This window comes from Equus przewalskii, chromosome 2, assembly GCF_037783145.1.
Source record: "Equus przewalskii isolate Varuska chromosome 2, EquPr2, whole genome shotgun sequence".
NCBI lineage: Eukaryota > Metazoa > Chordata > Mammalia > Perissodactyla > Equidae > Equus > Equus przewalskii.
In genome coordinates, this window is record NC_091832.1 from 51,045,462 (window position 1) to 51,316,362 (window position 270,901).

At 47.3% G+C, this 270,901-nt stretch overlaps 5 protein-coding genes across 49 annotated transcripts; 4 read left to right on the forward strand and 1 right to left on the reverse strand.

The window, feature by feature from the left end:
- Window positions 1-85,008: 85,008 nt before the first annotated feature.
- Window positions 85,009-96,766, reverse strand: DOK2 (docking protein 2). Of its 6 annotated transcripts, none has more exons than XM_070606751.1 (7): window positions 96,542-96,766; window positions 95,056-95,130; window positions 90,330-90,398; window positions 88,093-88,374; window positions 87,763-87,850; window positions 86,657-86,841; window positions 85,009-86,161 (listed from the first exon to the last, which is right to left on the reverse strand). In XM_070606751.1, exons 4-7 carry the CDS (start codon window positions 88,120-88,122, stop codon window positions 85,541-85,543), a joined length of 924 nt encoding a protein of 307 aa, XP_070462852.1. In that variant the 5' UTR covers window positions 88,123-88,374; window positions 90,330-90,398; window positions 95,056-95,130; window positions 96,542-96,766; the 3' UTR covers window positions 85,009-85,540. The 6 variants fall into 6 exon arrangements, with proteins under 6 accessions (XP_070462852.1, XP_070462839.1, XP_070462847.1 ...); XM_070606738.1 differs by having other exon boundaries at window positions 89,378-90,398; window positions 96,542-96,601; XM_070606746.1 differs by lacking the exon at window positions 96,542-96,766 and adding an exon at window positions 95,496-95,824.
- Window positions 95,890-201,300, forward strand: XPO7 (exportin 7). 8 transcript variants are annotated; one of them, XM_070606724.1, is made up of 28 exons: window positions 95,890-96,126; window positions 162,983-163,129; window positions 165,631-165,724; window positions 166,272-166,438; window positions 167,907-167,999; window positions 170,388-170,492; window positions 172,329-172,494; window positions 173,087-173,160; window positions 175,032-175,151; window positions 176,674-176,820; window positions 177,586-177,758; window positions 179,973-180,166; window positions 180,625-180,730; window positions 182,990-183,125; window positions 183,637-183,710; window positions 184,849-184,929; window positions 185,838-185,901; window positions 186,271-186,379; window positions 187,328-187,434; window positions 189,723-189,811; window positions 190,549-190,656; window positions 192,868-192,950; window positions 193,185-193,399; window positions 193,619-193,757; window positions 195,775-195,935; window positions 196,382-196,480; window positions 197,057-197,184; window positions 200,778-201,300. In XM_070606724.1, exons 1-28 carry the CDS (start codon window positions 96,109-96,111, stop codon window positions 201,040-201,042), a joined length of 3,462 nt encoding a protein of 1,153 aa, XP_070462825.1. In that variant the 5' UTR covers window positions 95,890-96,108; the 3' UTR covers window positions 201,043-201,300. The 8 variants fall into 8 exon arrangements, with proteins under 8 accessions (XP_070462825.1, XP_070462808.1, XP_070462824.1 ...); XM_070606707.1 differs by having other exon boundaries at window positions 95,894-96,126; window positions 167,907-167,972; XM_070606723.1 differs by lacking the exon at window positions 200,778-201,300 and adding an exon at window positions 198,200-199,798 and having other exon boundaries at window positions 95,894-96,126; window positions 167,907-167,972.
- Window positions 201,301-209,270: 7,970 nt separating this feature from the next.
- NPM2 (nucleophosmin/nucleoplasmin 2) lies at window positions 209,271-231,012 on the forward strand. Of its 12 annotated transcripts, none has more exons than XM_070611243.1 (9): window positions 209,271-209,307; window positions 209,819-209,911; window positions 210,029-210,114; window positions 210,246-210,371; window positions 228,345-228,438; window positions 229,349-229,524; window positions 229,691-229,725; window positions 230,606-230,639; window positions 230,749-231,012. In XM_070611243.1, exons 2-9 carry the CDS (start codon window positions 209,854-209,856, stop codon window positions 230,791-230,793), a joined length of 654 nt encoding a protein of 217 aa, XP_070467344.1. In that variant the 5' UTR covers window positions 209,271-209,307; window positions 209,819-209,853; the 3' UTR covers window positions 230,794-231,012. The 12 variants fall into 12 exon arrangements, with proteins under 12 accessions (XP_070467344.1, XP_070467342.1, XP_070467343.1 ...); XM_070611241.1 differs by having other exon boundaries at window positions 209,286-209,398; XM_070611242.1 differs by having other exon boundaries at window positions 209,287-209,389.
- Window positions 231,013-236,378: 5,366 nt separating this feature from the next.
- On the forward strand, window positions 236,379-242,131 carry FGF17 (fibroblast growth factor 17). 2 transcript variants are annotated; one of them, XM_070611238.1, is made up of 5 exons: window positions 236,379-236,563; window positions 236,754-236,790; window positions 239,737-239,914; window positions 240,149-240,255; window positions 241,365-242,131. In XM_070611238.1, exons 1-5 carry the CDS (start codon window positions 236,529-236,531, stop codon window positions 241,656-241,658), a joined length of 651 nt encoding a protein of 216 aa, XP_070467339.1. In that variant the 5' UTR covers window positions 236,379-236,528; the 3' UTR covers window positions 241,659-242,131. The 2 variants fall into 2 exon arrangements, with proteins under 2 accessions (XP_070467339.1, XP_008543027.2); XM_008544805.2 differs by lacking the exons at window positions 236,379-236,563; window positions 236,754-236,790 and having other exon boundaries at window positions 239,468-239,914.
- Window positions 242,132-242,245: 114 nt separating this feature from the next.
- On the forward strand, window positions 242,246-268,810 carry DMTN (dematin actin binding protein). 21 transcript variants are annotated; one of them, XR_011537644.1, is made up of 16 exons: window positions 246,649-246,795; window positions 247,726-247,952; window positions 258,108-258,310; window positions 258,588-258,662; window positions 259,022-259,177; window positions 260,081-260,125; window positions 260,499-260,598; window positions 260,987-261,043; window positions 261,296-261,445; window positions 262,234-262,361; window positions 262,996-263,101; window positions 266,414-266,478; window positions 266,648-266,703; window positions 267,038-267,103; window positions 267,355-267,435; window positions 267,594-268,810. XR_011537644.1 is itself a non-coding variant. In XM_070611237.1 (16 exons), exons 2-16 carry the CDS (start codon window positions 258,293-258,295, stop codon window positions 267,705-267,707), a joined length of 1,218 nt encoding a protein of 405 aa, XP_070467338.1. In that variant the 5' UTR covers window positions 249,136-250,073; window positions 258,108-258,292; the 3' UTR covers window positions 267,708-268,810. The 21 variants fall into 21 exon arrangements, 1 of the variants encoding a protein (XP_070467338.1); XM_070611237.1 differs by lacking the exons at window positions 246,649-246,795; window positions 247,726-247,952 and adding exons at window positions 249,136-250,073; window positions 266,855-266,862 and having other exon boundaries at window positions 266,648-266,696; XR_011537645.1 differs by lacking the exons at window positions 246,649-246,795; window positions 247,726-247,952 and adding an exon at window positions 242,273-242,410.
- Window positions 268,811-270,901: the final 2,091 nt, after the last annotated feature.

Consider the following 270,901-nt stretch of genomic DNA (forward strand, 5'->3'; position numbering starts at 1 on the left):
CACCCCGTGTGCTGGGGTGGGGTGCACGCAGTGCCTCGTAAACTTTCCGCCCTATCCCAAACCGAATCCAGGCTGGATCTAAGGTGTATCTAGTAGCGTCTTTTAAGATGCCTTTTTAAATGAAGACTCTGGAAAAGAGTAAATGCTGGAAATCATCGACCTGGGCGCGAAGGGAGGGGTCACTCATAAAACCAGCAGCTTTGGCCAGTGGGAAAGCTAGAGGGTGCAACTTCCATCTTGCGGGTTTAGGCGGGAACGCGGCTTCTCCAGCCTCGGGAGCGCGGAGCCCCCGGGCTCCTCCAAATGCCTCCTTCATTTGGCCCATCGTGGGACGTTGGCCGTCGCTCTGTCCTCTCCCTGTTCCCGTCTCCCACTGAGCGCTGCCCGCTAGTGCCCTAGCAGGTTAGCAGAGGACCCAGGCCAAGAGGGCTTGGGGACTGGAGCTGAGGAAAGCCCCCTCCGGGTGCCCTCCTTGTCATTTCTCAGGACCTGTCCAGTTCTAGGAAATGACTTCACATCTCACAAAGTCTCCTGGCTTCTTTCCAAAACCTGGGGGATTTAAGGACCCAGCTTCAGAAAAGTGTAGGTTGAAGGATGAAAACAGGATAGGAGCTATACTGCCAGATAGTCTTGCACCGGAAGCCAGAGGCTGGGAGGCTGATGTCAGTAAACTTTCTCCCACCCCTCCTTCCCAGCCTTCTGGTCGCCCAGATACCCTCCACCACCCCACGCTGTGGTATCCCACCCAGGTCTTCCCTCTTCCGAGGGCCCTACTCCAGGCTCCAAGATTAGTGCTTAGCACATCCTTCTCCATCCCCCCCCCAAAAAAATGTTTAAAGTTGCTTTTAACCCTAACTAGGCATAAGGAGGAAAACTATGGAACATATATAGGAGCTTTGCCCTGCCCCCTTTCCAGTGAAGGGGCTGAGAAAGCAGCAGTGGCTACCCAGGGGTGGCTCCCACTGACTTCCCAAGGTGGGGGGCTGGGGGGGGGGGTGCAGGAATCTGGTAGCAGGAAGTGAGTGGCAGAGGCCCTTCAGGGACTTGCAATCACCCAGGCTTCACAAGGACAGTGGACAACACCAGCCACCACCAACATTCAGCTTGCTGTGGCTCTGGGGCACTCTGACCTTGGACATTCTCTTCCTTCCTGTCTATACAAGCCCCTCCCACTATGCCCCACTCTCTGCAGACCCCAGCCCTCAACCTGAGCTGCCCTTAGAGATGGCAGAGTCCTAATGCCACACTGTCATTTCCTGAGCATCGCCGGGATCCTCAGAGGAAACACAGAGGAACACATACCAGCCACAGGCAACTTAATCTCCCTGAACCTCAGTTATCTCATCCATAAAATGGAGATTTAAAAAAACTAACCTTGTAAAGATGAGGTGAGATACTGTCCACAGAGCAGCTAGTCAAATGCCTGGTTCAGAGAAAGTTGTTCTTAAAAGGTCACCCCTTTCCTCTGGGATCCAGAAGAAGAACTAGGAACCTACGGCACGGCCTAAAACCTAAATGGGGAAAGAGAAGCAGAGCCAAAAGTCTACGGAGGTTCAAAGGAGGCAGAGACTGCTTTGTAGAGAGTCAAGGAGAGGAGATCCTGCAAGAGGGAGTTGTGGGAGAAAGGAGAATCTCTGGGCAGATTCGAGCGAACACCCGTGGCTTCTCTGATACACTTCCACCCACCCGCAGGTACTGTGTCCTTCAGCGGCCTTCGCGGGCCCTCCCAGCTGTTCCTGAGCTCCCCAGCAGATAAGCCTCCTGCCTATGGCCCGCAGACTCAGGAGCTACCGTCTGCAGGGGAAGAGAGCACTGAGACTCTTCATTTCTTCCCTCTCCTCCTCTCTTTAGGCCTACTCCTCTTGTGGAGTGAGTTGCCTGGAGGGCAAAAGCAGTAGAGAAGAGAGAGAGGGAAGGACTAGTGGAGGGCAAGAGGGCTGCAGCCCCACCCCAGTACACACGCAGGTATTAGCCGCAGAGCTCAACTGATGTGTGCTGCTCCCAGCAAGATCTCATCCCTTCCTTCCCTTTGGCGGAGCCAGGAAGGCTGAGTTCCCTTGCCCCAGAGATATAAACCAACCAGGAATAAATAGAAGGTGCCGCCTCGGACATGTCAGGAACCATGGAGCTGCCAAGCAGGGGTGCCCTCAGCCACGGGAGAGCAGCTGACCCAGGCCTCCCACAGTCCGTCAACCAGCACAGACTTATGGGACCCCCTCTCTGGCCCCAGCACGTGCCGAGGGCTCTGGGGAATATGGTCTTGAGCAGGACTGCCCCTGCCATGGAAGCATTTCCAGATGGAGTTAGGGCATGTACCATGAAAAGTTAGTGAGCACCCCGCAGGCACACTGGGGTCAAGTGAGAGACAGGAAGAGTGGGTGCCACTGGATTCGGGAGGATTTGCTGGGGGAGGTGGGATTCGAGCAGGACCTGGAAGGATTGGTAGAACTTGGCTGAACTCAGAGGAGGGCGCTCTGGGAAGGGGCAGCACAGGCAAAAACACAGCAGTAAGGAGGGTTGAGGAATAGTCTGAGAGTCGGGAGGAACCAAGCGCACGGGTGGGGAGGGGCCTGGTGGGAGAAGATCTGGAGGGTCCAGTTGGGATGCACAGTGGAGCACCAAGCATTGAAGGCTTCAGACTTGCTCCCCTAGGAGCCACTGAAGGTTTTTGAACAGGCGAGTGACATGACAAAAATGGTGTTGCCGGAAGATTGATCTGACGACTCTATGAGGGATGGAGAAAGAGATCAGTTAGGGGGCGATCATAATGTCTTGACCTGAGGTAATGAGGGGGTCCAAAACAGGAGGAGGTGGTGGCATGGACAGGAGGAGGAGGTGTGGGCACGGGCAGGAGAATGAGTGGTGGGCACAGGCATGAGGAGGTGATGGTAGGCACGGACAGGAACAGTGGTGGTGGGCACAGGCAAGAAGAGGAAGTGGTGGGCACAGACAGGAGGATTGGTGGTGGGCACGGACAGGAGGAGGAGGTGTTGGGCACGGGCATGAGGAGGTGATGGTGGGCACAGACAGGAAGAGGTGATGGTGGGCACGGACAGGAGGATTGGTAGTGGGCACAGGCAGGAGGAGGAGGTGGTGGGCATGGACAGGGGGTGGTGGTGGGCACAGGCAGGGGCCGGTGGGCATGGGCAGGGGGAGGAGGCGGTGGTTGTCAGGGGCATCATAAAGATGAATCAGCAAGATGTTGGTGATGGATTCAACAGAGCGGACAGGGAAGAGGGAAAGTGCCTTCCACTCCAACAGTGGCCAGGCCAGGATAAAGTGACCAGCCCTGACTCCTCAAGTCTTGTCATTGGAAAAAATAAAGCAGCCAACTTATGGCAAGATGCATGTTGATATTCTTTTAGCCCTTACAGTGACTGTGGGTGGGCGTTATTTACAGCCCCGTTTACAAATGAGAAAAGTGAGGCAGGAGAAGTGATTTAAGTTCCTAAGGTCATATTTTAAGTGGCAGAACGAGGATTTGAACTCTGGCAGTTGCGATCCAGGGTCCCGCCCTGGTAACCTCTGTGCCCTAAATAAATAAGCAAAGTGGTGGCTCTCCAGGCTATAAATTTTCATGTCCCGATTCAGAACATCTTCAATGCGCTCTTTCTCCCTGCCCTGTCCAGCAACAGTGTGAGGAAACCATGAGAACTGGAATTTCTTCTCCTTCCTGTGGGTTTGTTTGACCGACTCCTCAGAGTGCAAGTCTACATCCTAGGAAGGATCCCACCCAGAGGGCGCGGCTGATGGTGCCTGGCTCGCGGTGGGCTTTCCCAGCCCTGCTCCAGCCTGTCTCCCTCCTAATGGCAGGCTGACCCCATCACCAACACTCGAGGTATGGAGACCAGCACGGGTTTACCTTAAACCATCTGATTCCCAAAGGGTGAACAGGGCTGCTGGGACGGCGGGGGCGTGGGCCGGCGGGGAGCGGGGAGGGAAGGGCCGCCTGCTGCACTCAGACATTGATTTCTCTAGTTGATTTCCGTCAGGGCGTTCTCCATGCTTCATCCTCCTCTTTAGAGGTAGGCACCACTGGCAGGAGGTGGGAATCTGGCTTTACTTAGCCTCTCCCGAGGGCCTCCAAGGCCTCTCTGCAGCCCCACCCATTCCAGGGAGCCCCCAGCCCCAGGGAGCCCATTAGAGCGGAGGCAGCTGGTGCTGCAGCGGGGCTGCGGGAAGACAAATGGGCAGCTACCCAGGCAGGGAGCCGTCAGAACCACCTTATGTGGATACAGCACCTTACAGTTTCACAACTTATTCTGCCATGATCTGGAAGCCCTTTCAACATCCCTGGGAGGAGGGCCAGGCAGAATCAGCTTCCCTCCAAATGAACAAACTCAGGCTTGAAGATGGCCCGTGACGTGGCCAAGGTCACAACATGGCCGGCAATGGGCAGAGCCAGGACTCAAAAGTAGGTCCTCCACACCCTGGTCTAGTCAGCTTTCCCTTCTAACACAGAAACCAAGCTCCATGCGCTGCTCTGCCCCTCACCGGAGATCACGCAGGAGGGAGGAGGCACCCGACACCCAGGACAGGCCTAGGAGGGGCTGTTTCTCTAAACTCCTCTTTCACCAGAAGTCACAGGTGTCCTGAGAAAACCCTGAACCCCACTCCTCCCCTGCCCCCTTCATGGCTCCCTAAGGGCAGCAAGAGCTGAGCTGGTAAAGGGCCCTTCTGGTGAGCTGCTGTCAGCTTAAAATAGCCCAGTGCATTGTCAAGCACCCCCACCACTGGCCTGACCATGCTGCACTCCACTGGGTTGGCCCCGTCCCTGCCACGCCTTGGCACTGTGCTTGGCGACCCCGGCTGCCTGGAACAACCCCACAGCCTCTCTCCTGAGCATGCACCCTGCCCACCCCCACCCAAGGCTCGCAGGCACGATCTGCCAGGTTACCCAAGGTCAGAGGCAGTGTCCAGGGAGAGGGGCAGTGATGGCTCTTGCCGAGCTGTGGGGAGCCAGCTCCTGCTGTCTGGAGCCCCCCAGGAGAGCTCTCAGGCCCAGCGGCTCCCTGCAGGGACCATGTCTTTATTTAGCCAAGCCTGGCAAGGCGGGTGGAGCACCAGAGCTAGGTCTGAGATGGACTGTCACTTGAAGGGCCCAGCTTGGTCTCCAGGGGCTGACAGGCAGCTCACAGCGGGCTCTGTACAGAAGATGGGGACCAGAGTGCCCCTCTCTAAGCAGACATGCCTTCCCAGGGCCCAACCTGGAGTTTGGCAGAACGAGCACCTTAACCTGCATGCCCACCTCCCTCAGCCTGACCTCTCGTTCTGAGGACTTTTCCCATCACCTAGAATGTTCTCTCCTTCCCCCCACTGTCCCCATGCTGTAGTGCCTTCCTGCTAGCCTATGTCTCTTGCCCCGGTAGGAAAGTAGGAGCCCGTGCTGCTCCCAGGAGGAGGGACGATGTCTAACCCACAGAATGAACTACTGATAGTAGAATTTCATCCCCAGCCCTCAGGCTCTTAGGGTTGGAAGGAAGCTTTCGTGACAGCAATAATAAACAGCCAACAAGTGCGTAGCACTCCACAGCTTACAAAGATTTTTTTCTCTAAATTCGGCTCCCTTAGGCCTCCCACACAGCCTCTGAGGTGGGCATTTTTCAGAGGACAAAACTTAAAGTCGAGGCATCAAGTGACTTGTCCGCAATCCCATAAGCAGTGAGTTGCTGACCTAGGACTTGAACCCAGTCCTATCTGATTCCAAATTCCCTGTTTGCGAGACGGCCTTCGCTTAAACAGTTCAGTAAAATAAAATATCTTCCAACGGTAAAAACTAAGACAATCTCACAGAAACGGTTTCCCTGAAGGAGGCGTGTTCCTCCCAGGCCCTGCATTCCGTGGTCTCAGACAGCATGGACAATTGAGTTCTTCCTTATGCCAAGATGGACTTTGCCTCCCCATGACCCGCGTCCACAAGGACAGACAGTGCAGGGAGTCTCCCAGGAGCCACAGACTGCACGCGCCCGTGTCGTCGCCCATCGGCATCCAGGCGCGGGCCTGTCCCAGCTGCTGCTTGCCTTCAGCGGAGCAGGCACACGCTGCTGCCACCCAGCCACAGCGTCAGGCATGGGTGCCCCTGCTGCCACCCAGCCCCAGCACCACGGGAAAGAAGTCACCACACCCACAGAGCAGGCTCCAGGCTGGGCCATGTCCAGGGCTCCAAGACCTGCCACCCCCAGAACCCCAAATTGGGTGAGTCCTTGCTCCTCGAGGGGGCTGGGGCTGGCTGCACTAGGGGTCCGGGCTGCTGATGGGGGCTTCGATGGGACCTTCAGGATCCCGCAGTCTTCCCAGCCCTGAAGCGGTCCCATTTCTTCATATTCTTGCGACCTGGCTCCTGGGGCAACACCCCAACAGGCAAGTGTGGCATTTGGGAATGAGGCCCCCACCAGGGTTCGAGTGCCAGCTGTGACCTGGACTTGCTGGCAGCAGGAAGAGAGTTCAGTGCTCTTTAGGGTAGCACAGTGCGTAGTCAGCCCTCGGTAAGGATGTCTTAGTTGAAAGACAAGAAGAAAGGAAGGACAGACTTGGGTGCTGTTAGAATCTCTGTGCTCTCCTTGTCTCCGTGCTCCATCCTAATCCCCAATTCGTCTTCCACCCAGTTCACCCCATAGAATGAGCCAGCAAGGTGTACTTGGGTTCTAGCCCCCAGCTCTGCCCCCAGCTCCACGTGTGACCTTGGATCTTCTGGGATGACAGTTCCCATCCTGCCAGCCTCACAGAGGAGAAGGGACATCAAATGTAGATGCTGAAGGTGACGGTGCTGGGAAATGTGTGAGACCCTGCAGCACAAGGAGCCATCATGGCATCCGGGGGAGCACCCCATGGTGAGTGCTGGGGCCATCCTTCCCTGCCTGCTTCAGGACTGAGCAGCCCACGCCCAGCGCACTGCCTGGGACAGCCCTCTGGCTCCGCTGACTGGGGCTCCCGGTAAAGAGGAACATTCTCCTCCCACAGGCGGGAGCGCCAAGGCCTCGAGCGCAGCACTGAGCGCTCTGTAGAAAACGCACGTGTTGTCATCTGTCCTCCTCACTCAACTCAAAGCTCTGAGGGGACAGGACCTGCATCTTCATCCCCACAGCGTCAGAGGCTGGCACTTGATAATCGCTCAGTGAGTGCTTCGGAATGACGAATGAACACATGCTGCCTCTCCCCTGAGGTAACCTCAGCACAGGGGCCCGGCCGGGGACTGCTGTCCTGTGACTGGACACACAAGGGTCTAACTGACCCATAAACACTTCTCTTCCCTCCCATTCTGTTCTCCTTAGGAAAATTGATAAATCTGACCAGAGGAGTTTTTTGCCATTTAAGATCTTTTACTTCAAACTAGATTGGCTCATGCTCTTCCCTTTAAAGTTTAATTCTATAACGACCTCCTACATTAACGGAGTGGGACTCGTTAGAATTCCGCATCGACACCATGAACTGCCTGGCTCACACTTGTCAGCGTGTAGTCCCCCACCCCCTGCACTCCGGCCCAGTGACCCCAATAAGTTTTGAGTCTGAAGAAATGAAGCAGCTGCACCCTCGGTCCTCGCCCAGCCCGACCTCCCTGAAGAGAACGGGCGAGAGTGCCAACAGCACGGGGATCTCCCAAGAAGAAGTTTCCAAAGAGAGGAAAGAGTGGAGCAGGTCTCCTGCCCTCCCACAGGTGGTCAGTGCCTCCATACCTCTGGCCCCCTGGGTCCCCACTGCAAGCTGCACCCTGGGGTGGGGGACCTCCAGTTTCCAACCTTACCTTCCACCAAACTGATCAGCTCTCCAGTTTCCTCTCAGCCACCTGCCACTTTGGAAGGCAGTCTGATAAACCTATCCTAAGCCAAGTGATAATCTATGTATTTTAAGAGTTGCCAGTGCATTGCATTTTCCAGAACTAACAAAACTGATAAGTCTTTTTGTTGCAATCAATCCCTGAATTCTTCAATATCCTCTGGTTACTCCTTCTCTGACACATATGTGTTTTAAAGAAAAGTGAACAGAGAGACAAGGTCTTAATGCGAGGTAATAACTCTCCAACAGTAGAAATCAGGAGACAGGAGTCAAACGAAATCTGAGGTTTGTCCGCTGCATTCACGTGCCACTCCCCTCCCCAACCATGGCAGATACTGTTAATTAAGCACAGCTACGATTTCTCCAGGCAGCCACAACAGTCACTTGGAGTGGGCACACAAGTTCATCTAATCCATTTGCAAATGCTCGCTGAATTCTGGGTGTCCTCCAGGTCTGAGATCTGGGGGTCTGGGAGGTGACTCGGAAGCTGCCCCCTCCATCCTTCAGATCACACTGTGGGCTGACCCTGAGTATCCAGCCATGCCAGGAGCGTCCAATGGGGGTGTCTAAAAGGCTTTTCAAGAGAGTGAGCTTCCCACTCCCCAAAGTAGAACAGGAAAGCGGTCTGTTAGAGGAGACCTATTGTGCCAAGAAAAGCAGTCAGCTCCTATTGAGATCTGATGACTAAAACAAATGTCTGCTACAGAAGGGCATCCACCTCCTGCCAGCCCTCAGGGAGGTGCGTTTCTTCCCAGGGTGCCGCTCACAGCCCCTGCTGGACCACCACACCCAGACGCTCCATCCGTCTGCTCCTCAGATTGGACCCAGGCCGCTAGAGAAGGAGAAAGGGCCTCCGCTCAGTGCCCCCACCACAGGAGCCAGGAGTAAGGGAGGCTGGAGGGTGCGGCTGATGTTGTGTTTGCTAATGAGCATTCTGGGAACACTTAAGTGGGCTGCACGGGTGCAACAATGAGCCCCCTACACACAATACCACCTGCTTGGCAGCCGACCCAGCCAGGCATTTCCACAGGGGCAGGAGACAGACACTGTGTGGGCCCTAGGGGATGCGTACAGCTGGAGGGAGGGCGGGAAGGGGGCACAGGGGCAGGAGACAGACACCCTGTGGGCCCTAGGGGATGCATAGGGAGGGGGAAGGGGGCCTGCGCGTGTTCCCCACCCTACACCCCATCACAGTCCCAAGCTCTCAGAACTCTAGTCAGAGCTCCCTTTCCTGCCTCACTCCACCTGCCTCCTCCTTCCCGTTTGTTCAGGGGACACTGGATTGAGCACAATCCTGCTGCCAAAAGGGTGGCAGACAAGGAGTCCCCCCCCCCCCCCACCAAGGGAGCCCCTGTCCCAGTCCTCTCCTCAACACACTGCCTTAGTCCAGCCGGGCCATTCTCCAGTTTCGAGGCCAGTTAGGGACTCCTTACTGGCCTTTGGAAATAGGAAATGCAAAAGTAACAGACATGCCTTACAAAGCAGCCTGGCACATGCCATCTCATTGGACCCTCAAAACTGCCTGTGGAAACAGGCCACGTTGTCAAGTTGGCTTTCCAGTCAGAGGCGGGGCTGGCCTGTGGCTCTGCCACTCACCAGCTGTATGACCTTGGGCAAGTTCTTTAACCTCGGTGTGCCTCAAAATGGGGGCAGCGGGCCTGCCCTGCACCCCTTACACAATTGGTGGTTCACGCAGCCATCATTAAAACACCTGCTGCAATAAACACTGGTACCCAAAATCGACAGCCCTGCCTCTGCCTTGAATAAGACAGCATCAAGGAGCTTCCCCTGGGTGGGGGAGGCAGATGTGTGAACAAGGTTTGGAAGCTACAGAGGTAGAATTAGGGTAGTGGGGAAAGGGTCTACTTGAAAACGGACTAGTGGGGGCCAGCCCGGTGGCGCAGCAGCTAAGTTCACGCACTCTGCTTGGTGGCCGGGATTCACTGGTTCAGATCCCAGGTGCAGACCTATACACCGCTTGTCAAGCCATGCTGTGGCGGGCATCCCACATATAAAAAGTAGAAGAAGATGGGCACAGATGTTAGCTCAGGGCCAGTCTCCCTCAGCAAAAAGAGGAGGATTGGTGGCAGATGTTAGCTCAGGGCTAATCTTCCTCAAAAAAAAAAAAAAGAAAGTAAACAGACATGTGTAGGAATGGGAGGTTTAGAGAAGCAGGTGATATTGTGTGTGGCTGGCTCATTGTTGCACCTGTGCAGCCCATCTAAGTGCTCCCAGAATGCTCATAGAGAATTTTAAAGAAAGAGCATTTACTGAGCTCTTACCAGGGGCATTCCCAAGTATGTGATTGTTCCGAGGATCAGAAAAGATAATAGATGTGATCCTGCTCTATAGTAAACTATGGAAAGCCATCCAGTGTAAGGGATTCGTTTTACTATTAATGTAAAATGTCAGACCTCAGTCAACCAAAATGGTGTATTAATCAAGCTGGGTTATGCTACAGCAAAAAACAGCTGCAGAGTCTCCAAGGGTTATACTGCAAAGGTTTATTTCTTCTTCATGCAACATGCTCAGTATAGGTTTGCTGGGGGCTCTGCTCCACACAGTCATTCAGGGATCCAGGCTAACTGATGCACCGTCATTTTCCACCTCCTGGAACACAAGGCCTCTGTAGTCATTGAGGCAGGAGGAGTGAGAGCTGGAGTGTAGAGAGCTGGCCAAAGTGATATGTGCCACTTTCACCCACAGTCATTGGCCAGAACCAATTACAAGGGCCTGTCTAACAGCATTGGGACTGGTAGGTGTGGGGAAAAAAGATGGGATGTCTGGTGGGCATCAATGTCTTTATCCCAGGGGCCATAGGACTCTCTCCGTCCTGCAAAACTTGAGTGTTTTACGAATCAGAGTCCTTTAGGGAACTCTGCATCTGGTCCCCTGAGGGCCAAGCAATCTTGGAGGCACCAGGCTGGACCTGCATTCTTCCTAACTCTAAGGTGACTGGCCATGGCAGAGCACTAAGGAGCAACCACAAGATTCAAGTTATTTCTGTGACGCAAATAAGCTCAGAGTTAAAACAATAATCATCATAGCTAATGTTTACTGAGCATTACTATGTGCTAAGTCCATATCACCTATATTGATCCATTTAAACCTTGAAATAACCCAGGGAGGTAAACGGTGGCATTAGCCCCAATTGATACATGAAGACAATAAAGAAGTCCAAGGTGCTTCATACGCTTCAGTGAGGAAAATAACAGAGCAGGAAATTGAATGCAGAACTACCCTGTCTCCAAAACCCATTCACTTTACCACCACACTATACTATCTCCCACAGCCGAACTGATGACACACACACTAACACTCACACACACACGGTTTGCAGTCCCAATACCTGGATTCTCAGCCTGGTTCTGTCACTGGCCATGTGGCCTTGGGCAAGTCACTTCACCTCTCTGAACCTCAATTTCCTGTCTATCTCATGGGATGGTTGAGAGAATCAAAAGATTATCCTTGAATTGTCTTATAGAAAAGAGTTTTTGTCAACTATAAACTTCTCTGCTGTTACATGACAAAAAATAACTGTGGATTAGGTATCCCCGAGGGGTGAGGCAAGGGTCTGAAGGGAGGTCACACCACTGAATGGGGGCCAAGGCAGGACAGCTGCCATACCTCCTGAGGAGCCTTGCTGCCACACCTGGAACAGCCCCGTCACCTATAGCTGGACGTGGACGGAGGCCTTGCTCACCTCTTTGTCGGGTCCCACGCTCCCTTTGCAACTCTGCCACAGCTTTGGACGTGAGTGTTTTCCCCCAGGGGTTTTGGCGGTATTTCTTCTAAGTGGGATGGCAACGTCAATAAGTTCCATTGCGTCCTGAGTCTGACTGAAGAGCACAGTGGCTGGCTGGCTGGCTGGGCTTCTGGTCTGATGAACAAGGTGCCCTCTCGCACACACCCCTCCACACGACGCTCTCCCCCATCTGCCCTCTCCAGCCCTCTTCCCCTCCTCTGGCCCCCAACTCCATTCTACTCCAGGACCCCCGCTCCAGCCTGCCTGACCCACACCCCCATCCCCAGAGCACCCACCTCAGGTCTCGGCCTTGCCCACACCAGAGCTTCCACTCAAGACGTGTCTTCCACCTAGGGTAGCCTGCCACTGTCTCTGCCTGTCGAAACCCTCCCCAGACACACACAGCAATGGCAACAGCAGTCATCTCTGGCTGATGAGATTACAGATTCTCTTCTTGGCAATTTTCTCTATTTGGAGATTTGGGAGAATGAGCACATATTATTTTTATAATCAGAAAAATGCAAGGAAGTCATGCTTCAAATCGCTGCCCTCCTGCCAGTCCCCCACCCCAGCTTGCAGTCTTTCTCCTCAGAAATGCTGTAGCTCTCAGCCCGATCACAAATTGCTTTGTGCTCCAGTTAGTTTGCTGCGTGTGAATATCTGATATCCACCACCAATAAGCGCCTGAGAGCCGGGACACACTGCACACATCTCCCTCCCAAGCACAGCCCTCTCCGAGTGCTCGGGCTCCAGGCATACACTAAGTTGCGAGTGAGACTTAGCAAGTACGGAGGCCATGGGGATGGCCCTGCTAGACCTTATATTGGCTTGGGGAGCTGGAATCATAGGAAGTTAGAATGAAGGGGCCTTGGAGGTCATATAACCCAATGCCCTGCATTTATACAGACTGTTTCTGACACTTAATTTACCCACTAATAGGGTTTTATTATTCCCACCACATAAGCAGCCAAACTAAGTCCTAGAGAGGTAAGGCGATTTGGCCCAAGAGTCCAGAACCCATGTCTCCTGTTGCCAAGCCCGTGCCTTAACCACTAAACCACAGCTGCCTCTCCAAGACCTTATTAATAGCCATTTCTCCCCCCAGGCGGTGGCTGGACATGCCTTGCCAGGTTAATAATTTGTTCATTAGGCACCTAATGAATTACTTGTTAATTGCTAACTTGGTGAAGAGCCAGCAGTCCTCATGTGCCTGGAGAAATGGCAGCAAATGAGCACAGAAGGGCTGGCCGAGCCCCAGCCACTCGAGAGCAGGACTTTCAGCCTGAGAGGCAGGTGGCAGTGGCTTCTAGGGAAGAAGCCTGTCTTGGCCAGTCACCCAGAGCACAGAGACGTCCCCAGGGAGTACTGCCTTCCAGGAAAGCCAGCACCAACGGTGCAGGGGCACCACTTGCTGCGCCTATAAGTTCCCTGCAAACGTCCAGGACAGCCCAAGTCTTCATTCCCCCAATATTTCAAACCCCTCTCCAGCAAAACCTCCCCTAATGACTCCCTTTGCTTTTTATTTTCACTGAGCTTCCACCACTTCAAGTCAGCACTACTCAATTTAAACTTCACATATATACATATTATGATATGCTATCATATTTTCTCTGAGTGCTGGTCTTGTCTCCCCATCTTCAAGGCAGCCACACTATCCCTGTTGGACTTTAAGTTCCTGAGAGCAGAAATCACATCTTTCTTGTTCATCCTTGTATCTCCTCTACCGCATAGGGCCCAACTCAATACGTATTTATTGAAGAGTGAATAACTCATACTTTTCATATAACTGTACTCATTTGCTAAGGCTGCCATAACAAAATACACAGGCTGGGGGGGCTTAAACAACAGGAATTTATTTGCTCGCAGTTCTGGAGGCTGGAAGTCCAAGATGAAGGTGTTGGCAGGGTTGGCTTCTCCTGAGGCCTCTCTCCTTGGCTTGCAGACGGCTGCCTTCTCCGCGTGTCCTCCTCACACGGCACTTCCTCTGTGCACGAGCAGCCCCGGTGTCTCTTTTGTGTCCAAATTTCCTCTCCGTATAAGGACACCCTTGTAAGAGTGCACTAGGGCCCATCTTGACGACCTCATTTTAACTTAATTACCTCTTTAATCATCTTATCTTCAAATAGAGTCACATTCAAATAAGTCACTAAGTGGGGACTTCAGTGCAGGAATTTTGTGGGACATGATCTAGCCCATAACTTCTCACCCCACAATACCCACCTCGGTGCTGGGCTCATATTAAATACTCCATACGTGCCCCCAAGTTGATGGGCTTTCTGTTTTCTCTGGAGGAGGAGCTCACCTTTGGCCTGGGTTCCCAGTCCTGCACAGATCCCTGAAAAATTCCATGGTGGGGAAAGTAAGGCAAACCTTCTTGGTCACGTCAGCTCCTAAGTCCTAATAGCTCTGTTGTTTCTGAAATCACTTGAGAGCAGCACTGGATAGAGACGACGATTCTTTGCATTTGCGTAGCAGTTTCTTGTCAGAGGACGTTCTCGCTTTCTCCTTCCGGCGTTGCTGTGAGGGACGATGAGGAGGGTTATGATGTACATCTTATGGACAGAGAATTGAAATAAGAAGGAATCAGTCAACTTTCCCAAGGCGACCTAAACCCAGTGTGTGGCTTTGGCTCCTGGCCCCTTCCCTGTGAGCCCCTAGAGGACGACTCGGTCACTGTCTTTGTGTCTGAGCCCCGGGCCCAGCGGCCCAGCGCAGCTCGGAGCGGTGCTCAAGGGAGGCTGGGCACTGGCGATGATGCAACTGCCGGTAGAGCCTCTGCCCGGAGCAGCAAGGTGCAGAAGAGTCGGGACTGACTACAGCCCCCAACAAGCACCCTGGGGCAAAAAGCAGTCCCAGGGCCAAGTACATGGGGGCTTCAGTGTCTGAGGTTCCCACACCAGCCTGCTCTTCAGTTAAGGCACTGAAGGCCAAGGTTAAATTGAAAATGAGTCCAGGAAATAATCGGTCTATTATCACTTTCACACTGCTCGCAGTGACGATAAGGCAAATGTGCTTATGGTACAATTGCAAAATGATTCCATGTATTATTTATTTTTATCCCTTTATATCACAGGTATTTTTAGAAGCTTCCTCAAATCTGCTGTGGAATGAAGCAAGGAATGGATTTTAAAACTATGCTGTCTTATTTCATCCTCAGAACAATGTTTTAAAGTGGCTAAGGAGGATGTTATACCCATTTGGCGGATGAGTAAAGCAAGGTAGAGAGGGCCAAGTATTTGCCCACCATCTTACAAGGACCCAGTTAATGATCTGGGCCCTGACTCATACTCCACGCCCTTTCCTCGGGTCACTGGATTGGCGTGTGAGGAACCCTGAGGAACTGAACCAGGAGAGGTCCCTTCTGAGGGCAGGAGCAAGAGAAGAAGTCTGCACAGCAGCTGCCGGATTCTGTCTGCAGATGTATCTCCTTCCGGAGACACAGAGTTTTTGAACAATTTGTATCTGAATGACTTCAGTTGAGGTGCAGACTCCCCAGGCCCCTCAGGCCCCCACCCCTGCCGCACACTCCGGGCTACGTTGCCATCAGGACGCTAACGGCTTGTGAGTTTGCAACCCCTGCCTGGTCAACAGCAGTCTTGCAGTGGGCTTCCTGGGGCAGCCTAACTGGTGTCAGGGATGGGTATGAGCTTTTTAGTATGAGACACAGCTCTGGAAGGGGAGTAGGGGAACAGCGAATGCAAACTGCGCACCCCTCACCCAGCAACACACTTCTGCCAGGATCAGACAGACCCTGCCCTGGGTGATGGCGTCTGGTACCTTAAGCCCCCAGATGCTGCTTCTCCTACTGTCCCAGGGATAAGTGGAGCACATTTTTTATCCTCCCTGAGCATCCTCCATCACTTGGTGTGAAGTAGGCACAGAATTAACAAGCCATGGTCTCTCACCAGCTCAGCTCAACAAGGAGAACTTGTGAGCCCCGCAGCTGCTGGGAGCACCCCTCTGCACTCTCTGCCTCATGCCTCCCTGGAACAGAAGCCAGAGCTGGTGTCCCTCTGAGGTGGCCTCACAGCTGGTCCTCACCTCAACCGGTGCTGCAGGAGGTCCCGACTGAGGTCTCTAACCCCTTCTAAGTTCCCCAGCCAGGAGACCTTAACTCTCCAGTTTTTCCAGCTCTTAGAGTACTTGGAATAGATTTTCCCAGGCTGGGCAGAGTGACAGTTGAATGCCCCTCCCAGGATTAAATCCCAAAGCATATCTCCCTGGCAACCACGAACCAAATGCAACAGCCGGGCCCCAAGGATGTGGAGTCTCCCCGGGCCCCCAGCCACCTGGGGCGCTCGGCGGGCTTGAGGAGCAGCCCATGTGTCCCTCTTGCTCAAACTTCATATTCCCAAAGGCCCTGGTCCCTTGCTGCGAGCTCTTCCACTGCCGGGGACCCTGGGGACCTCCTGCGTAGGAAGCTTCGCCCCCCTACAGGCTGTCCTAACAGCTAGTTTTCTCCACAAGTGAGTGGAGACCTGGCCCTCCACCCCCATCCCTAGGGTGCTCATTGCAGAGGCTGGCTGAGGTATGTTTTGTTTTGTCTTCTTAAAAAGTAATTAGAGATTCACAGGAAGTTGTAAAAAAAATAGTACACATCGGTCTCCCAGACCTTTCATGCAGTTTCCCCAAGTGGTTACAATTTAAGTAACTATACTACAACATCAGAACCAGGAAACTGACAAGGTACAACGTGTCTGTGTGGTTCTGTGCCTTTTCTGGCAGGTGTAGATTCATGTAACCGCCCCTTCAGTCGAGACAGAGCACTTTCGTCGCCACGAAGGTCGTGGCCTTTTCCTCCTCCCCTCAAACACTCCCCTGCCCTTTTCCCCAGCCCCAACCTGTCACTAATCTGTTTTCCATCCCTGTTAGTGTGTCATTTCCAGTCTTTGCCCCCACTGAGCTAGTGGCCATTGAAAACCATCTCAGAGACTGGGCAGACCCCAGCAGAGAAGAGGACTGACCGGAGCAGGCAGGCTCGGGACAGAAGTAGCCCAAGGCACAAGGAGTCCAGCCTCATTTGGATTCAGATAACCCCATACCTGGAGCCTTGGGCCACAAACCAGTCCTCACCAGCCCATGTTGGGCTTGCCTGATCACTCCGGTCCCATTCTGCATCCCTGCCTCCAGCTGCCCAGGACGGAGCCCCTCCCCTGGTGACCCACGCCCCCGGGGAGCTCTGCAGAGCAGCTGCTCTCTGCTGCTGCCATCAGGCCACCTGCCACTCAAAGTGTCCCGTCCCAAGGATTTTAATTTGAAATTCTCCCAAGTCATGTTTCCCTATACTGTGCCTACATAATTCATTTTTATTACCTAAATATAGGGCTTAATACTCGTCCCTGTTAAATTTCATCTTGTTTGTTTCAGGCATCATTTCAGCTTATCAGGATGTTTTCAAACCCTTAGCTATCTCTCTGGACCTCAATTATCCCTTCTGTCATCTAAAATTTAATAATCCTGTTCTCTGTGTCTCAACCCACGTCATAGATGAAATCGTTGGATCAAAGGGGGTTCAGGATCGAGTTCTATGGCACAATACTAGGAGCCCCCCTTCTAGACTGAGGTTTGAGATTTAAACAATCCCCTTTCAGGACAGTTGTTCGGCAGCTGTCAGTCCACCCAAACTGACTATCAGCTGGGCTTCATGTTTTCCAGGTACTCACAAGGCTGCCGTGAGCGATCTTACACTGCCTGCTCAAGGACTGACCCACCCATAGCGAGGCTCATCGGCTCCAAGCATAAAATGGACTCACATTTCCTTTCATACCCAAGTAACAGTGGCTTTGGGTCCCCACCCACTTAACCAAGGATCTGATTCCCAAATATTCCCAAGAACACACAGGGCTGTATATACTTGTCTACGATTCAGCCCTCCTTAGGCTACCTGGCCGTTACCTGCAAAGAAAGCAGAAACTCAGAGGCCAGCTCTACTCCCTGGCCTGCTTTGCGATGGCTCTCTGAGGTGAAAGGGAGGGCATCAGATCCACCCAGGACCCAAGTGTTGCACCTGTAATTGGATGTATGAAGCTTTTCCCCAGGCCCACCAGAGTTCTAAGCTGGCCCAGGGCCACTCTGGGTGCCCGAGCTGCCCCCACATCCTGAACCAATGGTCCTAGAGGCGTGGCCCCGGCCGACTGCCCTTCTCCACTGGCGAGCTTGCCCCTGTGGAGCCCCGCTGTGTCTTCCTGCCTGCTCGCCACAGCCGTAGCCATCCAACACAGCCACGTGGCACGGGGTCCCTTCCCCGGCCTACTCCTGGGTATGTTCAGGGTAAAAATAGAGACATAAGAGAGGGATGCCCCACAAGGCCACCCCACGTACCTAAATCTGTGTACACATGGACAGTATCAGGAGAAGAGTACCTCCTCAGCCACCCCCTGCCGAGCAGAAGTGCCTGCCACGCTGCCCCTCTAACAGCTGTCAAAGAAGGGGAGAAGGTGTGCTGATCTGCTTTGTTCTAGGTGAACTTGTGCTGGCTGCTAGCAATCATCTTGCTTATCTAAGAACCCATGAATCCTCAGTTTCAGCCTTCTGTTTTGGAATTTTCCCAAGAATCAACATTGAAATTAGTGAATGATCATTTCCAGAATCAGCAGAGGTTCCCAGCTACCAGGGCCTGATGAATGAGTAAGATCCTAAATGAAAGCCAGGCTTCTCCAAGCCCTGCCAGCTGTTCCTGCCCTGCTCACCCCCCAGCGTGATCCGCACACCCACGCCCATGCACACGTGAGGCAGCTCCCGGACTACACTCAGAGGACCCTGCCCCATCTAACAGGACACGTCATCCAGCACAAGGACGCCCACAGTCAACATCCCTGATTCTTCTGCATCTTTTCTTCTTTTTGCCTTATTCAGAATCACTGTCTTTTATCTCCACTACCTCCACCCCTCCCAGGGAGGTAATAGATGTCTTCATAGCTCTGTCATTGTGACTGTGGCTGAGTAGCCATATGATCACCAGGAGAGGGGAGCCAGACGCACAGGAAGGTGCCGGGTGGGCTCTGACCCACACTGCAAACGCACTTCCATCTGTCGGCCACGGCCCTCCCTGCCTTGGGAGTCGGTGGAGCGTTGACTGCCACTTCGCTGTTGTCCTTGTCTGTGGCCGCTGCAAAGACAGTTTTCCACGGAGGAATTCTAAGGCTTAGACTCAAGTCTTCTCAGAACTATAGTAATTAAAGTTGAGAGCAGCATGCCAGAGTCCCTCCTAAACCTGTCATTTCTGAGCTGATGACAGGGCTCCGACTTCAAGTTCACTCTGTCCTCCTCTCAGATGCCCTTCCTCTTTCCTTTGTGCCCCTTCTCTTCTCTCCAAGCCAGGCCTCAGACAGCCAAGGGCTCAACCTTCCCCAGTCACAAAGGGGAGGCCAACTGGAAAAACAGGCACCTTCAAATGCAGCTCTTGGGAGCCAGCTGAGTCTAACTGAGCTGGTTCCTCCAGGCTTTGTTGGGGCCAGAGGCTGGGCCTGAGACAATGTCGGACCTGGAAGAGGCCTCAGATACCTCAAATCCCACAAATGAGGAAACCAAGGCTCCAAAGAGAAGTATCAGCTGAACAGTCACAGAGCCAGAAGGAGGACTCAATCCCCCTGACGCCTGGTTTATTCCACTACCCAGAGCCATTTACAGAAGCCAGGCACAGTGCTGGGGGCACATAAGTTATTGCTAATTTTCACAGCAACCTTTTGAGGTATCATTATCCCCACGTTTGGGTTGAGAAAAAGGAGTGATTTGCCCAAGGGCAGACAGATAGAAAGCGGTAGATGAGGAACTCAAGCTCGTTACACCATTCTTTCTCATGAATATCCATCAAGGGCAGGCAGAAGCAAGTCTAAGTGGATTTGTGAACACACGAGAGGGTCCCAACAGAAGTCCTGAAAGCCACCTACTGGCCTGTCCCAGCTGTGCATCTCCACCGACGACACTGAACCCACCTCATCCTTCACAGCTCAGACAGCGAGGACCACGTGTGGCCAAATGTCAACAAACGTGGTGCCAAGAAGGAAAGACGCACCTGAGTATAACAGATGGAGAAAGGGTTCATGGAGAAGATGCACCTGGAAGCTGACCTACAAAAAGGAGGATTTAGAGAGGCAGATGAAAGCAGGGAATTCCCTGGAATTCGTGAAATTTCAAAGAGGACCTAGTAAGACCCATAAGCCTCCTCCCTTGGGTGTTGGTGGCTATGCATACCGGAGAGAGAAGGGACGCAGACTCCCAATCTAGCTAACAGATGTCTGCCCATCCCTCCCCATTCTCCATCCCCCTACCCGTGGATTAACAGGAGGATTGATCAGACCTCAGAGAAAGTTACAGGATTATTTTGCTCCTGAAGCACTGGCTCCGTATACCACACTCCTACCCAAGTTCTTGCGAAGTTAAGAAGATTTGCAGAGAGCAATCAGGGGACAGAGTGTGGGGTGGGAGCAGAAGGTGGCTGTTTGTGTGGAAGACACAGTCCCACACCACTTGGGAATGCGGCAGAGGGGTTGACAAGTCCCATAGCCTTGTCTTTGTGGATTTAGGCGTGGCATGACTGCTTTCTTAGCTTTCTCCGTGAGCTGAAAGAACTGCCGTATCATCGTCACTTGAGTTATACCAACTTTCTCATCGTTTTTCTTTGCAAAATGAGGATGATAATAGTGTGCACCACACAGGTTGATTGTGAGAATTAAATGAGATGCCAAGTACCTGGTATAGTTGCTGGCGCATAATCAGCACACAATAAATGTTAGATTTTTATTATTGTTTTTATTTCTATCTTGATGAAAAATGTCTTATTTTTATGCTGTCATAAAGCTAAGAGAATCACAAGTTAGGTGCCACAAATTTTATTGCCGAAATCATGTACTTTGGACAGTTCTATTACATTTGTGTTATTTAAACAAAAATTTTCCTTCTCGGGCAAGTTGGGAGAAAAGTGCTCCCTCTGCCACCCCAAGGCGGTGCTTCTGCTCGTAAAACACTATCTCATTTCAAGGCGGTTTCTAACTGCTCCTCATCATGTGCTCTCAGTATAATTCTGAGGTCAGTGGGGTAGACATTGTTACACTTCCTTTATTAGATCCTGAAACTCGTGGTAGAGGAAGTTTGTTGTCTGGACCTAAAGCCAGGTCCCTGAGGCCTCTCTCAGCCGTCAGTCCAGCAACACTCAGCGCAGATGGCTCAGGAGCCTGGCTGTCTGTCCACCCCAGCATGCACAGGGTTCCTATTTGTGACCTGCCCCTGACCTTCGCTGAGTCCTGCATCCCTCCCAGGCTGAAGCCAGACAGGATCCTCACCTGGGAATGAGATGTTCAGAATCTTGAGGAGTTTAGAATTGTATGCAAAGATCATAAGACTGCTCTTTCAAAAGGAGCATAATGCAGAAATGTTTTCCATTCCATAGAGTCTTCTGGAACCCAATCTGCCATTCCCAGCTCCACCTCCCACCCTTGTTCACAACTAACCCCTTTGCTTGTGTATCCTGCCTCCAGAAAGATGGTCAGGCTTACGCTGGTACTATTGCTGGGGGAGGGGGAGGGGCAGTCACGGTGGTGCATGTTCTGATTGGTCAAAGCTCATGTTCTTCTAGGTGTCAGAGCTGTTCCAGGCCTTAGCTATTTTGAATGTCACCTCTGCCTGTTTCCATATTTCCCATGATCCAGATATGCCCACTCCCCTACAGGTAGGCTGACCACCATTCCCCAAACAGCTAGGCTTAGCCTCCAAGGCCTTGCTTGGTCTTCCCTCCTAGAATGACTGTCCCTACTGGTCCAGCTCCTGCCCATCCTCCCGGACCCTGGTCAAGGGGCTTTTCAACAGGAAACCCTCCTAGACCATCCCTAGCCCACAGTGTTTACCAACATTTTCTAGCTCCCTAAAGTGTCTCTTGTATAGACTGATTTTTTTTTCAAGCTGCAGGTTGTGTATCATTAGAGGGTCATGGAAATCAATCCAGTGGGTCACAATGAGTATTCTTTAACAAAATTGAATAGAATACAAAATATCAAAATATATTGCCAGTGATAAATATTGATCCCAGCATACCTATATACATATATATGTGTTGCATGCTGATGCATGCAAAATGCATTTCTCACTGTGAGTTGCAATCAAAACTTTTTGAAAAACATTGGCTATTAGTGCCTTCCATCCTCAACAATACCGCGAAACTATTATCTGCCCAACTTCTCCACCAAAGATGCCAGGAGTGAGGTCATGGAGAAGAGAGGAGGGGGGCCAAGATGGAGCTACTACTGTCTGGGAGAGAAACACTGTCAGCACCCCTCACCACCTGGCAGGAGTGACGAGACGAGAAGTTCACGAGGCAGGGTCTCAGCGTCCACGCTTCCCTCTCTCCCAGCGCCTAGAACCGAATAGCAGGAGTTCAAAAGTAGGTGTTGGTGAATGGATGGCACAGGTTAGGTTAGATGACTCTGTGATAACAAGGGAGAAAATCTCCAGGGCTTGCCATGGTTTATTTCCCGTGATACAGGGTCCACTCTGGGTTAGCTCTTCTCCATGCAGGAGCTCAGAAATCTAGGCTGCTTGCATCACGTCACACTGCATGCTCAATCAATGCATGGATTCCAGGTACCCATGCAGAAGGGAGAGTTAGAGGGCTGCACATGGTGACACTTGTCACTTACCCTCCCAGCGCTTGGCCAAGTCTTCTCACATAGCCCCCACCTAACTGCAAGTAGGATGGGAAATATAAAGAAGCACATGGCCATTTGGTGAGCAGTAGTGTCTCTCTCACAACACTGCACGGCCGTGTCGTTGCTTAACTATGCCTGACTCTGTGTGTCCACCCCACCTCCCAGCTACCCATCTCTTCACCCCACAGAACTCCGGGGATCGGCTCTAAAGTAAGCACTGTGCCGATCTCCGGGAACACAGAGATGATTAAGACACTGTCCTAATTTGGATCCCCTGGAAGCAGACCCCGAGCCAAGGACCAGAGCGCACGTCTTAGGAGGCGCAGGGCGGGGGATGGACAATCCAGTAGACGCCTTTCTTTAAGCCAGCTACCTCAGTGGGTGTGTGGAGCTCCATCCCATGGAGAGGCTCCAGGAAACAGTACAAAGCACACTTCAAAATTAACCCCAGTCAAGGGTTAAGTTGAGGCGGCTGAGGCATTTATCCACCCATTCCCATAGGCCAGTCATGAACTCCTCACAACCCTCGCTGGAGCCTTGCTTTTCCAGCCTCCTTTGTCCCCAGCAGCGGCCATGTAACCTGTTCTGGCCCGTGAGAGTGAGAGGAGACCTGCCGGGGAGGGCGTTAAGGTGGCATTTGCTTTCCTGAGCAAAAGAACAGGCGGGTTTGCTGCTGCCCTGTCCTTCCCTCTTGCCCTGAATGCTGGTGTGATGCCTAACACGGCTGCAGCCACCTTGCCACCATCAGGTGTTGAGCAGGAGGACAAAATGCCAACAGGCTCAGGGTGGCAGAGTGGGAAGGGAGAAGGAACCCGGAATTCTGACAGCATCACTGAACAGGCAGACAGGTCTGGCAGCTGCCTGTCTTTTTGTCATGTGAGAAATATGAGGTCCTACAGATTTAAGCCCCTCTTACTCCAGTGTCCTCTACTTGCAGCCCAACACAATCCTAAGCAACCCAAGTGGGAGATTTCAGGCAGAGCGACCTTTGTGCAGTAAGTCGTGCTGGGGCCGGTGAGAGGCTCTCTGTGACTGGAGAGAAAGAGGCTGCAGGGGAAGGTCGGGGACAGAATATAAAAGGCCCACGTTGCCATGCAAAGGAGTTCAAAGGAGAGGTTTCCAGAGCTTCAAACAAGGAAGTAAGATGATCATATTTGTGATTTAGAAAAATAACTGCAAGAATCCTGTAAAGGGAGAAGTGTCACCCCTAAAGCCGCAGCAACGACCTGCAGACAGCGGCCCGCGCGGTCTGGCACGATCCACAGCCTCAGCACAGTTGCCGTGTGATGCGTGCTGAACTGATTGAAATGAAGTTACCCTAATTATTTTCAGGTGACACACACTGCTTCAATCAACTGCTAAAGTGATTCGCAAAAGTCGTGGGTGTGTCTCTGGCTCCGCCACTAAGTCAGCTGATGACCTCGCCATGTCACTTCCCTCTCTGGGCCTCGGCATCCTCATCTGCAAAGGAAAAGGTAGAACTTCGTCTCCCTTTCTGCAGCAGTCCTGTGACTGACTGCACACGGCAACCAGGAGAGGTGTCCTGGCTCCCTCCTCTTTACGCCCACAAAACAGGAAGGGGAAGTTGGTGGGACGCCTGAGCCGAGAAAATGGCTCAGTAGCTGATGCCCCACAAGCCTGATTTAGGAAAGAAAAACTGCAGATCAAATATACATATTTCTGTAGGTCTCAAATTACCCACGTCCCAATATGGTTCTTTCTCTCCACATAAAATACATGTAAGGTTTTGTTGTTGTTTACTCTTCCAACTATTGTTTCAGAACCAAGGATGAGGGGAGAAGGGAAATCAGATGTTTTCTCGCAAAGCCTTCAAATAAAGAGTGATCAATTAGCTCCCCAAATTAGGCACACACTGGGGAGATCCACAAAGATGAGGCGCTGGACTTTGCGTTCATACACCCATCAGTACTCCAGCCCTAAATTATATTTGACATTTAATTAAAACCCCAAGGCAGTGAAGTCAAGAGCTGAACTGCTCAATTTCTAGAAAAGGAGCTGCTCTTTAGGATGGATTCATTTATCTCCTGTCACCAAAGGCACCAACACGACCCCATGCACCCACCCCAGCTCCACTCACCAGCACGGGGAGAAACACAGCAAGGGAGAAACACAGCAAGGCCGTGACTGGAGAAGGGAGCCTCCCGCCCTGCCCTCCCCTCCCCCTCACACTCACTCAGGTGCTGTCACTGCCAGAACAGAGCTGGTCCTCCCCAGGTTCCATGCCATCTAGAGCCACCATCCCTCCTGGCCACCCACCGCCAGCCCCAATTCCCTGCTCATTTCCTTTCCTAGAGACAGCACTTTTGCTGTCCAAGGACATGAAAGTGTTCAGCACTGAGCATTTTTCGTTCTTGCCTTCCTTCCATCCTCTCTACCTTCCCTCCTTCCCTCTTTCCTTCTTTCCTGGCTGCCCGCAGAGCTCACGGAGCAGCCTCCACATTCTAGGGCTGTGCTGAATGTAATGGGGACACAGAGACCTATAAGACTCAACTCCTGCCCTTGGGATCTTTTGGTGGAAGCCAGAGAACTCATGAAATGCTGAATATCTGCACCAGATGTAGCGAGACAACGTGCAGTTGCACCACCGAGGGCTCCAGACAACAGGAGCTTTGAGTCAGAGGGAGGAAAGCCTCGGGGGGCAGGGGGAGCTTCATGCAGGAGCCAGGACTCGTGCTGGGCCTCAAATACTGATGCGATCTAGGTGGATGGGAGGAAGGGGAGAGGCCTTCCAAGCCAAGAGAACAGCATTTGCAAAGGTCTAGAAACAGGATGAGAACAGGAAATAGTAAGACCACCTGTCCGCCCGGAGTGGAGGGCCGCTAGGCTGATAGGGAAGACCCCGTGAGAGGAGCCTGTTGGTCTGAGGCAGCAGCGCTGGTGGTGGAGTCTGGACTTCCTCCTGGTCCTGGAACCCTGCAGCCCTGCAGGGATTCTGGGGGTGTGGGCGGCTGGGACACTCTGCAGAGACGGAGACTGCACTGCTTTCTGACTCTGCTGTGGACTGGCCGTGTAGCCTTGGGAAGGCTGCCTCCTCTCTGAGCCAGATTCTCTTCCCTCTATGAAGTGGGGAGTGTCACCGTTGTCCCTGCTTCCCCCCAGCCTACCTTTCAGGACCAGATCAGTGCCAAATGGTACCACGTGCCAGGTCCAGGGATGCAGGAGGTGTCCCTGGACTCTTCTTCCACAACTGAGACATCAGAACAAGTGGCGCTTCCCCAACGTGGATCACAAACCCGGCACAGAATCAGACTCAGACGTGTTAGCAATGATGCAAATGCGCATAAATCTCGCTCTGCTGAAAACAGAGCGTTCCAAAGCTTCTCGACTGGCCTTGTTCACAATTTCTTCTCCAGAAGGTTTAGAAGGTAACAAAGGCAGCAGCCCTCTCAGGCTTCATTCTGATCCACCGAGAAGTTACTGAGTACCGGGAATGAAGAACCACAGACAGATGGACAGATGGGACAGGAGCTGTGGGAGTGCGCACGTCGTCTTAGAGCTCAGAGTAGCCCAGAAGGAGAACAGCGGTCCAGAAAGACACATGTCAGAGACTTTAGGGAGCCTAATTTCCAGACCTCTGGGGAAAAGGTGGCCACAGTCCTGTGACCAGAGACTCTAAAGGGAAAGACAACTCAGTAAAGTGGGTAGCAATTCCTGGAGACAAGATGCTCACTATGTGATTGCTAAATGTTCCAGCAGGGGAAGAGAAGAGAGAGGTCTCAAGAACACAATAACCATCTCGGCTGCACTAACAGCTCTCTGGCTTCAGCAAGAAAGCAGAATTAGTAAGCTCCTACCTTCTTCTGTGTCACAGAGAATGATCTTTGCCCTGAAAATCCAGTTTTAGTCACGTCCCTCTCCAGCTCTAAAATGTTCCATAGCTCCCTCTTTCACTGTGAACTGCCGGCCAGCATGGACCTGCCCTACCCTCCCACCTCGGCTCCACTTGCAGCCCGCCGCATCCCATGCCCTGGCCAGGGGTCAGCAGGCTACAGCCACAGGCCAACCGCAGCTCACCACCTGTTCTTGTACAGCCCACAAGCTAATAGTAGTTTTTACATTTTTAAATGGTGACGAAAAAAATCGAAAGATTCAAATTTCAGTGTTCATAAATACAGTTCATTGGCACACACCCCACTCGTTCGTTTGCGCAGTGCCTGTGCTTGTTTACTAGTGCTGCCATAACAGAGTACCACAGACTGGGGCGCCGGCACAGCAGACGCGTGCTCTCTCACAGTTCCGGAGGCTGGAAGTCTGATCTCGAGGCTGGTTTCTCCTGAGGCCTCTCTCCTTGGTTTGTAGATGGCCGTCTTTTCCCTGTGTCCTCGCATGGTCTTCCGTCTGTGAGTATCTGTGTCCTGATCTCTTCTTATAAGGATAAAAGTCCTATTTGATTAGGGCCACCCTGGTGACCTCAGTGTACCTTAATCACTTCTTTAAAGGCTCTGTCTCCAAACACAGCCACATTTGGAGGCGCTGGGGATTAGAGCATCAACATACAGTTTTGAGGACACAGTTCAGCCCATAACATTGCCTATGGCTGCAGTTGCAACAGTGACCACATGGTCCACAAGCACTATGATAGACAGACTTTTAATATCTGTAGACTATTTACTTTGCGGTCCTTTACAGAAAAGTTTGCCACCCCCTGCCCTAGACGATCTGTACTTGCTACAGACCCCCTGACGCCATACCTCACTGTCTTGTTGCTGGGCCTGAGCTCACAGGGGAACCTGGACGCCCTCTCATTTCCACCAACGAAGCCCTTCCTATCCTTCTAGACACCAGCGCTGGCGATGGCTTTGCGTGTAACCACTCCCAGGGGCATTTGCGTTTAAGCCAAAGAGATGAGTCTCTCATGAGACTTCAGGCAGTGGGACACACTGAGCAGAAGCATGACAGCCCCTCTCATATCCCACACGTTCCACTTGAGGGGAGTGTGGGGGTCTGGAGGTGTCGGCGCCAGAGAGTCAGAGTGGAGGAACTGGAAATATGGCTGGGACTTAGCTGTGGGTGTCATTTTCACCCCTCTGGGAATGGGTGGGTCTGAGGAATGAGCTTTAGAGACACAAGTAGGAAAAAAGTATGATGGAAGATTCTAGGCCAGAGAGCTCTAAGAGGTAGATGTCAGAGCAGAGAAGAGAGGTGGGAGAGGAGCAACCGGAAGAGGAGGAAACCCAGGTGACAGGGCCTAGGAAGGGAGCTTTCAGACAACACAGAGTTATCTTGGTGTCTCCTGGAGACAAGAGTCCCTGCAGCACAGTGTCCCGGTGCCCAGGTGAGACGGAGGTTCAGAGAAAGAGCACTGAGAGCTGAGTCAAGACCTGGGGTTCTCGCGCCACCGGGCTGCACTGAGGGGCAGATCAACTGGGCACGAGTCTGTAAAGGACACGAAAACATCAATGGGACACAGAAGTAAACTGGGGCCTGACAACTCAGGTCTCCACACTCTGCTTCTTCAGGAACTGGATCCCCACTGCCACTGAAATGGACAGGAACACACAACACTCCTCTCGGGCACCAACTCCAGCCCCACTGAAACAGTGTGGGACAGATAATTCACAAAGCCGGTCTGGAGGGCACCAAAACACAACCTGCCCGGTGTGCACATCACTGGTCCGGGCCTGGCTCCAGCTGGGCCAAGTACCAGCTGTGTGACTTTGGACAGATGCGTCCTCCTCAGCCTCAGCATCCTCATCTGAAACAGAAGGGTTGGGCCAGTCCTTCCAGGCCCTTTCAGCAGTAATGTTCTGGGAGGGGCGGCTAAGGGATTGAGCATATGTGGGCCTTGTAGGGGCCTGCAGATGTGGGGGAGGGCTGGAGGGAGCAAGAGAGAGCGCTGGTTGGACGCAGCCCAGAAACCCTTGCTGTGGCTTGTTGCTCTGAGAGCTTGATAAGGGTGTGCTGCAAGGGGGGAGGACAGTGATCTAGCAAATGGGGTCCACCGGCAGACAGAGGATGTGCTTAGGATACTGAGCTCACTTCGTGTGTGTGTGTGTGTGTGTGTGCACGTGCGCGTGCACGTACACACACACACACACACGGCTTAACTGTGCCTTCCCAGCTGAGGAGGAGGGAAGGGGCTTGGCAATGAGACAGAGCTACAGAGAGGGAAATGACAGAGGGAGAGAGAGTCCCTGTTCTGCTTTGGTCCTGTGCAAAGCTATATAACTTTCCCCAATTTATGGAGAGAAACTGAGGCAGCCCTCGGTAACTGCATTCTCTTAAGGAACAAACTGGAAGTGAGACGGAAGCCTCAGGGCTGACAGCTTTCTGGTTCCCACTTTGACTGACCAGCAGGGCAAAGACTGTGGTAAATGAAGATGGCTCAGATGGAGGGTGTGCTGGAAAGCGTCTCACCCTTTGTAGAGGAGAAAGCTGCAACCAGGGCTGCCATCAGCGGGGAGAAAAGAGAGGAACATTCCGGGCATTGAGGCCTGTGGTCGAATAAATGGCCCCACAGCCGCCTCGTTGCCTCGTCCTCGGTGTACATTTCCATATACCCAGCACCGGGAGGAGGAGCCAGCCGCCCAGGGCAATTCGAGCCGGGACCTCTGGGCTGCTGGCTGCTGCCGCTTGTTCTAAGGTTCTGTTCCCTTAATTCCCGGACTCATTCCAGGCCTCGCTGTCCGGCATTGACCTCCCCAGAGATTTCTCAATCCATCACAAACTTCTCTTGAAACAAAGCTCAGGCCCATCTTGTTGAATTCTGCTCTTTAAGCCACATGGGACGGCTCCACGGAACGCAGGCCAGGAGCCACTGGGGAGACCAGTCCTGGTACTTGGAGACATGAGCCCCAGTCCCCAGCTGGGGCCCGTGAGGTGGGAGTGGGGTGGAAAATCAAACACCTCACTCTCACAGAACACCTTGCCCGTGTTTACCACTCTACGGGACCCGAGCATTTCCCATGGGAGGGGAAACCCTGCTTCCCCAGCCCGGGTTCTACATCAGGAGGTGGCCTCGAGGCGTGACTCCTGGGAGGGAACACGCTGGGGTGGCTGCTGTTGTGCACCCTCATCCTGAAACAGCCTTCATTTCCTTCAGCGTCACGCCATGGAGCCGTCACGCACGGAGGGGCGAGCCCCGAGCAGACCTCCCTGTGTCTCCAGCAGGCCTCAAGGATGAGGTGCTCCATGCACTCACAGCTCACCGTGGAAGCGGGGCTTGCTTTCCGCTGCACCTGAAACTGCCTCCCTCAGGCTCCCTGGGGCCCTCGCTCTGCATGAAAGCACCAAGGGCAAGGGGCAAGAGACTGAGTTCTCTGGCCAGTCCTGCTGCCATGAGCCACTGTGGCGGAGACTGCTAGACCTCAGGGGTCTCCAGGGGGAGTGGGGGGCCCCAAACTGCCCGTGGGGAAGCAGCTCCCCACTAGCTTTCACTGCTGTCACTGTCCTTGTGCTGGACAGGGAATTCCTGGCTGTATTAGTCTCCTGTGGGTGCCGTAACAGATTACCTCCAACTGGGAGGAAAAACAGCTTTATTCTCGCACAGTCTGGAGGCTAGAAGTCCAGAATCAAGGCGTCAGCAGGACCACGCCCCCTCCGAAGGGTCTAGGAGAAAGTTTCCCTTGCTTCTCCCGGCTCCTGGTGGCTCCTGGCCTTTCTTGGTTTGTGGTAGCGTCACTCTGGTCTCTGCCTCCATATTCACATGGCCTTCCCTGTGTCCCTGTGTCTCAAATCTCCCTGTCCTTTCTCTTATAAGGACACCAATTACTGGATTTAGGGCCCATCCTAAAGCCGGGATGATCTTATCTCAAGACCCCTAATTGAATCTACAGAGACCCCATTTCCAAATAAGTTCACATTCCTGATACAGGGGGTCAGGACTAGACATATCTTTGAAGGGAACACAGTTCACCCCACTACACTGGTCTACTGGTCATTCCCTCGAGGATGACCCCCTCAACCAGATGTTGAGGTCCAGACTGTCCTGTGTGTTATCAAGCCCCCAGCTTCCTTACCGGCCCGTTTCCCATGTTCCCCACAGCATGCCCCCACGGCTGTCCTCTCTCTCCCCTTCTCGGTGTCCTCATTCGTGGTACTACACTCTGCTCAAGCTTCCCTCAACCCAAGGTGTCCTGCCTGCTTCCTTCTGGCCACTGGGTCCTGCCTCAGAGCCTCCCCCAGCACCCCAGCCCCTGAGGGACAGAGGGAAAGGAAGGACTCGGCCCCAAGGCCCTGAGTGCTGGCTCTGTCACTTACCAACTACTTGAGGCCAGACAAGCCTCTCAATGTCTCTAGGCCTCAGTTTCCCAACCTGAACAGGGAGACAACCCCTTCGTCACACATTGGTGAGGAGCAAATGGCACAGAGCACATGAAAGAGTCCGTCGCCCAGTGAACCCCCAATAAACGTTTGTTTTCCAGGTTCTCGATCCTCCTTCTCTGAATCCAGGTCTATTTGTGGTCTGCACTGCCCTTACCTGTTTCGTTCTGCTGGCCTCATCTCCCCTGGCTAAGCTTCTCGAGGAAAGAGACAGGGTTTGGGGCTTCTCTGGGCTCTCTCACAGCGCCTGGTATGGCCCTTCGTCAGTGAAGACCTGCAGTAAACACCAGAGCAGTGCCCAGGGGTCTGCATTTCAGACTGGAGAGGGAGCCTGGGCCTGGACCCAGCCCCTGGGTCCCTCTGTCACCTCCCTTGTCTACTTACCCCCTAACCTCATACCTCTGAGAAGAGGCAGGGCCAGCCTGGCTCCTGCAGGCAGTGGCCAAGGCGGCGTGCGGTAATGGAATGAGAGGCCCTGAGGTCCAATTCCACTGGGATTACAGCGAGAGGGGCAAACTCCAGAGGCCAGTTGTTGGGTGTGATCAGGGTGGGCAGTGAATAATGGCAGGCTGAGACCCCAAGGCCAGACGGCCGGCCATCCTCGTTCCAGGGGCCCTGTGTCAGCCAGGCCGAAGGAGCTCTCTCTCCATTAGGTCCTGGCAGGGAAGGGCGAGCAGGCTGCTCTGGATCATCTGGGTGGAGCGGCTGAGTGGATGTGACATAATTGAATGAGGCCTCCGCGTCCTCCACCCAGAGCGGGGGAATTAGCAGGCCCGACCCTCGCCCAGGAGACTGCGTTCCGCCCTCATCTGCCCGCATTGCTCCACTCCACAGCCACCAACCTGGGCTGGGGGCGCCTGCCAGGAAGTGGCTCCCGCCAGGGCTGCTGAAGGGAAAGAGGAGGGAGAGCGCCATGGGCAGGGGTAGGAGGGTTCAGCCAGAGAAGTCCCAGGGCAGGGGGCAGTGGGGAGGAGGTGATAGTGCCGGCAGGGCTGGGGAGCCTCTGAGTGTTTGCCAGACTGCCATACAGATGGCAAGGAGATAGCCAGAGAGAGGGGGGAGGATGGGGATGGGGGAGGGGTGAAGACAGGCAGAGAGCGGGAGATGAGAGGAAGATAGGCTGGGAGATAACATGACAGCGGCCAGAGATAAAGAGATGAGCAGAGCGATGAGGGGAAGGAGACGGGCAGATAAAGAGCAGCTTAGTAAGAAAGATAGAATGATGGGCAGCCAGAAGAGTAAGCAGACAGGAAGACAGGAGCTTTGTGCAACGTGGGTCTGGAGCCTTCTGCAGTAACAGCCAGAGTCTTCGTTCCTTTGTGCCCTCACAATGTAATGGGCACTGTTCTAAATGCTCTCATTATCTCATTTATCCCCCAACACACTGTCTTACAGATGGAGAAGCTGAGGCCGAAGAGAATAAGGCACCTGCCCGAGGACGCCCAGCTACAAGCAAAGAAGCCAGACGTGAGCCCAGGCCTGGCCCCCGCTGCACGAATGGCGGCCCCTCCTGGTTCAGCTCCAGGGGAATCTGTTCCAGGCCGGTGGCTCTCCAGGCTGGCTGGATGCAGAGGACTTCCTGGTGGCTGCGGGCAGAGAGTGTGGTCCGGGGATTGTCTTTATCACCTTTCCTGGTCTCTGCCTCCTTCTCCGGAGATCTGACGCTTCCCCTCGCCATCTACATAGGCCTCTCCAACTCTCAGCTGGATCACGTCATTTTAAAGCATAGCCTTGGCCAAGATTGGTTAATTTTAATAGCGGACTCAGGTGTAATAGGAGAGACATTTGGGCCACAGGCAGGGTTCCCTGTACCCTTAGTTACCCATCACGGGCAGGCTCCTCCCATACGTACTCAAGCCTCTTCTGGCTATGTGACCTGCTCTGTCCAGGTGGGGAGAAAAGACACCTGGATGCTTATCACCTATTGCCTTTGTGTCCCCTCGTCCTCCATGGACAATTCTCAGCCACCGGCACCAGTGTGGAAAGTTCTGCCAGCCAGACCAACCCACTTCTCCCCAGAAGCAGGGGCTTTGCTTCTGGTGGGGACCCCCAGACAACGGCTCCCACTCACCAAAGGGGCTCCCCCGTCCCCCCTGGCTGCCTTCCGTCAGGGTTCAGGGGGCTTCAGACGGGGACAACCCCCAGCTGCCTAGCTGCTGGGCACTCTCTGACCTGGGCGGATGGCTATGAGGGTCCGATGAGGCCCCCCGCCCCGCCCAGCACTCTCCCAGCCCTCTGTGGGGAAGGGAGAGGGCGCCCATTTCGGCTCACAGGCAGCTCCACGAGGAGCCCTGAAGGGCCAGGAGGTGGTTCACGTTCCCCGGGCAGCCGTTTCCTAACAGCCACGCGGGGATCTCAGTGCCCAGGAGGGAGGTGCTCGTCCCTCCACCCGCTCCACTCTGGCGCAGCAGGGCAGAGAGCAAATTAACTGTCCACTCTGCGCACAGGAAATGGCCTGGCCAAGAAGGCCGGGGAGAGGCTCAGAGAGCAGGAGGGTGAGGGGGAAGAGACAGGCAGGAAAGGGGCTGGAGAAGAGCCACCGACGAAGGAACTCGAAGCCGAGGAGTGACTTCATCCAAGCCTCTACTCTCACCAGCAAGGACCCCGTCAGGTGGAGGGACTCACCCGAGTTCTCTCAGCTGTCCCGACACTGGATGGGGTCCTCCCGCGGCAGTCTCATCATCAGATCCTGACTGGCGGCCCCAAAAGGAAGCTCATGGCTTCGTCACCAAGAGGCTGGAAGTCTAGCTCTGCCCTGGAGCCAAGAGCCACGTCTCCTCTCCTGCTCAAAACCCTCCGTGGCCTCCGGAACCACAGCCCCTCTGAGCCTGGCAGTCAGTGCTCTCCCCACCTGGCTCCAACCTACTCTCCTTTTTGCCTCCCACCACTGCTCCCCACAAATCCCCGACCGAGCCTGCTCTGTGCTGCGTGGTGACGCTCCGCACTCTCTCGTCTTGGCTCACACTGGAATCCCCTTCCTTTCAGTGCCTCTCTCAGATATCAGCTCCCAGGCCTCAGGAAGCTCTCTCTGTCCTGTACTGTCATGCCACAATTTTTGTACCTCTCATGGAGAGAGGAGAATAACATTTATTGATATTGGTCTCTACTTTCAATATGCCTGTTATTATGATCTCCACTTTACGAATGAAGAAACAGATTCAGAGAGGTTAAGCAACTCACCTAAGGTCACACAGCTAATTATTAAGTGAGAGTTGGAGGCGGAAAGCAAATCTAAGGCTAACTCCAAACCCCTGCCATGCTTTACATTATAGTTGCTGTATATCGCCCATTCGCGGCCTCTTGGGCAGTAAATTCCTTGATGCAGGGGCTGTGCCTTCTTGTCTCTGTATATCCAGCACCAAGCAAAGCCCTGGATTCATGATGGGCACTCCAAATACCATTTTCAGGATGGATGGATGAGTAGGTGGGTGGATGAGCAAGTGGGTGGATGAAGGGGTGGGTGGGTGGGTGGGTGGATGACAGAAGGGTATGGCATCTCCATACTCATACGAGAGGGTGAAGGAGGTTGGGAAAGGCCATGCAGCTCTGGGGAGTGGGGTTTGAGCATCACTCCAGGAACCACAGATGCCAGCACCATCTCAGCAGAGTCTTAGGAAAGAGGTGATGGTGGGGGCTGCCTTGGAATCTAAAGGGTGGAGAGTGGCTACATGACCAGAGCAGGAAAGGGCTGCTTCAGTCAGTGGCAAGGATTCTTAGACTTGAAACATCAGCGTTGAACTGGGACATCCACAGAGATAACGAGGTCCAGCCTCGCATAGCCCCTACCCTCTCATTTTGCAGATGAATAAACTGAGACTCAGGAAGAGAAAATGCATGCCATATCACACAGCTAGGTGATTCTGGACACTCAGTTTCTACAGAAACAAAGTGATTTTGGGTGAATAGATGATATTCAACGCTGTGTCCTGAGGCACAGGAGCCTCTGCTGGGAGACCCTTTGTGAGGGACCATGGGAAAGTGCACTGCAAGGGAAGCCCCCGGACAGCAAGGACTACTGGCCACCAAGCCCCAGGGCATGGAAGGGCTGCACCCTCTCCCTGCGGCACCCTTGCCCAGCCCGAGAGGGGCTTGGCAGCGCAGCCCACTTAGTCGACCCATGCAGCCCCCCATCTTGGCCTGCTTGGGAAGGACTCTGATCTGCCCCACTTGCCTCGGTCTTCAGAGGCTCCCTCAACCCCAGGCGGCCCTAGGTCCCAGCTCGTGTTGCAGTTGTACTCCGCCCTTGCCTCCAGGGGGCGCAGGCAGTCTGTCCAAACACGCTGGTGCTTTATTTGGGCCCCATGATGGGATTCCAAATTGCGAGTCACCCTCCCACACTTTTGCAAGGCAGGTAAGGAAGGTGAGTTTGCCCAGGCTAACCAGGAAACAGAGGCGCGCTCAGAACTCCTAGAGCCCTCAGTCCCAACCCTGCCTTCCGTCTGGTTCTCAGCAGCCCCCAGAGGCACGCTGAGCTGAAGCCAGTCCTCCTGGAGAGACAGCACTTGTCCTCGCTCCCCCTGTTCTAGCTGCGCATCCTCCTAGTCATTTATTTTTGTCCCCGAGCGCTCAAGGGCCCCTTGAAAAAGCTTCAAGTGGAATTCCTCCAAAAGCCCTGGGAGAAGGTGGGGCGGCTAGGAAGGGCCCCCACACCGGGAAGGAGCCGTGGAAGACGCAGGGAGGGAAGCAGAGGGGCTCAGAGTGGGCAGCAGGGCGGCGCGATCAGAGCCTGTAACGTCCAAGGGGCCTGTCGGGAGCGTAGGAGAGGAACGACGAGGAGGCCCCGTCCCCACGGCACAGGAGCCACGGTCTGCAGAGGCGCAGGGCTGGTTTAAGCTCCTTGAAAATGCTTTCCTTGATTCCGTCCTGTCCCTCGGTGAGGCGAAAAGGCAGGACGGTCCGCTCTCCACCCGCCCTCGACCTGAACCCAGTGGGATCCAGAGGCTGAGCACTGTCACCCAGATCAATTCCACTGGCATAGTTCCCTCTCTTCCTGCCCACACCTCCTTCTAACCCTCCCCCTCTCCCATTCCACTCTTAAAAACATCAGCGGAGACAAAAGTGGTAGCCCACTGAACACAAAAGGCTCTGGCTGTCCTGGGCGGGTGGAGGGAACAGAGACCCACTCGCCTGGCCGACCCAGAACTTACCCGAGGGGCACCTGAAAACTCGGGGCCTGGTGGGCTGGGTCCCAGGGGCAACTGAGAAACGATTTCTTATTCTGCTTCTGTTACTACCGAGCTGTGTGACTTCCAGCAAACCCAGCCCCTCTCAGGCCTCAGTTTCGTTCCCCGTGTAACGAGTGAACGGGGCCGGGGGCGGTGGGGCGGTGGGGGTGGGGGGGGGGGTTGTTGCTGAAGAGACAGGGAGGAGTCAGCTAGGGGCTAGGGCCCTCACCCCCTGCACCTGAGCAGCCCTGCTTTTGTCTCTCTCATTTGTAAGGCTTCAGGTAAGATTTCATAGGAAAAAAGGTTTGTTGGTTGTGAAAAAAGACAAGAAAAGGCTTAAATCCATCGGCCTAAAGATGACGTCCGCGATTCCTTCCTCCTCTGCCTCACTCTGTGATTCAGTCCATGCACATATAGTTTTCCTGCCACCCTAACCTGCACGGTCCTGATGTCACACCCCCTTTCCTGTGTCCCCACGAGTTTTCATAGTACCCAGGCCTCATGCCCTGATTTGGATTCAGGAGGTGGGCCCTGCGCCTCTGGCTGGGCGTGTGAGACGTGGGCCCCTCCCCAAAGTCCAGGAAACAGCTGCCCCTGAAAAGACAAGCGCCCCACCAGGACGGCCGGGCAAGTACAGAGGGAGCATTTCAGCCCAGAAGGGCCGCGGGGGAGCCGAGAGGCTGAGGTGGCCCTAGGCTAGGCTGCACAGGGCAGGCTTCCTGGAAGAAGTGGAAGAACCAGGTACATACAGATTCCAAGGTGGGATTAGACTGGGGATGTGGCGAACCAGCAAACGGCCAAGCTGGCTTCAGGGGTGAGCAGGGAAGTAAGACGTCAAGGCCCTGGGTCTGAATGCCTGGGCTTAACTCCGATTCCGTCACCTAATTGCCATATCACTTGGGCAAGCCATCTACATTTTTAACCTCAGTTTCCCCATCTCTTTAAACAGGACCCAGGATTCTATCCAGCTCCCTATGATTCTCCCCTGCTTCCGCCTCAGGATCTTTTCTAGAAGGGGCGTTGGTCAAGTTTTCACGGGAGAAGAGATGGACAAGAGAGGAATTCAAGACTCAGACAGGTCAGATGGAAACCCGCAAACGGGGGACCAAATATGGAAGCCAGTTTCTGCCTCTGCCTCACTGCAGAGCTCAGGAGGGGGCAAGAGGAGGGTGGGAGAGAGGAAAGGCAGAGTGAAGAAGGACCACATCCCACCCTTTGCCTGCCAGGTTCATTAGCAAGCCTGGAGGAATTCCCACTGCCCAGACAGGGGAGCTCCCAATGAATATTCATAGTCACCAGGGGCCTCCTTTGCCTGTTAAAATTCCCCAAATGCCACAACAAACAGCAGCCTCTGTCCTCTCTGGCTTCCCCTCTCCTCTCCTGACCTGCCCAGCTAATCACCATCACTCTCCTGCCTCCCGCCACCTCCCTCACCTCATCTCCCCTGGCCTTCGCTGCCCTGAGCCACCCCGTCCACAAGGTTCCCAGTCCCTGTCAGGACCCTCTGCCACCACCGCCCAGCTGAGCCAACAAGAAAGTCTGAGCCAGGACGGTGGGCTGCCAGACCCGGCAGGAGGGCAGACAGAGAGGCCCCGGGATCAGGTTGGCAACGCTGTAAAAGGAAGAAAGGTGGGTGGGGTCATGCTTGGGCCCTGAGGAGTCCCCTCACGCCCCCAGGAGAAGAGCAGGGGACAGAGTGGGAGCAAGGTGGTTTTGCCATCTCATAAAGGTACCCGGGTGGAGGAAGGAAAGCGTTGGCCCATCACCCTCAGCATCAGGCCTCCCTCAAATGCCCTTCCATTTCGGACAGTCCCGAGATCCGTCAGGTGAGGACTGGTTAAACAAGCGGTGCCTCCTGAACACTGCGGAATATTACATGGCCGTTAAAAACAATGCCGTGTAGATTTTTTTAAAGCTACAACACATTGCTAGGTGATATAAGGAGGTTGGAGAAGTATGCTTAGCAGGGTCCTGTTTTGTAGCATAAATTTTAAAATTAATAAAAGAATGAAGTTATTAAACCAGCAAAAATCTGTAAGGACACCCTCTAGCTATCTCACAGGGCACAAGGATAGATAAGAAGGGACTTTTTACTTTTCGTGTTAAATATTTCCTTCTTGTTTGAAGTTTCAGTGTTTTACAATGATTGATTTTATCATCAGGACAAAATAATTAAATGAGCAGGGGACAAAAACTTCCCATGAAAGGAAGATGGAGGCGTAGCTGCTGCAGGCTGCCTCCCGCGATGCCGGGGGAGCTGGCCGGGGCTGCAGAGCAGAGGCTGTGCTTGCGGTGGCCCAGCCCTCCCCACCACAAGCCGTCCTGCAGGCCTGGCTCCAAGCTGGCCTTGGCCTGAAATCGGGCTCTGTTTACTTCACCGTGTGTTTGCCCAATGCTCACTTTCTGGAGAAGCAGATTAACTAACTTTTGTAAATTCTTACCAATTTACCAGGCACTAGGGCCTTCTCATTCGGTCGTTCAGAAATGTTCCCGAGCCTCTCCCATGAGGCAGGCGCCGGGCGCTGGGGATACGGAGACCGAATAAGCCACAGTCCCTGCTCCGGTGGGGAGACCAGATGCCACTGGCTGCATCACCCTCAGGCTATGTCGCAGGTGTGCCCAGGGCAGGTGGGAGGCAGAGGCCCCAGCCGGAGCTGGTGGCTCGCGGAGCTTAAGAGAAGCATAGGAATCACCCAGACTAAGGCAGGCACCTCGGGAACAGGAACAGAAGAGCTCTCGCCGCCGCTCTCTGGCCGTGCGCCGGGCTCCTCCTGGTTTAATCTCCCCACAGCCATCAGAGGCGCAGCCATCGCTACCGCTACCCCACGGAGCAGGAGGAGCTGACGAGCGTGGGGAAGGGGACAGGGTGGGGAAGAGACATGTTGGGTCAACAGCAGCCGCCCTGCTGCTTCCCCCGAGGCCTCCACAGTGCCCTGGTCTCCCTCCCACACCTGCTCGCACCTCTGGGTTTGACTAGGTCTTTCAGAACCATCCTGCCTGCCCAGACTAACCAGAGTGCAAGGGCCTCCCGGGCTCCCTGGGTCAGCAGACAGGCCTCTGCGCTGGCACTCTGCAGCCACCTGGCAAGGACTACAGCAGACGCCCCCATGCCAGGCAGATGGGTCTCCTTGGGAGTCCTCTGAGCAAACAAGGCTCCTGTGCATCTCCGGCCCTTTGATCATGCCGTCCCCTGCCTGGAACGCCCTCCCTACACATCCCTAAGTATAAGATGCAAATGCTACTCCCATCGGAAGACTTCTTCATTTGTCCCAACTGGACTAACCTCTCCTCGGGGCTCCTCAGTTACACAGCACAACCCAAGCGCTTAATTGTTCTTCAGTGACATCCCTGTGTCGTGTGTGTGTGTGTATGTGTGTGTACATCTTTATTTTTATCTGTGTAAGAGTATGGTGTGTCTGTGTGTGTGCGTGCATGCCTGTGTGTAAACGACTAAATTGTAAATCCCTGAGAGCAGTAAGGTGGCCCTGTTCCTGCTACGTGTTCAGTATTCCTTGTCCACACAGTCACAGAACAGGAGCTCTCTACACCTGCCGCATGGGCAACGCCCACTCCCACCCAAGCCCCAGGGAGCCCCTGCCATGCCCGCAGCTCCATGAGGGAGCTACACTCTGCGTCCTCCAGGCTGGATGTTTAGGGAGTGGGATGCTCCTTGGACCTTGTATCTCTGGCCGGCACCATGGCCTCCTTGTCCATCACTCCCTCTCCCACCCACAGTCACCTCCCAAAGCCACCAAGCCAAGGAACTGAGGACTCAGGAGCAGAAGTCCCCATTTGTGTCTCAGAAACCAAGCCAGGCTCTGGATGGGAGGAAGTAATCGTGGGTCCAGGAACCTGGGGCACTTGCTCCCTGGCCCTATGCCTCTGGGGGGCCCTCCCCACCCCAGAAGATGCTGGTGTCCCTGCCTCGGACCTCCCAACCACAGAGCAGGGAGCAAGGACTGGCTAGGGAGCCTGTCCTTCAGAAAAAGGACTCAGAGAGGTGGCCAGGGTGCTTTGGGGCCTCAGCTACGAAAGCGGGTCATCATGGGGAACAAGTGGTTAAAAAAAGAAGGAATCTGTTTCTGGAAGCTGGTCTCAGTGCTGACTGATCGCTGAGTGCACCTGAGGGAGCTGCAGAGATCTCCCTGTTTCCTCCCTGGCCTCTGGGGAGCCACCAGTCCTCCATTCTCCGGGCCCTGGCAGCCAAACAGAGCTCTGGGGAGAGACCAGGGAGCGGGGCCTCTCTCCCAGCCCAGCCACCACCACCACCACCGCCAGCTCCGGGGGCTCCTCTCTCCAACAGTGGCCAGGAGTGGCGCCGGGGTCGGCATGGCTGCATGGCTGCCTCTCTCTGCCGTCTGGGTTGTTTCTAAACTGCTCCACTTCCCGTTAAGTAGGACACACCAGGGAGTGAGGGCCCTGAGCTCCAAAACGGGCAGGGCAGAATGCACAGAAATCCCCCAGGCCAAGGAAGGGCCTCTCAGGGCCAGCTGAAAGGGGGGCTCCCCTAAGACCACCCCACTAACGAGTGGTGAGGGTGGACTAACCACCTACTCGCGGTGTCTCTGTCCGTGGAGCGTGGGAAGAGGGCTGGAGGGGAGCCAGAGCTCCAGGGCCAGCCCAGGTTCGCCCTGCAGAGCAGCCTCAGATCAGTCGCTTCACCACACCAGGCCTCAGTCTTGTCATCTCCAAAATGGGAATAATGACGTGTGCGTCATGGGTTGTGGTGAAAATGGAATGGCGTACTCCACATAAGGCACACTCACACCCAGGACTCGATGGCATTCTGTGCAAACATGCGGCGTGGTGGCTGTTCTTATCTATGGTCCCTTGTCTCAACAAAGCCCTGAGGTTGGCCACATGTTGACAACTGCTGAACCTGGGTGGGGGGTGGGTCGTTATTCTATTCTCTCTCCTTGCATACCTGTGAGAAAGCAGGTCACTGCTGGGTGCCTCCTACGGGCCCATCGCTTTAGAACATGTGACACAGCTGCATACTACTTTTATTGTTATTATTACTGTTATTATTGTTCCCTTTTTACCAAGATCAAGTGACTGGTTCCAGATTCCAATTCTGGCCAAACTCCACACCTGCCCCATGCGCAGCCCACCGCCCTCAGGCCTGCTTTTCTTCAGCTGTCAGCCATCGACAGGGAAAGGCGTCCTCATCTTTCTCCCGTGTTTTGGGCACAGGCTCAGACAGTCGGGTTCCCCACGCTCGTTGGTGCGCAGCACGTTGCTCAGACTGTGTCCAGAGTTCCTCTCCCTTTCACCACCGTCCCTCTCCAGCCATCTCCTCCACAGAAGCACCTGCTCCCATATGTTTGCTACGTGTCCTTAAAGACGCATATATTCCTGCAAAGTATGGAGCATTGTTGTGAGTATGTGTTTTGACTTTTCATAAATGGTATTGAGTTATGAATGTTATTCTGCAGTCTACTTTTTTCAGTCTTCACTGTTTTTCTGAGCTCTGTCCTTGATGCTGTAGGTGTCTGGTTAGATGATCCCAGCACAGCATAGCATCCCACGGGATGCACACCACAGTTTCCAACCCCCGCGGCTGGACACCAAGGGTCCTCCACCACCTCTGCCACCAACGCCACACTCTATACATGTCCCTTTATCGACTGTGGGAGACCTGCTCCGGAATCCATCCCTTGGGAAAGGATCACTGGCTCATAAAGCGTACACATCCTCAACTATCTAAGTTACTAATTACCTGAGTTGGGATTTGTAAGTTGCCTAGAACAGTGTCTAAAACACAGTAAGCAGTGTGTGAGGTGTGTCCAATGAAACTAATTAAAGAAAATAAGTAACACTAAATTTGCCAGATTGCTTTCCAAAATAAGCGTACCAGCTTACACTCCGCTCGATTAGGAAGAGGTCTTGTCCTCGCAAGCCCTTGCCACTCCTTGTGGTCCCCTCATTCTGAGCATGGCCATTCTGAAGAGCGCAGTCATATCTCAATTGCTTAAATTTACGTTTCTTGGATTCATAGGGTTTGAACCTCTCTTCAGATACTTGTCAGTCTCGTGGTCTTTCTTTATGAGGGGGAAGTGGTGTTGGAAATAGGCTCCCACTCTTCAAGGTGAGCCAGAGAGCAGGGAATCTTGGGACCACCTCTGGTGAAGGTTGATCTCATGTCTGGGAGAAAGTAAGAGGAAGACGCTTCAGAAAAGAAGGAGGGGAAAAACTGGCGGACGAAGAAGTTGAGAAGGAGAAAGTCATTTTCCGTATTGTGAATTGTTCCGGTCAATCCACAGAGGCCCCTCCTGTGCTGCCCAGCGCCCCGTCCCCAGCACGGTGGTCCCCACGCGCTGGCGGCATCACAGCCCTCTGGGGAGTGCTTCAAACCAGTTTCATGGACCCCAGCCTGTTTCTGATTCAGTGGGTGTAGGTGGGGCCGAGAATCCACATTTCTGGCAAGTTCCGAAGTGGTGTTGATGCTGCTGGTCGGATGCCACTCTGAGAACCTCTGCAGTAGAGGGACTCACCGCCCCAGCCAGGGTGTTGTTGTCACCTTGGGCAGAGCTCCACCTGCAAAAACATCAATCAAGCCTTTCAAAGAACATTAAAATCCAACTGGCCACCAAATTACCCATCCCTCCTACGTGAATGAATGCCAGCCCACAACTCCAGGGCCTGGACTAGAGAGAAGTGAGTGAGGCCCCTATGCAGGACAGCTAAGGAGGCTCTCCCTCTGGGGGCCAAAAACTGCAGGGCACCCTAGGGGCCTCGCTTGCCTGGCCCCAGCTCCGGCCCATCACTGCTCATCTCTTCCTCTTCCTGACCACGGACAACAATAATACATTGCATTCTATCACTTTATTCACTTTCAACCTGTTCTCATTCAGCACATTATCTCATTTGCTTCCCAAGGCAACCCTAAAGGGCTGTCCACCACCTTGTGGCAGACAGGACACTGAGACCCAGGTGGTCCCTGCAGCCAGCCAGGGAAGACGCTCCTTCCTTTGCCCCTCAGCCAGGCAGACCCCTTTTCGCCACCACTGCTGCCCCATGCTCCAGGCCTAAAGGAAGTGCCACCAGGCTCTCTGCCTGCACAACCATCACAACCCCACTCTGCCAAGCTTCAAAGGGGCCCCAGCCCCTCGCGTTCCTCTCCTCCTCACCATCTACTGTGCTGGTCACCTCCACCATCTCATGCACATCCTCCCCAAGGTCCTTGAAGGAGGCTGTTGGAGCTCATATGCCCATTTCGTAATGGAGGTCATTGCAGTTTAGGGAAGTCAAGCCCCTTGCCCACGACCACCAAGCCATCAGTAACTGCACACATTCTAGACTCAGCCAGCCTGAGCCTCGGGCATTATTCAAACTACACCACTCCTTCCCTCTCGTGCACTGGCCTCAGACATCCTTCCCTCCTCTTCCTTAACTGTAGACAAGTCATAGCCCAGCCTGCCTCCTCCAGGAAGGCTTCCAAGCCCCCAATCCCTTCCCAGGCACCTCGACAGGACGCTGTCTTAGTCAGCATTCTCCAGAGAAACAGAGGAATTGGCTTATGCAAGGCTGGCAAGTCCAAAATCTGCAGGGTAGGCTGACAGGGTGGAGACCAGGGAAGAGCTGATGTTGCAGCTCACATCTGAGGCCATCCGCTGGCAGAAACCTCTCTCCCTCGGGGGACCTCATGTCTTATCTCTTCAGGCCTTCAACTGCTTGGATGAGGCCCACCACACTCTAAAGAGCAATCTGCTTTACACAAAGTCCACTGATTTAACCATTAATCTCATGTAAAAACTTCCTTCACAGCAACATCTAGACTGGTGTTTGACCAGTATCTGTGTAGCGTGGACTCACCAGGTTGACACATAGAATTAACCATCCTAGACCCAGAAATTTCCCCTCTCCACCTACCTCTGATGCTGCCAGGCCTCCTGGTCTGAGTTGCCACCAGGCTGCATGTTCCTGTGGCAGTCGTGCGTCTGTCTTGTTCATTGCTGTATCCACAGATGAACGTGACATGAGACCCTGCCCCTGGTGGGTGCTCTGTGACCATCCACTTAGTGAGTGAACAGGACTAGGTGTCCCCGCCTGACACCACCCACTGCCTTTCAGTGATCAGCATGCGTGGCCTGCTTCCCTGTCCACCATTCATCGCTCCCTCTCCTCGACTTTCCACTTAGCAAAGCCCATTCTGATTTGGCTACTCAGGCAAGCCATCGAGCAGAGGGAGTCCAGCCCGACATGGTGGCCCCAGGCAGATCCTTGACTACCTTCCAGGAGGGGTCTTCCCCTCCCTCCAGGCCACTGATGGTCAACTCCATCTGTGTCTGGCCCCTACTACAATTGCCCAGGCTTTCGGGGGCAGGGCTGAAGGAGTGGCTGCAGGACTGGCTTCCTGGGGAGACACGGGTGCTAGGAGGAGCAGGGCTGTGCTGGGAGCACCCAGGGCCCAGGGTCCGCCCCTGGGGTGCAGGGATGGGGGATAAAACACAAAACCTGTCACTTCCCTCCTACCCAGCCCCCACACTTACCTGGGAGATGTCACATAAAAGCCAAATCAAGCTCAAGTTTTAAAGCAAAAGAGAGGCTCCACCAGGATGGCCTGGGATGAGGGCAGGGAAATGTGTGTAACACACACCGTGTGTGTGTGTGTGTGCACATACAAATACACTCTGGACCTTTTATGTTCACATGGGCAGGTAGACCCACCCCCTCTTCCCATCCTAGCCCCCTCCCACTACACACACACCCACTGACCGCACTTCAGGCTCCCCGTTTTCCTGGCTGGGCCCTGGAGACTCCTCCACAGAGAGAAAGTCTGGCACCTGGGAAGCAGCCTGCTGCCAGCACTGCAGAGGCAGGTTGAGGCTAACAGCCCCTCTGCGCCCAGGAGGGCTGAGGAAGTGCACTCAGGGCCAAAGAGGAGATAGAGCTGAACCCAGCAGAACCAGCCTAAGGGGAAATCACCAAGGACACACCTGGATAATGACATGCAAATTGCCAGGGCTGGGGGCAGAGGAGATGCTTATATGCAAATAAGCACAGCAGGCCTCAGTACAGATTAAGCTCAGTTGTGTGTGTGTATGTGTATATATATATATTTGGTGAGGAAGATTGTCACTGAACTAACATCTGTGCCAATCTTCCTCTATTTTGTATGTGGGAAGCCACCACAGTGTGGCTTGATGTGCGGCGTATAGGTCCGCACCTGGGATCTGAACCCATAAACCCCAGGCCACCAAAGCAGAGCACACAAACCTAACCACTATGCCACTGGGCCGGCCCCTTTTTTGGCAGAATTAGTCCCAAAGCTGAGGGGACAGGGAGCAGCCCTCTCCATTCTGCAGAAGGGAAAACTGCGACCCAGCCATGGAGAGTGTCCAGGTAGGGAGCAGAGAAGCAACACAGTGCCAAAGCTCAGAGGGAATGCAGAGCCCTCTCTGCTGCTCCCTGGGAATCTGCCTGCAGCCCAAGCCCCATATAGAGTTGTGTGTGCAAATGACTCAGCTCCCATCTAAGGGGCCAGGCCTGCCTCAGGCAGTAGGAGGATGGGGCCTGGAGGATAAAAGGACCGGGAAGAGGGACACGGAAGAAATTGGAGGAGAGAATAAGGCGGTCATGGATATGGAAGAGGAGGAGGAGGAGGACAGGCACAGGAAGAAAAAGGGCCTAGAGCAGCGTCTGCCTCGTGTCCCCAGAGGGGAGCAGAGCAGAAGAAGAGAGAGGCAGCCGTCCACCGCTCACTTGCAGGCAAAGGCTCCAGGAATTTTGTATAGGAAGACCTGGGTTCTAATTCCCCTTCTGCAATCAATGTGTGACCGTGGGCCAGCCACTTAACCTCTTGAACCTCAGTCTCACTATCCGTGAAGCAGGAACCAGAGATCCTAGCCCTGCCTCTGTCACAGAGTGAGGGAGGATAAATGAGATAATGGATGTAAAAGGGCTTTATAAAGTACCGTGCGAATGGGGCCTATCATCATCATTCCCGGGCAGGCAATCGACCAGGGAGCTGGGGTCAGAAGGTAAGTGTCTTCCCCACCTCTGAAAGCAATTAGGTGTGCTGGGATTCATTCTAATGTTTCCTACCTCTTGAGTTCCCGTACCCAGTGATTTGTGGTGGGGTCAACCCCAAGTGGCCTCAGAAGCAGGAGACTTGGCTTCTGGTCCAGGCTCTAGCACCAGTCACCTGGGTGGCCTTGGGCAAGTCACTTACCCTCTCTGGGCCTTAGCTTCCCCATGTGCAGAGTAAAGACTTTGACCCTGATGGTCTGAGGCCCAGCACAGAAGCCTACTTTTTTTGTAAAGCAGAGAACCCTACTGAACCCTTGGCTGGTGGGTGACCCATGAGAACTCAATTTGCGTTTGGTTTTAGTTTTTGCTTCTTTAGCAAGAAATCCTTCTCTGCATCACATGGAGGAATGGAAAGCATTTCACTTTCCCTCAAAGAGGGGAGGATGGGCCTTTCTCTTTCTAAGAACTGGGCCTTTCTGGAGAGTGGGTCAACAGGGCTTTCTCAGTGACTTGAGGGCAGGGTCCTTTCTGTCTGGCTCTCAAATCCTATCACGGGAGAACTGGAGGATGCAGCCTAAAGAAAGGTGGGCAGGACAGTGGGGAGGGCATAGGGGTAGGATCTGGGAGAAGGGGCTCTGGTGAAGGGTTTGGACCGTAGGTCCCATCCCCGAAAGTGCTCTAGAGTGGGTCTGTGGCCCCAAAATGCCCAGTCTGTTTGACCCCGAGGACTGAGGGAGGGACAGCATGCAAGCTCCCTGGCCCAGTGTGGGAACAGAGAACCTGGCCACCCTGCAACTCCCTAGGGGGCCCCTGGGTAGGCAGCCCACCAGGACGGGGAGCCTGTCAGGCCCTCAACCACACACTTCGCCCGCTAAGCTTCTGGTTGTTGCGCAAGGGCACGTAGGGTATTCGTAAGCTCTGGGGACCACTGAAAGCCCAGGAGGCAGGAGAGGGAAGGTCCTCCAACCCGAAGTTAGGACCAGACTAAGACATACTAGAGCTCCTTGAGCTGGAAACCGGGGGGACGCACACCTCATTATGCACGCTCATTTGTATCCCTTTATTTTGTTCTGAGAATGGTTTGAGATGAATTTGCCTGGTTACTACAACTCAAGTTCAACATTATCTGGACACCAAAGCGGGCGCTTATGAAGGAAAAGGCCAGATGATGGCAGAACAAGTCCATCCTGGCACAGTGGCCTTCACCCAGGAAGCTGAGAAGGCCCTCTGCCTAAAATGATGGCACGAGGCACAAAGAAGGTTTTTGTGACTGTCTGCCAACTCCCTGGAATTTATAAGTTGCCATATTCATTCCCTAGAGCTGCCGTAACGAATTATCACAAATTGGATGGCTTAAAAGAATGAAAATTTATTCTGGAGACCAAAAGTCTGAAATCACGGTATCAGCAAGATCATGATTCCTCTGAAGGCTCCAAGGAGGAATCCTTCCTTGCCTCCTCCTGACTTCTGGTGGTTTCCACCAGTCCGTGGCATTCCCTGGTTTGTAGACTCATCGCTCCAATTTCTGCATGCGTCTTCACGTGGTCATCTTCCCTGTGTGTGTCTCCATGACCAAATTTCCCTCTTTGTGTAAGGACACCAGTCGTTGGAGTTAGGACCAACTCTATACCAGTAGGACCTCATCTTAACTTGATTACATCTGCAAAGATCCCATATCCAACTAAGGTCACATCACAGGTTCCAGGTAGGCATGAACTTGGGGGGGACCCTGCTCAACCCAGTATAGCTGGTAAGCTTTCATTTTCTCTTTATGCATGCAAAATAGAGTACCACTCCCACAAGGATAGACCTCTACTAAGTTCTGTCTGACCGTCCGACAAATATATTTACTCTAGGCTAAGGGACAAAGGTGAATGAGACATGCCTCCTACACATCCAGGCTGGGAGCACAAGTCCACGTTTGTGAGCAGGCGCATAGTCTAGGTGGGGACAGCTGCTGAAGCGGGTGGGAGTAGTGAGTAAATAACAGACAAAGCTGAGTTGAAAACAAGATGCCACAAATCAGAACAAGAGGGGACACCTCTGCACACAAGTGACTTGGGTTCAAGCTGGTCTCTGGACTAAAGCATAGACGCTCCACCATCACTGTAAGAAGCATTTGCACTTGGCACTATTGATGTTTTGGACAGGATAATTCTTTGTTGTAGGATGCAGTCCTGTCTACTGTAGGATGTTTAGCAAGCATCCCTGGCCTCTACCCACTAGATGCCAATGGCAAGTCCCCAACTGTGATACCAAAAATGTCTCCAGACATTGCTAGATCTCCCCTGGGAGGCAAAATCCCACCCAGTTAAAAACCACTGCCTTAAAGACTCCGAGATGACAGTGTCAGAACAGAAGCAGGCTGCACTCCTGACCACCAGAGAGTCCCAGACGCTCGCTGGGACAGCTTTCCTCTCCCATCACCTTCCCAGCCCCACCTTATCTAAGACCAGGATGTTCAATGAACTTTCGAGGCTTGATTAAGATTACGCTTCTCCTGGGTACCATCACTCACTGCATAGGAGTTTGGACCTCAGGATGGGATCATGACAAGACATGTTAGAATCCCATCAGTGCGTCAGCAAGGAGAGGAAGACAATTTAGAATCTAAGGGAAGGGACTCAGGGGTAGAGTTGACCCACCGACTCCTGGGCCCAATTTGAGTCCACTCAAGCTCCTCTTGCCGTCCTTGAGCCCAGTGGCTACGCTCTCCCAGCAGGAGTCCATGTTGAGTTTAGAGAGGTCTGTCTTAGTTTCACCAGAACCCTAGCCAATGCTTGGAGGTGCAGAAAACAGTGTTGGCTTCTATAAGAGCTGGCAAAAGTCAGCCAGAGAGACAGAGCTCCAGCCAACATGACTAGGATTCAGATAGGCTCCATCCGATTGAGGAGCCAAACTGCCACAGCCAGACTGCTGTACCAGCTATGCTCAATGAAGCCAGGAGGAAGGCCAGAGCTCATGGGCGCCTGGGGACACCAGGGACTCACCTAGGACACACATGCTGGCAGTGGAAGAGCCACTGAAGTCCTCGGTTGCAACAGACTCAGCAGCTGGCTCCTGTTGGAAGGAAGGGGCCTGGCACCTGGCTTAGACCACACACTTCATCTCAGAGCCATGCCATCTCTCCACGCTGCAGGCTGCGGGATTTCCTGGTTGATAATTGCCCATCCCCCTTGAATGCAGAACTCACAGTAAAGTCCTCCATTGTCACCTCTTAACTAAATCAAGCTTGACATTCCTGGGGTCCAAGGAGAGCCTCCAGCCATGGAGACCACAGGACGCAGCACGACATGAGCAGCAGAAGGAGCTGGGCTCTGGGTGCTGACGAGCTGCAATCCGTCCCAGCTCAGCTGTGCACAGGCTGCTTGGCCTACAGCACAGAACTTACCCTCTCTGAGCCTCAAGGTTCTCTTCCATAAAATGGAGGGAACAGGCAGTACCTGCATCAAAGGACTTTAGGATCAAAGGAGATGACATACAGAAAGCTTTGGCACAGTGCTCAACCCACAAAACGTCCTCAACAAATGTGCTTTATTCTTATGACAGCCACGTCTCGCAGACACTCCAGGAGTAGCCTTGCTATAAAAACCTGTCCCGAGGACAGCGTACAGCCAGTGGCTGCTGGCTTAGCAGCAGGACCCCGGGAAAGCCCACTCCAGATGTCTGCATCTTTCCTTGTAGCTGGGGGCCTCAGAGAGCAGAGTCCTCCAGGGGAAGCCCAACTCTAAGAACGTCCACTCTTCAGGCCCCCCAGGGAAGCGCATGGCTCTCGGGCACAGTTCACACAGCGTGGCGTTTACTCTCACTGGTCAAGGAGCCGCGAGTTGTGCACGTGAGAAGCTTGTGCAGCATTTCCAGTCCTGTTCATCAGTGGGGTGGCTCCCAGGGGCCACCAGCTGGGCTCAGGGCCCCTGGAGAACCAGGGAGCACACCCTCCCCAGCTCTCCCACCTTGTGCCCTTTGGTACGGCTATTGAGGCCCGGTGAGCTCCTTCCGGACTGCAAGGCTGAGGCTGCCCCTGCTGCCGACGGCAGCCTCAGAGATCTGCAGCGTGACCCCCGGGAGAATCCAAGCAGGCAGGGCCAAAGCTCCTCGGAAAGGAGCTGGAGGCCTAGGTTTGCATTAGAACAGCGCACCCAGAGGCCAGTGCTAACAGATTTCCTCAGTCTCAGAGAGGTGGGCCTTTGTGAGGAAAATCAGGGCCAAGACTACCTTGCCGTGGGCACCCACTGTTTCCTCCTCTGCTTTTCACAGCCCTCATTGCTCTTCATTGTTGACTATCTGCCTTCCCACTCAACTGTTTCTCCATGAGAGCAGGGACCATGGCTGATTGTTCTTTGCTGTATCCCCAGCACCTCCCCCGTGTCTGATGAATGAATAAATAAATATGTTTAGAATACAAAATGTTAAAGTGTCTTTGAAAAGACAAAGCATGGGATATCATTACAGCAAGGTGATCTGGAAACATTCCATGAACTCAATGAGCATTGCTGCTGCTAACGCCTAACGACGTGATAAGACTGTGGAGGCCACAGTGCCATTTAACACAGTAGGATCAAAGCATTGAATACAGCAGGACGTGGATCCACTAGCCCAGCAGAGATTCACCTCCCACTTCTTGCTGGACCTTGCCCAAGCCCATCAAGAGGGAATCTGTAGAAATACTGCTGGGGACCCGCAAATAATCGGCACTCATTGAGGAACATCCAGAGTTAAGCATCTTAAAATGTAGGATGTGCGCGCCCTACCACCTCCCCATGCATCACGAATGCCAGGCAGAGAACCATACTTTCATATTGCCCTGATCTCGAAATCTACAGAAGACAAACTCATAGAGGTTTTCAAGAAACCACACACCTTCTGCATACATCAAGTTTCCTTGGAGACAAGAAGAGAAATGTGAAGTTGGACCTTATTGCCACCTTCTTAGACCCCACAATATTGCTGCCGCAGTTAGCCACACCCTCGCCTCTCCCACCTCAAGGCAGGAGCTGCACAATTGTAATGTGTTTGTTCTCAAAACAAGAGAAGAGCGTCCAGCCTTTGTGAGGCAAATTCATTTCTATGATTCTTTTCTTCCTTGAAAAGCAACAATCTAAAAACCAATTTAACTCCTACCAGGAAAATGTCCCATGGTGTTGGACTCACCATCCTGAGGACACTTCCAGGAATGTCAAGCAATTATGGACCTCTAATTCCGCACTGGGATATTATAATCAACCCAATGCACCATTTCTGACCAGCAACACTTCACCTAACCCCTCTGGGCTGCGCTCAGCCACAAGATGCCAGAGAGAACTGATAAGCCAGTTGAATTGCTTACGACTTGAGAGCAACATCATCTGGACACAAATTGATAAAGAAGCCCTAGAGATTATCACAAAAGTCAAGAAGCCTTAAAACTAATTCTATGCCCTTGCAATTAGACACCCACTTTGCACACCTTTTCCAAGGATGAGCCCTCCCTCGTAATTATGGCACAATGCATGCCTTCCTGAAATTAGAGGCTCCACTCAGCACGGCCGGCTCCAGGCTCACCTTCCAGCCTGAAGATGCACATTCTCTCGCTAATGTGCTGAGCCATCTACTATGCCAGTTTCCAGAAAACTGCCCCTGAAAGCAGCCTAGAGAGGGGAGAGAGGACTGCAAAAATGGAGGTGCAGCTGAGACTTGGTCCCGGCCAGTAAGCGCAACATGCTGCAGAGAGAAATGATGAAAAAGAGCCCACTCCCCTAAAGGAGGAAAGACCCTCCTCCAAGCCGCCGGCACAACAGGCTGGGGGCAGTTAGCGCAGGGGCAGGTCTGCAGGATGGAAACAGAGAAGTGCGACACCTGTACCTACTTTTAAGACCCCTACAAGCTCATGGGGGAGGCAATGCGCACCAAGGTTACAACTTAAATATCCAAATATGTGTGTGTGTGTGTGTGTGTGTGTGTGTAAACATACATATTTAGCAAAAGCTTAAAATTATGAGTGGGATGATAAACTCCAAATTCAGAAGAGCGGTTACCTCTGGGGAAAAAAGTGCGATAATGGGACTGGGGAGGGGTCTTCAGGGAGCTTTTGTTGGATCTGTAATATTCTATTTAAAAAAAAGATCTGAAGCAAATATGGCAATGGTTAAAATTTGGCAAAACTGAGTGGTGGGCAAATGGATATTTCTTATATTATTAGCCTCCGTTTTTGCATTCTTAAAATATTTCATTACACAATGCAATAAGAGAGTTGGTGCACAACGGTTGGGTAGCACAGGTGTGCTAGGGAGCAAAGGTTATAAACTAAGAGGCCACAAGCTGGGACAAGCTTGGGTATGCCCAAGTCCCTCCACTGGTAGGCACCAACCCTGTAAGCCTGGTGGGGTCAGGATGACACTCAAGCCTCAGGCTGAATGGGGGCCATTCTGGCAGATGAGAGGGTGGCTCCCCTCAGTCCTCTTCCTTTCCTCTGTCTCTGGCTGGCCCTTGTTGATCATTGTCCCCATTGGTCTTCAGCACCTCACAGTATCTCCTTTGACAAATTTCCTCTCCCCTTAGTTGTGTCAGAGAAGAACACAGTTTTTACCTACCAGATTGATGAAGATTAAAATGTGTGATGCACCCCAATACAACAGGTATGAATTTGTTCCACAACACTCTGGTGCAAGAAATGTCACATTACTTATTTGTCTAAATCCAACTAAACTTAGCTACTGGCCCCCACTCTCCAGGATTGGCAAAAATTTCAATCTTAGCCATGATTTAGAGGGCCCCTCTCCCTCTCAAAGATCGCTCTAAAGCTCTGGGAGGGTTATACATTCCAGAAAAGGGGGAAGAGGCACTGAACCTCAGTCCATCATGGCACCAGAAATGCCCATGGTCCCAGCCGCCATGGTCCTTCCAAAGACACTGGCTCCACTTGCTCCATGCCAGCCTGAGAAAGGGCTCCCAAGATTACATCACTTCACCGTGTGTCCTGATGTCGAGAAGCCACCCCATCAGAGGGCCAGCCATCTCCCAGGACCCCGTGTGAGTCCAGTGCAGGTCCCTGGGACCCACAGTGACCTGCTACCCCAGCCCCACTGCAGGAAGCCAAGTCCAGGGTTGAGTCACTCCTCCCCTCACCTTGTTAGTCTCCAGAACTGCATGAGACCGGGGCCGTAAGCCCCTTTGGATACCTACGCAGATGTATTGTTGAGTTTTGGGGAAAACAGCTATTAAATTGTGTTCCCCCAAAATATGTATGTTGAAACCCTCACCCCCAGTGGGACTGTGTTTGGAGAGATGGCTTTTAAAGAGCTAATTAAGGTTAAATAAGGTCATATGAGTGGGGCCCTAATCCAATGGACCGGTGTCCTTATTAGAAGAGGAAGAGGTATCAGGGATGCGCAGATGTAGAAAAGACCACTTGAGGACCCAGCAAGAAGGTGGCCACCTGCACACCAAGGAGAGAGGCTCTGGAGAAACCAACTCTGCTGGCACCTGGATCTTGGACTTTCAGCCTCCAGAACTGTGAAGAAGTAAATGTCTGTTGTTTAAGCCCCAGTCTGTGTATTTTGTTGAGGCAGCCCAAGCAGACTGATACAACGGCTCTGTGTGTGTGTGTGTGTGTGTGTGTGTGTGTGTGTGTGTGTGAACTAAGAGCTCCAGCCCTGGAGCCCAGGCAGGGACACCTGCAGCCTGTGCCATGGCCTCCGGTTGTCCTCCGCTTGGCTTTGGGATTGGGTCGACCCTTTTCGTCTGAGTAAACCCCCAGGGACAGGAGGAGGGGAGGCCCAGGGGAGAGATACTGGGTTTACTAACACAGGAGGGAGGTTGACAAGACCACATTTCTACCCCAAGCTGGACAATGTTACCAATGATTATCTCTGGGCAGCGGGATTATAAAGGGATTGTACTTTCTTTGATTTATCTGTTTCCCCAGTTTTCTAAAATGGACACATACTACTTTTGCAATAATAAAAAGAATAAGTTATTAACCTTCAAAATCTCTGCCATTCTTCTGGGCCCAAATCTGAAGCCCCTTTGCCTGGTGCCGAGTACACGGACCTTTCTCCTTGGAAGGCCCTGGGCAGCTGGACAGCTCCCATGCTTCCTCTGTCTGGCCTGTGGTCACTTCTGAGCTATGACTTTGCTAGACTACCAGCCATTCACCTTTCTGTGGTGCTCAGCATCCTGCCCACCTGTGTGGTCACTGCAGAGCTCAGCATGGCCCTGTCCCATGCTAATATTAAGTGCTTTTTCAATCACGGTTCTTTTGATTTTTACAACAAAACTGAACAATACCTATTATAATCCTTATTTACAGATTAGGAAAGCAAAGCTCAAAGATTGACTGGAGACCACGCCCACCTGACTCCAGGTCCTCATGGCACAATCAAAGAGCCCCGGGCCAGACCCCAGCGGGAGAGGCCCTGAGTCATTGTCTTTCAGCCGGCCTTCTGCTTTCACCTCATCTGGCTCTGAGCTGCTCTGGCTGCCGTTTTAGGCAAAGAAGAGTTTATTAGAGTGAGGACAGGGCCTGCGCACACGTGGCTAGAGAAGTGAGTGCCCCTTCCTCTCTCTGCCATGCCAGGCCCTATACACTGGCCTGTTTTCAAGGGAGATGAATAAGTTCAATTCTGGCATGCGGAATCAGCGATCTCCCTCAAATAACAGACTAAAACCCTGTTCTCCAACAGTTTCTCAGCAATAAAGGAGGTGTTTTGATCACCTTCTGCCTGACTTGTGGTTCAGAACTCAGGCAGGGAAGAGAAGGTGTCATAGAAAGATGGCTTCTGACAAATAAAAATGGCAAGTAATAGGATATATTGGAATATATGAGGAAGCCATTTGGTGTAAACCTAATTGGGCCTGGCCTTGTCTTTCCAAAAGGGCCTGACGGAGGCCGTTGAACATGCATTGTATATCTGCTTTAGACTTTCCCTATGGCAAGAACAAAGGCCCTTGAGATAAAGGTGCAACTTCCCTCCCCCCACAACGTTCGCATCTCCTTAAAGATTAAGCATCTTTCCTTAGGCTAGAAGCTGATTGCTGCGCTCACCTGTGGCCGCTCAGCTGGAGACAATAGACTTGCCTCCTGCTATGCCCACCAAGACAGCAGACCCACTACCTGCTGTGTCCATCAAGTGCTGTGCCAACAGGGCAATCTTGTGACTATTGTGGGAGGGACATTTCAATCATATGTGAAACACCCTCCTTGAGGGTATATAACCACCCTGTGCACCCCCACTTCTTTGGAGTGCTCTGTTCCTTTGTGGAAAGACTCTCCCGGGTTATAATCCTAAAATTTAAGCTCAGAATAAACTCACCCAAATTTTCATTTATAGATTGGTTATGGATTATTCTCGTCGACACTTCAAACACCACAGGAGTCCAGCTGGCCGCAGGTCCATCCTCCTGTTCAACATGCCAGGCTGACTCTGGGGCAAGTTTTCTCAGCTGTGGCATTATTGACAGTGTGGATGGAATCATTCCTTCTTGCAGGGGCTGTCTGTGCACTGTAGGAAGTTTAGCAGCATCCCTGGCCTGCCACTCCAGGCCAGTAGTATTCCCTCAGTCGTGACAACCAGAAACGTCTGCAGACATTGCCCAAAGCATCCTGGGAGGCGAGCCGCCTCCAGTTGCTCTCAAGTCCTGTGCCGCAGGCTTCTCGCCCAGCGCAGTGTGGGGACGCGAGCAGTGGTCTTAGACTGGGCTCTTCAGAACTAGACACCAGAGGAGTGCAAACCACAGAGGAGGATGAGGGGCTGTGACCCAAGTCAGGACTAACTTCTGCACAGTCACAGACACACACATTCCCAGCAGAGATGGTTAAAAGGAGGTAAGGACTCGTTCATTCAGTCAATCAACAAATAAGGGTCTCTTTCTGGATTATACACTGGGTGCTATGCTAGACGTTGGGGACACAAAGATTGAGAAGATAAGCAGAGTCCTGGCCCTCACATAGCTTACTCTCCAGCAGGAAAACAGATATTACACAAGCAATTGCAATAGAGTGTGTCAAGGGTTATGAGGGAGAAATACAGGGGGATCTGCCTGAATTTACAAAAGATGAACTCGGGGACTGAAAAAGGATACTTTGTATCATCTTGAACTACAGTACCGGCCTCTCCAACAAGTTGCTCTCTCCCCACCGCAGCTCCCTCCTCCCCAGGCTCAGGAGCCCCTCGGATCTGGAAGCATGGTTGGGTTAGCAGTCACCTAGGACCAGAAAGGCCCCGGAGTGCTGAGGGCGTGTCAGGAGCCAGTGGACTTTGCTCGCAGGTGTAACTTCTGATTCCATTTTGAGACAGCTGAGGCTGCAGAGTAATCGAATTAGGCAAATATTATGGGGAAGAAAATGGGCCTGTAAGTAGCTGAAAGTGATGGAAATGACCTGAAGGTGGCCATGCAAATGGTCTGTATAATATCCTGTAATAACCTGTCCAGGCAGCCAAGGAGGCAGGCTTCCAATAATGAGGTGTCTGATTAGAATAATGTTTGGTGGGAGAACGTGTGAGTGTCCGCATAAATCAGGCTGGAGAGCCTCCCCAATTAGCCGGGAAGGAGACAGGCAAGGTGGGCGCCAACCCTGCCCCAGGAAGCTGCTGGGCAAGCTGCGGAGGTGGGGGAGGGAAACTAATCATCCTCGTAACAATCCCTGACATTTTAAAGCACTCTACAGTTTATATACTCTTTTCCTGTGCAATATTTCATCTGGTCCCAGCACAGCTGTTCCAAAGATTAAATAAGACACTGGTCTTTTGTGAGATAATTAATGGTCAGTCTGGATCATGGTTTTCACCCTAGAACCTGGCATGGTGCTGGCACAAAGTAGTTGTTCCATAAACAGATGCTATTAGGGACCATGTAGCAGAGAGACGACAGTGTTCCCACCCTCTGCTCTCTCCCTATTGGCACCGGGCACTCCAGCAGGCTCGCACACATCCTCAGAGAGCTTCCTTGCCCTTCCTCTGCTCCCCAGACAGTGCGGGCAGTTTAGCATTATTCTCAGCAGATAGCCGCTTAAGAAATGTTAGTTTCGTCTTTATCGTCCAATCTCTGCTCCAGCTGACAAGAACCTAGGTAGATTGCTTTGCCAGGTCCCACGAGATACCTCATTCCATTCGGTAACTGGATATTGAGTGTCTACAACGTCCCATTCATTCATTTATGTATTCAAAATAATTCTTTTTTTTTAAGATTTAATTTTTCCTTTTTCTCCCCAAAGCCCCCTGGTACATAGTTGTGTATTTTTTTAGTTGTGGGTCCTTCTAGTTGTGGCATGTGGGACACCGCCTCAATGTGGCCTGATGAGCGGTGCCATGTCCGCGCCCAGGATCCAAACCAGCGAAACCCTGGGCCACTGAAGCAGAACGTGCGAACTTAACCACTCAGCCACAGGGCCAGCCCCTCAAAATAAGTCTTGAATACCTAGTATGAGCCAGGGTCAGGCACACAGGGGAAGAAGAGAAAACCAACAGCCCTAGGGGGGCCAGACCTGGCAGAGGACACCCAGCCTGTGGCCACGCCTCCTCCCTGGGGCACCAGAATTAACAAGCCACAGGGAGGGACCATGGGGGGGCGGTCCACACAGCCTCAGGGGAGAAGAGCATCTGGGACCCTCACACCTGTGAGCAGCTGTCCAGCTTACAGGGTTTTTCCACACTCACTCCCCTGGAGTCCTCATAACTCCCCTCTGAGAAACATCTCCATTCTCTCTGTTTCACAGAGGAAGAAACTGAGGCCCAAAGGAGTTAAGTATCTTGCCTAAGATGACGTAACTGATAAGCAAAAACTTAGTTTCAACACAGGGTTTCAGACTCCAAATCTAGTCTTGTACATGTGAATAAATGTGCCTGGGAGTCGGACCTCCGGGCACACCCACGGCCTCTTTGCAGGTCGCATGTGACGCTTACACAGCACTCACACAGACCCGCACCAGAGACAGCTCCATGTCCGTGCACACACCCAAACAACACCTTGGAATGGCACCTGACCTCTGGACTTTTCTCTTTTGATGCCAAAGAGTAGTAATTTGGGGGGAGCATTAAATGGTCAAAACAGGGATTGAGGGACTGTCCCTTGTGCCCTGAAATGCTAGGCTGGATATGAGACTTCTGGAGACATTTGGACCAAGATAGGAAAAACTTGACCCACAGGGACATTGTTGTGATCACCCGAAGCCCAGACAAATGTGGAGATTCCTTAGAGGCAGTCCATTATGTTTGAATACACTATCTGCGTGAATGAATGAGTGAATGAATGAACGACTATTCCCTCACGTCTTAGCTCAGGCCACTGTGACAGAACACCACGTGCTGAGTGGCTTGAACAATAGACACTATTTTCTCACAGTGCTGGAGGCTGGAAGTCTGAGACGAAGGTGTCAGCAGGTTGGTTTCTGGTGAGGCCTCTCTCGCTGGCTCACAGACAGCCACCCGCTCCCTGTGTCCACCTGGCCTTTCCTCTGTGCTCACGCAAGGACAGAGAACCCTCTAGCACCTCTTCCTCTTCTTATAAGGACACCAGTTCCATCAGATCAGGGCCCCACACTTATGACCTCGTTCAACCTTAATCACCTCCTGAAAGGCCCCGTCTCCAATTACAGTCACATTGGGGGTTAGGGTTTCAATATAAATTTGCGAGACACAGTCAGTCCATAAGACCTCCATGCTATGAGCTGGAGGCAAGCTCTGGGACATGGGAACATAGAAACCCACAAAAAGCTGCATGTCGTTTACCCCAGGAACAGCCCCTGCAGGGTCTCAGATGCAGCACGTCTTGGACACAGCTGCCTTCTGCACCAGAGGCTTGCAGCATGTGCTCCCAGAGGAGAGAGGCTGTCAGAATCGAAGAAGGCTGAGACACAGACCCTTCCCTGGCACCCAGGAGCCTTCTCGCTTGGCCCTTCCCCAGCACCTGTAGACAGGGCTGGGGTTACACCTGGTCCAGCGGCAGTGGGAAGTAGCCCTCGGAACCCTTAGGTGACCTGCTACAACTGCATGACCTTCTGAGAAGCAGACCCTAGAAGGGGAGGAACGAATATGCACAACGGAGGAATCATCCAAACTGAGGCAGCGCCATCAAGTCCACCACGCAGAGCTGGCAGAGAACCCAGAGACAGGCCCACCCAGGTCCCTCATTTTGCAAATAGGAAAACTGAGGACAGGGGTTTGCCCAAGCTATAACTAGTCCCCGCGCTATACACCGCTGGCTTTTGTGAACTCACAATCCAAACGTCTTCCAGCCAGCCTCCAGAGTGGAGTTTCTCCGAGTGCAGGCTAAGGGCATTCAGGTCAGAAGCTCCTATGGGCTGCTTGTTTTAAAGGAAGATTCCTAAGCCCCAAGCCCTGAGAGTCTGTTTTGTTGTGTTTGGCTGGACCCCAGCATGTTAACAAGCTCCTGGGGTGGAACTGGTGCACTCCAAACCCTGAGAACGGTGCCCCAGAGGAGTCTGGTCTGCTGTAGCAACTCGGAAACTACCACGTGACATGGGGACAGGGAGCACCAATGGTGCCCTGGGTAGAGGAGGAAGTCCTCCACCTGTGACCAGCACTGGGCTTACGGACAGTCTCACGGGGAACAGTGAGGGCAAAGGGGACCCCACTCATTCATCAAGGTCAGCCGAGTCCACCCTGGTGATCAAGAGAGTGCCAGCACCACAGCCACGTTGCCCTTATATCAGAAATAGAGGCACACCCTTTTCTTCGGGGACTACAGGATTTGGCTCAGAGAATAGTAATAACCAGCCAAGTGTGGAAATCCTGATTCTTAACTTGGAAACCTCATGTGTGTAGAAATATACTGAACATTTGCATACTCCCTCTGCCAGCCATCTAGAAGTCCCCTTAAAGGGCAACCAAGCTGTGCCGGGACTGTGAGGCCACCTGGTGGCCACAGGAGGAACTGTCTGACCTGACCCTCTTTCCCCGGCCCTGGTCCGGGCTTTCAGTGCTGATGGACCCCAGCCTCCCTTTTCTCTTTCTATCTTTTGTTACTTCTTTCAGTTGACTCAGATCACCTCTTTTATGCAATCCCACTCACATTCTTTTTAATTGGCTTCCCTTTATTAGATTACATCACTTGAGGTTTTCAAACTCAAGTGCCTACAGGGGCCAAACAGAAAGTATTTTCATTACATGGAGAGGACCTGGTCTGGTGAGCGCAAGTCTACTGTCACCCTGTGTAAGTCTGGTGCCACGGGGCCAGGTTGCTAGGGCTTCCCACAGCCAGAAATCTGGATACTTTTTAGTGACACTTTAATATCCCGGCAGATAACTTTTTAAAGCTTTGAAATGCTATGTGGAAATTGTATTGTATAGCTGAAATTTGCTAAGAGTAGATCTTAAGTTTCTCATGACAAAAAAAAGGTAGCTATGCCAGCTGATGAATATGTTAATTAGCTTGATTATGGGGCTTATTTTACAATGTATACCAAATCAAACCAGCTTCACACATCTTAATATATACAATTTTTATTTGTCAATTATACTCAGTAAAGATGGAAAAATACAATAGAATTTTTAAAAATATAAAAATAATTGCTGTGTGAGCCAGCATGGCAAAGCCCCAACAAAACATGCCTGAGGGTCACCAGTTTGTGAGGCTGGGCTCCTTCTTGCCTCTTGTCTCCTATTTTCCTTTCTTCTCTCTCCCTCTCCACTTTCCATTTAAACCCAAACGGTTACAATGGCTGTTAGGAGAGAAGAACTTAGGTCAGTGCTAGCCAAGGAAAAGATAAAGTGCTATAGAAGGAATGCTTGCATTTTTAACCAAAATCAGACATTTAAAGAGCTTGTGCCATCAGCCTCAGTCTAAACCCCTTGAGAGAGCCCAGAAGAACCACTGGCAACTCCCCGACACGTCTCCTCGGATCTCCTCTTCTCAATTCACCTGCTTCCCTCCAGCAGCAGAATTCTGGATGAATAAAAAATGAGTTCTTATTCAATGGAATTGTTTTTCTGTTTTGTTTAATTGCTAGTATTGTGACAGTATTGTTTTCTACGATTTCCAACGCGAATGCACAGTGCTTCTGCTTCACTGTGGATTCAGCTGGGTTTTATGAGCTGGCCCTGGAAGCTAGCCACCACTTAAAAACTACTCCTGTGGGAAAATACACGCCAAATTCCAAAGACCCAAACTTTACAGATCAGCTCCAGGAAGTACAGCCTGCTAATATGCTGAGGACCGCCTGGAAAAATGCTGTCTTTCGTGGGGTGCATTTTACTTTTCACACCACTCTTACCAGAATCACAGACTGTGAGGGTGAGAAGATCCCTAGAAATCACTTAGTCCACCTGCTCCTCTCACAGACGAGGAAAATGTTTACATGTGAGAGACTAGCAATCACAAGATGGAGTCACGTGCCCTAATTCGCACAGCTAGACAGTGACCTGGGTCCCCAGACACCCACCGCAGAGACTGCAGCCTTTCCAGGTGATGGGGAGTACTGTGGCCTCAAGGCAGCCGAGGAAGAAAAGAAGCGGCGCCATAGCGGCCAACATTTATTGAGTGCTCGGGACGTGCCCGGCACCACAGCAGGCACTTAGTGCATCTCACCTTCCAAAAGCCCTATCGGGTGATCCAAATGGTCTCCACTGGACAGATGGGGCTACAGAGATTAAGCCGTCAGCCCAAATTCACACAATGAATGTCGGAATTAACTGTCACAGTTCATAAATGACAGGGAATCCAAGCAGCCACACTCTTAATCAAGGTGCTGCTTCAAGTTGCCCAATTTACTCCCATGCCCCACCATACCCCCAAAGGAAGACCTTTGCCACCCAGCCTGGTGGAGGTGGCATTTCATAAACCCCAGATTTGCATCCTTCTTTCCCACTGTAAGAGAAGTGGTCTCTGTGGTATGGGATTTCTCTGTTGAGAAATACCAGTAGGACCTTTCATTTCAGGTAACATGACAGTTTAGACGTCCACAAAATTCTCCCAGGGAAAAACACCATAAGTATGATGAATAAAAATAAATTAATTTCATAAAGGCCTAGCTGAGTTGGGGGAAAGAAAAAGAAAAATCCTCAAAGGCCAAAAATCATTAGAAAGCCCAATCTGAAGAGGCAAGTGCCCCCTGAAGCTGGGGTGGGGCGAGGTGTGATCAGATGGTCCTTGTTCACCTGGAACTCGGGTTTTAATGGATCAACATGAAGGGAAGGAGCTCAGGAGACAAAGTCTGGACTCAAGAAGAGTAGGAGGCAGTTGAAAGACCTGATCCAAAGCCAGGACACCTCTACACCCTGAAGAAGCCTCCCCACACCTGGACATGGTGGACACCCGCCTGCCTCCACTCTAGGCAGCCTCCCCAAAAATTCCTCAGCAAAAAATAGCTCTTATGTGGATTTGGGGCTAAAACTTGTCCCAGTTGTACGACACCACAACAAAAAATTGTTTTAAAGTGATTTTTCTTGAAAAAAGCAAACACACAGACACTTCTGGAGGCATATAATTCAAACTTAGACATCAAAGAATTCTTACAGATAAAGCTCTAAAGAAATGATCTCAGGTATCTGTACTCCCATGTCCATTGCTGCGTTACTCACAATGGCCAAGTTAAGGAAACAACCTAAGTCTCCATCAACAGATGAATGAATAAAGAAAATGTGATTGATATATATGTATATTTAGGAATATTATTCAGCCTTAAAAAATAAGGAAATCCCGCCATTTGCAACAACATGAAACTGACAGGCATTATGCTAAGTGAAATAAGTCAGACAGAGAAAGACAAATACTGTATGATATCACTGATATGTGGAATAAAAAAAAGTCAAACTCATAGCAACAGAGTAGAATGGTGGTTGGCAGGGGCTGGGGCGCGGGGGAAATGGGGAGAGGTTGGTAAAAGCATACAAACTTCCACTTAGAGATGACTAAGTTCTGAGGTTCTAATGCACAGCATGGTGACTATGCTTAATAATACTGCATTGAATACTCGAAATACTCGAAGAGAGTGGAGCTTAAGCATTCTCACCAAAAAAAAAAGGTAACTCTGTGAAGTTATGGATGTGTTAATTAACTTGATTATGAGAATCATTTCACAGTGTGCACATACATCAGATCATCACGTTGTACACTTTAAACATATTGCAATTTTATTTCTAAATTACACCTCAGTAAAACTGAGGGAAAAAAGAAATGATCTCACAAGCACAAATTACAGGTCATGGCAGGAAATGAGAAGCACCTGAAGGGAAGAGCCTACCGGGAGAGTGAAGTGGGGTCCCCAGGGTGCTGAAGCCAATGTAGGCAATGAGAGTACAAGTGACAGCCAACAGGCACGGGACACACACTAAGGCTCTACATGGACCCCTGAAACTGCTAACTGCATATTCAACCCATCGACCAAGAACTGACATAGAAATAAGCTTAAAATAGCAGAATTGGAAAGGGCATTATTGACCACGTACTCTTATGTTTTTCAAACTGCAAGTCTTACAATTTTTGTCCAGTTAGATAGATAGATAGATGATAGAGATAGAGATAAATGTGCACACAAACATGTAAACACAAATGTATATGTGTGTATGTGTATTAGTCAGGGTTCTCCAGAGGAACGGAACAGTGGGAGATATACATACACATATACATATATTAGAGAGAGAGAGAGAGAGTTATGCGTTATGAGGAATTGGCATATGCAATCATGGAGGCTGAGAAGTCCCAGGATCTGCCGGCCTCAAGCTGAGATTCAGCACAGCTGGTGGTGTAATTCAATCTGAGTTCAAAGACCTGAGAACCAGGGGAGCCGATGGTGTGAATCCCAGTCCGAGGGCAGAAGACCAGATGAGATGTCCCAGCTCAAGCGGTGAGGAGGAAAAAGGGGCGAATTCCTCCCTCCTCTGCCTTCTGTTCCATTCAGGCCCTCAAGGGATTAAATGGCACCCACGCACACTGGGAGGGCAATTTACTATACTGAGTCTGCTGATTCAAATGCTGATCTCATCCAGAAACACCCTCAAAGACACACCTAAAATAATGTTTAATCTGGGCACCCTATGACCAGTCAAGTTGACATATGAAATTAACCTTATCACATACATATATACACATGTCTATATACACACAATATGAATACACAAACTGCGTCTCAGTGTAAAATGTATTTCTCACAGTAGATCAAGGATGAAAAACAAGAAGTCTGGGAAACGCTGACAGAGCCCCAAGCCGCCATTTTCTTTCGTGGAGAACTGAGGCCCAAAGAGGGAGCAAGCAAAGTTGCTGGCCTGGCTAGAGCTGAGTCTGAGCAGGGCCAGGCCTCTGTCTGCTCCCCGTGGCAGCAAAGTGGCGCTGGGAGCCTTCCCCATGCAAGCCCTGCCCCGGGCATCTCCCTCACGTGCCCCTCGGGGAGGGGAGCACGGAGCCAATGTGGCTCTGCAGGAGACCAGACGTTAGGCAGTTGCTCCAGCGCCTCTGACTCCCACGATGCCCCCTCCCCTGCTGCTTTTGCAGGCACACCTGCAGCTCTTCTGCCAGCTCTGCTCTCCCACCAGCAAGACCTGGTCTCAGGAAAGCAGCTAGCAGCTTTCTTCCCACAAAGCTGTAAATTACTCTCATGCCATCCCCTTCCTGATGATTTGTTCTTGTACTGAAAGATTGAAAGTTTAAGCCAGAGACAAGAATTTCTCATCTGAGCGTTTTCCCCTGGCGTCAGCAAACCAGCAGAGAAACCTTGAGGGTGACAGTGGGGGAGGGGAAACACATTTGGCCTCTTTGGTACCTGGCGACTCACTCTGTCTAGTGCTGGGTAACCAGGTCGCACCAGTACACTGGTGATCCCAAGGGGTGATGGAGAGGTTGGCATTGTTCTTCTGCCTGTCATCTCCACTAGCTGCTCCTTTCTCTGGTGTGGAGCCCTCTGTCCTACTTCCAGGACTGATAAAGAGATTAACAGATGATAAAGTCATGAATCTGCTTTTTTAACAGACTTGACAAAATTTGTCATTCTAGATAAAGTCTGTCCCTTCAAAGCCATCACCTTGGGAGATGAATCACTTATTTCCATGATACTTCCATTCTTTTCAGGCTCTCTGGTTTAGGAATATTAATAATTACTAATTATGAAACGCCTGCTATGGATCAAAAACTACACCAGGTACTTTACACACTATACCTTATTAAATCTTGTAAAAGAAGTATTGTCCCCTTTGAAACAAGACAAAGCTAGTTTTATTCTATCTGTATCAGGCCTCACCAGTGGCCACAAAAATCTCTAATCCCTAATGTTAGTCATCACACTTGGCTCTAAATGTCTTTAGGCTGTTTCCAGAAATCAAATCTACCCATGAAAGGCAAAGAGTGACCCCCACAGAGAACAGAGAGTGTGTCTCATGCTCAGTTGGATTTCCCCAAAAGGAGTTCCAGGAATATTTTGTGCTATGGCAACATCTTTGCAATAAGTTAATGGCCCAGGATGATTACTTCAGTGTTTGAACTTTTGTGTGTGTGTGTGTGTGTGTGTGTGTGTGTGTGTTTACTTAGCCAAGGTACTTTAGAGGTACAGGATACACTCTTAGAAAGATCTGCCTAAATGTCTGACCTAGTACTTTGAGAAAGGAGGGAGCAAGATGAAGGTGTCACTGAAGTTTCCTTTCCTGACAGATGAGGGAGCGCAGCCACCATGTCACCTGGTGTCCTCCTATCTAGTCCTGCACCTTCCTTCTCATCCCCCTGTCTGCATTTCTGGTGACTGCACACAGCTGGTGACAGAGGGGATGGCTTGTGGCTTGGCTCTCGGCTGTAGGCTTCAACCCACCTGGAAGGCTCTCTCCCCCTCTCCTTACTTAGGTAAGACCTACCCTGGGGAGGGGTCCCCCTCTCAGTTCCTCTTCTCCATGCTGTGGATGACTGAAGTCTCTCAGCCTTATGTGAGGGTTTTGCAGGTTCACTGTCAAGCTCCCTTTCTCACCAGAACTGTGCCCCAGTCCTTCAAATATAGAAATTCTGGAGTTCCACTGGTCAAGTGGGCCCTCTGTGCCACTCAACAATAGCCACATTTCCTGAGTCCACTTTCTCTCCTCTTCTCTCTTAAATTTCCAACACCTCCTTCCTAACCCTCACCTGCAGCCTGTGATTCTCATCTCACTGGGAAAAGAGAGGCAGTCAGAAGAGAGTGCCATGTGCTCCCGCCGCTGGATCTGCCATCCTGCCTTTCTCTCCCATGACAGGGACCTACCAGCAACATTTCATTACCAGGGTGGATCACCCCCTCCTCCTCAAAATACTTTCTTCCCATGGCTCCCAGGACGACCACCCTCTCTCCTGTTCTTCTCTCATGTCACCCTCTCTGCTGTCTTCACTGATCTGTCCTCATAGCCTTACTGATGGCAGGGCCCCAGGGATCAATCCTTTGACTTCTCATCTTTTTTTACAAACGCTTGCTTTCAAAATGAGCTCATTCTGTCTCATGGTTTAAAATACCACCTGAACTCTACTAACTAAATCATGCATTTCTATCTCCAGCCCAGACTCTCCCCTAAGTTCCAGGCTCCTATATGCACTGCCCACCCACCATCTTCACTTGAATGTCACGTCTTAACCTTAACCTACCCCACTGGGAACCCTTGATCTTCCCTCCAGATCTGCACCCGCTGCAGCCTGCCCCATCCCAGTAAATGGCAACTCCATCCCTGCAGCTGCTCAAGCCGAAACCTTGGAGTCCACGTTGACCCTTCTCTCTCACAGCTCATCCAATCGGTAAATCTCACTGGATCCACTCTCAAAGACTAACCAGAATCTGGTCATTTCTCACCACCCACCACCTTCCCTGCTGTCGCCCTGGTCTAAACCACCATCACCTCATCTGGATTACTGCAAGAGTCTCTCGCTGCTTCCGCTCTTGCCTCTCAGAGTCTACGCTCAGTACAGCAGTAGGGTAAGGTGTTTATAATTGTCAGATTACTGACTTCTCTGCTCAAAATCCTACATTGACACTTAGGATAAAATACAACATCCTTACCCACATGGAATTACCAGGACCCCCAAGACCTGGCACCCCACCAGCTCTCTACCTTCCCTTCCTGCCTCTTTCTTCCCGCTCACTTCTGCTCCAGCCCCAGAGGTCTCTTCTGTTGCACTCCCACCTTCATGTTTGTTGCTGCCTCTGCCAGGAAAGTTTTTCTTGTCCTCTTAGCCTGCTTGACTTTTCTCCTTAGCACTATCAACACCAGGCCTATCAGCTGTCTGTCTCCCCCTCCCCCCACCTCAGTAGAGCTTCTGGAGAGCAGGGACTTTCTCCACTCCAGCCATGGCAGTGCTCACTCATGTCCTCCTACCCTTTCTCCACTCCACTCATGGCAGTGCTCACTCATGTCCTCCTACCCTTTCTCCACTCCAGTCATGGCAGTGCTCACTGAAGTCCTCCTCCCCTTTCTTCATTCCAGCCATGGCGGTGCTCACTGAAGTCCTCCTACTCATGCTCTAAGAAAATCCTCCTGGAGCTGCCACTGCCTCTGTGTCCCAGAAGTCACAGCATCTCCTACTCCTCCCCACCCCCACCACCTCGCCCACCGTTTGGCCTTTTCCACCTGTCCTTCTTCCTGGCACTGCCCCTGGTGGGCCCATGAGACAAGATACTCCATAGCAATATCCGGGAACCCACAGTCCTTTGTACCTGAGAGGTAAACGTTGGCTGCCTGCAAAGAGGCCTCTATGATGCTGATTTTGTGATCTGAGGGAGGCTGAGTGTCCTGGTGAATCAACCCACCCCAGCCCTGGGGTCACCTACCAGCCCCAGAGCTGAGTTACCAAAGGCCCATTCAGGCCTCAAGAACACCACCTGTTCCTGATAGCTAAGGGGATCGCCACACTCCTCGGCCCAGATGGAGAGGCAGTGGGGACCTCACAGCCTTCCCAGCCCTTAAGTCCTGCTGCTGGCACTTGGACAGGCTTTCGACAGCATTGACAACACGATGAAAAAATTCTCCCTTTTTGATTCTCTTTCAAAGACCCTGGTGTGGGGTGAATTGTGCCCCCTAAAAAAGATATATTGAAGTCCTAACCCTCAGTACCTCAGAATGTGGCCTTATTTGGAAATAGAGTTGTTGCAGATATAATTAGTTAAGATGAGGTCGCATTGGAGTAGGGTGGGCCCCTGACCCAACATAACTATTGTCTTGACGAGAAGATGGCTACATGAGATAGAGACACTGGGAGAAGACAGTGTAACGATGAAGGCAGAGATTGCAGCGATGCAGCCACAAACCAAGGAATGAAAAGGACTGCCAGCAACCACCAGAAGCTAGAAGAGGCAAGGAGGAATTCTCCCCTACAGTTTTCAGAGGGAGCAGGGCCCTGCTGGCATCTTGCTTTCAGACTTCTAGTCTCCAGAAGTGTAAGACAACAAATGTCTCTTCTTTAAGCCACCCGGTTGGTAGCAGCCCCGGGAAACTAAACAGATCCGATGACTGAAGAAAGTCTCATTGAAGGGCTGGCAAGTTTTTAATGCCTTTCCAACACTTGCTATTTTTCCGTTTTACAAAGAAAACAAGTCCTCAGGCTAAGAGCTTTTGGCAGGAAAGACACCTCACTAATTAATAACCTTGTTTTGATCTCATTATTTTTATTTTTATGATTACCATCCATTTCTGGCAAGTGATAACTGGTTTTCCTTGCACAATAGTGAAAGTTTCATTTTTAAGTAAACAGATTAAGTTAAAAATGAGTTGAAATCAATCGATGTGATACACCACATTAATAAAATGAGGGATAAAAAATCACATGATCATCTCAATAGATACAGAGAAAGCATTTGACAAGATCCATCATCTATTTATGATTAAAAAAAAAAAAAAAACCTCTCAATGAAATGGGTATAGAAGGAAAGTACCTCAACATAACAAAGGCCATATATGACAAACCCACAGCCAGCATCATACTCAACGATGAAAAGCTGAAAGCCATCCCTCTGAGAACAGGAACAAGATAAGGATGCCCACTCTCGCCACTCTTATTCAACATAGTACTGGAAGTTTTAGCCAGAGCAATTAGGCAAGAAAAAGAAACAAAAGGCATCCAAATTGGAAAGGAAGAAGTAAAATTAACATTATTTGTGGATGACATGATCCTATATCTAGAAAACTCTAAAGAATCCCCCAAAGAACTATTAGAAATAATTAACAAATACAGTAAAGTAGCAGGGTACAAAATCAACTTACAGAAATCTGTTGCATTTTTATATACTAATTATGAACTAGGGGAAAGAGAAATCCAGAATATAATCCCATTTACAATTGCAACAAAAAGAATAGAATATCTAGGAATAAATTTAACCAAGGAGGTGAAACACCTACACACTGAAAACTATATTATTGAAAGAAATTGAAGAAGATATAAAGAAATGGAAAGATAGTCCATGCTCATGGGTTGGAAGAATAAACACAGTTGAAATGTCCATATTACCCAAAGCAATCTACAGATTCAATATAATCCCAATCAGAATCCCAATGACATTCTTCATGGAAATTGAACAAAGAATCCTCAAATTAATATGGAACAACAAAAGATCCCAAATAGCCAAAACAATCCTGAAAGAAAACAATAAAGTTGGAGGTATCACACTCCCTGAATTCAAAATACACTACAAAGTTACAATAATCAAAACAGCATGGTACTGGCAGAAAAACAAAACACACAGATCAATGGAGAGAGAGACCAGAAATAAAACCACACATCCATGGACAGCAAATCTTCGACAAAGGAGCCAAGAACATACGATGGAGAAAGCAAAGTCTCTTCAGTAAATGGTGTCGGGAAAACTAGACAGCCACATGCAAAAGAATGAAAGTAGACCATTATCTTACACCATACACAAAAATTAACTCAAAATGGATTAAAGACTTGAATGTAAGACCTGAAACCATAAAACTCCTAGAAGAAAACATAGGCAGTACACTCTTTGACATCAGTCTTAGCAGTATCTTTTTGAATACCATGTTTACTCAGGCAAGGGAAACAAAAGAAAAAATAAATAAATGGGACTACATCAGACTAAAAAGCTTCTGCAAGACAAAGGAAACCATGAATGAAACAAAAAGACAACCCACCAAGTGGGAGAAAATATTTGCAAATCATATATCCAACAAGGGGTTAATTTCCAAAATATATAAAGAACTCATACAACTCAACAACAAAAAAAACCCCAAAAAACCCGATAAAAAAATGGGCAGAGGATCTGAACAGACATTTTTGCAAGGAAGATATACAGATAACCAACAAGCACATGAAAAGACATTCAACATCACTAATTATTAGGTAAATTCAAATCAAAACTACAATGAGTTATCACCTCACACCCAATAGAATGGCTATAATTAACAAGACAAGAAAAGACAAGTCTTGGAGAGGATGTGGAGAAAAGGGAACACACATACATTGCTGGCGGGAATGCAAACTGGTGCAGCCATTATGGAAAACAGTATGGAGATTTCTCAAAAAATTAAAAATTGAAATACCATATGAACCAGTTATTCTCCTACTGGGTATTTATTCAAAGAATATGAAATCACTAATACAAAAAGACATATGCACCCGTATGTTCATCACAGCATTATTCACAACAGCCAAGACTTGGAAGCAACCCAAGTGCCCAGGAAAGGATGAATGGATAAAGACGATGTGGTATATATACAACGGAACACTACTCAGCCGCAGAAAAAGACAAAATCGTGCTATTTGCGACAACATGGATGGAACTTGAGGGTATTATGTTAAGCGAAATAAGACAGACAGAGAAAGACAAACACCGTATGATTTCACTCGTATGTGGAGGATAAACATTTGGAGAAGGAGAACAGATTAATGGTTACAAGAGAGGAAGGGGTGCGGGGTGGGTGAAAGGGGAAAGGGGCACGTATGTATGGTGACAGATAAAAACTCGACTTGGCGGTGAACTGAATACAGAAACTGAAATATAATAATGTACACCTGAAATTTACACAATGTTATAAGACAGTATGACTTCAATAAAATAAGAAAAAAATAAATAAAATTTTAAAAATTAAAATTAAAACTAAAAAAGTTAACAAAGAAAATATTGTATCATATTAATAAAAGTGGCATAAAAATATGGCAAAAATAGCACAGGGGTTGATGGTGACTGAAGTTTGGCGTATGTCATCTCAGGGAACACCGAGACCAGCTAGCCACTATATAGCTGCCTTTGATGGCCTGAGTCATAATGCAAATAGATAAAATGACAATGACAATACACAGAAAAAATACAACGTAGGCAGAATTGCCTTCACATCGGTCTTGCCTTTCTACACATTTTCTCCATCACACTCCGTCCCCACCCCTCTTGTTGGCCTTCCCTCGTTTGAGGACAGGGTCTGCATACTGCCAGGTTCCCTCTTGCCACTGAAGAAAACTGATCTGATAGACTAGGTCCCAGTGAGCTAGGAGTCAGAGGGTCTGTGTGATAGCCACACCACTGTCACTGACGTGATGAGTGACCTTGGGCAAATCCCTTAGTCTTCCCAGACTTCAGGTTCCCTCTATGAGAGAAGATAAAACTACCTTCATGATCTCTTGTAGCTCTGAATTCTATGCTTCTGGGCTGTTAGTGGTGGAATACATTCCCCTCTTAGGGACTCATGTTTCACTTTCAAAGAGCCCCCAGGAAAGAGATGGATAAGTTCACAGGAGTGATCCCCCACTAGAGGAAGTCCAGGTCCAGTGGCACATGGAGGAGAGAGGTTTTCAGGGGGGTGGGTGGGACACCTTTCACATCGCACAGTAGACAACCTGGATCTACAAGAGGCTGGCCTGGCCCTCCAGGTGACAGGTCTACCTTCATCCCAGACCCCCACCACCTCTACGGGCCTGCCCTGCCCCCTTGGGTCGCTGCCTTCCATTCTATCAGGAATCAAGAAGCCAAATCTCCAACAGGGCTGAATATTGCATTTTTAATTTTTAAAAAGTAAAATATGGGTGTTTATTTACATGCATGTTCATACACACACAAACACACACAAACACACACACACACACACACACAGAGCTGGGTGCAGGAAAGGGCCAGGGAGAAAAATCAGCTTTGACAACCTAATAAATGTCAATTTCTGCGGGGGGCTGAGTTTGAAGATGAATCCTTACAACTTTAATTGGAGACATGATGCTCTCACTCTGCTGGGCAGCCCCGCCTCTCCCCAAGATCCCTCCACAGACAGCACGGCCCCGGCCCAGATCTAATTGACAACTCTGCGGGGATTTGTTTCTGGGATGTCAGAGACGCAAGGCGGGTGCTCTAATGCCCCCCAGTCCCACTCCAATGCCCCTCCAAGAGGACATGGGGCTGAGCAGCCACATGGACAGTGCCCACTCCGTGCGGCCCTCCGTGAGATCCAGCAGGAACAAAGGGCCCTCCCGACTCGTGAAGTTTATCACCCTCAAAAGAAAATCAGGGGGCTCCTTTCCAACCCAGTGATAGTGTTCTAATCCAGGCACGGGGGAGAAGGGACAAAGAGAGCGAGAGGGTCAACACTAAGGAGGAGGCGGAAGCCCAGGCCTCCCCAGAGAGGCGGTGTCCCACAGTGGTCGGGAGGACCGCCCCAGAGCCAGACCGCCTGGACTCACAGCCCCGCCCCACCGGCGCTGCACCTTGGATCAAGTGCCCCGCCTTTCTGTGCCTCAGCTGCGTCTTCTGTAAAATGAAGACAATCATGTACCCAACTGGAAGCACGGTGAGAGGACTAAAGGGGCCAAGGCAGGCAATGCATGCACACTCACGCCCAACTCACTGGAGGAGCTCGACAAGGAAGCGCCCTCTCCAACCCAGCATGCCTCTCTCTGCCATAGCTTTGAAGCCAGAACTCCGGAGCACACCTTGGAGCCTTGGTGCCGTCACCCAAATGACCTGCACATCATGTATGAGACAGCCCAGCTACGAGGGACAACCACCAATTCGGTCAATCTGAGCAGGAACGGCGGTGCTCACTGCCACGCCCGGGCCCGCTGTGTGGTGCTGACCAACCGCTTTCCAATAAAACAAGGAGGAACGCTTCTCCTTCGGGACCCCCACTCCAATTGTTCCTGCCCTCTCCGGAACCCCCAAGCGTTCTCCTTGTGCCCTCCCGTTGACCTTAGTCCTAGTCACACAGTTTAGCTCATTTTTCTGTTAGTAACAGCCCAGGTAACTAGCACCTGCACAGTGCTTAACAGTTTACAAAGCCATTTTTAATTTACATTTTTGAATTGTTCATATATTCACACGGTTCAAAAACTTAAAAATATATATTAAAAGACAAACAGTGAAGCTTTTCCCTGTTATTCCCATTTCCTATCCTTCCAGATCCCAGCCTCAACCCCCACAGTTGACCATTGCTCCTCAGAGATCCTCTGGAGTTTCATTATGTAGGCACCGGCAACTATTCCTATTTGTTCCTTTTTAAAACACAAAATGTAGCATTCTCTACATACTGCTCTATACCTTGCTTGTCTTCACTTGGCAATATGTCTTATACATAAGGACAAAGCTTTCTTTCTCTTTCCTTTTTGCAGCTGCATAGTACTCCATCACATGGGTGAACCAGTCTCTTAAAAAGACCCCTCCTAATGGACATTTACATTGTTTCAAAGCTTTTCCCATCACGAAGAACACTGCAACAAATAACCATAAACACAGACTCTTGGCTCTTACGCAAATATATTTGTAGGATAAATTCCCAGAAGTGGAATAGTGGGGTTAGAAGGTATGTGTATTTATAATGTTGATAGGTCCACCACACCACCCTCCCGGGAGGCCATCCCACTCATCTCCTCACTAGGGGGATGAGAGAGCCTGTCTCTCGGCTTCACCATTAGAACATGTTAGCAAACTTCTGGACTCTCGCCAATTTGATAGGTCAAAACATTATTTATCAGTGTAGTTTTAATTTACATTTCTCTTATTTTGAGTGAGATTGAACATCGTTGTATACGTCTAAGACCCACTTGTATTTCCTTCCCTGAGATGTGCTCTGCCACCCATTTATCTCCTTCGGTCTTCACAACACCCCTGTGAGATACGGAAGCAAGTATTAATAAGATCTGCATTTTAAAATGATAAAGCTATGACTCCAAGCATTTAAGGTACTGGCTCAAAGCCATAGGCTGAAGTGTGGCAAACCAGACTCCATCTTGCATTTTTCTCTCGTCTGCCTCGAGTCTCCCCACTGGACCTGGAGCAGCTGAGATGCAGTGGAAAAAGAGCCAGGGGACCCGGAATCCCACCTGGCTTCTGCCATGGCTCGAGAGTAATGGGCTGTGTGCCTTTGGGCCAGAACCGCCAGTGGTGAGCAGACTTTCCATATCTGTAAAACCAAGATTTGAACGAAATCACCAAGGTACCTTCCAGGAAGTGATTATAGAGGGAAGCACTCCATGAATCTTTTATTATTATTTCTTTTTGAGCAGAGGAAATAAAACAGTTTTCAAACCTCCCAAGATAAGAACTTTCAAATCACAGCCATTTACGTGAACCTCGTCTAATCAGAGGCCGGGGCGGGAAAAGCGCTGGCGCGCCTGGAGGAGGGCCGCCGCCCAGCTGAGGGGGAGATCTTCAGCAGTTTCACAAGCCGATCGACGTCGAACTGAGAGCCTGAAAGCGGCCATGGTGGGAATATTTACGCCATGGAAATCAGCAAATGCTGCAAATGACAGCATCCGCATCCCCACGCCCAGGGCCCGGTGTTCGACGTCCACCACCACGTCTCTGCTGAGGATCTGCAAACATCGCAAGCGTCCAGCAGACTGGGGAGTTGAGAAGCCTCCCAGGGAGTCTGGAGGGTTCTGGGACTGAGAGGAGCTCACCAGCGCCAGCGCAGTGCTCACATGGGGGCAGACTCAGCCAGTCAGGAGTCAGTCAACCCCCGCCTTCCACCTCACCTCCAGGGGTCAGAGCGAGGAGCCTAGAGTGCACTGTGGGGTTCAAATCCCTGCTCCCATGAACTAGCCGTGTGACCTTGAATAGGTTGCTTAACCGCTCTGCCTCACGTTCCTCATCTGAAAAATGGGGAAGTAATAACCATGCACCTGCCTCAAGGGGGTTTCATGAAGATGGATGAGTTAATCCACAGGAAGCTGTTGGCACAGCACCTGGCACAGTGAATGAGCGGCTCACGCTGGCTGTTGCCGTTGCTCTTTTAGGTGTCTGTGGGCAAGCCGGCTGGAAGAGAGGGCTGGGAGGGAGCCTCCCTGTCTCCAGCTGCCGGACCCACACAGCTCTCCTGTCCCCTCTAGGCCGTGTCCTCTGTACAGGACGGGCTGGGCCCAGACAACCTCCCCTTCTACAGGGCCTGCGTCCCTCCATCCTGTTGGGTCTGCCGGTGATGAACGCAGCTCTCAGAGGAATGCCCGCTGGACCCCCTGTGCCTGCTTCAGGTTCCCTGCCTCACAGGGGGTCCTTTAGGTTCTGAGCCAGCCCTCTCTCTACAGTGACCAAAGCCACGAGTCTCTCAGCCTGGAGCGCCCTTTCCTCCTCCCCTAGTTTAGCGTGCAGTTGCTGCAGCAGCTCCCCTGGGAAGACTTCCCTTATGCCAGGCAGAGCCAGGCCTCCTTCCTAGGGCCGGGTGCCCACACTCCAGTGCCATGTCTGCAGACCCTGAGCACTCAACACACCACGCCCAGCTCCCCACGAGACTCCTTGAGGCAGAATGTGTCCTTTTCTTCTCTACCTCTTACCAGGTCAGAGGGGACCCTCAACGCTGGAACCAGGGAGAAGTGGGTGGAGGAAAGGGGACGGGAAGGAGGGAAGGGGGCCAGGCACCTCTGACACAGGCCTTGCCCAGCTACATGGTGCCCGCTCCCTGTGCGCCCTCCCCTCCCCACACGCCCTCCCCGCCACACACACCCTTCCCTCCCCACATACACCCTCCCCTCCCTGTGAGCCCTCCCCTCCCCACACACACCCTCTCATCCCCGCACAATGTCATCCCAAATCCTGACTTCCTGCTGCAGAGCAACCCCTGTCACTCCACAGGGCTTCACTGCTTCCCCCAAATCTCAGTGTGAGGCAAGAGAGAAATCGTCGGATTAGGGCTGGGCAATGCGCCATGTGAGGTGAGCCAGCACCATACTCCTCAGTGACCTCAGCAGCCGGGCCTAGAGCTTGCCAGCCCACCCCCTCCTCCTGCCAGCCCAGGGAATATTTCCAGCTAGTGGCCTGACAGAGGGCGGGCTCCCCACTGTCCCCTCGGTCCCCTCCGCTGGGACCCAAGAGCTCTGTGGCTCTTGGGATTCGAGTGGGGGAGGAGGCAGGCAGGGACTGAGGCAGGTCCCAGGGCACTTGCACACCCAGAGTGAGTGCCCCTTCTAGTCCCACTGCTTGCAGAGGCCAAGAGGCTAGTCATTCCCTCATAGCCACACCCCTGGCCCCCCACAGGGCTGTGGGTCCTCCAGCCTCCGTCCTACCCTCCCCTTGCCTGATTCTTCCCCAAAGCACAGACTGCTGTCTGACACCCCATACATTTTATCCATTTTTTTTTTTGTTCATTGTCCCCTCCTCCCCCAAAATGTAAAGGCCACAAGGGCAAAGATTTCCCTCTCTGCTGGTCATTCTGCATCCCCAGTGCCAAAACCCCTGTTTGGCACTCCATCAACATTTGTTGCATGAATGGAAAATGCGTCTCCCACCATCCACCGGCACACACGCGCTGACACTCCAGATCAGCTCGTGATGTCACCCGTGTCCCACTAAAATGCAATCAGTAGGTACAAAGCAGTAACGACCTTAAGGACCACTTTACAGAGGTGTCTGCATTTTAGAAGGAGGCTCTACAAATAATAAAATCTCTCATGAGCAGGAGTGAGGCTAGAATGGGGGAATTATATGGGGAGATATTTTGCGGCCCCCTTGCCCTGCTCTGAGTGTCTCAAAACAAATGAGTACATGCAGGAGAGTCAGGCCCCCAAATCCCACAGCCAGCACCGAGCCCCCTGAAGCCCCCGCATGAGGCCTCCTGTTTGTCCCTGTCCAGGCTGCCAGGCGTGGAGTCAGAGTTCAGGGGATTACTGCTCCCCAGAGCCGGGGTTCCCACCAGGGCCAGGGGCCCTGCTGGCAGCTCCCGGAGGCTCCCGGGCATTTCAGTTAGGTGTAGCTAGGCCGGGAACCTCAGGTGCCCAGACAATGCTGACACCCTGTGCTTCAGACCCCACAGCAAAGGCCAGAACATTTGTGAATGAAGCAGGAGACCCCACAGAGTGCAGGGTCAGTGATCCAGCTGATGAAGCCCTCCTCACCACACATCTCGTGTGCGAAGCCTGGCTCGGGCTCCAGGGAGAAGAACGTCCTGTGCCACAGGTCACTGTCTCCTCCCCCTCAGCGCCCCCATCGGCTTTGATCTGGCCAGGGCTTGGGCTGCTTCAGGAGAGCCAGTCCAGAGCCCAGCCTTGGAGGACTCCTGAAAACAGAAGTAGTCCCTCAGACTGTCCCTCCACTTAGGAGGATCCCCCCGGGTGGGTGGTGTCCGACCTTGCCCATCAGGGGACCCCAGCCTGCTGAGCCAATTTGACCACCCCTCTTGGGGGTGCTCTGAACAGGGGCCCATCTTGGGTCCAGACTCCTGGAGGAGGAGCTGATGGAGCAACCTTCTGAGCCGGAGGAGGCCCTGAAGGCCCCAGCCAGCGGTGACCTAAGGTGCCCACAGATACCAGCAGTGACAAGCTGGGGACACTCAGAATGCAGCTGCATCCAGACACTGCGGTAGATGATAGACATGCACCCCCTCGGTCCTCTGCTCAGCGGTATGGGAGGCGCACCTGGAACTGCAGGGGTGCTCGCTCGGGTCGAGACCACACCCTCTCTCAGCTCTCGGACACTAGAACTCCAGCCAGAACTGCTGTCTTCTCTGGGGGCAAGGCAGCACGGCACAGGCCTTTGGGGAGCCCGGCCCTCGCCACCGGGCCCCTTAGTGCAGCGCCTCCATCCAGATGGTCTCCATTAATCTGCTGGAGATTTTGCCAACTGGTCAGTCCTTCACTCTAGTTCTTCTTGTGGCTCCAATCCCCTCCTCCTCAGGCCATTCATCATCTGTCCACTTGCCTGGAACAGCAAGAAAAGGCAGCCTCTTAAAGGAGCCAAGCCCAACCAACTGTCAGGTGCTCTGTCAGTTGCCCACAGGTGCTAAAGCATCCCTCTGCCCCAGGACCTTTACACAGGGTTTGGCTGTTTGTGCTGCCTCTGGCAAGCTCCAGAGAGAGCCCACCAAGCCAAGAACAGATAGATCTAAGAGTTTCCTATCCCCCAGCCCCTCCCTGGGGCCATCCTGTGTCCTCTTCCCATTGCTCTCAGTCCAAGGCCTCCTGCATGCTCAGATGACCTTCATTATGAATGGTGCCCCTAGTACGGTTCATTGCTCAACCTGCACAGCCACGCACAGAGATTTTGCAATGCCATCTCCTTCATTTAGGCTAAATTCTATCCTAGAAAGTTCCTCTGTCCTTCACAGTATGGGACCCACCTTACCAGTTCTCCAGACAAGTCTGAGTCCCACCAGTGGTCCCCACTCTATATTTAAATTAAGACTTTCAACCCCTATTTTCCACTCTCCCTCTTGGCAGTCATTCCTGCTACCTTGCTGTCCTGCAATTTTCCCAAAACAAAAGTCTGTAGAGTTACTGGGGACTTTGAAGTTCTAACTCAGCTCTCCCATTTTGCAGATGGCAAAATAAGGCCCAGAGAGGGGAAGTGACTTGCCCGAAGTCCCACGGCCAGTTAGTGGCAGAGCAGGGCTTGGAGCTCCTAGTTCAGGGCTCTGTCTGGTTTCCATATTGTCCCTCCTCACGGACATGTGGAGGTTGAGGGCACAGAGCTGCTGAACAGGCAAAGGGGCCCCCAGCCCAAAGCGCTCCGCACTGCACTGGTCTCTGCCTTCACCATCAAAGGAGTCAAAAGGCCTTTTTAAGGAGGCGGCTCTGTTTTGTCTCCTGGGAAGCAGGAACCTGTGCTGAGTCAGCTGAGCTAGATGGCAGGACCCGGAGAGCACAGCTTGGCTGTTAGGACCTGACGAAGCTTGAAGGTCCAAATGTCCTGCAGAGAGCTAGCCCAGCCTCTGCCTTAGGTTCAGGCTGGGCTGGCTGGTCAGTTCGGTCCAGCCGGCCCCGTGGCTCCGAGGGCCATTCTTCCTTCCCATGTGTGCCCCTCTAGCCTTCCAGGCCTCTGTCCACAAAATTCTGCTGAGGGCTCTACAGCCAGGGGCCAGCCCAGCCCACCCTGGCTGGCCATGCTCCCCAACCCCACAACCCCTCCTCCAGCTCCACCTCCCACCCCCAGAGCCGGCCAGGCACCTGCTCCTTCTCAGCCGACAGTCCTTCAGACATGCAGGATCCTTCTTGCTGGTTCCCAGGCGTAACCCCAGCTTGGACCCACCAACCCCCAGGCCACGTGGCAGCTCTGGCACCTGGCTTTGGTAACCACTCTGCTTCTCGCACACACCAACCTCTTGAGGCTTTTCCTTGCTGTGTGACCAGGTGGGGAGTTCTTGTCCCAGCTGCTCTCTCCCAGGCTCCCCTGGGTGACTCCCCCGGGTGACTCCCCCGTCCTGCTGGAGCCTCTAGGTCCTCACCCAGCCACCATCTCAGTTCATTCCTTCTTGTGTCCACGCCTTCCCGTACAACCAGACTTATCCCATGCGCCTCTCCACCAGCCCTCGCCTGCCCTTGCCTCACACACACGCAGAGACCAAGTCACCCCTGTCTGCAGGTGGAAGCAGGAAGATGGGAGCCAGAGGGTGGCCACTGCCCCCTGCTTTGGAGTCGCCTGCTGAGGCAGGCTGTGCTGCGGATTAGGGTCAAGGATAACATGGGCAGGAGACTTGGGGGTAGTTCCCGGAGGGAAATGGAAAGGGAACAGGACACGCAGCACTCCTTCCTGTTTGGTTCAGTGAGGTGCCCAGCAGCAAAGGAGGAGCCTTGGTCTTAGCTGCCCGTAGCTAGCCTCGGCCTCTGGCTCACACCCCTGGGAATTTGCTCGGGGACTTGCAGCGGCAACATGGGGGAAGGGAAGAAAGCCTTGCTCAGAGATGGGGGGGTATGAAGAAGGAGTCGTCTTGGGCTGCCCCGCACCATCTGTCCCTCTCCTGCCACCTAAGAGGCTGAGGTGATGTCGCTGTGGGTGTTGCATGCCTCTGCATCAGTGATTTGTTCCTTTGCATTAAGCACAACTATAAACAAATTCTAATAAAATGTAAATACATCTGAGAGGGATTAAAAAATTGACTTGGCCTGAGTTTCCTTCAGTGGGAAATAAGGACTCAGGTGAGAGGGCTGCTGAGGTCCCTTCCGGCTCAGACATTCTGCCCTTGAAGTGTTGGGAGAGGGCTTGCTCAGCCCCAGCCCGGGGCCCTGGCTGTGCAGGAGTGGGCTGCGCAGTGGAGAGAGCATGGGAAGACACGCAGCCGTCAACAGGGGAAGCCTGCCAATGCACCGTTCTCCTCAGAGGTCGGCCAGCTCAGAAGTGTGCCTGGGCCAGGGCCCTGCCTGGGTTCCTGCACCCGGAGGCCTGGCTGCCAGGTTTTTGAGGTGCATCAGAGGGGTAGTACCAAGCAACCCCGACTCCAGACTCAGGTGGGGCCCTTCTCACCTCAGCCTCTCCCTCCTGCCCCCACGAGGACCTCCCACCTGCTCCTGTCCCACTCATCTTCTCCCAAGGACTGCTAGTCACTCTGGTGATGCCCTGCCCCAGGGCATTTGCATTGTGAAAGTGGCCTGCTAGGAGAGGAATGGAGACCCCACAAGCTAATGATGTGATTCCTGGAGTCAGTGGGGGAAATGTTTCTGGAGGGGGAGTCCTCCCAGCGCTCCACAAATCATCCCACACTGGGCAGCACCGGTGTCCCCCCCCAGGTAAAGTGGGCTTCATTTATTCTTTCCATCAAGAGATAGTTACCTGTGCCCACCTTGTGCCAGGCACTGCGTCAGGTGCCGGGGGAACACCACTGAATTTGGTAGAGAATGAACCCGCCCTAAGGACACCTGCAGTCCAGTAGGGAGGTGGCAAACCTCCCCTAGAGTGTTCTCTGCACTCCTATCGGTTCATCTCCTGGCCACCCTCCTCCTCCCAGAGTCCCTCTGCTGGCTGCAGTGGCCCTAGGGGTGTCTGTTGATCACACAAGTTGGCAGGCCATGCCAGCTGGAGCAGCAGGTGCTCCTACCCAGCAGGGAGCCTGACCCCATGCCCCGGAGCACCAGCTGCCAGGCCACGAGTGGATGTGGCAGCTCAGATGAAAGGAGGAAATCTCCCCTGTGGCTTCTGTGCTCCGGCCTTGCTTCCAGCCAAAGGCCTTCTTGTCATTGAAGCAGCTTCTCTTCCAAACGCTCTCATTTCTGGGCGTAATAGGCATGCAAGCGCTGCTCTGCCCAGGGCAGAGCCCCCCAGCCAGGAGCCTCCCACCCAGTGGCTGAAAGGCCATTGATATTGCTCCTTCATCTCTCCTTGAATGCTCCTCCATTTTTCTTTCTTCTTACCAAAATCCTACCTCTCCTTCCCAACCAGGTCCTCCCACTGCCACAGAGCCTATGTTCACCCCCAAAGATACGGGACTCCACTTCTGTATGCCTCCACCCCCTACTTATAAAATGGGTGCCTCGCCCTGCAGCCTTGTGGAGCCGTCAGGAGGTAAAATGAGAGGGTGGATGACGCCAGAGCTCTGTGTGTGCCTGGCATCGTTCTAGGAGCTGTGCGTTTATTCACTCACTTAGTCTTCACCACAAGCCTCTGAGAAACATATTATTATTATCTTCATTTTACAGACGTGGAAACAGATGCACAGAGCAGCTGCCCAAAGACACAGCTGGCAAGTAACAGAACCAGAATTTGAACCCAGGTAGTCAGTTTACAGTCTGTGTGCCCACTGAACTGCCCCCAAGCAGTTTGTGCAAACTCCAGGACATTCTTATTCTCCTAGCCACTGCTGCCCCTCAGGCACGCCTTCACTCCAGCCCCGCCCAGCCCTCTCTGACCAGACGCCTGAAAGCCCTGGCTGAACCTGCCCTGGGGTGCAGGTCACAGGATCACTTAAGCCAGCTCTGGGACTCCAGCTCCCCAGCGAAGCCCTCAGAACACAGTGCTCTCCCATCCACTCCCCTCCCAAACACACCAACTACCTCTGGCTCCGGGATTCAGGAGCCGGTGTCAAGAGGGCTCCCGATGTGGGAGGGAGGCAAGGAGGAGAGAGGCAGGCCTAGCCAGAGCCTGGAGATGGATGGGCCCTGCTCCATGCTGGCCAGCATCAGATCAGCCTGGGAGCTGAGGATTGGAGCAGGGCAGTGATGGACAGCTGCCTGCCAGGGGGAAGCCAGCCCGATGGCTGATCGGATCAGATACCCCTCCCAGACCCCCATTCCTCTACCTCCCCCTCCCAGCTCACTGACCTCCCCCCTTGCTTCCCAGCCCCTCCCTTCCTGAGGCCTCCAGCTGCCCAGTTGATTTTATAAATGGCCCTTGCAGGAGGTAGGCACCTTGGCTAATTGAATCAGCGCCCGTGAGGCAAGAGGCGGAAGGCTGGTTAGCATCACAGCTGAAAGGTGGTGGCAGCAACAGCTTGAGTGCAGCCATCAGGGAGGAATCTGAGTGAGCAGAGAGGCCAGGCAATCTGGGCCTTATTATATTCTGGCGCTCTACAGAGGGAACTCACCAGGGGGCCCTGGCCACCCCGCCATAAGCCTGGGAGCAGCTTATAAGGGTGGACCACAGGCCAACACACACACATACACACATACACACACTCATATGCTCTGGAAAAGGAGAATACAAAGGGAGGCAAGAGAGAGGAGAGAAGCAGCAGGAAGAATGAAATAGTGTGCTGCGTGTGCACCACTCAGTCATATGAACTATGCGCACATCTCCATGCTGGCCACCATCATAACGTCGCTCTCACCCGCCTTGATGTCACCTCTCCATAATAATTAGCAAATAACAGCAGTTCTAAGTGTCCTGGTCACAGCAGAGCATGTTGTGGTGTCAACAGCTGCCAAGTAGCAGACCCTGGAGCCGAAAGACCCCTTTTTGGTGGAACTGTCACTTGAGCTTACAACTGCCCTGTCCCCTTTGAGACCAGTCTGTTTCCTTACCTATGAATTTGCCTCTTGACAGGCAGGGTGGTATAGAAACACTTCAAAGGGAGCTTTGCCTCTGTTTCTGTTTGAGGAGCTTGATCTCAAGACTCACATCTTCGTGAATCCATTCAGTAAACATCTACATGCATGTGAGCTCCACGAGGTGGGGACAGGTCTGTGTCATTCCTCCTGGCCCCCAGCTCTGGTGGGGCTGGTATACCATGTGAACCAAGGAACGATGCACATGTTGCAGGTGATGGTGTGGTTGAGGCTGGCTGCGCTGGCACTGGCTGACAGTTCTGTGCAGGATGACCCACGCGCCTGGTCATGTCTTCTTGAGGGACTCTGATAGCATGGTCAGCATCCTCGACAACTGTCTCAAGGACTTTCATTACCCCTCCCCACTTCCCCAAATGTTCCACTTCCCCTCCCCACTAGCCCTCACCCCACCTTTCCCTAAGGCCCCAATCTACCACTTCCACTTTCCAGCAAACTTAACATCAGAACCAAGAACTTAGAAGTCCCTGGATCTCCAGCGGGAGGAGAGAAGGGAGGAGAGGAGCAATTTTCAGCTTAGGGTCCACAGATCTCCCAGCGGGCTTCTGGGGATCCGAAGGGACAAGCTCTGAAATGCACGTTCCTCAAATTATCCTCCATTCTTTTGGATTGTAAGCATTTCAGTTGCCTTCTTCAGGGCCAAGCCCCCAAGCCCGGCAGTGGCGAAGCCCCCAGTGGCCTTTTCCACAGCCTAACACTGCCCCCTGCTGGGCTGGGCTGGGACGTCCACCTCAGGCGCTGCTGACAGAAATCAGAAATGTGGCATCTTGGCCTAAGAGTCCCCCAGCTGCCACCCCTCGCCTGGAGAGGGGAAGGATTGAAACCTCAGAGGCCTTAGGCCTTCCTGCCTCCAGTGTATTTTGGGGCTGGGACTGATGGTGGCAGCAAGGGCAGCCCTATGGCCCAGACAAAAGAGGCAGTGTTCCTAGAAGCCCTCCCACCCCCTCTAGCCTGCTCCCTCGTCGCCTCAAACTCCGTTAATAAGGGTAAAGGCACTGTACAAGATAGAAGCTCCATCACAGCACAGATTGCGCATCGATAGGCCTTACCTCGTCCCCTCCCTCGCGAGCTCCAGAGGGCCTTTCCGGCGGCTTTTAGGACTCCTCTGGCTGGCCAGAGCAAAGCCATCTTCATCTCGACACGTCAGGAACTCAGCTCACCCTCTTCCCCAAAGCTGAGTCTCTCTAGAAACCCTGTTTCTCTCTGTTCCACATCCAGTACAACTCCAAGATCTGCAGGCCCTATCTCTACAAGGTCTCTTCTGAACACCCCCTTCCAACTGGGCCCCTGACCCGCCCTTTCCCCGTCCCTTTCCACAGTGCTGTTGGGGTTGTTGCCCTAATGCTCAGCTCTTAGGGACTCTCCTCTCAAAAGCCTTGCTGCTCCTTCTCTTCTAATTAGGTACAAATTCCTCCACACCATGGTTGGAATCTGCCTTCCCAACAAGGCTCCCCACGTTCCTTCCACTTTGAACGCAGAGCTCTTGCCTGAGCACGACACCCTCCCCCACACCTCCACTCACACACTGTCTTCCTCCCAGACGTTCTCTTCACACCCCCTTAGTCTTCAGGAATTCCTCCCCACCCTTGAAGGTCCACCTTAAAAGCCACCTTCAGTATGAAGCCTTTCTCTGGCCCCCAGTGAACAATTATCTCCTCTGAACTCCAGCATCCTGATTCACCTCTGGTGGCACTTCTGTCCCCTTCTCGTGGTAGACATCGGTGCCCTCGTCTCAGCCCCTTCTGGCTGGGGCATCTGGAGCCTTGAGAACAGCACTCTGTAGTATCAGCCGAACTGGCTGATAGCAGAGATGTGTTGATGTACCTTCCCATGAAAGCAGGTTTTGATGAGAGGAGAGAGCACAGGGCACAGAGCCTGGCCTGGGGGAAACAGACACAAGGGCCTATGGAGGGTTACAGAGCCGGAAGCATTATCAGAGCCCACATAGTGGAACTCCCTCGTACAGAGAGGGCAAGTCTCAGGGAAGGCAAGGGACTGAGTGGGATTGGTCCCATTTCTAGGGCACTGGAGGTTCAGTTACTGCCAACTCTTTCCTCTCTTCCAGTCCAGCATTTCACACACACACACACACACACACACACACGGCTGCCCTACTATTTTTCTGGAGTTGACCCTACACTAACAAAGGGTTAGAGACACTTGAACATCTTTCCTGGGGTGTCCTGACTTCCACAGACCTCCAACTCTGTGGACAGATGCTTGGGACCCAGCCTAGGCCCAGATAGGACCTTGCTGCTGGGAGAGGAGGTGTCAGCGTTGTCAGTGGTCTGAGGCGGTGTCAGCTGGAGTGTTCACCCTCAGCAGGGCTGTAGCTGTCCATCCCCACCCCCACAGCACTCACACCACACAAGAATATTTCAGAAATGTTTAATGCCACAGAGAAGTCCCAAACCTGCAGAAAGCTGCAGCCCGTCTCCTGGGTGCCAGGAGCCAGGGCTGTCCCCTTCAGGGGACGTCATGGGGCAGGAGGCCTGCAGGAGCCAGGGAACCAGGGTGCTCTGCTGACTTCCTTTTGTCCTGGGCTCTCAACGCCCAAGGTTCCCTTTTGGCCGAGGAAAGAAAGAAGAGGAAGTGGAAAAGGAGCAGGAGGAGGGTGGGTCTCCTGGGGCACTCTTCCTGCTTTGGGATGGTGACTCATGCAGCAGGCTTGGGAGGGGCAGTTCCTCGACCCCACATGAGGGCAAACCAAGCCTAGGGTTCCAGAAGGGGCAAAGGGAGGTTCGTGGCATGCAGCGGCAGGAGGGGTCACCAGCAGAAACCAGATGGGAGACCTGCCTTCCCGCTCCCACTCCTCTCACCAGCCTTTAACTCCCTCCCCGTGTGTACTGGACCACCTCTGCAGTGGCATTTGATGAGGTCCACATCTCTTCAGTGCCCCCCCACCATCACTTTGGGCCTTTCTTAAGTATGACATTGTCATACTCGGTTCCCTGTGGCCAGCCAGAGGAAGAAAAGTCCTGCCCCGCTGGGTAGACATGCTTGAGGCCACTGGGGTCCCCATCAGCTTGGGCCTGCCTCCTCCAGGCCTTACCCCGGGGCTCCCTCGGGCTGTCATACAGGGACAGGGCAGCCACTCCCTCAGGCTCATCATATATGTGGTCGGGTTGCGGGGGTGGGTGCTCCTCAATGCTGTCGTACAGAGGGTCGACGGGGGGCTGGGGAGGAACCGCCAGGATGCCCCTCAAGCTCTTCCCCAGGTTACGGGCCACTGCATCGAAGGGCACTGCGTATTCCCCCTCCGGGCCCCGCTGCTGGGGCGCTGGCAGTGGGACGGTGGGCGATGGTGGTGGCAGTGAGTCATGGGGCCGGGAGTAGGGGCTCTCCGGTCGGGGCAGCACCATAGGGACTGTGGTTGGCTGCGTTTGGAGCCCAGGAGGGGCAGCATTCTTCTGGGCAGAGATGGCCTCTTCCAGGGCCAAGAAGATCTCATTGCCTTGCCGGGTTTCGAACTCAAAGTTGCCCTCTCCTGAGCTGCAGCGCCGGCCTGCCTCAAAGGAAAAGGTAACCTGTGTGGAGGAGGAAAGGGAGATGTTGGCCAGGCCAGAGGGCGGGGTGGCTTCTCCCGGAGCCAGCTCCCAACCACAAACCTATCAACTCCAGCTTCCCTCCACTGGGAACCCATTTCCCCTCCCTCCCTCCATGTTTCTTCCTTACAAGCAAAGTTCTCTCTCATCTCCCTTCTCTCCCTTCATTCTCACTCCCATCCATTCAAGTTCGGAGCTTGGCACATAGTCCGTCCTCAACAACGTCAGCTGCTCTTTACCCCTCTATCTTCTCTCTACCTCTTCTCATCTCCTCCTTCCTCACCTCCACTTCCGTTTCTCTCCCCTTCTCACATGCTCTCACTCTCCTTCCCCTGGGCCTCTCTCCATCCCCTTGGCTGGCTGCTTTCCCTCCTCCTCCCATTCTCTCTTCCTTTGGGGTCCCCCTTGCCCTGACAATCTCTTTTCTCTCATAACTCTTCCTTTCTCTCAACCTGCCCCACTGCGGCCCCTGCTCACTTTGTCACGCCCGAAGCGCCGCAGGAATCTGTAGGGCCAGTCATACAGCTGGGTGCCGGGCTCAGGGCCGCCCCACAGCTCCAGGGCACTCTCCCCAGCACGGAGAGTATAGGATCCCCGAAGCCGGCACCTCTCGCTTGCTTCTGTGGGTCTCATGGTCACAGCAAACTCCTTGCGGGGGGCCACTGGGGTGGAGAGGGGAGAGGAGGAGAAGGTAGTCAATGGGAAACGGCTGGCCTGCGTCAACTACCCTGCTCTAAATGAGTGTGCAGAAGTCTCTAGAATTCTGCATGCCATGCTTGTGCCCATGACCCTGCAGCCTTCATCTTGAAGGCTGAGCTTCTCTGTGTTGGGTTATACTCCCAAAAATGCCAAGTACCTCCACCCCCTACCCTAGTAGGCATCATGCCCTAGCCACATGCACCCCAACCCCATGCCCACATCCTTCCTGCCCCTGTTGCCAGAGCCACAGCCTTTTCTTCTCCATCTCATCTCTCACCCCAACCAGACGCCTCCCAATCCCTGTCACAGCTGCAGGTGCGCTGACCCTGCCTCCCAGCTCACAGCCTCCCCTCCCACTCTGATGCTGTCTGTTGCCCTCCACACCAGAGGTGGAGCTTAGATGTCCCTCTGTGTCCACCTGCTACACACACACACACACACACACATGCACACCCACGCACGCACCCAGAGGGCTAGACAGATTGCAAGAGGGGGATGCCTTGTCAGCAAAAAGCTCCTTTGCCACAGGACACCTTAAATCGACAGAAAGAAAACCACTCTTTTTTCAGACAATTACTCAGGTCCCAACAAGGGAGAGTTCAGGAGCAGCACCTTCGCCCGGACCCCACAGCCTCACCCTCTCCCACCAGCAGGGCCAGGGCAAGAGGGAGTGAGCCAAGGGTGAAGGACTGACACTCAAGGCAGGCCAGGCTCCCCTACCTTGGGCCGTGCCCGGAAGTGATGCAGAGCGGCTGATAAGGCGGCTGGCCAAGGCTGGGGGCAACCGCAAGGCAGGAAGACTCGGCCAGCAGCTGGCTGGCCCACACCTCGTCCCCACCACGCCCTGGGGAGAGCACACCGGCAGAACAGGCAGCCCCCCTCACCTGTGGTCGCGCTGCTGTACAATTCGTTCTCCTCCATGCAGGGCTGGCTGCCCTTCCCCTCTGGCCCCGACAGCTCCTTCCTCTGGCCCTGAGGAAGAGGCCCCGCTCTCAGCACTGTCACCAATCCCAAGCCCCACCTCTGGCCCAGGGTTTCTTTCAGGGCACACTCAGCCTGCGTCCCCTGTCTGCATTCTGGATTGGGATCCCCCCACCAGCGAACCACGCCCAGCATCCAGACCTTGGCTCTTATAACACCTGCCCACAGGAAGTATCTAGTGCCCCCACTCCCCCACCCCCCCCTCGCCCTTTCTGCACCCGAGGATGACTCACAGGGAAGGCCAGGAGGCAGATGGCCTGCATCCATTCGCCACGCTCTGCAGCAGGGGCTGCCAGCAGGTACAGGCGCTCCTTGGTCTCCAGGAAGAAGGCGCTGGTGTCCCGGGGGCTGCTGGCCTCCCCACCAGCCTCGGCCACCCGCAGGCAGTCACTGAGGCGGATCACCCTCCGGGCGGCCTCTCCCCGGCGTAGCTTCTCCGAGCCTTCCTGGAGCTCCAGCCGGGCCAAAGCGCAGCCCGACCCTCCATACAGCACAGCCCCGAACCGGCGCCACTTCTGAGCCCAGGTGTACGGCAGACAGGGTGCCGAGAGGCAGCCGCCCAGAGATCGGGACACGGGGAGCAAAGGGGAGAGCAGGGACCATGAGAGAGGGACTGCGGCAGCAACCCGGGGGTGGAGAAAGAGGTAAAGATCACAGGAGACCCAAGGAGGCAGACAGAATAATTAGAAATAACTGAGGTCAGCTGCAGGCAACCCAGCCCGAGGCCGCGCTGACAGCACAGAGCTTGCCAACGGCAGAAGAGGAGGCCTGACCAGGCCCCACAGAAGCCAGCCTGACTCACGAGACAGAAGAGGAGAGGCCAAGAGCCTGAGCCCCTGCAGCCCAGCGGAGGGCTGAGGAGGGCAGCGGGGGGCCCAGCTGGAGACCCTCACTCTTGTTCTGTGTGTGGGCCCACAGAAGGCCCTGTCTCCAGGAGCTTCGGTCGACCTTCCTGAACCTTCCGCCTCACCCCTTGACAGGTTGGGCCATGAGAGAAAGGGAGAGAGGAGCGCTGGTCCGGGCCAGCTGAGGGAAGGGGGACTTCCTCATTCAGAGGCTGAGGAGGAAGAGGAGTTTGGACACGCTGGGGCCCTGGCTCCAGGAGACTCCAGCTCAAGTTTAACACCAGGCTGACGCACCCCACCAGGGCAGGAGAGGAGAAGGAACCTCCACCACAACCCCAAATTGTCCCCTCCACTGCTCCTTCCATTCCCTTCCAGGGCATCCCATGAGAAGAAGTTACCGCAGAGCAAGAGAGGCAAGAGACAGGCCCCCTCCCAGGGGAAGAGCTGTCAGCACAGGGCACAGTGTGGGGCCTGCCCGGCAGGCCCAGGCCCATGGCTGCTACGCAAAGAGCCCTCCCAAGCCAGAGCTCTGGGTCTAACCTGATGGATGACCCAACGCCCGCCATCCCATAAGAGTTTTGAAACATGCGGGGGACACTCCTCTCCTCCTCCTCAGGAATTTCCCGCAGCCCCAGCCCCTTGGCCCAGCCCTGCGCAGCCCCGCTCTTCCTACCTTTCCGAAGGTCTGTTGCTGCTGGAGGAACAGGCAGCCCTGCTTCACGGCCGCCTCTCCCATCCTCTCACCATCGCGGCCCACACCGCAGCTCTCTCCTGCCCCTCCTGCCCTCCTTCTCTCCTCTCTGCCGTGTGTTCCCCCTTCTCTCAAGTTCATTTCCTCTCTGCCCAGAGTTTTCTGCACTATTCTAGTCTGCTTGATGACGACAGGCCGATAGGCCCTGTGGTTTCTTGCTCTGTGTGTGTGTGTGTGTGTGTGTGTGTGTGTTTGATGAGTGAGTTTCACACTCAAGCTTCCTGCATTTTCAGTGAGTAAGAGATAATTTACAAAAAGGCAAATTCCAGCTCCTCAGTGAGAAACAATTCAGGTCAGAAGCTGGCTAAGGAGTCACCTACAAAGAATGGCTGAGCCACAGGAACAAAGAGACCCAGTAACCAAATTCAACAGTAAAACCAATAGCAAAAGGCCCCCATGCTCACACTGGATGCTTAGCATGACACAGCTGGAAGAGAACTTAAAAATCAACCAGCTCAGCTCCCTAATTTAAAAATGAAGAGACTGAGGCTCAGAAAGGTCTGAGGAACATATTCAAAGCCACCAAACTCGAACCTAGGTCTCTCAGCTCAGTAAGAGTTGAGCCACACACACTGGCCCAGCACACAGGACACAGCAGACAGAGCTCACCACTTTCACACACACTGCTGCAACTGTTCCGCTGGCAGGAGCACGCCCTGCCCCTGACGACAACAGACACTTACATCACCTCCTTGAGATTCTAGAAACACGAACATCCTCACACTAAACATGCTATGCTCCTAGAACACATTTAAACCTTTGGGGTTCTCCTCCTTTGCAGCCCTGTGAGCATTATAAAGACACTTGAGTCTCATCTGGAGATTATCTTTTCAATAGCAATCTCTTATATTTGAAAAAAAAGTTTCATAGTTACCAAAACAAAAGTGCTTCATAGTGATCAGAGTTTCCAGGCACACATTGTCACCAGCCACACCATCTATCTCTGGAAGAAAGAAGGGCAGGTATGAATGCACCTGGCTGCCACTCCCCTGAGGCTGAAGGGCTGGTAGGGGCAAAGGGGGAAGTACCAGGGCTCCTTATCTTCAATTCAACAGTCTTTGTGTTGTTGGCACCTAAGTGGAATCCAGACTCCATGCGAGAAGACCCATTGATTTGGGGAAATCTAGGCTCCTCAGAGAATAGGGAACTTAAAGCCAGAAGGTTTAGAGAAGAACTGAGAGAATCTGATGGAGGCATGGTGCAGAATGTTGGGGGAACCAGAGAATCAGACCAGCACTCTCGGGGTAACCCCACAATGGGTGCTTATGTAACCGGGCAGTTTCCTCCACCACCGGGCTTTGGGTGTCTTGGGAAGGAGAGCAGAGCAGTGCATCAATCAGCCTTTCTGCTGTACATGCCCTGTGCTTTACCCACACAACTTTAAAAGATGAATGTTACGAGCCCTGGGAGGAGAAGGCTGAGTCACGGCCCTCAGCCCTGCTGCCTGGATCGGAACAAGATGATCCAGAGACAAAGGGAAAACCAAGGATGCTGGTGTGGGAAAAACTCCTTGGGAAATGGTTAGGAGTATGGACATGGGATGCAGCCTATCCCATCTCTCTAGTTCCTAAGGAGAGGCAATGTTGGAAGCTGTGTGGTCTTTGGCCAACATTAGCATCTCCTTACAGAATGAAAAGAGAAGGGGCTGCCAGAGCAATGCCTTTCAAACTTTAATGTACAGATCTTGTTCAAAGTTCAGATTTTGATACAGTGCGTTTGGAGCGGGACCTGAAATGCTGATACTGCTGATGGGTGGGCCAGACCTCACTTTGAAATAAAGGAAGTTCCCCCCACACTCTGATGCCTTTCCCCTAAGGGAAACTAGGCACATTCCACTTGGAACCACAGGGGGGCACCCGAGCTTACCAGATTACTTGAAAGCTGTTTAAACCTGGAGGCCTGGGCCCCAGTATTCCAAACACCCCCATACCATCCTTTGCCTGTGGTAGCAGGAGAAGTTCTCCTCCTGCGGCTGTTGTCTGCAGAAGATACGGCAGCAGGAGTGTACTGTGGGCGACACCCTTCAAGGCACCTCCCACTTTCCCTGGCAGGACTTGTGGGGTCCCTGCAGTGGAGGTACTAACCCCAGTACCTTCTGCCTGGCCACAGGTGAACCCTGTGAGCTGGGACCCAGAAGACAAAGTTCCAAGACACAGCAGAGGGGTAGAGATTCACAGGCCCTTGGGTTACCCAGCACCAATGATGGGAAGAGAAAACATAAAGGAGAGTCTCAGTGGTTTATGCTGAGGCACAAGTCGGGTGTGGGGTGCCCTTTGCCTTCTCTTTGCTTTTATTGGAAGGGAAGGGACACCCCACACCCCGCTTGTGCCTCAATAGAAGCCACCAAGATCCTTTCCATTAAAATGGTTTCTCTCAGCAGAAGTTAGGAACCATACAGACCAGAGACCACAGATCCCAGAACTTTACAACTTTTTGTTACCACTCTCACCAGGGATTAGCAACTACATCCTTAACATAAAAGGGCTTGTGAGATTGCTCGGGGGGCAAAAAAAAAGAGACTGTGTCTGATTCCTTGGGCAAGCGTGGAGATTAGGTAACCCCCAAACGATGGACAGTTGGGGGCAGCTACCCAAAGGGCAGCTCTGGGCACACCACAGGAAAGAAGATATAGAATGGGCTAGGAGCCGGCATGGGCCTGAGAAGGATCAAGGACTGAACAAAGAAATCAGCAAGCGGGGTCAGAAAAGATCCCATCCCGGCCGGCCCCTGTACAGTGGTTGCTGACTGTAGGAGAGGGACGACACCACCAGTCTCTTGAGTTTCATTCCTAGTCCTCATCCATTCTCCATTAAGTGTATCACTTCTCCCGGTACCAAGTAAAAAGAGAACCCAGTTCTGGAAACTCTCAGAGAGAAAGGGCTTATAATATAACATCATAATTATGCTCCTTAACATTGACATAACACTTCAAATGCTTTATGCTCTCATATGAGCCCCACGTGCACCCTAGAATGAGACTGAGATATAAAGAAGTTAATTAACTCAAAAATTATTTGTTGAGCATCTACTCTGTGCGGAGGCAGTAGGGACATGGCATAAACAAGACAGACAGAATCCCTGTTTTATTCTGGTTACTTTTAGTTGGAGACTCTGACAATGAAAAGAGTAAATATGTAAGTAAATAGTTTTGGACAGTGATCAATGCTATAAGTATGACAGTGGTAAGAAAAGCCTGTCTGAGGAGATAACGCCAGAACTAAGAAGTCAATGACGGGGCCAGCCCAGCAGCGCAGCGGTTAAGTTCACGCGTTCTGCTTCGGCAGCCCAGGGTTCGTCGGTTCGGATCCCAGGTGCAGACAGGGCACCACTTGTCAAGCCATGCTGTGGCAGGCGTCCCACACATAAAGTAGAGGAAATGGACACAGATGTTAGCTCAGGGCCAGTCTTAGCGAAAAGAGGAGGATAGGCAGCAGATGTTAGCCCAGGGCTAATCTTCCCCAGAAAAAAAAAAAAATTAGAAGAAGAAGTCAATGACAGCAGGGAAACAGCCACTTAAAGCTCTGAGGGAAAAATATTCCAGGCACAAGTTACTTCAAGTGCAAAGGCCCTGAGGCAGGATGACCTTGGATGTGAGGAAGTGCAAGAAGGCCAGAATGACCAGAGCATTGTGAGCAAGAGGGAAGCATGGTAGAGATGAGGTCAGATCACATGGCCTCTTGGGCCACAGCAAGATTTGGAGTGTATTCTAAATGCAGTGGGAGGGGCCAGCACTGTGGCCCAGTGGTTAAGTTCTCACGCACTGGTTTGGCGGCCCAGGGTTTCGCTGGTTCAGATTCCGGGCTCGGGCATGGCACCACTGGTCAGGCCACACTGAGGCAGCGTCCCACATGCCACAACTAGAAGGACCCACAAATAAAAATATACAACTACGTACTGGGGAGATTTGGGGAGAAAAAGCAGGAAAAAGAAAAAAAAGATTGGCAATAGTTGTTAGCTCAGGTGCCAATCTTTAAAAAAATAAACAGATAAATAAATAAATAAATGCAATGGGAGGCCACTTAAAGGTTTTTAAGCGGGGGCATACGTGATCTGATTTATGATTTTAAAAGAATGTTCTGCACTTGTATGGAGAAGAGATTATTGAAGGGCAATACAGGAAGCAAGGAAACTAGTTAGGAAGCTATTTCCAGAGCCCAGGAGAAATGTGATGGTGGTGACCAGAGACTGTCACACATTGAGGTACATGGGGTAACTATTGAAGTTCAAAGCTGATTCAGCTTGAACTAACAAGCCTGACTTGAGGTCTATGAAACACACATGGTCCATCTGCTTAACCATTAAAGTAAAGAATGCACTCTCTTCAGATAGGAATGCAGACTTCCCCTCCTATGCCAGTATCTGTAATGCCCTATTGGTAACATCCGGATTAGTCCCTTTCCTGACATCAAGGTTGACCTGCTAATTTGCAACTGAATATCTCTTTGAAATTTTTTTTTTTAGGAAGATTAGCCCTGAGCTAACATCTGCGGCCAATCCTCCTCTTTTTGCTGAGGAAGACTGGCCCTGAGCTAACATCCGTGCCCATCTTCCTCTACTTCATATGTGGGACGCCTGCCACAGCCATTGGGCCGGCCCCCTCTTTGAAATTTTGATGGAACTGTATCCTGGGTGTGTTCAACGTATGTTCTTTGTTCTAAAAAGATATAAGACTGTACTGAAACTCAAGCTTCTCCGGAATGCCTTCTAAGCCCTCCCCGGGTTATAATCCTCACTCTGGGTCATAATAAACTCACTCCAATTTTGATTTATAGGTGAATTACAGATTATTTGCGTCAACAGTGGTTTGGTCCAGGGTGTTAGCAGCGGCGATGAAACGAGGTGGCCAGATTTGGGTGTGTATTAGATTTGGATTAAATGGAACTTGCAGGTGGACTGGATGTGGGGGACTGTTGAGACATGAGGAGTCAAGATAACTCCTAGGTTTTTAGTTTGAGCAACTGGGTAAATGGTGGTACCATTTACTGAGAAGGGGAAGATACAAGGAGACACAAGTGTGGGGAGGAGGATTTTTGGGCTGTGGATCTCGGCCTGGCTCACAGGAAGCTGTTACCTCTACCCAATCAGGCAAGTAGGGAATGGGAAGACTGCCACTGCAATTGTAACTCCGAGATTCTCCCACTGCAGCTGCTATGCCACTCAGGATGTCCCTGACCCACCGTCTCTGCTCCATACACTCAGGGAGCTAATGATTGGACACTGAAGGGTTGTTAGAAACAACAAACATGACAAAACCAAGAAAACCACAACATCTCCAGGTCTGGGCTTGCAGAAACAACAGTCAAAAGCTTCTGCCTCGAAAATCTGCTTTGAGTGAACCTAACCAGCAGAGCTGACTTTGATTACAAAACCTCAGCTGCAAGGAAGTCTGGGTAATGTAGTTTTTAGGTGTCCTACCTCTGCAAACCAGGAAGACACGCTAGGAGGGGGAAGGAGGTTGAAACGAATGTTGAGCACCAGTCCACTCCATTCATAACAGAAAGTGTGTAATTCACTACCATTTCATTTCCATCGCACATGGTAACCCCCAGTCAATGCAAACTTCAAACAACCAATACTCTCAGAATCAGCGAAAATCTAACCTGGGGGCCTTGATTAGAAGCCAGAGTGGAATCCAATGGAAAACAGGAACCGGCATTATCTAACAACGGCAATTCCTGGTGGGAAAGAGGGAATTGGCCTTAGCAGGGAAGGACTGACCTCATCTGACCCAGAGGGATGGCTTTCCCACTCCGACTGAGCCCAGGGGTCCTAAAACCCCTTTACCTCTCCCCACCACGGCCACCTCTCCCAGCATCTGACCCCTCTCAGGAGGCAGCCTAGAGTACTGGTTAAGGTAGCAACCTATTTGGCAAGATTGGAACTGTGCCTTCTACATGTTTCCATCACCACCACTATTTGGCGGCTATTTCCATGAATGTTTATGGAGAAGAAAAGGTTAGACATGAAAACAAGGAGTCACTATTTGGGACAAGAGCAATGGTCCTTGTCCACTGAAGCGGAAAGCTGGAAAGACACTAACATCAATCCGGGGGCCGGCGGCAGCGTTTTGGAAAGTAAAGAATGCCAGCATCCTGAGGGGGGCCATCGGTAGCGGGTGCGTCGGAAGGTCCCTCGAGCGTGTGGCGCTGCAGCAGTCGTGCGGCCGCGGGTGGGCAGCGAGGGTGGCCAGAGCCAGTGGGAAGTACACTCGGGAGACAGGACTCCACCAGGTGCGGGTTCTGGGCGGGGACAGGTCCCGGTCCCCCTCCAGGAAGCCTCTCCACGCCAACGAGCAACGGCAGCGCCAGCGCCCGCCCTCCTGCCCGCCCGAGCGCGCGGCCCCTTTAAAACCCATGTAAACAAAGCTTTGTTCGCCGGCCCCCCTCGGCGCTCCGGGCGCGCTCCGCCCCCGCCCCCGCGCCGCCGGCCGCTGACGTTGCCCGCGCCCTTACGCCGTCCCAGCGGCGCTGCGCATTCTCCAACCGCGGCGCCGGGCGCGGGGCCTGCGCAGCCGAGCGGCCATACGCCGCGGGCGCAGCGCGACGAGCCCCCAGCGCGCAGGCGCAGCGGCGACGGCGGCGGCGGCGGCGGCGGCCCCGGCCGAGGTGCGCGCCGGGGGGGAGGGGGCCGGCGAGGAGCATGAATGGAGCAAAATGGCGGATCATGTGCAGGTGAGGGCGCCGCGGGGAGGGGGCGGCCGCGGGGAGCGGGGCGTGGGGGCGCGCGCGGCCCCGAGGGCTCGAGCCGGCTCGGGGCTCGCCAGGCCCGCGCCGCCGCCGCTCGGGGCTCCGGGGCCGCCGCCCGTCCGGGCTCCGGGCCTCTCCCGCCTCGGGCCGGGGGCCTCCTCCATCCCTCCCACCCGGCCGCTCGCCCCTCGCTCGGGCCGGAGGGGCGGCAGCTGGCGGCCCGGTGCGCACGCCTCCGTCGCCCCTCGGCCCCTGCCTTCCCGCCGCAGGGAGGCCTCCGCAAGTCCTCAGCCCCCCGCCGGGGAAGGAGGGGACCCTGTGCGACCGCGTCCCGGGGGGACTTCGCCTCTGCCCCCCGGCCCTAAACACGTAACAAAAAGAGGACCCCACGCCGACACACCTGGCGCGCACGAGTCTCCCGCCGCCTCCGTCTGCACGCCCCCGACACAGGAGACCCCTCGGGCCGCCTCCCCCGACGGATGCGCCCGTCCCTCCCACACTCCTGATCCGCAGCCTGCAGGGCCGAGCTCCCGGGCCTCCAAAATGGGTGCTCGGGCCTGGCCCGTCCTCCCTCCGGCCCCCTGTCCGCCCCGAAGGAGTTAGGCGCCCACACCTCCTCGGGAACGCGGGTGGAGGGGGGTGTGTCTGAAATGAGAGACGCACCGTTGGGAGCAGACGTCGCTCTGGAGGGTCTCGATCAGCTCAAGAGCTGCCCCGGCCTGCTTTGGGCCCAGGCCACTCTTCTTCAAAGCCATAGCACAGGCCCTGGGAAGCGACAGCCCCTGCCAAACCTAACAGGAGCTGGAGGAGTGCAGTCGTTGCTTGCAAACTCGATCAAGTCTTTAATCTCTATGCCTTCTATCAGATATTTTTATGACAGTTATTGATACAAATCTATTGTCAAAACCTTCGAATTTTCTAGGTAATCGCACAGTTTTGTGTTGTGGGTAGTAAAAAGTAGAGAGCATAAGAAGTGTCGCCTTATTTTGTATACTATATAGTATCATTCCTTGAGTAAAAAGAATGATCTTCATCCTCATATGTTGTCTACAAGAAGCTGGAGTGGTATGACTTCTACCAGTTTTTTTCCGGAGAGAAGGGACTAAAGAAATTTTCAGGCCAGGGATCAGTACAGTAGGTTTGGAGTGTGAGGAACAAGTTATCGGGACAGACTTGTATCAAAAATTGTGACTACAGGTGGGAGACCACAAGGTTTGTGTTTTAAAACCAGTATCATGGTCTCGGTCAGAAGTAGCAGTAAAACTTGATACAAGGTGATAATAACAATAGTGTAGCACCTTGAGTTTTAAAGCAGCCATTTCTAAGAAATGTGAAGGATTTTATGTGATTTAAAAAAAAATTCTTCCATCTTAAAAGAGTAGGTAGGCAAGAATTACTTCTGTCATTTTTTAAAGGAACAAACCAAAGCGCAGAACTGATAGGAGATTTACTTAAGTTAAGGGTAAGTGGACCAGAGGCTTTTGACTTTGGGTCCAGTGCTCTTATCTACTGGGGAAAAAAATAGTGTCCGTGAGCATTTCAGAACATGGTTTGAATAGACAGCCTTTCTGAATGATGCTTTGGAAAGCAAAGGAAGTCACTGTGCTTTTATGAACGTACATCTGTTCTATCTCCTGTAAAGAAGTATCCTTAACGTGACCTCTCCCACATTTTGAACCAAAAATGTGGTCATTCCTCACCAGATGAAAGTTAGGATGCTTCAAATAATCTTCATAGGATTTTTGGCTCGAAGGGGGGTTTACCTTGATTTTAGTAAGGTGATATTTTTCTCCCACCCACCCAAAATAAAAAATCTACTGAAGTTAGAATTTATTAACTTCTCAAAACAAAGAGGAGTATGCCAGTCAATATTTTGTTTTAGTTTTAAGAGTTGTAGTATGTTACTCTCTAAATTAGTGGTCTTTATATCAACAGGATAAGTTTGTGAGAGAATTTTTTTCTCTTTGGATAGAATGAAGCATATTGCTTTTCTTTGTTGGACCGCTAAATTACTTTGAGGATGGATACTCACAGACTTTAACTTGGTACTTTATATTGTAGCAGAAAACCTTTCCAAGAACAAGGTAGTCTCCCCTCCCCTATGGAATGAGTAAATAAATGAAAGGATGAAAGACAAACCCGAATTGCGTTGAGGAGTACTTTTCTCATAACACTATTGGAGCATGAAGTTGAAAAAGGAGTCTATTACAGATTCAAGACAGTGATTGAGTTTCGTGTGTAGTAGTAAATAGTTGAGTCATATGTATCTAGTACTTTTCTGAACCACTAGGGTGAGCAGTTTTTTTTTTTTTTTTTTTTTTGCTTGACACTAAGCAAGTGTCATGATTCTCAGGCTGAAGTCCTGAGCCTGTTTTCTGATATGTGTTTTATGGAAGATTTAAGTGTCACAAACGTTAGTAATAGAAAAATTGTAATACTTGATTTGTCTTTTAGCTCTGTTGATGTCATAGTCAAGCCTCTTTAGAAGAGTGGCTGTAAGCAGCTCCTTATTGTGATGGATTTCTTATTCTTGGATTTAGATGACCTTATCTCATGCCTGCCCTGGAAGCAGTGGTTATAGAGCATTAACTGTAAGGAAAAAAAAATCATACTCATTTCTATTTATCTTTAGTTGCTCTTCCTTCCTGTTTTATTTTAATATCTAGTTAGCTGGAGATAATGAGGATTCAGTACCTTCTCTTGCTGATAAGTCATTGCACACAGATGAAGACTATTCTTAGTGTACAGTGGCAATGAAAAAGATTAAGAAGAATCAGATGTTAGGTTTTTTTAAAGATTTTCGTTTTTCCTTTTTCTCCCCAAAGCCCCCTGGTACATAGGCATGTGGGTTTTTTTGTTTTTGTTTTTGAAGATGATTAACCCTGAGCTAACATCTGCCGCCAGTCCTCTTTTTGCTGAGGAAGACTGGCCCTGAGCTAGCATTCCATGCCCATCTTCCTCTACTTGATACGTGGGACGCCTACCACAGCATGGCTTGCCAAGCAGTGCCATGTCCGCACCCGGGATCTGAACCACTGAACCTCGTGCTGCCAAAGCGGAACGTGCACACTTAACCGCTGCACCACCAGGCAGGCCCCTAGTTGTGTATTTTTAGTGGTAGGTCTTTCTAGTTGTGGCATGTGGGACGCCGCCTCAGCATGGCTTGATGAGCAGTGCCATGTCTGCGCCCAGGATTTGAATCGGTGAAACCCTGGGCCGCCGAAGCAGAGCTCGAGAACTTAACCACTCGGCCACAGGACCGGCCCCAGATATTAGCTTTAATAGTGCTAGCTGGTGTTCAGGATCTTGAGGGGAAAAGGAAAGAATATATAATAAAGTATTATTTACTAGGCTCTACATTATTACTATGTAATAAAATAGTATTTTCAAATAATCATCTTTTGTTTTAAATTTAAGGTGCAGTAATTAAATATTGACCACCAGTCTAACTCTGGGGAGTCATGAAGAATCATTACTACTGGCAGGTTAAAATTTAACAGAGTACAAAAGTTTAGCCTGATTATAGCAAAATTAATAGTTGTCTTTTCAGCTTTTAAAAATATGCAAGGAAATGATAGGAGCTCTTAGTAGTCCATTTTGAGAAGAGAGTTCTGTACAACTGTTAAGAACCTTAAAAAACCCAGTAACTTTCGTAACTTTTTTTTAGTTAAATTAGTACTGTAATGCTTAATGTGTGTAAAGCCCTTTGCTGTGCCGGGCACTGCAGAGGATCCCGTGTTGAGAAAGACCCTGCTGACATCTACGTTCTGATGCTCTCTCTGGGCAGGCTTCAGAAGCACAGACAGATCAGAGAACTAATACATTGATCTCAAAACATACTACATTTGTGTTGGATGATACTGGAATAGCTACATCCCCCCATCTACCTGTTTTGTGGATTTATACAAATGTATCTGTATTTTAAAAGAACATGGGCGAGTGGTTAAGTTCGTGCACTCTGCTTCGGCGGCCCGGGGTTTCGCTGGTTCGGATCCTGGGCGCAGACGTGGCACCACTCATCAAGCCACACTGGGGTGGTGTCCCACATGGCACAACTGGAGGCACTCACAACTAGAGTGTATGACTGTGTGCTGGGGGGCTTTGGGGAGAAGAACAAACGAAAAAAAGATGTGGCGACAGTTGTTAGCTCAGGTGCCAATCTAAAAAAAATAAAAGAAAATGTTTGTATTTACTTGATAACTCTGGCATTAGTATATTTCCTCTTGTGAGAAAAGCCTTCAGAAAAATTAAGGGATGTGTATATGCGTGTGGTATTCAAACACTTATGCAATAAAGCACCAAAATATCATACTGTAATGGAATCTCTAGTTTCGATGGAGGTAGGAGAAAGAGGCATGAGACGATCCCTCTTGTGTTTGTTAGAGAGAATTTACTTCCCGTTGATCCAGCAACTGATGTACATAGTCACCAGCTGTATCTTTCTTTTTTCCTGGTTCAGTTTTGAAAGTAGTATTGTACTACAGCCTTTCGAAAAGGGAAAGTTGCCAGTTTAAACCAATAAGCTGATGTCTCTGCAGGTACAACTACTGAGGCTTCTTTGCTCACTTCAATACATGTAAGGAAGGGAGTGTTTAGAAATTGCGTCTTTTTTTAAAACACCAGACATATTATCTCACAGCTTTTCTCCGGTCGAGAACCTGGGAGTGGCTTAACCTGACGGTCCCAGTGCAGGGTCTTTCGTTTGCAGTCTTAGCTTAACTGAGGATGGAGAATCTGTTCCTCACACTGACTCAACGTGGTCATTGGCAAGCCTCGGTCAGTTACTTGCAGGACTGAGGGCCTCAGTGCCTCAGTGGCATTGTCCAGGGGTTTCAGCTCTTCACCACATGGGCCTCTCCTAATACATGATTGTTTTTAAGGGCTTGTTTTTTACATTACACAATGATGTTTGCTTTGTGTAAGTGACCCATCTTTGTTACTGTTTTTTTTTTTTAAGTCTCTTATTGAAGTATATCTTCAGACAGATACAAAAATCAAAAGTGTTCAGTTTGATGAATTTTCGCAAAGTGAACGCTGTTTTGTAACCAGCATCCAAATCCACAATATTATCAGTGCCTCAAAAGTCCCTCTAATGCCCCCCCTCAGCAACTACCCATACATCCTTTCTCCTAAGGGCAACTACTATCTTGTTATTTGAATTTGTGTGTGTGTGTGAGAGGAAGATTGGCCCTGAGCTAACATCTATTGCCAATCTTCCCCTTTCTGCTTGAGAAAGATGGCCCCTCAGCTAACATCTGTGTTCATCTTCCTCTGTTTTATGTGGGATGCTGCCACAGCATGGCTTGACGAGCGGTGCTAGGTCTGCACGCAGGATCCAAACCTGCGAATCCTGGGCTGCCCAGGCTGCCGAAGCAGTGTGTGCAAACTTAACCACTACACCACTGGGCCAGCCCCATCATTTGATTTTTAATATGCGTTTAGAAGTCAAGCTGAGGAAGGACTATCTGTGAGAGCTTGAACTTCAAAGCCAGAGGGAGAAGCAGTATAAAGCAGTGGTTCTTCAGCTTTTGGGGAGTTTGTTTTGTTTCAGAATGTGATGAAATCTTTGTGCACTCCAGGGAGCAAAAGTGTACCTATACAAAAATTTGCCTACAATTTCAGGCCATTCATGAACTTTAGAACTGGAGTTTTATATTCCTGGGGTCGGCCCTGTGGCCGAGTGGTTAAGTTCACGCGCTCCGCTGCAGGCGGCCCAGTGGTTCGTCTGTTCGGATCCTGGGTGCGGACATGGCACTGCTCATCAAACCATGCTGAGGCGGTGTCCCACATGCCACAACTAGAAGGAACCACAACTAAGAAGATACAACTATGTACCGGGGGGGCAGGAAAAGGAAAAAAATAATATCTTTAAAAAAAAAAAGATATATTCCTTTTTAGATGAAAATGCTCACCGCATTTTATGGAGAAACTGATTTACAAATGTTTCTCTTTTGACCTATGTGAAAGGCTAATTTGGGGTCACGTTATGTCTTCCTGGAGGGTTATATGCAGACTGAATTTTTATTTTTTTGTTTGAAGGAGATAGTCCTTGAGCTAACATCTGTGCCAGTCTTCCCCTATTTTGTATGTGAGTTGCCGCCACAGCATGAGCACTGACGAATGATGTAGGTCCACACCCAGGAACCAAACCCAGGCTGCTGAAGTGAAGTGCGCCAAACTTAACCACTAGGCCATGGGACCGGCCCTGAACTTTTAAATACTGAATCCTTGAGAATGATTAGTAGTGACTATTAGGCATGTACTAATGTCCTGGTTTTGGTGCTGTGCAGGTACAGGGAAGGAAGTATAAGATGTGATGTCCTGTTTTCAGGGCCGTGCATTTTAGTTAATCCCAAGCCTGGTTATTGAGTTGTAATTTGTAATGAGACTGTGGTTTTCTCAACATATCCCTGAATGAGGGGCCTGTTACTCCCTTTACCTTTTTCCCCATTCCAGTACATCCGAGTTCATGCCTCACATTTGTAGTGACTCACTGTAGCAGGGACTTCTCAATGGAATGAGACTGGCACCCAGGGGGCATATCAAAATCTTGGGGAAAGGAGGGAAATTGTCAAAAACTGGATCCTAAGTATGTATGATATTTGCATCCCTGGCTCCTCACCCCCTCATACACATTTGTGAGCATACAAAGACACACACCCACGCTCCTACCATAAATGGAAAGGGTGTTTTTGAAAGAAGGCAGAATTCAAAACTTCATGCCAGCATTTATTGGACTTAGCTGCTTGTCACTTTACATGATTTCGTTTAATGCTCACAGTAGCTCTGTAAGGTCGGTATTACTGAGATAACAGTAATGGAATTTTACTTGAAATAGGCTGATGAAAGGATCTGGTGTCTCTGGAAGACTGGAGAACCGTTGATTTAGGTGATGAATGTGGTGGTGGTTATTGTAAAACTTACTGGCAGAGGACCTTGGTTGGGGTAGGGGAAAAGGAGATACCAACATTTATTGAGCATCTGTTAGCCAGGCACCATGCTGGGCCCTTTTATATGTGTTAGACCATTTAACTGGGCAACTCTTTTAGTCTTTTTGAGCCTGGGTTAGGTGATCTGTGAAGTCCCTTATACTTCCAACATTCTGGCTGGGATTTCCAATTGTCATCGTTACCGTTCTCCCAAATAAACTACTGTGTTCTCAATTCGTATGTATGTTATACATTTTCCTAAAATATTTATGCTTGTACTAATATTTCCATTTCATCTCTCTTAAATATGCCTTCCTCTACCCCTCCTCCCAATTTCTTAAACTCCCAGAGTTTAAAAAATTAAGATCTAATAATCTGTACCACTTCTCACAAATTGAGCTCTGTTATGCCCCAAATAGTAAGTAAAGAGTTCTCTTATTTGCACAATAAGCATTGAATGACATTTCTTTTTTTAAAAAAAAAAATATTTTATTTTTCCTTTTTCTCCCAAAGCCCCCCAGTACATAGTTGTGTATTTTTAGTTGTGGCTCCTTCTAGTTGTGGCATGTGGGACACTGCCTCAGCATGGCCTCATGAGCGGTGCCATGTCCATGCCCAGGATCCGAACCAGCGAAACCCTGGGCCACCAAAGTGGAGCGCGTGAACTTAACCACTGGGGCATGGGGCGGCCCCAAGACATTTCTTATGGTACAAGAAATTGACATTATTAGTCAGATGTTGATGCTGGTAGACTAGAATATGATTCTCACTGAAAAGTCCCTGGAAAACAATCAAAATGCTTTCCTATAAATAGCTCTGAAAACAATTAAGTTTATAAAATATCCCTTGTGCTACTTCAGGAAGTTGTGATCTTATAGCTGTGGTGACATTTTAATTTTTAAGTGTATGAAATTGTGTTGGAAACAAATGCTGATCTCATTTGTACTTTGTATGATAAGAAATTATGATACATGAAGTGTGTAGTCTCAGAAAGAATTGAGAGTTATGCTAGGTATTTCCCCTAAAGTTTGAGTCAGTTGTGTGATTAAAAGGGATGTATTTATGGATTAAAAAAAGGAAAAGCGGGGGTTTTTTTTTAGGATTTTTTTTCCCCCGATTCATTCACCTCTGCTGACTCCTGAATTTTGGTGTTTTATTTTTCTCTTCCAAAAGGACATTGTCTAAAGTCAAGCATGAAATTTAATTTGACTTCTGGAACCTAAAACATAATTTGCTCAGAAAAGAACCGGGGAAGCCAGATGAATATTTCATGTATCTGTACTTGATTGAAAAATGTTCACCCCAGTTTTGCCCAATATATAGGCACAAATTATCTAGAGTATTATTTGTTTTGTGTTAGTGGGTGATTTTTTTCTTTTTTTTTTTTATCATCAGCTTGTCATTAACCCATCTGAAGAATCCTTGTAAGGTCTTCAAAAACTACTTTGGGGCATACCCAAGAATTTAAGGAGTAATTCAAACATTATTGGAAAATAGGACCTTTTTCCCTTACTCTTAATATTTTGAACTGATAATGTTGTTCTAGAGCTGAGCAAGTTTCTTCAAGCCTTCATAAGACCTATAGCAAAATATTCTTAAATTGAACCTAAGCAACAGGGTATATAAAATAAAGACATTATCCCAAAGGTGATGCAAATGAAAACTCGTTATAACGTAAAGGATTAGTTACTAATTCTTGAAATTGTACGTTTTAGTCTAACTTAAAATCCACCTTCCAAACAGGGAGATCAGAATATTGTGAACAGGAAAGTTGTCAGTTCACAGAATTCCTAAAACCTGTCTATGGAAAGCTCTGATTTGGGTTACTGTGAATGTGCCTAGAAGTCCCCGAGGCACATTTCCCATCAGCAGTGGTAGTGTGAGATTTCAGACTAACTTCTTATCTACCCCTCCCTTACCCATCCCCTCACATTTAAATAGCACTTCTGAAAGTGAATGTATCCGTTCATAGAGATTGCTATGGGTAAATCTGTTGCCAATGGAATTAAGACTTTCTTTAAACCATCTTTATGTGTACAGTAAATTGCATCCATTTAAAGTGTACAATTTGACAAGTATACATCTGTGACTCCACCGCTATCAAAATACAGAATGTTTCCTCCTAACTCTGTTGTCTCTCTCAGCCCTCAGCCCCAGGCAACCCTGATCTGCTTTCTGTCACTATAAATTAGCTTTCATTTCCTGGAGTTTTATATAATCAACTTGCTGTGAACTCTTGTTTTTAACTTCTTTCACTCAACACAGTGATTTTGAGATTCATTCAGGTTGTTGAATACTATCGGTGGTGGTTACATTTTATTGCTTAGTAGTATTCCATTCCACATTTTATGTATCCATTTGCCCCTTGGGGGTATTTGAGTTGTTTCCAGATTTTAGTCATGGTGAATAAAGGGACTGTGAATATGCATATGCATGTCTTTGTGTGGTTATAAATTTTCATTTCTCTTGAGTTAAGTATCTAGGTGTACTGGGTCCTATGGTATATTTTAACTTTTTAGGAAAATTCAGTTCTCCAAAGTGATTGTACCATTTTACTTTCTCACCAGCAGTGTATAAGAGTTCCAAGTGCTCCATATCTTCTCCAGCTTTTTGTATCACCGTTCTAGTGGGATTGTAGTGTGGTTGCAGTTTGCATTTCCTTGATGACTAATGGTGTTGACTGTCTCTTCTTGTGCTTACTCACCTTTTTGTGTATTTCAGAGATTTGCAAACCAGGCTGGTGGTTTGGCCCCACAGCCTGTTTTTGTATGGCCTCAGAACTAAGAACAGTTTTTACATTTTTAATTAGTTGAAAAAAATCTAAGGTGTACTCCAGGACACATGATAATTCTATAAAATTCTAATTTCAGTGTTCATAAATAAAAGTTTTATTGGAACACAGCTACACAAGTTCCTTTACAAATTGTCCTGGCTACTTTTGTGCTACCATGGCAGGGTTCAATAGTTGCATCAGAGACCTTTCGGCCTACTGGCCCATAAAGCCTAAAATATTTACTCTCTGGTCCTTTACAGAAAAAATTTGCAGACTCCTGGGGGTATGTCTCTTCAGATCTATTGCCTGACTTTTGGGTGGGGAGGGGGCTGACGCAGTATGATTCTAACCCAAGCCCAGCCCACTTTTACAGGATGACCAGATTAGACTTGATACATTTTGTTGACTGTAGCATTCTAGGATCTCTACTTGCATTGTCCAAAATGGTAACTACTAACCACGTGTTACTATTTAAGTTTAAATTAAATTAAGTTAAATTAAAATTAAGTTCTTCAGTCATGCTGACCACATTTCAAGTGCTCAGTGGTGACGTGGCTGGTGACTACCACATTTCATAGTGCAGATATAAAATATTCCCTTCACCATGGAAATTTCTGCTGGACAGTGCTAGTCTAGAATAAGAGAAACTTGCCACTGAACTAAAGGAAGCAGAGTGGAACAAACGTTATAGGATTGCTTTCCTGGGTGCCTGTAAAAATAAGCTAGGTCCTCACTCTCCCAGGTATGTGAATGCAAATGGATACATTAGAATATTTAAGGTTACTGACTGTTCCCACCCTGAGCCTATGATGTGTTCTGTTCTCTTGCTGAGTGAATGAGATGAAGCAGTCAACTCATAAAAGAAATTCAGAATTTTGCTGATAGGAAGTAGTGGTTTAAAGACTTAAAAAAAAAAAATATCCTAAATATATTCTTCCTCAAAGGACGTTGCAAAAACAAGCCTTATTACTGATCTTAATAATAAGGTTTTTGTGATGATTCAAAGCATTGGCTTTGAAAATAACCCATAAGTATTCTAAGTTAAAATGGTTAAGATGGCCTATTTTAAGAATGAGTTTCAAGTGATGTCAGCATCATGGCGGAGTGAGTTGTTCCCTTTGTCTCTCCCCTCTAAGTTACAACTAAGTGGAGATCCATTAACCAGGAGAGGATTCCCTACACAGCACAACAGGACGCCTGAGAGATCCATGCAGCTATACATCTGAAGGTGGGTAGACTGGACCCCCAGGAAGCAGTGGAAGTCAGGGAGCTGCCCCCCTCCCTCCCGGGAGGCAGCAGTCCAAGACTCGCATCCTCACACAGTGGCCACCGTGACTGTGAGTGGAGTCTGGCTGGTGGGAGCACACACGGTGCCACAGTCGCCCCATCCATGTGAGTGCAACCTGCCTGCTGAGTGAGTGTGGCAGCCCAGCCCACACAAACACAGAGCGTCCAACCTGCACAACTACAAGCAGTTGGGGCAGGAACAGAAAAAACAGCTGCTGCCCTCCACAACAGCGGCAGGGGGAATCTGCAACCAGAATCAACAGCAACCACAGCAGAACCAGTGACTCAGCCCCGAGTGACAGCAACCCCAACACCAGCTCCACTAGCAGCAGAGGCTGTATATAAGTGCCCGGGTCCCCAAGCCCCAGCAAGTGACAGTGACACCCATGAACCCAGCACCCCTGGCAGCAGTGCCACCACCACTGCAAGACAACCCAGGAACAGCAGCACAGGTGGTGCGTGGGACAGCAGCAGCCGAGCCCACGGGAAGCCAGTGGAGGAACATGAGACCCAGGTGACCACAACCAGAGTAACCAAAGCTGTACCCAAAAAAGAAGAGCTGGTTACTACCACAAGTGCACGAGCAAAGGATCAGTTCATCAAACACCATGAAGAGCTACAGTAACACTCAGAGCAGAAGAAAGATGACAAGTCTCCAGAAACCAAACCTGGAGTCACAGAAGACTACAGTGTACCTGACAGAGAATTCAAAATAGCTATCATAAAGAAACTCAATGAGTTAAAAGAAAACTCAGGCAGTTCAGTGAGGCCAAGAATAAAATTAATGAACAGAAGGAATACTTCACCAAAGAGATTGAAACTCTTTAAAAAAAAAAAAACAAATAGAAATTCTGGATAGGAAGAACACAAATTAACGAGATACAAAATAATTTGGAAAGCATAAAAAATAGAGTAGACCTTATGGAGCATAGAATTCGTGACCTCAAAGATGGAAACCTAGAAATGCTTCAGTTGTCAGAGGAGCAAGAACTAAGACTTAAAAAAAAAATGAAGAAATTCTTCAAGGAATATTCAACTTAATTAGGAAAAGTAACATAAGGATTATAGATATCCTAGAGGGAGAGAAAGGAACAGAGAACTTGTTCAGAGAAATAATAGCTGAGAACTTCTCAAACCTGCAGAAGGAACTGAAATACAAGTATGTGAAGCCAGTAGAACTCCTAATTACCTCAATGCAAAGAGACCTCCAAGGCATTTGATATTAAAACTGTCAAAAGTCAATGACAAAGGAAAAATATTAAGGGCATCAAAAGAGAAAAGAAAATAACCTACAAAAGAACCCCCATCAGGCTTTCAGCATCTTTCTCAGCAGAAACCATACAGGCTAGGAGAGAATAGAATGAAATATTCAAAATACTGAAAGACAAAAACTTTCAGCCAAGAATACTCTACCCAGCAAAATTATCCTTCGTTTATGATGGACAAATAAAAGCTTTCCCAGATAAATGACAGCTGAGAGAGTTCATCGCTGCTAGACTTGCCTTTCAAGAAATGATGACGGGAGCCCTCTATGTGATGCAAAAAGGCAAAGGCTTACATAGCTTTGAGCAAGGAGATAAATAGACAAAATCAGAAAATTGCAGCTCTCTATCAGAATAGGCTGAAAATGATGGTAACAAAATTTAAAGAGGAAGAAAGCATCAAAAATAACTGTGAACAGGGGCTGGCCCCGTGGCCGAGTGGTTAAGTTCGCGCGCTCCGCTGCAGGCGGCCCAGTGTTTCGTCGGTTCGAATCCTGGGCGCGGACATGGCACTGCTCGTCAGACCACGCTGAGGCAGCGTCCCACATGCCACAACTAGAGGAACCCACAACGAAGAATACGCAACTATGTACCGGGGGCTTTGGGGAGAAAAAGGAAAAAAAAAAATAAATAAATAAAATCTTTAAAAAAAAAAAAAAAAAAAAAAAAAAAAAAAAATAACTGTGAACACTTCAATTTAGTCACAAACTCACATCACAAAAAAATAATTTGTGACAACAAAAACATAAAAGGGGAAGAGGTGATGGATGGAACCTGCTTAGGCTAATGGAGATAAGAAGCTATCAGAAAATGGACTGTCTTATCTATGAGATCTTTTATAAAAACCTGATGGTGGCCACAATACAAAAAAATCAGAGCAGAGTCACAGATCATAAATAAAGAGAAAATTGAGAAAACTATCACAGAAAACCATCAAACTGAAATGGCCCTCAGAAATACAAGGGAAAGGAAACAATGGAAATATAGAACTACCAGAAACTAGATAAAATGGCAATATTAGGACCTCATATATCAATAATCACTCTAAATGTAAATGGACTGAATTCACCAATAAAAAGATACAGAGTGGCTGGATGGATTGAAAAACAAGACCCAAAAATATGCTGCCACCAGGAATCACATCTCAGCTATAAAGACAGACACAGGTTCAGAGTGAAGGAATGGAAGGCAATACTCCAAGCAAACGGCAAGCAAAGGAAAGCAGGTGTTGTCGTACTTAAATCAGACAAAGCAAACTTCAAGATAAAAAACACAGACAAAGAGGGGCAGTATATAATGATAAAAGGGACACTCCACCAAGAGGACATAACTGTTAGAATATACATGCACCTAACACAGGAGCACCAAAGTACATAAAGCAACTATTAACAGACCTAAAGGGAGAAATTGACAGCAAAACAGTAATAGTCAGGGACCTCAACACTCCAGTTAACATCAATGGATAGATCATCTAGACAGTCAACAAGGAAACAGTGGACTTAAGTGAAACATTGGACCAGATGGACTTAATAAAATGTATATAGAATATTCCATCCAAAAACAGCATAATAGACATTCTTCTCAAGTGCACATGGAACATTCTCAATGATAGGCCATACATATGTTGGGAAACAAGGCAAGCCTCAGTAAATTTAAGAAGATTGAAATCACATCAAGCATGTTTTCCGACCACAATGCTGTGAAACTAGAAGTCAACCATAAGAAAAAAGCTGGGAAAGTCACAAGTATCTGGAGACTAAATAAACATGCTACTGATCAACCTTTAGATCAATGACGAAATCAAGAGAGGAATCAAAACATACCTGGATACAAAGGAAAATGAAAACACTACATACCAACTCTTGTGGGACACAGCAAAAGCAATTCTAAGAGGGAAATTTATAGCAATACAGGCCTACCTCAACAAAGAAAAAAATTTCAATAAGTAATCTTTTTTTTTAAGATTTTATTTTTTTCTTTTTTCTCCCCAAAGTCTCCCGGTACATTGTGTGTTTTTAGTTGTGGGTCCTTCTAGTTGTGGCATGTGGGATGCCACCTCAGCATGGCTTGATGAGCAGTGCCATGTCCTCACCCAGGATTCAAACCAGTGAAATGCTGGGCTGCCAAAGTGGAGCACACAAACCTAACCACTCGGCTGGCCCCCTGAAATAAGTAATCATAACCTACACCGAAAAGAACTAGAAAACCAAGAACAAACAAAGCCCGAAGTCAGTAGAAGGAAGGAAATAATGAAAATCAGAGCAGAAATAAGTGATACAGAGACTAAAAAACAGTGGAAAGAATCAATGAAACTAAGATCTGGTTCTTTGAGAAGAGAAACAAAATTGACAACCTCTTAGCCAGACTCAGTCAGGAAAAAAGAAGACTCAAATAAATAAAATTAGAAATGAAAGAGGGGAAATTACAATGGATAGCACAGAAATACAAAAGACTGTAAGAGAATACTATGGGAAGCTATATGCCAACAAATTGGATGACCTAGAAGAAATGGATAAATTCTTAGAATCATACAACCTCCCAGAACTGAATCAAGAAGAGATAGAGGATCTGAATAGACCAGTTACAAGTAAGGAGATTGAAACAGTAACCAAAAACCTCCCAGGGCCACGTGGTGGCGTAGTGGTTAGGTTTGCACATTCCACCTCAGCAGCCCAAGGTTTGCTGGTTTGGATCCAGGTGCAGACCTATGTACAACTCATCAAGCCATGCTGTGGTGGCATCCCACATGCAAAATAGAGGAAGAACTCCACAGATGTTATTTCTGGGATAATCTTCTGGCAAAAGGAGCAAGATTGGCAACAGATGTTAGCTAAGGGCCTATTTCCTTACAAAAAGAAAAAAAATCCCCAGAAACAGAAGTCCAGGACGAGTTGGTTTCCATGGTGAATTCTACCAAACATTCAAAGAAGATTTAATACCTATCCTTCTCAAACTATTCCAAAATATTGAAGAAGACAGGACACTTCCTAACTCACTACCAGGCCAACATTGTCCTGATACCAAACCAGACAAGGACAACACAAAGAAGGAAAATTACAGGCCAATATCACTGATGAACATACATGCAAAAATCTACAGCAAATTAGCAGCAAATTGAGTACAATACGTTAAAAGGATCATACACTGTTATCAAGTGGGGTGTATTCCGGGATTGCAGGGATGGTTCAACATCCACAAATCAATGTGATACACCACATGGACAAAATGAGGAATAAAAATCACATGATCATTTCAGTAGATGCAGAGGAAGCATTTGACAAGATCCACACCATTTATGGTTTAAAAAAAACTCTCAATAAAATGGGTATAGCAGAAAAATACCTTAACATAATAAAGGCCATATATGACAAACCCACAGCCAACATCATAATTAACAATGAAAAACTGAAAGCCATCCCTCTGAGAACAGGAGGAAGACATTCTCACCACTCTTACTCAACATAGTACTGGAAGTTCTAGCCAGAGCAATTACATAAGAAAAAGCAATAGAAGGGAGCCAAATTGGAAAGGAAGAGGTAAAAGTCTCACTGTTTGCAAATGACACGATTCTATATATAGAAAACCCTAAAGAATTCTCCAGAAACGATTAGATATTATCAACAGCGACAGCAGAGTTGCAGGGTACAAAATCAACATAATCAGTTGCATTTCTATATGCAAAGAACTAGCAGAAAGAGAAATCAAAATGTAACCCCATTTACAATCGCAACAAAAAGAATAAAATATCTAGGAATAAATTTAGCCAAGGAAGTGAAAGACCTATACACCGAAAACTGTAAGACATTATTTAAAGAAATTGAAGAAGACATCAAGAAATGGAAAGATACTCCGTGTTCACGGATTGGAAGAATAAACATAGTGTCCATATTACCTAAACCAATCTACAGATTCAACGCAATCCCAATCAGGATCCCAGTAACATTCTTCACGGAAATAGAAAAAGAACCCTAAAATTTGTATGGAACAACAAAAGACCCCCAATAACCAAAACAATCCTGAGAAAAAAGAACAGTACCTTAAAAGGATCATACACTGTTATCAAGTGGGATTTGTTTCAGGATTGCAGGGATGGTTCAACATCCACAAATCAATGTGATACACCACATTGACAAAATGAGGAATCAAAATCCCTGATTTCAAAATATACTACAAAGCTATTGTAATCAAAACAGCATGGTACTGGCACAAATCAGACACACAGATCAAGGGAACAGAATTGAAAGCCCAGAAATAAAATGACACATCTGTGAACAGCTAATCTTCAACAAAGGAGCCATGAACCTATAGGGGAGAAAGGAAAGTCTCTTCAATAAATGGTGTTGGGAAAACTACATAGCCACATGCAAAAGAATAAACAACCCAATCAAAAAATGGGCGGTAGATATGAACAGACATTTTTCCAAAAAAGATATATGGATGGCCAACAGGCACATGAAAAGATGTTCAATGTCTCTAATTTTTAGGGAAATGCGAATCAAAACTGCAGTGAGATATCACCTCACGCCCATCAGAATGGCTGTAGTTAACAAGACAAGAAATAAGAAGTGTTAGAGAGGCTGTGGAGAAAAAGGAACCCTCATACGCTGCTGGTGGGAATACAAACTGGTGCAGCCACTATGAAAAACAGTATGGAGATGTCTCAAAAAATTAAAAATAGAAATACCATATGATTCAGCTATCCCACTGCTGGGTATTTATCCAAAGAACATGAAATCAATAATTCGGAAAGACTTACGCACCCCTATGTTCATCATAGCATTATTCACAATAGCCAAGAGGTGGAAGCAACCCAAATGCCCACTAACAGATGAATGGATAAAGAAGATGTGGTGGGTGTGTGTGTGTATACACACACACAGTGGAATACTACTCAACCATAAAAAAAGACAAAGTCATGCCATTTGCAATAACATTGATGGACCTTGCAGCTATTGTGCTAAGTGAAGTAAGCTAGACAGAGAAAGACAGACGCCGGGTGGTTTCATTCATATGTGGAAGATAAATAAACACATGGATAAGGAGAACAGGTTAGTGGTTAGCAGTGGGGAGGGGAGTGGCGGGGGGTGGTGAAAGGGGTAAAGAGGCACATATGTATGGTGATGGATAAAAATTAGACTGTTGATGGTGAACATGATGCAGTTTGTATGGAAACTGATATACAATAATGTACACCTGAAATTTACAGTGTTATAAGTCACTATGACCTCAACACAATAATAGAAAAAACTTTTTAAAAAGAATGAGTTTAAAGACTTCACGGTACTGAAAACTGTTTTGTGTGATTCTGCTCTTGGGGGCAGGCATAACTGGTTGTGAATGTGATATAGAGGTCAATAAGTATATTATCACTAATACTATCAAATAATCGTCCTTTTTCTTGGCAAAAAAATATGGAATTATTTTACCTGATGAATTATCTTATTTTTTGCGTAAATAGAGATGTTTTTAAGTTTTTGGTGATTGATTGGTCATGTCAGTATAATCTATCCTAAAAATAAATGTTTTGTTGAAATAGGAATCTAAATGCACCAGCTAAACTGAGAGAAAGTGGCATATGGGTGTTCTGTTGATGTTGTACACAGATATAAGGAAATGTGTAACAAATAGGTATTTTAGCTGTTTCCATAAAGGTACCTTTTTTAAACAACTTCTGTCATTTCTGGTTTCCACCACAGTTCTGGTCATATTCTCAAAATTGACCTGTAAGTCTCATACGTACCTTAAATATGTCACCTATTTGCTTATTTGACAGAATAGTATTGTTTGGAAAGTATCATCCTTTTGATGATTATGAAATAGAAATGGCAATGAAATACACTATCAGTACACATTCCCTCATTCAGCTGATATTGTTTTTATTGTGTGCTGTGTGCCAGGTTGCTAGTCAGTGGAAATGTAAAGGTGAATGAGGTACGTCATCTATGCTCAAAGACTTCAATAGCTAGAACTGTGCACCAGTAAGGGATATAGAGTGATATAGGCGATATGACACACGTATGCATAGAACATAATGAGACACAGATGTCAGTCCTCCCTTGCAAAGCCAGAGAAAGCTTCTTAAAGTGGTGAATGCTTAAGGCCAGATCTTAAAAGATGTGGTGTTTTCCAGGTTGATAAGAGCATACCAGGCAGAGCAGATACCATAAGCAAAACTACATGTGTTCATGAAACATTCCAGGAAAGTGAAAGCAATTAAATATCGCTGCTGTATAGGAAATAGGAGTAAAGTGCAAGACGAGACTGTAATGGTTGGAAGGGACCAGAAGATGAAGATTGAACATCTTTTCATGTGCCTGTTGGCCATCCATATATCTTCTTTGGAAAAATGTCTGTTCATATCTACCTTATATCTTAATAAGGAATTTGTACTGTAGATGTGTAGTTGAAGGTTTTTAAGTAGAAGTGACAGAATAATCACATCACTGTGGTGATGGTATAGAAAATTGCTTGGGTGTGGACAAGGTAGGAGATGAAGCAGTAGTCTATGCAAGAAATAATTGGGACTTGAACGAGACTAATGGTTGTGAGGATGGAGATTGATGTTAAGGAGGTTACACTTGGTGGGATTTTGTGTCAAGTGAGAAGGCAGGCTCCCACCTTTCTGGGCAGGTAGGTGGAGAGTGAATGAATGAACAGGATATTGAGCAAGTTAGTAAGGTAAGTCTTGAATATCCATATTTTGAGGTGCTTGTATACATTTGAGTGTGGATGTCCAGTAAGCACTTGTTTACCTGTTAGCAACGTGGGTTAGAACTCAAATTTTCATAGTGAAAGCCTATTTCAGTAGCCTTTAGATGTTGTAAATATCTAAAATGTTAGCTGCTGACAATGTAACCTATTTCTTATTAAGTCTTAGGACAAGTGCAAAACTTAAGTGAAACTCTGATATTTTAGTGTAGTTTGCTGAAACGGCCTCAGATTCTGTTAGCAGTGGCAGGAGTTAAATGCTTTTCACAATCAGCGATGAAATTGGCATGCATTTAATGCAAAAAAGAAGGGGTTGTATCCTCAGGAGTTTGAGTAGACCGTACAAGATTGGCTACTCTAGCCACCAATGTCTGTTAAAGGTTTCTGTATTGCTAAGGCAACTGAAACTAAATCTGCTTGATCTGCCCTTCATCTGCTTTGTCTCCCCGTCCCATTTTTAACTTTTGGAAAACCACGTTGGTTTTTCTAATCCCCCATCATAAGTAGCGTTTGAGGGGTATCTAGAAAAGACTTCTCTTTTTAAATCTCCCTTGTCTTCTATTAGAAGGTTCTGTTAAGTCTCCTGTTTTGCAGCTTGCCTGATCCTCTTTATTTGACAACATGATGAACTCCTGAACAGCGGTTTTCATTGATCATATAGTAGTATAAACTGGAAAGGCAAATTGATATTTTACAAAACTGTTAAGGGAAAAATTATTTAGAATTCCAGAGAATCAGAAAACCAGCATGTATGATGTGTGTGTGTGTCATTTACTTACATTTACTTGCATTTACTTAATACTATTTTTTACTTTTTTTTTTCAGAGGGTTAATATGGAACTCTGAATTCTTTGCTCCTCTGAATCAAAGTTCAGAGTTCGAAGATTAAGTATGGGTGATTGCTGTTATCTTTTTTCTTTTAATGTTCTGTTTTCAATTTCTTATGCTTGTTCTTGTTGAGTCTTTTAAAGAATTATATACAGTGTTTGGGATTTTCTCGTGGGAAGAGAGATAAGGAAAGCTGAGAAGCTTTCTTCTGAATTTTTAAACCAGTGAAAAAAACTCTGTCCTCTTTATGCCTTTGTCTCTTAAATCTTTCATTCTCACTAACAAACTTTTAAATGTTTATTATCAATAGTTAGACTCTACGTCAGTAGGCCAGAGGATATACTATCTTAATATCTCAGAACAGTAGGTTTCAGCTAGATTCAGAAACTACAGGCTAGTCGTTCTTGATACCTGTTGTATACAGGTCTAAAGAAATAACATACAAAGTGGGGGCATTCAAGGAAAGTGAACTGTAATGTATATTTCGTATAAACAATGACTTCTTTTAGAGTGTGAAGGATGCATTTCTATAGGGCAAGAAAATAATAATTGGTCTGTGGTATACTGTGGCACTTTACTGCCAGGATTATGTGTGTACATCCTATTCTGAGGTTTTAGGAAACAATTGAAATAACTTCCTCTTTTGGCTGGAGTTTATGATACTGTTACGTTGTTTAATAGATGATGTGCTGCAGTTTGAGAAGGCCTCTGACTCGAGGTCTCAGGGCTGCATAGATCATTAGCTCCCTGGTCACATACACAGGTTTGTTTTAAAGTTGAAGTACTGCCCTGACCCCTGCTTTTAAACAGACAGCTATTTTAGTGATGTAAAACAATTGCTTACTTTCTGTTTAATATTGTAATTTATTTATGTGGATGTATTAAGAAAGCATTTTAAAGCCAGTTGATGTTTCTCCACCAAATATACTGTTTTTGTTTATTCACAACTGAATATTTAGAGTGTTTCATTTATGGATGCAATAATTGTATTACATGTCCATGGTAATCACAATAATACTGTTTGTTATCAGGTTAATGAAATGGCATTAGAATCACATAATTTTTAAGCTAGAAAGAATTCTTAGAGTGTGATGATAAAACTGAGAAAATTCATATGCCCTCTTTTTGGAGGATAGCTAGCTGTATGTTATTGATTTTTAGCAATAATGTAAGAATATTAACTTTTCCAACCATTAAAATCTTAATTTTGTTATACAGTTAGCACAATTAAAGAAGTACAAGTAAACATGCTTAAGGAAGATCTAGACAAGAATAGGTTTAGACAAGAAAATCATTTTTTAATTGTATTTTCACTTCATATTTACAAATTGTGATAAGTGATATGAAGAAAAAGGGTGTACTGAAATCTTTTGAGAGTGCTGATTATTTTTATTATTGGGCGGCGATATTAAGGGAAGGAAGGAGACAGTGTACCAGACAAAAAGAAATGGCATGTTTAAAGGTCCTGGGGTGAGGAAGACCTCCTCTCACAGAACTGGAGGAGACCATTCTGGCTGAAGCTTAGTGAGCCAAAGGAGGAGTGGAGCTACAGAGGTTAGCAGGTGCTAGAATATGATGGATTGCTATGCAGGCATTTAAACCAGATTTTCAGAGATCTGAATGATTTATTAAAATGCTCATTCCATAAATTAAGTGGAAAAAGCAAGGAGTGAAACTTTATGTAGTATCTTGATTCTAATTTTCAGTTGCAGAGGCAGAGGTTGTAATAGCAAAAAAGATGAAAGTGCACCACAAAGTAGGTCGTGATTATCCAAGTGATTTTTTTTTCTTGCTATGTTTTCAGTTTGGCTATTTGTTGGAATAATGTCATGAGATATTATATGACTAAAATAACATATGCATTAATAAATGGAGGCTGTCTTTTAAATAAAATACCCTTTTCCCTAAGATAATTTGTTATTGCTAAGGACTGTGCTAGTTATATATACATTTAATGTTGTGTTTTAGTCATGTGTGTGTGTGTGTGTGTGTGTGTGTGTGTATATACCTTGTTGTGTTATACATATGTAACCTGTAATTTTAGTTCCAACTAGCTGGAACATTATTCTAGTATTTGTAGAAAATCGAACTGTTTTCTTGAAGAATGTTTGACATCCTTTGGTTAAATCATTCTCTTCTGAATATATTGCTATTTATGTGAAAAAGTAAAAACATTTTTATCATATTTTCAACTTTATCTACTGAAATTCAATTTTGGGTCCAGATGTAATTTCACTTTTTCCCACATGGATTTTCCCTGTTGTGTAGTCCACTGAGCCTTTCTCCATGTTATCTGTATTGCTGTATCTGTGAAATAACAAGTTTCCTTTTGGGTGCCCTCTCTGTTCCATTGGTCTATTTCTCTGTCCCTCTTCCTGTATTATACTGTCTTAATTGATGTAACTTTATAATGTTTTGGTCTCTTGTAAGACAAGTGCTCTCAGACTTGTTCTTCAAATGGTCTCCATTCTTGGCCCTTTTTCTCTTCCATATAAATTTTAGGATCACTTTGTGAAATTTGTTGTATTGGTTTCGGGTTGCTAATATATTACTTAGGATTTTCTTAACTGTTCATAAATGAAAATTGGCCTATAATTTTCCCCATTTTTTTGGAGGTCAGGCAGTAGGTCTATTCAGGTTTTCTTTTCTTTCTGGAGTCATTTGTGGTAAGTTGTAATTTTCTAAAAATTTTCATTTCATCAAAGTTTTCTAATTAATTGACATAATGTCATAGAATTATTTCTTTGATCTCTTTGCTATCTTTCTGGAATGAATTTCCTTCTTTCTGATATGTGCGTCCTTTAGGAATTGTTTGAGGAATTTGAGAATTCAAATTCAGTCTTTTTTTGTCTGAAAATGTTTTTCTGTAGCTCTCACTTTCAAAGATAATGTAGCTGGATATAGAAATATAGAAAAACAATACTGTCATTTTTTTCTCATCCATTGAAGAGTCTATTCCATTGTCTTCTGTCTTTTGTTGTCAGTAACTCTGCTGTCAGTCTGTCATTTCTTTAGTAAAATTAATATGTGTCTTGGCTGGGACATATAATCTGGAACAGTCCCAATTTTCACTCCTGTTTTCTTGGGGTCCCGTGTAGTTTAGCATTTGTCTCAGAGAAAAGTGTCCCAGTTTGGAAAATAAATTATGTGGGCACTCTATTTAAGATCTTCTCTTTGTTTTATGTTTTACTACAAGTGAGGTGGATTGACTTGTTATTGATTCTTTTTAATGTATGTTGTATTTCTTGAAATTGGGGGTTTGTAGTTTTCCATCAGTTCTGGAAGATTCTCTGAATAATGCCTTTTGCATTCTCTATCTTCCTTCTGGCAGCCTTTTTAGACATATGTAGGATCTTCTTGTCCTGTCTCCTGCATATCTTCACCACTTTCTCATGTCTCATGTCTGTCTTTCTTTCTATTCAGTATAATTTCAACAGATTTCCCTTTTAGTTCACTAATTCATTCTTCAGCTGTGATTATTCAGCTGTTTAACACATCTATTTAACACGTCTTTTTATTTTAATCACCTTCATTTCCCATTTTTCCGAGTTTTATTTTATCTTTATTCAAATCTGCCTGGTTTTTTTTCATGGTGTCTTGTTCTCTTAAGGTTTTGATTACTGCAACATCTGCACTCCTTTCTGTCACATTACCTTCTGTGAATTTCTCAGAGTTTAATTCTGCTGTTGCTCTGCTGATTCTTGCTCTTCGTATGTTTTCATTCTTAGATAGGAGCTAAACTGGAATAGAGATTCATCTATGGGAATTTCATGGGGTCTGGATTGGAGGTGCTGTCTTCCAGAGTTTTTGCATTTAATTCCACCTAGCACAGAGTATCATTGGCTCAGAGGCAATTTATATGATAGTTTCTTGACCTGTGATTTCCAGAACTGGAGTGTGATACTGGTCCCTAGTTACAAATTATTAGGTGATTTTTTTTTTTCCCTCTACCCAGAGTTCAAGGTTAAGATAGACAAGCTTCCTTATTATTTCCCTATACAGTGGGCAGATTTTAAACTTACATTTTAGTATCATTATTATTATTTTTAGTTCACCCTTTTTCTGAGATAGAAAGTGTTTTCTAGTTTGAATCAAGAATCCCCTGGGGACTCAGTTCCACCTCCTCACCCAATGCAGGCCCAAACCGTCTCTTGTCCTTGCACAGATGTAATAATGTAAGCCCCCAGATGACCAAGATCAAACACCAGCACCCGCCATCTGCACTAGGACAGTCACAGGTTTATGCTTGCTTCTCTGGTTTTTAGCTCTCTCTGGTTTGGGCTCTAGTTGATTACTCCTGTCTTTAGTTACCGCAGCCATGCATTCAGAAGGAGAGTTTTGTCTTATTTAAATAGTAGCTCTGGATGTTTATGTCAGGGAGGTTTGAAGCTCTGAAGTCTGAAAGTATTTGCGAAGTATTTTCAAATGCATTATTTCTTTTGACTTTTATGTCTAGGTGCAAGCTTCTCTCCGGTTGGCAAACTAATTGGAAATTAAGCTTTTTGCCCAAAGTCACACAATCAGTGACAGCCAGGATTAAAACTCTAGTATTGGGGCTGGCTCTGTGGCCGAGTGGTTAAGTTCGCGCAGTCCGCCGCGGCAGCCCAGGGTTTCTCGGGTTCGGATCCTGGGCGCGGACATGGCCTTGCTCATCAGGCCACGTTGAGGCAGCATCCCATGTGCCACAACTAGAAGGACCCACAACTAAAATATACAACTATGTACTGGGGGGATTAGGGGAGAAAAAGCAGAAAGAAAAAAAAATAGACTGGCAACAGTTGTTAGCTCAGGTACCAATCTTAAAAAAAAAAATCTAGTATTAAGCTCCAAGTTAAGGTTTCTTGCCAGTACTCCCTCTTTTCCACTAAATACAAATAGACTTGACTCATATTTGTGGGTGTGCATATTTGTTTTCACTAAATAACTTGTCCTTTTGCTTCTTTCTTATAGATAGGACTTAAGAGGAATTTACTTTTTCAGAAAGTATGGTTTAGTAGAAGGAGCATTGGATTTGAAACGTCATCTGAATTTTAATCTGTTTACTAGGAGTGTAACCTTGGGCAAACAGCTTTAACCTTCAGAGCTTTAATTTTCTTATGTGTAAAGTGTTGTCTGGGGTATTGGAACTTCTTCTAATTAAATCCATGGACTGTCATGCCCATGCAGAGTCCCTAGGAAGAGGGGTACGTATGGGCAGAATCTTTCCTCCTCTCTCCAGTTTCTGCATATCCCAGGGGCTCAGTCTGCTTTCCTCATTTTTGTTAGTTGCCCCTATTTCTTCTGTCCTTTGGGACTTTGTTTTCCAAAATATTTTTATGGAATGTTTCCTCCTGAAACAGTGTCATCAGACCTTTTTTTCTAACACTTTTACTCCTAATCACTACTGGAAAACTGACCAGAAATAATGATAAGGACAGTGTATACTGAGCTCTTATCATGTATCAGGCATTTTGCTAAGTGCTTTATATACATTATCAGATTTAAACCTCATGACAACACAATCAGGTATATGTTACTATTTTCATTTCATAGATGGGGAAACTGAGGCACAGAGAGGTTAAATAACTCCCAGTTTCACACAGACAGTAAATTACAGAGTAGGAATTCAAACCCAAATCAGAACTATTCCAGTCATACAGTCCTGCAGTATACACTAAAGATCTGGTTTCCAAGTTCTTATGGTTGTGACCTATGACTTACTGGTTCTTGACTCTTCTAAGACAGCAGCTGGCGGCGCCTGCCTTTCTGTTTGATCCTCTTGAAAGCCATGCTCTCCAGTCTCTTCCCTCTGTCTTCTAAACCTGCCTCTAATAGAATCACCTGGGACCCCACCTCAACCTGCTGAGTCACAATCCTGATTGTGGCACTTTGACCTTTTTTAAGAGCACCCCCAGGTGCTTCTGATTAGCAGTCATTTAGGGATCACTGGTAATTATTTCTTCCACCGTGACCTCTCTTTTTGTCCAGAAGATAGAATCAGCAGAACAATTTTTGCCCTTTTGTTTCAGAGGCAGTTTGAATCTCAGAATCTTCAATCTTTCATAACATCCAGTCACTAGATTTCTGCCCTGTAAAGAATGATTGTGTGTGATGCCTATGCCAACCAATGATACTGTAATGATTAGATCATTCGTATTCTGTGATGCTCTCAAAAGATTAATCCTCAAACTTTGATGCATCTTCAAATTTTGTGAGACCACAACAGCAGCATTTCCGAAGTATTTCATGGCTCATTGGTCTATGAACTGTTCCATACACTCACAAGGATTATTTGGTCTTAGAATTTGGGAAACTAATACTGTATCTTTTCTCTTAGAAATTCATGGAGTACATTGCCATACTGAAGGACTTTTAGAAGTTCTTTGGTTTACAAATGATTTTTGCTTTGTTTAACTAGACAGTTCCCCAACTGGAATGTCTTTTATTTGTGTAATTCTGTTAGTAGCCAGTGTGAAACATTCGCTGCTCTGTAGATCAAATTTTATGTTTTTTCATTTGAAAAAGAGAAGTAATATCTACTTCATATTGGGTGGTTTTGAGAATGAAATGGGAGTTGAGAGAGAAATGTTGAGTGGTTAACTGGGCTGCTCACTACCTGCATAAGTGCCTTGCTGTTACATGCCAGCCTCAGCAAAATAAAAACTTATCTGTCATCAACGTTTGGGTCACTCTTGACAGACTCAGACTGTGACTAATCACATCTGTGAGTTCCGAAATTGTACTGTATTTTTAAATGCCTAGCACAATAAAGGCTCAAAAATTTACAGACTTCCACATCTGGAATTTTCAAAAGGCTGGAAAACTTTTAGAGTAGCATCCATAATTTACACAATCATTAGTAGATTATAAATTACCACCATAAAGCATACACAGATTCATATTGATTGAGTGAATGAAGACTCTTGCTTGGGCTTATTAAATGTATTTCCAAAACACACTTGAGTTCGGTCATTAAACTCTGTTTGTTTTTTAAAACGTCTTGATCTATTATGTTTCAGGTAAAAGCACTTTTGATCTCTGCTACAAAGATTAAACTTCCTCGTACTCATGGAATAGGAAAGACTTGTAACATGCTTGGCTGGCTGACTCCACAGGAGCTCAGCTTAGTATACTTTTCAAATTGTGCTTGTCTGGTTCCTTAGGGTTCTGAAGTGGCTCTTCACTGTTTCCGTCCCAGTCCCATCACTGTTCTTGTCACTCCAGTATTCCTATGCATAGAGCCTACCAACTGTCAGAACGGGGAGGACATTTTGTTTTTGAGTTTATTCATTACTAAAAGGCTCACTAAAATCACTACAAGTTACTGACTGGGAACTTTATTTAATTATGGAGGATCAAGCAAAAACTGAAGTACCCTGGACCAACATGGAAACCTACATTTCTGTTTGTCAGTGCCTGATTCTTGGTATCTTTGTTCCTCTTTTTTAAAGCAACGTATATTTGTTGAGCAGCTACTATGTTCAAATTGGTATTCAGTTTTCACAAGTAGAAATGTTACATGGGTACGTGAGAATCTTCAAAGGTCTTGGAGTAAGGTATAAAGAAGGTATAAATTTGAATTAAGTTCCCATTTTTATTAGAGTTTTGTTACTAAAGCTTGAGAGAAATGAAATGTGGGTAATGTTTATGAGTCTTTCATTATCAGTTTTTTTCATACTTCCCTAATGTATAGTGCCTTTTAAAGGGGCAAATGTTGTCTCACAGATCTCCAGTATTGATTTAAATTATTTTTTCTTTTTATTGAGTTCATAATAGTTTACATCATTCTGAAATTTCAGTTGTTCATTACTACTTCTCTGTCACCACATAAGTGCTCCCCTTCACCCTCTCTGCCCACCCCCAACCCCCCTTCCCATGGAAACCGCTGAACTGTTTTCTTTGTCCAGGTGTTTGTTTATATTCCACACATGAGTGAAGTCATATGGTGTTTGTCTTTCTCAGTCTTGCTTTTTTTTGTTGTTGAGGTAATGATAGGTTACAATCTTGTGAAATTTCAGTTGTGCATTAATGTTTGTCATTCGTGTTGTAGGTGCACCACTTCACCCTTTGTGCCCACCCCCCACCCCACCTTTCCCCTGGTATCTACTAATCTGTTCTCTTAGTCCACATTTTTAAATTCCTCATATGAGTGGAGTCATACACAGATTATCCTTCTCTAGCTGGCTTATTTCACTTAACATAATTCCCTCAAGGTCCATCCATGTCATTGCAAATGGAATGATTTTGTTCTGTTTTGCAGCTGAGTAGTATCCCATTGTATATATGTACCACATCTTCTTTATCCATTCATCTGTTGATGGGCACTTAGGTTGCTTCCATGTCTTGGCTATTGTAAATAATGCTGCAATGAACATTGGGGTGCATAGGACTTTTGGAATTGCTGACTTCAAGCTCTTTGGATAGATACCCAGTAGTGGAATGGATGGATGGTATGGTAGTTCTATTTTTAATTTTTTGAGGAATCTCCATACTGTTTTCCATAGTGGCTGCACCAGTTTGCATTCCCACCAGCAGTGTATGAGGGTTCCTTTTTCTCCACAACCTCTCCAACATTTGTTACTATTTGTTTTAGGTATTTTTGTCATTCTAATGGGTGTAAGGTGATATCTTAGTGTAGTTTTGATTTGCATTTCCCTGATGATCAGCGATGATGAGCATCTTTTCATGTGCCTATTGGCCATCCGTATATCTTCTTTGGAGAAATGTCTCTTCATGTCTCCAGCCCATTTTTTGATCGGGTTGTTTGATTTTTTGTTGCTGAGTTGCGAGAGTTCTTTATTTATTATGGATATTAAGCCTTTGTCAGATATATGACTTGCAAATATTTTTTCCCAGTTAGTGGGTTGTTTTTTTGTTTCAATCCTGTTTTCATTTGCCTTGAAGAAGCTCTTTAATCTGATGAAGTCCCATTTGTTTATTCTTTCTATTGTTTCCCTTCTCTGAGAAGACATGGTGTCCGAAAAGATCCTTTTAATACTGATGTCAAAGAGTGTACTGCCTACGTTTTCTTCCAGAAGCCTTATGGTTTCAGGTCTCACCTTTAGGTCTTTGATCCATTTTGAGTTTATTTTGGTGAATGGTGAAAAAGAATGGTCAATTTTCATTCTTTTACATATGGCTTTCTAGTTTTCCCAGCCCCATTTGTTGAAAAGACTTTCTTTTCTCCATTGTATGCCCTCAGCTCCTTTGTCGAAGATGAGCTGTCCGTAGATGTGTGGTTTTATTTCTGGGCTTTGAATTCTGTTCCAATTCATGTGTGCACCTGTTTTTGTACCAGTACCATGCTGTTTTGATTACTGTAGCTTTGTAGTATGTTTTGAAGTCAGGGATTGTGATGCCTCCCGTTTTGCTCTTTTTTTCCTCAGGATTGCTGTAGCAATTTGGGGTCTTTTGTTGCCCCATATGAATTTTAGGATTCTTTGTTCTAATTCTGTAAAGAATGTCATTGGGATTCTGATTGGGATAGCGTTGAATCTGTAGATTGCTTTAGGTAGAACGGACATTTTAACTATGTTTATTCTTCCAGTCCATGTACATGGAATGTCTTTCCATCTCCTTATGTCATCATCCAATTCTCTCATAAAGCCCTTGTAATTTTCTTTATATATGCCCTTCACTTCCTTGGTTAAATTTACCCCGAGATATTTTATTCTTTTTGTTGCGATGTGAATGGTATTGTGTTTTTGAGTTCTTTTTCTGTTAGTTTGTTATTAGAATACAGAAATGCTACTGATTTATGCAAATTGATTTTGTACCCTGCAACTTTGCTGTAGTTGTTGATTACTTCTAAGAGTTTTCCAGTGGATTCTTTGGGGTTTTCTATATATAAGATCATGTCGTCTGCTAACAGTAAGAGTTTCACTTCTTCCCTCCCTGTTTGGATTCCTTTTATTCCTTTTTCTTGCCTGATTACTCTGGCCAGGACCTCCAGTACTATGTTAAATAAGAGTGGTGATAGAGGGCATCCTTGTCTCGTTCCTGTTTTCAGGGGGATGGCGTGCAGTTTTTGCCCACTGAGTATGATGTTGGCTGTGGGTTTGTCATATATGGCCTTTATTATGTTGAGGTAGTTCCCTTCTATGCCCATTTTGTTCAGAGTTTTTATCATAAATGTCTGTTGGATCTTGTCAAATGCTTTCTCTGCATCTGTTGAGATGATCACGTGGTTTTTATTCCTCAGTTTGTTGACGTGGTGTATCACGTTGATTGATTTGCAGAGGTTGAACCATCCCTGTGTCCCTGGTATGAATCCCACCTGATCATCATGTATGATCCTTTGCTTGAATTGCTGAATTCTGGTTGCCAAAATTTTGTTTAGAATTTTTGCATCTATGTTCATCAGTGATATTGGCCTGTAGTTCTCTTTTTTCTTGGTGTCCTTGTCAGGCTTTGGTAGCAGCGTGATGTTGGCCTCATAGAATGTGTTGGGAAGTGTTCCATCCTCCCTAATTTTTTGCAATAGCTTGAAAAGGATAGGTATTAAATCCTCTCTGAAAGTTTGGTAGAATTCCCCAGGAAAGCCATCTGGTCCTGGGGTTTTATTCTTTGGGATGTTTTTGATTGCTCTTTCAATCTCTTTCCTTGTGATTGGTCTGTTCAAATTGTCTGCCTCTTCTTGAGTGAGCTTTGGGAGATTGTAGGAGTCCAAGAATTTATCCATTTCCTCTAGGTTATCCATTCTGTTGGCATATAGTTTTTTGTAGTATTCTCTTATAATCGTTTGTATTTCTGCAGAGTCTGTTATTTCTCCTCTTTCATTTCTGATTTTGTTTATTTGAGCATTCTCTCCTTTTTTCTTTGTAAGTCTGGTTAGTGGTTTGTCAATTTTATTTATCTTCTCAAAAAACCAGCTCTTTGTTTCATTGATCCTTTCTACTGCCTTTTTCAATAGTATTTATTTCTGCTCTGATTTTTATTATTTCTCCTTCTGCTGATTTTGGGCTTTATTTGTTCTTTTTTCTCTAGTTCAGTTAGGTGTAGTTTAAGATTGCTTATTTGGGATTTTTCTTGTTTGTTAAGATGTGCCTGTATTGTGATGAATTTTCCTCTTAATACAGCTTTTGCTGTATCCCATATGAGTTGGTATGGCATGTTATCATTTTCATTTGTTTCCAGGTTTTTTTTGATTTCTTTAATTTCTTCAAGGATCCATTGCTTGTTCAGTAGTGTGTTGTTTAGTCTCCACATCTTTGTGCCTTTCTCAGTTTTTTTCTTGTAATTAATTTCTAGTCTTATAGCATTATGATCAGAGAAGATGTTTGTTATTATTTCAGTTTTTTTAAATTTGTAGAGGCTTGCCTTGTTTCCCAACATATGATCTATCCTTGAAAATGTTCCATGCACACTTGAGAAGAATGTGTATTCTGCTGTTTTAGGATGAAGTGATCTATATATGTCTATTAAGTCCAATTGTTTTAGTTTTTCATTTAGCTCCACTATTTCCTTGTTGATTTTCTGTCTGGATGATCTGTCCATTGATGTGAGTGGGGTGTTGAGGTCCTCTACTATTATTGTGTTGTTTTTAACATCTTCCTTTAGGTCTGTTCATAGTTGCTTTATGAATCTTGGTGCTCCTATGTTGGGTGCATAGATATTTATAAGCATTATTTCTTCTTGATGAAGTGTCCCTTTGATCATTATATATTGTTCCTCTGTGTCTATCTTTACCTGTCTTATTTTGAAATCCGCTTTGTCTGATATAAGAATTGCAACACCTGCCCTTTTTTTTGCTTGCTGTTAGCTTGAAGTATTGTTCTCCACCCCTTCACTCTGAGCATGTGTTTGTCCTTGGCTGAGGTGTGTTTCCTGGAGGCAACAAATTGTTGGATCTTGTTCTTTAATCCATTTTGCCACCTCTGTGTCTTTTTATTGGAGAGTTCAATCTGTTTACATTGAGAGTGATTATTGATGCATGTGGACTTAATGCTGTCAATCTGTCACTCATTATCTGGCTTTCCTGCGTTTCTTTTCCTGTATGCTTTAGCCTACCCATTTAATCCTGCAATTTCTTATGCTGGGTTTCTTAGATTTTTCCTTATTTATGTTTTGTGGCTCTGTTCTGTGTTTTAGTTTAGTGTCTACCCTGAAGTTTGTATTTAGAATGTCGTGTATAATATAGTCTCTTCTCTGGTGGTCTCTTACTTACTTGGCCTAGACTGATTTAGACCCTTTCCTTTTCCCCTCCTAAATAATTATTTTCACTTCTTATTCCAACTCATGTTATGAATTTGTAGTTAGAGTGGTAAGATCGTCTTTGCTTTGGTAGTTCTTTACCTTTATCCTAATGCTATAGTTGAATATTTGTTATCCTGTTCTGGTTCTATCCATCTGTCTCCCTACTCTGTGGTTTGTGACCCCTTTCTCCCTTTTTTCTTTTTTCAGGTATGAGAGCCTTCTTGAGGATTTCTTGTAGTGGTGGACTTTTAGTTACAAATTCCCTTAACTTTTGTTTCTCTGGAAAAGATTTCATTTCTCCCTCATATCTGAAGGATATTCTTGCTGGATAGAGTATTCTTGGCTGAAGATTTTTATCTTTTAAAGCTTTGAATATGTCACTCCATTCTCTCCTAGCTTGTAAGGTTTCTGTAGAGAAATCCGCTGAATGTCTGATAGGAGTTCCTTTGTAGGTTGTTTTCTTCTGTCTTGCTACCCTGAGTATTCTTTCTTTGTCTTTCATTTTTGCCATTTGTACTACTATGTGCCTTGAAGTAGGTCTTTTTACATTGACAAATCTAGGAGATCTGGAAGCTTCCTCTAGACACATTTCTCCGTCAATCCCTAGATTTCGGAAGTTCTCTTCTATAATTTCATTAAGCACACTTTCTGCTCCATTTTCCTTTTCCACGTTCTCGGGAATTCCTATGATCTTTAAGTTCTTTCTCCTCATTGAATCCACTATTTCTCGGAGATTTTCCTCATTTTTTTTAATTCTTAGTTCTCTTTCTTCCTCTGGAGCCATTCAGCCTGGATCTTCTATTATGTTAATTTGCTCTTCTGTCGTGTCTACATGGGCATTGAGGGAATCCGTATTCTGTTTTATCTGGTCCATTGTGTTTTTCATCTCTAGTAATTGTTTGATTCTTCTTTATAATTTCAATCTCTTTGTGAAGTAACTCCAGAACTCGGCTTGTTTCTCTGTCTTTTTCTCTACCTCATTCAGTTTTTTGAGTATAGCTGCTCTGAGCTCATTGTCAGTTAGTTTACCTAATTCCAAGTCCTCAGGACTTAATTCTGTGTTGTTATTGTTTTCCTTCTGGTCTGGGGCTTTTATAAATTGCTGGATGTTAGAGGAGCAGTTTTTTCGCATGGTGGTAGAATTTGGTTGCAGTTACAGCCTGTCGCCACTAGATGGGGGGTCAAGAGCCACGTGTTCTGAGCGCTCTGCCTTTGGGCAAGATGGCGGTGCCCAGTTTGCTTTGCCGGGCGGGAGGGGATGTTTTTCTGGCGTGCCGATGTGGATTCGGATCAGTTCTGTTCTCTGGCCCCCCGGGGCCCTGGGTTTATGGGGGGCCCTGGGTTTATGGGGACCCCACGCACGGAAGCTTTCCCCCATCAGCAGGTTTCCACTGTACCAGCGACGGGAGTCCTGGATGATCCCGCAGGCGTGCGGCCCCTGCCCCACTCCTTCCCACACCCCCAGCAGTGATCCCGGTGTCTAGGGGAGGGAGCGAAGTTCTCTCCTACCTCTTCCAGCTCCTCCGAGGCTGGCAGCAGGGTCTCCTTCCTCCGTCTTCTTGGTACTGTAGGTCTCTGACGTGTTGGCATTAGATTTATTATCTGAAATTCAGTTTTTCCAATCCTTTGTTGTAGTTTGGAGGGGAGAGAGTCCCAGGTCAGCTCACCCTGCCATTTTGCTCCGCCCCTTTCAGTCTTGCTTATTTTGCTTAGCATAATTCCCCCCAGGTCCATCCATCTTGTTGCAAATGGGATGATTTTGTCTTTTTATTGCGGAGTAGTATTCCAGTGCATATATATACCATATCATCTTAATCGATCATTGGTTGATGGGTATTTGGATTGTTTCCATGTTTTGGCTGTTGTGAATACTGCTGCAGTGAACATAGGGGTGCATATGTTACTTTGGATTGTTGATTTCAAGTTGTTTGGGTAGATACCCATTAGTGGGACAGCTGGGTCACATGGTGTTTCTATTTTTAGTTTTTTGAGGAGTCACCATACTGTTTTCCGTAGTAGCTACACGAGTTTGCATTCCCACCAGCAGTGTATGAGGGTTTCCTTTTCTCCACACCCTCTCCAACATTTGTTATTTTTAGTCTTAGTGATTATAGACATTTTTAACAGGTGTAAGGTAGTGTCTTAGTGTAGTTTTGATCTGCATTTCCCTGAGGATTAGTGATGTTGAACATCTTTTCATGTGTTTATTGGCCATCTGTATATCTTCTTTGGAAAAATGTCTGTTCATGTCCTCTGCCCATTTTTTAATCAGTCTGTTTGTTTTTTGGTTGGTCAGTTATGTGAGTTCCGTATATATTATGGAGATTAACTCCGTATAGGGTATATGATTTGCAAATATTTTCTCCCAATTTGTGAGTTGTCTTTTTTTTTATCCTAGTTTCTTTTGCCTTGCAGAAGCTTTGTAGTCTGATGAACTCCCGCTTCTTTTATTTTTTTCTTTTGTTTCCCTCATCTGAGAAGACATGGTATTCGAAAAGATCCTTTTAAAGTCAGTGTCAGAGAGTGTACTACCTGTATTATCTTCCAGAAGTTTTATGGTTTAAGGACTTAACTTCGAATCTTTAATCCATTTTGAGTTTATTTTTGTGTATGGTGTGAGATAATGGTCTGCTTTCATTCTTTTACATGTGGTTGTCCACTTTTCCCAACACCATTTATTAAAGAGGCTATCTTTTCTCCATTGTGTGTTCTTGGCACCTTTGTGGAAGATTAGCTGTCTGTAGATGTGTGGTTTTATTTCTGGGCTTTCAGTTCTGTTCCATTGATTTGTGTGCCTGTTTTTGTACCAGTACCATGCTGTTTTGATTACTGTGTCATTGTAGTACATTTTCAAGTCAGGGATTGTGATCCCTCCAGCTTTGTTCTTTTTTCTCAGGATTGCTTTAGCAATTCAGGGTCTTTGGTTGCCCTGTATGAATTTTAGGGTTCTTTTTTCTATTTCCATGAAGAATGTCATTGGGATTCTGATTGGGATTGCATTGAATCTGTAGATTGCTTTGGGTAGTATGGCCATTTTAACTATGTTTATTCTTCCAATCCATGTGCATGGAATCTCTTTCCATCCCTTCATGTCATCAATTTCTTTCAGTAATATCCTACAGTTTCCGTTGTATAAGTCCTTCACCTCCTTAGTTAAATTTGTTCTTAGATGTTTTATTGTTTTTCTTGTGATTGTAAATGGAATTGTATTCTTGAGTTCTCTTTCTGTAAGTTTGTTGTTAGTGTATAGAAAAGCAACTGATGTTTCTAAGTTGGTTTTGTACCCTGCGACTTTACTGTAGTTGTTAATAATTTCTAAGAGTTTTCCGATGGATTCTTTAGGATTTTCTGTATATAATAAGATCGTGTTGCCTGCAAACAGCGAAAGTTTCACTTCTTCACTCCCTATTTGGATTCCTTTTCTTCCTTTCTCTTGCCTAATTGCTCTGGCCAAAACCTCCAGTGCCATGCTGAATAAGAGTGGTGATAGTGGGCATCTTTCTCCTGTTTCTGTTCTCAGAGGGATGGTGTTCACTTTTTGCCCATGGATATGATGTTGGCTGTGAATTTGTCGTATTTGGCCTTTATTATGTTGAGGTAATTTCCTTCTATCCTCATTTTGTTAAGAGTTTTTGTCATAAATGGCTATTGGATCTTGTCAAATGCTTTCTCTGCATCTCTTGAGATTATCGTGTGGTTTTTATTCCTTATTTTGTTAATGTGATGTATCACATTGATTGATTTGTGATTGTTGAACCATCCCTGTGTCCCTGGTATACATCCCACTTGATCATGATGTATGATCTTTCTGATGTATTGCTGTATTTGGGTTTCCAATGTTTTGTTGAGGATTTTTGCATCTGTGTTCACCAGTGATATTGGCCTGTAGTTTTCCTTTTTGTGTTGTCCTTGTCAGGCTTTAGTATCAGAGTAATGTTGACCTGGTAGAATGTGTTAGGAAGCATTCCATCTTCCCTGATTTTTTGGAATAGCTTGACAAGGATAGATATTAAATTCTCTCTGAAAGTTTGGTAGAATTCTCCAAGGAAGCCATCTGTTTCTGGGCTTTTATTCTTTGAGATGTTTTTGCTTACTGTTTCAATTTCTTTACTTGTGATTGGTCTATTCAGATTATTTATTTCTTCTTGATTCAGCTTTGAGAGGCTTTAAGAGTCTAAGAATTTATCAATTTCTTCTAGATTGTCCATTTTGTTGGCATAGAGCTTTTTGTACTATTCTCTTATAATCTGCTGTATTTCTCTGGTATCCGTAGTTATTTCTCCTCTTTCATTTTTAATTTTATTTATCTCAGTTTTCTCTTTTTCTTTGTAAGTCTGGCTAGAGGTTTGTCAATTTTGTTTGTCTTCTCAAAGAACCAGCTCTTTGTTTCATTGATCCTTTCTGCTGCCTTTTTTGTTCCAACTGCATTTATTTCTGCTCTGATTTTTATGATTTGTCTCCTGCTGACTTTGGGCTTTGTTTGTTCTTGTTTATCTATTTCAGTTAGGTGTAATTTGAGATTGCTTATTTGGGATTTTTCTTGTTTGTTAAGGTGAGCCTGTATTGCGATGAATTTCCCTCTTAATATGGCTTTTGCTGCATCCATATGAGTTGGTATGGTATGTTTTCATTTTCATTTGTCTCCAGATATGTTTTGATTTCTCCTTTAATTTCTTCAGTGATCCATTGGTTGTTCAATAACATGTTATTTAGTCTCCACATCTTTGTGCCTTTCTCAGCTTTTTACTTGTAATTAATTTTTACCTCCATAGCATTGTGATTGGAAAAGATGATTCTTATTATTTCAATCTTCTTAAATTTATTGAGGCTTGCCTTGTTTCCCAACATGATCTATCCTTGAGAATGTTCCATGTACACTTGAGATGAAGGCATTTTGCTGTTTTTGGATGGAATGTTCCATATATGTCTCTTAAGTCCAACTCGTCTGCCTTTTCATTTAATTCCACTGTTTCCTTGTTGATTTTCTGTCTGTATGATCTATCTGTTGGTGCGAGTCGAGTGGTGAAGACCGCTAATATTATTGTGTCATTATTATATCGTCTTTTAGGTTTGTTAATAGTTGCTGTATGTACTTTGGTGCTCCTGTGTTGGGTGCATAGATATTTATCAGTGTTATGTCTTCTTGTTGGAGTGTCCCTTTGATCTTTATATACTGCCCCTCTTTGTCTCTCTTCACCTGTCTTATCTTGAAATCTACTTTGTCTGATATAAGTATTGTGACACCTGCTTTCTTTTGTTTGCCATTTGCTTGGAGTATCATCTTCCATCCCTTCACTCTGAGCCTGTGTTTGTTGTTGGAGCTGAGATGTGTTTCCTGGAGGCAGCATGTTGTTTGGTCTTGTTCTTTAATCCATCTCGCTACTCTGTGTCTTCTTATTGGAGAATGCAGTGCATTTTCGTTTAGGGTGATCATTGATATATGAGGGCTTGATGCTGCCATTTTATCACTCGTTTTCTGGTTCACCTGCATTTCCTTTGTTGCTCGTCCTGTGTATTTTGGTCTACCAATTGAGTTGTGTAGTTTCTTATGTTGTGTTTCTGTTTTCTCCTTATTTATTATTTGTATCTTTGTTCTGCTTTTTTGTTTAGTGGTTACCATGAGGTTCATATTCAAATCCTCGTTATAAGATAGTCCATTTCTTTTTCTAAAGATTTTATTTTTATTTTTTTTCCTTTTTCTCCTCAAAGCCTCCCATTACATAGTTGTGTATTTTTAGTTGTAGGTCCATCTAGTTGTGGCGTGTGGGATGCCACCTCAGCATGGCTTGATCAGTGGTGCCTTGTCCATGCCCAGGATCCGAACCGGTGAAACCCTGGGCCACCGAAGCAGAGTGCACGAACTTAACCACTTGGCCATGAGGCCGGCCCCGATAGTCCATTTTCTCATGGCCTCTTATTTCCTTAGACTAAACTGATTCCATCCCTTTCCTCTTCCCCTCCTAAGTTGTTTTTCTCACATCTTATTCCATCTTGTGTTGTGAGTTTGTGGTTAAAATGACAAGATTATCTTTGTGTTTTGGTGTTTTCCTTCCCTTTATCTTTAATGCCATACTCAAGTATTTGCTAACCTATTCTGATGTATGACTACAATTTTCTGATTTTTGTCTACCTATTTATCTCCTTACTGTGTGCTTTGTAACAAGCTTGTCCCGTTTTTTATTTCTTCAGGTATGAGGGCCTTCTTCAGGATTTCTTGGGGTGGGGGGGCACATCTCATGGCTATGAACTCCCTTTGTTTTGGTTTATCTGGGAAAGTTTTCTTTTTTCCATCATATCTGAAGGATCTTTTCACTGGATAGAGTATTCTTGGCTCAAGGTTTTTCTCCTTCAAATATTTGAATATGTCATTCCAGTCTCTCCTAGCCTGTAAGCTTTCTACAGAGAAATCCACTGAAAGCCTGTTAGGGGTTCCTTTGTAGGTTATTTTCTTCTGCCTTGCTGCCCTTAGTATTTTTTCTTTGTCTTTCTCTTTTGCCAGTTTCGCTACTATACGCCATGCAGTAGGTCTTTTTACATTGACATATTTAGAAGGTCTGGTTGCCCCTTCTGCATGGAGTTCTGTCTGCTTCCCTAGGTTTGGGAAGTTCTCTGCTATTATTTCTTTGAACAAGCTTTCTGCTCCATTCTCCTCTTCTTCTTGAGGACCTATAATCCTTATGTTGCATTTCCTAATTGAATTGGATATTTCTGAGACTTGATTCATTTCTTTTTAGTCTTATTTCTCTCACCTCCTATATCTGGAGCATTTCAACACGTCTCTCCTCGATTATGCTGATTCGCTCCTCTATGATGTCCGCTCAAGCGTTCAGGCAATCGTATTTTGTTTTATCTCATCAATTGTGTCTTTCATCTCCAATATTTCTGATTGATTCCTCTTTATAGTTTCAGTCTATTTTGTGAAGTAGCTCCTGAACTCATTGAATTGTTTCTCTATGTTCTCTTTTAACTTGTTGGGTTTTTTGATGATAGCCATGTTGAATTCTCTGTCATTTAGGATTACATATTTCTGCATCCTCAGGACTGATTTCTGGGTTACTTGTCATTTTCTCTCTGCTCTGGAGACTTAATATAATTTTTGATACTGCTAGAGGCCATGGCTCTGTTTTTGCACATTGTGGTATTATTTGGTTGCAGTGACCGCATATTGCCACTGGATGGAGGTTGAGAGCCACATAGTCTGAGCCCTCTGCATTCTGTCAAGATCCCAGGCACTGGACAGGTGGGGGTTGGGGCTCTTTCTTCTGTGTGCTCTCAGGGTTTTCTTGCTCTGCTCTCACTGTCTGCTCTACTGGGGTGTTGGCTGGATGAGGTCACCCCCCCCCCCACCATGATAACTTTCACCCTGGTAGAGGGCTTCCCTCTAGGCTGTGAGGGCCCTCAAGGATCTTTGATGTTCCCATGGACAAACGTCCCTTCCCTCCTTCCTTCCCTCTTGGAGGCTGCCCGCAATCCTTGATTGCAGTCTTGGGGAGAGAGCGAAGTTTTCTCTTGCCTCATTCCTCCTCCTCCGATGGGGGACTCCAGCCTCTCTACCCTCCTGACCTGTGGCTGTGTGCATCTCTCAGACGTCTTTTGTGTTGTGTGGATGTCCTCCGTTGGAGTATGAATGTCTTTTTCTTTGTATCATGGAGGGGAAAGATTACTGGGAAAGCTCACTCCGCCATGATGCTGACATCACTCCTATTTTGGTTTTAATGTAACAGATATTAACGAACATAAAACTAGGCTTAAATTCTACAGAGTTGTCACTCTTACACAACTATAAATAAATTTACAAATTTAAAACAAACCACAAAATTAATTACATTCAAATTGGCAACGTACATTTAATATGCTAGGTCATGATGCCTGTAATACTGACTGCTATGCTCTAAGTTCTATTCTTTTTTATTGAAAAATTCTTTTTCATTGTAAAATTCACATAACATAAAATTCGCCATTTTAAGTGTCTAATTCAGTGGCTTCCAGTATATTCACAGTGTTGTGCAACCATCAGCAGCACTGTGTATTTCCAGAACACCATCATCAGCCCAAAAGGAAACGTCATAGCCATTAAGAAGTTTCTGTAAGTTCTTTTTAAGTTCAGCATGCCAGTACTATGGTGTGCCATGTGATGACCTAATTCTCCCACTACTTTTCTGCATTCAAAGAACTGGGAAACTCTCCCTCATACTGTAACCTTGCCTTCAGTTGGTAGAATGTATCATTTACGTATCAAGTTCACCCCTGCTGCTCTTTTATTAGCCCTCAATTATTAAAGTATAACTGCTTGGCACTAGTATATCCCTGAGTAGGTATGTGAGCACCAAAATCATGAGGCAATACTTGATATTAAGGTCACCAACCAGATGATTCAAAATACGGTTAGATTATTTTTTAAACAGTCATAAAAATGAAAATACATCATTGTAAAATTCTCATAGAGAACTGATGGAACACTGAGACTATATGTGAGGATGTCTAAATATAATTCTGGAGGTCTTATTAGTACTTAATTTGGAATGAGGCAGAGCATGGGCATTTTAAATCTCTTGTTATACACTCATGCGCTGCATAGCAACTTTTCGGTCAACATGGACTTCATGTAGGACAGTGTTGCCGTAAGATTAGTACCATATAACCTAGGTCTGTAGTAGGCTTTACCATCTAGGTTTGTGTAAGTGCACTCTGTGATGTTCACACAATGATGACATCTCCTAACAATGCGTTTCTCAGAACGTATGCCCGTGGTTAGGTGACAAATGACTGTACTTTAAATTTTTTAGGATAATTGTCCTGCAGTGTGGAAGATGTCTTTTTGGGAAAACCTTATTCCTATCTCACTTAGGTAAAAACAAGATTTGTATTTGCATAATTTTTTTCGGTAGGAACATGAAAAATACTTCTCTATTTTCAAAACTTCAAATTGATAGTAAAATGAAATAATTTACTTTTTAGCCCTTTTATTCTTATTTTGTTTCTTATGTATTCTTTGTAATTTAAAAATGGATGTAGGCTTTGCTTATAGAATGTGCCTATGATTTTCAAGCAATAACTAATTTTTGGATTTTTAAACTTACTTTAGAGTACAGTAGGCCCACCCTTATTTGCATTTTCACTTTCCGCAGTTTCAGTTACTTGCGATCAACCATGTTCCAAAAATATTAAATGTAAAATTCCAGAAAGAAACAATTCGTAAGTTTTAAATTGCACACTCTGGTGAGTAGTGTGATGAAATCTCTTGCCCTCACACTCAGCCCTGCCCAGTACGTGAGTCATCCCTTTGTCCAGCATATTCACGCTGTATACCCTACCCACCCTTTAGTCACTTAGTAGTCGTCTTGGTTATCAGATTGATTGGTGCAGTATCACAGTACTTATATTCAAACAACCTTTATTTTACTTAATAATGGCCCCAAAGGACAAGAGTAGTGATGCTGGCAACTTGGATATGCCAAAGAGAAGCCATGAAGTGCTTCCTTTAAGTGAAAAGGTGAAAGTTCTCAACTTAATAAGGAAAGAAAAACCATGTGCTGAGGTTGCGAAGATCTATGATAAGAACAAGTCTCCTATCTGTGAAGTTGTGAAGAAGGACAAAGAAATTCATGCTAGTTTTGCTGTCACAGCTCAATATGTACTTATAGGGAAAACGTAATGTATAAAGGGCTCAGTACTATCTGTGATTTCAGGCGTCCACTGGGGGTCTTGGAATGTGTTCCTTGGAGATAAGGGGGGACTACTGTAATTACTTCGAACAACTGAGTCATGGTTTTGTTTTTTATGCCATAGTTAATTGAGTTATATTCTTATAAAATAATTATAATATGAACTGTGTCTCTAGATTTTTATGGGTAGTTTTTTTTAACATTGTATCAGGAAAACAGTATCACCAAAACAGACAGCTTTTTTTTTTTAAAATTTATATTACCCCAAAAGATCAGAGGGTAAGTGTGACATGGTGGCAAGAATTAATGCTAAAGAATCCAAATCATGGGGCTGGCCCCATGGCTGAGTGGTTGAGTTGATGCGTTCTGCTTTGGTGGCCCGGGGTTTCACTGGGTCGGATCCTGGGCACCGCTCGTCAGTCCATGCTGAGGCAGCATCCTGTGTATCACAACCAGAAGGACCTACAACTAGAATATACAACTATGTACTGGCGGGCTTTGGGGAGAAGAAGGGGAAAAAAAGGAAGATTGGCAACAGATGTTAGCTCAGGTGCCAATCTTAAAAAAAAAAAAAAGGAACCAGATCATGACATGCCTTATGAACTGAACTGATGAGGTTTAACTTTATTCTGAAAACCAAGGGGAAGTCATTGAAGAATTTTTTTAAATATAGAGAGCAAACATTTGCTAGTCTTTTTAATTTTATCTGAATTTATTGTCTCAACATATCTATTAAGAAAATCATACTTTCCAATCTACCCTGAATTTTGTCATATATTTAAGAACTGATTAGTTATCAGCTTTTCCACAACTAAAATGTCTTTGCTTATGGAGTTGTACCTTTTCAGGTGTGAGGCTGATCTTTACACAGCTAAATCTAATGTAGTTAAATCTAGCCCTTGGTGGCCAAAGTGTGCTGTTTGAAAATTTGGCAGGGAGGTTAGTCAGATATGTTTAAATCCATTAATTCTTAATGATATTTCAAAACTAATAATAAAAATGATCGGTCACCTTCAGAGGATGATAGGAAACCAATTCATTACCTTGAAAACTGGTAAAGGAAAAGAATCAAGTATTTCCCCTGCCTTTTCTGTGTAAACTGAACCAATAGATAACCAAATAGTAGATGAGAGGCAGAATCACTTTTAAGTGTATTTCAACTAATAAATGAAAAACATTCTAGAATTAAAGTACCACCATTTTATAGTCCCCACTGACTGAATAGATACAGGCAGTGAGCATGAGTGGCTCCTAAGATCCCAAAAAGAAACACAATCAGGCGTTTTGTGCCTCCTGTAGTCTTGTGTAAAGGGGGACAGAACCTGAGTCTAGATCAATCTTTGGATCCATCTGTCAATGTGTAGGAAATGCCAAAAACAGGAACATGCTGAAGTGCACCAAGAATATGCAATCAGCAAAACCCAAATCTGGGGAACTCTGTAGGCCAAACAGCCTGGGTTCTTCAATAGGTGACTTATAGGGAAATGAAAGGGATGCTGGAGGGGCTGGCCCCGTGGCCGAGTGGTTAAGTTTGCGCGCTCCGCTGCAGGCGGCCCAGTGTTTTGTCGGTTCGAATCCTGGGCGCGGACATGGCACTGCTCGTCAGACCACGCTGAGGCAGCGTCCCACATGCCACAACTAGAGGAACCCACAACGAAGAATACACAACTATGTACCGGGGGGCTTTGGGGAGAAAAAGGAAAAAATAAAATCTTTAAAAAAAAAAAAAAAAAAAAAAGAAAGGGATGCTGGAGAACCTCATGTATTAAAAGAGGCCTAAAAGACATCACAATTTTTTTAAATAGGCAACACTAAACTGCAGTGTCTAGGAAGGCACACCATAAAAAGAAAATGGCAAGAAAGTGACTACTATACAAGTCCAGGTTAAATAGCAAGAGAGGGGAGGTGTCAGGATTGGGATGGGGCACTGGAACAGGCTTCTGGGGTGGTTGGCAAAGTTCTATTTCAGGACTTGACTGATGTTCATCTTATAATAATTTATTAAAGGGGCCAGCCCGGTGGCACAGCAGTTAGGTGTGCACGTTCTTCTCAGCGGCCCAGGGTTCGCCGTTTCAGATCCCGGGTCCAGACATGGCACCGCTTGGCACACCATGCTGTGGTAGGCGTCCCACATATAAAGTAAAGGAAGATGTGCACAGATGTTAGCTCAGGGCCAGGCTTCCTCAACAAAAAGAGGAGGACTGACAGTAGTTAGCTGAGGCCTAATCTTCCTCAAAAAAATTAAAAAATAAATAATTTATTAGGTCCTACATTGCAATATTGGAGAAGATTTACAGGTAGCAAATAGTATTCCTAAGTATTTCTTGCTAAATAAGACAAATTAGGTAGTTTGTAAGTCCTGCTGTGTGTAAAGTGGAACAGGGCTCCCCAAAGTGCTGTTTTTCATCAGCTACAGCAACAGTGGTTAGACTTTTTGGTCTCAGGACAAATCCCTTTACACTCTAATATTATTGAGGACCCTAGAGAATTTGAATGTGGTTAGTTCATTTAAAATAATAATCATAACCCATTAAAAACATTTTTATGAAAAGAATGTTCCAAAACAAAACACAAAAATTCAGTGAAGTAGCGTTGTTTTACATTTTTTGTAAATCTCTTTAATATGTGGCTTATTAGAGTACAACTGGATTCTCATACTTACTTTTGCATTCAATCCATTACCAAATGTTGTTTTCATTGAAATGTATGAGCAAAATCCAGCCTTGTACAGATATGTAGTTGGAAAAGGAAGGAATACTTTAAATAACCTTTTCATATAATTATGGATGTTCTTCTTCGATGCTTATTTGACAAGTAGCAGTTCCGTGGAGGTTAGTTGGGATGTGGAATCTGAAACTGGATCTGAACTTTTCTCACTCTGTTACGTGAAAACCATTGGTATGCAGCAGAAGCGTTTCATGCGTACTTCCCGTTTGTCACATAGAATATTCAAAAGACGTGTCCTCAAGGTTGAGATTTAATAAAAAATAATGATTTTTCTGCTGCCTTCATCAAGGACATTCTTAAGCGAAACTGGCGTTTTGTTTTTTTTAATAAGGGTGTGGCAGTGGAGAATGCAATGATTGCTAGTACACTTTGATGCCACTGCCTTGGTTTGTGCTTAGGCACCAGCAGTTTTTTCTACCAATGCCTTTGTGCCATTGGTGCACTATTTGTGCAAATGTCAGTACAGTGAAAAAGGTAATTAATGGCTTAGTATGGTTATGAAAATAGTTTGGATCTTACAGACCTCCTGAGAGACACAGGGGTCCATGGACCATACTTTGTGAACCATTGAACTAGAGAACTTTGTGGATTCTCACTGGCTGTTAGATTTAGCACTCATGTTGGTTATTTTTTGAGAAAGATTTGAAAATAACTTCTTGTGTTTTTAAGGAATTTGGCACACAATATGGCTTTCCCAGGCTTGTCAAGAATTAAATACTTGAGAGGCCAGCCCGGTGGTGCCGTGGTTAAGTGTACAAGTTCTGCTTCAGCGGCCTGGGGTTCTCTGGTTCAGATCCCAGGTGCAGACATGGCACCGCTTAGCAAGCCATGCTGTGATAGGCGTCCCACATATAAAAAGTAGAGGAAGATGGGCATGGATGTGAGCTCAGGGCCAGTCTTCCTCAGCAAAAAGAGGAGGATTGGTGGCAGCTGTTAGCTCAGGGCTAATCTTCCTCAAAAAAAAAAAAGGCAAATTTGGAAAACAATCAAATAGAAATAAGTTAAAAATATAATTGATGACATTTTAAACCCAATGAATAGGTTAGAATATTAGACCCAGTGAGGAAGAAAATTAGAGAACTAGAAGATATGAAGATATTGTTCAGAATACAGCACAGGGAAACACGGACAGGAAAAGGATGAAAGGTTAAGAGACAGAGGCCAGAATACCCCATGTACCTAGAAAGAAAATGGAAGAGACAAGTACTTGAAGGACATTGGCTGAGAATTTTCTAGAAGTGAAATAATGTGAATTCAAGTTAAAGGTGCTCTGCATGTACCAAATGATAAGATATTTTAAATCACACCTAGACATGTTGTGGTAAAGCTATAAACTCTAAAAACAAAGAGAACGTCTTAAAACCAGAAAGAAAAGCATCACCTACAAATAAAAACAGGCTTATAAAGAGACAACAGCAACCTGGAAACCAAAAGATTGTACAAGAGGAAAATAAATGTCAACTTAGAATTGTGTACCCAACAAAATAATCTTTTAAGAATGAAGGCACTATCAGTCATTTTTAGATAAACAAAAACTGAGTTTACCGTCAGCAAATCTTTACTTAAGGAACTTCTGTAAAGGATGTACCCAAAGAGGAAGGAACATGCCGTGGAAGAAGGATTTGGTTATGTGCAAAGTAAAGGTGAGCAAAGAAATTGGTCAACATAAAGCTAAACAAACGTTGTATGAAATAATAGTAATGTCTAATTTTTAGAGCTAACAAGACAAAACCAAAATAGTGGACAACAACAGAGTGTAACACAGGAGAACTGTTTCTAGTTCATGTTCTCAGGCCATTGTGTTATTCAGGAGGGGCATAAAATAGTGCCAACTTGGACTTTTTAAAGAAAGTGTGGTAACTAGTATTGGGGAGAAAAATAGAATTCAAAATCTAGCAAACCAAATTTTTTAAAATTCAGAAAAAAGGTCACAGAAAGAAAAAGAAGCAGAGAGAAAACTAGGACAAATATATCACAAAGGCAAAAGGAAGAATGAGTCCATTAGTAATGACAGATACTAAGTAACCTTGAAGTTAAGCCATTTTGTTCGAGTGGATTGATAATCCTAGAGAAGAAGCACAGCCTGCCCCCCGCCCCAGCACACACGCTTTTCAAAGCAGCCCCTCCAGCCCGGATCTGAGGGGGGCAAAGAAACAAAGCTGTTAAAAGGCAGTATAGGATGTGTTCATGATCTTAGGAAACGATTCTCAAACCGGACAAGCAAAGTACCAACCATAAAGGAAAATAATGACAAACTGGACTGTAGCAAAGTTATAAGAAGAACTCTTCATCGAAAGACACCCATTAAGAGTACAGAAGAATCTACAGAGTGCGAGGATAGATTTGTAATACGTAACTTGCAAAAGCTTTTAGAGATCAGAAGAGTCGCTAAATAACAAAAGACTCCGCTCGTAAACTTGGATACCCCTCATGAAATAGCTTCACAATATATAATGTAAAACTGATAAAAGCGTAGGGCAAAACTGCAAATCCACTATCACAGTAAAAATCACTCAGTTCATTGATAAGGCAAGGAGCCAAAAAGAATAAAGCTGCAGAAGATTTGAACACAAGTTAACAAGTTGGATTTGATGGACATACACAAACACATCCTAATTAAACACACATGGAGCATCTACAGAAATGGGCAAGAAACAAAACACTAGAGTGGTAAGCAGGTCCTGTAAGCCCAGAAGAATGAGCCTGATGGGTTTGAAAGCCAGAGAGACCAGAGGGTTCGTATCGAGGAATAAGGGAAAGTAAATTTAGAGTAGGTAGATTTGAAGTCAGATTTTTACCAAATTCGTTAGAGATCTCACCCTAATATATTGATCTAAAAGTGAAATCCAACCCTTAATTAGAAGCAGAACACAAATTTTAAAGTATTTTGAAGGAGTTTTAAAATGTTATTTTTATATATTGGGTTGAACCACATAAAATTGCTGTTTTTTATAGGACAACAATGATTGGCTATTTGGTACTTTCATATAGCTCAACCTCATACAAAATGTGAGACATTGAGCTTTTCTGGTTGTGTTGGTTTTTTTCTATTCACCTCCTGCAGAAAGACTAGTATTAGTAGCTCATAATTCAACATCCTATCAAAAGCATCTGTGCCAAAATCTTCCTGAATTCGTTTAATATTTTACACACCAGAAGACGTCACAGGCTTTGGTAATGACACATTCTCAAACTAAAAGTAGAAGTGAGACTGTTTCCAAGAGACCATTTGGCTGCTCCAAGGATCTGGGTATGTGGTCTCATCCTTGGATGTTGGAGTCATCAGCAGGAGATACTTCCCTGGCCTTGCGAGCTTCTGGCAGCAGTAGCAAGTTAGGAGTCCTGGGATGGGAACAGATGAAGTCTCCCCAACTCAAAATAATTCTCTTCAGCTTTGCTAAATCTCTCTGTTCAAAACTCTAGATGCCCTCTGCTTCTGTTTTCTGTTTCACTGTTGAATTACATTTTTCAGAAAAATCTCATAAGCTGACACAGTAGTTCCAGAAATTAACATTATAGGCAAAATTAGCTTCTTATTCTCACCCTGTGAAGTTTAGTTTCCACATTTATAATTAAGTGACTTTCTTCCTTGGTTAGCACAGATCTTCCTGGCTCAACCAACTCCACCTCTTTGGGATTTAGTTGTTCTCTAGCAGCCGTCAAAGGCCAACCCAGACATTGTCCTCAGCTCACTGCCTGCCCAGAGGCAATTACTAGCACAGCTGCCTTTCTTGAGGCCTACATACGGAATAACATGGACAACGTCAAGCAACTATTAGATTCCTACTATGGTGATACTCTTCCCATCATCACCACTCAAATAAAAAGTTATTTTTGTGCATTAATTGTGCCATAATTGGTTAAAAGCAGTGTCAGGGAGGGACGGGAAGCAGTGTGGTGAAAAAGGTAGTGTTAACTGTAGCTTTGAAGGCAAAATGCTTCTTGCCTCTCTTTCCCCCTTGTAACAACTAAGGTGTTGTAGCTGCTGCTCTAACCCTCTGGGAGTCAGCTAAAGCTCGTGCCAAGGACCCCGTTTTAAAAAAGCATTCTACCTCCCAGTCTTCAAGTCTCACTCTTATTTATTGTTCAGTTCTAAACTTTACTGAACACTGTTGATTATTTTTGGTAGGGAAATTCAGACAGAGCTTTATTGCAGTTCGGAGTCTTTAATTTCTGAATAAAATGTAGATAGTTATGAGACCTTTGCTTTAAACCTAATTACCAAAGTAGAACAGAGGTTTAAGTTCCAGAATGTGTTTTTTAAGGTCATTCTCACTGATATCTAGGTTTGGTTTGGTTTGGTTTGGTTTGAGGTTTAAACAAAACAATAGTATACATATTAGATAGGTGTGTTTTTGACATAACTCCCAGCCATACACTAAAATATTTCAGTATCCATTTGAGCTACATGGATCTAAAATTATTTCATTTTCTTCAAAGTTGTTTCATTAATCTCATGTTTCACAGGCTTTTAAGGATATTTTCAAAGAAACATTAGCCTGAAGGTTTAATTAGCATCAGTACCGTTCCTAGAAGAAATATTTCATGTTCCTAAACTATGGGAACTGATTTTTGTTCCCCAAAAGAGAAGGGTAAATTGTTCTCCCCATCAAATAAGTAAGATTTGTTAGCAAGGTCATGTTGAGAAGTTCAGGTCACATGATGTCTGTTTCTGGAATTATTAATATTTTCATTTCAGTTGCTAGTTTGTCAGTTTAGTTTCAGATTATCTTTGTCAGCTTGCAAATGTTGCATGGACTTTCTTTGGATGAACTCAGACCGTTGTTAATTTCACAAACAGCATTAGTTCGATGAACTAAATATGTTACATATATATCATAGTATGTGTACATGTACTACTATTTCTTTTTTGGTAGCCTTTCTTTAAATAAATGCATTTAAAATTTATATTTGTCTTCTATTTTTTTTTTAAAAAATGAAGATTACCAATGGGATTTTAATATTCTGTCTTAAATTTGTATAGAAAATGAGACGTATACAACTGCATAGCACAGAGATTAACATATAGTAGGTACCCAGCAAAGTGATAGTCTTTCCCTTTCGAGGACTTCCTGTGTATTGTCTTATCCTTAGAGAATCCTTGTTAGGAGTCATAAGTAGATGTGCTTGACTCTGGTTGACTCCCTCACTTTCTAAACGTTTGGCTCGTTTTTTCACCTCTGTGAAAAACTACCTTTTGAATACTGCAGCCTGCAACTCTTCCTACCCCCATCCCCACATGTACTCTCAGTTCTTGTCTTGCTCTATTTTTTTCCATAGTATTTTTCACCTTCTAGCATACCCTACAGCTTATGTGTTAGATTTGTTACGATTTGTCTTTCCTCACTGTAATGTCAGCTCCACGAGGGCAGGGATCTTTGTTTTTGTTCACTGTGAAATCTCAAGCATTTAGAATGGTGCTTGGCAAGTAATAGGCACTCAGATATTTGTTGTTGAATGAGGGCCCCTGTTTCCTGTGTAATAGAATAGAGACATTCAAGAATTAGAGAAGTCCCAGTGTCATGTAAATAGTCTAAAGCAGAGCTGCACTTAAAGCCACCCATTAAAATCCTCCTGTCTGAACTTTCAAGTGGAGTGTTCTTTTCATTAGTCTGCATTTTGCCTATTTAGTTTAAATATTGGTGGAGCCTGTCAGCATTTAGTCACACCTGGAGAAGCCAGTAGCCATTTAGGGGAGTTATCAACTGTTTGTTATTGAGCGTCTCCAACTACTGCTAATGTTTTTTCAGAGCCTCATGTCTCAGCTCAGTAGTTTTGGAAAATTACTTTTGAAGAGTATTTATGGTACTGAAACTTATATTAAGGTTTTATGTTAATTATGAGTATGTTAATTATGAGTATATAGTGTACAGTTAATTATGAGTCATAGTTAGGTTGACTGTGAAAGAGAAGATCCTCATGCAGTTTGAGCAATAGGAGTCCCTAGAGTTGATGGAGCCATAACAGTCAAAATGGGAGTGACTGGCCATAGCCCAACCCAGTCTGAACAAATTTAAATAAAAATCATCTAGTACCGTCCCCACATTGTTGAAAAGTTCCTCCTTGGTATTAGCAACCTGTTTAGCAGATGTCGCTTCTCTTGTCTTCTAGGATATCAGATGCTTTTGGCCTATTTCTTTTGTGAGAATTTAGCTCAAAAAACATATACCAGTTTAAGATGAGAGAGATGGTAAAATACCTGTGGTCGTTTCCTGCAACAAGTTTGTGAATGAAAACATTTATTAGGGCTGTGCAAAAATAAGTTTATTGGTATGTTGCACACACTACCGTTTTCTTTTTAATTGCACGTTTTGTTAGTGGCAACAAATCTAAGATGCACTGTAAATTCTTTTTGTCAGGTGAAGTGTGTTGTGCTTTTTTAAAAAAAATGCATAGTTAAGCTGTAGAAACTTAGAAATATTTTCAGTTGTCAAAGTGTGCCAAAATTGTATTCAAAGTTTTGAAAGGAGAGCAGACACCAGAGGTGCTAAAAAAGATAGAAGATCCATAAGGCAAACCAAGATATATTTTGCTGACCTTTCCCATATACACTTATATTTGGGTGGTAAGCAGTAATTTAGAAAAATAACAGTAAGTTATTTAAATATGAGCATTACTTTGAAATGACCTTAAAAATCTAACGTCTGAAGATTTTTCCTATGTAGCTCCTCTAGCAGAAGAATATTTTATATCAGATAGGTACAGTATGAATTCTAATTTAGATCTGCAGAGAACCACTGTCAATTACATCATCTTTGAATATGAATGACAGTGTTATAATGCCTACGTATTAAACTAGAGAATTTTAACTATTTTATTGCCCCGTCACATGGACCAGTGGGGTGAAAGCTAGGATATAAAATGTCATATTTTATTATAGAACATTGGTTAGTAAACCAGACAATATTAAGATAAAATTTGGGGAGGAAGAGTAGGACTTTTTTTAAACTGGCAAATTAGATTGGTTTTAATAGGCTTTATTTTTTAGTATACTTTTTAGAGCAGTTTTAGGTTTACAGAAAAATTGAGTGGGAAGTACAGAGTTCACACATACCTCCTAATCCCCCACACACAGGTTCTCCTATTACAGTATTAACATCTTGCATTATTGTGGTATATTACAGTTGATGAGCCAATATTAATAGATTATTATTAACTAAAGTCTGCTCTTTGTGTTATACATTCTGTAGCTTTTGAGAAATGTATAATGACATGTATCCATCATTACAGTATCGTAGAGAATAGTTTCATTGCTCTAAGCATCTCCTGGGCTCCATTTATTCTTCATCCCTCATTCCTCCCACATCTTGGCAGCCACTGCTCTTTTTACTGTTTCTACAGTTTCGCCTTTTCCTAAATGTCATATAGTTGAAATCATACAGTATGTAGCCCTTTCACACTGGCTTCTTTCACTTAGTAATATGCATTTAAGGTTCCTCCATGTCTGTTTGTGGTTTGATAGCTCATTTCTTTTATTATTATTATTATTTAGGTTATGATAGTTTACAGCCTTATGAAATTTCAGTTGTATGTTATTATTTGTCAATCATATTATAGGTGCACCACTTCACCCTTAGTGCCCACCCTCCACCCCCCTTTCCCCTGGTAACCACTAATCTGTTCTCTTTGTCCATGTGTTTATCTTCCACATATGAGTGGAATCATACAGCGTTTGTCTTTCTGTATCTGGCTTTTTTCGCTTAATACCCTCAAGGTCCACCCATGTTGTTGTGAATGGGGCAATTTTATCCTTTTTTATGGCTGTAGCTCATTTGTTTTTTTCGCTGAATAGTATTTCATTCTCTGGATGTACCTTAGTTTGTTGATCCATTGACCTATTGAAGGACATCTTGATTGCTTCCAAGTGTTGGCAATTCTGAATAAACCTGCCGTAAACACTCATGTGCAGGTTTTTGTGTGGACTTAAGTTTTCAGCTCATTTGGGTAAATACCAAGGAGCACAATTGCTGGATCATATGGTAAGAGTATGTTGAGTTGTTTAAGAAACTGCCAAACTGTCTTCCAAGGTGGCTGTACCACTTAGCGTTCTCAGCAGCGGTGAACAAGAGTTCCTGTTGCGCCATGTCCTTGCCAAGCATTTGGTGTTTTCAGTGTTTTGGATTTTAGCCATTCAAATAGGTGTGTAATGGTATCGCACTGTTGTTTTAATTTTCAGTTCCCTGATAACATACGATGTTAGGCTTCCCTTCATACGCTTCTTTGCCATCTGTGTATCTTCTTTGGTGAGGTGTCTGTTCAGATCTTTTGCCAAATTTTTAAGTGAGTTGTTACTGTCGAGTTGTAAGAACTCTTGTATATTTTGGATACCAGTCTTCTCTCAGATCTCTCTCTTGCAAAGGTCTTCTCCCAGTCTGTGGCTGATCTTTTTCTTCTCTTAAGCAAATGAGATTCTGTTTGTAAATACAATTCCTAGCAGCTGGAAATTTGAAGAACTACTTAGCGTAAAAAGAAGGGGGGAAACCCTAAGATTCCTCAATTTCCTTGCATCCTCACCAGGCCAGTTGCTTTTATTTGGCTAGCCTATTAATGAAACTACGTATAAGTGCATGATTCTGAAATCCTTTTTATTTAGTCATTGTAAAACGTAATAATGAAGCTTGGTGATTGGTGACCTCAGATAATTGGTAATTGTGTCTGATCACTTCCTTTCCTCTATTATATACAAATTGGTATTTAAATGGCACTTTTAATATTTTAATATGATTCTGCATAAAATACCCTCAAATACTCTAAAGTTTGACTCTTATACCAAATTGATATTAAGAACATATCATTAAAATAATAAATGCATAGTAGCCCAACAGTATCCCTCTACCATGTAACTTAAATAATAAAGAACTCAAAAACAAATAACTCTTGGAAACCAAGACTAAATGAAGTGAACGTCTATACAATTCTCACATGTTGGCTCCTTTAATACTTAACCAATAGGCTGTCACTTTCTGACCTTTGGAAGTCACTTGTTTGACCATGCCGCTGTGTAGTAAAAATCATTATTAAATTTATAAGGAAAAAATCTAATAATATCAGTAGACAGTCTCATTCCAATTTAAATTTAAATTAGAAATGTGGTTTAACACTCTCAACAGGAGTATTGAACTATTATAGGATTGTTCTCCCTGTATAGACCTGCTTTTAAAAACGACGTTTTAGGGAAGTGGTGACATAGCAGAAAAATTTATTTACACGTGTGATTGTTTGAAACTGCAAATTTGGGCTCCCCAAATGGCTGAGTGTTGCCTCCTTTCTTAAGGTGATCTGCTTGGCCTGTATAATCTACTTTCTTACTCAGCCATTTTCATGGCAAAGTGTATTGTTTTGGTCTTTTAATACTGTCAGCATGGCAGAATCAAGTTCCTTAAAAGGCATTTGAGAGGCAAACAACTTTTTTTTTTTTTTTTGAGGAAGATTAGCCCTGAGCTAACATCTGCTGCCAGTCCTCCTCTTTTTGTGAGGAAGACTGAGCTAACGTCCATGCCCGTCTTCTTCCACTTTATATGTGGGATGCCTACCATAGCATGGCTTGCCAAGCAGTGCCATGTCCACATCCAGGATCCAAACTGGCAAACCCCAGGTCGCTGAAGCGGAATATGTGCACTTAACCCCTGTACCACCAGGCCGGCCCCCAAACAACCTTTTTTATAAAGGAAGTGAAGATGGCGAAAAACCAACTGTATTTTTTTTTCTTATTGGAATTCCGTTTATAAATCATAGAGTGCAAAATTTTTATGCTTAAAGCCTGTTACAGCTTTTAAGTGCTGTAAGTAACCATACCATGCAGTATTAATTTCGAAGCCATCCTTTAATGTTGTACAGCTGCCTTTGTCCTTAGAATGGTAGTTTAAAATAATTACACAGCTCTAGGGGCCGGCCCTGTGGCCCAGTGGTTAAGTTCGCGCGCTCTGCTTCGGCAGCCCAGGGTTTCGCCGGTTTGAATCCTGGTCGTGGACATGGCACCGCTCGCCAAGCCATGCTGAGGTGGCATCCCACATGCCACAACTAGAAGGACCCACAACTGTGTACCCAGGGACTTTGGGAGAAAAAGGAAAAGTAAAAAAAAAAAAATAAAGAATTCTCACCCAGATATTCCATCCTTGATAGCAGCAGGAATCTTGGGGATGACTTTGTAGGGGAGGAAGACAATTCCTCTACTGTCTAGGTCCTTCTGGCTGGCCTAAGAAATATACATGATACAGAATAACAGGAGAAGATCAAAGTTTTAAAACATGTATACGTGGGAGAAACCCCAGAAGACTGAATAACACACCAGAATGGCTGAAGTCACCACCTTAAATACCATCTTCAGCTAAAGACAAAGGAGGATGTTGGGGGTAGTGCTTTGGGACTTCAAAGGGGAGGAAGGCAATTTACATGGAGATGGAAATGCAAATGTTTGATAAACAAGTGTTTGCTGTCTGTAGACAATGTGACCCGAGAGACAAAACTGATAAAAATGGGCTTGCTGGTGGGGCTGACCTGGTGGTGTAGTAGTGAAGTTCGTAGGCTCTGCTTCAGCAGCCCAGGGTTCACCAGTTTGCATCCCAGGTGCAGACCTACGTGCCATTTGTGAAGCCATGCTGTGGCTGTCTCCCACATACAGAATAGAGGAAGATTGGCACATATTAGCGCAGGGCCAGTCTTCCTCAGCAAAAAAAACAAGGGCTTGCTGGTGCCTTTCTGTCACACCTAGTTTATGTTATACTATAGTTATCTTACGATATTAGGTCCTTCCTGGAACAAGCCTTCTATCTTAAATTCTTTTTAGGTAGTTAGGGGGAAGGTCAAAGTTTCTTTCAGAATCTTGTCTTAAAAATAAGCAAGGCAAAGAGACACATTTTGGGGTGGCCAATTCTGATCCCCCTCAACTTCCTGAACGTGACTTGTCCCTTCAGCCACTTTACTTGAATAAGGCCTGGCTGCTGTGGATGGCTAGAGCACACTTGTCATCCTAGGCTCTCCCATCACCATATTCCCAGGATTCTCTTGATATCCTTCTCCTGTGTCGGAGTTTCCATTTCCTCCATCCCCTACTTACCTGTTTATGGGATTGCTCTTCTTTTGGTGTGAAGCACTTTCTTTAATAGGAGTGTGGGTGACAGATTCTTGTGGCCTTCCATGCCTGAAATAGCTTTTTCTACCCTCACACTTGGTTACTTGTCTGGGTATAGTGGTCTGGGTTGCTCATTTCCCTTTGGAATCTTGCAGACATTGTTCTGTTGGCTTGTTTCCAGTGTTGCTTTTGTGATGACAAGAACTGTCTGATCATTTGTGTGTTACTTGACTTGGGTTTTATTTTTGTTTTTGTCCCCACCCCTATCCCCATCCCCCTAACCCTGGGGCAGCTTATAGAATCCTCTTTTTGTTCTCAGGTTCCTGAGATTTCACGGGATGTGCCTTGATTTTCGTTTATTATCCTGGTCATTTGGTAGACCCTTTCATTCTGGCAAGTGATGTTCTTCGGTTCTAGGAAGTTTTGTTGAATTATTTTGTTGATAGTTTCATTTCCTTCACTATTGTCTGTTCTGTCTTTCTGGAACTCCTGTTAATTGGATATTGGACCTCTGGGAGTGAGCCTCTCATTTTATTTTTGCTCTCTTTTTTTCCATCACTGTCCTTTTGTTCTACTCTCTGAGAGACTTTATTTTCCAACCGTCTGACATTTTTTGTCTCGGCTTTTTTTTTTTTTTTTTTTTTTGAGGAAGATTAGCCCTGAGCTAACATCTGCAGCCAATCCTCTTTTTGCTGAGGAAGACTGGCCCTGAGCTAACATCCGTGCCCATCTTCCTCTACTTTATATATAGGATGCCTGCCACAGCACAGCTTGACAAGTGGTGCATAGGTCCACACCCGAGATCTGAACCAGCAAACCCAAGGCCACTGAAGCAGAACGTGCGAACTTAACCACTGCACCACCGGGCCAGCCCCTCTGCTATTGTATTTTTAATTTCTACAATCTCTTTTTATGATTTTGAATGTTTCTTTTTTAGATCATCCTATTCTTATCACATAGTTGCAATATATTTTATCTCTTTGATGAGCTTAATATTTTTCCCGCTTTATCTTTTTTTTCAAGTATCCTTCTCCCCCTTTCTGTTTGTTGCAGGTTGCTTTTTGTGTGTGTGTTTAGATCACTACTGTTAGAGAAACTGAGGCATATTAAAATTTTAAGAATTTATTTGAGCAAAAGTCAATTCGAATTGGGCAACATCCAATCTGGTAGATAGAAAGGAGCTCCAAGGAGCTGTACAAAATGAAAGACTTTTGTAGGCAGGAAGGGAGCAGGAACAAGGAAGTTATGTTAGGCAAAAAAGTGGATTGGTTATTGCAAAGTGGCTTTCCTTTAGAGGACAGTAGGGGTCTATCAGGCAGGTTACTTAACTGGTGCTGATCAGGTGATTCTTGATTGGCTAGTTTAAGATTCCATTTCTGGGAGAGCCAAAACTGTAATTAAGTTGCAGTTTGGTGACAGGCTTAGCATACGCGACTCCATTTTGGGCCTGTTCTCTTGTTTTTAAAGATTTTATTTTTTTTCCTTTTTCTCCCCAAAGCCCCCCAGTACATAGTTGTATATTCTTTGTTGTGGGTCCTTCTAGTTGTGGGTCCTTCTAGTTGTGGCATGTGGGACGCTGCCTCAGCGTGGTTTGATGAGCAGTGCCATGTCCACGCCCAGGATTCGAACCAGCGAAACACTGGGCCGCCTGCAGCAGAGCACGTAAACTTAACCACTCGGCCACTGGGCCAGCCCCTGTTCTCTTGTTTTTAACACTATCTTCCACGTTAAAGAGTTTCTTCACATTTCTGGTAATCCTTGTTTATTTGCTTATAATTGAGATGGAGAGACAACCGAGCTGATGAGAAGCTCTTCGTGTGGGGGTGAGGTTTGTCTGCTTGAGGCATTGCAGTGGGGTAGTCTGACTGTGCCATTTGTTGGCTAACCCCCATATTAGTGTATTTTTAGGTATTTCCTTTGTGACTAACAAGATTCTCAGGGGAAAATCTTCCTACCTCCTGCCTAGAGAGCGCAGTCTGGTCGCTGGCATTTCTGGCTGGAAGGGACTCAGCAGCACTCAGTGTGCCACGTGGCCACCCCATCAACCTGTCAGCTACATGGTGCCAGATTCTCAGTCGTGCTTTGGACTGGCTGCATGTCTCCCAGTCCAGAGAAAGTGGGGCAGTCGTTCAGAGGCGTAGAGTAAGGGAAGATACTGGGAACCTCACTTCTCAAAAATACTTTGGCCCTCTTCTTCCTTGCTTTGGCCACCCCACTTTACCTTCGCGTCAAGCGCGGAGTGTAAATCGCTTGGTTTTCAGCTCCTCTCCCTGCCGGCAAGGGATTTGGTTTCTTGAGTCAGTGAAGTCAGTTACCACCAGTTTTCCTGGATTGCAAAATTTTGTTGCTATTGTCCCCTCTCCTGTTCCCAGTCATAATCCTTGTGGGACTATGATTTTTTTAAAAATTCCTTTAGTGTTGTTTTAGTTGAGTTTTGGGAAGGAGCAAAATTGGATGTGTGGTCAATCTGCCATTTTAACCCAAAGTCCCTTTAAAAGCTTTTAAGAGTTAGACTTACCCATTTACGCAGGACGTTTTTATGAAGCTATTTCTGTGTGCCAGACACTTGTCCTTTCCATGTAGGGTGTGCATTGGTGCTCGTTAACTAAAATCTCAATACATAAATAATTACCATAAATGGCCATTTAAACAAAGATGTGAATCACTTGTGGAAGGATTTGAGTATTACAGACATTAATATGGACGTTGTGTAAGTTAAATCCCTCTGAACAAATGCCTATGACAGTGGTAATACAGTTCTGTTTCTCTGGGGAAATATGTGCTGAATACCACCCATGGATGCCAGTAATACAGCTGATCCTTATTGCTTGTGGTACTTATGTTTTATCAAGTCATCGAGAACACTGAATTCGCAGATACTGAACCATTGCTCCAAGAGGATATCATAGGGTTAGGTTCCTGCCACCCTCTGGTCACAACATTTTTGTCAACAAGTCATCCTATAACCTTGTTTTATTTGTGTTTCTGTTTAAAGACACCTTATTTAATATGCCTGAATGGAGCTTATCTGACACATATTTTCACATAGCCTTCTTGTGCCTAGGAACACTAGACAGCACTTTAGCACTGTTTGGGGGCCATTTTAAACAATAAAATCAGCAACACAAAACTGCAAAACATGGCACTAAATAAACCACAAAACGGGCTTTTCCACTTTTTTACAGTATGAGAGCTGAAACAAGAAAGCAAGGTGTCCCCTTGTTCCACTTCAGCTGGGACCCATTCTGTGCGTGTACGCAGGTGACTGCAAAATTGCTGCAAGTATTGATTTGGGGGTTACTAATAAATTTTAGCAAGTGGGTAAATTTGCAAATACTGAATACACAAATAATGAGGGTCAATTGTCTATATTATCCCTGTCACTGAGCAAGGGCTCATCCCCTCATTTGCACAGAAGCCAATACTGTGGTACATCAGTCTTTGAGAAAAGAAACAGTTTATTATGCAGTCAGTTGGTAAGGAGATGGAAGGACAGGCTCTGAACTCTGTTTCTGATCCAAGGTATGGGGTAAGGTTTCAGGGATCAGTGAGGGCAGGCTGGTATGCGCTGGCAGGATGAGTTCCATTGGCAGATCAAAATTTTTTCTTCTGCGCGTGCTCCTGGCTGGCTCCCCGCTCCTGAAAAATGGCTTTTAACGTCCTGTTGTTAAGCTGAGGTCAGTTATGGGAGGTGGGGGGGATGGGGAGATGACAGTGAACAAGGGCAGGTTGCTGTGCAGATTTAAGTTATTGCCTTCTCTATTAATAAAAGTTTCTGGAGATTTAGAGTCATCCTCCCCTTCTTGGCACAGAGAGGGAGGCAGCCTTACAAATGGAGATTTCTTTTACAAATCTAAATTTCCCTTCCAAAAGGATAACTTCTACCAGGTTTTCAGAGCTTTTCCTATGTCTGCTGTTTTTTTTAATAATCATCAGCTCAGAATAGCCCTTATGCCAAAGAGGCATATTTTGGGGTGGCACATTCTGTTCCTGGTCCTGTGGTTACATCCCTAATGCCCCTAGCCCCACAAGGAAAGGCCTTTATAACCCCTCTAGAGTTATATGGATGTTATATGGATTTGCATATGCTTGTAAAAACCGTTGTTGTCTGGAGTTTTTACTGGCCAATGTAATCAGTAATAGCCAGTAATACCCTGAGTCATTAACAATTTACATACATTACCTCATTGACTTTTACAAACTTGTGCAGCAGATGTTATTTCTATTTAAAAGAAGTGGAAACTCGTTTGAATGACAGGAGTCACTTATTTGTGCTCCTCACAGCTAGTCAGTAGAGGAGTAGGGATTTGTCTGACATCTGAGGTCATTGCTGTTACCCTGGACTGAGCCTCCCTCCAAAAGCATCCTTGTGCTGACGGGTCGGTTACTGAAGTTGTGAGTAAGGCTCCTGTGCTGCAGTGAGAGGGATGTATGGGAGTGCTACCTGGTTTATGTTGTAAGTGTAATTCTCTCTTTAAAAAATTTACGTTGGCTTTTGTTTTTGTGGTCATTTTAATTTTAATATTTGCTTACTTTTGAATCTGAATTATTTTTGAATTATGTAATTAAAATAGGAAGGATAGTATAAAATTCTATGATAGAATTGATAGTCCTTTGAAAAATAAGATAATAAAATCCACTTATTTTACACAGGAGAAAACCAGAGCTCCAGGAAATTAACTTGCCCAAAATCACACAGTTAGTTGCTAAGCCAGTATCCAAACTGTACAACTCCCAATCTAATTCTTTAAGTTTTATGTAGCCCCTTGTACTCAAAAGATTCTTTTAACCAAATGTGGCAAAGATTTAGTACCCAAAGTTAAGCCAAAACCTATTGTACTACCACATGCTCACTACTTTTTAACTTTAACTTCTTGGAGTGAACCACTGATATGAAACAAAATTGCTTTCGAGCAGGGGAAGAAAACTCAGCTGTCTGCAGGGGCCAGCAGTAGGAACTGTGGAGAGAGCCGGCCCCAGGGAAGCATTGCCCTCCTGACGTCATCTGATTAGTGACACTTGAAAATGCAGGTTCAGTATTATCAGATCTTCTCATGCTAGAAAAGCAGATATTATTATAAATATTGACAACTATGTCATACTTTAAAACGACACCATAAGACATAAAACAAAAGCGTCTGAGGGCCAGTTTGAGGCCACCGGTTTGGAGCCTGTACTTTAAAGGGTTTAGCTTACAGTGCAGCTTTCATTCCGTCGCGCCGTTAGTGACTCTGAGAAGGAACTAAGACCAGTTTTCTGGTGATATGTTAAATGAAAACTCTTGAGTTAAATTTATAAGACAAATACACCAGGCACAGTTAGTCTGGCTGTTTATTTCATGAAATAATTTGTTTAGATGTGTTTTGGCTGCATGTTACCCACAAAACATAGATCATATGTGTTTATTACCAGTTAGAGTTGATTCGTATTTTGAAGTCATGTGTAGAATTTTGCAGTCTCATATGTTAGCAGACTTGCTACGCTTATCTAATACATGCAAGGCTCTCATAGCATTATCACTTGCTGAAAATAGGTATTTTATCTTGCTTTACGGCAGTAGACATTACACAGCATCTGCAGTGCTCTTAGAACTCTCAGCAATAGAGTGTCCCCAGATGCATCCAGAGTCTTACCTTATTTCCTAAGAAAATAATGGGAGTTACGGTTCTTAAAACATGAATTGATATAAAACTAAAGCATTCTAAATCTAGAGTACAATTAGCAGTTACTGATGAACTTCTTTCCCATTAGTATCAGAAAAAAATAGATGAGAGTAAATACCTGGAGAATTTTGGGAGAACTGTGGCATTCATCCATCTTTTTTTAAAGCTTCTTATTGAAATGTACATACAGAAAAATACACACATTATAAAAGAACAATTCAGTGGATTTTCTCAAAATGAACATGCCTGTGTAGCCAGCACCCAGATTAAGAAATGAAACATTTATTCATACTACTATTGATGGGTATTTGGGTTTCCATTTGAGACCTATTAGATTTAGTGCTGCCATGAATGTTCTTGTACATATTTTTTCGGTGAACTTAGCACATATCTCTGTTGGGTGTATACCTGGGAGTGGAATGGTTGGGTCTAGGATATCTGTATATTGCCAGTTTTTCAATGTGTTTGAGCCACTTCAGACTCCACTAGCAGTGTATGGCTTCCAGTTGTTTCATATCCTAACCAGCACTTGATCTTGGCTTTTTCATCCCCGTCATTCTAATGGATATATCTCACTGTGGTTTGAATTTACATTTCCTGATGATTATTGAGATTGAGCACCTTTCATTTGCTTATTGGCCATTTGGATATCCTCTTATAAAGTCCAGATTCATGTCTTTTGCACTGTCTTTGTAAACTTTTTCCCTTTAACTTTTAAAAATAAATAGTTTGCTTATATAAACATTTTCATTCAGAGAGCTAGCTATTTTCCCCCCATTGACTCTACTGCAGTGAAAAACATCTTAGAGATCTGCTGATATATGTATAAAACCAAAATAGCTTTGGCCCACAAGATTACCTTCTAGATAACTTTATAAACAAGAGGGAACCTTGCATGGAATGTTCTTTTCAGGCCATTTAACCTATCAACATTTATTATCAGTACAAAAGAAAAGTAGTAATAAACAGATGTACTTTTTAAAAAATTAGTGTTTGGAATAGACTTTTGCCTTTTTGGTTTTATGAATTTGTTTTGTGAATTCTGACTGGAAACAGTATCAGCTGCTAATTGGTAATATGTTAGTAATTAGAAGAGTTTATTTAGAAAAAGAAAGTAGCTTAAATTTGTCCTTTTAAATAATTTTTATCCATACAGTTGTTGAGGTTTTTTTCCTGCTTACAAGTAATATATGGTTGTGGTCAAAAATTCAGAAGTTATAGAAATTGAAAGTCTCCCATAACCTCACCTCCTAGAGATAATTTTTTGGTTTGAATTCATCCAGATTTTCTTCTTTGAATTTGCTAACATATTTCACAAATGATATACTCTACGTACTGTTTTGCCACTTGCTTGTTTAACCTAACAATAATTGTTGTTACTGAATTTTTAGGAGTTTTTAAAAAATAATTATCTATGATAATTAGATACCCATTATTGACAATAAGAATGCCTTGTTGAATAGATAAAAAATAAAAAGTAGGGGCCTCCCGGTGGCACAGCGGTTAAGTTCTTACGTTCTGCTTCGGCAACCCAGCGTTCACTGGTTCGGATCCCGGGTGTGGACATGGCACCGCTTGGCAAGTCATGCTGTGGCAGGCATCCCACATATAAAGTAGAAGAAGATGGGCACGGATGTGAGCTCAGGGCCAGTCTTCCTCAGCAAAAAGAGGAGGATTGGCAGCAGATGGTAGCTCAGGGCTACTCTTCCTCAAAAGGAAAAAAACGTAATTAGTATATCAATTTTATTAACTTTACTTATAGATCTTTAAAATGGTACATTTTCTGGCAGATTCAGTATGCATCTTTTAATTTACCTAACAGAGTATTTTCCTAGTACACAGAAGAATTCCAACTAAGGAAGATCTAAATTAATGGAGTTTATAAGCAGGTTGAAAGTGGCTTGATTTTTAAGCAGTTCTTTTTATATTTAAGTCATCCTAACCATGGAAATTCCCCTACTGAGTTGGTAATTCCCCTCTGTTCTTCTTGAGAACTTCTCTGGATTGAGCCTGCACTTTGCACTTGGATAGGATGATGCCTGCTGATCATTTCCGGCCGCTGGGGTGGCTGTCAGACGAAGGCTGTGCCTGCTCTGCAGAGAACTTGCGTATCTCACTGGTCGTCCAAGGGTTGTGCTTGTTTTCTAGTTCAGTGCTCGGCATCATGGGAATGTCATCAGATCTTTCCTAAAAGCGAATATCCCGTCTCTGGAAATCTCCAGGTGGTTTTTTTTTTTTAAGCAGTGAGACTAATTTAAAAGTATATACTATTAGTCTTTTCAAACAGTGTTTTACAAAGTAAAATAAAGTCCAAGGTATTCTGTTTTGTGGAGTAGTATAACATCTAATGTACAAACAAAATCTTCATTTTTCCTCTAATCTAGAAGCAACTCTTCGGATAAATTATTATTTTGAAATGAGAATAATTGAGCTACATTTTCCCCATCTAGATTTAAAAGACTATAAAATAATGTTGTTGCTAAATATTAAAGAAGATAAATTCCTTTTTTTTAATTGAGTTCATAATAGTTTACATCAATGTGAGATTTCAGTTGTACATTATTTCTTGACTGTCACCATGTAAGTGCTCCCCTTCTCCCCCAGGGCTCCCCACCCCCTTCCCCTGGTAACCACTGAACTGTTTTCTTTGTCCCAGTACTTGTTTATATTCCACACATGAGTGAAATCATCTGGTGTTTGTCTTTCTTGGACTGGCTTATTTCGCTTAGCATAATTCCCTCTAGATCCTTCCATGTTATCGCAAATGGGATGAATTTGTCTTTTTTTCTGGCTGAGTAGTATTTCATTGTGTGTGTGTGTGTGTGTGTGTGTATATATATATATACACACACACACACACATATATATATACACACCACATAAAGAAGATAAATTCTTTTAATACCTTTATTGTAACTGTTGTTGGTAAAATCGGTGTGGTCTTGTGGGGTTGATTGTCTTGTGTTTCTTGTACTAAAGCAGGACTTTGCTGGTTGAAGATCACCTTCCAGTTTTGTGAAATATTTCACCCAAACGTGCTTTTCTGTTCCCGTGGTACCAGATTGAAGTTTCTCTGTGCATGATAGGGTTGGCAGCCTCAGGAACAGAAAGTAGACGTTCTTGTCTGGAGGCTTTTCTGTGACTGAACCAGCATCATGTAATAGATGTTCTTAATAAGAAGTAGTGAATGGGAGCAGGTTTAATATAGGCATCACTTTGCAAAGCGGGAAGATGCTGTGGTGTGTGTTGCTACTCTAAATGTAAAGTACTAGTTTTAATAGCTAATCAAATCATTATAGGATAAATTATTTTATTCTGGGCCCCCAAAGTGATTCGAAATAATCTAGCTATTCGATGAGCTTTGGAAACACTTGGATCCTAAAGAACGTAAACGTAAATGTCTCATTCCCCTCTCCTTCCATGGGTAGTGTGGGCAACCCAAATAAAGTGACTGTCAACCTGTGGTTGGTAGATGTTTCCACTAATTGTTTGGGAAAACAAAATTGTTTCCATTTGTTCTTCTGGAAACAAAGAAATAGAGCTATAGTTCTTCAAACTGTTTGTATAATGGTCAAATTACTTTTTTGTTTTTTAAACAATCTTGTTTCCTGAGCTGAGAACTCATTACCAGACTTACCCTGCAGTATGTTTATGTCTGCTAAATTAAACCAAATCAAAACAAAACAACAACCAAAAAAGCCCGCCATAACCTGCATGTAGGTTTTTAGCGGTAAGGAGCTACTGGTAACAGATGCTTAGCCATTGTTGTGTGAGCAGCTTTGTTGGAATAAACATAAACAAGAGTTGCACTGGGGGAGCTACTGGAACTGATTGATCAGACTTTAAGGAGAGTCATTATACTTTAAGCAGCATGACTATTTAGGGAGTATCTGTTCAAGATATTGGAAAGCTCACAGTGTGTTGTGTGGTGGTTAAGGGGGTTATGAGGCTGCTGCTGCTCCCTAATACCAGATTTTATAGCTATCTTTCAGTTTAGTTAGGGTGTCTTTCTGTTGATGTCTTATGCACTAGCTATTGTTTAAACTTGTTCCCTCTCTTTATATAGGAGGAGGGGAAAACCAGCCTGCTAGATTGAAACAAAACCTTGTGAAGGAGATTTAACCCCTTGCTTAGGAATGTAGGGATTTATAATTAAACGGATTCATTTGTCATTAGGGTCTTGGACCAGTATTGGCAAGTATATCACTGACTTTCACATGTCTTTTATGGATATATGTAATTAGTTAGGTTTATTCTCTATTCCTTGTGTTTATAAACTGTGTGAAAGAATCAAGTACTGCTTATAGAACATCGTTACTTGAGATCTGACTTTGTAAGTGCAGTTTTCTCTGTGTTTTGAACTGAGGAAGGCATTAAGTGGGATCCTTGGAAGTCAGAGAGAACAAATTCAATGTGAGCCTAATCAGAGTCCCACCATGTTTTGAAGGGCGGTTCGTTTGTTCGGCTGTGGAGTGGGAGTTGTTTTTGTTCTTTGGGGGCTCTCTGAAGTGAAATGGATGCTCTTAGAGTGTCAGTATTTGTCTTTCTTGTTTCCTTTAGGTTAATGTTTGAAAGTTATTAATCAGGTTGAGTAAGATGGGTATCCTGCCCTAGAGGTTTTCCTGTTTAGTGGAAAAGCTGAGATTTATAAAGTCACACCAAAATGAAATAAAGTGATAATGAAAAGCCTTGGGCAGACTGGCTCTATAATATTTCTTAGGCTATTTGTGCAGGTTGGTTTGTTTAATTATTATTATTATTTTTGTTATTGTCAGAATTGTCGTTTCTAATAGTAGGATCCCTCACACCATTTAAATCAAATCTTGCTTGCTACCATAGAAAATGGGCTCAGAATATCTTCTTAAAGTCCAAACCATTCCTTTAAAGACTAACAGATGTTTGCCCTCCTTTCCAGTCAGTGAAAGATGAACTCTTACTAGTTCCTTTCCTCTTTGCTTTTAAACATGGCATTAAGTAAAAGTAGATTTGCATCCTTTTGGGGTTTTGACCAAAGTACACACCCATCCCCTTCCTGCCTCCCTGGAACTGGTTCAAGATTTGGAGAGAAGGGTTTGTTTGGGGGCGTTTCCCTTGTCTTATCTCTGTGTGAGCATATGCTAGGGTTGAATTTATTTTGACCCTTTCGTTTTAAATTTGGAACCAAAGCAAGAGTTTAAAGTACAACAGAAGAAGAGAGCCTGCTGTACTTGAGACATGAGGGACCCAGGGAGGAAGGTGCGTACATGCATTCAAGCTTTCCCGCAGAGCCTGGCCATCTTTATTCGTATACTCAATTATAAGCTAATAATTACTAGATGAAGGGAAAATATTTAAAACTATATAAAGATGTGTGTGACATTTATATTATGTGCTTAAGTTTACAGCCGTGCCTCTAGTATCCACAATTTGAAATTGATGGCAGAACAAGTAAATTCTGAATTTTTATTTGAAAGCTTTTTGGAAAAGCTTTGGAGGATGGATATTTGCAAGCAAAAAATGTATCATTTGTGATTGATCTTTAAGGGAATGACTGAGAAAGTATATAGATATTTTAGGCATTAATATTATTTTGTCTTCTAAAGCATCAAATAAAGAGAACTATAAAGAGTTGTTATTAGATAAAGGTTACCCAGATTCTCCTTAAGGTTGAGAAGCAAATCTGTCTTCATTGATTATTATTTATCTTTGTCCGTTAATTTTGAGCACAGTACCTTGCATGTGTAGTTGACTTCTTTCTGGACTGATCTTTTCCAGAGCCTGGCCCAACTAGAGAATCTGTGCAAACAGCTGTATGAAACAACAGACACAGCCACTCGACTCCAGGCAGAGAAAGCCTTGGTCGAATTCACCAACAGCCCCGACTGCCTGAGCAAGTGCCAGCTACTCCTCGAAAGAGGAAGTGTACGTAAGATTTGAAAACCCTGAAGGATAACAGAGGCTTAGGAAAATGTATTCTGGTTCTAAGTTTAGGGGTGGACTGGGATTGGTTCTTGGTTCCTCTAGGTGCCTCTGCCATCTTAATTTCACTTTTAAAAAAGCACCATACCTGGGAGGTTGGCAAAAAATACCTACAGCCTCAGCAGGAAAATCTTGTTGAACATACATTTTGTCCTGTCATTTTTCATCTTGAATCACACTTCTGGGACTCTTTCTCTGTTCTACACTTAAGTACCACTTCATATCCTTCGCACAGAAGACAGGGCTGTATGTAAATGACTTCTTATCCACAAAGTCCGTGTCACCCTACAAGATCTCCAGTCTTCTCTGTTTTTCCCCCTCTGTACCACAGCTGCTTCTTAGTGCCTTAGAAATGTAGGGTAAAAATGATCTTGACAATGAAATTAAAGGAAGTATAGTTTTAGAAATGGAATTAGAGTCTCTTCTAGCTTAAAAATGGCAATGCAGTGATCAAAATAATGTTTTTAATGAGGCATAATTTGATTAAATTAATATTTTGGCAAGATGGGGGTGTTAGGAAGGGTAAGACTCCAACCAGGGTATCATGACAGGGCACCGAGAGAGTCAGAATCGCGACTAGACTAGCAGCTAACACCGTGCTGAGCTCTGGAGGGACGTGTGGAAAGAACAGCAGTTCTTTGCTGAGAGGGTGGAGTTGTAGATGGCTCCACTGTTAAGTCTTCATTAGTAGTGTTATGCTGTTTATGGAGTAAATAGAACAGATTACACTTGGCTCAAAATTGCCGCTTAGTAGCTGAGGGAGCTAACGCTTCTCCCAGGCATCTGAAGGTTACAGAGTCACGGCCAGAGATTGTATGCTGCTCTGTTTGTTTTCGCACGTAGTTGGTATATTTCTTTTCAATCACTCGGTCTTAGAATTGATCCACTTACGTTTGTGCTTTCAGAGATAGACCACTAGCTCTTCCAGTGGATTCCCACTGGAGCCCCACTATCATCCCTGACTGTTAACTCCACTTCCTCATGTTGACAGTCAGCAGGCTGGAATAAAATAGGATTGGTGCAATACTAAAAACACTCAATTATAGTAGGTTCTTCCCTTTTAATCTCTGTTGACTTCTTAGTGACTTAACAGATTTATTAGAATTATGTGTAAAAACTATGCATTATATATTGTATAGTTATACACTATGTTATATATGTATAGTCCTTCTTGCATTATTTGTGATTTGACTTACCTGCTGTAATCAGTTTAAACCATGTTCAGGGGTGTTGAATAAAAATTACATGTCAAATCACTTTCATAGATTTTTTCTTAAGCTTAATTTTTTTTTTTATGAGATTGGCACCTGAGCTAACATCTGTTGCCAGTCTTCCTTTTTTTTCTCCTCTTCTTCTCCCCCCAAAAGTCACCTAGTATATAGTTGTATATTCTAGTTGGAGGTCCTTCTAGTTGTGCTGTATGGGACACCAACTCAGCATGGCTTGATGAGCGGTGCCATATCCACGCCCAGGATCAAAACCGGTGAAACCCTGGGCCGCCAAAGTGGAGCAAGTGAACTCAACCACTCAGCCACGAGGCAGGCCCCTAAGCTTAAATTTTTTTTATAACTGGTCGCATTACATAATGCCTATGGATAGGCCTACTGTCTTAAGGATTTATAGTTTGATGGAAGATTATCCTTGACCCTTGATTAAATTACTTTGATGGTTCTGAATCTCTCCCTGTTATATGACATGATATAATATAGCCACACAGAAGAATTCCCACACAGCACCTTCTTATACATTATGATCAGATAGAGAACTCTGATTCTCTGTAAGGTTAAAATTCATTAAAATCAACACTTGAGAATATGATAATGCTATTTCATTGCTTAGGGCATAATTTTCCTTTCTCATAAGTAATTGTTATGAATTTACTTTAAAACTGGCATATGTGTTCCCCAAAGCTGTAGCTGACTGATAGCTGTGCTGATGGAAAGATACAGTTTGGGCATTAACTATACAGTGTAATGTGATGGTTCCCTCTAATACTTCCTTTCTTATTTTTACTACTATACTATAGGAATTCTGAGGTAAAACTTTTTGAAACATCATTGTAACAAGGCTATTGAAGGGAGAAGATTTCTTGGTTTAAATGACAGAAGAGATCTGTCTTCTAGAGATCCTAATGTCTTTCTGAAAAGATCCCCTCTGGCGTCTGCCCCCTCAAAGTGATGCAGATGTCTGTATTGGATTTTGTTTGATCAGGCCATTGACTTTATCCTGCCCCTGTTCGTGATTGAAATCAGTTAAATGAGCACATATGCTATGTGGGACTCATTTTTCCTTAGAATGATAGATCCCCTAAAATCTGGAGGATCACATATAGCAAAACTGGTTACTTTTTCTTGAATCTGAGCACAGATTTCCAAGTGAAAAATCTTATGACTGAGTAACTCAGTAAAATTGAATTCTAAGACCTTTACCCCCTCTTTTCACAGTCATCTTACTCCCAGTTACTGGCAGCTACTTGCCTTACAAAGCTTGTATCACGCACAAACAACCCTCTACCATTGGAACAACGGATAGATATTCGTAAGTAGAGAATTGTCTGTTCTCTCGTAAAGAAATTAGTTTGTCTAATGATTTGCTAGTAATAGTTAAGTTTATGTTGCTTGTTTGATAACATTTTAAAATTGCTAAGCCTATAGAATATCTAGAATCCGGTTTTTTCCAGAATTTTGGGCTTATGAAAGTCAAGAGGGCCCAATCTAATTGCTTCCAGATAAAGCCTGAGTCATTCCTTTTGTCTTCAGGAGGTTTCTTTCATTCAGTCTTTACTGTCACTAGGAACTTAAGAAAAACATTGTAAGGATTATTAATTCTGTGTAGACCATGTTAGTTAACTCTAGGAGTAGATTCAACGCCATACTTCAGAGTCTTCATTGTGATAAGTATAAAATTCTGAGTTGGAAAGCCTACTAATCTTGAATTCAAAGTCCTTTTTCTCAGTAGCGTGAGGAATTAAGGGAGTTTGGGGTAAATAGTCTAAATTTACCATGTCTTGGACAGTGGCACATTTAAAGACGTACACCCTTCCCTAGCAGAGCTTTCTACTATGTGGGGTATTTTTGTTTTATAGGGAACTATGTGCTCAACTACCTTGCCACTCGGCCAAAGTTGGCTACTTTTGTGACACAAGCACTTATTCAGTTATATGCCAGAATCACAAAACTGGGCTGGTTTGACTGTCAGAAGGATGACTATGTCTTCAGAAATGCAATCACAGACGTCACAAGGTTTTTACAGGTATGATGTACATATTTGAGGTAATAGGAGTGAGAGAAGCAACATATATATACTTATATACTGATCTACCTTTTAAAAATTACACCAAGTGGAATTATTTGGTACATTATCTTCCATCTTTTTTATCCTTACTGTGTCTTGGCTTTACATGTTTACATGCCAGCACATGAAACCCTGCTTTCCTTCTTTCTAATGCCTAGACTGTTGCAGTCTAAAATTCTGTAATGTCACCAATCCCTTGTAATAAAGGTGGGCATTTCGTTTGTTCCTGTACTTTAGATGGTAAATACTTCAGTGAACATCCTAGTATATAATCCTATCATACTTTGAATAAGTGTGTTTGTAGGTGAATTCCAGATCTTGGGATTATTCAGTCAAAAGGATGGGTGCGTTTTTGGCTTTCAAGGATACTACCAAATTACCCTCAAACAAAAATCCAACAATTAAAAAGAATTCCTGTTTCCCTGTACCTCCATCCTGGGAGCTCAGCTTTTTAATTTTTCTAATTTAATCAGTAAAAAGAATTGGCGTCTCAGCATCTGAGTAACACATGAGATGGAACAAATTTCCATATGTTAAATTCACTACTTATTTTTGTTTTTCTGTGAACTTCCTATTTATGTCTTGTGTCCTTTTTTATTGGCTTCTTTGCCTTTTTCTTATTGTTGTATATAGTCTCTTTATAAATTATGTTATGCATTCATTTGTCATTTATCTTAAATGTGATTTGCCAGTTTCTCCTTTTATCATGTATATAGTATAGTACTTATGGGTATTTTTAAAATACAAAAGGTTTCCATTGTGATGAAGTCGGATTTAGCAGCCTACCTTTATGGCAGTTAGGTTTTATGTCCTGCATAACAACGGCTTTTTAAACTGTAATTCCTTGCTACCTTCTCTAGGCAGTTTTTTTGCAGAGGGAGACTCACCCTCAGCTGACATCCACTGCCAGTCTTCCTCTTGTTCTATGTGAGCCACCACTATAGCATGGCTACTGACAGACCAGTAGTGTAGGTCCATGCCTGGGGAACCGAACCCGGGACCCCAAAGCAGAACGTGCCAAACTTAACCACCAGGCCACCAGGGCTGGCCCAAGGCAGTTTTAATAGAGACACAGGATTCTGTCATTTTAAAAGCATGACTGCATTCCAGGGGCCAGCCCCATGGCATAGTGGTTAAGTTTGGCACACTCTGCTTCAGTGGCCCAGGTTCACGGGTTTGGATCCTGAGTGCGGACCTCCACCACTCATCAGCCATGCTGTGGCAGTGACCCACATTAAAATAGAGGAAGATTGGCAGAGATGTTAGCTCAGGGCTAATCTTCCTCAAGCAAAATAAAGAGGAAGATTGGCAACAAATATTAGCTCGGGGCAAATCTTCCTCACAAAAAGGAAAAGTATGACTGCATTCCACGTGCTGAAATCATCCTGCACACACCAACTCTTTCTGCCTTACGTGTTTTTACCAGGATAGTGTTGAATACTGCATCATTGGCGTCACAATTTTATCTCAGCTAACCAATGAAATTAATCAAGTAAGTGCTACAGCCTTCCTCCTTGAAGTAAGTGCCATATTTTTTCTTAGTATTGGTGTTTTCTGCTGTGTGTGGGATGATCTTTTTTGGCAGTTGTGTGCTTTTGCGGTAAGTGATTAATGCTCTTTTGAAACAAAATAGTTCCATTGGGTTTTCCTCTGTAACAGCAGTCTACCTGACTCTTATTGTCCTCATCCCCTTCTGTCTCCAGAATATTTTATCCTCCCATCTCAGCTTTCCTCACTGTTAACGTTCATTGTTAGAGATGAGAGCAGTGGTCATAAGTCAAAACTTTAAAGAAATAATTGCTTTGCCAGTGAAAGAGAATGAGTCCAAAAAAGGAATCATGAAAGTGGGACCAGCATCATTTATGTGCCCCTTCTGCGTATATTAATATATGTTTATAATCACTTAAAAAATCAGTTTTCATTTGCTATTATGAAAGAGTTTGCTGGTGATCTTTTCAGAATGCATAAAGCATTCTACTAAATACCAAATAGTTTTTTAAATAGTGATCAATGTCACAGATTACTACAGAGGAAATACCAGTGGCTTTCTTTTGCTCTGGCTATTATTTTTTTCAGTCATTTACTTTGTATCCAGCTAAAATTTTGTAATTATTCAACAGGCCAGTATTAATATTAGTTATAACATCTCACCCTTCAGTTATCAGCTGTTAATTACATTGGCATCACTGTTGCTATTGCTCGTATTTATGCAGACATTTTTATTAACCCTGAGAAATTTTAATTGTTGAGTTGCTACTATTTTAAATGAACTAGCTTATAGCCCATTAAAATCTGGATGCATATTGTGTTCTTTGTCACATGCAATCCCCACTGTGGTCAGTAGTTAGCAGAATAATAATGCGTATACTTTTGACTGATTGCTATGTGACAGGTACTGTTCTAAGCACTTTACTTATATTAACTAATTTTATTCTCACAATATTTCTGTGAGATAGGTACTGTGGTTATCACATTTTTCCAGATAAGAAAACTGAAGTACATAAAGGTTAAATAATTTGCCAAAGGTGTCACAGTTAGCAAGCAACAGTATCTGAATTCAGACCCACGTAGGGTGATTCAGTGCTTGTGCTCTTAACAACTGCCTTATTATTTAACCACCACTGCCTTCGGAGTAGGAGAGCATGTATTAAACTAAGTTCAGAGATTGTGAGGTTAATGTTCTCCCCTTTGAAGCTTGGCCCCACAACATACATCAATGTTGGTATGAAAAAAAAGCTTTTCAAAATTTTGCTTATCATTCTTAAGAAAACAAGAGAAATGTGTGTAACGTATTTAACATATAATTATTCTCTGTATTATGATCAGCATAACAGATTATATGTAATATATGTAATCTAGCAATACCTTATTATCCAAGATATTTATGATAACACAGTGACACTGAAGCTAGAATTGGGGAATATTTTTAATTTCTGTATAACTTAATTTCCTGTTAGTTTTTAGGTTGTCAAATTTAAATCAGGAAGTATATTTCTGTTAATATTTCTATTGAACTTAGAAGTAAAATCAAGGAGGGTCCATAACTTGGTTGTCTGTCAGAAATCTTGCTGCATTATTCTTTTCTTTAATGTGCCAGAAGCAAAGTGAGCTCCCTGTTAGATGAATTGGTTAGTATATAGAAGAAATTGAAGCTTTCAATAAGTGGTTAGACTAAAAATACCCTTAACGACCTTGAAATTCCTTTATTCCGCTTACTGAGTGCCTACTGTGTGTCAGGAATAGAGAGCATATTAAAGAAGTTAAAGACTTAGTCATTAACCACAAAAACCTTTAAAATTTGGCTGAAAAGACAAGAACAGAGGAATAAGTGAGAGACTGGTACGACCATTTAATTGAGGTGCTCACTTCTGTGGTGTAGACTACATGTTGAAATGGGTTAGAGAAGGAAGAGAGTATTAATAGGCTGTTGTCACTTATCTTAAATTCATGGCTGTTGGCTCATGACCGTTTCAGGAATTCTGCAGTAACTTCAGCGCTGAGCCTGTTGTTTACCAAGACCTAAGCCGCGCTGATGTTTTTGAGGCTAGGCCTCAGTTCAGCATGATAATAGTTAGTGGCAATATCTGCCAACAGCTTTGTTAAATGTTACCTCCCTAAGTGCAGAGGAAATTAAAACTTTGTTAAAAAGAAGGAAAGATGCTCATTCCTCCTTCCATCTTCCCTCTGTAAGCTACAGAGATGTGATATTCTGGCTAGCTATTAGTAACTTATTGTCCTTTGCATCCTCTCACTGTATATGATTTAACATTAATTTAAATGTTAAAAATGTATTTTGTGTTTATGTTGCTTTTATTGGAAATCCTTCTTGTTTATTTGAAGTCTCCATGAAATTTTTTTTTCTTTGCAATTAATTCTAAAACTTGCATTGATTTATTTTTCTGCACAGGCAGACACCACCCATCCTTTAACCAAGCACAGAAAAATAGCCTCTTCTTTCCGAGATTCATCGTTATTTGATATCTTCACACTTTCCTGTAATTTACTAAAACAGGTGAGATTGTAGGTTGAGTCTTGTTCCTAGTTCCTTTTGAAAGGATAAGAATGAGTGAACACTTGTTACATATCAGCTCTTAACTGACCCCATGAGAGTTTATGCACATCTTTAGTCATCATCCTTTTTCACATGATACCTGTATCCAGGATGTTGAAGAAACTTGGCAGACTGACCCCCAAAATTAGAGAAAGGATTGTGATTTCCCTATTTCAGATCTATTCCCCTAGGTAAAAAGCTAAGTGAACCACTTATCCCATGCTTCTATCTTAGAGGAATCTAGTTTACCACAAAGTTTGAGATTTTGTTGTTTACTTTTTTTATACCCACATAAAATCTTCCTATATGGAGTAAAAGCATGTGAGCTTTATGGTGTTTGGATTCTTCGAGTGCTCTGAAAGCAGGTTCAGACTACATTGTTAGCATACTAAAACTAGGCTGGCTCCCGTGTCCCCTGCTGAGTTAAAAGCAGGAAATAAACAAGTAACATCTGTAAGGAAAAGTAGAATTTTTAACATCCACTTCGATTTCATAACCTGAAGGGGTAGACAGTATCACATAAGGAAATTACCTGTTTTAAAATAGAAAGTTGGTGTTTCAATTCATTTATTGATAGAATTGAACAACTCTAACCTATGAGTTCTACACATTTATAACAATCTTTGGATCCTTTGTCCCTATAAAAAACTAAATGGGATTAGCCTCTGGCTTTTTGTTCATTTGGGGAGTTTTGGGTTTTTTATTCTTGTTCTTGTTCTCATTTTCCATTATGTCCCAATTTTAGTTTCAGAAGCAAGTTTGGATTCTTTCTGTTGTCCCAGTTAATGATGTCCATCTTTTTCCTCAGTTACCTAGTTTTACCTCAAATTCCTAAACAGTCCTCCGATGGGCAAGCTGCCTAGCCAAAGCTATTGTACCCCTTTCGAGGGGAAAGCGTTTGAGAAGACTGGAGACAGAATCTTCCTCGCTGATACTGTCAAAACAGTTAGCCAGCCAGTCACTGAGGCCCTGGCTCATGTGAACTTTGAATCTGATAGTCACGGTAGCTACAGACCAGTATGGAACTGCAGGCAGGTGCACTGCTCATGAAGAAATAAAATTCACAGGTGGTTTTGTTTTAATTCTGGTTTGAAAGACTTTGTCGATGCTGGTGATAGTAATGTTAAAAAGAGGAAGGAAAGTAGGGCAGGGTGTAAACTTACTAAAACTCCTTCCCAGAGTTTAATCCTACCCCGTCTAGAAATAACTAGAATCTCACATGCAAGTGAAGTCACCACACATTCCATGTTGCTTCAGAATTCCCTGTAGCCACGATGTCTGCATGTAAAGTAAGTGTCAAAAGGGAGTTTCTTTTTTTTTTTTGAGGAAGATTAGCCCTGAGCTAACATCTGCTGCCGATCCTCCTCTTTTTGCTGAACAAGACTGGCCTTGAGCTAACATCATGCCCATCTTCCTCACTTTATATGTGGGATGCCTACCACAGCATAGCTTGCCAAGCGGTGCCATGTCTGCACCCAGGATCCAAACCAGCGAACCCCAGGCCTCAGAAGCAGAATGTGCGAACTTAACCGCTGCGCCACCAGGCCAGCCCCATGGGGAGTTTCTTTAAATACCAGCTTCATGTTTTTACAATAAATAGGTTTTGACAGTCAGTAAGGAGGTAGGATTTTTATAGTGCGTTAGGATGATAGAAGTGCAGCATCTTTGGAGGGGAACATCACTGCACTGTGCTGAAAGATAGCCCTCTTTCCAGTTAACAGCCTTCTCATGAGTCTTGGAGCGAGCTCAGAAGAGAGGAATGATTGTTTGGGACTCATTATGTGGTGATTTTTACAGGCTTCAGGAAAGAATCTAAACTTGAACGATGAAAGTCAGCATGGTTTGCTCATGCAACTGCTCAAACTCACTCATAACTGCCTAAACTTTGATTTCATCGGCACTTCTACTGATGAGTCCTCAGATGACCTGTGCACAGTGCAGATTCCCACGAGCTGGAGATCAGGTAACAGACCCGCACCATCTGAAACAGGCTGCTGCCCCGCTCTACACAGTGTCTGTAGAATGACTTAAAGAACTCCTGGCAGTCCCTTGCTTGCTGCAGGAGAAAATTGGGAATTTCAGCATCTGTCTTTATGAAGTGAGGGGGAAGTTGTTGGAGGAATCTTAGAGATCCCCCTAGTCTGGGAGAACTCTTTCAATTACTGGTTACTGACGGCGTGAATTTGACCTTCTTGTGTCAATCACCCAGAGACTTCACTGTCATGTTGTTCATTTGAGGTAATGTCTAGCTTTAAAACCAAAACCGAACAAAAGAATGTTTGCTTTTGTGTTCCTAAGGATAAAAATTCTTACCGTGACAGAGTTCTGATTGTCTTAAGTTCTCTGAGAATCAGAAGAATGCATGTCTCTTAGAGGAGCTGAAAACTAGTGCTTTAAAAAAAAGGAAAACAGAAAGCCCCTGTTAGCTTAACCACTTTCAGAGCAAACCAACCTTCTATAAGATAAGAAAGCAGAAAGATGTGCTCCCTAACGTGTAGTGCCGGGAGTGGTGTGCAGACGTGCTCAATATAAGTGCTCTGTTGTCTTTCTTTCAGCGTTCTTAGATTCTTCCACTCTGCAGCTGTTTTTTGACCTGTATCATTCCATCCCTCCTTCGTTTTCACCTCTGGTGAGTCAGAACCACAGTTTCTAAAGCAAACCTATTTATACAATGTGACAACAGTGAACGAGCCTTAAGTTCATTTTGTTATACAAGATCATAGAAGTACAGTATAGAAATCCTAGGGTTATTTATCTAGCCTTTTGAGATTAAGCTTGTAGCTTTTAAAGCTTCTCCCAATAAAGTCTTAACTTAATTTATTTTTAATTATTCCTGCCTAATGACAAATTGCTGCCGATGCCAAGTTCTTTTGGTCTCATCTTGTATCTGACTTTATACTATACCTCAAATTGCCACAGGCTAGAATGTAGGAATTCACCGTATATTGTCTAGTTGAAGATTGTCCTGACTGAGAAAGTTTGTGAAAATCTCTCATGCTTATGTTACATAAGTGATAAATGGGAGCTGTAGTGGGAAGGCAAATTTGCATACTTATCCTGAATTATAGTTGAAAGCTTTTGGGAGTGGTACATTTCCCTTTAAAGCAATGATTAACCACCTTAAATCTCAAAATTCATTCAGGTCCTAAAAGACGTTGATTTAGTATTTCAGGTTGTTGGTATAAAATACTGTTGTACAAAACATACAAAGAAAACACAGTAAAGTGATGGGTGTTTTGCATAGTGTTTCTGCAGTGGACTACTTTTCTGCTCATTGTAGTACTTTTCCAAATTAATGTGGACCTTTGCTTTTACAGAAACATAAATTCAGTGTTGTTTGTATCATTCAGTTTACTGCAGGAGAAAGGTTGTGCACTCAAGGGGGTAATTAATGAAAGGACTATTTGTAAAGATGTGGGCAAAATTAAGGGAATCCGACAAGGGTGGTGACGTACACCCCCTGGGGCTAGCAATCAGGGGAGCCTCACGGGGCAAGGGAAGGACACCCTGAAGCTGTGGCTGAGGGGAGAGCTGCACTGCAGAGGTAGAGAAACTCTGCCAACCATGGCCCAGGCCGGGCTGGAGAGGGGGCATGTCTTTCCTCCTGCCCTTCATCTCCTACTGGTACTTTCCAATGGTTGGAGCCAGCTAGAAGCAAGAAGGCAGGGGAGCTTGGCACTTGTTAGTTGACAGAGGTCAGGCTCCCAGGGAACAGACTAGGGTAGAGAAGGATAGAAAATAGACCTGGAGGGGCAAAGAGAATATGAATATCCAGCACAGTGCAGAAAGGGTAAAATGTGTTCAATATAAAAGCTGATTTTTCAGGGCACAGATCTGACTTAGTTATTTCATTATGACAGTACATAGCAAAGCCTGATTAGCCAAAAGGGCTTAATAAAACAGAAAAAAAGTAAATCTTAAGCTTTATTTAACCTATGAATTGCTTGATATTTTCTAACCTTAAAAATGTATCTTAAAAGAATCAAAGAAGCCGTGGAGTGGTCAAAGAATAATACCTAAGTGAATTTCCAAACTGAATTGAACTCGTTGTGAGCAACTTGGATCTACTGCTCTTTTCTTTGTTCTTTTAATGAAGCTGTTTCAGATACCCTAAACTGTACCCTCTTTGATCTTTCTGTATCATTGTAATGGTAGCAGGTGTTAAAGAAGAATTAGCTACACATGTAAAGAAGAATATTCCAGGAGGGGAAAGGGTTGTGAAAATAGCTGTACCATCTTTTTTTCTTTTTAATATCTCTTTTATTTTATTTTTTTGGTGACAAAGATTAGCCCTGAGCTAACCTCTGTGCCACTCTTCCTCTATTTTATATTCGGGTCACTGTCTCAGCATGGCTGACAAGCAGTGTATGTCCATGCCCAAGATGCAAACCCATCAGCCCTGGCTGCCGAAGCGGAGCGCGGGAACTTCACCACTTGGCCACAGGCCAGCCCCTGTACCATCTGATTAATCACTTGTGTTTGGGTTGCACCTGCTTTTAGGTATTATCCTGCTTAGTGCAGATTGCCTCCGTCAGAAGATCCCTGTTCAACAATGCAGAGAGGGCCAAGTTTCTCTCTCATCTTGTCGATGGCGTCAAACGAATACTGGAGAATCCACAGGTAAGATTTGAGAATTTATTTTCATTTGACTATATATATATGACTGTGTGTGTGTGTGTGATTAGTGTATGTGTATCTGTTATGAGTCAGAAGGAAATACATCTAGAGGCCACACTTAGCAGAAATCCCAGAAAACAGTTCAGTCTGTCATGCTTCAAAAGATTTAAGTGAATGTATATTTGTAGGAAAATTCTTGAGAATGTTTGCCTAAAAGAGGAACTTGTATCCTTTAGGTTCAGGAATGCAGGAGTTGTGGGAAAGGATCACTTTGATACAGGAAAATAAGAATAGAGCTAGTCATTTTCCCCCATGAAATTAAGAATCTAAAGTTTGGTTTTTGTTTCCATTTTTTTGAATGTACTTTATTTACCTAAGTGTATAGGGCTTCTTTTAGGTGGGAAGGTATGTATTTCTCATTCAAAAATTCATTCTAGGGGCCAGCCTGGTGGTGCTGTGGTTAAATTCACACACTCCACTTTGGTGGCCCAGGGTTCGCCAGTTCAGATCCCGGGCACATGCCTATGCACCACTTATTAAGCCATGCTGTGGCAGGCGTGCCACATGTAAAATAGAGGAAGATGGGCACGGATGTTAGCTCAGGGCCAGTCTTCCTCAGCAAAAAGAGGAGGATTGGCAACAGATGTTAGCTCAGGGTTAATCTTCCTCAAAAAAAATAGTCATTCTATAACTCGACTGCCCTTTTTGTCTTTTTCAGTCCCAGAGATTTAGCCAACAGCTCTTTTTTTTAAAGTATCACTTCTCTGCTCTAGGATATATCATAAAATCAGTTCAATTTGAAATATACTCAATTCTGTCCTTCCTTTTTAAAGTTCGTTTATTCATTCAACAAATTGTATGGAACGCCTTCCATGCACCAAGGATATGATGGTGAACAAAACAGTCTGCCCTCCTATGCTAATAGAGGAAGATATGTATAAGGCAACACTTAAATTTGCTGGTATAATATGCAAACAAATCAAAAGTGTTTGCTATAAGTATATAATATATAAGCATACTAATATAGAAATAAATAAATTTATTATAGCAGTGATGATATAATATAGATATATGAAACATTTGTGTAACTTTGCCACTGTAGTTTAGTTGTGCTGAATGGTAAATTTGATAGGTATTCTCTTTCCTTTGATTGGTGGAAGGCAAACAGACCAGTCACACCTTAGACCGCACCTCTTCTCTGCTGGTAATCAGGTTTGCAACCTTAAGCAAATAGTGTGATCCTTCTGGACTTCTGTTTCAGACTCTTTCAGTTGAGGCTAATAATCCCATCTCACGGGATGATGATTATTATGAACAGGTGAGATGATAGATGGGCCCGTCTCTTTTAAAAGTGACTTTTAAAAAAATTGTTTTTAAACATTATGCAGATGTGTCATCCTGAATGATGACCTACAGCTCAGAAGTTAACGTAGACTCCCCCCTCCCCTCATCCCATCCCAGATGTCATTCTGGAAGTATAGTGAGTCACATTTTACATTTTATTTCCCTCCTGTGCTGTCACCAGAGTTTATCAGACCCAAACAATTACCATGAGTTTTGCAGACTACTGGCCCGACTGAAGAGTAACTATCAACTGGGAGAATTAGTAAAGGTGGAAAACTACCCTGAGGTCATCCGATTAATAGCTAACTTCACAGTGACCAGCCTACAGGTTTGTCTTTGATTGCTTGTCTCTTTCTTCTAAACATTGGAACCTCTTCTTTTGCTCATTGCTTTTAACCTTATAAGAATATTCTGGTTTTTTTCCTCTTGGCAAAGGTGAATATAAGTGTGGGTTAACCCTGCAGAGTAGTTACTATTGCAGCCTACTTTTTTGTATTTCAGAAGTGCAAGGAGTATGGTTAGAGGAACACATGGGAATTGCAAGGATAATATTTAGATTCGGGACAGAGAGAATCCACTCATAATCACCTCAGAAAAGGCAAGAGTGGAACAGAGAGCTATACAGAAAAGAGAAACTTGTGCCCTCTTTTTCTTAGTCATGTAGTATAGGCCAGTGGTTCTCAAATTTTATGGCTTGCATCAGAATCGTCTGGAGAACTTGATGAGAAATACAGATGCTCAGGTCTTAACTCCATAATTTCTGGTTCATTAGGTCCAGGGTGGAGCCTTGGCGTCTCTATTTTTAACAAGTACTCCAGGTGATTCTCGTACATAATGTTTGAGAACGACTTTCACAAGGCTTTCCTTGTGAAAAGGTTTACACAACCAACGTAGAACAGCTCTTCTCATTCGATGCTTCATCTCTGAAATGCTAATAAACACGTTAGACTACTTGCCAGACATAGAACAAAGCTCATAAAAGTTTTATCTTTTTTTTTAAAAAAAAGTCTTTTTTGTGTGTCAAGTGGCATGGGACTAATGTATTGTGTACAAAAATGAGAAATATGCCTCCTACTCTTTTGGTTTTCCTTAGCACTGGGAATTTGCCCCAAATAGTGTGCATTATCTCCTGAGCCTTTGGCAGCGGCTGGCAGCCTCTGTGCCCTATGTGAAAGCCACAGAGCCCCATATGCTGGAAACTTACACTCCTGAGGTCACGAAAGCCTACATCACATCCCGTTTGGAATCTGTGCACATCATACTGAGGTACGGAAACTGGGACAGCCTCCCTCGTTCCCCGACCTGTACCCTGATGTCAGACTTGCCAGAAATCAGACCCGACTGGCAAAAGCATACTTGATACGAGTCTTACTGGAGCTAATACTGTTACTGGTCATTTTTTCATATCAGCAGAATAGCATATGAGAGCATAAAAAGTATGAAAAAATAGTCTTTCCCTTTAACATCCTGTTCGTGTCTCCCTTTATTATTGTCTGTAGCAGTATCTTTGAATACAAAGTGTATCAGTATAATGTTTGTCCTTGCCACTGATTTTCTGTAAACATGCGGGAAACATTTGTAGGCTATAGATGATGAGAATTATAATGTGTAAGTTATAGCTGCTTATTGTGAACTCCTAAAGAAATAAGTGGATAAATAAGATTACGCAATCTAGAGCTTACTAGAAGATGTAAGAATTGTAGGCAGCTGATCACTGATAACATTATATTCACACATGGTTTGTATCTATCTAGACTGTTAACTGGAGCAGAAACCTATAGCTAAGAAAAATGTCAGACCCTTTTAAAAATGACCCATATAAAATGAAATTATTCTTTATTTGGGGACCTTTCTTGTTTGGTGGGGTTTTTTTTGTTTAAACAATAAATATGTATTTTCTCACCATTCTGGCTGGAAGTCTAAGACCAGGGTGCTGTTGGGCTTGGTTTCTGGTGAGGCCTCTGTCCTTGGTTTGCAGACGGCCACCTCCTCACTGTGTCCTCACACAGCCTTTTCTCTGTGTGCATACAGAGAGGGATTTCTCTGTTGTTTCTTCTTATGAAGACACCAGTCCTGTTGGATTAGGACCCCACCCTTATGACTTCATTTAACCTTTTTTTTATTATTATTGAGGTATAATTGACATGTCACATTAGTTTCACGTGTATAATATAATGATTTGGTATTTGTATATATTACAAAACCACAGTAGATCTAGTTAACATTTGTCACCGTATGTAGTTACAAAAATTTTTTTTTCTTGTACGAGAACTTTTAAGATCTACATGTATATTCTTTTATTGGCTGTTTCTGAGGCGAATTTACTTGGACTCTGAAGGTCTGGGGCTTTTTTAAGTCAGATTCTTAATTTGCTCAGTCAAGTGTGTTTGTCATAAGAGTTATAGTCTCAACTGTTTATGACCTGAATCATTTCGAAGTCTTGAGTATTTGTGAAGCCCACTGGAATTGTTCTATTAGCCGCATCGTTTCTGTTCCTGAGGATTCAGCTGGTTTCAGTGAGGCTGTGTTGGGGAATGATTGCATGTGTGGGCTCTGGGCCCAGAGAGACAATTAATAGCTATGTACTCTTGAGCAAGGTTACTATGAGGATTAACTTACTCTGCCCTGGCCCAGTGTGTGGACCATGGTAAACACACAACTGTGAACTGCTAGTGTAGTGATGGTGCTGCTGCTGCTGGATTGTCATACTATGATGTAACAGTAGACAGAGAGCTTGTAATATGACAGGATTTTTAAATCCAGGAACCAGTAGGTAAGGCAAGACCTGGTATAGATCCACAGTGCCTCAAATGCAATTCTGAAATCCAAGATGTGAAGACTAAATTTTCTCATCAGTTTGGCACCAAAACTCATTGGGTGGCAAAACTTGACGTGTGCTGATGCGAGACTACATATAGTCTTATTTTAAAACTCTGCTTAGTATGACTCCTGATAATATTTGTACATTTTGCTATAGGAATATTGTATTTGACATGCTGCAGAGCCCACTGAGGGTTCATATTACATCGTAGACGCATCACATTGCTTCCCTAAAATTTGAAGATTTCTGAATTCCAAAATGTATTGGGTCACAGTGGCCTCACACAAGGGATAGGATACTTCTAGTCCCAAAGTTTACTATAGTCAAGAGCAGGAGAGATGCTAAGAACCAAGAGTACCTAGGGGTGAGAAACATGGGACTGAGAGGATCGAAGCAGACAAATGATAAAGGACTGGGGAATTCAGATTGAAAGATTGGAGACCAAAAAGCAGAATATACGTAGGGGAGGCTAATGCTAGGGTGAAGGCATCTGCCTTCCAACTTTTTTTATATTCCTTCCTTGATAAAACAGTAGTGTTGGGATGTGGGCATTTACAGTTGGAACTAGTGGCTAAATGAAGAAGAAAGAGAGCTGCTGCAGTGGGGAAATGAGTAGGCATGTTTTAAGAAAGCTGCCTTCCTTCTTTCTTTGGGAGTAGAGATGGACTGGAGGACCCTCTGGAGGATACAGGTCTGGTCCAGCAGCAGTTGGACCAGCTGTCTACTATCGGGCGTTGTGAATACGAGAAGACATGTGCGCTCCTCGTGCAGCTGTTTGACCAGTCAGCCCAGTCCTATCAGGAGCTGCTGCAGAGCGCCAGTGCAAGCCCCATGGATATTGCAGTGCAGGAGGGTGAGTGGACAGTGGGCGGGGCCGGAAGGAAGTGCTGTCAGTGCCCTTTTACTCATTACCCCCTCTTTTCCACCTTCCCCCTAAAAGGATTCTGCCTTCATCCATTACCTCCATGTACACAGAGTAGTATTTGTGAATAAATGCCACAGGGAACTAGAGAAGAGGAAGTGAAGTCCTGTCTGCAGTGGGTATATGTAACTTTAAGAAAGGTGTGCACTCTGAAAATAATGACCTCATCTGATAGGAGAACCTTGGTTATCTAATGAATTTCCCCCTTGGCATCACCCTACCAGAGCAGAGTAGTAGCTACACTCTGTAAGAAGAGTAGGACTTTATGTCTTCTCTATGGTGTTCCTAGGATTAAGGAAACTCATAGTAGGAAATGAACCTCAGAGCAAGGAATTTCCTCATGAAATTATTACTGGAGGTGACACTAATGGGTCTTCTTCCTGTTGCAGGAAGGCTGACATGGCTGGTTTACATCATTGGTGCAGTGATTGGTGGCCGTGTCTCTTTTGCCAGCACTGATGAGCAGGATGCTATGGATGGCGAGCTTGTCTGTCGGTAAGTGCTTCCACAGAGGCTTCCCATTTCACTCCTGTGACTCGCCCACCCCCTTTTTGGTCCTTAGGCCATGGGAACTTGACATGCTTCTGTTACTGCTTTCCTCCCCATTTATAGAACATAATCTCATGAAACTGATTGCCCATGAAAATGAAGGACTGGTACAGGTCCAACTTCAAACCTTTTATAAGTACAGCAAGAATTCTGCCTACAGTCTTTACTAAAAAACCATTGCAGTGATGCAGCAAGGAAATGCTGGATACAGAATTAGGAAAACCAAAATGGGGAGTAGTTTTCAGTTCCGTTTAAGGACACTATCTCAGAGTTAATGAAATGTGGACTGTTTTACCATACCAGAGTAAGTCTGTTAGGAAACTGCGATTCTTCAAATATCCCCAAAGAAGGAATTACAGAGTTTCTACAGCCTTTCAGAACTGTCAACCGTACACTTTTCTACCTAAGGGACATCAGGTTATTTTGTATCTGTGTGAGTCTCATCTTACTAAAAATCTGTAAATGAGCATTTACTGGTTTCTAAGAATTTACCCAACATAGAAATAAAAGGGCAGGATTTTTTAATACCCTACAGCAGAGGTTCTCAAACCTTTTCATCAGGATTATTTCCCCTGTTAAAAAGTAGCGAGAGCCTCCAAAGAGCTTCTGTTTTTGTGAGATATATCTATTGGTATTTATCGTATTAGAAAGTAAAACTGAGAAATGTTTTAAATATTCATTTTTAAATCACAATAAGCCCATTACATGTCAACATAAATAATATATGTTTTTAAAGAACTAGTTTTCAAAAAATTAATGAGAAAAGTGGCTTTGTTTTAATGTCTGACATAGTAGAAGTCAGCTGGATTTTCATATCTGCTTCTGCGTTCAATCAGTCATGATATTACAGATTTTGTAGTCTCTAGAAAACTCCATCGTGAGAATGTGAGTGAAAGGGCAGATAATATTTTTGGTTTTTTTGGTTTTGTGAGGAAGATTGGCCCTAAGCTAACATCTGTGTCAATCTTCCTCTAGTTTGTATGTGGGTCGCCACCTCAGCATGGCCACCGACGAGTGGTATAGGTCCATGCCTGGGAACCAAACCCAGACTGCTGAAGTGGAGCCTGCCAAAGTTAACCACTAGGCTATGGGGCCGGCCCTGAAAATGATCTTTTGACCTTGCAGAGAACTGCTACCCTAAAGAGTTCTAAACTTTCAGATGCTCTTCTTAGAGATCAACTCATTTTAACATGATGCCTTAGAATTTATTAGCCCCAGACATTTCTGTCTGTAATTCTTATTCTGATTCTGAAAATCCCCATTTGTCTCTTTCCACCCAGTTGGTTTATCAGATGCCCATCTGCCCTTAGGTGCCTTAATCCTGACAGAAGTCTCCATAGCATGTTACATTGGCATTTTTTGAAGAGTTGAGCAAAGATTTAATGAGGAGGAAATCTAGTATCTTTTGGACTCTGCAGCCTGGTGTGATACTGTCTGTGTGTCATAATATAAATTAAGTTTAGGTAGTGTCTTGTATACTGGTTCTCCACTTAAGTGTTGCAGCGTGATAACTGAGCCTAACTCACTCATGATATGTCACAAATAGTTTGACACCTGTTCTCATGCTATCAAAATGTCAGATGACTCACTTGTAATAACATCATTCTTATTCATTCAGCATTCACTCACTTGCATTCCAATATGCTTTCTTTTGGAGGGGTGGGTGCAAGGAAAAGGGATGAAGTCACAGGTAGCATGTCTGTCTTGGTCCCTGGAAGCATCACCTGCCTATGAATGTCATTCTTCAGGTGTCTCCATTCCTTTCATGGCTATGTGAGAAAAAAGGTTGAGAACCACTGGTTTAGTTCCATTCTCCCTCATTGTATAGACAAGGAACTGGGACTCAGAAAATAAATTGCTTTATTCAAGGTCTCACAAAAGTTTCAAAGAAGACTATTATTCCAGTACCACTGTTTTTTCCATTATTTTTAAGCCAATTATGAGTTCTGCCTCAATCTACAGCCTCAGTAGATTCAAAATTTTAAATATCTAATTATCATTCTTATTTATTCCTTGGCTGTGGTTCCTGTGGCGCAGAAATGGAGAATTTTGTTCTGTCAACAGAACTTAGAGCCTGCAGAGAATGCCTTTCAGATTTGATGAGTAAGGAGAGGAGACATACATGACTATTTCAGGGCAGGCTGGATTTGCTAGAGTGACCAGGATATCCTGCTCTTGAGAGAATCGTTGCTCTTCTTCCTCTAGGGTGCTCCAGCTGATGAACCTAACAGATTCTCGCTTGGCTCAAGCGGGTAACGAGAAGCTAGAATTGGCCATGCTGAGCTTTTTTGAACAGTTTCGGAAGATCTACATTGGGGACCAGGTGCAAAAATCCTCTAAGGTAACAGACTCTCAATTGGCTTCATTTAGTTCTCACTCGCTGCTTGAGGGAAACGGCAGGTAACAGTTCAGATACAATCTCTGGATTTCACATATCAGCATAGTCCAAATGTCTCCTCTTAGTCTGTAGAATTTGGGGAGACTCATCAAAGAATTGGGTCCATTTTCGTAGTGCTACATATGCTTAACAAATGGCCAGTCAAAACATGTTAGTCTCCCCAGAATTGGCACTTCTCATCTCTGTACATAAATTGATGTTCAGAATAGCAGAAGGCTTTGACAGTCTTTGTGTTATTTCAGCGTTGAAGGGGACCAGTAAGATAGCTCAGCATCTATCTGGTGTTGAGTAATACTTAGAAACTAGCTCACCTCTTCAATAAAGACTTTCTCAGCATTGTTGTTGATTTTCTTCCCATATCTTACCCCCTGAATGAGGACAAAAACAGTACTGGGATATGATTTTTCTAATCCATATTTTCCGGTTACTTTCTCATCCCTTAACACAACACCAGTTATATCGCCGACTCTCGGAAGTTCTGGGCTTGAATGATGAGACCATGGTCCTAAGTGTCTTCATAGGAAAAATGTAAGTGTTTTGGCTTGCCATCAGCAAGAGTCCCTTGCAATCCTGTTGCAACTGTAACATGTGATCTTGGCATTGTGCTGCCAGTGCCTTGGTATTCCAGCATTGATCGTTTGCGTCAGAAAATTGTGCATTTGAGTGTGTGACAAGCTGTGCTTAGAGATATGGCCCGGCCCCAGAGCATTCCAGGCTTGTATAGGCAAGGGTTTAATTTTGTTCATGTGGACTCTGATCTGTAGCCTCTGGAAGCACGGGTGAAACCCTGTCGTGGCATTAGGAAATGGACCTCCCTCCCCATTGATTGGAGCTCAGCCTCTCACCCAATCACCTTGCTGCTAGGGATGCCCAGAGTGAGCATTCACTTCTGGTGCTGATTTCCACTAGGTGTGCCCCTCAGGAGGAGAGCCCCACTTTAAAACAGGCTATTCCTCTCAAGAAGCATCATACCCTTTGAAAGTTTTGAATCTCCAAAATCTAGCCCTATTGTTTGAACTGTTGGAGCTCCTAATTGGCCCTTTTTTGGTTTTGTCTTTGTTTTTAAGTTACGCCTCTTTATTTACATTTTCCCCTTTTTAGGACCTCAATTTATCAAAGCACACACTAGGAGCCAAATATATTACCCAGGGCTGTGTGCAAAGTGACATTTTGCCCCCTTCCGATGATCCCAATCCTAAACTCTCATATCCATGTGCTGGTTAATAATTTAAGATTAAAAAACCAAAGGGGGTCTAAAGGACTCTGCCAGCCAAGAATCCAGAAGCAAGGGCTACTAGAATTCTGCAGCTGACAGTGGATGTGCAGGTGCAGAATTGCATACGACTGCATGTTATCACTGCCGCAGAAATCTCTTACCCTTGCTGCAGAAATCAGCCCTGGAGTGCCCCAGAATTCCAAGGGCCTGGGTATGGGCCAGTGTAGCTTTGGAACCAAGTAGTGAAGATTATCTGAAGGATAATTTTTCTAGTCAACCAAATGTAAGTACGGAGATTTTATACCCATTTTTTGTGGTTGTGATGTCTGTGAATTGGTGATGCAGATGTGTGGTGATTCTTGATGGATGATTTTCTTCTTCTCCCAACCCTCAAGGAAACGAGTCAAATCAAAAGTGTCTCCTGCTTTTTTTTTTTCTTTTGTCCTCCAGCATCACCAACCTGAAGTACTGGGGCCGCTGTGAACCAATCACCTCCAAGACACTACAGCTTCTCAATGACCTCTCCATTGGATATCCTTTTCTAAACCAGCTTCTGTGCACAACAGGAACTGTGGCATGCCACAGTCTGAGAAATCATGGCCTCCTGCTGTTTCCACTTTAATTTAGCTTTATGCGTACTCAAGTATCTTCCCTTCTCCTTGGAGCCAAGGGCAATACCCACACAGAATCCAGGAACAATGTCAGACTCCAAAAGTGAGCCAACCCACAAGCTAATAGTTTACTACAGATTTATCCCTGCTATCTCTAAGAGCCAGAAATACCCAGTAGATCTGTCTGATAGGTACACATTCTTTGTGGCCAAGATTTTAGCATCCTCAGCGGCAGCAAAGTCCATCTTCATTGTCTGTCAGCCTGTTGCTAGACCTGATTACAAGCTTTGCAGTGAAAGTAGTGGCTCTACTTCCTCTTGACTCGGGCTGTGTATGCTGTAAAGTTTGAGTTGCTCTAAGACAGCCTTTCATAATGAGGGTCTGCAAGTCAACCCTGTAATAATTGAATGACTTTTCTTGCACTTCTCCCAAAGATTCTACATAGCTAGTACCATTCTAAATGCGTAGAAGAGAAGTTAATTCACCGCACACAGTGGATGCCTTAGGCAAGGCTTTAGGGCTTAATTCTCTCTTAGAGGCCCCTTTGAGAAAAGCTCCTCTAGGATATTCATGATTCTTGGGGAAACTACTGAGTTTTATTTATTTTCTTACAGATAGGAGTTTGGTATTCTCTCATTGATCAGTTAGATACTGCTTAGAACACATTTTTTCCCCATTTGGCAGTGCACATGGTTGAGAAAAATAAGATTTCTGAGTAAAGAATTCATAGTAAAGAAAGAAATTGTATTTTATCCTAGAAAGTTTCGTTGTGCATTAAGATTCTCAGTTTGCCTCACACTTTCCTTGACCTCCTTCCTTTGTCTTTACGTACAGTAGTGTACGGAAACTAGTGAAGCTTAGTGCTGTGCAGTTCATGCTGAACAATCACACGGTGAGTGGTCGGAGCCCCTCCTCCTGGCTCTGCTCTCCCTCCACCCCGCACACACTCTCTCAGCATCCAGGGGGGACGTTCAAATCCCTGAGTCCACCATGCTGCCAGACCACACTCACTGCCATCAGAGCTGCTCTTTGGGACCCAGGTGATCTGAGTGATGCTGAAGTCACCTACTTGTGCTCGTACTAAGATAAATCAGTTGTAGGTAACAACAACAGTAATAAGAAGAAGAAAAACAGATACCCTTAAGGAAATGATGATGTAGCCAGTAGTGTGAAAGGGCTCAGGAATTCTAAAACTGCTGCCTGGTATTGTGCCTCTAACCCTTGTTTTCATCCTTGTAACTTGTTTTCTTTTCTTCACTAGAGCGAGCACTTTTCGTTTTTGGGTATTAACAATCAGTCCAACCTGACAGACATGCGGTGTCGGACCACCTTCTACACGGCGCTTGGGCGTCTCCTCATGGTGGACTTAGGTACTGCAGTGCATCCAAGAGGCTCAGGAGGGCATCTGGCATTGTTCTGAATTTTTACTTGAAGATAGAAAACTAGACGTGGGGGAGGTCTTTCCCGCTGTCTCAACAGCAACAAACCTATCTGAAATAACAGTGTAATTTCACCAAGAACTGATCATGCTGTCACGGTCCCTGTAACCGGAAGACAGTAACAGTATGGCCTGAAGTTTTCATCTGATGTGCAGTGATTTAACATTTTGTTCATGTTTCTCATTTGTAAAATAAGGCAATTGAGATTCCTAAATGCATCTCATTGGCCAGATAACCCCTGCACCCCACACTGAGGTGCAACTCACCTGAGACAGTCAACACCACTTTTCGTTGCTGGTTCACTAACACATGTGACCCAGGAGGGTGTCAGCACCTTTCCAGCTCCAGTTGTGCTATTAGCAGTCTGGGGTCCACTAATGACTGAAGCTCAATGGTATCATCATAATTTTGAGCAATTTAAATGTCATCCTACTAAAATGACATTATAAAATCTAGGTTTAAGAGAGATGACTGTTTAAAAAGAAGTGTGAATAAAGCCTCCACAAGCACCTGATTCAAGTTTGAGTCTCATCTGGTTCTCATACACCAGACTCAGTCCTTTCTCAAGTGACTGTAGTTCTCACTTAAGGAAAAATAAATAATGTAGTACCTTATACTCATGAATCTTTGATATTTTGGCTCAGTATGGAAAAAATTTGGACATGACTGAACTAGATGATTTCTGCCATTTTCTAGTTTAAAAGTTGTTTCTATATATACATTTTATTCTGAAATTGCTACTAATACCTATTGGGATAGTAAAGGGACCCCTTTGAATTATCCTTGGGTCTGCTCTTCTTTATACCATTTTATTTTCCAGGCATATACAGCTTTGAATTTTTTATATTGGGGTCACACTCTGGGTTGTTTCCCTTACAGGAGAGGATGAAGATCAGTATGAGCAATTCATGCTGCCACTCACGGCAGCGTTTGAGGCTGTCGCCCAGATGTTTAGCACTAATAGTTTCAACGAGCAAGAGGCAAAGGTGAGTCCTTCACCCACTGATTGATCAGCTTCTGGTTGAGGCCACCCCTGACAGACTAGCTCAGCTAGCACTGTAGAAAAATTGTGCTTATCCATAAATTGTCCACTAATTTAGCTTTTTATTTAATCTCTTAGACTCCTGGGATTTTGAAATAGAAGAACCAGTTTGGTTTATAAACTCTTTATTTTTATGTTAAAGTGTGTTCTTAAGCAGCCCTTAGGATTTTTTGTCTAAGTTTTCAGATGTATTAGCATAGTTATTTTCTATGTTTCCTCATTGCCTTTTTCATCTCTGTTGTATCTTTAGGTATGTCCCCTTTTTATTTTGAATACTGCTTACTAGTGCTGTCTCTCTTTTTTTCTAGATCAGTCCTTTCAGAGATTTGTTAATTTTATTAGTCTTTGTAAAAAAAAAAAAATGGGGGGGCTTATTTTCGCTCTATTTTATTTATATTTTCTATTTTATTTATTTCTATTCTTAATCATTATTTTCCTTGGAGTTGTTCTAACTTCTTAACTTTTCAGTCCTTCTTCTTTCCTAATGTAATCATTTAAAACTAGAACTATCCTCTAGGTATATTATTCCACAAGTTTTTTTTTTTAAATTGTCGTAAAAAACATAACATCAAATTTACCATCTTACCCATTTTTAAGTGTACAGTTCAGTAGCATTAAGTGTATTTACATTGCTGTGAAACAGGTCCCCAGAATCCACAAGTTTTAATGTCACATTTTCGTTATCGTTCTCTTCTTTGTATTTTCTAATTTCTGTTAAGATTTCTTCTTTGACACGAGTCATTTAGAAGGCTTTGTGAATTTACGTGTAGATGGAATTCTAATGTTCCCTTTAGTTATTGATTTCTGGCTCCCAGAATTGTCAGTTGTTGATTTTTGCTTTTTTCATCTTTTTACTTCACACATACCTGCTGTCCTTACCTACAGATCTCTGTACCTAACCAGAAGACACTAGGCTAATAATATTTGTAGGGCTTTTTTGTGGTGTTTGTAGTGACACTGAGGCTGAATTACAGAGCACCTAAAAATGTCAGGTTTTACTTGACATTCTAAAATTCTCCATTTTCATCTTTAGAAAACCTCTTAGTTGTCTGTCTCCAAATCAACAGGGAGGTCAGAGAGCAACACCACTTTGTCCAACTCTTTCTCCTCTTTCTAACAGTGTTTTGGAGTTGAGATGGATACCATTCAAAGCTAAAGTTAGTGTGGAATCAGTAACTTCGGCTAGCGTATCAACCAATATCAAGGATCATTTAGGGATACCAGTGAATATCAGTCCGTTTTCCCCATCACATTAGTTCCATACAAAGCAAATGAAATTAATAAAAAGAATCACCTTGGCCAGGAACTACAACCGTTACCCACATCTGTGTCACACCTCAGCATAACAGGTCTTTTAGATTGACCATGTCTTAGATTTGAAAATTGAGCCTATGGTATCAGTTTAGGAATAGAACTGTTTGCTTAAAGCAGGCTGTTGGCAGAAGTCCAGTTGTTTTTGACATATCAGTCAGGATCCCCAAGTGTGCTACCTCCTTGAACCTACTGATGAGTATTAGCTTTTAGGAACACGAGGAAAGGTTCTATGGAGAAAGAGAGCATTGGATTTGGAGCTTCATGCTGTGAGTCCTAAGCCTGGGCCTCTTGTCACGTAGCACCATGACTGTGGGCAAGTTACTTGACCTCTTTAGGCCTCAGTCTCTTTTTCTGTAAAAGCATAGTACTTTAATGGTTATGGCTCCAAGGTTCAACATATCAGTCTTATCTCCAGACTCCCCAACCAAAGGACCAGGCATCATGTAGACTCCTTTGTCTTCCTCCTGGCAGGGTCTGCATTTGTGTTCCTATGGTGCTGGCACCTTTGTAGAATTAGGTGTGGTGCCAGACCTTTAGGATATATGGGTCTTCTACCTCTTCTTGTATGGACTTTTTTGCTCTTCTTTTTTCTACCTCTTGAATAAACTTTTTTTGCTTTTCTCCTTTTTAACATATGATTTATCACATTAATGTCTTAAAACTTTTTCAGCCTCTATTTTTGCTGTGATGGATCAGGAACCATCCCTTTTTCTTAGTATAACAAGCTTCTAAAATTTTTGAAGTGAAAAGATTCCATTGTATGGAATAGTGTGGAAGAGATCAATTCAGAATATTTGGGAAGGAGAATTTGTTGAATGATGGGAGAAAGAATTTGATTACAGATATGTGAAATCCCCATCAGGTGGTTATAGGTTTGGTTTTTTTTCTGTTTTAACGTATTTTTGCCTTCTACCACAGCGAACTCTAGTTGGCCTAGTAAGAGACCTGAGAGGGATAGCTTTCGCCTTCAATGCCAAGACCAGCTTCATGATGCTGTTTGAATGGATGTATCCTAATGCAAACTAGGAGTGTACCACAGCCAGCCTTAACTGGAATGTGAATGGGTGACGGAGGTCATTGGGGAGGGAGGGGTGATGAGGGAATGGTGAGGCAAAGAAGGTGAAGAGTTAGCCAAAAGGCCTACCACATAGCTTGTAAGCTCCCCTTCCATAGAGGTCTAATGATGCAAGGTTTCTGCTCTGGCATTGAGATAGTTTCCCAGTTTCTCTTGAGTCCCAGACATAAATACCTATGGAATAATACCACTGTGGAACTGTTGCATGTGAATTTTGCTGCACTTAGAAAAGAGAAACATTTTAGTCTACTGAAAAAGAGACCGCTTTACGAGGTATTAGAAAATCTGATCTTACTGACTTCATAACCCTGAACAAATTTCAAATCTGAGTGCCTCTGTTTCTCCAATAGTTATGTAATGGAAATAGCTGATTCCCTTTCCTATCACAGAAAATAACAACATGAAATGCATTGTGCTCTTCAAAAGAAAGTCATTATGTAAATTACAGTGTATTATTAGATGCCTGTTACAAGTTAAAGCACACACAATCACTTTAGCACCTTCTGGTTAGAAACACCCCAAGGTTAACAAGCAAGAGACAGGAAAGTAGAGAACTGTAATTTGTCACTTCAAATTTTCAGCACTGTACTTGGCCACTGCTGAGAAATTATTTAAAATTCTATATACCTTTCTGGATTCAGAAATTTCTCCTTAGCTTTTCATTTACAGATATCCATCCTACATGCCAATTCTCCAGCGGGCAATTGAGCTGTGGTACCATGATCCAGCTTGTACCACACCTGTGCTCAAGCTGATGGCTGAATTAGTTCATAACAGGTAAGCAGGAAGCAGGGCACAACTGCCCTTTTATCTGAGAAAGCCCTAAAAGAATTTGCTCTACCTAGTGTTATGGGCAGATAAGATTCACTGCTATCGAAATGTGAAAACCTCTAAAAGTTCATGCATGTCTATCTTTGTTTGTTTGAAGGAAGTGTGTCCCCAACCATACAAAGCCATAGCTGCTTGCAGGAAAGAAGTCACTTTAAAAAGAGTCTCAAGATTCTCATGAGAAGTGAGTTTGGCAAGCACGGTTCTGATTTCGCTCCCCAAACGCATCGGAGTTAACATTCAATAATGGCGCCATGCCTACTACTCTCATAGTTCACACTCCGTAGAGACAGTTGAGAGGGATGCGGGACACACTCGAATGCTCTTTCTTAAGAAAGGTATTTGTTTAGGCAAATTACAGCTGGATCAGTAAAGATTTACTTAAAAAGAAAGATTTCCAAAATATCACATTTTAGATTTACCCAACAATTTAGAGATGGAGAAAAAGAAAAATCCAGCACCTTGACTTGACTAGAATTTCAGGTGTGTGCATCTGCGTCTCGTGGGCCTCCTTAGACAATTAGTCATTTTTAAGATTACCTTTGTGAGGGAGTGGGTAATACTCAAAGAGGCTGTAGTCTCGCACGAGGCTTATGGTCAAGAGTTTAGTCATTTTTTTTTTTAAGATTTGCCCTGAGCTAACATCTTTTGCCAGTCTTCCTCTCTTTTTTTCCTCTCCAAAGTCCCAGTTCATAGTTGTATATTCTAGTTGTAGGTCCTTCTAGTTCTTCTGTGTTATCTGCTGCCACAACATGGCTACTGACAGATGCGTAGTGTGGTTCCAATGCTGGAACCAAACCCAGGCCGCAGAAGCAGAGCACGCCGAACTGTAACCACTGGGCCATCATAGCTGGCTCAAGAATTATTCATTTATAAAGCAGATATTTGAGAGCATCTACTCTTTGCCACACACTTTCCCAGCTATTGTGCCAGGCAAAACTTCTGCTTTCTTAGATGTTACATTGTAGGGGGAAGACAGTAAAATAAGTATGGAAGATCATTTCAGACAGTGGTAAGTGCTCTGAAAAAATAAAATAATGTAATAAAACAGGACTTGAAGGAGAGGAGGGTGAGAGAAGGTGAGATTTAAGTTGGGAATCTAAGTTTCTGATAGCCCTGCAAAGAGAAGGGGCAAAAGCAATCTAAACAGAAAAAACACCTACAAAAAGTCTTAAGATAGGAGGAGCTTGCTGGGACTTGAGACAGAAAAATGCCACTGGCTACAGCGTGGTGAGTGAGGGGAGGCCATAGTAGGCTATGAGTCAGACAGGCAGGCAAGAGGCCAGATGTTAGAGCAACATAGTAGAGCAGTGGAGCCTGGGCACATATTCTTGTTACAGTGGGAAGCTACTGAAGGAAGTATTTCAAGCAGGGGATTGAAATTACCTCATTTACGTGATTTAAAGGTGTCGCCCTAGCCACAAGGTGAAGAATGGGACTGACTGTAGGGGAAAGGGTGGAAGTCGAAGGACTATATAGGACATAGAGGGATTCAGGCATATTGTAGAGAGAAATCTTGAGGGGCTCAGTGTGGGGAGGGAGTCATGAAGGACTCCTGGGTTTGAGGCCTCACCAGCTAGATCAGTGAAGCTCATTAAAAGGTGGGGCAAACCAAAGAAGACGTGCCCTGGTCTAGGGAACAGTCAGGAACTCAGAACTCCAGTTGTTTAGAATGTTTGCCTTTCCTAGCTGTCTGCTCTTGTAGCATTCAAAGTCCCTTTGTATCTTTTCTTCTTTTAAAGCGGTAACAATGCTTGTACCCTTCCCTCAGCTGCCACTGAAGCCATAAAGGTAAATACAGATTCGTGTCCAAAGGGCAGTGAGTTAGTACTACCAAGAAGTGGCTGTGGCAGAAGCTATGCTAATCAAATAAAATTGAGAATTGTAAGAGAATAATTTTATCTGCTGCTTCATTTTTTTGTTTCTTTCAAATGTTTTCAGTTTGAGCAGAACTTGAATCTAGCATGTTGATCTTCAAGATATAAGCTGTATCAGTGGTTAAATATCTTTGATTAACTTGGTTATTTCACATTAGGCTAGGTAATTTGCACATCTTAGTGACGAAAAGAATCACCCGAGGTACCCAGATGAACGCCTGAAGTATCCCAATCTTCCAACAACATACCTCTGACTTTTTCTCCTCCTGTGTTCTCTGTTTAGATCCCAGCGACTCCAGTTTGATGTTTCTTCCCCCAATGGCATCTTACTCTTCAGAGAAACCAGCAAGATGATAACAATGTATGGTAAGTTTGTTAGTGGAGCAGAACCCTGGAAGTGAATTCCAGCTCAGTCACCATACCAAATGCCCTGGCAGTGGCTGGGACAGCACTGTCAAGGCGTGCTATGTTGCTCATAACATTTGTATTACAGTGCCAGCTGGCACCAAGGACCTTTGGAGTAGGAGGGTTGAGTTGGTTTATAAACTATCAACTATAATGTCGTTGAATAAATACATTATCTATCACATGTCTACTCAGGCAATCGCATCCTGACACTAGGAGAAGTCCCAAAGGATCAGGTGTATGCACTGAAGCTAAAGGGCGTCTCCATCTGCTTCTCCATGCTAAAGGCTGCTCTCAGTGGGAGTTATGTCAATTTTGGAGTCTTCCGTCTCTATGGAGACGATGCCCTGGACAATGCTCTACAGACCTTCATCAAGCTGCTCCTCTCCATTCCCCACAGTGATCTCCTGGTAAGCCTTAAGCTTCATTGACAGGATCCAAGGCCCTAATCATGTTCTCTTTTTTTCCTGAGACCATGACTGAATGTTTCTCTTGAGAACTGTAAGCCAGCTCCAACTAGGTCTTTCGTTTTCCCATCAAAGGGAACTAAGCTATTTGATCTAAGACCCTGCTCCCTGTATGCTGAGGTACACAGTGCCGAAGCTGATTTTCATCTTCTTCTCCCACAGGATTACCCCAAGCTCAGCCAGTCTTACTATTCACTACTGGAAGTCCTGACCCAGGACCACATGAACTTTATTGCAAGCCTGGAACCTCATGTCATCATGTATATTCTCTCTTCCATTTCTGAAGGACTTACTGCACTTGGTAAGCCCCTGGGTTTGTTGGTTTGTTTTTACCACTTAACTAAACAAAAAGGGAGAATCTTGCCCCACTATCCAACAGGATACTGCTTTGGGGAATTGGCCCTAACAACAGAGTACATAACTCATGGGTACATTCTCATTCAGCAAATACTTAACTGATCCCCTCCTGAGGGCCAGGCGCTGTGCCAGGCACTAAGGATACAGTAGTGAAACAGACAACAGCCTGTTGACTCAGCTTACGTACTAAGACACTATGGTGGGGGTGAGTACGAAGTGCCGTAGGAGCTGTCAGAAAGAATACCTCAGCTCCTGGTTTTGAGGAGGTGGGGGCAAGGAAGGCTGACCAGAAGAATTGGTAGGAAAGCATAAAGCTAAAAGTTGAACAGGCTTATCAGGTCGGTGGAGGAGGCTTCCTCACAGCAGGAACACCAAGTGCTAGCATCTAGGAGCAAGAAAGGGTTGGGAAGTCCAGGTGGCTGGTGCACTCCTACAGAAGAGGAATGAAGGGAAGCTGGAAAGAGAGGGAGGCACAGGAACTCCGGAGATCACGAAGGGGGCCCGTAAGCCATGTGAGGGTGTTTGGAGTTCATCCGGAGGACAGTAGAAGCTGTGGAAGGGTTTTACTCAGCTATCTCTATATTTTTTCATCCTGCTCCAGCTGGTTCCTGTCTGGCTGGAGAAACTGCCTTCTAGTGATCTTAGTAGGTATGTGTGTGTTCAGAAAATAAAATACCTTTTTTTTTTTTGAGGAAGATTAGCCCTGAGCTAACAACTGCTGCCAATCCTCCTCCTTTTGCTGAGGAAGCCTGGCCCTGAGCTAACATCCGTGCCCATCTTCCTCTACTTTCTATGTGGGACGCCCACCACAGCATGGCTGGCCGAGCGGTGCCATGTCTGCACCCAGGATCCAAACCGGCAAACCACAGGCCGGAGCAGAAAGTGTGCACTTAACTGCTGAGCCACTTGGCTGGCCCCAGTAAAATACATTTTTATGTTGGGCTAAGCAAAACATAAGTAGGACAATTAAGTAAAATAATCATGATCTAGGGCAAATGCACATAGAAGAGCTTCTGGGTCGTCTACTGTGGTGAGTTGTCCGCATCTGCGTGCCACTTCTTTGGTATGCATTTACTTCCATTCAGCAAAGTGCATAGCCATGTCTAGGACAATCTAGTCAAAGTATCAGACCATGCTTTGGAAGACTATTTTATAGCTTCTTAAAAATAGAGGGACCTCTGCATAAATGGAAACCGAATGATTTACTCTTAGTGCTGTGGCCTGAGCTTCACCTAGTCAGAGCTCTGTCCACAGGCTGTGCTGCAGTGTCCCCTGGGTAAAATGCACGGACGAGTCTGCAGCTCCCCTACCTCGATCTCCCCGAGATGCTTTGGAGATGAATAAAGAACATGGTGGCCCACTCCAACAAACTGTAGCTGTTGATAGGCTGTATTAAGCTGTGCTTAATGACATCACCCAGGTAACTCAGAGAGTAGGCCACATCTCAGGCTTCCTGGATTCTAATCACAGCTCTTCCAGTTAGTAGCAGAGCGATCTTGAGGCAAGTCACGTAACTTCTTCAAACTTTGCTTTAGTCATTTGTAAAATGAACACCTACCTCCTAGAGTTTTCGAGAGGATAAATAAGATAATACCTGTAAAGACTTTAGCACAATCTCTGACACAATAGAAGTACTTACTATATGTAAACTATTTGGGTTTTTTAATGAAGCAAAAGACATACATGCACACCACATCCAGTCAATAATTTCAATATTTATTTCCTTATATTATCTATTACTACACACTCACTTTCCAACTTAGAATTGGACCTTGCTATATGATGAGGATGAGAGGGTAACAGGAAGTATCCCAAGCAGTGGCCCTGGCTGAACTGGCCACAATTCCCAGTCGGACTTGGTACCTCTATGGGATCTTAGCTAAGGGCAATCCAGGTTTGCCCAAGTCACCATCCACAGCTAAGTATTCCAGCTGTTCTACCCCTGCCCCTCTTTCTTCCAGACACCATGGTATGCACAGGCTGCTGCTCTTGCCTGGACCACATTGTGACATACCTCTTCAAGCAGCTGTCACGTAGCACCAAGAAGAGGACAACACCCCTGAACCAGGAGAGTGATCGCTTTCTGCATATTATGCAGCAGCATCCAGAGATGATACAGCAGGTAAGGAACATGAGGGTTAGGAGGCAGTGTGGGGTGTCCTACAATGGAAGAACCCCTCAGAGAGGGTAGGTGAAGCAAGATGAGTGACTACCATCTCATCAGGTTAATGCTGCTGAGGTAAAGTGTATGCCTTAAAATTGCAGTGGATCTTGAGTTTGCTGAGTAATCATTGGATACAGAAAATCTGGGGGGGGAAATCAGGTTGTGAATTGCTCTTTTGAGTGTCACACCAACGTGCATGCCCAGGGCCTGCCCCATGACCAGTGTCCTCCTTCCATGACAACGACTTTGCTCACCCATTGCTGTAAGTGGACATGAGCTAGCAGCATCCATCTGGTTTACCCTAGACAGAAAAAGCCTTCAACCTGATAAAACCCTCTGTCTGGAATCTGTCATTCTGTCTTGGGTAGCCGCACCCCGGGTCACTGCCTCCGTGTCGTTTCCAGATGCTGTCGACGGTGCTGAACATCATCATCTTTGAAGACTGCAGAAACCAGTGGTCTATGTCCCGACCGCTGCTTGGCTTGATACTACTTAACGAAAAGGTAAGCGAGCCAGCTCCCTGGTGACCAGAGCCAGAAGCACGGCTAAGTGTGCGTCTGCCTGTCATTTTCCAGTGCACTGTGTGAAATGCTTAAAGAAACACCCCACAGTGGTAAAACAGAGGGAAAACGGCCCATTTTCTGAGCATGTCCTTTTCATTGCTTTGAATAACACATAATCACTTATCTGTTAGAAGTCAGCATATGTGGCAGTTCAGACAAAGGTAAAGGATGAGGAAGTATTACAAGGGGAGAATATACCTGGAGATCAGAGCAGCTAAGATCTAAGTTCTAGTTCCAGCTCTGCCATAAACATAAGTCAGTCTAGAAATTGCTGTAAAAGAAGAATCTGGATCAGGTAACCCTTATAGTGTTTAGAGATTTAAAATTCTTGATTTTTAAGTAAGATAAAGATATATTATCTTGCAAGTACTTGCTTGAATCAAAAAACAGGTATGTAATGTTAGTGGGTGTTCCATTTCTTCTTGGAGAAAATTCCTTCAACCCTGCAGATGATGGGGAGCTAATCTGCCTTTCCCCATCTTCTCTTCTTACCCTGTCTCACTGCTTGCCCCACAGTATTTTTCTGACCTAAGGAATAGTATCGTGAACAGCCAGCCACCAGAGAAGCAGCAGGCTATGCATCTATGTTTTGAAAACTTGATGGAAGGCATTGAGCGAAATCTTCTTACAAAGAATAGAGACAGGTAAGTGTAGAGGGCCCTGCCAAGAAATCCTAGGCAATTGTTATTTTTCAAATCATTGAAACAAGGGAAATTCCTTAAAAGTCTTTTAGAGGCCATCTAAAGCAGTGCTGTCCGCTGGAAAAGGAAGCCATGTAAGTAATTTTAAATTTTCCAGTAACCACATTTTAAAAAAGGTAGAAAGAGACAAAATTCATTTAACCTACTGTATCCAAAATTTTTTCATGTCAATGTGTAATCAATATTTAAAAATTGAGAATTTTAACATTCTTTTTATTGTACTAAGTCTTCAAGATCCTGCGTATTTTACACTTAACGGGGCATCTCACTTCAGATGCTAAATTTTCATTGGCAATAACTTGATTTGTATTTAGATTTCTTAAAATTTACAATGGACAAAGTAGATTCCCATACTCAAGTTGTTCCAAACATACTTAGAAGTTGTTCAGTAACTGAATTGAATGTCAGGTTTTTCTAAATTAATTTTTTAATTTAGTTAATTTAAAATACAGCATTTTAAATTAATTAAGGTGTGGTTGGGGGACTGAATTTTAAATTTAATTTGATTCAGTTCCTCAGTTGCACTGGGCACAACTCAAGTGCTCAGTAGCCATATGTGGCTAGTGGCTACCATGCTGGACAGCACAGCTCTCTACCACAGGTCTCTTGGCATTAAGCAATGAGACAGCTTCACTCTCTTCCTGCCCTCACTTTGTGACGGTCACCTCCCACCTCTGTCAGTAAGATTCCTTTTGTGCTGCCATGAGCCCATGGTGGCCCTCAAGCCCCAGATTTGAGCAGATCTCAAGACCTGCCATGAAGTTGTCAGGTAAAAAGGAGCACAGAACTAGCCCAACTTGCCCTTAAAGTCTTACAACTGACATGAACTGACCTTAAAAACAGAAGCCATCAGTCCACACGTTCTGTCTCTCGGTAGCTCCTCGTCTGCTAGAAGCATTTTAGGCAGAGACCTTCCCTTCCACCCTACTCCCCCAACCTACATGCATCCTCTCTGTAGGTTCACCCAGAACCTGTCCGCATTCCGTCGAGAAGTCAACGACTCGATGAAGAATTCCACTTATGGCGTGAATAGCAATGATATGATGAGCTGACACCTCCTTGGACTCTACCTGTACAGAGCAGCATCCCTTTGGTCTGGCCCAGAGGGGCGAGCAATTACAAGGGAGAGGGCCTGCCTGATCCTGGCTTCCTCTTCTGGGGTGTGGGGAGAATGGCAAAGATCAACTAGCTATTTCCCCAGGGAATAAGGGTGTGAGTGCACTCACTAGGGGGCAGGGCGCTGCTGGTTCTTGGGGGATTGGGTGGGAAGGGTGGTGGGAGGAGACAGAGACACAAATGTGTGAGATTCCAGCCCCCTCCTCCTGGGGCCACCCAAGGAGGGAGAACCCCCAGTGTCCTGCCACAACCTGCCTTGTATAAACATGTACATTTTTTCATAACATTTTGAACAAGGTTTATATTGACTCAAGTTTAAAAACAAAAAGTGTGACTGAAAAATTTTTACAGAGTCTAGTGCACCAATGCTGATGTGAGGGGTTGTGTATGCGAGTGAGGAAAAAATGTGTATTCTGGTGGCCTGAAGCTTTACTGGACTGAGGATGTGTGAACGTGCAGAGATATATTTAGTGACACAGTGTAGAGAGGCAAAAAAAAAAAGTAAAAATTCCAAATGTATATTTTTTCTTATTGCCCTTTCCTTGCCCCCAAAATTACCACTTCCTGTTACTGTATTACCCTTGTTATTAGGAACTCTAAGCCATGTGGAGCACCGTCCCTCCCCGTCAGCCGTAGATGCTGCCCTAGGTCCTTTGGCCTCTTGCAGTGACAGACAACTCCAGCTAAAAGTGTTTGGTGTTCTTGGCTTCATCCTTTTTCCCACTTTGCTTACCCTCAACCTCAGACAGATGCCTCTTGCTTTTAAAAGTTGGATGTAACTCTCTGATTTAGGGCTCTTGGTCTCTGTAACGGTGGAGACCAGAGAGAAGGAGTTGAACCCGTTGCTCTCCTGGTGAGCAGTCTGGATGAGTCCACCAGAGGCTGAACTGCGTGTGGTCAACACCTTTGAGTCTTCCCCAGCCCTTGAGGCAGTGTGTGTGGAGGTGTGCGTGTGGATATTTATATATGGACCCTGCACTGGCGAATGTATGAACTGGAGGACGTTGTTACCACAGTGGAGGGGTTCTTAATAACAAGGTCTGCCTGGCATGAAGTATTTAACATTCTCCCACCCCTTTAAAAATATACATTTTTATAAAATGAAAACCATAATAAATGTTTTGAATATTAAAAAAATTAACCTACAGAGGAAAATTAATGGAGAAAGCTCTTTGCCTTGTACTTTTTCCACAACTGCTGCTGCTAGTTGTACGCATCTCTAGTTCAGCTCTTGCCCATGGGACACTCACCAATTAGGTTTTACATTTTTTTCTCTCCTCTACCCCTAGAAACAAGCCTGTTAATTTTTTTTTCTTCTCCTCTGGCAACTGTGTGGTGAATCCTTTCTTGCGTGATCAGGTTGCGGATAGACTTGTAAGGGTGTTTGCTGCATACAGTGTAAGCATTGTGACCGCCAATAAACTTCAATGGTTTCTACTGACCTGGTTTCAGCAATCAAGTCTAGTGTGTCTACAGGGACATGTCCCACTCTGAACACATGAAGGTGTCCGAACCATGGATTCTGAAAAGCCAGTAGATGACAGGAATCCCTCAACCTTGTCCAATTAGCTTGTTTTTCATTGGACTAAGTCTGACTCAATTTCTTTTAAAAGTATGATTGGTTTAGTTGCTAACAAAATATGTACCTTAATACTTTTCAGTGTTCCTGGCAATTAAGTCCTCTTATTCCTGGATACTACATAGTATGGGGATGAGAAGCAGTCCCCATTAACTGTCACATCCTTCATTTGATAATTCTGGCCCATGAGGTCTGCAAAGGATTTTTGCTGTTGCCCACAGCTATAAAAGTGAAGCTGCTCTCCCTTACTAGCTTCCAGGTAAGAACATGGCAACAAGCAGAGGAATAATAACTGCAGAAAGCCTAGTTTTGTTAATGTTCTGACATCTGCTCCTCTAATGTGGCTGGGCTTCATTCATTAGATCCTCACAAGTTTAAGGATAAATGTTATCCCATAACATACTTTTTTTGTACTCAGTGGGCCAGAATTATCGAATGAAGAACACTACAGTTAACGGAGCCTGCTTCTCATTCCCATACTATGTAATACCCAGGGAAGGGAAGTTAATTGTCAGGAACATTGGAAAGCACTCATATCCAGGGAATCACAGGCTCTGGAGGCCGCTGTTGTCCACCTTACCGAGATGTCCTGCTACCCGTGCCTGCTGTTTCAGTCTTCTGGGTACCTTCTTGGTCCCAAGTCATTTCGAAGGCATAAAATTGTATTCTAATGGCCAGAAGGCAAATACAATTGATTCGTCTTAGCCAGGTCTGTCCCTAAGCCTAAAAGAAATATAAAATGGTTAGGCTTCATTAATATGCAAAACACTCCAGTGACATGTTCCAGTGACCTTGAATTCTAATTCTGTAGTAAATAAGACAAAAAATAACTTTCTCACAGGTTCTTGAAGAACTTCCTGTCCTCCAACTATCCTGAGATGCTGAGTGATAAGCAAAACCCCAGACCCCTCCCTGCCTTTCCTCAAAAACAACTTCAGAGGCAAGAAACTCACCAGAGGTGGTGCTTCCTGATGCAGTCCAGTCCTGACAAAGTGCCACAGTTAAAATCTTCCCCAGCCACATCGAATTTGTTAACCAGTGAAGCTGTTCCTTTCTTAATTGACGATTATAAGGGGGGGTACCCAAAAAGTAGCCATCTTTTCTGATTAATTATCAGCAATTTGACATGATTCAAGCTAATAATTGGGAAGCCAGTTATCTTTAAACTTGGGATTTCCCCAAGAAGTCATGTGGAGGTTGTATTCAGTTAAAACAAGAGTCTATTAGTTTCTGGAATATCCTGGGCACTGTGGTCACCATGTCAAGTGTCTATTTAGACAGTGTTTCCTGACACATACTGTGCCTTACGTTGACAGAACACCTAAAGTCTTTACTGCAGATTATTAAATTGCATTATGTATGTATGTGTGTTTTGTTGGCTCTGCCCAAATAAGGGTTATCTATTCCCACCAAAGTATAAATCAGACAAAAGAAGAAGGGATTTGGCCCAGGGTCAAATTTCAGCTGTTTAGATTTTAAGAAGTAAGGACTTGAATGTGAGTGTCCAATAAGTTTTATATTCTGCAAACATGAACTTATTCTTAAGAACTTGTTTTTTTCCCCCAAATGGAAAGATGTTCTAGTACCTTATGAAATTTCAACCAAGTGCAGAAACAGACTATCTTCCAAAATACTCTTGGTCATGAGATGACATGAAGAGAGACAAAACACATCTCTATATCCTATTTGCCATCAGCCAACCCTCCCCCCACCCAAGGTTTTTGCCTGATCTACAAACAAACCTAAGTTGCCATCTAATGCTACCAAAGTGCCAAAGCAAAAATAATTACAGGCAACCTGCAAAAGTCATAAATCTGATAACAAGGCCTTGAAAATGTAAATGATTATGACTAATTAAAAGGCCTATTTAAATATTTTTAAAATAAATTTGAAAGGATAAAAGTATACTCACCAGCCGTAAGTAACACAACTGCCAATTAGGTGCTAGATAATGTCTAAGAGGATTCTCGCCTCTGTCACCTGTCTCCTGGGTCCATTACATCTATCTGGAGTTTCTTAGATAGCCTGGAATTCACTGGCCAGCCACTTTGGTGTATTTCAGGAGCAGTGGGTCAGCTAAACGAATCAGCTGCCAGACGGTAGATGATCAGAATGGAGAATGGAATCAAGCTTGGAACATCATCCCTCTTCCTCAGCAAACCCTACAGGACAGCCTGACTGCTGCTCTCTGTTCATTTGTCAAATACTTAGCATCCACTATAGGCCAAACACCTTTTTGACAGTCAGCAACAGAAAAGGAAACTCAAAACCAAAAATCATCACTTGCAAGGCAAATTCATTGCCACTCAACAGTACAAACTCACTCCAAAACACAATGAACAGTACTTATACAAGCACCATACACAATTATATTTTACATTCTGCTTGATAACCGTGAAGACAGACAGCTCAGACTTAAGCATACAGCATTACCCATATGGCCCAAACCACCATTAGGTTACAAAGAAATGAAAAATGACAAATGGGGACTCTTCCAACACCTGCTATTGGATAACAAATTAAGTCAGTCCATGCATGTCTGGATTCAAGGTCTGGAGGACAACCAAACTCAGGATAAAAACTGATTAGTAGGACAATAGATCTGGCTTTATGTAAAGCTCAGAGGGGCCACCGTACAGAGTCTTAGAGTAAAATGGTGGGGACGTGTAGGAGCAGTAGTATCCAAGTCAGAAAGCCCAAGCTTGCCTCAGCTCTTCAAGAGTACATTGGGCGGTGAAGGTACAGCATCCTCTCAAGGCTGAATTAATTCAACTGGGAAATCAATGGAAATGAAACCACTTTTCATTTTGAGAATATAGCAGGCCATTATCATTTCTATTTATCAGAAAACCAATTCCCCACCCTTGAACACTTTGCAGTCTGGGACATGTGTCACAAAGCAAATCAAGTTAGAACCTTTACCAGCCAAGCTACTGACGTGCAGCAGAACGCTGCCATGCAGCTAGACACGGGCCACTGCTCTCTGCCTCCCCGCCCTACCTCCTGCCTTCTCCCGGTCTGCAGACCCTCCCTCTCAGTCTAAACTTCCATGCCTTCTGCCCACCTGCCCTTCTCAAGACACAAGGGAGAGGCCCACTCCCTCTCTGAGGTCTCGCCGCTCCTGTCCCTGCCCCTAAGTCTTAGGACCTACTCACACGTCTATTTGAGGTATTCCTATCCCTAGTTCTTCCCCATCTTAGCAACCAAAATGTGCTCCCTACAAGCCTGGACCAGACGGAAAAGGTCCTGATGAATGAGAAGGATGTGTATCTGGGGCGTGGGCAGAGTGCAGAAGATGGTAGGGGAGGTGATGGGCTGGACCTGACCTGGTGAGAGCCGTGCAGAGCCCCGGCTGCCTGGTCTGGGCGGGAGAAACGCGCACGTTGCCTTGGGCCTCTCCCAAAAAGAAAAGAGTAGAAGCCGCTGGCACCATGCCCCTGACCCACGAAGGAAAGAGGGAAGGGGCGCACCCGACCCGGCTCGACTTCCCCAAACAGGCCGCCACCCCCGTCGCGTCTGCGCGCGCAGGATCGTTCCCAGACGCATCTCCGCGCGGGCCCGCGCCGCCGCCCTGCGCAGGCGCAGTCGTGACTCCTGCCCGCGCCCACGGCCCGCCGCGCCAGGTGCGGGGCGTTCCTGGAAGGCGGGCGTTGCGCTGCCGCGGCCCTCGGACGCTCGCCGAGCCGGGTCCCGGGTGCTCGAGGTCACGCGCGTGGCCGCACCCCGGCGTGCGCCGTGGCAGTCGTGAGGCGCCGTCCAAGGACCCGGCTGGAAAGGATGGTGGCGGCGCCCTCCACCTGCTCTGGGAGCGCGGAGGAGGAGCCCCCGCGGAAGGAGCCGGCAGGAGAAGGCCGCGCGGGACACGCAGGCCGTGCACAGCACCGGGGCTGGAGACGTTTTGTACCTTTCTAGGAGTTGCAAAAATAGCCTGGCTGGACGGGGAGTGCGGCCCCATACATGTCTGGATGAGAGGCGGGGCAAAAGAGGTTGGGGTTTTATCCTAAAAGCCCTAAGTTTCCGAAGGCCACTTTGCAAAGCAGCCTGGTGGCCAGTCTTCCTTTAACCCACCAGCTAGTGGGCGGTAAGGATTTGAACCAAAACAAGGGCTGTGAGGAGAGAGTTGAGAAGTATCGGGGGGGGGGGGGGGGGGGGGTGGAATCAACAGGACTTTATGACCAGTTGGATGTGGAGGGTAAAGGAAAGAAGATTCTAGTATGAGTCCCAGGTTCCAGAATAGAACAGCAGCTGAGTCAAGGCAAAAGAAGCATGTCGGCAGAGCGCTTGGTGACCCGGAATGGAAGTGTGCTCCAAGGAGACTTCCCTGCTCTTGCAGGCAGAGCACCTGAAATTGCACAAAAAATCCGAAAATAGAAGAGGAGGGAGGTGCCAATCATTTTATGAAACTAGCATTTCTTTGATACCAAAAGCAGACAAAGACATTTTTTTAAAAACCCTTTAGACTGGTAATCCCTCATGAACAGTACTGCAAAAATCCTTAACAAAATATAGGCGAATCAACTTCAAAAATATATTAAAAGGGTACCAGAACATAACTAAGTGGGATTGATCCTAGGAATGCGAGGTTGCCTTAACATAAAAACTCAATAAATGTAATTCACCATATAGACAAAGAAGAAAAATCAGATTGTGTCAATAGGTCAATAACACATGACAAAATTCGGTACCTATTCATAATAAAAATTCTCACAAACTAGGAATAGAAACTTTCCTTACAGGTTAAAAGACATCTATGAAAAAGCCACGAACAACAGCATACTTAAAGGTGAAAGACTAAATGTTTCCCCTAAGATCAAAAGCAGGGAAAGGATGCCCATTCTTACTACTTCTGTCCAACACTGTACCTGACGTCCTCACCAGGGCAAATGCAGGCATAGCTCATTTTAATGCACTGCACTTTATTGCACTTCACAGGTACGGCTGTTTTTGCGAGACCCTCCACCAGCAGAAAGATTCCAACTCACTAAGGCTCACATGATGGTTAGCATTTTTTAGCAATAAAGTATTTTTTAATCAAGGTATGTACATTGTTTTTTTAGACATAATGCTTCTGCACACTTAATAGACTACTGTACAGTGTAAACATAATTTTTATATGCACTGGGAAACCCAGAAACTCGTGTGACTTGCTTTATTATGATTTTAGCTGTGGTTGTCTGGAACTGAACCCACAATGTCTCTGAGGTATACCTATAGGCACAAAAAAGAAAGAAAAGGAGGCCGGCCCCATGGCCAAGTGGTTAAGTTCGCACACTCCACCCAGGGTTGGGGGCCCAGGGTTTCGTGGGTTCAGATCCTGGGTGTGGACATGGCACCACTGTCAGGCCACGCTGAGGCAGCGTCCCATGTAGCACCACCAGAGGCACTCACAACTAGAAGCTACAACTGTGTACTGGGGGGCTTTGGGGAGAAGAAGGGAAAAAAAAGATTGCAACAGTTGTTAGCTCAGGTGCCAATCTTTTAAAAAAAAAAAAAAGAGAGAGAAAGAAAAAGCACACAGATCAAAAAGAAGTAAAACTATTCACAGATGTCGTGATTTGGGGTACAAAAAAGCTACTAGAACTAATAAGTGAATTTAGCAAAATCACAGAATATGAAGTCAAAATACAAAAGCCAACTGTATTTCTATATACTAAAAATAAACTCTTAGATGAAATTTTAAAATATATACTATTTCCTATTGCATCCAAAAACATGAAATACATGGGAATAAATTTAACAAGATATGTGCCAGATCTGTACACTATAAAACATTGCTGCAAAACATTAAAGATCTAAATAGATGGAGAGATGATAACATGTCCATGGATTGGATGACCCAAAATTGGATGACCCCTCTACCCAAATTGAACTATGCATTCAACAAAATCCTAGTAAAAATCCCAAAAGGCTTTTTTGTAGAAACTGATAAGCCGATTCTAAAATTTATATGAAAATGCAAAGAATCTAGAATAGCTAAAACAGTTTTGAAATAGAAGAACAGAGTTGGAAGACTCAGTTACCTGATTTCAAGATTTACTATAATGCTACAGTAATCAAGAGAATGTGGTATTGGCACTAGGGTAGACAGAGCAAGGGAGCAGAATAAAGTCCAGAAATAGACATATATGGTAACTGATTTTCGACGGAAATGCCAAGGTAATTCAGTAGAGAAAGAATAGTCTTTTCCAAAAATGATGCTAGAGGATCTGGATATTCACTTGGGGAAAAAAATCAATCTCGACCCTTACCTAACACCATACACAAAACTTAATTCCAAATGGAATACAGCTGTAAATGTAAAAACTAAAACTACAAGGCTTCTAGAAGAAAAGAGAAAACTTTTGTGACCTTGGGTTATGCAGAGATTTCTTAATACACCAAAAGTACGAGCCATAAAAGAAAATAAAGTTATTGGACATCATCAAATTTTAAAATTCCTGCCCTTTAAAAGATACCATTTTGAAAAATGAAAAGACGAGCCATAGAGAGGAGTGAAAAATCTTTGGAACACATATGTTGGACACAAAACAGGTATCCAAAATGTATAAAGAAGCCCTACAACTCAATAAGAAGAATAACCCAAAATAGCCCAATTTTAAAATGGACAAAATATTTGAATGGGTATTTTGCAAGAGAAGATACAACAATGACCAGTAAACACTTGAAAAGATGCTCAACATCATTTGTCACCAAAGAAATACAAATAAAACCCCCAAGAGATGTCACTATATACATCCCCTAGAAGGGGTAAAATTAAGACTGACGAAGCCAAGTGCTGGTGAAGATGTAGAGCGACTGGAACTCTCAGGTTGCTGCTAGAAATTCAAACTGGTACAGAAGTTTGCAAAACAGTTTAATAGATGCTTACGAAATGATCCAGCAATTCCACTCCTAGGTGTATATCCAGCACAAACTAAAGCATATGTACATGTAAAGACTTGCTCTCAAATGTTCATAGCATTTTTATTCATAATAGTCTACAACTGGAAACTACCCGAATATCCATCATCAGGTGTATCTGTCAGGGATGTATTACAAGGAATTGGCTTAGGCAATTATGGGAGCTGGCTATACAAGTCTGAAATCTGTAGGGCAGGTCTTTCAACAGATTGGATCAGTCCTGCCCTCATTATTGAGGGTAATCTTCACATAAAGGCAATTGATTGTAGATGTTAATTACATCTATAAAAAATCTTCACAGTGTCGAGGAGGAAAAAATTTTTCCTCTACCCTTCTAGGTTCTTTGGCTGGCCTAATAATTAAATTGACGGAAGACAGATTAACAGGAGAAAAAATTTAATTACATACGTACGGGAGCTCATAGAAATGTGAAAACTCAAAGAAGTGACCAAAGCAGGTAGCTTTTATACCTTTTAGACAAAGAAACAATAAATTTGTGAAGAACTGACAAGACAAAGAAACTTAGGCTTAGGTACTAATTAGTGCAGAAACTAAGTAGAGTTTGTTTACATGGCCTCTTGGTCCTGACTTCCCTCTCTCTGGCAGTAAGATGTTTCTGTAGCTCCCGGTGAAGGGAGCGTGACTTTCACATGGGAAATTTATTTTCTGCTTTCAGGGGGGACAGTGGAGGATCCCAGTGTTCTTGCACCAGCTGTTTCTTAAGTAACTTTAGTTTAAAATAATCAATGTGCCGGGGCTGGCTCCGTGGCCGAGTGGTTAGGTTCGTGTGCTCCACTGCAGGCGGCCCAGTGTTTCGTTGGTTCGAATCCTGGGCGTGGACATGGCACTGCTCATTGGGCCACGCTGGGGCGGTGTCCCACATGCCACAACTAGAGGGACCCACAACGAAGAATATACGGCTGTGTGCTGGGGGACTTTGGGGAGAAAAAGGAAAAAAAATAAAATCTTTAAAAATAATAATAATAATCAATGTCCCAAAGTGGCATATTTTGGGGTGGCCTGTCCTGAGCCCCACCTACATCAACAGCCACCCCTACATTAGTGTTTGATTAAAAAACTGGGTGTGATACCCTAGCCAAGCTGACATATAAAACTGACTGGCAGGTGACTGGATATACAAATTGTGGAATACTGCTCAACGACAAACAGAAACAAACTACTGATACAAGCAACGATATGGATAAATAAATCCAACGTATAAAAGAGGGCAGACAAAAAGACCCTGTATGATTCTACTTATATGAAATTCTAGAACACTCAATACTAATCTATAGTGTCAGAAAGCAGATATGTGTTTGCCTAATACCAGTTAGGCATTAAGGGCCGGAGAATGACTGCAAAGAGAAACAAGTAAATGTGGGAAGTGATGGAAGAAACTATAACTTGACCGTGGGGATGGCTGCTCAGGTGTATACATTTGTCAAAGTTCATCAAATTATACACTTTGAATAACTGCATTTTTTCTCAATAAAGTTGATATTTTAAAAAGAAAAAAAAAGCTAATTCCTGCACAGCAGAAGCTCCACTCAGGGTTCCAGAGAGATATATCCAGTTCCTCCAGCACCATTTTTGGAAAAGATTATCTTTCCCCTGTTGAGTTACCTTGGCAATTTTGTTGAAAATCAGTGAACCTTATATGTAAGTGAGAAGTTTCCCTGATGGGAGTAAAGGGTAAGAATGCAATGAAAGAGATCCCTGGTTATCTCACTCTCAAGGTGTCTCCTGGGCAGGACAGAAGGGGATGTGTCAGCTGACGTGTCACCTGTTCACTACCCCCACCCAAACATTTAAGTATGTGAACTGCTGTTTGTTAAATGACTGGCCCTCTCTGTCATGAGTGACTGTAAAGTCACCCTTTGTGTCCCATTCCTCACCAGTTGCTGCAGCTGCCTCTGTAGTCACTGTCCTCATCCCCCCACCTTCCCTGCCACAGGAGAGAGATCATCCTTCTGGAAACAGGGCTCTGCCTTTCTGGGGACCACAACCCTAGGGGACAGGCTTTCTGGACCTTGGAAAAGGCCCACACTTAGGGGATAGGTAAAGGACAGAGAGAGAAGCAATGAGCTGGAAGGGGCATGAATGCCGCTGCTTCCTGCTGCGTAGTAGAGCATCTCTAAGCTGGCGGGTCTCAGGCAGCGCGCCTCAGTAAATCCCCTTAGCCACGACAGTGCTTCTGGCCGTGTGGTCCTGGACCAGCAGCATCAACCTCACCTGGGAACCTGTTAGGCAAATCCTCTTGGCCCCACCAAGACCTTCTCAGTCGGAAACTATGGAGGTGGGCCTAGCATTGTGTGTTTTAACAAGCCTTCCAGGTGCTTCTGAGGCGCAAAGAGGAGGAAAGAATGGAAGAAAGGGGAGGGAAGGGCCTTTTTCTTTAAGGCTGATTAGGCACCTCTGGTTCCCCCTTCCCAGGCTTTATTAACAGCCTCCTGGGGCCGGCGGGCCCTCAGGTGAGGTCGGAGGAGGCCCGAGTGAGGGAGCCTGAGAGGAAGCGCTCCGAGGAGGGTCCATGGCGTGACGGGCGCCCACGGAGTAGGGGCGGTGAGGGGGGAGGAGTCGCGAGAGGGACTGGCCCCCGGGGACAAGTGGGACTGGGACCAGGACAGGCGCAGCCCAGCGCTCTCCGCAGGGTGCGGGCAGGACCAGCGGGGCCGCCGGGCATCTCAGCAGCCTTACAGCTCCGGGCGATGTAGGCATCGTCCTCCCTTCCAGCACGGTCCGGTCCCCGCCCGCCGGGGGTTTGGGACCAGCCCCGGGCCCAGCGGCTCGAGCCGGCGGGCGCAGGGCGAAGAGGTCCGGGGGGCGGAGGCGGGCGGCGGGGACCGGGCGGCCTGGGGCGGAGGCGGGCGGCGGGGACCGGGCGGCATGGGGCGGAGGTGGGCGGCGGGGACCGGGACCGGGACCGGGCGGCGGCGGGGGGCAGGGCGGACCCCCCTGACGGCGGGCGCCCCCGCTTCGCAGCGGCCCGGCCCGGCCCGCGCCCCCCGCCCGGCGCCATGAACCGCAGCAGCGCCAGCAGCGCGCCCGAAAAGGCGGCCACAGCCCTGCTGTGGGGTGAGTGAGACGGGGCGGTCTCGAGGCACTCGGGCGCTGGCGGGGCGCCCCCGGGGTCAGGGCTGCAGGGGAGACAAGCGGAGCTCCCGCGAGCCGGCCCGCCCCCTCCCTTCACAGGCTGTGAGCTAAACCAGGAGAAGAGGACTTGGACCTTCAAACCCCAGAGGGAGGGGAAGCAGGACTGTAGGCTGTCGCTTAGTACGGTGGGTGTCCCCCAGGACGGGAGGAAGGATGGCGCAGGGGGGCCTTGGACAGCTACAGAGGAGCAGGTGGAGCAGGGTCCCCTCCTCTGCCCTCAGGTGCTGAGGTGCCCCGCCTGCTTTCAACCCCTCAGGTTTGCCTGGGGGAGAATGCCAAGGAGGAGATGAACCTCGTGGAGGTCCTGCCCCCAGCAGGCCGGGAGGACAAGAAGACAAAGCCTGTCACCATTGCCTCGCTGCAGGCCTCGGTCCTACCCATGGTGAGCCTTGCCCTGCAGGCCTGGGAACACTGCGTGCCCTGGCCCCGGGAAGCCCTCCTCTGCCCTCGCCCCTGGGTGGGATGCACACAGACAGGGCGTAGTTCCCTGCAGACGCGCAGCGGTGCTGGAGAGCCGGTCGAGCCAGCACTGAAAGCCCAGGCTCCGGATGCAGACAGCCGGGCTCCAGCCCCGCCCACCCTTCACCAGCTGTGTAACCTTGGTCAAGCTAAATAACCTCTCTTCAAAATCACATTTTTAAACTGTTTGCTGCTGCTGACAGGACGCTGTCAATGCTATTGATTGTAGATCCAGATTGTAGATCCAGAAATTCTCTTATTTCTAATAATTTATCTTGAGTTTTTATGCAAGTCATTTTTGTTTGTGAATAATGGCAGTCTTCGAGTCCTTTTTTTTTTTTTTTTTTTTTTGTTTCCTATTACACTGGCTAGGTCCTGCAGTAGAATATTGGATAAATGGTAATGGTAGATATCCTTCTTTCATTCCTCACTGCTTTTAAAGGAATATCTCTCCGTTAAGTATGAAGCATTTGGTAGACACCCTTTGTCAGATTAAGGAAGTCTCTATCTAATCTTACTCTACTTTGAAAATTTAGGCTTTCTTCTTTTTTTTTTTTAAAGATTTTATTTTTTTTTTCCTTTTTCTCCCCAAAGACCCCAGGTACATAGTTATATATTCTTTGTTGTGGGTCCATCTAGTTGTGGCATGTGGGACTCTGCCTCAGCGTGGTTTGATGAGCAGGGCCATGTCCGTGCCCAGGATTCGAACCAACAAAACAGGATTCAAACCAACAAAACACTGGGCCGCCTGCAGCGGAACACGCGAACTTAACCACTCGGCCACGGGGCCAGCCCCAGGTTTTCTTCTTTTTAAAAATCATGAGTGGTTATCAAACGCTTTTCTAGTCATACAATCATGGGTTCTTTAATCTATTAATGTGGTAAGTGATATTAGTACAATAATATTCAACCAACTTTGCATTCCTGGGATAAACACTACTTGATCATATTGTAAACTTCTAGATGTGCTTTGTTAAATATAAGACTCTTTACCAACTTATAAGTGAGGTTGGTCTATACATTCCTTATTTCGGTCTCAAGGCATAGCGTCCTAAGGAACTGAGGGATAGAGTATTCCCCCCTTCTGTATGGCAGAACAATGAATAGAAGACTAGGATTATCTGTCTTTGAAGATCTTGAGAGACTGATCTGTAAAACTGCCCTCAAACCTATTTTTTTTTCTTATGAGATCTCCCTAGATGCCGTCCATTCCCATAGTTTTAAAGATCATCTGTACAAATGAAAACTCTGAAATTTATTTCTGTAAACCCAACCTCTCTGTGCTCCAGACCCTCTGTCCAACTCAATATATTTAGTAGATATCTAACAGACATTCCAAACTTTACATGTCTAAGTTCAAATTCTTGATTTTTATCTATAACCTCTTCCCCCACAGCCAAACCTGATCTTCTCCCGGTAAATTGCTACTCTTCCATTAGTCAAGACAAAAACCTCTTTCTCTAACACCCCATATCTGATCCACCAGCAAATCCTTTTGGCTCTACCTTAACAATATACCGCAGTCTGACCACATGTCACCACCGCCCTGCTCCACCCTGGTCTGGGCAACCATCAGCCCTTGCTGAGTTTTATTGCAGGGCCTCCTAATCGGTCTACCTGCCTTCACCCTTGGTCCCCTATAGTCTATTCCAGGGGTGGTGAACCACAGGATAAAATCCAGCGCACTGGCTGTTTTTGTAAATAAAGTTTTACTGAAACACAGCCGCACTCCCTCATTTACTTATTATCCACGGCTGCTTTCGCTCAGTAACGGCAGAGCTGAGTAGTTTCCACAGAGACCACATGTTTTACAAGCCTAAAATATTTACCATCTGGTCCTTTACAGAGAAAGTTTCCTGACCTCTGGTCTATTCCATACACAGCTGCCAGAAAGATCCTTTTAAACGCAATTCAGATCATGTTGCTTCTCTGCCAGAACACTTAGGTCACTGACTTCCCATTTCATTTAGAATGAGATCCAAGATCCTTTATGTTCTGGCCCTCGGCAAAGTCTCTGACCTCAGCCTTTGCTACTCTCTCCTCCCTAACGCTGCTCCAACCACAATGGCTTCCTTGACTGTACCTTGAAAACTCCAAACATACTGCCTCCTCGCAGTCTTTGCATTTACCCTTCCTCATGCCAGGGACACTCTTGCCCACCACTTCAAGCCAGTCTTTGTTCCAGTGTCGTCTCATTGAAGAGGTGTTCCCTGACCACAAACCACGTCCCCTCTTCCTACCCCTCCTGTAATCACTTTTTCCCCAGTAGGACCCATCACGGACATTGGTTTTCATTTCTGCATTGTCTTTCTCCCCAACCAGAATATAAGCCCCGAGACAGCAAGGACTTTGCCTATTTTGCTTGCTGCGTGATCCGTACTGCCTGTACAATGGTGCCTAGTGAGTAAAGAAGTGAATGAGCTATGTGGGGCTGGTTTGATTTTAAACTATTGTGATTTATTTAATAGTTAGAAATGTACTCACGTTTCTATTTCTCTGAGTCAGTTTTTCCATCAGCTTTTTTGAGATATAGTTTATATGCAATAAGATTCATCCATCTTAAGTGTTGAACTTGATGCATTTGACAAATGTGTATAATTGTCTAACGGCCACCACAATCAAGGTAGAGGAAATTTCCATCGCCTCCCCAAAACTTCCTCATGCCTCTGCGGTCAGTCCCTTCCACCTACCACTGCCTCTGGCAACCATTGATCTACTTTCTGTCGCGGTAGTTTTGCCTTTTCTATAATTTCATTTGAATGGGATCATACAATACATAGTCTCTTCTGCCTGGCTTTTTTCACCCCCATTCTGCAAATATATGTATATTTGTTCATTCACCTATTAATGGACATTTGGTTAGTTTCCAGTTTCAGACTATTATGAATAGAGCTGCTGTGAACATTGGCGTGTAAGTATTTGTATGGACATATGTTTTCACTTCTCTTGAGTAAATACCTGGGAGTGGAATTGCTGGATCACATAGTCAGCATGTGGTAAACTTGATACAAAGCTGTCACACTGGTTTCCAAGTTGCTGTACCATTTGCATTCCTACCAGCAACGTATGAGAATTCCGGTTGCTCACCAATACTTGGCCTTGCCAATCTTCTTAATTGTAGCCATTCTAGTACCTATATAGTGGCATCTCATTATGGTTTTTATTTATTTTTTCTTGACGATTGGTGATGTTGACTATCTTCTTATTTGTTTTTTGGTCGTTTGCATATCTTCTTTTTCAAAATGCCTGTTTACTCATTTTTAAATTGAATTATTATTCCTGAGTTGTAGGAGTTCTTTATATATTTTGAATACAAGTTCTTTATCAAAAATATTTATTTCAAACATTTTCTCCTAGTGCGTGCCTTGCCTTTGCGTTTTCATAATAGTGTTTTTTGAAGAGCACAAGTTTTTAATTTTGATAAAGTTCAATTTGACATTTTTTCTCTTACGGTTCATTCTTTTGGTGTCCTAAGAAATTATTGCCTAAACTAAAGTCACTAAGGTTTTCTTCTAGAAATGCTATTTTAGCTCTTATATTTAAGTCGATGATTGATTTCAAGATAATTTTCTTGTATAATATGAAGTAAGAGTGGAAGAGCATTTTTTTCCACATTGATACCCAGTGCTCCAACACCATTTCTGAAAAGACTGTCCTTTCACCATACAATGACCTTGGCATTTGCCAAAAGTCAATTAACCATATATGTGTGCATATATTTCTATACAGTCTTCTGTTTCATTGATTTGTTTACCCTTATTCCAATAATAGACTGATTGATTATTGTACTTTTATAGTAAGTCTTAAAATTAGATAATGCAAATCCTCCAATTTTGTTATTTTTTTCCAAAATTCTGTTGGCAGTTCTAAGTCCTTAGCATTTCCATATAAATTTCAGAATTGGCTTTCTTTAAAAACCAGTCTGCTGGAGTTTTGATTAAGATTGTAATGAATCTATAGATTAGTTTGGGGGGAATTGGCATTGTAACAATTCTGAGTCATCAGAAACTGAATATGATATGTTTCTCCATTTGTTTAGGTCTTTAGCTTTTCCCAGAAATGTTTTGGAGTTTTCAGGGTACTGGTCACCTACATACTTGGTAAAGTTTACCCATACTTATGTCATGATTTGGGGTGGTATTGAAAATGGTATTAACATATTTAGTGGGGGAGCCAACCCGGTGGCGCAGCAGTTAAGTTCACATGCTGCACTTCAGCGGCCCTGGGTTCGCTGGTTCAGATCCCGGATGCGAACCAATGTACTGCTTGTCAAGCCATGCTGTGGCGGGCATCCCACATATAAAGTAGAGGAAGATGGTCACGGATGTTAGTGCAGGGCCAGCCTTCCTCAGCAAAAAGAGGAGGATTGGCAGCAGATGTTAGCTCAGGGCTAATCTTCCTCAAAACAATAAAATTAAAAAAAAATTTAGTGAAAGGTAATTCACATACAGTGTGCTTCACCCGTTAAAGTATAGTTCAGTGGTTTTTAGTAAATTCAGAGTTATGCGACCATCACAGTCTAAGTTTAGAATATTTTTATCACCCCCAAAAGAAACTCCATGCCTTCGAGCAGTCACTTCCCATTTCCCACACCCACTCACCCACTCACCCCCAGCCCTTTCTGTCTCTATAGATGTGCCTATTCTGGCAAATCATATACATGGACTCATAAAATGTGTAGTCTTTTGTGACTGGCCTCTTTCACTTGGCATGACGTTTTCCAGGTTCACCCATGTCATTGCATGTATTGGTATTTCCTTCCTATTGCCGGATCATGTTCCGTTGTATGGATGGACCGCATTTCATCGATCTGTTCAGCAGTTGATGGCCATTTGGACTGTTTCTATCTTTTAGCTATTGTAAATGCTTTTGCGTTTTTTACAAATTGAAGGTTTGTGGCAACCCTGCATCCAATGAGTTTATCGGTGCCATTTTCCAACAGCATTTGCTCACTTCATGTCTCTGTGTCACATTTTGGTAGTTCTCGAAATATTTCAAACTTTTTCGTTATTATTATATTTGTTATGATCATCTGTGATCACTGATCTTTGGTGTTGCTATTGTAATTGTTTCGGGGCGCCATGAATCACACACATGTAAGAGTGGAACTTAATCGATAAATGTTGTGTGTGTTCTGACTGCTCCACTGACCGGCTGTTGCCCTGTCTCTCTCCCTCTCCTCAGGCCTCCCTATTCCCTCAGACACAATATTGAAATGAGGTCAATTGATAACCCTACAATGACCTCTAAGTGTCCAAGTGAAAGGAAGAGTGGCATGTCTTTCACTTTAAATCAAAAGCTAGAAACAATTCAGTTTAGGAAGGCATGTCGAAAGCTGAGATGGGCCGAAAGCTCAGCTTCTTGCACCAGTCAGCCAAGTTGTGAATTTTTTAAAGGAAAGATTCTTGAAGGAAATTAAAAGTGCTACTCCAGTGAACACATGAAGGATAAGAAAGCAAAACAACCATGTTGCTGATATGGAGAAAGGTTTAGTGGTCTGGATGGAAGATCAAACCAGCCACAACATTCCCTTAAGCCAAAACCTAATCCAGAGAAAGGCCCTAACTCTCTTCAATTCTGTGAAGGCTGAGAGAGAAGAGGGAGCTGCGGAAGAGAAGTTTGAAGCTGGCAGAGCTCGGTTCATGAGGTTTAAGGAAAGAAGCCTGCTCCATAACATAAAAGTGGAAGGGGAAGCAGCAGGTGCTGATGGAGAAGCTGCAGCAGGTTATCCAGAAGATCCAGCTGAGATCATTAATGAAGGTGACTGCACCGAACAACAGATTTTCCGTGTAGACGAAACAGCCTTATGATGGAAGAAGATGCCATCTAGGACTTGCATGGCTAGGGGGAAGTCAATGCCTGGCTTCAAAGCTTCAAAGGACAGGCTGACTCTCTTGTTAGGGGCTAATGCAGCTGGTGACATTAGTTGAAGCCAGTGTTCATTCACCATTCTGAAAATCCTAGAACCCTTAAAAATTATGCTAAATCTCTTCTGTGCCCTGTAAATGGCACAACAAAGCATGGATGACAGCACATTTGTTTACAATATGGTTTACTGAACATTTTAAGCCCACTGTTGAGACCTACTGCTCAGAAAAAAGGTTCCTTTCAAAATATTACTGCTCGTTGACAAAGCACCCAAGAGCTCTGATGGAGGTGTAGAACGAGATTCACGTTGTTTTCATGGCTGCTAGCACAGCATCCGTTCTGCAGCCCGTGGATCAAGGAGCAATTTGGACCTTCACGTCTACCCGTTTAAGATATGCATTTGTAAGGCTATAGCTGCCATAGGTAGTGATTCCTCTGATGGATCTGGGAAAAATAAATTGAAAGCCTTCTGGAAAGGATTCACTGCTCCAGATGCCATCAAGAACATTCATGATTCATGGGAAGAGGTCAAAACATCAACATTAACAGGAGTTTGAAAGAAGTTGATTCCAACCCTCGTGGGTGACTTTGAGGGTGCAAGGCTTCAGTGGAGGAAGTAACTGCAGATGCGCTGGAAAGAGCAAGAGAACTAGGATTAGAAGTGGAGCCTGAAGATGGGACGGAATTGCTGCAATCTCATGATAAACCTTTAACGGACGAGGAGTTGCTTCTTAATGATGAGCAAAGAAAGTGGCTTCTTGAGATGGAATCTACTCCTGGTGAAGATGCCGTGAAGATTGTTGAAATGACGACAAAGGCTTTAGAATATGACCTAATCTTAGTTGACGAAGCCGCAGCAGTGTTTGAGAGGACTGACTCCCATTTTGAAGGAAGTCCTACTGTGGGTAACGTGCTGTCAAACAGCATCACATGCTACAGAGAAACCGTTCCTGAAGGGAAGAGGCAATCGCTGCGGCAAACTTCATTGTTGTGTTGTCTTGTTACCACAGCGACCCCCACCTTTGGCGACCGCCACCCTGGTCAGTCAGCTGCACCAGCACCAGGGCGAGCCCCTCCACCAGCAAAGATTATGACTCACTGAAGGCTCACATGGCGGTTAACATTTTTTAGCAGTAAAATATTTTTAATTAAAGCACGTACATTGTTTTTTTAGACATAATGCGATTGCGCACTTAATAGACTACAGTACAGTAGAAACGTGATTTTTATCTGCACAGGGAAACCAAAAACTTCATGTGACTCACTTTATTGTGATATTCACGTCATTGCAGTGGTCTGGAACTGAATCCACAATATTTCCGAAGTATGCCTGTATATAGTTATATAATTGTTTTTTATGTTAGCTGACCTTGCTAAATTTGAATATTAGTGCTAGCAACTTTTTGTCGATTCCTTATAATTTGCTGTGTATTTATGCATGTCATCTGTGAATAAAGTCAATTTAACTTCTTCGGGTTTTTTTTATCTGTATGCCTTGCATTTCTTTTTCTTGTCCAACTTCACTTACTAGGACCTCATGTACAGTGTCGAGTAAAAGTGGTAAGAGCAGGACTATTCTTGCCTTTTTCCAGAGGAAAAGTATTCAGTCTTTTACTCTTAAGACAGATGAAGGATTTTTGTAGATGCCCTATATTAGGTTGAGGATGTTCCCTTCTGTTCCTAATATGCTGAGATATATTATGAGTGGGTGTTGTATTTTGTCAAAGAATTCTTTTCTGCATCTATTGAGATGACCTTTTTTTTCTCCTTTATTCTGTTACCTGGCAAAGAACATTCATTGACCTTTCAAATTTTAATCTCACTGTGCGTTTTTGGATAAGCCCCATTTGATCATGATGTTTATAAGCAATATTGGTCTATAGTTTTCTTGTCACATTTTTGTCTGGTTTTTAGTATCAGGGTAATGCTGGCCTCATAAAATGAGAAAGAAGGTGTTCTCTCCTTTTCTGTTTTCTGTAAGAGTTCATGTAAATTTGGTGTTTTTTTCTTAAATGTTTTGGTAGAATTCATCTGTGAGCAATCTGGTTAACTACAAGTTAAATTTTTTTAATGGATATAAGACTATTTGGGTTATTTCTCTTTTCTTGAGAGAGCTTTGTGATTTTCAAGGAGTTTTTCCATTTCATCTAAATTGTCAAATTTAGTGGCATAAAGTTATTCAGAACATTCCCTGTTCCTTTTCGGTATTATCTGTATTGAAGTCTGCTCTTTTCTTCCTGATATCATTGATTTGTGTCTTCTCTCCTTTTTTCTTTGCTCAGTCTCACTAGAAGTTTAATAGTTTTGTCAGTCTTTTCAAGAACCAGCTTTTGGTTCCTTTTGGTCTCATCTAGTTTTCTCTGTTGGTTACCCACTTTTGTATTTTATTGATGTCTGTTCTTTATTTTCTTTCTTCTATTTATTTTGGTTTTAATTTTCCCTTTTTCTAGTTTAAGGCAGAATCTTATATGATTGGGATTTTTTAGACCTTTGTTCTTTTTCTGATGCAAGCATTTCATGCTATGATTTCTTTCTAAGCACCTTTCTAACCTTATCCAAAAATTTTGATAAATACTGTTTTCATTTTCATTCAGTTCAAATTATTTTATAATTTTCTTCTTCAGTCCATGGGGTATTCAGAATTATGTGTGTTTTTAAATTTCTAAATAATTATGGATTTTCTAAGATTCTTTCTTTAACTGATTTCTAGTAAGTCCATTGTGGTCTGAGAACATGCTCTATATGATTTCAGTCTAAACTGTGTTGTGACCTGTTTTATGACCCATAATATGTTCTGTCTTGGTGAATATTTTGTTTCTGCATAAAAAACGTGTGTTCTCCTGTTGTTGGGTGTATTGCCCTATAAATGTCAGTTATATCAAGTTGGGTGGTAGTTTTATTTGAGTATTCTCTGTCCTTATTCGTTTTCTGTCTACTTGATTGATTAGTTACTGAGAGAAGAATGTTGAAGTCTTTAACAATAATTGTGGCTTTTCCTAGTTCTTTTAATTATCAGTTTTTACTTCATATATTTTGAAGCCCTTTTTCTAGATGCATACACTTCTAGAATTTCTGTATTCTCTTGATTAATTGATCCCTTTATCGTTATGAAATGTTCCTCTTTATCCTTGGTAAATATTCTGAAGTCTGCTTAGTCTGATGAATATAGTCAATCCAGCTCTCTTTTGATGACTGTTTGTGTGGTATATTTTTCCTATTTTTTATTTTATCATTTTACTTTTAACCCCTGATCTTTATATATAAAGTGGGTTTCTTTTAGAAAGCATATAATCGAGTCTTCCTTTTTTATCCGATCTGATAACCTCTTGCCTTTTAATTAGAGTATTTAGACCATTAGTATTTAATGTAATTATCAACAAATTGGGTTTAAATCTGTCATCTTGCTATTTGTTTTCTCATTTGTCCCTCTGTGTTCCTTTCTCCCCCTTTTCTGTCCTTCTTTTGGGTTAAGTAAGTCTTTCTCATGATTCTCTTTTTGTCTCCACTGTTGACTCTTGAGCTATACCTCATCTCCTTGTTATTTTTTTAGTGGTTGCCATAGAGTTTGCAATGTGCATCTTTAACTTACAACATTCTATCTTCAAATATTACACCACTTCACATGTGATTTGAGAATCTTATTACAGCATACTTCATTTCCCACTTTCCGTCCTTTGTGCTATAGTTGTAATAACTTTTGCCTCTACATATGCTATAAATCCCACATTTCATTGTTGTTAGTTTTGCTTTAAACAGTCTATATTTTAAAGAGATTAGAAATTAGAATAAAACATTTTTATATTTACCCTTTGTGTAGATTCAAGTTTCTATCTGGTATCATTTTCCTTCTGCTTGAAGGACTTAAACATTTCTTGTAATGCAAGTCTGCTTGTGATGAATTCTTCTTCAGCTTTTGTACACCTGCAAAGTCCTTATTTCACTTTTAGTTTTCAAAGGTATTTTCACTGGATAAAGAACTCTAGGTTGACTTTTTTTTTTTCCTTTCAACACTTGAAAAATGTTGCTTCGTTGTCTTCTAGCTTATATAATTTGGAGAAATCTACTAGCATCTTTGTCTTTATTCCTCTGTGTATAATGTCTTTTTTCCTCTGACTGCTTTTAAGATTTTCTTATTAATGCTGGTTTTGAGCAATTTGATTATGAAATGCCTTGAGGTTCAGTGAACTACTTAGATCTGTGGCCTTATTGTTTTAACCATATTCGGAAATTTGGGGCCATTATTTCTTCAAATATTTTTTTCTCCTCCCTCCCTACTCTCTCATCTCCAATGGGAAATCAAATAATATGTATATTTGGCTCCTTAAAGTTGTCCCAAAGTTCACTGATGCTCTGTTCATTTCCTTAAAGTGCTTTTCCTCTAGGTATTTCATTTTGGACAGTCTTTATTTAATATTATTACTCTTTTCTTCTGCAGTGTCTAATTTGCTGTTAATCTCATCAGTGTATTTTTTATCTCAGATACTGTAGTTTTCATCTCTAGAAATTTTACTTGAGTCTTCCATGTCTCAAACATTTTCATTCTTTCCTCGAGTCTCTTAAAGATATGGACTATAGTCATAATAATTGTTTTAATGTTGTCTACTAATTCTATCATTTGTGTCATTTCTGTCAGGTTTTTTTTAATAGTTTTTTTTTTTTTGAGGAAGATTAGCCCTGTGCTAACTGCTGCCAATCCTCCTCTTTTTGCTGAGGAAGACTGGCCCTGAGCTAACATCCGTGCCCATCTTCCTCTACTTTATACACGGGACACCTGTCACAGCATGGCTCTTGCCAAGTTGTGCTGTGTCCGCACCTGGGATCCAAACCGGTGAACCCTGGGCCGCCGAAGCGGAACACACACACTTAACTGCTGCGCCGCTGGGCCAGCCCCCTGTGTCAATTTTTTTTTTTTTTTTAAATCTTGGATTACTCCTTTTTTTTTTTCTTAGATTTTTATTTTTTCCTTTTTCTCCCCAAAGCCCCCCAGTACATAGTTGTGTATTCTTCGTTGTGGGTTCTTCTAGTTGTGGCATGTGGGACGCTGCCTCAGCGTGGTCTGACGAGCAGTGCCATGTCCGCGCCCAGGATTCGAACCAACGAAACACTGGGCCGCCTGCAGCGGAGCGCGCAAACTTAACCACTCGGCCACGGGGCCAGCCCCCCCCCGTGTCAATTTTGATTGAATTTTTTTTTCTCTTCATTATAAGTTGTAACTTCCTTGTTCTTTGTATGTCTGGTAATTTTTGATTGGATGCTAAACATGAATTTTACTTTGGATGCTGGATATTTTTATAGTTTTATTCTGGGATGCAGTCATTAGTATTTTGTCCTTTGGGTCTTGTTTTTAAGCTTTGTTTGGTGGGACTAAAGCAGAATTTAGTTAACTTCCCCCCCCCCCCAGACATTTCTTAGTACTCCAACAGGTGCCCCATAAATTATGAGAGTTTTCCACTCCAGCTGTTAGAAACAGACACTATCCCTCACCCTATATGAACTCCAGACGCCTTTAGATTGATTCTCTCCCCAGCCTCAGGTAGCTTCCTCACATGCACGTGCTGATCACTGTTTGACTTGATTCCTCAAGGGGACTTTCTGCAGATCTCTGGAATGTCCTCTTTGCAGCTCTCTGCTCTCCTGTACTCTCCTCTGTGAACTCTAGGTGCCTTGACTTCCCCAGGCTTCTAGTTCCATTTCCTCAACTTAGGGAACCACTGGAGTGTGCCTGGGTTCTCCCTTCCTCCGCTGTCTGGAAGGGAGCTTGGACAACCATAGAGTCCGTCTCATTTGTGCCCCATCTCTCAGGGGTCACTGTTCTTCCTTGACTGATGTCCAATGCCTTGAGAGCCATTGTTTCTTAATTATTTCAAGTTGGAAGGCATATTCAGTCCCTCTTACTTTCTTGGCCTGAACCAAATGTCTTCTCTGAGTCAACTTTGATCATTGATATTTTTCTAAATATTGTGTTGTGCTACTTGCTGATAATATTTTACATCATGACTATATCTGTTATTATATCCCTCTATTTTAAATTCCCAGTAGCATATCATCTTTCCTTTCTTCCTCCCTTCATTTCAATCACTGGAGATTAGTCTATTTTTTTTTTCTTTTCAGAAACCAACTTTTGGTTTCATTGATATTTTCTATTTCCATATTTTCTGTTTTATTAATTTCTCTGGTTAATCTGATATTTTCTACTTTTTTCCCCCTTTTTCTTACTTCGTAAGTTAGATTGTTAGCCCATTCATGTTCTAGATTATTTTTTCCAAGTAAGTTTCATTTATTTATGTTGAATACTATAAATTTCCCTCTAAGGATGTTTTTAGTTGCATCCCTCAATTTGTGTTTTGTGGTATTTTCACTTTATTTCATTTTCAATATTTTCTAATTTCTACTATGATTTATTTGATGGATGACTTACTTAGGATTTTTTAATTCACAAAGGTATGGATGACTTGGCTTATCACTCTTTTTCATAGTGTAATTACAACAGAAAATGTGGTCCGTATATGTAATCAATTTTTTGGTGTTTTGTGAGACTTGATTTGTGGACTATTACGTGGTAGTATTATAGCAGTCTATGTGTGTCCCTTTTTTTTTATTCTTCTCCCCAAAGCCCCCAGTACATAGTTGTAGATTCTAGTTGTGAGTGCCTCTGGTTGTGCTATGTGGGACGCCGCCTCGGCATGGCCTGACGAGCGGTGCCATGTCCGCACCCAGGATCCAAACTGGCGAAACCCTGGGCCACCCAAGCTGAGCCCACAAACTTAACCACTTGGCCATGGGGCCAGCCCCTATGTGTGTCCTGTAAATCAAGCTTATTGTGTTCAAACCTATATATTTTTTGTCTCCTTGATCTATCAATTACCAAAAGAAGTGTGTTAAAATTTCCTATTATGATTGTGGATTGTCAGTGAATTCTTCTCATAATTTTATTGTTTGCTTTATGTATGTTTATTTTTTAACTGAATTTTTAAAAGATAGTTGTAGATTCACATGCAGCTGTAAGAAATAATAAAGGGAGATCCCTGTACGTTTTGCCCAGTTTTCCCCAATGGTAACATTTTGCAAAACTGTAGTATCAAAACCAGGATATTATCATTGATACAACCCAGGAATCTTGTTCTATACAATTTATCACCTAAATTCATATATCCACCATCACAGCAAAGATACTGAACACTTCAAACAGCACAGAGATCCCTCTGTCGCTCTTTTATAATGACACCCGCCTCCCTCCCCGACCCCTAACCCCTGGCAACCACCAATCTGTCCTCCAATTCTAAAATTTGGTCATAGAATTAGAATCATATGTATGTACCTTTTTCGGAACTGGCTTTTTTTTTCACTCAGCATAATTCCCTGAAGATTCATCCGAGTTGTGTGTATTCTTTTTATTGCTGAATAGAATTCCATGGTATAGATGTACCATAGTTCAGCCATTCATCTGTGGGAAAACTGGGCTGATTCCAGTTTGGAGCTCTTTTTTTTTTTTTTTAAGATTTTTATTTTTTTCCTTTTTCTCCCCAAAGCCCCCAGGTACATAGTTGTGTATTCTTAGTTGTGGGTCCTTCTAGTTGTGGCATGTGGGACGCTGCCTCAGCATGGCCTGATCAGTGGTGCCATGTCCATGCCCAGGATCTGAACCGGCGAAACCCTGGGCCGCCAAAGCAGAGGGTGCGAACTTAACCACTCAGCCATGGGGCTGGCCCCTCTTTTATTCTTTAGTAATGAAATTCATGACTTTTAGCTGGCCACAGGCTACTGAGAATAAAAACTATATTCCCTCAGAGTTAGGCGTGGTGTGACGTTCTGGCCAATGGACTGTGAGCAGAAGTAGTATCTCCAACATCCACAAAGTGTCCTTAAAGAGAGACCATGTGAGCGTGTTTGTCCCTCCGCCTCCCTGCTGGGATGTGGACAGTGATGGCTAGAACCTGAACAGCCCTCCTTGACCACGAGGTGGGAGCCAGGTGTCGAGGACGGGGGAGCAACAAGGCACAGAGAGCCTGGGTCCCTAGTGCTGCGGGGCAGTGCACCTGCAGCTGACAGCAGATGTCTGGACTTAGTTTGTGTGACAAAGAAACAAATTTCTACCTTGTGTAAGCCACTGTTACTGGATCTTCTGCCACTTGGTACCAAACCTAATCCTAACAAATACAGTCAGCTTCATTTTTTTAAGGACTTGTTTTTTTAGAGCAGTTTTAGGTTTACAATAAAACTGAGAGGAAGGTACAGAGACTTCCCATATCCTATCTGCCCCACACATACATAGCCTCCCCCCTTAGCAATGTCACCCACTAGGGGCCAGCCTCACAGTGTAGTGGGTAGGTTTACAATCTACTTCGGAGGCCAGGGGTTTGTGGGTTCGGATCCTGGACCTAGCGCCACTTGCCAGGCCACTCTGGCGGCATCCCACATAAAATAGAGGAAGATTGGCAACAGATGTTAGCTTAGGACCAATCTTCCTTGCCAAAAAAAAAGAGTCACTCACCAGATAGTGCAATTAGCTTCATTTTTATTGTAATTATGTATGGCTGCAGTAGCAGAGACCCAGCTACAGGGGCTTAAACAACTTTGAGATTTAGTTCTCTCTTGCATAGGAGTCCAGAGATGGGTAGTCCAGGGCTGGTGAGGAGGCTCAGTGGTCACAAAGACCAAGTCTCCTCTTATCTTTCTCCTACCCTTGGTGCAGAGCTCCATCCTCACGATCACTCTAAGGTCCGGGAAGGCTGCTGCAGCTCCAGCCTACACTTCCACATTTACAGTAATAAGAAAGAAGCAGCAAGGGAAGACCAAGGAGGCTTTTCTCAGTTTTTTGTCCACCTTTTAAGGAGTATTCACACAAGTACCACCCCGAGATTCTGCTTACAACTCATTGATCCAGACGTTAGTAACACAGTCACAGCTAATTGTGAAGGAAACTGGGGAATACAGTCTTTGGCTGGGTACAATATTTGAATAACATCAGGTTGCTGTTTTGATGGAAGAAGGGAAGAATGGATGTTCGATAAGCAACTGGGAGCTTCTGAGACCTCTGGTATGCGTGTTTCCATCTCTTGCTTCAACAGTCCCGTGTTCTCGTGTGTAGGTGTGTGTCCTGTAAGCAGCATGTGGATGGACTTTGTTTTCCCTGCTCCGGCAGCAGAGTCTGTGTGTACTGACTGTGGTTGCTGACGCACTTGGGTTGACTTGTCGTGTGGACTTTATACTTTGGCTTTTCTTGCTTTTTATTTTTTGATCCTTTTTTTCTCCTTTTCATATCTTTTACGAGATTAGTTAACGTTTCTTTTCTCCTTTTTTCTGCTGATTTGGAAGCTATAGAATCCCATTCTAATCTTTATTGTTTCTCCTTAATTTGTTAACAATTATGCATGATCAAAGTCTAAAATTAATTTTATTCCTCCGAAACAATCCAGGGAGCTTTTCTAGTTACCTGCTGCTTAACTTCAAAGTTGTTATCATGTAGTGTTTTTGCTCCGGCTTGTTGTGCGCGCTCAGCATGCGTCGTCCCTGGCACGACCTCACGTTACAGCCGTGCTCACCAGGGTTTCTCTGCTTCCACTCGGTGTGCTCACGCTGCTCCTTGTGCCCGCTTCTCCCCTCTCAGTTTCACTCCCATCTTTTTGGACCATCTCTCAGACTGTCTGGGAGTCGTAAACCTGCTTGGGCTTTGCCAGAAATTATTTTATCCTCATTCCTTCATGACAGTTTGGCTGTGCTTCTAGAGCGAGAGGTAACTTCCCTCAAAACTTTGAAGATGTCATTCTCTTCTTCCAGTTTCTGATGTTGCTGTTGAAACCTGAAGTCTGTCTGGTTCTTGTTCGTTTTTCGGAAATGCTGTCTTTCCTCTCTGGTTTATTTTGAAGTGATCTCTTTGTTCTTGTTACCCACCACTCCACCACGGTATCCTCAGGTGTAGGTTTATTTTTATTTGTTCAGGACTTAGGTTTCCTGGAAATGAGGATCTGTGTCTTTGAACATTTCTGGAAAACTCTTGGTTATCGCTTTGAATATTGACTCCATTTTCTCTGGTACCTTTACTCCAATTAGACGCATGTTGGATCTTCCCGTCCTGTCCTCTGTGTCTCAGCTTCTTTCCTGTTTTGTTAATCTAGCTCTCTGTGCTACATACTGGGTAATTCCTTCACAACACTATTCCAGTTCATTAATTCTTGCATCAGCTGGTTTATTCTACTTTTTAGCCATTTGTTCAGTTTATTTCAATGCTTATATTTTTCATGTCTAGAAGTTGCATTTGTTTTTATTTTTCATAATATCTTGCTCTTGTATTTCTGCTGCCTACTTCTATATTTATTTGGTTTTAATCATACATATTTCCTAGCTGTCTGGATTGTTCCTCTCTCAACCCAGGCTCTAGGTTGTGCTGGGCTGTAGTCACTTTGTTTCTGTCTGCTGACTCTAGCAGGATTCTTTCTTGCATGTTTTGTAATTTTAGGTGGTGAGCTCTTCTTCAGGTTTGGTTTTGTGAAAGAATTCTATGTGAAAAGAATTGAGGGTGTCTCAAGAGAGTGGTTTTGTGTTTGTATCTGCCATTTGCCCCAGGAATGTCACAAGCCTGGGATTTTGTACAGAATTTTTGGCTTGTCAGTGCCTACCAAGTAAATCCAGATTTCGTCTAAGTGAGAGGTATGGCTGTGGGTTTAGAATCGCACAGCAGACTTCTTTTATCCCGTGTTTCCTACTTTGTCAGTTAGGGGTTCTTCACTGCTCTCCCCAGCGCTCCCTGGGGCAGCCCTCTGAAGGTTCCCCTCCATGTAGTGGACTCCACTACAGCTCTCCTCTCTTGTGCCCAAGGCCTTGTCTCCTGGCCACACATGAGTATTCAGACCCAAAGCCCACACTGTTTTCCAGTCCGTTCCCTTCAGCTGCTGCAGCAGCAGCTCTTGCACACGCCACTCTTCATTTCTGATGCATGGGGACGACTCTTTCTGTCTTACTACTCAGCCATGTGGTAAAAACATTGGATTACATTTTATCCACCATTCTAGGTGTTTGCAGCTGCAGAGTTTCAGTTTTTGCTTATCTGCTTCCTGTCTGGACCAGAAGCTAAATTAATCTCTCTAAGCCTCAGTTTCCTCCTCTGCAAAGTAATAGCACCTCCTTCAGGGGCTCATTGTGAGCATTTTAATGAGATAAGGCAGGTTAAATGCTTAGTAGTGGAGCCTGGCACGTACCAGGAATTCAAGAAATATGAGTACCATGGTTGTTACTCTATACTTTCCCAAAGTTGCCAGATTTTCTAAAGAAAATAAATACTATCCACTGAAAATCATGCTTTAATCCATCTCTAAGGCTTCTGCGTGTGTACGTTCGCACATTCTTTATGAGACAGAGCAGTGCACGGGCAGCTCTGCCTCTGCTTCTCCACTGGTCAGTGTCTTGGCTGCCATAACAAAAGACCACAGAACAAGGGGCTCAGACAACAGACCTTTATTTTCCCACAGCTCTGGAGGCTGTGATCAGGATGCCTGCAGGGTCAGGTTTTGGGGAGGGCCCTCATCCAGGCTTGCAGATGGCTGCCATCTCTGTGTCCTCACCTGGCAGGGAGAGTGAGCAAGCAAGCTCTCTTGGTGTCTCTTCTTATAAAGGCACTAATCCCATCATGGGAGCCCCACCTTCATGGCCTCCTCTCATCCTAATCACCTCTCCAAGGCCCCACCTCCAGATACCATCACATTGGGGGTTAGGGTTCAACATAAAAATCAGGGGACCCAATTTAGTCTGTAGGAAGCAGACTTCTCTATTTAACAGATGCCCGTCAGCCTGGAAGCCCATCTATGATCTTAGCAAGAATGAGATGATGAGCTTCACCTCCTTCTCCCACAGAGTGCAGCTCAGCAGGAAGGTCCAGGGGCTGAGCGCACAGTGAGGTCCAGAGAAGTGTGGAGTGTGTGTTGGGGTTTGGGGACAAATTCTGAGTGCTCTGCGGGAAGCCAGCCCCAGCCAGGTGCCAGACCTGAGTAACCCTGTTGTCCCTGCCCCCGCCCCCATATCCCTCTCCCTGCAGGCTGTCCTGATGGGATTGGAGCTTTCTCCTCCAGTCACTTTTCGGCTCCGGAATGGCTCTGGACCTGTGTTCCTCAGTGGCCAGGAATGTTATGGTAAATCCAAGCTTGGACCTGAAACACGTTGGAAAGTACAGTGCTTAGCACAGGGCCAAGGATATAATAGGTACTCAAACACTTGAGGGATTCCTGAATTATTCAAGAAAATCCCCAGAGGCAGCATGGTTGCCAGTAGCCTGGACTGGAAGGCCACAGGCACAGGTCCTCATCCCAGCTCTCCTTTACCTTCCTGCCATGTCCTCTGTATGCCGCAGCCCCGTTGCCTATAACACGAGTGTGGGGATATAGTTGGTTTCATCCTCAAAGAGAAATCATGAGGAATAAATGGGATGCTCAGGAAAAGCAGGAACATAACGCCTCGTACTAGTGTGTGCTTAAGATGGTAGGTGCTGTGAAGCATGCAGCTGCGGCGGTAACAGGTCCTACCAAGTCCCTGGGCTGTTGACTCTTCCAATACCCTTTAGGAGGCCCCTTCTCTGTCCAGTTGTGCCTCTCTCATGAGGGTAGTCTCCCGCCCCAAACCCCTGGTAGTGTCCACTTCCCTTAGGACAAGGTCTGAATTCCTTAGCTGCTGTTTCAGGTTCCTCCCCACTCTCTCCCTCCTCCCTCACACACCCCGCCCTCCCTCACCTTGTCCCCCACTCCTTCCCAGTGTGACTCCTCCTCTCGCTCAGCCACTTCCCTCCAGCTTGCCACTTTCCTGCCCTCCTTCCCCACCCTCAGCCCTCTGGAGCTGTCCCAGAGCCCTCCCCCCACCCTGGCCTCCACTTTGTCAGGGAGACCAGAAAGGGTCTCCAGGAGGTGGGCAGGTGAACACCTTCACCTTCGGTGCTCAGACTTCCCCAGGGCCGCTCTTGGAGCGAGACAGATCGTGGAACAGGAGCCAGGCAGAGGCTCTGTCACTCAGAGGCCAGGCTCCCTTTCTCATGCTGTGACTCTCTCACAGACACTTCAGACCTATCCTGGGAGGAGGAGGAGCTGGAGGAGGAGGAGGAGGAGGGTGACAACGACGATGATGACGAGGATGATGACGATGACAATGGTGACGCGTCCCTGGAGGAGGAGACCCCTGTCAAACACATCAAGAGGCTGGTGCCCCAGAAGCAGACGAGCGTTGCCAAGGTGAGGGGAGGCCCTCCCAGGCTCCTCAGAAACCTGGGCCTGGCTTCCTGAGTTGAGGGCGCAGGATGAGCCAAGGCCCTGCCTCCTGCCGGCTGCTCAGCGGGAGTCTGCTCTGGCCCTGGGCCTGGCCCGAACTCTCCCAATAACACTTGTGTTTGGTTCCCAGAAAAAAAAAGTGGACAAAGAAGAGGAGGCAGTGAGGTAACTCTTTCCCCTTCTATTAACTCAGCCAAAATCCTTTAGGTAAGATGTATACTGCTAAAAAGAGTAGGTACACCTGGCCTATGTGCATGTGTGCAAACAGGTATGTGTACAAGGGGACACAGCTGTGCTGCCACTGTAGGCCGGCACAGCCTTTTTGAAAAGCATTAAACTGTTCTTATGTTCTGACTTAATTCCACTTCAGCAATTCCTTTCAAGGAATCCCATCCAAAATAGAGGGAAAATCATATGTAGCAAGAAACTTACCACTGGATTATTCAAATAATAGTGAAAATGGAAGCATTCTAAATATCTACCAATATAATAGTTGATTGAACTATGTCACATCTTCTCAATGGAATGTTACATAATGCCTTTGAAGAACAGAGCAACCTGGAAAGTGTTCATAAAATTGAAAAGAATAGGATATTAAATCATTTTCATTTTATTTCACATGTTTTTAGAAGAAAACAAAGTCCTGTAAGGAAAGGCACCAAAATGTTAATATTGGTGGGAGGTAAAGAAAATTATAAGTAATTCTTTTCTATATTTGCTATATTTTGTGCAATGTGTTAACATTAATTTTACAATGAGAAAGAAATATTTGTGTCTTATACACAAATAAAAGCAAGCAGATGGAAGCCAAAGAAAAAATATCTTATTTCAAAAGAGAAAGAGGCAGAGTGGTCCCTGGCAGGTGACAGGGGGAGGGGCGAACCGGCACCCTCCATTTCTCCAGGTCATAGCTCCCTGCTTCCCAAAGTACCCAGGGCCCAGCTTTCCAGGGTGGGGGCGAGGAAGGCCCGGTTCCTGGCGTCAGGCTGAGCTCTCCCTCTTTCCTACCCGCCCTGCTCCTTGCCCAACCCCACCCCTATTCCAGACCCGGTCTTCAAGAAAAAAGCCCTGTGGGAAAGGTGAGTACTGAGAAGAAGGGCTGGTCTTCCTGGGAGAGGGAGGCAGTCTTGGGAAAGGGGCCAGGATAGGGAGGCAGTGGGACACTGGAACCCTCCCGTCTCTCCATAGGCCAAAGCCACGCTCAGACCTAAAAAGCCAGGATCCAGGAAATGAGGAGCCAGGAGTGGCCTGGCCGCAGTGAGACCACCATGCGAGTGGGCTTCCTCAGGTGTGCTGCGGACCCAGGGCACCCCCCCACCTTCCGTCTGAGTCTGAGTGTGATGGAGGGGTTGGGAGGCAACACAGCCACCCCTCACCCCAGCTCTCCGGTTCAGCAGGACCTGGAGGGAAGAGCCTGACCTCAGGGCCTCAATAAAGTTTGCTTTGCCAGGACCAGGTTTCCGAGTCTCTTCCCAGGAGCTGTCCTTCCTGCTGGCTGCAGTGAACCCGGTATGCCCACCAGAGGGCAGCCATGTGCCAGTACAGCCCACCTGGTGGCTCAGCCGGCCCCGGACTCAGGCTGTGGTGTCCCAGCCAGGCAGCCTGTCCTGCTCTGCTCTTTATCTCCCTCTCTTCTCCTGGCACCACCCCCCAGCCCGCACTCCTCCCACCCCCGGTGTGTGTCGGGAGGTGTGGGGTGGGGGAGAACCAAGTAGCTCAGCCCCTTGCCCAGCTTCCACCTTCTGTCCTCGGGCCTGAGGGAGGGAGCTGGAGCTGGTGTGGGTCTTCCTGCATCCACACTCCTTTCTGGCAGGGCCTGGATTTCCAGGTAATCCAGGTACAGAACTGAAGGACTACAGCGGCCCCCGCCCCGCCGCCACCCAGGAAGGGCCCGGGCCCTGCGGACCAGCCTGAGGGTCTGAGTCTATGGGAACTTTGCCAGGCTGGCATCCTGTTCCGGTGAGCTCCTGCTCACAAGGACCTCGCTTGCGTGAAGATCTGTGTCAGGCAGGAGCCCAGATGCCCGCCCCTTCAAGGAAACCCTCCCAAGGTGGGGAGGAGAGGCAGGCTGTCTGGAGACTGGAGGGTCTCTTACAGGAGGCCAACAGGTGAACACTTTCACCTCCGGTGCTACGGCTCCCCCAAGGCAACTCAGAGCCACACCAACAGGGCTCAGGAAGCTGTTGGGGTGAGGCCAGTAGAGGGTTGGGAAGGAGTGAATGACCCACGGCTCTGGCCTCCTGCCCTCTCCCAGGCCTGCAGAGCCCCTGTGGAGCCAGGTTCACCCATGGGGACACACAGATGGCCCCCACTTGGGGTTATGCTTGCAGGGCCTCTGCCAGCCTTCTCCCTGCACTCCCACTGGCCAGGCCTGAAGTGGGCCAATGGGGAGCTGGCCCTGCCCTCTCTCCTGAGGACCCCCAGGTATGGGTCCCAGAAGGTTGGGAGGTCTTTGAACACCTGCATGGGAAGGTCAGCAACCAGGCCTGAGTCTCCCTGTTCAGCATCACCCTCTCTCGATGCCAGAAGAGGGAGAGGGGGGCAGGGCTGGCGTGGCTGCTTGCTTCTACACCCCATGAGACAGAGGTGGCTGTTGTCCCACCTCTAGAAATGAGAACTACTGACCTCAGGTCACCTGGAGAGTGACGAGGCACATCAGTTCAGGTCTGGCTCCAGGTAGGCAGCTGTCATTTACCATGGCTTCACGCCACACGATACAGGGTGGACAAGACAAATTCCTCACCTTCAAGTCGCCTACAGTGTCGTGGAGACACCAAAGCCAACAAGGAATTTTGGTTACTGACAAGCGCTCTGGAGGAGGCAAACTGGCTAACCGCCAGGGTGGGAAAATGTGTTCAGCTGGGAGATTGGAGAAGGCCCTTGGAGAAGGTGTCGACAAGAAGTGGGTGGTGGGCACATGAGGAGCTGGAAGGACATTTCTAGGAGCAGGAGCAGAGAGTGCGAAGGGCCTGAGGCAGACCAAGCTGGGAGGTTTGGACAGAAAGAAGGCTGATAGGATTGTAGTGATAACAGCTCTCAGCTGGGGCTGCTCCATCCCTTCCATGGACTCACTCCTTCAATCCTCTCAGCTGTGCCGTGAGGTGGGTGTTATTAGCCCCATCACTCCGATGTGCAAAGTGAGGCACAGAGAGGTTAAACAGCTTGTCCCCAAGGGCACACAGCTGGTGGAGGGGCCAGGTTCCTCCCCAGAGCCCTTGTTTTTAACCACTTTATGGGCGAGAGGGAGAGAAGCAGCACCAGAGAGCTAGGAAGTCTGGTAAACTGAGGCAGGAGTTAGAACTGACTCCACCGTGGGCCGGAGTGCCCGGAGGGGCAGCGCCACAGCCTGGTTGTAGCAGAGCACGCACTCCACAGGCCCCTCTTCCCTTACCAGCCCCGGGCAGTGCCCCAGGTCCTTGGCTCAGCCGTGGGCTGCACGTAAGGGCACTCAGTAGCTAAACCCATGGTAGTTTGACTTCCATGTGCTGGCAGGCAGTAGGGATCAAACAGCAAAGATGGGGTCTGTCTGCATGGCCGCGTTGCCCTCTGCCCTCCCCTTCCCCAGCCCTAGCCCTTCTGTTGCTTAGCAGGAAACCGTGGGCTGGGATCGAAGCAGGTGGTGACAAGTGGCAGGTCTGCAGGTGGGCTCTGTGGGCTGTGTCTGCACCAGCTGGGCTGTTAGGAGGGGCAGGTGTGAGACGCCCCAGCTGGAGGGGTTGAACCTGGCACTGGGGAGTGGCTACTTCACACTTCCCTTATCACCTCCTGCCACCTCCCCATAAATGTTAATGAACCCTACCCTTCTGCCCCTTCCCAGCTCCCTCTAGTCAAAGGAGAAAGTCAAAGATTAGGTAAACTGAGTCTGGCCTACCTAAGAGGGTTTATGCCTCCGTGCTCTGTTCTTGTGGCACTTGATACTTTCCCGGGAGTGTCCTTCATCTCAACTGACACTCATGGTGGCAGGTTTTTTTTTTTTTTTTTTGAGGAAGATTAGCCCTGAGCTAACTACTGCCAGTCCTCCTCTTTTTGCCGAGGAAGCCTGGCCCTGACCTAACATCCATGCCCATCTTCCTCTACTTTATACATGGGACGCCTACCACAGCATGGCGTGCCAAGCAGTGCTATGTCCACACCCGGGATCTGAACCAGCGAACCCCAGGCCGCTGAGAAGCGGAATGTGTGAACTTAACCGCTGCGCCACCCGGCCAGCCCCACAAATGGTGGCAGTTTTGACAGCATTCGTAGTAGCCATTTCCTTATGAATTGGGAAACTGAGACCAGAGAAGTGAAGGGACTTGCCACAGGTCCAAGGCCTGTGAGGGCCAGGGCATGGGGATGAAATCCAGAATCCAAGCTGGAACACCCTCCATGCTGTCTCCCCAGCTGGAGCCCCTCACTGGCCTTCCCATGGGCGTCAAGGAGCAAACCGAGTCAGAAAGCCAGGCCTGCAGGTGCGGAATGGGAAGGGGTAAGGAGCACAAGATGCCACCTGCACCAGGAGACAGGCTACCCAGCTGTGCCCCCGAGCCCTCTGCCACCAGTTTGCTGGCTGGCCTCAAGGCCAAGCTTGACTGCTGGTATCTGTTACCATAGAGACCCAGGCTGGGCTGGGGGCTGGCCAGTGACAGCAGGCCCTTCCCCCACTGATGGGAACCAGGCCTGCTCCAGTTCAGAGGCCTTGAGCCCAGACAACACTAGGTGGCACTCCCCACACCTGCCTCTCCTTATTGCCTTGCGTGCCCCAGCTGACCCCTCCACCCCGGAACCCCAAGCCTGAGCTGTCTCCTCCATGCCTCTCTGCTCTTCTTTGTCCCTGGGATTGAGGGCAGGAGGAGACAGCCTTTAGTACCCTGCCTGGGAGCTGGGGGCTGGTGGGGATGTGGGCGTGAGGCCAAAGCTTCCCAGAGAAGAGAGCCAGAACGAGCCCCCGTCACGGCGGAGAGGTAGATTCGGGGAAGCTTCCAGAGAAGAGGAAGAGCTTAAATCAGCCCCAAATGGTGGGCGAATGTGGGAAGTGGAGATGATCAGGAGGACCAGCCAGGCAAAAGCGGAGAGGTGGGACAAGCTGGGGCGCGTTCAGAGAACAGCGAGCACTGGACCGGGAGTCTGGGCACCTGGTACCTTGTCCCAGCCATGCCACGAAGTAGCTGTGCCACCCTCTCTGGGCCTCACCTGTGAACGGGGAGGCTGGACCTGATGAGGAATCTCTAAGATCCCTTCCAGCTTTGACATTCTTTCTGTTCGATTCCAGCCCTGGACTCCCCCAGTTACAGGGCTGCGACGCTCCACAGGCCAGTGCAGGCTCCAGTGCCCCCACCCCCACCTTGGGGGGTGCCTGGGGGTGGAGCCTGGAGCCAGGTGTTGGGCTGGGGGCAGGGGTCATGTGCCTGTGGGGGTGGTGGGCAGGTGGCAGACACCTTTGTGGATTGACGTAGCTCAGGAGGGTGAGAAGGAGGCCTGGAGGTGAGAGTTTCGCCCTCCTACTCATCTCTTCAGGTAACTAAATCCACAGCCAGCATCTCCCCCTACTCCTCCATCCTGGGGGCACTGAGACCTCCAGGGAGCCCAGGGCTGGGGTGTGAGCTCCGCTTCCCTAGATGGGGGCTTCCCTCCGAGATCCCCCCTAAGCACTAGCCCCGTTCCACAGTCACCGCCATCCCCCTTCTATAGGGAAGGAACAGGGTAGAGTCCCTGGTCACCAGCTCCCAGGACCTCAACTGTTGCTGGGCTTGGAGGGTGTGGACACAGTGGAAAGGCTCCAGACAAATCCATGTGGGAGAAAAAGAGCGTGAACTTTGGAACCCTGGTTATGCCATTCACTGGCTGGGTCATTCTGAGCTAATTACCTACCAATGTGCCTCAGTTTCCTGGTCTGCAGAATGGGGTAATAACTGGCCTTACAGAGAGTGTGGAGCCAGAGGCCACGTGAAGAGGCTGGTGGGCACTCCATCCCAGGCCACTGCTAGGGGACGCAGGGACTGGGGACGCCCTGAGCTCCTCAGCTCTGAGAGCCTCTGGATGGCTTCTGCCCTGGACGACAGCGAGTAAGGCCCGGAGCATATTAGACTTTTGACGTCTGCCAAGCGCAGTCATCTCCTGTGACCCTCCAGCAACCTGAGGCATCACGTCCCTGTCCCAGAGGAAACTGCTGAGACCCAGAGAAAAGTGGCCTCACCAGCACATCCCGCTTTTCTGTATCTTCATCTCAGGCTAGCTCTCGAGACCTCATCAGGGTCATTCCACAGCCCTGAGCTGCACCTTCCTCCCCACCCCTGGCTCCCAAGCTGTCGCACCCACTGCCGGTCAGGATGGCCTTAATCCCTCCTCCCGGTGGTCAGGCAGTAGATAGGGGATCTCGAGGGTGACAAGCAGGGGAAGCAGGGGCTCCTAGCCAAGCCCACCTCCTGCCCCCTGCAGGGAAGCTCCTCCTTTCAAGGCTGCTTCTGGGAATCCCCTGCCACCCCCACCCCCAGCCAGACCCAGTGACCCCAGGCCGGACTGATACCTGCGGCTCACTCTTGGGGAGGTGGGGCGCCAAACCTGAGGGCAGGAGAAGCTGGCCTGAGAGAGGAGGAGGGGCCCTCCAGTCTGGACTGTGGGGGTCAGGAATACTGAGGGAGACCACAGGGGCCGGCCTCTGTATGGAGAAGGCTGCAGCAGCCCCATCCTCCGTGCTTGAGTAGCCCAGCAAGAGGCTGGCAGCCCCCACCAGCGGCTGTTTTGCAGTCTCACTGGCCAGGAAGGTGGACACCTCACACCTCAGTCTCCCAATTACGCCCTCTTCCCCCTCCTCCTCCTCCGCTCTTTTCTCTCTCCTCCTCCTCCTCCCCTCTCTCTCCTCCTCTCCCCCCTGAAAACCTGTGGCTGAAGAGACCTTGGCTTCTCTGGGACTCTAACCCTGGGGACTGCCCACATCTGCTCCTGAGTTTGGGAGCAGGGGGGCAACCGCCCCAAGAAATCTCTCCGGGATGGGAGCCACCCGCCTGCTGCCCAACCTCACTCTGTAAGTGCGCTGCCTCCCGGACTGCGGTTTTGTTGCCAGTTCTAGCCTCAGGGCAGACCTAATCTTACCCGGACTCCTACAAGGCTGGCGGGGTGGGGCGGGGTGTGGGCGGGGGCGGGGGCAGCGCCTGGGTGCGCCCCTGGCTGGCTGCTGGCACCCATACCTGGGTCTGCCTATTCTCCCCACACAGGTGCTTGCAGCTTCTGATCCTCTGCTGTCAAACTCAGGTAGGTGAGCGGCCCGCACTAGCTTTTCCCCATCTCTCCCACCCCACCCAATGGGGGTGGTAGGCAGGGGGAGTCTCCTTTTGGTGGACAGAGGCAGGTTCTGGCCTCTCCCTGGGTCTAGAAGTCTCTGAGGTTTGGGGGGATCAGTCCTTGGAAGGGGGGTAGGAGAAGGGGCCATAGCAGATTTGGGGATTGACTGACGTTTTTATCCATCTTCCCTTCGACGGCAACCCTCCCTACTTCCCCTGGGGTCTCTGCTTCTCTCTCTCTCCCCACACCGGCTTCCCCCAGGCTAAGTGCAAGGGGCAGCCCAGGCGGAGGGATGGAACCCGGGAGCGGCAGGGAGAGGGCGGAGGGAGGCGATGGCTCAGGTGAGGCTTGTACTTGCAAGTACCTGAAAGGACAGTTTTCCTTGCAAAACCACTGTGTTCCTCTCACCACCATACTCTCACCAACATGGTGTCCTGGGGGTCGCCGGCCTGGGGTGCATGTGGGCAGTCGGAATGCCCAGCCAGGGCAAGGTGACGCCTTACCCACAGGGCAATGAGGTCAAGCCCAACGAGGTTGGTTTGGGACAAGATTCAGGGTTTGCTTCTCCCCCCATGCAGCCTCCCCCGAGCCTCGGCCCCCTGTGCGGGCCGGTCCCTTTTTGTGATCCTCCATAAAAGTGCAGCTATTAAAATGCACTGGTCCAGAACCGCTCTGGGGAGAGATCGCTTGGCTTTCCCAGGCCAGAGGCCCGCTTCTCTTCATATCCAGTGGGGACTTTTTTTGAAGGTAAATGCCTTTTCTCTGGGAGAGGGAAAAGGGCTGCCTTTGAAGCAGTGGGGGGGTGGGAGAGAGAGAGACAACCCCCCCTTTTCATTCCCCCTTTTGCTGCAGCCCCCGTTCCAGGCCTTTTGCTTCACACATCCAGGGAGAGCAAGAAAAAAGCCCCCAGCCTGGCTGGGAGGGGGCTGGGGGTGGGTCCAACCTGTTCTGGAAGGGGAATTAGCACAATGGTGCGGCTGGCCGGGCGTTTATGGCCTGGCTGAGGCCCCATCCAGGACTGGGGAAGGTGGCAAAGCTGTGCTTTCCCCTTGAAGTGCCCCTCAGCCCCCTCGGAGGGGGGCCAGCAGGCCGGACCACAGCCATGCTTGAGGGGCCGTCTGACAAGCAGCTGTCTGCGGCAGTGGAAGGGGAGGTCCCCCCCACCCCCCACCCCGCAGCGGGAACATGAAAGGAACAGGCAAGGTCCCGTGGGGAAAGCAACTTGGGGGCTGTGGGCTATGGGGGGGCGTGGGGCTGCTTTTGTGCAGGGCTTGTAGGGGGACGAGGCGAGGAGGGGGCTTGGGGGGAGCCCTCTCTGCTCTGACCTGGAACAGCCAGCCAGAAAGAGGCTGCCCGCCAAGAAGGGCGGAGGGCCTGAACTTGGGCCAGGAGGCTCAGGGCTGGGGTGGGGACAGGCCAGACCCCACCACCAAGGATCCTGGGCCAGCCAGACTCCACCCCCTGGCAGGGAGGCAGGTCCCCCAGCCCACATACTAGCCTCAGGTTTTTCTAGGGTAGGGTATGGAGTGGTCATTGCTGCTCTGAGTCTACTGTCTTTGGCTGGGATCCTGGCAACACTCCCGGCCAGTGGAAGAGCTTGTGTTGGAAATGAGCAGTGACACACGTTAAGGGTTAACGCTGAGCAGGTTACACTGTCAGCCTGGAGCTGCTCCCTCACCTCCCCCTTCCTCCAAGGTGATACTTCCCACCCCTCCCTCCAGGAAAGAGTGGCCCCTAACAGATGCTGCTCTGAGTCTAGCTCTGTCCAGATGGTTGCGATTGGACTAGGGGTTTGGGGCAGGGAAAAGCTGTCCCGGCCCAGACCAGCAGGATCCAGGTGGAGAGAGAAATGTTTTAGTGCTAGAGCTGAGGCTGTCACCAGCAACTGGGAAATGTCATCCCGGTTTGCACCTTGCTGGAGAGAGGGCAGGAAGTGGTCTGTTTCTCTCTCCTTCAGTGTGGCAAACAGGTAAGGAGAGGCCTGGCCTGGAGAAGGTACTTGTCCTGCCTTTGTACAGTGCACGGATGGAAACGGCCCCTCTCCCCTCCGGGGAAGCAGGTGGCAGTGGCATTGCCCCCGACTGGCCAGGGGCCTCTGTTACATTGTGGCACAGGTAGGCGGCCTTGCGGGAGCAGCCAATGGGCCACCACTGATAGGGCCTCTCACTGCTGTCTCCACCTCCCTCCGCTAAGGAGGCGCCTCCCCGCTGGAGGAGGGAGAGACACTGGATGGGGGCTGGCTCCTCTAAGAGCCCTGAGCCCCCAGGGGGAGAGGCAGGGGACAGGGCCTGAGTTCAGGGTTCTGCAGTAAATGCTGTAAAGTAATGCCGACGGAGCCCTGCAGGAGCATACAGAGAAGGGTCTTAGGGCCCCCAGATGCTCTCCACTGACCCTACCAGCCCAGTTGCTGTGCAGGGCCTGTGTGCAGGTGTGTGTGCATGTGCTGGGGGAGGATCGAGGAGGAATTGGTTCTCCTGGCTAATGAGCCAAGGCCCTGGAGTTCTGGAGAGCGGACAAGCTCCGACCCTGAAGGGAGGGCAGGACTTGTTTCTGATTAGCTGTGGCACCCTGTGCACCTCCTACACTCAACAAGGGGATTGCATGCCATAACCTTGAAGGTCCTTTCCAGCTCCCAGGGTCAGGATTCCAGTCCTGCACTGTGTCACCAAGTGTCCCCAAAGCCTGGACAGCAACCAGTCCTCTGCTTCAGCGTGGACAGGGAGTCAAGAGGTTATGACTGGCTCTCCACTGGCCTAGGAAGGTCATGGCCATATGCCCCCTGCACCGTGTACCTCTCCTTTGCAGGATAAATGGCCTGCCCCCACCACACTTGCCTCTGCATCCCTCCCCTGCATGGACCAGCGGTGGTGTCACCCAAAGCAAATTGACACTATTTTTCCCTTGGTAACCGCAAAGGGGGAGAATCACCCGTCTCCTAATTTTAACCAGTACGTGAGGGACCAGGGTGCCATGACTGACCAGCTGAGCAGGCGGCAGATCCGTGAGTACCAGCTTTACAGCCGGACCAGTGGCAAGCACGTGCAGGTCACCGGGCGTCGCATCTCTGCCACCGCTGAGGACGGAAACAAGTTTGGTGAGACTCAGCCCTCACTAGAGGCTACCCACACCCCTGATCCATCCCAAGATCCTGTGTCAGGGCAGAGGCTACAGTGATTGAGCAGGGGGAAGCCTCTAGAAGGAAAGACCACGAGGGCCTCCCAAAACCCCCTCACCCAAGTTCAGAGGTCAGGCTGGTTGGGGGCCCCTCTGCCACACCCCTGGGCTGGCAGCCCTGATAGACGGAGGTCTTTCTCCCCCTCCCCCACAGCCAAGCTCATAGTAGAGACAGACACATTTGGAAGCCGGGTGCGCATCAAGGGGGCTGAGAGCGAGAAGTACATCTGCATGAACAAGAAGGGCAAGCTCATCGGGAAGGTGAGGCCTGGAAGACAGGGGGTAGATGAGAGACTCCGCCTCACTGGCATGGGGCATGCGGCCCCAGCAGCATCTGGCTCCCCTCTGCTGGGCTGGACCAGGACCATGACTTCTCCACTCACCCCACCACTCAGCCACTCTCTGGTTTCTCCATTTGAAGGAGTCCCTGTGGATCTGTAAGCCCTCTGAGGACACTGGCTGGTCCCAGGATCCTTGGCTCTCGTTTATGGGGTATTTCTGCAGCCTCAATGAGTAAGAATGTTAGCACCAACGTCATGTTGCAGCCCCCATGTTGAGGGCTAAGGGCTGATCAGGGTAGAGAGTTGGGCATTCACGCAAGGACAGAGGCTCCCCCAAGGTCCGTGGGGTCCACAGGATCCAACTAGCAAGATGTGTGCTAACTGCCTACTAGTATAACTACCTTCTAGTGTAACCACCTACCAGTCTAACTGCCTGCCAGTGTAACAGACTACTAGTACAATGGGGGGTTCCACAGCTGTTGTGTAGAGAGAATTCCATTTCCTTAGCCACTGGCCAAGTCTGGCTTCCGATTCTGGCTGTTCTTACCGAATATTTGCTTGTTTTTGTCAAGCCTCAGGCTTCTCTGTAAAACTGGGCACAGTGTCAAGGTCAACTATAGAGCGAAGGGGTGGCTATGTGGCTCTTGACATAATCATTGTTCTGTAAACGTCTGCCCTGTCTTTTCATCAGAGACTGTTGCCTCCTTTCCCTCCACACGGCAACACCACTCACCCAGACGGAGGAGCCTTCTCTGTATGGCGGGCTGCAGCGTGTGCACTGAACTGCATAATTATCTTGATCTTTATGCTACATCTCGGCAAACTGAGGCTCAGCATGGCTAAATACCTTGTTCAAAGCGTAAAACTTCCAAATGACAACCCTGTGTTTAAGTTCAGACCTGACCCCAAGCAAAGCTTGTTCCTTTCTCCCACCTTTGCCTCTCCAACAAGGGCATCCATCTCACAGGCAGGAGTCTGTGGGCTCACAGTCCCTGTCACTTCCTCCTCAGTTCCTACCAAATAGGCCCAAAAGGCAGATAACCACACAGGGTGGGTGGGAACTCCCCTCCTCTCCTTCCTTCCCCGCAGCCCAGTGGGAAGAGCAAGGACTGCGTGTTCACGGAGATCGTGCTGGAGAACAACTACACGGCCTTCCAGAATGCGCGGCGTGAGGGCTGGTTCATGGCCTTCACGCGGCAGGGGCGGCCCCGCCAGGCCTCCCGCAGCCGCCAGAACCAGCGAGAGGCCCACTTCATCAAGCGGCTCTACCAGGGCCAGCTGCCCTTCCCCAACCATGCCGAGAGGCAGAAGCAGTTCGAGTTTGTGGGCTCGGCCCCCACGCGCCGGACCAAGCGCACTCGGAGGCCACAGCCCCTGACGTAGTCGGGGACACCTGGGGGCAGCGCCCCTCACCAGCCTTCCTGTCCCCTCCCCTTCCTAATCCAAAGACTGGGCTGGGGTGGAGGGCGGGAGCCAGAGAGCCCAAGGAGGACCCTGAACACCAGGGCCCCCAGCTGGAGGGGGGCAGGACTGCCGCAAACCAGACCGGCGCCTCGGGGCAGCCTCCGAGCCCACGCTGAGTGGCCCCGGGCGGTGACCCCGGGCTCACGCCCTGAAACCAGTGCGGAGGTCGGGGTCCAGCCTCGCAGGCGCCGCCCGAGGCGGCTCTGCTCAGACCCGTCCGGCCCCCTCTGCCCGCCCAGGCCTCCGCGCTCCTCCGGGCCAGACCCCGGGAGGGGACTCTGGGTTTTGTTTCAGGAAAACAGGAGGGAAAAAGAGGGCTGGCCATTCTTCACATTCCGCTCCCCAGGCCTGCACCCCCACCCCCAGCTCCCAGCCCCAGAATAAAACGGTTTTCCTGCAAACGGGCTATCTGAAGGGGGTGCAGGGTCCCCCTGCGACACCGCGCCGGGCCCGGCTCGCCCCCCGAGAGGCGGACGGCGGCAGGTGGGCGCGGCCGCCAGCGGAGCGGGGCCTGCGGGCCGAGAGGCGCACCTGCGCCGGGGCGGCCGGCCCCTCCCTCCGCGCCTCGGGTTTCCCGGCCTTCTCGGCGGCCCGCGCTCCCGGTCGGGCCGCGGACCAGCCGAGCCCCGGGGCGGCGGAGCGGCCTGCAGCCGGGACCGCGCTTTCGTCCGGTGAGGAGGGTCGGCGTGGGGAGGGCGCGGACGAGCGGGGCGTGCGGCTGGCCGGGGCGCTCCAGAGGGGAGCGCTGCCGGGGATGGGGGCCGCCGCCCCAGCTTCCCAGCTTCTCGGAGCTTTGCCTCCGCCTCCAGGTGTGTATTTGGGAGGTGGAACTAAGGCCTTAAAAGCGGCCTCTTTCCTTCTTGCGCTGGCTTTTAATCGGGTCAAGGGGGAGGCCCTTCCTAGCAGGCCCCCGCAGTATGCCGGTCAGGGGACATACATTCACTGAGCCCTCTCTTCTGCGGATGGACCCCCAGCCTCAGTTTCCCCTCTCTCTTCTTTTGAGAATATGATGGGGAAGGGGATTATGGAGAAGGAAGAAAAAGAATGAAAGACACCGCTTCTCCCGAGAATGGCCTAGAAACAAGTTAAGAATAGGGAGTGTGGAGTCGCCTGGTTTAGTCACAGTGGGAGGTGAGTGGAGCAGTGGCCCAGACTGATAGGGGTGGGGAGGTCCTCACCTCTCCCTTGGTGAGGGCTGGAGTCGGGTCTGACACCCCCAACTCCAGACAATTCGAGGGCAGCAGCCAGGAGGGAGGTCCCCCACGCCCCAGGACATTCTCCCTCCAGCTTGTCATAATTGCTTTTCACCAGGTTGCTTTTTTCTCTCCCCTCCAATCACAAAGACCCTTAATCCTGGTGAAGACTGGGGGTGAGGGGGCCCGGCCGGGGTGGGGGTCGTTTTCTGGGGGGTGTGTAGGGAGGGTGGTCTGGAGCCACAGCTGATAACTGGCGAGTTCAATGGGATTTGAAGCCCAGGGGCAAGGCCCAGCAATTACCTGAGGACAAAGGGTTGGGGCCCCCAGGTGTGAAGGACTGGACTGGGGGGCTGAGAAGGAGGTGTGTTGGGGAGGGGGAGCTCTTACAATCCCTCTGATTTCCGCAGGAATTTGAGACATTCTTTAAAACTCTAGACTGCCTCCCCCCAGCTGGGCTCTCAGCCCACCCCCACCCCTCCCTGACTCGGGTTAGAGACAGCTTCAAAGGTGGACGGGGCCCTTTGTCTGGCCTCCTCTTTCTTCTCTGCCTTTCTCCGGCCCCTCCCTCCCTTTCTGTGACCTCCCCAGCACAGACAGGCCTCTGGGGGCCGGCTCCAGAAAGCCCTCACTGTTTCCTTTCTTGCTTTTTGAGGTGAGACCTGGTAGGGCGGGACAGAGAATGGGGAAGGGTGAGGGAGGAGGGCAGCTTTGGAGGCCCCTGCCATCTCGGAGAGTGCCCTTGCCCCACTCAAGCCCCATGCCTGGCCGTCTGGCGCCTGCTTGTGGCCTTGGTCGCTGGCTCGGCTCTCTGAACCTTCTCACCGCAACTTTCAGTGCCTCGGCGGAGTCCAGACTCCATACCCAGGGTGTCTCTTCATAACCCTGGGGAAGTCTGTTCAGCTCATTCCCTCAGGACTGGTGGTGATTTCAAAGATGCTAAAAGGAAGAAGCCACAGGAATGGATCTCTAGTAACAGGCCCTGAGTGGAAGTCAAAGTATCTGTGGATGTGGTGGGAAGGCTTCCCCTGGACTGCGGACGCCCAGCCCTGGTTGTTTCTGTGCCCTAACCTGCTAAGCATGTGTGCAGGTGGTGGTGGTGACAGTGGGGAAAGACCAGGGCATCATGAATGCAGCCATTTCAGGGAGGATGTGACAAGGTGGAGGGAGACGGCAGCAGTGTGCCTCGAATCCTGTGACTTTTTAGGATTACCAAGAACTCTAGCTAAGAATAGCCCCTCCTCTGATTTCCCCTCCTCTGTCCTTCCCTCCAAACAGCTGGATGAGGCAGAGGGGCGCCAAAGAGGGAGTCAGAGGGGAAATCCACCCCCTTTGTAATCCTCACAAGCTGGCTTCTACTTATGTCACTCTATTCAACCCTGTCCCTCAGACTCCAATGGCCAGTGACCTCCCAGTCACCAAGCCAAAAGCCTGCCTCAGACCTCAGTGTCATCAGCCTCACAGCCCTGGACACCTCAGAGGACCACCCCTTTCTGAAGCTCTTCCCTCCCTCAGCCTGCCACGGGCTGTCTTTTCTCTGTTCACTAGCCACTTGGACTCCTCTCTTTCCAGGTTCTTCTTGGAAAGGTTCCCTAAGATTTCTGCCATTCTCTTCTCTCCTGTCTTCATGCTGTCTCGGAGCAGCCCACCATCTCAACCATTACCCCCCTGCATGTGACAGACCTCACTGGGATCTGTCTCAGTTACTGCAGTAGCTTTCCAAATGCCCTCTCCGCCTCCTGACACGCGCCCCCCCCAGGATGTCCACCATTTGCTCAGCTTACCTGACCCTACCAGAAACCACAGCCCTGCCCTGCCCTGGTTGTTTCTGTGCCCTAACCTGCTAAGCATGTGTGCAGGTGGTGGTGGTGACAGTGGGGAAAGACCAGGGCATCATGAATGCAGCCACGTGATATGTCACGTGAGCACTAGCAAACTCCTCAGCATGGTTTTCAAGACTCCTGCACCACCCCTGCCCAGGCCCCCTGCCCAGCCCCACCCCTGCAACTCCACTTCAAGAACGCTGGCAAGCCTGCAGCCCTGGCCATCCAACAGGCATGCCATGCCCATCCTTATTCCTGCTGTTCCCACTGCCTGGCAAGCCCTTCTGCAGAATGCCCGCAGGTCCAGACCACAGCCATCAACCCTGCTCTGTGGACTCTCCTCCCTCTCCCAAGGTGAGTGGCAGTCTCCACTGCCGCTGGTCCTCCGCCATTGACTTGCCCTTGTCCTTTGGCACTGCTTGTCCAGACTGTGCTTGTTTATGCTTGTGTCACAGTCCTGTTGGATGCAAGTGCCTCGGATGTAGAATTAGTCCATCTTTGCCTCCCCCATGGTACCCAGGACAGCACATTGCACAGAGTGAGTATTTCCTGAAAGAATCAACCAACCAAAGGCCCAGAAGGAAGCCATTGGCCCAGCCCCTGCAGTCCCTCAAAGTGGAGACAGGATGAAAAGCCCCGTCCTGCCTCCGTCCTCTGTCCTTCAGTGGACTCGGGCAGGGAGGGGCCCTAAGCAGTTAATCCAAATATTTATTTATTCCCTACAATGTACAAGCTCTGTGCTAGCCCTTCAGTTAGTAAAAAAGGTGGTCAAGATATTGTGTCATCCCCTGTCAGGCTCTCAAGACACTTGAAATTTAATTGAGGGATAAACCCATACAAAGGCAGTTCTCTTGTAGGGCTTTTGGAAATCTCTCTCTCACACCTACAATAGCAAAGCAGAGTTTGGCACATCCCAAAAAAGTGAAAGAGGAGATAAGAGGTATTGGAAATAAGGACACTGATGTATACAGAGCTCCAGAGGTGTGCCAGGAGCACACAAGGTGTGTCACATCTAACACCTTATTTAGGGGTAAGATTATTCCCACGTCATATGTGGGTGAGCTCAAGCTCAGAGATGTTAACTCACCCACAGCCACAGCTAGTGAGAATTACAGTCTAGATTCTCGCCTGTCTTCAACACCTCAAGTCGGACATTTTCCACTCCCCAGCCAGGCACCGTGGATTCTGAGGTAGGAGAGTGCACGGGGGCGGGGGGGGGGGGGGGGGCGGAACACTAGGAAGGGGTGGAGTTGCATGGTCTTTAAGACCTTCGGGGGAAGGCAGGACAGTGCAAGGTGTGTTCCGGGGAAGTCGATCCGTTTGTCTAGAACTGAGAACGTTTGTAGAGAAGTAGCAGGAAATGGTTGGGTCACATTATGGAGAGTTTGGTCTTTATGCTGTGGCAGGCAGGAGATAAGGAGGGGCTTTGAGAAGGGAGTGACCAGATGCAATGGCCGGGTCAGTGTTTGGGGGAGAGGCTGGTGTGGCGGCGCATGCTGGGAGCAGAGGCTCTGCACTCACTCCGGGAGAGAAAGGGTCCAGGACTCAGAGCTAGGAGGATGTGGCTTCCAAACTCTGATGAGAAAGCTTCGCTTCTAGACTCCGTCCTGGCTTTGATTCCCCTGGCCCAGTTCTTCCCCAACTTTCCCTCCTCCTTAGGCGCCCAGCTGCCCAAGTCAGCCTTTCCAAGAGTTAATGTGTAAACGGCGTAGGGGGCGCGTCCCTGGTGCCCCCGTCCCCATCCCCAGCAGGTTTGTGCATGGGGCGGGGCAAGGGGCACTGGAGTGAGACCTGGAGAGAGAACGGGAGAGAGACAGCAGAGCAGGCATAGCAGCGTATTGCACGGGCCCTGGGGAGGGAGTGGGCGGCAGGGCCAGAGTCCAGTCAGGATCTGGCACCACTGACCTTGCTGGGGAAAGAAGCTGAGGACTAGGTGTCTGGGGCCTGGGACCATCTGCCTCAGAGGGGCAGGAGCCCCAGCCTCCTGCTGTAGGACGCAAGTGCCACTCTCAAGGCCTCAAGGCCCTCCTGAGCCTAAAGGTATGCTAATCTTGTCAGCAGCCTGCTGGGCCTGGGCTGACAGGCACCTGGTGCCCAGGTGACGGGGGAAGATTTTGCCTCCTCTCTCATCCCAGCCTGATGGGGAGGCAGGCAAGCAATGTGGGAGGACTGTCCAGCTGGCCTTGAGGAGACTGGAGCTTCCCAGGGGGAGGGGACTGGAGGCAGAGCAAGTCTCTCTGTAGGATGAGGCCAGAGGTGAGGTGGAGGCAGAGGGTGGCAGGGAGAGAATGGTCTCCTGGCCCAGCTGTGTCCTCGGCCCCCCACCAACACACACACACCCTGATCCCTCTCAGCAAGGAATGACCTTGACAGCTACCACGCCTCAGGTCGACAGAGGGAGCCCTAACTCTACAGTCCCCGTGGTTCGGGCTGGCCAGCGGCAGACTATTCCTGCCCAAGGTGGCGCGCCCCATCCCCGCCCGCGGAGGGACATGGTACCGAGTGGGGTCGGTGGGAGTGGGCCCTGCGTGGTTGGAAGAGTGCTGTCCCAGGCTCTGACTTTCGTCGGAGTCGAGGGCAATGACAGGGTTTGGGACTAGCAGAAGGTGCTCAGAGATAGCAGAGATCAGGTGGGGGCAGACCTCTGGGCCCGCAGCTGCATTCCCACCCAGCCATGCCCAGGGCCTCTCCTTCCTGCCTGCCGGAAGCCACCCTCTGACCTTCAACATAGGCCACCCCTGCCTGGTCTCTGTCGCTTTTCCCCAGCTCCACACTGAGCTTTCTGGAATGGGGGACGCTGCCCAGTGCTGCCTCCCTCTCCAAGACTGGCCTGCTATCTGGCCCTGAGTTAGGGTTCTCCTGAGGCCGCCCCAGGAGCCAATCCCAGAGCCTTATGGAAGTGGGGAGGGGAGACTGGTGGGGCACAGTGGGAGGCCTGGTTCCTGAAGTTCCTCCACCCCCACCCCCCAGCACTGAGGCCAACCTCAGGCCCCCTCCCTCCATCACTGAAGAAGAGGCTGTAGGAGCCACAGCCGCCTCCTCCCCCCTCCCTGCTGCCGCTGCCACCACCACATCGGCTGAGCCCAGCCGCAGGTTGTCTTGGCAACGGGAGGCGGAGAGGAGATGCGCCGAGGGATGGAGGTGTATGTCACGGAGGAGGCTGCCGTGCTCCTGCCCCACGCCCCAGGCCCTTGAAGGTACCGGAGAACCCTCCCCCCCCCGCCCTTTCTCCTTGGCTCCCCCACTCTATCCAACATGCTTGTTTCCTTGAGGAGAATACTCCCCTCCTCCGGGACTCCTGTCCGTTCCTCATGAGCCACCTCATTCCAGGGCCCTGTCCACAGCTCTCCTTCCGGGCAACGGCTCATTCCAGCCCTACCTCTGGGGACCCTTGCCCTGGAAGACAAATCTCCTGGGGTGGGGTCTGATGGGGGTGAGTGAGAGCAAGGGAGGAACCGAGGTAATGGGAAAAATCAGGTCTAAAGGGCCCAAGGTTAAAAGCTTGGTCTCCTGGGTGGTGGGGGGGCGGGCAGTGCAGGACTGGGTGGGGCCAGGGCAACAAGGGTGGGGCTGAAGGGACAGAAAGCTGAAGCTGGCTGGTTGTCCAGAAGGGCCTGGATCCCTTCCTCCAAGGCTGCGGCCCACCCCTGCTGCATCAAAGGTACCCCCCTCCCATGTCGTCTCCTGGCTATTTTTTCACGGTTAGATGGATCCTGTGTTTCTTCCCCCACCCTTTCTCGGACCTTTCCACAGGGCTCCCCCCGGCCCCCTCCCCACACACAGCAGCTAAGCCTGGATTCTTTCTACTCTTGCTCAGTACTCAGCTCTCTGCCTCCTTCATATCTCCTTTCCTTCTGGAGCCCATCCGTCAGGATTCATGCTTCTCTGTCTCCCAGTAACCCAGACACATCCCTCCCTTCCTGTCCCTACCTGTCCCCTCCTGTCCGCTTCTCTTTGAGAAAGAGGTCCTGGGGCATACTCTCACCTCTCCCCCTAAAGACCCTCCCCCTGTGATTTTCCCTTTAGATACCTCAGCGCCCCCGCCCCAGATTCTAGATTTCCCCACCCACAGCTGATACCGTCAGCTGACCTGCTGTGGGCAGTGGTTACCAGGGCAACAGCAAGTGCTGCAGGTCTGCCGGGAGGTGAAGAGGGGGCTTGAGCCAGGGCCAAGGTCAGCTGGCTGGGTTCCCTCCCTGCCCCCAGTGTCACAAATGAACAGGGCTCTGCTCTGAGCCCAGAGAGAACCAGAAGGCCAGTGACAGGGTCTTGGGGTGGTGGAGGTTTTCCAGAGACAGGAAGGCACGTCCCTGCAGTTCTGTGCTGGGGCCTGAGCATCACCCGTCACGCAGTCCCCTTTCGATGAAGCCGCCCCGCTGAGAGATGGGGTTCTTCTCACCCACACCAACACTGTGCTCCGTTGCAGCTCCCAGGAGATTCAGATTATGGAAGGGCCAGCCCAGGCTCCTGCACTGAGGACCTGGTTTTTCGCCTCCTCCCATTCGTCCCTCCCCGGGAGAAGGTTAACTGTGGGTGACCAATTCTGGCATCTACGCCTTTTAGCACCCCAGAAAGGCAGGCCCCCAGAGGCCTCTGTGGCCGCTGTTAGGTGATGACCAGGAGATACAGGTGCTGGGAGAAGCCAGGTGTTGTTAGCCCGCAGTTATCAGTAGGGCCCCCTCCCCGGAACTCAAACTCCAGCTGTCTCTGAGGCTCGAGAGGATTTGTGTGGGAGAATGCGAGCGTTGCAGAGCGTTGCAGGGTCGGGGGTGTGGGAAAGGGAACAAGGCCAGCGGCTGGCCCAGTCGGCTTCCGATTCTGCTTCGTCATGATGCCGGGTTAATGCTCCTCTTGTTTGAAATGGGTTGAGCTGCGGCGAGCCAGCAGAGCCAGCGAGCTGAGGTGGAAGAGCAGACACACACAAACACACACCCTCAGGCCGGCCACGCGCTATCAGCTGGAGGTGGGGAGGGCGCAGCCGGGAGCCAGCGCCCGCCCCACCGTCCTGCCAGCCCGCCCACCAGACGCAGACTCCCGGCTTGGGGATCCAAGCTTCTCCACCAGGCTTGTGGAGAAGCAGGGTGGGGGCGAAGCAGGGTGGGGGTGAGGGGGTGGGGGCCCAGAAGGATAGGCCCCCTCCTTCACCAGCTCACCCCCCACCCACCCCAAGCCGGCTGTTTTCCTGTTCTTTGTGCTCCGGGAAAGCACGTCTGGGTTCCTGGAAGAGGTGCCTGTTACTTGGGTTTACGCAGAAAGGCGCCTGTCCCGGCTCCAGCCTCGGGGCCTCTGAGCATCTGGGCCACACTGTCTGGGAAGAGGTAGGTGTCAGGGGCTCCCACCTCTCTTCGCTCTGTGGGCACTTTGGGCCACAACACCTGCCTGGGAGCAAGGTTCTGGGTGGTGGCAGGGGTCCCCAGGGGAGGGTCAGCTATGGCCCCTTGTTCAGTGGGAGAAGGGCCTGGGCAGCTAGACCCCGGGAGTAGCTGCGTTTGATCTGATCAAACCTCCTGCTTTGGGGAAGAGGGGTTGGGTGTTGCCTGCCATCGCCCCAGTGCCCCCTTCGCCTAGCTATGCTGGTCAGATGTCCAAGTGAGAGGGTGGTGGCCCAGCACAGGGTAGGCTGGGGAGTTGTTCCCTCTCTGCCGGATAATGGGGAAGCGAGAGTGACGGGTTGCCAGCCTCCCTCCGACCAGGTCACAGATGCACATGGAGACCTGACTGCTGTTGATGTAGGGTGTGCTCTTTGCGGGGAGGGGCCTGGGGAGCCCCCTTCTAGCCCTTGGTTGGCCCGGCTGGAGTGAGGGCTAAATGCAGAATGAGGTTGGGAGCAGGGAAAGGCTGGAGGCCTGACCCTAGCGCTCTCCTGGTGCCGGCTGCTGAAGTGCTGGTTGGGGCTGGGGGCTGAGCAGACACGCAGGCCCCCAAGGATCCAGAGGTGCCTCCTTGCCAGCTCTGCCCTCCCTCAGCCTGGCAGGCGCCCCCGGTGTTCCCCTCCCAGGGGACCATGTTGCCAGGGTGTGAGAGTCAGGGGAGCAGAGGCAGATCTAGGAGAAGGGAGGGCACATCTAGAAGAAGTCATGCTTGGGGAATGGGACACACAGAAAGGCCCCATGGGATGGGTAAATGAGGGTTCTGTGTGTGTTGCTGTACATGTGTGCAGCCTGGGGAGGGGGTGTCAGCACGTGATGCGGGGGGCTGCAAGCATGGAAAACAGGTGCTTAGGGGGAGGATGGGTGGGTGAGTGCGAGTGGGTGTCAGTGGCACCATGTGGCATTGTGCGGGACCTCACTGGGAGAGTGGGGGCGTGCTCTTGCAAGCAGCACATGCGTTCTGCAGCGGAGCCTGGCATGGCCCTTCTGCCTGCGTGGAGTGTCATGCCCTGTGTGTGAGTCTTGCCTCAGTGCTGCTGGCCTCTCCAGGGCCACGTGCCGAGCACCTGGGTCAGGCTGCCCCCTGGCAGTGCAGGTCTGCGGGAATTCCTCTTTCACAGCTCATGTGCGAGTACAAAGACAAGAATAGGGATGCCACCAGAATTCAGGAGGCTGCATATGGGATGCAAGACCCTTGCATCTCCCCCAGCCCTATCAATCCAATTTGTACAAGTGACACTACAACCTGCCAACAGGGCCAGCTACAAATAGAGCCCAGAGCAGGAACATGCTGGGGACCAAGCAAGCCTGACGGGCTTGGGGGACACAGAAAGAGGGCAGAGTGTAGAAACCCAAGCGAGAGATCTAAGAGAAAGGGAATGAATAGACACATATTTGTGTGGGGTAGGAAGGGAGAGAGAGGGGTCTGGTCCAGTCCCATTGTCATCAGGAGCAAGGGGGCGGGGCAGGGCCTTGAGCAGGTGGTTCTCGGGCTGGGACCCAGATTCTGAGTCCGCCAGCCCCTGCCTGATGCTTCACTACTGTGAGAGGGTGCTGTATGGTGTCGGCGTTAGAGGAACCCAACCCTCATCCTACCAGAGAGAGCAGGGCTCAAAAAATAGGGGTGGGGGAGAAGGAGACAATGAGAGAAGAGGAGGGAGGGAGGGTGTTGTTAGCCTGGGCAGAGGCGCAGGCCCCAGGCTTGGCTGAGGTAAGGACACTCTAATGAGCCACTGGCCCAGAGCAGGGGAGAGCTCACCGTCCTTCCTGGGCAAGTGTGGGTGTCCCATCCAGCCATGGACACCCCCCCACCCCCGCCTTGGAGTACACTGAACCCCTCCACCCCGCCCCGGCCCCCTGCCATCAGATCTGCTGGGTCCGCCCTTCCCCTTTCCACCCTGGGATGCTGTTTTGGGAACTGGTGACCCAGCTGGATCCTGCCTTTATTTCTGGCATTGAGTTGTTGCCACAGTAACTGCGGGGGTGGGGCCGGGACAGGGAGAGGGTGAAAGGGAAACAGGCAGAGGGAGGAAAGATGAAGAAAGAAAAGGAAAAGGGATGGAAAGCAGAAAGAGCGATGGAATGGGGAGGAGAGGTCAGGGAGTCACACCAAAGAAACTGGAGGAGGAAGGGAGGGCCCACCCTGCCCAGCCTGACCCGGCCCACTTAGACAGCTGGCCTCACTTCAGAACTCGTTTCCTGTCTGCACCACCGGCCACCAGCCTGGCTTGACCCAGCCAGGGGTACAGAGCCCACCTCCCCAGCCGCCCTGGTCCTTGTCCACAGGCCGGGCAGCCAGCAGAATTTTGGGTGGCTCCACTGTATCAGGTTAGCACGTGGGACCCCAGTCCCAAGTCCAGGTTCAACTGGGATCTTTGGGGACCTATTGAAAAGAACAGTCATTGGTTTTGACCTGAGACAGGCCTGGGTTGGCGTTCCAGCTTGGCTTCTATTTGGGTGGCCTTTGGCAAGTCGGTCTCTCTGAGTGAGGAAGACGGTGGCTTGTGTGAAGAGTTGAGAGGATGTATGACTGTCCCTGGCACAGAGCAAGTGCTGGTTGGCTTAGGAGCAGAGCAGAGGGTGGACTAGGAGCCCAGGCTGTGCTTCCGCTGGTTGAGCCTTCTTTTCTCCAAGTCTAAGGAGCCACCGTCAGGGTGCCTGGAGCAGGAGCCAGCTGGCATGGGTGGGCAGCTCTTATCTCTCCCAGCCCCGCAGCTGAGAGGCTCCAGTGGCGGTGGAGATGCCGGGTGGGCAGTGTGAGGCGGGGCTGGCTGGCGGTTCAGATAAGGCACAGTTGCACAGCTGGGGCAGGGCGAGGCGGGCATGGAAGGTGAGGAGCCTGCTGGCGTCTGATGGGAGCCGGGGCGAAGAGAGGGCCCTTCCGCCACCTGGGCTCGCCTTCCTCCGAGGTCCTTTCCCTTTCCTCCCATTTGGCCCTCCCTTCCTGCTGCAGCCTGCCCTTTTGGCCTCATCCACAGGAGGCTGCTGGAGCTAGGGAGTGCACCTGCCTAGACAAGGGGTGTGCATGGGTGGGAGGGCAGGATTGGAGGAGGTGGGGTGACAGCGGGTGGTGACTTGCCAGGAAATTAGCTTTGGGGGAGGGGGCTACCTGTGGGTGGAGTAAACAGCCTCCTGCATAATGAGATTTGAGAGAAGCCAAGAAAACCGTCCCTCCCTCCCACCCTCCCTCTCTCTCTCTCTCTCTTTCTCTCTCTCTCTCTCTCCCTCTCCTCCTCCCTCCCTCTCTCTCCCTCTCTCTGTCTCTGTCTCTGTCTCTCTGTCTCTCTCACACACACACTCCTCCACCCCAAAACGTTTTCCCTGCCGGCTTAAAATTTCACCAGTAAGACCCTTACTCCTTAAGTCTAGCCCCAAATTAAAATGTGACACCCCTGGAAGGGGAAGATATTAACAGTTTATCAGCGTGCTTTCTAATACACCAGACGCTGGTGCACAGGGCCTGAAAGGAGCATGGCTCAGGGCCCAGGGAGAAGACACCTGGAGGCTAAGGGGCGAGACCCAGCACAGGGGAGTCCATGGGGCTGTGGAGAGCTGTGGATAAAAAGGGGCCGGGCCACAGAGCAGAGACATCGTTATTTCAAATCATGTTTCTGAGTGCTGTGCCCGTGGAAATGTGTTTGTGCATGTTGGGGGGTGGGGCTGGGTGCATGACCATGGACACGTGTGACATGGCTCATCCTGGTTCCCCACCCCCACCTGGGCAGTTAGCACTCTGAGAGACAGTCATTTCCCCACTCTGTGCCACATCCGACTGGTGTTCAAGGCGAGGGTGCCAGGGCCACCCCAGGCTCAGCCGGAGGCTCCAGAGCACAGGGAAGCTCTGCATTCTCCCAGGCCAGCCCTGCCACCCACCCTCCCCACCCACCCCGACCCCAGACCCTTGCAGACCTTTGCTACTCTCTTCAGCCGTTGCCTGACCCCCAGGAGATGTGCGTCTGACCTTCTCTCATTTTGCCTCGGGAAACAGGAGCCTCCGATTGCCCTGGTCCCACTAAACGCCTGGGTTGTGGTGACCCAACTGCGTCCCCTTTCCTCTCCGTTCAGGGAAACACGTACTTTCTCTCAAAGCCAGTCCTCCACTGGGGCCTGGACCCACTCCTCCCTCCGACTTCGGCCTTGCCTCGGCCTCACCTCAGTCTCTTCCTCTCTGCTCCTCCTCCACTGCCTGCAAACATGGTCAAGTCTCCCTTTTCCTTAAAAGCCCTCAGCCAATCTCGCCTCCTCCGGAGCTGCCCTCCCGGGCCCTCCTGCCCTCTGCTCACACTTGGGACGCGCTCCTCCCCGGCCTGTGCATCATCCCGGAACCCTACCTAACAAGGAGGTATCACTCTTCCTCTCATCGAAAATGCTCTCATCAGCCACCAGGCCTTGACACCCAAACTGACGAGCTCCCTGGGGCACTTCTCGCCTTCTCTAGGCGCTGGGCTCTTGGCTTCGTGACCTTCTTTCTCAGCTCCCTCTATCCTTTCTCCCAACGTTTACTGCATACTTACTGTGCATCAGGGCCTTTGCTGGAAATACAAAGAATCACTGGATACATTCCCAGCCCCCAGGGAACTGGCCACCAGTTCTCCTCCTCCCTTTCATCCCCTCTTTGCCAGTTTCTTTCTTCCAGTCACCTAGGTATTTCCCAGGATGCTGTTTTTGACCTTTTTTCATCCATGGCAATCTACCGTGCAGAGACACTGCTGGCTCCAATGGCTTCCAGGTCTCTCTTTCCAGCCTGGCCCTCCCCCAGGCAGCTCTTCTTCCTTGGGCGTTCTCACCTGGTCGCCTGCGGCACTCACCTCAGCCCTGACCTGCAAAACGTGAGCTCATCCTTCCCCTTCTCCTGGCTCTTGGACTTGCAATCTGCCCCTCCCCTGGGGGCTCTCAGATCAAGTTCCGGTTTGCACATTCTGCCCCTGGGGTTTCTCGCATTTGCCCCCTTCCCGTCTTCCGGGCCTGCCCAAGTCTGGACGCTCACGGTCACCTGTGTGAACTTCCACCACAGCTTCCTGGCTGGCCCCCTGTGGACTGCCCCTTCCTGTCCAGTCCATCTCCCAGGCTGCAGCCAGACTCATTTTCCTGAAGCGCTGCTTGGATCTGTCACTTCTTTGCTGAAAAATAATTTCTACACATTCCATGTCCCCCTGTCGCCCACAGGATACAATCTAAATCCCCTAGTCTACATTCAAGGCCTCCACCATCTGGCCCCCAACCACCTGCCCCAAACACATCTCAACCTCGTGACCTCCATGATTCAGCCATATAGGCTGCTGCCCAGACAGACCCAGTGCTGCCCATGTCCCTGCTTTCCCTAGTGCTGCTTTCTCTGGTTCAGTTTTGATGATCTCAAACTGGGCATCCTTCAAGACCTGCCTCAAATGCCTCCTCCTCTAAGAAACCTTTTCTACTTTCTCCTCTTGACACCCTGGCAGGAGTGATCCCTCTCTCCTGTAACCTCTCACAGCCCCTTACACTATCCTGTCTTATCTGGCACCTGTAATCTTCTGCTTTGTGTGGGAGTTATCTGTCCGCATGCCTCATTGCTGGTGGGGCAGCTTAGTTCCTTTGACTGTCTTTCTGTTCTCCACAAGACTCATCACAGAGTGTTGCTCTGTGGTTGCTGCAGGATAGGTGCTGAGAAAGGATTTGATGAATCGAGGGATAAACAATACATGACTGCATGGACGTGCGGATGTGACGGGGTGGAAGGATGGAAGGGTGGCTGGATGGATGGATGACTGGGTCAGTGTTTGCCTCTAGGGCAAAGCCAAGTGGATAGCTAGTTTGACAGTGACTGTTAACAAAGTAAAGATCAGAGAGGGGTGTGAGGGAGCTAACGGGTCTTCGAATATGTCCTAGATTTTATTCTGATCTTCAGACACCTAGTTAAAGCACTACAAAGTGAGCACTAAGAAGGCAAGAGAAGCATGTAGCTCTGAAATGGAGCCTTTCTATGGGCACCAAATACCTAACATGACTCTGATGGCCAGGGTCTTGTCCCGGAGATGCCTTGGCTCTAGAATACCAAAAAGCCTTCAGAAATGTGGCAGACTCTAATCTAGCCCCACAATGCACCTGACTAGGTAGGTCATTTTCAGTTCTATGGCTCTGGACAGGTTTTTAACCTCTCCAAACCTCAGTTTCCTCATCTGTAAAACGGTTCCACCTTATAGGGTTGTTTTGGGGCCAAACAAAATATTCCTTGTAGAGTGCTTATCAAAGTACCTAGCAAGAGCATTCAAAAGATGATTGCTGTTATTATTGGTTTTGCTCTGCAGAAGTTAGCGGTCATTCTAGGTAGGGGAAAAACATGTTCCCATGTCAGGCAGCATATAATCAAGGGCTAAGTCACATGGTTCTCTTTTAAGTCTCTGGAGTTCAGAGACTGGCTTATCAGTGAGGACTGGAATAGTGGGGAGGCCTCCTAGAGCGGGGTTTAGGATGGACCTTGAAGGATGGGAGGGATCTGGGAGACAAGGGGGTAGGCAGAGAATAGTAGAAGAGCACGTGCAAAGGCAGGGAAGTGGGAGTGGGGGCCGCAGGTTGTGTTACTGGTGGAGAGAAGCAGAAGAATGGCCTGCTGCAGAATAATAGGTGATACCATTGGGAGCACCAATGACCTCAGTCATTCATGACCCTCTGTTGCAAAGAATGGCCACAGAAAAGCTATCTAAGTCCATCAGTCCTTGGGAAGATAGAAATAATAATAGCTAACACTCTACATAGAATTTATAATGTTTTAAGCACTTCACATGCTATAACTTATCTGATACTCAGAGCAACCCTAGGACACACATACTATTAATATCCTGCATTTTACGGATGAGAAATGTGAGGCACAGAGATGGTAAGTAACTAGCCCAAGGTCACACAGCTTCTGAGTAGCAGTCTGTACTCACACCCAGGTACTCCCGTCCAGCCCATGCTCTTACCCCTACACTATGCTGCCTCCTCCCTGGACCCTATGTAGCCATCAGCTCTCTTCACTCTATGGCTTATTGTCAGCAGATGGAAAGACAGTTTCTCTGCCACCATCACGCAGGAAACAGCTAGGCGTTCACTGAATTGTTATGAGGTGTCCAGCGCAGGGATGTGGAGAGGAGGATGGGAGGATTGCTAGGGACTTACTGACAAAGGAGAAGACTGGGCTGTGGCCCCAGGGAACTCATGATCTACCACAGCAGACGGGCCCTAATGCCCTAGGAACAGAGAGAGCAGTGCCGGCCAGGATGCCTTCCTGTGGAGCCAGGGGGTGCTGACTTGTAGCCAAGCAGTGCTTCGGAGGGCAGCCTCAGCGTGGGCACTCTGAGGAGACTGCCGAGCCGGATGTGGCCTTGGCCCCAACAATGCCTTACCAGATGCCTGCAAGTGAGACTGACTGCTGTACAGGGAACAGGGAGAGGCGGACGCGGGCTCCCTCCAGCCTCCCCTCCCTTCTTCATCTCGGGCAGAACCCGGGGCAGAGGGACAGCTCCCAGCCAATGATCTGACCGCTTCACGAGGAGGTGGCTTCATTCCCATCCTCTCTTACCCGTGTGTCCTCCTCATAGGTTTTGCCGAGTCGTCTTGTGTTAAACCTTCCTGGGCCACGAGGGAGAGGTGGCACAGCCGGCGGCGGATAGATGGGGAGTGGGAGGAAGGGGCAGCACAGAGCTAGGGAGAACAGCCTCTGCAGAGGCGGAGGGGAGCGAAAACCTGGGTCTGAAACGGGACTGCGGCCCCAGGGCAGGGCAGGTGTGACAAGGCAGGGATGTAGAGGCTGCACGGAACGGCTGGCCCCTGCCGTCATTTCCTTTCCAGCCAGAGAACAATGGCTCAAAAACAAGCGCAGCGCTTCCACTTTCCCGCCTCGCGGGCCCCACGCGCGCTGGCTTTCCCGGCCGAGCGAATGGAGAGGCAAGCCCAGGGGGGCCCCGGCGCGCTGCCGCCCTGCTCTCCGCCGCCCTCACTGGCGCGTCGTCCCTCCCCTCCCAGGCCCTGCACCGGCCTGCAGCCTGGAGAGTCCCGAGGGATGAGGACGCCGCGGCCCGGCGGAACGCCCTTTCTGCTCTCGCGGCCCCGCGCGCGCAGCGCCCAGGAACCCCGCAGCGCCTGACCCCTGTCGCCCCTCCTCGCGCCCAGGGTTCTGCCAGCGACCGGAGCAGCCAGCTGCCTGCCGCATGGAACGGCTGCAGAAGGTGCGCGGCGGCGCCTTCACCGGGCAGCGCGGCCCCGGGCCCCGGGTGGGGCCGGGCTTCCCCGCGGAGGGTCAGCCGGGAGGCGATGGTGCCACCTGGTGGTTGCCCGCAGCGCCGCGCCCCAGGGCCCAGAGGCCTAGGGAACCCCCCCGCCCCAGCCCCAGCCCCAGCCCCGTCCCCGGGCCGGTCCTCCGCCTTCCGAAGGGCCCTGCCGGCCGCCCGGCCCTCGCACGCATGCACGCACGTTCCCACCCGCTCGCCTTCTCGCTCTCCCCAGCAACCACTCACCTCCCCTGGGAGCGTCAGCTCCTCCCGAGGCTCCAGTGGTCCCAGCTCTCCCTCCATCGTCGTGGTGAGTACCTCTCCGCCACCAGCACCCTCAGGCTGGGAGCGGGAGGGGCGGGGGACAGCCCGCTGCTGGGCAGGTTCACTCAGAGCCTCCTTGGTGGTCCTGCAGAGAGAACCCAAAATCCAGAGAAGGTTCCCCACGCCCCTTTTCTACTGTACCCAGAATATTAGGCAATGGACTAGCCTTTTTGAACGTGACTACCTAAACCCTCAAAATTAACATAACAGAATTATCAACTTAGAAGAGCTGATATCTAAAATGGCTGCCCATTTTCTTCCTAATAACAGTGAGTCTGGCTTGTAAGGCCAGTGTTCTAGGGGAGGCTTTCGGCACCTCTGTTCCATTCTCACATTTCCCTTTAGGCCAAGATGGACAATCAGGTGCTGGGCTACAAGGACTTGGCCGCCATCCCCAAGGACAAGGCCATCCTGGACATCGAGCGGCCTGACCTCATGATCTACGAGCCCCACTTTACCTATTCTCTCCTGGAACACGTGGAGCTGCCCAGGAGCCGGGAGGTGAGGGGTGGCAGGTTCCTCTTGGACAGGATTGGAGGGAAGGGCTCCCCTAGCCACACTGGGTGGCAGGCAGAACCCCTGTCGTGCTTTCTTTCCTGGCGGCCAGACTCCAGAACAAGAAAGGGAGCTGTGCACAGCGATCCACCAGTCAGTGTTTGTGGAAAGCAGGCGGAGCGGCCAGAGGTGGGGTGGCTCCCTGCAGAGAGCAGGCGGGCCATGTGTGGAAGAACAGCACAGAGGGGGTCCTGCAGGAGCAGGGTGGGAGTGGGCAGAGAGAGCAAATTTGTGGAAAGCGCTCAGGAACACTGAACTCGGAGGCTGGAAGTCCTAGCTGAGTGAGCTGTGTGTCGCTGTAGTCTCGGTTTCCCCTCCTGGAAAACAGGTGATACCTCACCAGGTCCACCTCACCAGGTGGTCAAGTGCACAAGATAACGCACGGCAGGTACCTTGTAAACTGTATTCGTGAAACGGGTAGTGTCATGGCTGAGCGGGTAGTGTCATGGCTGAGTGTGAGATGGGGCCAGGCTGTGGGAGACTTAAATACCTGGCGAGGACTCCATTCGGGATGCTTGTGAGTCTTATCCCTCCGTTCGTTGCTAGGCCCTGAGGGCAGGGTCGCCACCATCTTCAGTTGGCCCTCAGAGCACACTGTCCCAAGATCCATGGCTTCCTCATGCTTCCTAGGGAAAGACTTAGGGCCCTGCCCAGGAGAGTACCAGGAGGGAGAAGGAGAGAGGGCCAGCCCGGGGAACTGACCGTGAATGAGAGAAAAGAGGTGGTCTGGAAATTGGCCAGGCAAAGGGTGCCAAATTAGGTGGGGGATGAAGTGGCCCATCTGGGGTTCTAGGAACAAGAGTTTAATCCTACCCTTGTGGCTCTGACCAGCCTCCTCTCCATTCGCAGCGCTCTCTGTCACCCAAATCCACATCCCCCCCACCATCCCCAGAGGTGAGTGTGCCCGCGCCTGATGCTCCGCAGCCCTGCTCAGGTGGGGCCCCACTGCCCTTCCCCACACGTGGTAGGCCGGGCTCTGCAGAACCCAGGGCTTAACGGAATCGGTGGACCTTGTCTTGTCACTGGCCAGATCTGTGTCCGTCTGTCTGTCTGATCCATGGCCTCATTTAACCCTTTCTGCCTGTGTCAGGTACCATCAGCAGGTCCACTGCTTGGACACCCTTCCTCTGCTCTAGGGTTGAGGGCTGTGGGCTGCTAGGGTGGGAGGATAGAGCTGGTAGAGTGAGGTGAAGAGGCATCTACATGGGTTGGAGGGAGCAGGGTGGGGGATCTGGGAGCTGCAGCGAACCACACTTCTGCTCTGCAGGTGTGGGCAGAGAGCCGGTCCCCTGGAATCATCTCTCAGGCTTCAGCCCCAAGAACCACCGGGACCCCCCGGACCAGCCTGCCCCATTTCCACCACCCTGGTAGGTTTTACTGTCAGCATGGTTGTATCCTTTCCCTAGGACCTGTTTTTTCCTTCAGGAACCCAAGCCCCGTTCTCTCAGTCCCCCGCTCCCTGTGGTAGATGCTCACCACAGGACTGGCTATATGCCCTGATACCAGCACGCCAGGCAGGGCGCCCAGAGACGGTGGGCCCAGGCGCGTCTTCCCTCCCACCCAACGAGAAAAGCGCAAAAAGTCCCATCCTCCTGAGGGATGGTTCTAGGAGCTCTGGTTCTGTCTTGGCTCTAGGCAGGAGCCCATGAATTTCTACCTTCTCCCCTTCCATTGGTCTCCATTCTCTTCACTGACGTGGCCTCGGCCACCATCAGCATGTCTTCCTCCTCATCTGCTCTTGCTCCCTCTCCGCAGAGACCACCCGCCCAGATTCCAATATCTACAAGAAGCCACCCATCTACAAGCAGAGAGGTGAGGGCTCCCCTGACTGACTGAGCCCCTTCCTGCCACATGCTGGGAGGCTGTGCTGAGGGGCTGGGGGCTGGGGGCCGTAGGACAGCTGTTCGTGACAGCACATAACCTTGGCCCGGGGCTCTTGGTTGTCCTTACACCTACCATCTCACAGGTGTGACAGGGGAGAGGCAAGGGAGTTGGCAGCTGGCGGTGGGCCAAGGTGGCCTCCGGGCGGGGTGTGCGTGGGCTGACCCTGACCTCCCCCTGCAGAGTCCATGGGAGGCAGCCCTCAGAGCAAGCCCTTCCATGAGGACATCATCGAGTCATCCAAGTTCCCTGCAGCCCAGCCGCCTGACCCCAACCAGCCAGCCAAGATCGAAACTGACTACTGGCCGTGCCCCCCGTCGCTGGCCGTCGTGGGTAGGAGAAACTGTTGAAGAAGGGAAAGGGAGGCCGGGACCCCGCCTCACAGCCCCTGTTGAAGCGCCATGAGCCCCCTCACCCCACCCCGTGTCCTACAGGTCTTCTCACGCTTTTTTCCTCCTTCTCGGGCCCTCCAGGCTCATTGCTCAGCCATTCCCTGCATCCCTATGGCTCTTGGTATAAGTGGCCCTATTTGTTAGTCATTCGTTCACTTTCTGTTCGTTGACTTGCCCACTCAGCAGACATTTATCAAACTTCTGCGTCCCAGCTTCTGTGATAGGAGCTCTGGAAAAGAGAAAGAGAAATGAGCCTTGGTCCCCCGTGAATTTAAGTTGTATGAATGTGTTGCCTACCCAGCTTCACTGCAAGGCTAGAAAATGTTACTTTTACGTCATTTTTATTTCATTTCTATTTATTTTTTTGAGGAAGATTAGCCCTGAGCTAATTGCTGCCAATCCTCCTCTTTTTGCTGAGGAAGACTGGCCCTGAGCTAACATCCATGCCCATCTTCCTCTACTTTATATGTGGGACGCCTACCACAGCATGGCTTGCCAAGCGGTGCCATGTCCACACCTGGATCAGAACCAGCGAACCCCGGGCCGCCAAAGCAGGATGTATGCACTTAACCGCTGTGCCACCGGGCTGGCCCCTTATTTTTTAAAAATAATTTGTAGTGTTCTCCTTAGGGTGCAGCCTGGTGTCCTGCACAAAGCCAGCTCCTGGTAAACGCTTGTTGAGCAAATGGTCGATTGACTGACATGCCTGCTTTTGCCCGTGTTTCCCAGAAACAGAATGGAGGCGGCGGAAGGCGTCACGGAGAGGGGCAGAGGAGGAGGAGGAGGAGGAGGAAGATGATGACTCCGGGGAGGAGATGAAGGCGCTCAGGGAGCGTCAGAGGGAGGAGCTCAGCAAGGTAGCATCTCGCTATCCCCCTGCCACCGTGTCTTCTTGGGGACAAACATCTGGTTTCATAGCTATTCTCTTCTAAATGGGTTCATGCTTCAAGAGCATCCTTGTCAGAACATGCGAGGAATTCCTCTTCCTTCCTGGGATTTCCAGTTACTGCTTTCGAAGGGACACCAGAACTTCACTGCTGTTTTGGGGGGAATGCTAGTTAATATTAAGGTCAAAAGCACAGAAAAGGGTGGCCCCACCAGTACCAGGCTTCACTAGGCTGAGTAGTTCCTGGGAGGAGGAGAAAGGAGAGAGTAGGCTGCTGGTCTGCAGGAGAAGAGAGAGGGCGTTGGGTGTCATGGGAAGGCCACTGGCAGTGACATGGGCTTGTGCTCTGGGCATCGTGATCTGGGACAGGGAGCCCACTGGGGTAGAGTTGCACTGAGCAGCCCTGACTCCTCGCTCTTGAGGGGGGCCAGACCCAAGGTGGCAGTGCATCCGACCAGAATGACCAGCTCCGTCGCTCCAGGGCATGGCCCAGCCACTCAGAAAATTGTCCCTAGTCCTGCCTGCAGTATACCCAACTCTGAACTTTTTGGAGATAAGAAACGAGTATCAAAGTCCTGGATCCATCTTCCTTTCTCCCTCCCCAGGTTACTTCCAACTTGGGAAAGATGATCTTGAAAGAAGAGATGGAAAAATCATTGCCTATCCGGAGGAAGACCCGCTCTCTGCCTGACCGGACACCCTTTCATACCTGTGAGTGCCATGGAGGGGATTAGGGTCACCCGGCCAGACCCTGAGGCCAGAATCGAATAGGGTGTGTGTTGTGTGTCATGTGCCCAGCACTGTGCTGCTGCAGGATTAGAGACAACGAAGACTAGATTGCTGCCCCCAGGCGCTCACGCTCTCCCTAGAGCGAGGACACCAGTCATGGAACAAGACTAGATGATAAAAGATGGTATCAGCTGAAGCAGAATCAGTAAATTTCGTTTAATTTAACAAACATCTATGGAGCGTCTATGTGCTAAGCACTGGGGATTATAAAGAGTGAAAAAAATCGAGTCCTGTCCTCCAGTAGCTTCCAGTCAGTGGGAGAATTGACACGGAAACGGGTTTCAGTCAGTGTAGCGGTGTTTTGAGATGGAAGATGCACAGCGGGTGCTTTGAGAGGACAATGACAGGCCCAGGGTCGGAGGGTTGGAGCTGCCAAACTGAGTCGTGAAGAAGGAGGCAAAGTGAGAGGAGGAGAAGGGCATCACAGACACAGAGGACAGTGTGGGAGCGAAGACAAGGAACGGGACACAGCCTGGCCTGCTTAGAGGGCCTCCAGGAGCCTGGAGTCACAGAGCCCGGAGTGTGCCATGGGGTGGCAGGAAGGAGCCAGAGAGACGGGCTGGCCAGGGCTTTGGACACTATGCCTGTAATCACTGGAGTCTGGCCTGGACTTCCTTAGAGTGTGGCCGCTGGAGAGGAGAGAGCTGAGAACCCCAACTGGAGGCTACAAGACCTCTAAAAGCCTGGCCTCGGGAACCACACAGCTTCACTTTTCCTGCAATCTCCTACTCAGAGCAGCTCGCTGGGCAGCCTAGACTCAAGGGAGGGAAAGAGAGTCCACATTCTGACGACAGGAACCGCACAAAACCATGCAGGCTGGGCGTAATGTTGCGGGCCATCTTTGGAGTCAGTCTCCCACACTTTCCAGTTGTCTGGATATGGGCTAAAAATATCCATAGGTCCAGAGAAGAGGGAATGGGTTTGAGAACTATATAGGAGATGGAATCACCAGGACTCAGTGTCTGACTGGAAGCGGGAAAGGGAGAGACAAACTGGGGTTTTGTCTTGGGTACCAGGTGATCAAACCTAGAACTGAGAGGATGAAAGAGGCAGGTTTGGGGGCAAAGAGGAAGACACTGGTTTGGGACATGTTGCCTTTGGAGTGTATGTAGGTGGGAGCGAGTTTGACTGAGCTGGAAGCTTGAGGGGCGAGTCAGGGCTCAGGGAGAGTCTTCAGCTTATATGAAGTAATAAGGCCGTGAGAAGAAATGTGATTGAGAGGGAAGGGGATCCAGGCGGAGCGCTGGGTGCGAGGTCCTGAAGGAGACCCAGCCTCAGGATGTGGGAGGCTGGCCTCGGAAGACCTTTCTCTGAGGGTTGGAGTCAAGACACTGGAGGTGCCCATGAGAGTGACGAACAGATGTGCTAGGAATGAGGCTGAGGAGAAGCTGCCAACAAAGAAGGACGCTGTGGCCACAGCATGGGTATCTGGGCTTCAGATGTCAAGGTGAAGCAGTTGTGGGTGACAAGACCCAGGGGATAGCCATCTGAAGGGGCTCCCTGATGTATTAGGGTTGGGGATTCAAGGAGCCATAAGGTTCCTAGGTAACTAGGACATCCACAGGGTCACCGAAGCTGCCAGGATGACATTTCAGTGGGGGTGGGAAGAGTTCTGGTAGTAGCCCTTTTTAGAGAATGTGGAATAAATAGCGAAGGCCTGAAGAATGAGGCCGATGGAGAGATGCTGCCAAGGTTGCATGCAGTCTTCCTGCTCCACCAGAATTCAGTCAAAATTGGCTCTTTAACTTCCGTCTTAGCCTTCCAAAGTCGAATAGCCAAATGTCTACCTCACTATCATTTTTGGCATCCCTGAACTGGTATGTGATCAATGACCATATGATTGTGTAGGTTACTGTCATAACTAATCAATCTCAGCAATTTCAGAATTATGAAAGGCATGTCATTCTGATGTCATGGTAACATTGAAATGGTCACTTTCAAACATAAATGAGCATTCCAGAAGTAATTTAGAGTGAAAATCTTCTTATGTGCTTTGTAGGCTGCACTTCTCTCCGTCACTTGTAGTAGCAACACATACTTACCGCAGAAGTGAAATGCTCCAGTGATGAATGATGATTGTGGAAGGAGAAAATTTTCTATACCAAAATAAGTGTTAAGAAAAAAAAACTAGGTCCCCAAAATACATTTTGTTCTCACCAAACAAACTTCCAAACAACAGATTTTATTTTTTATTTTTATTGTTTTATTGTTTTTTTGAGGAATATTAGCCCTGAGCTAACATCTGCCGCCAATCCTCTTCTTTTTGCCGAGGAAGACTGGCCCTGAGCTAACATCCATGCCCATCTTCCTCTACTTTATATGTGGGACGCCCACCACAGCATGGCGTGCCAAGTGGTGCCATGTCTGCACCCAGGATCCAAACCAGCAAACCCTGGGCCACCAAAGCGGAACGTGCGAACTTAACTGCTGTGCCACCAGGCCAGCCCCATCAAACAACAGATTTTATAAGAATGTTTTAAGAAGACAATCCTTTACAGTTTTGAGTCTATCCAGGCTAACCTTTTAAACAAAAATGTTTATCAAAACAATTGCTATCGAATGCCAACAATTTCTAGCATTTGGAGATGAAGGAGTTTTGAGATCTCCCTAAACTGAGATCCTTAGGTACGAAGTTCTTTCTAGGAAAACCTATTACTGAAAACCAAGTTTCTTGAGTTATAATCTGCAGTGCTTGAAAGCTTAGTGATGTCATGAAATGTGCAAGTTGACAGTGACATCTGATCGAGCAGATGTGAAGGGTACTGACCACTGGTGCAATCTAGGGGCTGAGAGTGCTGAGAAAATTGTTGTTTCTGCATTATAACATCAAATGTTTGAAATTTGATTACTAACATTGCTAATAATAAAGTTGTAATAATTTGCTTATTTTGACTAGACTTTAGATTCATTTTGTTTCCCAGAGGTTCATTTTTTGATGGTGAGCCTCGTCATCTGTCACCGGCTGACATCAGTTATGACTCGGGCATTTGGCCCACATGTGTATTGGGTGCACTTCTGTTAGTGGGAGAGGGAAGGCATTAGAGTCAGTTCAGAGCTGCCAGCACGTCACTTGCTGAAAGCATTTCGCAGGAGCTGGAAGCCAACAGAGGCCCACCAGTTTCCCCCACGCCCACCCTTAACTGCCTGCCCATGGCAGGGGAAGCGAGGGAGGGAGCCCTCTCAGAAATCACAGTCGGGCCAAAGGGACTGAGCCCGGCTCTTGCTCTCTTCCAGCTTTGCATGCAGGAACGTCTAAGTCGTCTTCTCTCCCCGCCTACGGCAGGACCACCCTAAGCCGGGTAAGGTCGCAGACCAGTGATAATGGACTGCATGGGAAGAGTGTGCACATGGGGGCCTCGGAGGGCCTGAGCTACTTGGGCATCCTGGGGGAGCAGGGAGACCCTTAAAGAGAAGGGGAACGAGGCAGAGTATTCCAGCTTCCTACTGATCCCTTTGTGTCCTTTCTAGCTACAGTCCACAGACTTCAGCCCATCTGGGAGTGAAAGTGGGAGCCCAGGTGAGAGGCAGGGCTTTCTTGATGCCAGGCGAGCTGGGAAAGGGTCTTAAGCAGACCCTCGGGCAGCCCAGGTCTGGAGGTTGGGAGGCTGTGCTGGCAGGTTTGGAGGCCTGCTGTCCTCAGAGCTGCCTCTGAACAATGACTTTTCTCTCCCGCAGGCCTGCAGGTGAGTGCAGGGGAACGCACGGAGCACCAGAGTTCCGAGGCCACAGCTGGGCAACTGCAGTATTAGGGGAGGGGGTGTGGGCCAGAGTTGCCTGGTGAGGACATGAGAAGCCCAGGATAAGGCTGGGGAGGTGTCCCTGCCCCACTCTGGCTCACTGCGGCTTTGGTCTCCCCAGAACGGAGAGGGCCAGAGGGGGAGGATGGACCGGGGGAACTCCCTGCCCTGTGTGCTGGAGCAGAAGGTGAGGGGCAGGGGCAGAGCCAGGGGGCGGTGGGCAGCGGTGGGGCCGCTGGGGGAGAAGCCAGGGAAGTGAATGCGCTAAGGGGTCCTCCTGGAGATGATGGGGGGCAGCAGGGAAGTTGGGGGAGACGGACGGCAAAATGGCATGAGCCCCTGTGGCCCCTGCAAGCTGATAAGGGGGCCTAGGGTATTGAGGGGGTTACATCAACAGGAAACTTCCTGAGCCTGAGCCGGCACCCTCCCATCCCCCAGATCTATCCCTACGAAATGCTGGTGGTGACCAATAAGGGGCGAAGCAAGTTGCCTCCAGGTGTGGACCGGATGAGGCTTGAGGTACACAGGGGAAATGTGCCTGTGGGTGTAGGGCTACCGGTGGGCAGCCTCCCCGGCCTGGTGGGCGGGGCCTGGGGCCTGTCTGAGTACTCCTTTAGTCACTTGGCCAAGCCCACCCCGCCTCCTGTCCCTAAGCGGCCTCTGTGTCCCCCTCACAGAGGCATCTGTCAGCAGAGGACTTCTCAAGGGTATTTTCCATGTCACCAGAAGAGTTCAGCAAGCTGGCGCTGTGGAAGCGGAACGAACTCAAGAAAAAGGCCTCTCTCTTCTGATTGCCCCACCCTCTCCATGACTGACCCTCACCTCTGCTGCTTCAGGGCTCTGCAGCTGGGGTCACCAGACCCCAAAGCATCATCTCTTGAGGGAGCAGGAGGGTGGGGCAGAGGTGGGGTTGGCTCCATTCCCCAGGTGTAGGGGAGCCAAGCCGTCTGCAGTGCTGGTGTATGGCCCAGGGGCTTTCTTCCCCATAGGAGTGAGGGGCTGCCTCCTCTCATGCCTGGTCCTCACTGCACGGGCCAAACCTGTCTGGACTCCAGCACACACAGAGTTAATGTTTGCAGCCTCTCCCTGCCCCTGCCCCTGCCCCTACATGAAGGTCCCCAGAAGAGAGTGAGGAGAAAGGAACGTGGCGCTTAGTGGTCAGGCTGTCGGCTATCTTCACCAGCTGGTGGGCAGGAGGAGGTGAGAGTAGGGAGCAGGCAGGTGGGCCGGGAGGAGAGCCCCAGGACCCTGTGGGTGCCCAGGCACGCCTTCTCGCCTCACCTGGGACACATTCCCCAGCCCTGGCCTCCTGTTCCTCTCACTCTAGCAGGGCAGGCTCCAGCTCAGCCTCTAGCCCTGAGGCCGTCCTGCCCTCCAGCTCACCCTGTCCTCTCCTTGTGACCCTCAAGCTTCGAAGCCCCTTGCTCAGCCCTGCGGCTTCCCCAAAAGTGTTGGCTTGGAGTGGAGATGTTGCCTGTACAAACCCAGCTCACCATCAGCCTCCAGGCAAAGTCAGCTAGGCTCCTACCTTCTAGCACCCAGGGCCCGGCCAGAACCCAGCCCTGCAGGCTCCCTGGGATGGGATCAAGAGGCCAGGCTGTGTCCTGGCCACCAGGTCCCATCCACTCCCATGCACCCCCACCATGCTGTCCGAAGAATGTAGTTTATCGGGGCCCCCCAGCTGCTTCCCCCACCTGACTCTGCCCCACCTCAATCACAGTCCCCGCTTTTCTTCTCTCAAAGACATATGTGAATATAATTATATATATATTTTTTTTGCCTGGGTCTGGGTTTTGTTCCTGCCCAGACCCTGGCATCCCTTTCCACTATGTGTGTGACAATGCTGGGGAGGGGGACTCTGCTTGGAATTAAAAGGTTGCATTGGGTCCCCAAAGCTATTTGTTCTTTATGAGCCACCAGACCCGGGTGAGGGACAGGTGATGCCAGGCTGAGGGAACGCACATGAGCGAGGGTTCAGATGGGGAGGACACAGGGTTGGAGGAGGTGGAGGGGTGGCACACACGCTGCCCTTGCCCCAACCCTGGGCCACACAAGCAGGGGCTAGTCTAGCAGGATCCTGGCTGCCTCCCCTCCCTCAGGGGCTGTGTGATGGTGGCACGGAGGAGGGGGCAGAAATGCACACTCTGGAGCCTGGAAGGAGAGCCAGCGAGGAGGGGAGGTTGCTCTGCTGCCTCCACTGAGGCCCTGAGGCCAAACACACAGCAAAGGTCAAACAGACGTGATTGTCGAGGATCAGGCAGGGAGCACTAAGGAATGGAGAAGTGATGGATGAAATCTAGCAGGAGCGACTAGTGGAGGCCGAGAGAGGAGGGGGTAATTTGGTCTTCGTTGACCTGGCGAGGCCTACCAGGGGAGGTAGACATGGGACTGGCCTGTCGCAGGGGGTCAAGATTTAATTGGAAGATCAGGGGGACTTTGTGGTGGGTGCTCGGGGAGGGGCCGGCCTCACCCAGCTGGAAGAGAACCTAGGTGCGGGCGCGTATAGAGGCATGCCATCAGCAGGAACAGGTGAGCCTAAGGCTGGAGCTGGGAACTGAATCAAGTCTCCTACCCCGGGGGCGAGTTTCTAGCCCCTTGGGCTGAAGCAAAAGCAAAGTGGGTAAGAATCACTGAAATGAGAGCGATCACTTTCAACTGCAGTTCTGTTACATCTGCAACATTGTGTTATCCTTTCAACAACCTGTGAGGTCAACAGGACAGGTGGCTTTAATTCTTTGAGCGAATGAGGACACTGTGAAGTAGACATTTCATCTGGAGCCTGAAGCTACACACAGCTGCCAGTGGAGAAGGAGCGCACAGCTGCCTCCTGGAGGGCGGCAGGAGAGCAGTGGTCCGAGCCGGGCACTCAGCAAGTGCTTTACCCTGTTCTGGCACAAGGGGCACAGTGGTGGCAAGGCCAGCACCCCCGCGTCTACAGAGCGTCTACAGGCTTGGTGCTGAGCAGTGGACATGTCTGTAGTGGGGCAGACTGGATGTTCAGTCCTGGAGGATTTTAAGTTCCTGAGATTTAGACAGACTCAGAGTAGAGCTGGGCCCTAAAACCAAACCTTAGGGAGAGACTCCGCAGGCCTTCTCCCCAGAGCGCGCGCACACACGCAAGACCCTGGTGATTATTTAGTCCAGTAGTTTCCAAATATTTTTAGTAGCAAAACTGTTTGTAAAAATTAGAGCTTACTATTATGAGTTGAATTTTATAGTTATTATGAAAATCAATGAGAACAAAGAAGCTATGATGACTAAAAAATAAGCTTTGATGAAGAAAACAGCTTTAAGTCGAGGGTTACAGATGACAGTTGCCCTTCTATCAAGGGCAGGGTCTAATTTATTACTGTATTTGGTTGCACAGTATGGAGAAAATCCTGATTCACACAGATAAGTTGTTACAAAATTGTGGTGGTTTAAACACGTGTGCAAATCGGTTCCCACTCCTGTGGAGCGGGGTGGCCTGGCGGCGTCTGCGTCCCCTCTCCTTGATTCTGGGCTAGCGACTTGCTCATTCCAAACCGTTGGCTCTGCAGTAGCCTGCTACCTCCACTTAGGCTGACAGCAGGAGACACTCTATTCAAAGGTCTTCTCCCAAACGAGCTCCGTGGCGGCAGGGTTTAAACCCATCAGTCAGTGGGCTCACATACTTTTGGCATATAACACATATAAGTGTGTCCACTGACTTTCATTAGAGCTTTCAAAATAAAATTTTAAAAGCAGGCAAATAAAAGGTTATGGATTCCTGATGCGCTTCCCCCATGCCCCAGCGTTCCCTGAAGCACGCTGAGGGGAACACTGATTCAGTCCAGGGGCCGCTCCCCTCACCCTTGAGGCAGGGGGCCCAGGAAGGAGCGAGCCGGACTGCACACAGCTCTCCCACGTTCTGGGTTAATTCTCAACACACAAACAGGCTTGTTTCTTCCCTTTGTTCTCAAAGATTTTGGCTTAAAAGCCTCCTCCTCTCCCAGGGCTCTTCACC

What these genes read in the sequence shown, in the direction of transcription:
- DOK2 (XM_070606725.1), bottom strand. Translation starts at nt 95,810, where the DNA reads ATGGGTTTTAAAGGGGCCGCGCGCTCGGGCGGGCAGGAGGGCGGGCGC. An exon ending in CTTCTAATCAAGGCCCCCAG is followed by an intron (nt 88,375 to 95,055) that starts GTTAGATTTTCG and finishes ACCTGGGCTCAG; the next exon opens with AAGTGGCGCCGGTTCGGGGC. An exon ending in GGCGCTTCGGGCGTGACAAA is followed by an intron (nt 86,162 to 86,656) that starts GTGAGCAGGGGC and finishes TCCTCCACACAG; the next exon opens with GTTACCTTTTCCTTTGAGGC.
- XPO7 (XM_070606695.1), top strand. Translation starts at nt 162,443, where the DNA reads ATGAGGGACCCAGGGAGGAAG. An exon ending in TCCCACGAGCTGGAGATCAG is followed by an intron (nt 172,495 to 173,086) that starts GTAACAGACCCG and finishes TCTTTCTTTCAG; the next exon opens with CGTTCTTAGATTCTTCCACT. An exon ending in GAATACTGGAGAATCCACAG is followed by an intron (nt 175,152 to 176,673) that starts GTAAGATTTGAG and finishes TGCTGTCACCAG; the next exon opens with AGTTTATCAGACCCAAACAA.
- NPM2 (XM_070611243.1), top strand. Translation starts at nt 209,854, where the DNA reads ATGAACCGCAGCAGCGCCAGCAGCGCGCCCGAAAAGGCGGCCACAGCC. An exon ending in AGCAGACGAGCGTTGCCAAG is followed by an intron (nt 229,525 to 229,690) that starts GTGAGGGGAGGC and finishes TTTGGTTCCCAG; the next exon opens with AAAAAAAAAGTGGACAAAGA. An exon ending in AAAGAAGAGGAGGCAGTGAG is followed by an intron (nt 229,726 to 230,605) that starts GTAACTCTTTCC and finishes CCCCTATTCCAG; the next exon opens with ACCCGGTCTTCAAGAAAAAA.
- FGF17 (XM_008544805.2), top strand. Translation starts at nt 239,593, where the DNA reads ATGCCCCCTGCACCGTGTACCTCTCCTTTGCAGGATAAATGGCCTGCC. An exon ending in TGAGGACGGAAACAAGTTTG is followed by an intron (nt 239,915 to 240,148) that starts GTGAGACTCAGC and finishes CCTCCCCCACAG; the next exon opens with CCAAGCTCATAGTAGAGACA. An exon ending in AGGGCAAGCTCATCGGGAAG is followed by an intron (nt 240,256 to 241,364) that starts GTGAGGCCTGGA and finishes CCTTCCCCGCAG; the next exon opens with CCCAGTGGGAAGAGCAAGGA.
- DMTN (XM_070611237.1), top strand. An exon ending in ACCCATCTACAAGCAGAGAG is followed by an intron (nt 261,044 to 261,295) that starts GTGAGGGCTCCC and finishes CTCCCCCTGCAG; the next exon opens with AGTCCATGGGAGGCAGCCCT. An exon ending in CCTGTGTGCTGGAGCAGAAG is followed by an intron (nt 267,104 to 267,354) that starts GTGAGGGGCAGG and finishes CCCATCCCCCAG; the next exon opens with ATCTATCCCTACGAAATGCT.